At 41.9% G+C, this 288,358-nt stretch overlaps 2 protein-coding genes across 6 annotated transcripts; one reads left to right on the forward strand and one right to left on the reverse strand.

Annotated features, from left to right (window-relative positions):
* Positions 1-18,438: 18,438 nt before the first annotated feature.
* Positions 18,439-210,350, reverse strand: SH3D19 (SH3 domain containing 19; the record flags this gene model as incomplete). Of its 5 annotated transcripts, XM_080697478.1 has the most annotated exons (21): positions 18,439-18,555; positions 20,431-20,528; positions 20,945-21,131; positions 26,307-26,359; positions 27,428-27,630; positions 32,061-32,119; positions 37,046-37,176; positions 39,845-39,917; positions 47,812-47,952; positions 48,119-48,187; positions 52,387-52,648; positions 53,670-53,731; positions 63,983-64,095; positions 69,436-69,543; positions 80,033-81,025; positions 82,253-82,406; positions 82,602-82,740; positions 86,169-86,211; positions 93,105-93,145; positions 127,023-127,062; positions 210,266-210,350. In XM_080697478.1, 21 exons carry the CDS (start codon positions 210,348-210,350, stop codon positions 18,439-18,441), a joined length of 3,171 nt encoding a protein of 1,056 aa, XP_080553604.1. The 5 variants fall into 5 exon arrangements, with proteins under 5 accessions (XP_080553604.1, XP_080553605.1, XP_080553606.1 ...); XM_080697479.1 differs by lacking the exon at positions 48,119-48,187; XM_080697480.1 differs by lacking the exons at positions 93,105-93,145; positions 127,023-127,062; positions 210,266-210,350 and adding an exon at positions 88,082-88,097.
* Positions 155,907-210,092, forward strand: PRSS48 (serine protease 48; the record flags this gene model as incomplete). The annotated part of the gene is made up of 10 exons (XM_080697805.1): positions 155,907-155,949; positions 156,306-156,338; positions 156,482-156,641; positions 159,096-159,370; positions 160,153-160,319; positions 160,507-160,649; positions 162,615-162,892; positions 209,178-209,338; positions 209,551-209,638; positions 209,863-210,092. The coding sequence occupies 10 exons, from the start codon at positions 155,907-155,909 to the stop codon at positions 210,090-210,092; spliced, it is 1,578 nt and encodes a 525-aa protein (XP_080553931.1).
* Positions 210,351-288,358: the final 78,008 nt, after the last annotated feature.

The raw sequence follows: 288,358 nt of genomic DNA on the forward strand, positions 1-288,358 counted from the left end.
TTTATTGTGACACAAAGCATTTTTCCCTGTATAAAATTAAAGGTATTGTTTTTGTGGTAGAGGAGAAAAGCAACAACCTTGGCAGAAAATACCTTAGCATTTCCCAGAAGTGAGGGAAAGGAACAAGGTATAATTTGTTCCCTAGGTCATGGGTTTTGTTTCCCCCTTTTGGTACTGGGGATTGAACCCAGGGAGGCACTGCCTTTGAGCTATACCCCTAACCCATTTCTTATTTATTTGGAAACAAAAGTCGCCCTAATTTGCAGTCCTTGAATCCTACCTTAGCCTCTCAGGCTCTGGGATTTCAGGTGTGCAGCACCATACCTGCATATATCACGGTTTCTTTTTTTTTTTTTTAAGTCTTTATTTTTCGTTTATCCTTTTTTCAGTACCAGGGGTGGAACTCAGAGGCATTCTACTTCCAAGCTACACTCCCAGCACTGTTTTTTATTTATTTTGAAACAGGGTGTCACTGAGTTGCAAAGGGCCTAAGTAGCTGAGGCTGGCCTCCAACCATATTCCTTCTGTCTCAGCCTCCCAAAGGCTGGGATTACAAGCTTGCGCCACCATGCCCGGCTTATCAGTTTCTAAACCTTGGTACTATTGATATTGCAGGCCTACATGTAGTAGGGTATTTACAGTATTTCTGGCCTCTACCCACTGGATGGATGGATACATGCCAGTAGCATCTTCCCCCACCTGGGACAGAAATGTCTTTAGATGCTAACAAAAAAACCCAGGTGGAACCCACTGCCCTTTCACCCGAACCTCTAACCTGAATCAAGTTGCAGCTAAAACTACTAGTCTGGCTGGATTTGTCCTTCCTACCAATAGACTATGAAAACAGACCTGCTGTGCTCCATGCCATCAACATTAGCTCCCAAATCTTGAGTGCACAGATATTTAGACCACAATTTTTACTGAATCTGACTAGTACACTTTTTTTTTTTTTTTGCGGGTCTGGGGATGGAACCCAGGGGCATTCAACCTCCGAGCCACATCCCCCTGCCCTATTTTTTATTCTTTATTTTGAAACTGGGTCTCACTGAGTTGCAGAGGGCCTCACTAGCTGAGGCTGTCCTTGAACCGCGATCCTCTGGTCTCAGCCTCACGGATGCTGGGATTACATGTGTGCGCCACCACACCTGGCTGACTAAGACACTCTTGATGTCTGAGTAACCTTGGGTAATATAGATGAAAACAGGCTGTAGCTATTTGGTGACACTGTCCCTGTAACCTAAGTAATGTAAACAGATCAGGTTTAATAGCAAATCCTAACTAAAAGTGGCTTTGGGTTATACTTTGTATGTGAGGGAAAAAGTGGTCCAAAAGATCCAGGTGTGGTGGCACACGCTTGTAATCCCAGTACTTGGGAGACTGAGACAGAAGGATCACAGGTTTGTGGCCAGCCTCAGCTACTTAGGCCCTCTGCAACTGAGACACTGTTTCAAAATAGAGAGGAAAAAAATAAAATAGAAAAAAGTAGAGAGAGAAAAAAGAAAAAAAAGCTGGGCTTGGTGGTACGCACTTGTAATCCCAGCATTACAAGGCTGAGACAGGAGGATCATGGTTTGAGGACAGCCTCAGTTACTTAGTGAGGCCCTTTGCAACTCAGTGAGACCCTGTTTCAAAATAAAAAAAAATAAAAAAATAGGGCTGGGGTGGAGCGTGATGGTAGAATGCCTCTGGGGTCTATCTCCAATAATGCAAAAATAAAAAAATAAAGAAAACCCAGGCGTGGTGACGCACATTTGTAATCCCTGCGCTTGGGAGGCGGAGACAGGATCGCACAGGTTCGAAGCCAGCCTTGCTGGCTTAAGAGACCCTGTTTCCAAATAAAAATATAAAATAGGTCTGGGAGTGTAGCCCAGAGGTAGAAGGGTTTCCAGAGACCCCAGTACCACCCACCCACACACACACACACACACACACACACACACACACACAAAGTTGTGAGGTAGGATGCCTCTGGGTTCAATCCCCAGTACTGGGGGGAAAAAAAAAAAGTCCAAAAGATTATAACTGGCAAACCAGGTCATAATGAATAATGGCCTGGCCATATAAAACCTTGTGGCTATCAAAAATATGACCTGGTCCTGCCCAAGGCTTTCCCACACACAATTCACTGGGACCCTGGAGAGCATGACTTACATCAAGGCTGTAGGTTGGCTTTATCTGCAGCTTTGAGTCTTATTGACAATAGCCTTACTTAAATGAGACAAATTGAGTGGTTTTGGTTCTAGCCCCTGTTGGCTAGATTAATCAGAGTGGCTTACTCATGTGAAAATCAAGCTTGGCCAACAGTGTGTCAGGCTGAGGAGTGAATTGTGAGAGGCAATCTGCCAGAGGCCCTGAGCGCCCTGCCCGTTCTTGCTGAGTATGCCAACGATACAATCCCTTGGCTGCTCTTGGCCTGGGCCGTTTCTCAGGGCTGTGTTTGCATCCTCGTGAGCAACCTTGAAGAGTGAGGTAATGTCTCTCCCAGGAAAAGGAGGCCGGCTTCCACTTGCCACAGAAGAGGTACATCTTTGTGTTACTTTCTCCTAACACAACCTCCTGCATGGTGGGCCCTTTGCATCACCTCCTTGGGACTAGGGGCTTGGGAAACTAACACAACTGAACGTATGAAACACACCTGTTAGTCGCCCGTCTTCTGCCAGCACCTGCCAAACAGTGGCAGGCTAACTTTTTAGCTTACAAGGTGGGTAAAACATCAAGCACCCTGACACTTTTCCCTCTACAATTATTTTGAGCAAATATGACATACCAATGCAAATATCTTAGCATATATTTCTGTTAGTCAACTTTCTGCCACTGACAAAATACCTGGAAAAAACAACTTCTATAGGGAAAAGAGTATTCTGGCTCAGTTTCACAGTTACTGGGCCCCGTTGCCTCGGGGCCCCTGGGGCGCAGTGCATCATGGCAGGAACGCACAGGGAGGGAGGCCTGTCCAACTCATGGCCTCAAAGAATCAGAAAATGTCCTCACATCCAGCCCTGCCATCTGCAGATCCCACTACTTAACAGCAGTGCCACAGGCTGGGGACCTTTGGGGAATATTTCAGATACAAACTTCTACAGCCATTTCTAAAATGATTCCTTAAAAAGAAACAAGTGGTACATGCCTGTAATTCTAAAGCCTTGGGAGGCTAAGACAGGAAAACCTCAAGTTCAAGGCCAGCCAGGGAAAACTTAGTTGCCTCAAAATAAAACAAACAAACAAACAATAAATAAATGGCTAAGGGCTGGGTGAGGTGGTTCAAGGATGTAATCTCAGTGCTTGAGAGGTGGGGCAGGAGGATTGCAGGTTCAAGGACAGACTCAGCAATTTAGCAATGCCCTATGTAACTTATTGAGACTGTTAAAAAATAAAAATAAAATAGGGTCAGAAACATGTCTAGGGATATAGCTTATAGCTCAGTGGTAGAGTACTCATGGGCTCAATCCTCAATACTACAACAAAACAAACCAAAAACACAATCATAACCCTGCTAACCTCCAAATTTTGAAAATTCCTTAATATCATTAACATCCAGTCACACCAATTTTGGGGGAAATATTCAACCTCTGAGCTACACCCCCAGTCCCTTTTTTTGTATGTGTGGTACAGGGGGTGAAACCCAGGGGCTTTTCTACCTCCAGGCTATACTCCCAGACCTATTTTATACTTTACTTGGAAACAGGGTCTCACTAAGTTGCTGAGAGCCTCACTCAGAAGTTGAGGCTGGCTTTGTTCAAACCTGTGCGATCCTCCTGTCTCAGCCTCCCAAGTGCTGGGATTACAAGCATGCGCCACCCCCATGCCTGGCTCTAAATTTTTTACTTTGAAATAGGGTTTCACTCACTAAGTTGCTGAGACTGGTCCAAACCTGTCTCAGTCTCCACCAAGTACTGGAATTATGTAGGGATTCATTACCATGCCTGATGCAGCCATACCAATTTAACCAGTGACTATCTGTTGGATGTTGTGATATTTTGGATGTGAAACATGCCCCAAAGGCCCATGTCTGGTAAGTTCCCGGCAAGTCGCCCTGCTGGGCGGTTGTGGAAACTTTAGGGGATGGCACCTAGTTGGAGGAAGGAAGTTAAGTCACTGGGGGCAGATTTGTGACACTGGCCCCTTCTTCTCTGCCCCCTGGCTGCCATGAGCTGGACGGACTCCTCGACCAGTGCTCCTTCCTTGATGCACTTACTGACTCGCCCTAAGCCCAAAGGTGACAGGGCCAACTGACCATGAACTGAAATCTTTGAAACCTCTTCATAAGTTGTTTGCAGGTTGAGGAGCAGTCATAATGCTGTGAGAAGCAATGCAGGGGAGACAGCTATGAAGGTCCACTTACTAGAAACACTCGTGAAGTCCAGGCAGAGCAGCTGGGAGCTCCCAGAAGTCTGAGATGCTGTCACTGTTTTATGTCAAAAGAAAATGTAACTTGCCATAGCAGCTGATGTCAATACACTGATAAAACCAACTAACTGGTAAGGGTGTAAAACAACTGGAACTCTCAAACATTGTTGGTGGGGTCTTAAAATGATGGAGCCACTGGGGGTAGTAACGCACGCTTATAATCCCAGTATTCAGGGGACAGAGACCAAAGCCTTATTTTGTTCATGGATAGCCTCAGCTACTTAGCAAGTCAGTGAGACTCTGTTTCAAAATTAAAAAGACTAAAAAAAAAAGGCTGGTGGTGTAGCTCAGAGTTAGAATGCCCCCGGCTTCCATCCCTAGTACTACTAAATAAATAAATAACAAAACAAAAAAACAGGCTGCTTTGGAAAACAGGCAGTTTCTTATAAAATTAACATATATACACACACATATATATACAACATATATATATATATGTATATATATACACACACATATATTCTGTGACCTAATTATTGTAATTATTAGTTTTAAAAAGTAGATCTCACAAGCCAGGTGTCCCAGCATTTGGGAGGCTGAGATAGGAGGACTGCAGTTCAAGGATAGCCTCAGCTACTACTTAGTGAGGCCCTCTGCAACTTAGTGAGATCCTACTTCACAATAAAGAATAAAAATTGGGTAGCCAGGCATGGTGGCACAGGCTTATAATCCCAGTACGTGGAAGGCTGTGACAGGAGGACTGCAGTTCGAGGACAGCCTCAGCTACTTAATGAGGCCCTTTGCAACTCAGTGAAACTCTGTTTCAAAATAAAGAATAAAAAATTGGGCTGGGGGTGGAGCTTAGAGGTAGAATGCCCCTGAGTTCCACAAAAAAACAAAAGTGGATCTCACTGTGTTGCCGAGGCTGGCCTCAAAATCTAGGCTCAAGTGATCCTTCTCCCTGACTACATGTACATCATACCACAGCTGGCTATGACCCAGTATTTTTTTTTCTTTTTTTTTTTGGTGATACTAGAGGTGGAACTCAGGGGCTTTCTACCTCTGAGCTATACCCCCAGACCTATTTTATACTTTATGTGGAAAGAGGGCCTCACTAAGTTGCTGACAGCCTAAGTAGCTGAAGCTGGCTTCGAACCTGTGGGATCCTCCTGTCTCAGCCTCCAAAGCATGAGGATTAAAAACATGTGCCACCAAGCCTGGCAATGACTCAGAGAAATAAAATGCTATGCATGCAAAAACAAAAAACAAAACACTTGTTTAAAATGTTCATATCAGAGGACTTCCGGGAAGATGGCGACCGAGAAAAGCGGGGCTTAAGAGCCCCGCTAACAACCAATCTCCATTACCACAAAATCAGTGCCTTTCATAGCCAGAAAACACCATCACCAGAGAAACAAACAAACAAAAAAAACCACCAGGCTCCAGAGAGAAAGCGGACTGAGAACAGAGCTCAGAGCCACAGAGGAGATACACCGGCCTCACGCCCGAGGACGCGGCAGCAGCGCCATACTGCCGGCGGCAGCAGCGAATTCACCGGACAGCTACAGCAAGCTGAGGTGAGCCGCTGCGGAACAGCCAGGCGGGATCTCTCCGCGCAGGGAGCATCTAAAGCTCCCAGTGGCTGAGCTCAGCACACGCTGCAGGGACTCAGAGTGGAATTCAAAACCAAGAAGAAAGAAGCCAGCCTCACGGCCGAGGGCGTAGCAGCGGCGCCATATTGCCACCGGCGGCAGCAGCAGCGAATTCACCGAGTCCAGTACAGCTACATCTGCGAACTCAAGAACAGTGAGTCAAATTGCGGGCCACAGAGGAGAAATCCCAGTACTGTACTTCCTGGGACTTGACCCAGTGGGGGGGAGTGGCAGTGGCAGAGATATCACACCATAGGAGAACGTGCAACCTGGCATCCCCCATAGTTTAAAGCAGCCTCTATCGACTCCCTGGGTCGGAGACTCTGTGATACAACCCAGTAAAGGAGTAGTGGGGTCTGAGATACTACTGACTCGAGATCCAGAACACCTTAAGTGAAGCCGTAGTGACCCAAGGGAAGAACCCAGAGAAGGCACAAACTTCCGAAATCACGGGAAAGAGGAATAACACTGGAGCAATGAATGGCCACAACCCCACAACATCAGAACCCGATAAAACAGAAAATCAGAGATTTCTAGAAGATCAAATCAGGAAAATAACTGTAGAAATAATAGAGGTGCTTCGAAAAGAACTCAGAGAGAGCCAAAAAGAGATAAAGGATGCAATTAATGAAGTAAAGGCCTCAATTCAAAGCACAAACAACCGATTAGACCACATGGAGAACAGAATCTTGCTCTTAGAAGATGATCATTCCAAAAATGAACGCATAGTTTCTAATCTAGAAAAAAATATCCGACAGCAGGAATCTGATATTGAAGAAATATGGGCCCCATTTTAAGAATGCTAACCTAAGAATAATTGGAATAGAGGAGGGAAAAGAAAGTGAAACCAAAGGGATCAACAATCTCTTCAAGGAAGTAATAGAAAATTTTCCAAACATAGAGCAAGAGGTTGATACACAGGTCCAGAAAACTTATAGAACTCCCTTTAGACAGGATCGGAGAAGAGGATCCCCACGCCACATAATTGTCAAAATGAGCAATGTGGAAGCCAAGCAGAGAATTTTTTTTTTTTTTTTTTTTTTGTGGTATTGGGGTTCCTGGAAGCCCTTCTACCTCCGGGCTACACTCCCAGACCTATTTTTTACATTTTCATTTTGGAAACAGGGTCTCCTAAGCCAGCACGCGCGGCTGGCTTCGAACCTGCGCGATCCTCCTGTCTCCGCCTCCCAAGCGCGGGGATTACAAGCGTGCGCCACCACGCCCGGCCCAAGCAGAGAATCTTAAAGGCAACAAAAACAAAGGGCCAAGTGACATTCAGAGGCAAACCAATTAGAATCACTCCAGACTTTCCAAACCAAGTCATGAGAGCCAGAAGGGCTTGGAGTAACATATTCCAAACTCTGAAAGAAAACAACTTCCAGCCAAAAATTTCTTACCCAGCAAAACTTTCTATCAAATTAGATGGAGAAATAAGAAGCTTCCATGACAAACAGAAACTGAAGGAATTTATGTCTTCAAAACCAGCACTAGAGAAAATACTCAAAGAGATTAACTACAAAGAAGAAATAGGTAACACACACCAGAACCAGAGAAACAAGATTTTCCATCCAACAGACAACTAAGATTGGTTATCTGTGGAGATTCATTATTTATGTTAGTCTTTTACCTATCTCTAAATTGTATTGTTTGCCTTTATTGTTGTTAATTTTTAGGATTTCTAGTTGGAATATTAATATACCTTCAGATATAGCATTTGGAAATATTTTATCCAATTCTATTAGTAACTCTTAACTCTGTTTTACATTGTCTTTGGATATACAATTTTTTTTTTAATTTTTTAGGGAGTTTGTATACTCTTCTGTTGCCTGTGCCATTGAAATCATATCCAAGAAATCACTGCCAATTTCAATGTTGTGAGGTTTTATGACCCAGATTTTCTTCTAAAAGTTTACAGTCTTAAGATTTATATTTAGGTCTTTTATCTATTTTGAGTTAATACTTGTATATGGGATTAGGTAAGGGTCCAATTTTATTCTTTTCCATGTAATTATTATTTTTCAACAATATTTAGTTAAAAGATTATTATTTCCACCACCAAATGTTTGTGGAAACCTTGTCAAAAATAACTTGATAATATAGGGAAGAATTTAGCTCTAGGCTTGTATTTAACTCCAATGGTTTATAAATGTGCCTTTAGAACAGTACTATACTGTTTCAATTATTGTAGCTTTATATGGTTTGAAATCAGAAAATATATATCTTCTAGCTTTGTTCTTTTTCAAGATTGTTTTGGGTATCTAGAATCCATATTCCATATTAGGATAGATTTTTTTTCTGAAAAATAAATATATAAATATATGATAGTTTCACCTAAAAAAATAGAAAAAAATATTCTCTGGTAAGAAAGAAAGCAAAAAGAAATATTGAAATGTTATCTTTAAGTCATCAAAAGCTTGGTATCAGACAAATGAAACTGTTATGTGAGATTATCATTTTTAATTTTGGATAAATTGCTATAATACTAGATGTCAACCACTAAGCCAAGCATGGGAAGGAAGGATGGGGAGGGAATGGGGTGGGGATCGGGTGGGGGCTGACTGGGCGATGTGTGCATGTATGCCTACAAAAGTTTGTATCCCACTATGATGTATGAATACAGTCCACCAAAAAAAAAAAAAATTAAAAATTAAAAAAAAAATAAAATAAAATGTTCATATCAGCCGAGCGTGGTGGTGCACGCTTGTAATCCCCGTGCTTGGGAGGTGGAGACAGGAGGATTGCACAGGTTTGAAGCCAGCCATGCTGGCTTAAGAGACCCTGTTTCCAAAAATAAAAAAGTATAAAATAGGTCTGGGAGTGTAGCCCAGAGGTCGAAGGGTTTGCAGGAACCCCAGTACCACCAAAAAAAAAAAAAAAAAAAAAAAAAAAAAGCTTGTATCAGTTTTATTCATGGAAGCTAAAAACTGGAGAAGTACTAATCAAGAAGTAAACAAATTGTGGTATTCATACACTGAAACTCACTCAGGTCTGGAACCAAGCCTCAGTACTTTCCTCCATCATGGGCTTGCAGGCATTCAGGAGCTGGACTGCACGTGCACCTCCACACACTGGCTGGGAACTATCACGACATCCAGCGTCCCAGTGGTCCTAGGCAGTACCGTTACTGTCAGTGGCCTCACGGCCGTGATTCTCATCACCAAATCCCAAAGAGGAAGGATCTTTCTTCAGTTGGGCAGCAGCTTGCATGGTCTGTCAGCTGGCTCTGTGCGGACCACCTGTGTGTGGGGTTCTGCTCCGCAGCCCTGTTGGAGAACGTGATGGTCCTGTCTTCCCATCAGGACCCTCTTCTCATAAGGTCTTGTCACCCTCTTCCTCCTCACCAGAGTCCATGTCTGTGTTCATCAACTAGAACAGGACACGGAGGCCACCTGTCCCAGCCCGCAGCAGCAGCCTGATGCGGCCGCTGCACAGGGTAGTACCACGTAGCAGGTAGCTTCAGACAGCATTTTAGTGCACGGTTCATTGACTTCCAACTTCGCCCCCAACCCCTTTGCTGCAGTGGGTATCTGAGCGTCCATAGCAGCAGAGCACTCTTGACCAGCAGGACGCAGGCCTCTGTTATTCTCCCACATCCCTCTGCTCCTAGATCGCTCCGTGTCAGACAGGTCAATCAGGCATCTGTCTCATCACTATTTTATTTACTTATTTATTGCAGTACTAGGGGTTGAACCCAGTGGCATTCTACCTTGAAGCTACACTGCTAGCCCTCTATGATTTTATTTTGAAACAGGGTCTTGCTGAAGTTACCTTGCACTGGCCTCAAATCTGATTCTCCTGTTTCAGCTTCCCGAGTACTGGGGTTACAAGGCATGTGCCACTGCGTCTGGCTTTGGGATGGGGTCTTGCTAGGTTGCTCAGGATGGCCTCAAAGCTGACCATCCTACTTAACCCCTCCAAGTCACTGGGATGGTAGGTGTGTGTCACTGTGCCCAATAGAAAAAAAATTTTTTAAGCTGGGTGTGGTGGCAGCGCACGCTTGTAATCCCAGCATTTGGGAGGATGAGACAGGAGGATTGGGCAGATTCAAAGCCAGCCTCAGCTACTTAGTGAGGCCTTTTGCAACTCAGAGAGACCCTGTTTCAAAATAAAGAATAAAAAATAGGGCTGGGGAGGTAGGTAGCTCAGAGGTAGAATGCCCCAGCTTCCATCCCCAGTACCGCAAAAATAAATAAATAAATAAATAAATAAATAAATAAATAAATAAATAGCATCAGGCCATGCAGTGGGACAAGCCTGTGATTCCAATAATGGGAAGCTAAAAGAGGAGGACTGCAGGTTTAGGCCTGCGCAATAATATGGCAAGAATTTGTTTTGAAATAAAAAGGGCTGGGGATATAGCCAAGAGGTGGAACACTCTGGAGTTCAATCCCCAGTATGACCCCACACACAAGCAAATGAGTAAGTAAATAGCATTGATATTTTCACACATGTAAAGAGGAGACACCAGGCTCTCTGGCATAGTTATCTTGGGTATAGCACTGAACTGGAGGGTTATCCAGATGCTCTGAAACCCTTGAGAAATAACTCTGGCTCTTTAGATGCTGGCGCAGTGTGTTGGGCCTCAGTGGCCCTTGACCTCGTGCTCTGTATTGAATAAAGTACTGCAATGTGACTGGAGAAATAAATGTAGTTCTTTTTTATTTTTTTATTGGTGCATTGTAGTCATACATCTTAATGGGATACAAGATGGTGGAGACACATGCAAAGATCACCCAATTAGCCCTTACCCAACTCCCGCCCCATTCCCTCCCCTCCCTCCCTCTCATGCTTGGCTTAGTGACTGACACTGATGTTTATTAAAGTATATCATGTGCGTTAATAGTTCTTCTTTTTTGAGATGGGGTCTCACTGTGTTACATAGGCCGGCCTCCAACTCCTGGGCATAATTGATCCTCCTGCCTCAGTTTTTAGAGTAGATAGGACTATAGGTGCCCATCACTGTACCTGGTCTGTTCTGATTTTAGTTATAAAGAAGAAATAAATAGACAATGATATATATATTTGTGTGTGTGTGTGTATGTAGTACTGGGGATGGAACACAGGGGCATTCTACCTCTAAGCTACACCCCCAGCCCTATTTTTTATTCTTTATTTGGAAACAGGGTCTCACTGAGTTGCAGTGGGCCTCACTAAGTAGTAGCTGAGGTTGTCCGTGAATTGCGATCCTCCTGTCTCAGTCTCCCAAATGCGGGGATTACAAGTGTGTGCCACCACATCCAGCTACAACAATATTTTTGTATTAAGATTGTTGTTTAACTTTTGTTAAAAGTAGACGGAGCCAGGCATGGTGGGCATGCCTGTAATCCCAGAAGATCCCAAGTTCAAGGACAGACTTCACTACTAAAAAAAAAAGAAAGAAAAAAGTCAAGGGGTTTAGCTCAGAAAATGTACCTGGAGTCAATCCCTAGTATCAAAAAAAAAAAAAAGAAAAAAAAAAAAAGAAAAAAGTAGGTAGACACTAGTAGGTAACATTTCTTTCCTGGGGGGGGGTACTGGGGCTTGAATTCAGAGGAATTCTACCTTAGCTACACCCCAGTCCTATTTTTATTATTTTGAAACAGGGTCTCTCACTAAGTTGCAGAGGACCTAAGTTGCTGAGGCTGGCCACAAACCTGTGATCCTCCTGTCTCAGCCTCTCAAGTACTGGGATTACAAGTGTATACTACCATACCCAGTGATAACATTCCTTTCTGAATTATGAATTTGAATCATGACTTCTGAAAAGATTTTTGTGAAATCATTGCCTAATATGCGATAAAGACAAGTAATCCAAGATATACATAAAATTAGAATTCTTTTAATATCCAGAATGTGTCTCAAACTCTGAAAAACAACAAAAACAGTATTTTGTGCTACATTTGTATAAAACCTAGGTTTGAAATTGCATTCTGTTACCAAAGTCACAGCCCTGTTATAAATACCCCTTTACAATGGCTAATATTCCTAGCTTTCAAATGTTTATTATTTTCTGTAATCCCAATACTTGGGAAGCTGAGACAGGAGAACTGCAGATTCAAACCAGCCTCAATAACTTAGTGAAGCCTTCTTAAACTGAGTGAGACCATATTTCAAAATAAAAAAATAAATAGGATAGGGATATAGTTCAGAGTTAGAATGCTCATGGGTTAAATCTCTAGTACTACAAACAAACCCCAAATAAATTCCTTATTTAAAGAATATCCAGCCGTGCGTGGTGCTGCACATTGTAATTCCAGCATTTGGGAGGTTGAGACTGGAGGATCGCAGTTTGCGGACAGCCTCAGCTACTTAGTGAGGCCCTCCACAACTTAGTGAGACCCTGTTTCAAAATAAAGAATAAAAAAATAGGGCAGGGGATGTAGCTTGGAGGTCAAATGCTCCTGGGTTCCATCCCCAGAACTGCAAAAAAAAAAAAAAAAAAAAAAAAGAGGAATATCCATTGAATGGATCAGTTCACATTAGAGTTTCTAGGTAACATCGATAAAAACTGTCTATAAGAAATTAGCTGGGCATGGTGGTGCATGATTGTAATCGTAGTACTTGGGAAGCTGAGACAGGAGGATTGCACACATTCAAAGCCAGTCTCAGAGCCTCAGCTACTTAGTGATGCTCTCAGCAACTTAGTGAAACCCTGTTCCCAAATAAAATATAAAATACTTATTTATAAAATAGGTCTGAGAGTGTAGCCTGGAGGTAGAAAGCCCCTGGGTTCCACCACCAGTACCACAAAATAAAATAAAATAAAATTAAATAAAGTATAAAATAGATCTTGGAGTATAGCTCAGAGGTAGAAAAGCTCCCAGGTTCCACCTCCAGTACCACACATACAAAAAAACAAAAAACAAACAAACAAACAAACAAAAAACTAAGAAACTAACAGTATTCATCCTCCTCCTTTCTTTTCTTTTCTTTTCTTTTCTTTTTTTTTTTTTTGCGGTTCTGGGGGTGGAACCCAGGGGCATTCGACCTCTGAGCTACACCCCCGCGCCCCCCCCCCTTTAAAATTTGAAACAGGGTCTCACTAAGTTTCGGAGGGCCTATGTAGCTGAGGCTGTCCATGAACCTGTGATCCTCTTGTCTCAGTTTCCCAAGTACTAGAATTACAAGCATAGGCTAATTACAAGCATCCCGAGCTATGCAACTCTTTCTCTTTCTCTCTCTTTCTTTCTTTCCTTTCTTTTGTACTGGGGAAGGAACCCATGAGTATTCTACCTCCAAGCTACACCCCCAGCCTAATTTTTTATTTTTATTTTGAAACGGGTCTCACTGAGTTGCGAGGGCCTCACTCAGTAGCTGAGGGTGGCCGTGAATCTGGATCCTCAGTCTCAAGCCTCCTAAATGCTGGGATCACAAGCGTGCACCGCCATGCCTGGCTTGTGCAACTCTTTTTAATCAAGAGATTATATGAGAAATTGTGACTTTTACAGACCAATAAGATCAATTCCAAATGCTTAACTACTTCTTTTTCTTTTTTTTTTTTTTGGGTGGTACTGGGGTTCCTGGAAGCCCTTCTACCTCCAGGCTACACTCCCAAACCTACTTTATACTTTCGTCCTGCCAACAGCTTAACCACTACTACTACTACTACTACTACTACTACTACTACTCCTCCTCCTCCTCCTACTACTACTACTTCTACTTCTTCTTCTTTCTTCTTCCTCCTCCTCCTCCTCCTCCTCCTCCTCCTCCTCCTCCTCCTCCTCCTCCTTCTTCTTCTTCCTCTTCTTCCTCTTCCTCTTCTTCTTCTTCTCCTTTTTTTTTTTGTGGTACTGGGGTTCCTGGAAGCCCTTCTACCTCCGGGCTACACTCCCAGACCTATTTTTTACATTTTCATTTTGGAAACAGGGTCTCCTAAGCCAGCGCGCGCGGCTGGCTTCGAACCTGCGTGATCCTCCTGTCTCTGCCTCCCAAGCGCAGGGATTACAAGTGTGCGCCACCACGCCCAGCAAACTTCTAAAGATAAATGTCTTCATCCATGGTACCACAAAAAAGAATAAATAATCAAGGTAAACGTCTTACCTTAGCAGAACAAGTGGAAAGTAGCAGATGGGCTCAGTAGAGTTAGGCCTTATTTAAGCCCTGCCAGTCGAGCTCTGGTTTCCAGGTACTCTGGTGTAACAAGAGCTTGCAGTGAAGGGAGAGGCCCCTAGATGGGGATGTTGTCCTGAGTGAGGATCTGGACATTTTCCCTTCCACAAAATTATTTCACATTAGTGCTGAAAAGGTTCACTGCTTAAGAATTCATTCAGTGGCATTCAAAATAGTATTGAATCATTGTCCCATGTGCATTTGACATTAATTAAAAGGAATAACCATTTAGTGACCATAGCACAGTATATCCCTTTGTAATTAGCCCGAATATCCATCAGTATCTTCTCTAGACATATTTATCTAAACTGAAGAAACTGAATAAAACACTAAAAAATGACTGTTAAGAGTTCTAACAACTATAAGAAAAAATATAGTTTTTGTGGTACTGGGGATTGAACCACATTCCACCTGAGTGATAACCTCAGCTCTTCTTATTTTTTGCTGTACTAGGTATGGAATCCAGGGACATTCTACCTCCGAACTATACTCCCAGCCCTATATTTTTTTGGGGCAGGGAGGTACTGGGGGTGGAACCCAGGGGGGCTTTTCTACCTCCAGGCTATACTCCCAGACCTATTTTATACTTTATTTGGAAACAGGGTCTCACTAAGTTGCTGAGAGCCTCACTCAGTAGCTGAGGCTGGCTTCGAACCTGTGCGATCCTCCTGTCTCAGCCTCCCAAGAACGGGGATTACAAGTGCGTGTCACTACAGCCGGCTCTAGTTTTCAACTAACAAAGAAAAAGGATTCAGGGAATCAGGATTTGAAGTGACTTAAATGAACAATATCAAGTTTTCACCTAAAATTCTTGGAGTGAAACAAAATGGTTTCCTGTTTTTTCCCTATGAAATTCACTGGGCATAAACTTTATACTTCTCCTTCAACAGGGTTGAGTCTCAGCTTGAATTCAATCTATATGCAGAGTAAGAAAGTACCTACTAAGATCCATTTCTGCTTTCTGTGTGTCAGTGCATGAGAAATGAATGACAAGCAAAGAAGAGCACTAGAGAGGAAATGATGTAAACCTGTTTTGTTTCAATAAAGATTTTTGTCAACAAATGAAAGAGAACAATACTGGTCAGATGTGGTGTCTGTAATCTTAGTACCTGGGAGGCTTAAATAGGAGGACTGTGTACTAACTTAGTGAAATCCTGTTTCAAAAGAATAAAAAAAACAGCTGAGAAGCTGGGCATGGGGGCATACACCTATCTATAATCCCAGTACTTGAGAGGCCGAGACAGGAGGATCCCAGGTCCGTGGGATCCTCAGCAACTTAGTGAGGTCCTCTGCAACTTAGTGAGACCTGCTTCCAGATAATAAAAAAAATGAAAAAGGCTGAGGATGTAGCTCAGAGGTAGAATGTTCCTGGATTCAATCTCCAGTACCACAAATATATATATATACATACATACGGCTGGGGTAAGCCATGTATATAGTGGTGCATGCTTATAATCCTAGTACTTGAGAGGCTAAAGCAGGAGGATTGCAGGTTTGAAGCCAGCCTCAGATACTTCCTGAGGTCCTCCATATTTCAAAATAAAGAATAAAATAGGGTTGAGGATATAACTTGGAGGTAGAATGCTCCCAGGCTCAACCTCCAGTAACACACACACACACACACACACACACACACACACACACACACACACACACACACACACAAACAGAGCTGGGGGTAAAGGTTAGAGAATGTGGGCCGAGATGTAGCTCAGTGGCAAAGTGCCTGCTTTGCAGGTACGGCACTCTGAGTTCGATCCCCAGTTCCAAAAAAAAAAAAAGGTCAGAGAATGCTCCTGGGTACAACCCCTAGTATAAGGGGTGGGGGGTGGGGGGGAGGGAGAGAAAAGGAGGGAGGTAGGAGAGACAGGAGGATCACAGATTCAAGGATAGCCTCAGCAACTTAGTGAGACCCTGTTTCAATAAAAATAAAGAGTGTTGGGGTGTAGCTTGGTGGTAGAATGCCCCTTGATTCAATCCCTAGTAGAGAGAAAAAAGGAAGGAAGGAGGAGAATGAAAAGGAGGAAAAATATCGAACAGATCCAGGATAGTTTTGCTATATATGAAAATCACCCACTCATCCATCCAACCAATCAACCATCTCCATTAAAAATTTCAATCTGAGCCAGGCATGGTGGCGCACGCTTGTAATCCCAGCATTTGGGAGGCTGAGACAGGAGAATCACTGTTTGAAGACAGCCTCAGCTACTTAGTGAGGCCCTCTGCAACTTAGTCAGACATGGTTTCAAAATAAAGAATAAGCCGGGTGTGGTGGCGCACGCTTGTAATCCCTGCGCTTGGGAGGCTTAGACAGGAGGATCGCACAGGTTCGAAGCCAGCCTCAGCTACTTAGTGAGACCCTGTTTCCAAATAAAATATAAAATAGGTCTGGGAGTGTAGCCCGGAGGTAGAAAGCCTCTGGGTTCCACCCCTAGTACTACCAAAGGAAAGAAAGAAAGAAAGAAAGAAAGAAAGAAAGAAAGAAAGAAAGAAAGAAAGAAAATAAAAAATAGGGTTGGGGGTGTAGCTCAGAGGTAGAATGCTCCTGGGCTCCATCCCCAGTACCGGGAAAAAAAAAAAAAAATCAATCTGGTCAAAGAAAGGGATTTTGTGAAGTTCAGTTCAGTTTATTATAATGTCAAGTGGATTTATGACTATTGCACTTATCATTCTGCTTACAGAAGGCCAAAATTAAGATAATGTTCTTCTCCAAAAGAGATAGGTTTTTATAATATTCAATAAAAGATGTTAAAATTACACAGAGATACATACTCATGTCTCATTCCATACCCTTAACCCCTTCTTGCTGTTATGCACAGCTTGTTACAAATGGAAATTCAGTTTGGATAATGCTGTCAAAGTTATCCCTTTCTCACGAAATTACTTTTGAGAAAAATTTGACAAGAATTTTCTCTATACTCTCTTTTCTTTTACCTCAAAAGGAGTCCCATACTCAAAATTAAAATGAAATCATAAACCTGGGAGATGAGCTTTAGTCAAAGACAAAGTAAATATCACTTCTTATCCAACTCCATGTGGTTTTCTGATAATGGTGTGATCACTGGCTGCCAGCTTTGTGGACATGGGGATAAACAACAAAGGCTAAAAAGTGGTCCAGCATATGAAACTCTTCTCAAAAACAGAAGAAAGCCATGAACGTTATTGGGAAGATGCTTTACATTTTCAATGATTTTCTACTGTTTGCAAGATTGTCTTCAAACTATTTGGCTTTAGCCTATAAGCTGTCATGCAAAGAACCACTTTTATCTTAAGTTTGGAATATGTAACAACGGATGGTAGGAAAGTGGTTTTTTATTTACTCTAATAATTGTGTAGAGATGAGCTGAGTGAAAAAAAATGTACCAGCCTTCAGTCCTCTTAAATTATTCTTCATTCTGATTATATTGCAAAGATATGAACTGTGGGGGCTTGGCATTGTTTTTTCATTTAAACAGTTCTGTAATCTAAGATACTATATATGATTCATAACATATTACTATAAGATGACACAGCTTTTATGTATTACTGGGGTAATGCAAAGAAAATGAATTTTCCTTTGGATACCAGTAATTGTCAAAGGAATGATTGCAGATTCAGAAAATGTGCTTTATAATAACCCTGTTAATATAAAGTATACACCGAGGAAAGAAGTAAGTATGGTACACAGTGGAAGAGTTAGTTACATTAGCAAGGCATTTCAGGGATGGTTGTTTTTTTTTTTTTTTTTTTTTTAAATTTTGATCCCCTTCAAACCCTTGAACAAATGGGAACATTTGGTGAATGTGAGCTGATTTCACCATGTACTTATAAAGGCTCCAACTAGTTAAAAAACTTTCCCTCATGAAGCAAGAATATGCCCTGCACTAAGGCTACTGCGTTCAAGCTGTTAGAATTAATTTGAATATCAAAAATAAAATTTAGATTACCAACCATGTCCTGATAGTTACAGCATGTAGAATGTCAAATGTCCTCTTTTTAAACTGAAGTGAAAATGAAGAAGCATGGTTAATTCACTTGTGCCGATCACAACACATGTCCAAGCACAGTTTCTGCTGTGAGCCTCCCCACGCTGCCGGCACCAGCGCTTCCCGGGGAGTGTGTGTCTGCCTTGCTAATCCCACTAGATGCTGCCCTTGGTAGATTCCTAGCTCATGGGTTCCCATGTGCCCATTTCTATTGTGAAGGAAAGCTACCTATAAAATCTAGACATTTTCTGCTTTCAGAAAATTCTAGTGTGCCATGTACACTTTAGATAATTTTTTTTCTGTTTAAAAAAATAGTGCAAAACATATCTGATAGTCAAAGTGATAGTTCAAGTGGGCTTTGTGCTGAGGACTAGTCAAGCTTCACCTTAGCTGGCTTGTAGACACTGAACGTAGTTTTGGGGGAATATTCCACATTTTCCCATTAGTTCCCCACTCATCCAGTCATCATCTACAGATTCCAGCTCTGTTATTATATCTCCAGCCTGTAATAAAACAGAAATTGGAAATTACTCTTGGTTTCTACTGAATGTGCATAGTAGCCACCTACCTGGTACACCACAAGCAATCCTCCCTTACATAACTCCTGCATCTTGACTTGCAGGGAGAGCTGACTGATGCACAGTGAAGACTGCACCTCAGGCTGCCATTGCTCTTGGCCCTGTCCCTCACCCCATCCCCCGCCACGTTCAGCCACAGCGCACTCTGGTTTTCCCACTTGTTCTATGTCTCCCACATTCACCACTCCTAAAGTAAAATCCCTCTTGCATAAGTAACAGTCTCAGTCATACATACACACATATACTTCCATGTAATAAGTACTTGCTGAGTAGCTACCATGTGCTGGACACTGCTGTCGGTACGTACTTGGATGTAGTAAAAAGGCTCGTCCCAGAGTGAGAAGACAAACATGGTGGCAGAGGGGCAGAGAGCACTGGGGTGCCAACTCATTAAGGTAGTCACTGCTGTAGGCAAGTGGAAACCTGCTTTGGGCACCACTCTTTCAAATCTCATCTTGTCCAGTCACCCTGCAGGCTTAATGCGTGGCCTGTGACTGCGTACCATCAACCACAGAGACTGCCAATGTCTGTGGCCGGCTTCATCACAGCAGTGACTGCTAAATGTCCCTCCTTCCTCGAGCACAGTCCCAAAGCACTGGCCTGAGCACTTTCCCTTGATCTGGCCCAAAGGATCTTGGGAAACAAAATTATGGAAATGCTACTCTTTCATCATTACTACTACTACTACTACTACTACTACTACTACTACTACTACTACTGCTACTACTAAGGATTAAACCCAGGGGTGTTCTACCTCCAAGCTACATCTCCAGCCTATTTATTTATTTATTTATTTATTTATTTGTTTGTTTGTTTGTTTATTTATTTTTTGTGGTACTGGGGATGGAATCCAGGGGCATTCTACCTCTGAGCTACACCCCCAGCCCAATTTTTTATTCTTTATTTTGATATAGGGTCTCATTGAGTTGCAAAGGGCCTCACTAAATAGCTGAGGCTATCCTTGAACTGCAATCCTTTAAATTTTTTATGTTGAAACAGGGGTCTAAGTTGCTGAGGCTGGCCTCAAACCTATAATCCTCCTGTCTCAGCCTTCTAAGTACTGGGATTGCAAGTGTGTGCCACCATGCCCAGCTTCCTCTTTTACTTTATTTGCAAAGTAGCTCAACCTTTTGGGACCATTTCCCCAAAGCTCTGATCAGTGCCTCTGTGGATGAGAATACAGTGTCTGATGAGAGTACCAGTCTATACTAGGGCAAAGTGTAGCAGCCATTATCTGGTGAGGGCAAGGCAGAAGAGCATCCTTTATTAGGAGTACTAATAAAGCTCCCACGTTGCCGAGATAAGATGTAAAACTAAGGAATAAAGAATTACTTTGAGGATTACGGGACATTTAAAACAAGGCTTTCAGTCAGGCGTGGTGGCGGATGCTTGTAATCCCAGCAATTGGGAGGCTAAGACAGGAGGATCGCAGGCTCGAAGCCTCAGCTACTTAGTGAGGCCTCTGCAACTTAGTGAGACCCTGTTTCAGAATAAAGAATAAAAAGTAGTCTGGGGGTATAACTCAGAGGCAGAATGCCCCTGGGTTCAATCCCTAGTACCATAAAAACAAAAAACAAAAAAACGAACCAAACCAAACCAAGCCAAGGTTTTTTCTCTAAGCACTCAAATGCCTGGTTGCTCTGTTTACTTTATTCACTTTCTCGATTATCTTCCTTTATAATTAGGGTCTGAAGTCCTTTCATTCTTAGGTAATAATCAGTATTTCACCCAAATATTCTACTCTTTAATGGAAACATTTTAAAATTTATAGTGCTTAAGTATAAAGATGCACATTCTAACCTTGAAGGAAAGCTCATCTTCATTCTCCCCGTGGAAATCATATAAAGCTTTGGCCTTCCTGCCCTTCACTGCTATGGCAGATAAACTTTTTGTTTCAGCTGTAAAACACCAAAAAATTAAAAATACATAAAAATAATGGACTAAAACAATAATCAAGCATTTTGAGAACATTCTTTGTCACTCTCAGAACAGAATATTTTCAATTTCTTTAACTTACAAAAAGATGAAAGATGTTCTCTTAGCAGAAAAAAATTAGGCAAAATATATTAAGTGACATAATTTACCATTATTTAGGAAAGGTATTTCTATTTTTCATAAATTGAACCAAGTAGTATAATTATTTAGAGTTTTTCATAACTCTTAACAATAAAGTTTGCACAACTTTATGAATAGACTCATTTAAGTGTAAATAAGTAAACTGAACTGAGCATATATTGATAGAGAAGGAATATATACATAGTTTCAGAGGTCTGTGACCCGCTGAAGAGGAAACGAGGCGTTGGTGTTGTCATACCTGCGCAGGGCTGCACAAAAACCACTGGGAAAATCCCCTCCTTGTCATGCAGTCGGCCCCGGCACCATTCGGAGTCAAGGTGCTCAAGGATCAGGATCCGGTCTCCCCTTTTGAAAGATAAGTCATCACTAGTTTCTGCTGTGAAACTGTGAAGAGCTTTGCACCATTCTCCAGAAAGACTGTTATCCTGGTATAAAATCAAAAGTCTGGTAAGAAATATTTTTATTTCAAACTGAGTTCTACAAAGCTTTAAAATGGTGAGGACTAAGCCAGGTGTGGCAGCACAGGCCTGTAATCTCAGTACTTGGGAGGCTGAGACAGGAGAACCACACGTTTGTGGACAGCCTCAGCAATGTAGGGAGACTTGGCAACCCAGCAAGACTATGTTTTAAAAGAAAACAAAACAAAACAAAACAAAAATAAAATAAAAAGGACTAGAGTGTAACTTGGAGAGAAAATGTCCCTGGGTTCAATACCCAGTACCAATAGGGGAAAAAGTAAGGAATAAAAGATTAAGGGTTATAAGACTTTTTTTTTTTTTGGTGGTGGTGGTCCTAGGGATGGAACCCATTGGCCTCTACCTCCGGGCTACACCTCTGACTTATTTTATATTTTATTTGGAAACAGGTTCTCACTAAGTTTCTGAGAACCTCACTAAGTAGCTGAGGCTGGCTTTGAACTTGTGTGATCTTCCTGTCTCAGCCTCCCAAGTACTGGGATTACAAGCGTGCGCCACCACACTTGGCTTAGGGGTTATAAGATTTTAAAACCTGAAGACCTTTTTAAAAGTATTTTCTGCCAGGCGTGGTGGTGCACGCTTGTAATCCCTGCACTTGGGAGGCGGAGACAGGAGGATTACACAGGTTCAAAGCCAGCCTTGCTGGCTTAAGAGACCCTGTTTCCAAATATAAAATAGGACTGGGAGTATAGCCCGGAGGTAGAAGGGTTCCATCCCCAGTACCACCAAAAAAAAAAAAAAAAAAAAAAAAGTATTTTCTGTTGTTATCAGGCTTTAGAAATAAAAATTTCTAGTAATATTTTCCTTAAACTTTTAAATGACAAGTGTAATAGATTTTGTGGCTTTGCTGCTTTTAAGGGATACATAATACATAAGCAAAAGCAATTTTTATGCTCTATAATATTAATTGCACTAAAATTAGGTAAAAGCATAAAATATTTATGCACAGTATTTATGATACTTTGAAAAAAATTCTTATAAAGCATCAGAATTTTCAATGAAGTTCTCCTTATCTAAATTAGGAAGGATAAGAATGAATAGCCTATTCATTCCTAAGTCTACCTGACTGAGATAATGATTCTATAGCAGAGACTTCATTAATTCATACTTTAAAAATTTTCACACTTTTAACTTTATGATGGGTAGTTAACTCTGTTTCTCAGGATAACCACACAAATGTAGTGGGCTGCAAGATAGAACACTCCAAAAAATATTTTTACTTCAAACACACCAGAAGATAGTTTTGCTCTATGAAGGGACATGTTGGTTTGGGGGTGCAGCTCAGTGGTAAAGTGCTTGCCTTATAAAACACACACACATGGAGAAGTGGGTCAGGGGCTCTGCCAAGTTGGGATGGGAACCCAATATTCAAGAGGCTCAAGCCGGGTGTGGTGGTGCTGGACTGTAATTTCAGTACTTGGAAGGCTGAGACAGAAGGATCACAGCTTTGAGGACAGCTTCATCAAGTAGTGAGACTCATCAACCTAATGAGAGCAGTTTCCAAATGAGAAATAAAATCAGAGCTGGGCATGGTGGCCTATGCTTGTTTTTTTTTTTTTTGTGGTACTAGGGATAGAAACCAGGGGCATTCTAGCCGGGCGTGGTGGCGCACGCTTGTAATCCCCGCGCTTGGGAGGCAGAGACAGGAGGATCGCGCAGGTTCGAAGCCAGCCGCGCGCGCTGGCTTCGGAGACCCTGTTTCCAAATAAAAAGGTAAAAATAGGTCTGGGAGTGTAGCCCTGAGGGAGAAGGGCTTCCAGGAACCCCAGTACCACCAAAAAATAAAAAAAGAAGAAGAAAAAAAAAAGAAACCAGGGGCATTCTACCTCTGAGCTACACTCCCAGCCCTATTTTTATTCTTTATTTTGTAACTGGGTCTCACTGAGTTGCAAAGGGTCTCACTAAGTAGCTGAGGCTGTCCTCGAACTATGATCCTCCTGTCTCAGCCTCCCAAATGCTGGGATTACAAGCATGTGCCACCATGATGGGGGCCAGCCTCAGCTGCTTAGTGAAGCCCTTTGAAATTCAGTGAGACCCTGTTTCAAACTAAAGAGTAAAAATAAGCCAGGTGAAGTGGCTCATGCTTGTAATTCCAGTATTCAAGAGGCTGAGACAGGAGGATCAAGGTTCGTGGACAGCCTCAGCTACTTAGTGAGGTCCTTTGCAACTCAGTGAGACCCAGTTACAAAATAAAGAATAAAAAATAGGCAGGGGATGTAGCTCAGAGGTAGAATGCCCTGGGTTCTATCCCCAGTACAAAAAAAAAAAAAAAGTTAAAAATAGGGCTGAGGGTGTAGCTCAGAGGTAGAATGCCTCTGCATTCCAGCCCCAGTACCGAAAAGAAATAAAACCTGGCTGGGGGGCATAACACAGAGATAGAATGCCTCTGAATTCAAACCCCAGTGTGTGTGTGTGTGTGTGTGTGTGTGTGTGTGTGTGTGTGTGTGTGTGTGTGTCTCTCTCTCTCTCTCTCTCACACACACACACACACACACACACAAATAAATAAATAAATAAATAAATAAATAAAAGAAAAAGAAAAAGAAAAAGAAAAAGAAAAAGAGAAGAAAAAAAAAAGGAAGAAGCAGCTCAAAGATTCTGGGCATGGTAGCACCTGCTTATAACCTCAGTACTTGGGAGGCTAACACAGGAGGATCAAAGTTCGTGGCTAGGGGTGTAGCAAACAAACAACAACAACAACAAACTGAAGCAGGCAGAGGATAAAAGAACAGAGCTTTGGAGCCAGAAAGGCCAGGGTTCCAGACCTGCTCTACCACTTCTTACACTATAAAAATAGTACAAATGTTCCCAACATTTGGAAAGTTTGGAAACGTGTGAAGGAGTTATGGGGCCATGGGTGGTGGTGCATGCTTATAATCCCAGTATTTGGAAAGCTGAGATAGAAGAATTATAAGTTTGAAACGAATATTAACAACTTAGAGAATCTCTCAGCAACCTAGTGAGACCCTTTTTTTGTGTGGTACTGGGGATTGATTCCAAAGACATTCTACCTCTAAGCTACACCAAAAAGCCCTATTTTATTTATTTTGAAACAAGGCCTCACAAAGTTGCTGAGGCTAGCCGAGAACCTGTGATCCTCTGGTCTCAGCCCACCAAACATTGAGATTAAAGGTGTGCACCCCAGCAGCTGGCCCAACTCTGGTACATGCTTGTAATCCCAGTACTTGGGAGGCTAAAATAGGAGGATCGCAGGTTCAAGGACAGCCTCAGCAAGTACTGAGGGTCTTATCAACCTAAAATTGGGCTGAGGGTATAGCTTAAAGGTAGAATCCCTCTGGGTTTAATCCCCAGAACCACACACATACAAAAAAGGAAAAACCTACTCTTGTATAAAATCTTATACCTACAGATAAATTTAATGTCACAATTTAAATATATTTCCTTCCATGAGATTTTTTTATTTTTCTTTTTTTTGGTGGTACGTGGGATGGAACCCAGGGGCTTTTCTACCTCTGGGCTTATTACACTTTATTTGGAAACAGGGTCTCACTAAGTTGCTGAGAGCCTCACTAAGTAGCTGAGGCTGGCTTCGAACCTGTGCGATCCTCCTGTCTAAGCCTCCCAAACGTGGGGATTACAAGCGTGAGCCACCACAACCAGCTATGAGATTTATTTTATAAGTCTAGTTTTTCACAGCTTCAGAACATTCTCCCAATAATAGTTATATTTTGGTTGTTTTCAATTTTCTCCCATTATACTAATACCACTATGACCATCTTTGTGACTAAAATCTTGTCTTTTTAACCCTTTTTAGGGTGATAATAATAATCTGTACTTTTCTACTTTTCAAATTTACATGCTTATAATTACTTGTTTAGAGTTGCAATGCATTGGATCTTGGTTAATTGAATAGGTTAAGTGGTAATTTTTGCTTTTTTATTATATCTCCCTCCCTTCCTTCCTTTCTTTTTTTCTTCTTTCCAGTACTGGGGATGGAAGCCAGAGGCATTCTACCTCCGAGCTACACTCCCAATCCTATTTTTTATTCTTCATTTTGAAATAGGGACTCACTGAGTTGCAAAGGGCCTCACTAAGTAGCTGAGGCTGGCCAAGAACCACGATCCTCCTGTCTCAGCCTCCCAAATACTGGGATTATAAGCATGGACCACCACGCCTGACTTTGTTTTTTTTTTTTTTTTTTTTTTTTTTTGGTGGTACTCGGGGTGGAACCCAGAGGCTTTCTACCTCTGGGCTATACTCCCAGACCTATTTTCTATTTTATTTGGAAACAGAGTCTCACTAAGTTGCTGAGAGCCTCACTAAGTAGCTAGGCTGGCTTCAAACCTGTGCGATCCTCCTGTCTCAGCCTCCCAAGAGCATGGATTACAAGCATGCACCACCACGCCTGGCCAGACTTTGAATATTTTTTCAATATAGTCAATTATCAGCTGGGCGTGGTGGCCCATGCTTGTAATCTCCGCACTTGGGAGGCTGAGACAGGAGGATCGCGCAGGTTTGAAGCCAGCCTCAGCTGGTTTAAGAGACCCTGTTTCCAAATAAAATATAAAATAGGTCTGGGAGTGTAGCCTGGAGGTAGAAGGCCCCTGGGTTCTATCCCCAGTACCACCAAAAATAAAAAAAATAAAAAAATAAATAAAAATACAGTCAATTATCATATGTTTTTAAAGAATTTTTCAACCATGTCTTCTTACTCATTTTCTTTTAAGAATCAATGTCTCATTGTATTTCCCAGGCTGGAGTATAGTACAGACTATTTATTAGCATGATCCACTACTGATCAGCACATGCCACCTGATGGCCTGGTCCCCATACTGATGCAGTCGGTATGGACACCTGAAGGGCATAGCACAGGACCCCCTGAACTCTTAGGCTCAAGCCACCCTCCTGCTTCAGGCCCCCAAGCAGCTAAGACAATAGGTATGCATTATGGGGCAGCTTTTTTCCATTTCCAACAGGGTCTGCATGTCTCTGGATGAGCTCTCTGGACAATATTATATTAGCCATCTAATTAATTTATTGCAAGCATTTACTATATGAATTGAAGAGTGATTTCACACTCTTTGCTCTTGACAACTATAATTTTAATATTCTTCCCATGGTTTAAACCTGCTCTCCCTACAGTTAACCACTCAAACAGCCTACCTGAGAATTTGAGCCAGAATCATCCTTTTTGGTCTTTGGTGGTGCCTCTGTGCCTACATTAATAAAAGAAGGTCAAAATATCACATGAAAAGACCATTTAGTATTAGAGAAAACTCTTTTAGGTGAAAAGTCTGGGATTCCAGACCAATATCTTCATTTATTATCTATGTTTTCTGATTTGTAATTCTCTCTCTGGGATTTTTTCTTTACAATACTATGAAGATACACATTAATTAAACTCTATACTGCATTGATTTAAAAAAATCTTTGTCACTTTTTATATGAATTATCACTAATTATCTAAAACAACATAACCAGTTCTTTGAAAGATGACAATAATAACAATCCTTATCTATCTATCTATCTATCTATCTATCTGTTCTAGGGATTGAACTCAGAAGCATTTTATCTCTGAGTTACACCCCCAGGCCTATTTTATACTTTATTTGAAAACGGGGTCTCACTGAGTTGCAGAGGCCTCACTAAATACCTGAGTTTACAGGCATGTACCAGCATGCCCAGCTTGACCCTACACTATTTAAATAATTAAAATTTACAAAAATTTTCCTTCTACCTTAAAATATGGCAATATAGATTATTATGTAGCTTAAGTATTATCATTTTTTGGTTTATTTAAAGTAGGCCACGGCAGTCAGCTATGGTGGCACATGCTTGTAATCCCAGCATTTGGGAGGCTGAGACAGGAGAATCCTGGTTTATGAACAGCCTCAGCTACTTAGTGAGGTCCTCTGCAACTCAGTGAGACCCTGTTTCAAAATAAAGAATAAGCCGGGCATGGTGGCGCACGCTTGTAATCCCCGCGCTTGGGAGGCGGAGACAGGAGGATCGCGCAGGTTCGAAGCCAGCTACGGTGACTTAAGAGACCCTGTTTCCAAAAATAAAAAAATAGGTCTGGGAGTGTAGCCCGGAGGTAGAAGGGCTTCCAGGAACCCCAATACCATCAATATATATATATAAAATAAAATATATATATATAAAATAAAAAATAGGGCTGGGGGTGTAGCTCAAAAGTAGAATGCCCCTGGATTCCATCCTCAGTAATGCAAAAATAAATAAATTAATTAATTAGGACACAACAAATAACATTTCTCTATACTCACCTAAAACATTTCCACCAGAGGTGGGATAATTCTCAATAAGTTCCACAAAATTAAGAGGGAAGATCCCAGTTCTTTCTCGAAGTTCTCCTCGGGCCCACTCCTCATTCACATACTCTTTAAGAATAATTATTTCTCCCTCTGAGAAACTTAACTCATCCTTCTGGTCTCCAATATATTCAAACCGAGCAACACATCTGGTACCTCTGAACAAAGAACACATTTGTGGGTGAAACTAGAGCACTAACCATAAACATAGATAGTTAAACTAGAGAGCAGTAACTACACACACACACACACACACACACACACACACACACACACACACACACACACTTATTATCTTAATGAGCTTTTACATACACACATATAGTTTTTTTTCCCCAGACTGGGGATAGAACCCAGGGTATTCTACCTCTGAGCTACACCCCCAGCCCCATATATTTCTTTATTTTGAAACAGAAACTCACTAAGTTGCGAGGACCACACTAAGTAGCTGAGGCTGGCCGCGAACCTGTGATCTCCTATCTTAAGCCTCCCAGGTATTGGGATTACAAGCGTATATCACCATGCCCTGCTCATACATATGATCTTAATTAGCTATATTTTCTTTTTCTTTTTTGCAGTACTGGGGATGAAACCCAGGGGCATTCTAACATCAAGCTATACCCTCAGCCCTATTTTTATTCATTATTTTGAAACAGGGTCAGCCGGGCATGGTGGCGCACGTTTGTAATCCCCGCGCTTGGGAGGCAGAGACAGGAGGATCGCGCAGGTTCGAAGCCAGCCTCACGCACTGGCTTAGGAGACCCTGTTTCCAAATAAAAATGTAAAAAATAGGTCTGGGAGTGTAGCCTAAAGGTAGAAGGGCTTCCAGGAACCCCAGTACCACAAAAAAAAAAAAAAAAAGAAAGAAACAGGGTCTCCTAAATTGCAGAGGAGAGAGCCTTGCTAATTAGCTGAGGCTGGCTGTGAACCTGTAATCCTCCTGTCTCAGCCTCTCAAGTACTGGGATTATAAACATGCACCACCATGTCTGGCTCAATTAGCTATATTTTCAATTCTAAAGTTGGGGCAACATTTCATTCCATAAAATAGAGTGCTTCTTAGTACTTAGTTTTTTCCCCAGTCTACTAGGCTACATTCCTAGCCCTATTTTATTTTTTATTTGGAAACAAGGGTCTTGTTACATTGCTGAAAGCCTCACTAAGTTGCTGAGGCTGGCTTGAATCCTGTGATCCTCCTCTCTGAGCCTCCTCAAGTACTGGGATTAACAATCATGTGCCACCATGTCTGGTTTAGCACTAGCTTTTTTTGGGGGGGGCAGTGGTACTGGGGATGGAATCCTTCTAACTCCGGGCTACACTCCCAGACCTATTTTATTTGGAAATGGTCTCTTCTTAAGCCAGCAAGGCTAGCTTCCAACCTGAGCATTCCTCCTGTCTCTGCCTCCCAAGCTTGGGAATTCCAAGCGTGTGCCACTACACCTGGCTTAGCATTAGCTTTAAAAATGCTTTTAGCCTGGCGTGGTGGCACAGGCTTGTAATACCAACGCTTGGGTGGCGGAGACAGGAGGATCGGGCAGGTTCAAAGCCAGCCTCGCTGGCTTAAGAGACCCTGTTTCCAAATAAAAATGTAAAATAGGTCTGGGAGTGTAGCCTGAAGGTAGAAGGGTTCCATCCCCAGTACTACCAAAAAAATAAATAAACAAACAAATGAATAAATAAATAAAATGCTTTTAAACCTTTAGTTTTCCAATAAATTATCCTGTGTTTACTATGGAACAAGGCATACTTGGATAAATACAAAGTTTTCCATGAAGAAGAATAAGTCACACATCTAAATGATTGCCAGTGCTTTCCTTCCTTCCTTCCTTTCTGGTGGTACTGGGAATTGAATCTAGAGGCTTTCTACCTTAATGCTATACCCCCAGCCCTTTTTTATTTTTTATTTCAAAACAGGGTCTTGTTAAGTTGCTATGGCTGGCCTCGAACCTGTGATCCTCCTGTCTCAGCCTCTCAAGTTCTGGGATTGAGGTGTGTTGCCTGTACATTTAGTGTTTACTATTTATTTATTTATTTATTTATTTATTTATTTATTTATTTATTGGTGGTACTGGGGTTCCTGGAAGCCCTTCTACCTCTGGGCTACACTCCCAGACCTAGGAAATAGGGTCTCCTAAGCTAGCACGCGCAGTTGGCTTCGAACCTGCCCGATCCTCCTGTCTCTGCCTCCATGTGCGTCACCACGCCCAGCTAGTGTTTACTTTTTAGATATGAACTCATAAAGGCTAGGCTCAAGGCCACAGAGTACACCCAGAATAACAAAAACGCAGCTGAGTGGTGAGTTTATACTGCCACATCTGTCTTTTGATCATTTTTATTTTGACAGAATCACCCAGACTCCATGTGTTTGTACCCTTGAGCCACAGCAGCCCTAGCCCTGTCTGAACCCTTTCAATCACAGGGGCGTTGACTGAGAAGTGGGATCCCAGAGGGTCTCAGGGCAAGACCCAAGGCAGCATTCAATGAGCAACAGATGGGCAGAGCAGATGCTCACTCTATGCTGAACCAGGCAATGAGTTGAACATATAGATGAATGAACTTACAAATTAGGAGAAGGAAAACAGAAACTTGGCATCTCAAAACAGGTATTCTGCCAGGCGTGGTGGCGCACGCTTGTAATCCCCGCGCTTGGGAGGCTGAGAGAGGAGGATTGCGCAGGTTCGAAGCCAGCCTCACGTACTTAGTGAGGCTCTAAGCAACTTAGTGAGACCCTGTTTCCAAATAAAATATAAAATGGGTCTGGAAGTATAGCCCGGAGGTAGAAAGCCTCTGGGTTCCACCCCCAGTACCACAAAAAAACAAAACAAAACAAAAAAACAAACAAACAAACAAACAAAAAAACATGTATTCTTATATCAACTCGGTTACTTTACTAATGATTTTTGAGTCTCCTTTATAAAGGTTTTGTTTCTGAGACTAGAAACTACAGTTAAGTCATCTGTAAGTTTGACTGAAAATAAGATAAAAATAGATATAAAATTGTGTCTTTAGAATATCTGATTTAATATCAAACCTTTGAGACTTCAGAGAGGAAGCTTCAATAGCAAGAGGCTAAAGAGAAAACAATTTCCTGAAAACAAAATGTTGGTCCTCGTTCCTATCAAGTTCTGATTTAAATCACATCAATGGACCATGGCTATTCAAGTCCACCTTAAATTCAACATGCTGACATGGTGCACGCTGTTAAAAACAAAGGAAAATACAACCTGAAACAGAATTCAACTGCTGTGACATCACAAGTTTTCTTATTTGTGATAACCTTTACATTTATTTTCTCAAGTCCCCTGGGAGCATCTCCTTATGTCTGACCTATTCATAGACAGGTTTACAGTCCTCAGCAGGTAGTGAATTCTATTAAGTTGCTCATTTAACTAGAATATAAAGTTGCATTGTGGCAGGGTTTTAAATCACTTAAGGAGTTATAATGATGCATAAAAAGGTATGTAAGTTCACTTAAATGTCTTTAGACCTATAGAAGACCCTTTTAACAACTCATTCTTCACTTTCCCCCAGTGCCTTTAAAAAACAAAACAATACAAAAAGTCTAGCAGGTATGCATGTATGTATATATGTATGTATGCATGTATGTATATATGTATGCATGTGTTTATGGTGCCTGCTCAAACCCAGGGCTTTATACATACCAAGTAAGTGCTATATCACTAAGCTTTACCAAGACCCATCTAATAGCTTTTTTAGGATTCATATTTCTGTAAGATTTGAATATTTTCCATGACTAAATTAGCTGAATCTTCTAAGAATGTGCTGGTAGGTAAATAGCAGGAGGTCTGACTGATACATACTGGTGACAAAACCACCTCTGCTCAGTTGAGGCAAGGATGTGGGAAGATTAGGCTATCACAAGTTCCAGAGTGGGCATAACACTCCCTGGAAGGTGCTGGAACAAATACAAATACAAAAAATAATGCAAATTTGTCTCTGCATCTTCTGAAAGGGGTGGTAAAGACTCCACTTTGTTGTTCCTTAAAAGTACTGTATAGTGCCGGGCGTGGTGGCGCACGCTTGTAATCCCCAAGCTTGGGAGGCAGAGACAGGAGGATTGCGCAGGTTCGAAGCCAGCCGCGCTAGCTTAGGAGACCCTGTTTCCAAATAAAAATATATATAAAAAAAAATAGGTGTCTGGGAGTGTAGCCCAGAGGTAGAAGGGTTTCCAGGAACCCCAGTGCCACCAAAAGAAAAAAATCCAAAAAAGTAGTACTGTATGGAAGAGCTGGGTGTGGGGGTAGCACATGCTTGTAATCCCAGCACTTGGGAGGCTGAGACAGGAGGATGGCACAGGTTACAAGCCAGCTTCAGCTACTGAGTGAGGCTCTCAGCAACTTAGTAAGACCCTGTTTCCAAATAAAAAACAAAAAAATAGGTCTGAGAGTATAGCCTGGAAGTAGAAAAGACCCTGGGTTCCACCCTCAGTACCACAAAAACAAAACAAAACAAACAAACAAAAAGATACTGAGAATCTGAATAATCACGTTGGAAGTGTTTAAGCTTAATAATTCATGATACAAATGTATTCCTCCTTTGTATTTTGTGCAAAAGAACACAAAACTTACTTAACACAATGAGATGAAATCGATTCTCTTTTCCCATTTCTTCCTTTTGGAATATCAACCTAGTGAAGACAAAATGGTAACAATTTTATTTTTTCAGACTTTAAAATGGCCCTGGGTTCAATACCTTGTACTGCAAAACAAAACAAAACAAAGACACCAGTTTTGCCAGATGTGGTAGCGCATGCTTGTAATGCCAGTACTTGGGAGCCTAACACAGGAGGATCACAGGTTTGATGACAGCCTCAGCAATGTAGTAAGACTCTTAGAAATCTAGGTTTTTTTTTTTTTTTTTTTTTTTTTTGCGGGTCTGGGGATAGAACCCAGGGGCATTTGATCTCCGAGCTACACCCCCTGCCCTATTTTTTTATTCTTTATTTTGAAACCAGGTCTCACTGAGTTGCAGAGGGCCTCACTAAGTAGCTGAGGCTGTCTGTGAACTGCAATCCTCCAGGCCTCAGCCTCCCGAATGCTGGGATTACAAGCGTGCGCCACCACACCCGGCACAATCTAGTTGTTTTAAAACAAAAAATAAAGCCGGGCGTGGTGGCGCACGCTTGTAATCCCCATGCTTGGGAGGCAGAGACAGGAGGATCGCGCAGGTTTGAAGCCAGCCGCGCTGGTGTAAGAGACCCTGTTTCAAAAATATAAAATAGGTCTGGGAGTGTAGCCCGGAGGAAGAAGGGCTTCCAGGAACCCCAGTACAAAAATAAATAAATAAATAAATAAATAAAACAAAAAATAAAAAGGGGCTGAGGGTGTAGATTGGAGGCAGAACACCCCTAGGTTCAATCCCCAGTACCACCACCACCACCACCACCACCCAAAGTGGGGGGAAATCAACCAGTTTAGCTAGGTATTAAACTTATTAGTACCATAAGTACTAAACAGTAAGAAATTCTGAATTTTGGGTTTTGGAAATAAAATATACTTAGCTCTCCTTGAGAAGGCATTTAATCCTTCCTTCCTTCCTTCCTTCCTTCCTTCCTTCCTTCCTTCCTTCCTTCCTTCCTCTCTCTCTTTCTTTCTTTTTTCTTTTCTAGGTACTGGAGATAGAATACCTGTGAGCTACACTCCCAGCCTTATTTTTTATTTTTTTTTTTGAAAGAGGGTCTCACTGAGTTGCAGAGGGCCTCACTAAGTAGCTGGGGCTGCCTGTGAACCCCGATCCTCCTGTCAGCCTCGATCCTCCTGTCTCAGCCTCCCAAATGCTGGGATTACAAGCGTGAGCCACTATGCCTGGCTGATCCTTTTCTTATTTGCTGGAATAGGCACATTAATATTCAACCTCTGACTGAGTTTTCTCTATTCAAGTTAAAAGCTTCACCTGAGAACTTAGGAGAGATATCAGCCATCAGGCACTGGTGCTGTCCCGTAACAGCACCACGCTGTGACGATGGCAGGAGTCCGGTGCTGGCCCCCAAATAATAGTTTGGTCCAACTGTGGACCCCTCCACATCCACCTCTGGGCCCCCCTCCAATGAGATGGAAGAAGAAAGGGCTTTGCACTAAGTGAGGATCTACTAAGTGGCAGGCACTGTATACAAGACGCCTCATTAGTAAGGCTCAGTGGAGAGGGACTGCAGTCAAGGTCTGGGCCATTGCATGCAGTCTGAAAATACTTAAGGCTGTGAGGTTTATTTTAAACAAGCCGGTGCCCTTCCTGATGAATTCTACAAGTTCAAAGTTTTAAAATAATTTTTTAAACTTGTGGGTGTAGAAATAACATTTATACCAATAATGTGGCAGACTCAGTGTGATTGATTTCAGTGTGGTAATTGTGCTTTTGAAAGTCTTGCTACACTGGGCAGAAGAAAAATGGGGAAAAGTGCTAAAACTAACATTATTCTTAATATTAATTTAGAGAATGTGGTTGAACGTCTCCAAAGAATCAGGCCATATATACACTAGGCAATTTTTAACACACACACACATTTTTTTAGTGGTACTGGGGGGTGGAACCCAGGGGCTTTCTACCTCCAAGCTACACTCCAGCCCTATTTTATAATTTATTTGGAAACAGGATCTCACTATGTTGCTGAGAGCCTCACTAAGTAGCTGAGGCTGGCTTCGAACCCATGTGATCCTCCTGTCTCAGCCTCCCAAGCGCTGGGATTACAAGCGTGCGTCACCACGCTTGGCGCTAAGACTTATATTTTATAATTCAAGAGACAAATTCATTTCTATTCGAAAAATACAGATTTTCTACTAGACTGGTTTTCTAAGTTTCTGATATAATGGAAACTTACTTGCTTTTCCCCCTCCTGATAAGCTGAATCATTTAAGATAGATTAGTTGATATTTCACAGTACCCATAAGTTGTATCAGGAACCAAGTCATAGCCTTCCTACTGATACAGCAAATGCTCAATAGGCGATATCATTTTGTCTCCATGTTTCACATCCACCTAGGCTTAACGCATATAGCCCCAACAATAGGTATACATTCACAACTTAGGCTGTAAAGGAAGACTGCAGGTTCACCACCAGCCTAAGCAACCTTGTGAGGCCCTCTGCATTTTACTTGTTTCAAAAAAAAAACAAAAAACAAACAAACAAAAAAAAAACACAGAGCCGGGCGTGGTGGCGCACGCTTGTAATCCCTGCGCTTTGGAGGCAGAGACAGGAGGATCGCACAAGTTCGAAGCCGGCCGCGCGCGCTGGCTTAGGAGACCCTGTTTCCAAATAAAAATGTAAAAACAGGTCTGGGAGTGTAGCCCGGAGGTAGAAGGGCTTCCAGAAACCCCAGTACCACCAAAAGAAAAAAAAAAAAAATAGGACTGGAGGTATAGCTCAGAGGTAGAATGCCTCAGGGTTCAATCCTCAGTTCCAATAAACAAACAAACAAACAAACAATACCATAAATGAGCAAATAAGGAGGCCTAATGGGAGTGATGGGAGGAGGGAGAAGGGAAATTCCTTAATGCACATGATGTACATTTACGAACATATCAAAGTCAGTCATTAAGCCAAACATGAGAAGGAGGGAGAGGGAGGGATGAGGTGGGAACTGGGGAAGGGCTAAATGAGTGATGTGTGTATGTATGCCTCTACCATCTTGTACACCATTAAAATGTATGTACGCTGGGTGTGGTGGCGCTTGCCTGTAATCTCAGTACTTGGGAGACTGAGATAGGAGGATGGCAGATTTGAGCACAGTCTCAACAAGTAGTGAGACTCTCAGTAATCTAGTGAGACCTTGTTTTAAAATAAAAATAAAAGCCAGGCGTAGTGACACATGCTTGTAATCCCAGCACTTGGGAGGCTGAGACAGGAGGATCGTGCAGGTTCAAAGCCAGCCTTAGCTGCTTAGTGAGGCTCTCAGGAACTTAGTGAGACCCTGTTCCCAAATAAAGTATAAAAAATAGGTCTGGGAGTGTAGCCTGGAGGTAGAAAAGCTCCTGGGTTCCATCCCCAGTACCACAAAAGCAATAGCAATATGTATGTATGTATGTATGTATGTATGTATGTTATTTATTTATATATGATATATATATATATATATATATATATACACACTATTTATATATATACCTCCAATCTCAAATTGATTCTCTTTGAAAGATGTAGATAAACAGGAATAGAAAAGAAAGAAACCAAACCAGGCACAGTGGTAAACACCAGTAATCCAAGTATTGGGAGGCTGAGACAGGAGGACCACAGTTTCGAGGACAACCTCATCAATTTAGCAAGACCCTGTTTCAAAATAAAAAAGGGCTAAGTGTGTAGCTCAGTGATAGAATGCCCACTGGCATTATGCATATACATAAAACAAAGAAATAAAATGCAAATAAGAAGAGGTACCAGGTGTGGTGACGTGCACACCTGTAATCCTAGTACTTGGGAGGCTGAGACAGGAGGACAGGTTGGAGGCGAGCCTCAGCAATTTAGTGAGACCCTGTTTCTCTCTCTCTCTCTGTCTGTCTCTCTCTCTGTCTGTCTCTCTCTCTGTCTGTCTGTCTCTCTCTGGTCCTGGGGATTGAACTCGGGAGCATTCTACCTCTGAGGTACACCTTCAGCCCTATTTTATTTCTTACTTTGAAACAGGGTCTTGCTAAGTTGCTAAGGCTAGCCTTGAGCCTGAGATCCTCCTGTGTCAGCCTCCCAAATACTGAATCTAGATCCTGTTTCAAAATAAGAATAGGGCTGGGATTATAGGGTAGAATGTCCAAGGATTCAATTCCCAGTACTCTCACTCCCTCCCCCAAAAGTGGTACCATAATCTCAGAGAATATTCCTTTCAGGACAATCTAATACCCTTTAATTCATATTCACCAAATGTCTCAAAGAATAAACATATATCCTTAAGTATCTAGTAACACCCCCGGAATAGTTTATTCAGCAACTGACCTGTGGTAGTCTTTCACTTTCAAATTCAGAAGGCATTTACCTATTCCATTCTAAGACCTGATAATATAATAATAAATCATTGCATTGTTAAAAATGCTTTTTTTTTTTTTGCAGTACTTGGGACTGAATCCAGGTGCATTTTACCTCCAAGCTACTCCCCCAGCCCTATTTTTTATTTTTTATTTTGAGACAGGGTCTCACTAAATTGCTGAGGCTAGCCATGAACCTGGGGTCCTCCTGCCTCAGCCTCCCAAGTACTAGGATTACAAGCATGCCCCACCCACACCCGGCTCAAATCTTTATTTTTTAATTTGCAAATGCCAAATAAATCAATGAAAGATAAAGAACTAGAACTCCTAGGCATATAGTTATTTTTTCCAACCTCTAAGTAACACTGAACCCAATAAGTAAATGACCCATTAAAACAACAAAATGCGCCAGGCGTGGTGGCACACCCTTGTAATCCCCTTGCTTGGGAGGCGGAGACAGGAGGACTGCGCAGGTTCGAAGCTAGAGACCCTGTTTCCAAATAAAAATATAAAAAAATAGGTCTCGGAGTGTAGCCTGGAGGTAGAAGGGTTTCCAGGAACCCCAGAACCACAAAAACAAACAAACACAACAACAACAAAACGCACTTACAATTATTTTGACGTAGTTTGCAGGAAATACGCCAGTCTGGTTCTTACATTTCCCTCTGTACCAATCTGTATCTATTTTTTCAAGAAGATAAACAATTTCTCCAGACGTGAGGTTCAAATCATCCACTTGCTCTGCAGTACAAAATTATAGCTATATATTACAAATTGTCCTCGTTGTAGATAATATTAGAATAGAGAACAAAGCTGCATTAGTTGTCACTGAGGCAGTGTTTTCTACTGACTTTGATGATAGATTTTTAATCAAATTTGCTTTTTTTTTTTGTATTGGTGATACAGAGCTCAGGTACATTCTAACTCTAAGCTCCAGTCACCCTCCAGCTTGCTTGCTTGCTTTCTTTCTTTCTTTCTTTCTTTCTTTCTTTCTTTCTTTCTTTCTTTCTTTCTTTCTTTTGTGGTACTGGTGATGGAACTCAGGGGCATTCTACCTCTGAGCGACACCCTCAGCCCTATTTTTTATTCTTTATTTTGAAACAGGGTCTCATTGAGTTGCAAAGGGCTGAGGCTGTCCACGAACCGTGATCACTTCTGTCTCAGCCCCCCAAATGCTGGGATTATAAGTGTGTGCCACCACGCCTGGCTTCCAGCTGTCTTTTGTTGTTGCTCTGAAACAGGGTCTCCCAAGATTTCTGAGGCTGTCCTCAAACCTGCGATCCTCCTGTTTCGGATTACAGGTATGTGTTATTAAACTGGCTTCAAATTTATTATTTTGTTATTAGGTATTGAACCCCAAAGGCATTCTACCTCTGAGACAAACACTCAGCCCTTATTTTTTATTTTGAAATAGGGCCTCACCACATTGCTCAGGCTACCTCTAAGCTTCACCTTCTAGCCTTTTTTTATTTTATAAAAATAAAATCATCTTTGTAATCATCCTATCTCAGCCTCCCAAGTACTGAAATTACAGGCGTGTGCCACCACCCTGGCTTCAATTTTACTTTTTTATGTGTGATATTGGGAATGGAACTCAAGGAAATTCTACCGCTGAGCTACACCCCCGGTACTATTTTTTATTTTTATTTTGAGACAGGGTCTGGCTAGGTTGGAAAGGCCTCACTAAAGTTGTGGAGACTCTCTTTGAACCTGTGATTCTCCTGTCTCAGTCTCCCAAGTATTGAAATTATAGATATGTACCACCATGTCTGGCTCAATTTTACTTAAAAAAAATATTTTTCTTGCCGGGCGTGTTGGCGCACGCTTGTAATCCCTGCGCTTGGGAGGCGGAGACAGGAGGATCATGCAGGTTCGAAGCCAGCCTCGTTGGCTTAAGAGACCCTGTTTCCAAATAAAATATAAAATAGGTCTGGGAGTATAACCTGGAGGTAGAAAGCCTCTTGGTTCTAATCCCAGTACCACCAAAATAAAATAAAATAAGGCTGAGGGTATAGCTAAAAGGCAAAATGACCCTGAGTTCAACCCTAGTATTACAAAATAAATAAATAATCAATCAATTAATCGATGCCCCCCCCCCTTTTTTCTCCAGTGGTACTGAGAATTGAGCCCAAGGGCATTCTACCACTGAGCTACATTCCTAACACTTCTACAATTTTAAGTTCTGAAACAGAGTCTTCCTAAATTATGTAGACTGACCTTAAATTTGGAACCTAGCTGCTTCAGCCTCCTGAATAGCTGGGATTACAGGTGTGTACCACCACTTCCAGCCCAATGTTGAATATTTTGATCTATTAAGAAGGAGGCTGGGTGTGGTGGCACAGGCTTGTAATCCCAGCGCTTGGGAGGCCGAGACAGGAGGATCACACAGTTTCTAAACCAGCCTCAGCTACTTAGTGAGGCTCGCAGCAACTTAGTGAGACCCTGTTTCCAAATAAAATACAAAATTGGTCTGGGAGTGTAGCCCGAAGGTAGAAGGCCTCCCCCAGCACCACGAAAAAAAAAAAGAAGAAGAAGTAGGTGCGGCCAGGTTGGTGGCTGGCGCACACTTATAATCCCAGCATTTGGGAAGCTGAGACAGGAGGATCACGGTTCAAGGACAGCCTTACCTATTTAGTGAGGCCCTGTGCAACCCAGTAAAACCCTGTTTCAAAATAAAGAATAAAAAATTGGGCTGGGGTGTAGCTTGGAGGTAGAATGCCCCTGGGTTCCATCCCCAGTACAGAGGTTAAAAAAAAAAAAAAAAAAAGATGTAGGGGATGAGCTGGGCATGGAGGAATAGGCTTGTAATCCCTGTACTTGGGAGGCTGAGATAGGAGGATCACAGGTTTTTTTGCAGGCAACCTCAGCTACTTAGTGAAGCCCTCTACAACTTAGTGAGACCCTGTTTCAAAATAAAAAATAAAAAAATAGGGCCGGGTATGTAGCTCAGAATAGAATGCCTTTGGGTTCCATCCTCAGCACTGCAAAATAAATAAATAAATAAATAAATAAATAAATAAATAAATATAATAAAAAATAAAAGAAGTAGGTGAGACAATTTTTAGGACAAAAGAACTTCAATAACTGAATGAGAATTAACTTTATTACAATTGCTTATTAGTACTCCCTACTTTCAAGAACAGTTAAAGCTTGCAACTGGTAGCAATTTGCTTTGTTCATTTGTATGTGAATCCGTCTCTCCCCTCCCCCTCTGAATATCAGAGCAACTAAGCAACTGCGCTTTCTGTAGTTGTGGGGTGCAAATGACCCTCTTAAGGCAGAGTGATGGGTCAGATGATAGCTGCAGTTTAGGATTCTCGAGGCACGAAGATGGAGAAGGAGATCCATTAGAGGTCAATCCTTGCGCCTGGACCCCATGGCTCTAGCAATTTATCGTTTATATTCTTACCTGCTGCAAAATCATGAAGCACTACAGCATGAGGAGCACTACTCTCAACAGGTTTCTGAGCATGGCTTGGACCCTTAGGGGGGAAAAACAGGGTGTGAATGAGGTGTGCAGGGTAGATGCTGGATTTAGTACTCTGAGACCAATTGTTTTTCTCTCATTAGAGTCCTCTTGACACAATTACATTATGAGTACAAGACGCAAACCACACAGTTGAGCTAAACAGGGAAACCATTATCAAGTTGAAACAGAATGTGTCCTTGCCAAGGGAGGACAGAAATAACTCTTAACTGTAATATCTCTAGCATGGTTTTCACCTTTTTTTAAGCCAAGAAAGTAAAACAAAGGTAACTACTTAAAAAAATAAAGACAAGCCGGGCGTGGTGGTGCATGCTTGTAATCCCAGCATTTGAGAGGCTGGGACAGGAGGATCACGGTTCATGAACAGCCCCAGCTACTTAGTGAGGCCCTCTGCAACTCAGTGAGACCCTGTTTCAAAATAAATAATAAAAAATAGGGCCGGAGAGCCGGGCGTGGTGGCGCATGCTTGTAGTCCCAGCATTTGGGAGGCTGAGACAGGAGGACTGCAGTTTGCGGACAGCCTCAGCTACTTAGCAAGGCCCTCCGCAACTTAGTGAGACCCTGTTTCAAAATAAAGAATAAAAAATAGGACAGGGGGTGTAGCTCGGAGGTCGAATGCCCATGGGTTCCATCTCCTGACCCACAAAAAAATAGGGCTGGGGGTGTAACTCGGTGGCAAAATGCCTCTGGGTTCAATCCCCAGTACTGCAAAAACAAACAAACAAACAAACAAACAAACAAACAAACAAACACAACAGTACTAAAGAGTTTTCCTCCTAAACTGTGATCAGGTCTAAACCTTAAGAGTCTTAAAAGGTTGTTTCCCTTTCTTTCTCTCTCTCTTTCTCTTTCTTTCTTTCTTTTCTTTCTTTCTTTCTTTCTTTCTCTCTCTCTCTCTCTCTCTCTCTCTCTCTCTCTCTTTCTTTCTTTCTTTCTTTCTTTCTTTCTTTCTTTCTTTCTTTCGTGGTACTGGGGATTGAACCCAAGGGCATTCTACCTCCGAGCTACACCCTCAGCCCCATTTTTTATTCTTTACTTTTTGAAACAGGATCTCACTGAGTTGCAAAGGGCCTAAGTAGTAGCTGAGGCTGTCCGCAAAACACGATCCTTCTGTCTCAGCCTCCCAAATGCTGGGATTACAAGCATGTGCCAACACACCCAGCTTAAAAGTTGTTTCTTGATTAGGATGTAAAGAGAAGAAAGTTCTACAATTTATTTTCTTGTGTTTTGTAATAAAGGGAGCTAATAATTTCCCACAAAAGTATAATTAACAAAAGGCAAAAAAATTCCATTTCATTTATTACCACTTAATTGAATACTTTCTTTAATTTGAAAGCAATTCTACCTCCCATGCCTGGGTTTTCTATTTAATCTGGTGGTTTATTCAACAATAATTTTAAGTAAATTAGCAAAGAGAATGTAGTATTTTCCACTTACTTAACCAATGTTCTAGATTGGCTAAAGGAGAGGGCAAAAGTTGAAGAGGGGTCTTCTTATTGACCAGCAGTTATCTTTTATTTTTCTTTCTGTTTGTCTGTCTTGGTATTGGGGATTGAACTAAGAAGCATTCTACCTCAGAGCTATACCCTAACCCCTTTCATTATTTTTTATTTTGAAATAAGGCCTTGCTAAGATGCTGAGGCTAGCCTTGAACCTATGATCCTCCTGTCTCGGCCTCTCAAGTACTGGGACTAAAGGTGTGTGCTTTAATTTCATTATAAGAAGAAACGAGTTTATCCATATCATCATCATAAAATCCAACTGAAGAATGTTATTTGGAGTTTTATAACCTTAAACTCTTCAATACTGGCAAACCTATGAATTAAGCAAAGGAAAATTTTTTGCTTCTGGTCTCTTTATTTTCTTCAATGACTCTTGTCCCCTTAGGGAATCTGGACACTTTTCAGTTTCTGTCCCTCCCATGGCCATGATGTGCTGGTTGATGAGTATGTTGTGAATAATGGTCCACTCCCTCCTGTCTCACCCTGCAGGACCTCTGCTTGGATCTTTTCTGAAGCTCATCTGCTCTTTCAGCCAAAATGTACCACAGAGGCAAATTATATTCTCTTTGACACGGAACTTAAATCAAGACAATGCCAGTGATGCAAGTTCCTATATCAGCTTACTTAAGGCAACACTAACATGTTCTTAGGGACTGTGTGATGCTTTCCCCTAAATCAATGAGCAAGAGGAGTTTCATGAATTGTGGAGAGGAACGGGGAGCAGCTTAAACATTATTTACGAAATTCATTATACGTGTATATGTGTGATTTTCATTTTGTTCTGATTTATATCTGTGGAGAAAGGCATGACTTTTTGATAAGTGGTATTAAACTAGATGGCTATCCATTTGGAAAAAAATGAAATCAAAGATCTACCTCACGCCTAACATAAATAGGAGTCTCCAAAAGGACCAACAGTTTAAACATAACCACGCCTGAGAGAGTGAGGAGGGCAATTTGTACCTCCCAGTAACAGCTCCCCTTCCCCGCCTCCAGTGGATGGATATGCTCAGCAATGCTGTTCATCCACCTGGCCTGAAGGGCAAATCAAACAGGCCACATGGGCCAAGAGTCAGAAAAACACAGATCATTCCTTCAGCATGGCTACTTGGCAGGTATCTAATATATTCCAAAGGTTTGTCTACAGTACTGCTAGTACAAATGGTATAACAAATATGGCTAATACTTAGTGTGCACTTACTGCATTCTACTTACCACACTTGATACAATGCATTGCCCCATTTATTTTTTTTATTTTTTATTTTTTTGGTGGTACTGGGGATAGAACCCAGGGGCCCTCTACCTCTGGGCTACACTCCCAGACCTATTTTATATTTTATTTGGAGACAGGGTCTCTTAATCCAGCTGAGGCTGGCTTCGAACCTGTGCGATCCTCCTGTCTCAACCTCCCAAGGGCAGGGATTACAAGCATGTGCCACCACGCCCGGCGCCCCATTTAATTTGATAAACATCTTTTTTGGTTTGGGTTGTACTGGGAGTTGAACATAGGAGCCTTTTACCTCTGAATTACACTCCAGCCCTAGTTTTTATTATTTTGAAACAGAGTCTCACTAAGTAGTTGAAGTTGGCTGAGAACCCGTGATCTTCCTGTCTCAAGTTCCCAAGAACTAGGAGTATAGGCAGTCACCACCACGCCCAGCTGCTGCTAAATGTCTTTGAGATAGAATTAAAATACAATTAACTTCGCCTGTTTGGGTGCACATGGTTTTAGTATACTCATATAATTATGCAACCATCATCACAATCTCAATTTAGAACATTTTTATCACCCTCCCCCAACACACCCTGTCCATTAGCCATCACTCCCCATTCATCCTCCCTTTAGCATAAGGCAACTACTAACCTACTTTTTAACTTTTCAAGACTTTTATACAAATGGAATCATACGTCAATTTTAAAATCAACTCTGTGAGGATGTATCATACTTATTTCACAGATTAAAATCTAAAGCTTGGAGTGTTAAATAACCAGCTAAGAGCTGGGTGAGGTGGCTTATACTCATTATTCCAGGGAGGCAGGGACAGGAGGATTGTGGGTTCATGGCCAGCCTCAGCTGCTTAGTGAGGTCCTCTGCAACTTAGTGAGATCCTGTTTCCAGATAAAGAATAAAAAATAGGGCTGGGGTATGGCTCAGAGGTAGAATGTCCCTGGGTTCAATCCCAGTACTGGGGGGGGGGGAGGGCTGGGCTTCAGTTCCTCTTGTGCCTACTACCTTAGCTGGTGGTAAGTTTTGTTTTTCTGAGAAATGTAATGATACCCATGAACCCAAAAGCTGAACAGAGGACTCATTTCATTACCATTGTTGGTAATAATTGTACCACTTTTCCCTACTGATAATACATCACCAAGTGATAAAAAATGATAATTTGAGATAAGAAGGTGATGTTTGAAGTAGAAAAGAATACTTCTGGTTTTCCAGCTTTTTTTCTGTTTGGTACTGAGCCCAGAAGTGTTCTACTTTTGAACTATATCCGCAGCCCTATTTTACTTTGAAAGAGGGTCTCACTAATTCATAAGAAACGGAATGGATCCACCATATGATCTGGCTATACCTCTCCTGGATATCTGTCCAAAGAGAGTGAAATCAGAAAATTTCAGCAATATATGCACATCTATGTTCATAGCAACACAATTCACAATAGCCAAAATATGGAACCAATGTAGGTGTCTATCAGTAAATGAATGGCTTACAAAATTGTGAGATACACATACACAGTGGAATTCTACTCAGCAATAAAGAACACAATTATGTCATATTTAGGATAAAAGATGGACCTGAAGAACCTTATGTTAAGTGAGATTAGCCAGTCACAAAAAATTAAGGGTCATATGTTTTCTCTCATGTGGAAGCCAGGGAGTAAATGGGACAGCAGGGGGGCTTCAGATAATGGAGGGGAAACTCCATGGAGCCGGCAGGTGGCCCAGGGCAAGGAGGATCAGTGAGGGAATCAGTCCCATCGACAGTATGTACATATCTGAGAATATCAATGCCAATCTCAATGCCCTATGGGGAAGGAAAGGAGAATCGGGAGGGAGCCAAGGGAAAGCCCACCAAGTGCTGTGTGCACATATGACATTATGATTTATATTTTCACTATGATTCACATTATGATGTGAGACTGTAATGCACAGTATGTATGTATATATATGAAAAAAGAGAGTCTCACTAAGTTGCTGAGGACCTCACTAAATTGCTGAAGCTGGCCTCAAACCTGCAATCCTATCGCAGCTTCCCAATTACTAGCATTACAGGCATTTGCCACCAAATGCAGCTTTAATTTCTTAGTTTTTATTTTTCAAAAAGGATAGCATTATGGAAGTATGACACGCACTGTTATTGTTCTGAAAGAGAAAGGACAGATATGGCAGAATGATACTGCTATACAAAACATAAAGAACATGAGCAATAGAACTTTCCTATTTGAACTAGGAAATAGTTCAAACTTCTCCTATTTAAATGTTTCCTACTTAAAGTTAGAATCATGGTAGCTGAAACTGGTTGAACACCTATCTTTTCTATTCCCCAAATTTCTTGGCAGTTTTCAAAAGATAAACTGCCTTCTAAGAGGAAAGAGTTGGATTAGATTATGAAAACTAGGATGAATGTCAAACCAAACACTGTACTTTACCTGGGTTGAATGATTGGTGGGTTTATTGTCAAGATACACTACAATAGCAATGAACATTAACTGGATAGCTTAAAAAGCTCTTCTAAAAATAAATCTCTGTGAATTGTTTGGCAGCATTTTCCTTGCTAAATAAATGACCTTTATAATCACTGAATCCTCCCTACATCCACAAATGTGTTAGGCCTAAATTGTGGCTTGCGATTGTTCATAATTTTATGATCTAATATTAGAGAAATGAGGTATACATTTAACTTAAATCTTTTTTTTTTGCAGTACTGGAGATGAAACCCAGTGGCATTCTACCTCTGAGCTACACCTCAAGCCCTATTATTTGTTTGTTTGTTTGTTTATTTATTGATTGATTGATTGTGGTACTGGGGATGGAACCCAGAGGCTTTCTACCTCCAAGCTACACTCCCAGACCTATTATTTTTTTGGGGGGGGGTACTGGGGTTCCTTGAAGCCCTTCTACCTCCAGGCTACACTCCCAGACCTATTTTTATATTTTTATTTGGAAACAGGGTCTCTTAAGCCAGCGAGGCCAACTTTGAACCTGTGTGATCCTCCTGTCTCCGCTTCCCAAGTGTGGGGATTACAAGTGTGCGCCACCACGCCTGGCCCCAGACCTATTTTTTATATTTTATTTGGAAACAGGGTCTCATTAAGTTGCTGAGAGCCTCACTAATTAGCTGAGGCTGGTTTCGAACCTGCGTGATCCACCTGTCTCAGCCTCCTAGGTACTGGGATTACAGGTGTGTGCCACCGTGCCCGGCTTCTTATTATTTATTTTGAAACAGGGTCTCACTAAGCCTGACTAAATAGCTGAGGCTGGCTGTGAATCTGCGATCCTCCTGTCTCAGCCTCCCAAGTACTGGGATTACAAGTGTGCGCCATGATGCCTGCCTTAAGCTTTTATCTTTAAAAAAAATTTTTAATATTTTACTTTAAAAATTTTTTATTGGTGCATTGTAGTCATACATCTTAATGGAGTACAAGATGGTACAGGCATATGTGCACACATCACTCAATTAGTCCTTACCCAATTCCCGCCCCATTCCCTCCCTCACCCTCCTTCCCAAGTTCAGCTTAGTGATCTTAAAAGGAAGTGCTTTTTTATGTCAAGATTAGCACATATAAGGCCCCTTTAAAAACCATTACCTATTCTGCTGGAAAACTAATCTCTGGCACTATGGTAAACATGTTTACATTTTTTTTTTTTTCCAGTACTGGGTATTGAACCCAGGAGCATTCTACCTCTGAGCTATACCCTTAGCCCTATTTTTATTCTTTATTTTGAAACAGGTCTCACTAAGTTGATGAGGGCTTCACTAAGTAGCTGAGGCTGACCTTGAACCTGCTATTCTCCTGTCTCAGCCTCCCTAGTACTGAGATTACAAGTGTGCGCCACCACGCTCAGCAACATGTTTACATCATTTTAAAAAATAAACAGCTTTCTGGGCATGGTGGCTCACATTTGTAATCCCTGTACTTGGGAGGCTGAGACAGGAGGATCACACAGGTTCGAAGCCAGCCTCAGCTACTTAGTGAGGATCTCAGCAATTTTGTGAGACCTTGTTTCCAAATAAAGTATAAAATAGGTCTGGGAGGATAGCCCGGAGGTAGAAAAACCCCTGGGTTCCACCCCCAGTACCACATACACAAAATAAAAAGCTCTTCCAGTTGAAAATTCATGAATGAGTGGTTTCCTTCCTGTAAGCCAGCATAATAGGAGGTAGCAAAACACATGGTAGTTACTTTGTATATCAGAAAGAATAGGATGAAGCCATGCACAGTGGCACAATTGTAAACCTAGTACTTGGGAGGCTGAGACAGGAGGACTGCAGGTTTCAAGCCAGCTTCGGCAATTTAGGCTCCTTAATTACTTGGGAGACTGAGATGGGAGGATTGCGGTTCTCAGCCAGCCTCATCTTAGTGAGCCCTCTGCAACTTAGTGAGATCCTTTTTCAAAATAAAAAATAAATGCCGGGTGTGGTGGCACAGGCTTGTAATTCCAGTACTTGGGAGGCTGACACAGGATTGCAGGTTCATGGCCAGCCTCAGCTACTTAATGAGGTTCTCCGCAACTTAGTGAGACCCTATTTAGAAAAAAAAAAAAAAAGAATAAAAATTCAGGCTGGAGGTGTAGTTCAGAGTCCTGCATTCAATCCTCAGTACTCCCACCAAATAAAAAAGCCAGTCGTGGTGCACACACTTATAATACCAGCAGATGGGAGGCTGAGAAAGGAGGATTGCGATTCGCAGACAGCCTCAGCTGCTACTTAGTGAGGCCCTTTGCAACTCAGTAAGACCCCGTTACAAAATAAAGACTACAAAATAAGGATGAGGGTGTAGCTTGAAGGTAGAATGCCCTTGGGTTCCATCCCCAGTACTGCCAATAAATAAATAAATAAATAAATAAATAAATAAATAAATAAATAAATACAGGTCTGATAGATCTGGGTGTGTAGAGCCTGGAGGTAGAAGACCCTGTGTTCCATCCCCAGTACTAAACATGCTCAAAAAAGAAGAAAGAAGTAAGAAAGATTAAGATAGCAGAGGCAAGTCTCTTATAAGTAATTTGTTCTAAAACTGGAATAAAAGGCTACTGTCATTTTGACTGGTTAAAATAACTGTGCTAATAAAAACCTGGTGATGAGATATAATGAGATATAATTAATAGCACCATGAAAAGTGCTACCATCTAGGATATGAAGGCTGTGCGATATTAATTCCTTACGTTGGGTTTGCCTCTAAGATGTTCATCAAGAGGAGTGACGATCTTCATCTGAGACAAGTGGACTCTGCCAGCACTCTCTCCCTTTTGGCATGCCAAGTAATTACTTTCTGTCTGCTTCAGCATCGTAAGTACATCCCCATGCTGTAAGGTACAATACTGCTCTCTGAAGCTATTATTATTTGATAAAACATTATTACTTTTCCACATTTTAATCTTTGGAGCCCAAAGCATTTAATAATGGATAACAGCAGTGACAGAGGCCAGTGATTTTTTTATACCAGTCAATAAAGACAGAACTCTCCTTTACCTTACAAGAGAGTTCTCCGGGGTTTTGCGGGACAGTGTCTTCGGTGGCAATTCCTTGAGGTACGGACAGCTGAAATGTAAACCAAGAAAAGAATTATCCACAAATACCCTCCTACACACTGCAGATCATTTAGGAATTTGGCAGGTGTGCCTAAAGCGCAACTTCTCTAGCAGTGAAACTTGTCAGGGTCTTCTCACCCTGGGTTTGAGTGGGCCTGCCAATTTCTCACGGACATTCAAGCTCTTGGGAGGTTCAGCTGAGCCCACAGGACCACAAGGGCTGATGCTGCCTAGAGTCCCCTTTAACAACTACTACCAGGAAGTTCCATTCTACAGGGAGCACCTGCCAAGTCCCCTGGGGTTGGAAGGCTACATACTTAGCTTGTGACCTCACTCCTATCAAGGCATGTCTTTAATTCAGAGTTCTGAACATGTTGCCTTCTGACACAGGTGACTGGAACCCTCCACATGTAGTGCTTGATGGGTGCTTCCATTGCCCTTCAATCTCATCTTCCCCAGGGAGTTGGTGACACCAAGTGTCTGTCTCCTGAAACCCGTTTCGCTACCCGCCCCCAGCCACTTCCTGGTCTGTCAGCTCAGTGTGATTTTGGAATAGTTGTAGTATCTGTGTTCTGCCTGGCAGAGGGTCCTGTTCCTTGCCTTGGTTAATTGCAGCTGATATGTACAGATCGAGGTCACTTTCTCTTCTTTCTCTCGCTCTCTTGTGTGTGTGTTTGTGTGTGTGCGTGTTGAATCCATGGGTGTTCTACCTCTGAGCTATACCCCAGCCCTATTTTATTATTTATTTTGAAATAGGGTTTTGCTAAGTTGCAGGGGCCTCACTAAGTAGCTGAAGCTGGCCACAAACTTGCAATCCTCCTGTCTCAGTCCAAGTACTGGAGTTACATGTGTGTGCCACCATGCCTAGTGACAAGTTCCCTTCCAACACAGAAAGGGAGGCTACCTGAAAGGAACAAAGGCATGAGAGTGCAAAAATGGGGCCTTGTAAGGCTGGACAGGGACCTGCAGCTTTCTACCATCTCCTCAGTACCCGCGTTCTTCCAATGGTCCAGATTCCTGGCTAGCAATTTAATGGTAGTGTAGCCATGGAAAAAAAGAAGGATTTAAGGAATTATTTCATGAGACATACTATCTATCCTAAATATATCATTTTAAATGTAATAATTTCTTTTCTTTTTTTTTTTTTTTGGTGGTACTGGGGTTCCTGGAAGCCCTTCTAACTCTCACTCCCACGGGCTACACTCCCAGACCTATCTTTTAATTTTTTTATTTGGAAATAGGGTCTCTCTCTTTTTTTTTTTTTTTGGTGGTACTGGGGTTCCTGGAAGCCCTTCTACCTCCGGGCTACACTCCCAGACCTATTTTATATTTTTATTTGGAAACAGGATTTCCTAAGCCAGCGCATGCAGCTGGCTTGGAACCCGCGCGATCCTTCTGTCTCTGCCTCCCAAGCGCAGGGATTACAGGCATGCGCCACCACGCCCGGCAGTGGAAATAGGGTCTCTTAAGCCAGCAAGGCTGACTTCGAACCAGCGCCATCCTCCTGTCTCCGCCTCCCAACTGTGGGGATTACAAGCGTGCGCCACCATGCCCGCTGTTGAATGTACTAATTTCCTTAAGCTTTATGTTTTATGTTTTTGTACATGGAATTCAACCCAGGTGTATTCTACCTTTAAGATACATCCCTTGCTCTGCTTTTATTTTTTTTAATGTTGAAACAGAGCTGGGCAGGTGGCACACACTTGTAATCTCAGCATGGGAGATACGGAGACAGGAGGATCATGGTTCACAGAAAGCCGCAGCTACTTCATGAGGCCCTTTGTAACTCAGTGAGAACCTGTTTCAAAATAAAGAGTAAAAAAAAAAAAAAAGAGCAAGCCAAGCATGGTGGCGCATGCTTGTAATCCCAGCATTTGGGAGGTTGAGACTAGAGGATCACGGTTTGTGGACAGCCTCAGCTACTTAGTGAGACCCTGTTTCAAAATAAAGAATAAAATATTGGGCAGGGGGTGTAGCTCAGAGGTCAGATGCCTCTGGGTTCCATCCCCAGACCCGCAAAAATAAATAAATAAATAAATAAATAAATAAATAAGTAAATAGGGCGGGGGGTAGAATGCCACGCCGATGTGGTGGCACACACCTGTAAGCACAGCAGCATTTGGGAGGCTGAGATGGGAGGATCACGATTCAAAGACAGCCTCAGCTACTACTTAGTGAGCCCTTTGCAACTCAGTGAAACCCTGTTTCAAAATAAAGAATAAAAAATAGGGCTGGAGGTGTAGCTCAGAGGTAGAATGTCCCTGGGTTCCATTCCCAGTACCACACCCCCCCCAACACACAAAATAAATAAATAAATAAAATAAAATAAAATAAAATAAAAAAATAAAAGAGGTAGAATGCCCCTAGCTTCCATCCCCAGTACTACAAAATACATAAATAAATAAATGATTAAATAAATAAAAAGTTGAAACAGGATTTCACTAAATTGCTGAGGGCCTCACTAAGTTGTTGAGGCTGACCTTGAATCTGTGATCCTCTTGTCAAAGACAGCCTCAGCAACTCAAGGAGGCTCTCAGCAAACTAGCAGAGCTTGTCTCCAAATAAAAAAGTATAAAGGGCTGGAGGGTACAACTCAAGAGAAAAAAAAGCAGCTTTGTGCAGTGTGTGGCTCATCAGTGCCAGTCCATACACATCAGGTATTGTTTTGATCTGCTTGTCAGGTAACCTAACTCAAGGAACACCCCTGCCTTTTGTCTGTTCTGTTGGTTTTTGTTTTATTTTGCTTTGGTGGTACTAGAGACTGAACCCAGGGCCTCACACATGCTAGTCGAACACTCTATATCCTGAGCCCCATCCCTGGATTTTGGAATTAAAGATTAATAAATTTAAATGAATATAAACATATATAAATATACTATCCCTTTTTATCTTTTTTTTTTTTTTTTTTTTTTTGGTGGTAACTGGGGTGCCTGGAAGCCCTTCTACCTCCGGGCTACCCTCCCAGACCTATTTTTTTTATATTTTATTTGGAAACAGGGTCTCTTAAGCCAGTGAGGCTGGCTTCGAACCTGCGCGATCCTCCTGTCTCCCCTTCCAAGCTCGGGGATTACAAGCGTGCACAACCACGGCACAATCTCCTTTTTATATGTTTATTCCCTTCTCAAACGAGAATTGAAAAATCCTGAATAACTCAAAGCAAAACAGTTTCTGGCTCAATGTTAAAAATGGAGAATATAAAATTATTAATTGTTGCTCATGCTAAGAGCTACTTTGTTATACAATTGTTTAAAATTACAAATAGTCTTAGCCGGGCGTGGTGACGCATGCTTGGGAGACAGAGACAGGAGGATGGCGCAGGTTCGAAGCCAGCCTCGCGCTAGCTTAGGAGACCCTGTTCCAAATTTTAAAAAATGTAAAAATAGGTCTGGTAGTGTAGCCCGGAGGTAGAAGGGCTTTCAGGAACCCCAGTACCACACACACACACACAAAAAAAATTACAAATAGTCTTGCCCTACAGATCATTTTATGTTTTTAAAGGTTTTATCAGGTTAACCTGACCAAAGTAGGGCACACATTAACATTGTCTTACATCTGTGGGAAATGAAAGCAAAAGTCATTTGATGAGAGCCGGCATGATGGCACACATTTGTAATCCCAGAATTTGGGAGGCTGACACAGAAGGATCTGGGTGTGTGGCCAGCCTCAGCTACTTAGTGAGACCCTGTTTCAAAATAAAGAATAAAAATCGGGCTGGGAGTGTACCTTGGAGGTAGAATGCCCCTGGGATTAGCTGGGCGTGGTGGCGCATGCTTGTAATCCCAGTACTTGAGAGGCTAAGACAGGAGGATCCTGCAGGTTCAAAGCCAGCCTCAGCTACTTAGTGAGTCTCTCAGCAACTTAGTGAGACCTTGTTTCCAAATAAAATATAAAATAGGTCTGGGAGTACAGCCTGGAGGTGGAAAAGCCCCTAGGTTCCATCCCCAGTACCACCATAAAAAAAAAAAAAAAAAAAAAAGAATGCCCCTGGGTTCAATCCCTAGCAACACAAACACACGCACGCACGCACGCACACACACACACACACTTGATGAGAAAATATTTATTCAAAGAGAACAAAATTAGTATCAAATATCTCAATTATTGATAAAAATGTCTAACTAGCAGCTATTAAATGAACTGAAAAAATTAGGTGTGCTACCACAGCCAGTGACCACAAACATTTTTAAAAGCTAAACTTACTAAACTTACCATATATTTTCTGTAGAGAGGATGTCCTGGTTTGGGGCGAGGGGGTAGCACCGGATCTTGATTTTTGAAGACTTGACTTTTGGCTTTTGAGAGTCCAGATGCCAAGTGACTTTGTTTTTTCTGAAGATCCATATCAGAAGAAGACCGATTAAAAGGCAGTTTTTTATTTGTTGTTCTGGTTGCAGAAAGTTTAGGGGGAGGTGGTCTCTCAGGGGCCCCTTTGGGAGGTCTTCTAGTTGGAATGGCTTTTCCATTTATGGGTCTGAAAGTCAATGTGATAGCCATGGGTCAGTGTTATTTTCTGTCCTGTCCTTTTTGGCAGGTGTGTAGGCACATGAGTGTACACACACACACACACACACACACACACACACACACACACACACACACTTACTGGTAGTGGAATACAATTTACTTAAACCTGCAGCAGAGGCTATTTTTGAGCAAACGACTGCTGCATTAAACATTATGTTATTATTAGAGGAAATGTTATGATGCTTCAGCTTCCTCCTATCTTGCACTAGAGATTCATTAGTTCAAGACAAACACGCACTTACTATCATGAGCTCTCTAAGGCCCCAACAGCTCTTATACACACCAGGACTATTTCAAGAAACTCAGTACTTTCTAATCCCAAAGTTGGAGATGAAAAGCTTATGATATTAGGTATATGTGCTGGGGGATTGTATGTGATTAGAAAAGGAACATCAAAATCCCCTAATGTTTGTATTATAAGGGCTACTATTAAAACTCTAATTTAGATTAACATAAAACTCATTCTGAAAATGGGGTAGGACAAATATTACTCTGAAGATCTTTCCTTAGTCACAATTATAGAAATAAATTCCAACATGGTGACATCTTCTGATAGCATTATAGTCCTTCTTTCAAAAGCTCTGAAACTCAGGAAGCAGGTCACCTCTGGGTTCACAAAGCCTATCTCCCTTTACAAATGCTCCAAATCAGGCTTCTGCTCTGAAACAAGGGGGTTGCTTGTGTGTGTGTTTCAAAGTAGAGCTGTTTTAGGGGTGGAAAAAGTCTTGTCCATTTGTTTAGAAAGAGTAAAAGAGATCCATGTCTATGTACTGTAAGCTTTTGGACTATGTTAAAAAGAAAAAGAAGCAGAGATCTATAACCTCCTGTCAGAAGCGGAATAGGGGATGGTGGCCTGAGAGTTTATTTTATTTTTAAAAGATGATCTAAGGCCAGTAACACTTGGTTTGGATGATAGAATAGTCAGGTCTCTGAGTCATGAATTTTTCTCTGAAAGTTTCCACACTTACCTTGGTGGCAACCTTGGAGGTCCTCGCAAAAGATCTCCTGTCTCACCAGCATGGTCTGAGTCCTACAAATATCAGAATGGTTTTTAATTAATTTAATTAAAATCGTTTTTAATCTAAAACAAGAACTTATCAAGAGGAATTCTGGACATTTTGGCTAAGTCTAAAAATAAAAATGTAGCCGAGTTACAGAAAGTAGCTCAAGAGTTTTCAGTCTTAAACAATACTAATTATTCAATCCTACCTAAACTATCCTCATCCTAATACACATGAAAAAACCCAGAAGAAGAAACCAAGGCACTTCTCATTGTGGACCAGCACAGTGAGTCAGAGGCATTAGGGGATAATGTCTAAGTCATGAAAGGTCATACAGTAACAATTGAAGCAGACACTACAGAAAACTAAATATATGGCATTTATTCATTCCTATTATACATAGGAAACACAATGCTCCTGAGGGTGTGTGTGTGTGTGTGTGTGTGTGTGTGTGTGTGTGTGTGTGTGTGTGTTGGCACTGGGGATTGAACCCAGGGGCATTCTACCTTCAAGCTACACTTCAAGTCCTATTTTATTTTTATTTTGAAACAGAGTCTTCACGAGGTCGATGAGAGTCTCACTGTTTGCTGAGTCTTTCTTCAAACCTGCATTCTCCTGTCTCAGCCTCCCAAGTACTGGGATTACCATGCCTAGCTGCTCCTGAGTTTGAACACATATAATTGAAGTGGTTATTAGTTTGTTTTGTTTAGAACAGGCAGATCTTATCTCATCACTGGATAGCTTCAACATTTTGCAGTGTATTTCAAACTAAAAGGAAGTGGGAAGCCAGAGTGGTGGCATAATCCCAGGCTTGTAATCCTGGTACCTGGGAGGCTAAAACAGGAAAATCACGGGTTCAAGGACAGCCTCAGCAACATATCTAGGCTGCCAGCAACCTGAGACTAGACTATGTTTCAAAATAAAAAATAAAAAAGGTAGAATGCCCCTGGGTTCAATCCTTTGTACTAAGAGAAAAAAGAAAAAGGAGGTGGGAACATAAAAGAAACATCAGGGAAGGTATAGGAGGAGAAACAGAAGTCCAAGAAAGAAGGGTGCTTGTACTGTTTAGGCATAGGAGTTAGATAGGCTAAGAGTTTTACAGGGAAGAGTTCAGGGCAACAATGTGAAAAATAGTAAGTTAGAATTGGCAGTGGTGGCGCACTCCTATAATCCCAGTACTGAGAGGCTAAGACAGGAGGATAGCAAGTTCAAAGCCAGCTTCAAAAACTTAATGAGGTTTGTGGTTCATAGCAGCTTAGTGAGACCCTGTTTCCACATAAAAAATAAAATAGGGCTGGGGTGTAGCTTGAAGGTAAAATGCCCCTGGGTTCAATCCCTAGCACCACCACCACACACACACACACACACACACACACACACACACACAGAATAAGAAAAGAATGGGTATGGTTGGAATGTTTTAGTTTAATAGTAGATGACAGATACTGAAAGTATGAAGATTAAAATAGAAAGATACTCTAAGTAAAAAATCTAGTAAATAGATAATCTTTGAGTTTACAAAGCCTACTTCCCTGAACAAACAAACACCCACAAACCAGGCTTGTGTCTCTTAACTGTGTGTGTGTGTGTGTGTGTGTGTGTGTGTGTGTGTGTGTGTTTAAGAAGTAGAGCTATTTTAGGGTTGGAAAAGAGTCTTGTCCATTTGTTTTAGGAAAAGTAAAAGAGATCCTTGTTTATGCACTGTAAGCTTTTAGATTATGTTAAAAGAAAAAAGGAGCAAAGATCTCAGAAGCAGATTGTGGGCTGGCCTCAAACTGTGCTTTTAAAATAAGAATTTCAGAACATGTTATAGGCCAAGGATTGGAAAATGAGTATGACACATGAGAAATATATTCAGATCTTCTGTCGAGTGGGAAAAGATCTCAAAGCCAAAACTTCTGTTGTTGTTGAGTAGTTTTCTGTTGTTTGTTTGAAAAGTCCTCACTAAATTCTAATTCTGTCTTCCTTTTTCAATGAGAATTGAAAACAAATTTCCTAATAAGGCCTAATTTTCCTCTCCTACTTTCTAAGACCCCCCAACATGATACCCAAGAAACTATCTCTCTAAGACTTCATGAGGAAAAAATTGCTAGCCCTTTAAAATAATACTACATTGCTGGGCATGGTGGTGCACGCTTGTAATCCCCATGCTTGGGAGGCGGGGACAGGAGGATCGCGCAGGTTTGAAACCAGCCATGCTGGTGTAAAAGACCCTGTTTCCAAAATAAAAAAATATAAAAATAGGTCTGGGAGTGTAGCCTGGAGGTAGAAGGGTTTCTAGGAACCCCAGCACCACCACCATAAACAAACAAACAAACACTACATTTTATTATTTATTTATTTATTTATTTATTTATTTATTTATTTATTTATTTATTTATTTATTTATACATACTGGGGATGGAATCCAGGGGCATTCTACCTACCTCTGAGCTACACCCCTACCCCGATTTTTTATTCTTTATTTTGAAATAGAGTCTCACTGAGTTGCAAAGGGCCTCACTAAGTAGTAGCTGAGGCTGTCCTCCTGTCTCAGTTTCCTGAATGCTAGGATTACAGGCATGTGCCACCATGCCCAACTCTACATTTTTATTTTCTTAATAAAGGGTATGGCCAGGCGTGGTGGCGCACGCTTGTAATCCCTGCGCTCGGGAGGCGGAGACAGGAGGATGGCGCAGGTTCAAGGCTGGCCTTGCTGGCTTAAGAGACCCTGTTTCCAAATAAAAATATAAAAAATAGGTGTCTGGGAGTGTAGCCTGGAGGTAGAAGGGTTTCTAGAAACCTCAGTACCACAAATAAATAAATAAATAAATAGTATTAATTATAGTTTGGAAATCTTTGGGCTAATTCAGACTATGTTCTTCAGTTAAGACTCACTTTCATGTCTTTTTTTTTTTTTTTTTTTTTTGCAGTACTGGGGATTAAACCCTGGGGCATTCAACCTCTGAGCTACACCTCCAGCTCTACTTTTTATTCTTTATTTTGAAACAGGGTCACACTAAATAGCTGAGGATGGTCACAAACCTGCGATCCTCCTGTCTTAGACTTTCCAGGACTGGGATTATAAGCATGCACCATGCCCGGCTCATTTTCTTTTTCTTTTTTTTGGTGGTACTGGGGTTCCTGGAAGCCCTTCTACCTCCGGGCTACACTCCCAGCCCTAGTTAATTTTTGGAAACAGGATCTCGTTAAGCCAGCTCGGCTGGCTTCGAACCTGTGCGATCCTCCTGTCTCTGCCTCCCAAGCGCGGGGATTAGAAGCATGCGCCTCCACGCCCGGCTCATTTTCATATTTTAATTAATTAATTCATTCATTCATTCATTCATTTTTTGCAGTACTGGGGTTGAAGCCCAGGGGCATTCTACCTCCGATCTATACCCCCAGCCCTGTTTTTTATTCTTAGTTTGAAACAGGGTCTCACTGAGTTGGAAAGGGCCTCACTAAGTAGCTGAGGTTGGCTGAGAACCTTGATCCTCCTATCTCAGCCTCCCAAATGCTGGGATGACAAGTGTGTGCCACCATGCCCAGCTCACTGTCCTGTTTTTAAATTCATACCGAATATCTATAACTCTTTTTTAAATACCTAATGATTAATTGCCAATAATGGCGATCATTTAAACATGTTTCAATGTTTTAAAACCCCATTTAAAAAAACTAATTAAGCCTGCTCTTATAACTTGGTTTCACTAACGAGTTCAGTTAATGTAGTGAGGCAAGTCACCAGATCATAAACCCCACAATATTCCCGAATATAACCCAAGCCTTATAAACTCACTGCTGCCTATACCTCTTCCTGATAATTATCACTACCATACTGGAAAATGCATTTTTTTTTTTTGGCCATCTTAAAATTAAAGCAAAGAAACTCTAGCAGATAGGGAGGAACTTGCATTGCTTTTCCCAAAATTATAGTTTTTAGATACCTTAACAATTAAGAATTCCCCCCCCCCCCATTGCACTAGAGATTAAATCCAGGGGCAAGCCAGGCATGGTGGCACATGCTTGTAATTCCAGCTGACACAGGAGGATCGAAGGTTCACAGCCAGCCTCAGCTACTTAGTGAAGCCCTGCACAACTGAGACCCTGTTTCAAAATAAAGAATAAAAAGGTCAGAAGTAAAATGCCCCTGGGTTCAATCCCCAGTACCAAACCAAACCAAACCAAACCAAACCAAACCAAAAACCCTAGGGACATTCTACCCCCAAGGCACACCAGCAGACCTTTCTTCACTTTCTGTTTTAAATAGGGTCTCACTAGGCTGTTGAAAGTCTCGCTAGGTTGCTACGGCTGTCCTCAAACCTGGCATCCTTCTGTGTTGGCTTCCTAAGTACTGGGATTATAGGTATGAACCACCATACTTGGCTTAAGGGAAATTTTAAAAAGAAGTTCAATGTACCAACTTGATAAGGAAGGTACAGATGTTATACGGTAATAAATATATAGCACATGGTCCTGACTTTGTACCAAATATTAGCTGTAGTTTTCCATTTTACTCCTTTGTGGTTCCTAGGATTGAACTCAGGTCCTTGAGCATACCTAGAAATCTACCAGAGTTATATACGTCCCAGCCTGGGGATGGTATTTTTGTGGGAATTTTTTATTTTTGCAGTCTTAGGGATTGAACCCAGGGATATTCTACCTCTAAGCTACACCCCAAGCCATACTTTTTATTATTTATTTTAAAACAGGGTCTTATTAAGTAGCTGAGGCTGGCCACGAACCTGTAATCCTCCTGTTTCAGCTTCCCAAGTACTAGGATTACAAGCATGTGCCACCATTCCTGGCTTTGTGGGAAATCTTAAAATTTTTTAAAATTTCTCTATTTCCTGCAGCAGCAAAATTTAAAACAGAATAAAGAGAGCAGTATATTCAAATGTTAGTCACATCCCAAAAGGCTCTGCTCTATCTGACATACCAAAAATACTAACAATGGGGAACCATTCCTGTAGGAGCCACTGTCCAGGTGAATGCCCAGGTTCTGCCAACAGTCCTGGGAAGATTATGGATTAGAAATGTGCTCTGCTTTAATATTCTACACTTTTAAAGGTCTGTACCTGCTTTTTGGGTAGCTTTTTTTCTAGTTCTGACATCCCTGAACTTTGTCATGTGAAGTGTTTGGATAACCATTTTAGCTCCTGGCAAAGTGGTTTTCTTGCTTTTATTGTCTCTGCAGGGCCATATTTTTGTACATCTATATTAGAATTATACTTTAACTTAGAAATAACTCTCTAGGAGCTGGGCATGCTGGCACACGCTTGTAATCCCAGCGCTTGGGAGGCTGAGACAGGAGGATTGCACAGTTTTTAAGCCAGCCTCAGCTACTTAGTGAGGCTAAGAGCAACTTGGTGAGACCCTATTTCCAAATAAAGTATAAAATAGGTCTAGGAGTATAACCCAGAGGTAGAAAAGCCCCTGGGTTCCACCCTAAGTACCACCAAAAAAAAAAAAAAAGAAAGAAAGAAAGAAAGAAAGAAAGAACTCCCTAGTTTTTAAATGTGTATTTTATTTTTATTTGATTTTTTGTTATGTGTGTGGTGCTGGGGATGGAGCCCAGAGGTACCCTATCACTGAGCTACACTCCCAGCCCTTTTTACTTTTTGAGACAGAGTCTTGTTACACTGCCTAGGTTGGCTCTGAAACTGCAATCCTCACATCTCAGCCTCCCAACTACTGGTATTACAGGTGTGTGACACAGTATCCAGCTGCTTGTGGGATTTAAAAAAAGGCAGGTATTCTACCAAGACCATATTCTCGTGTGTCAGAATTAGTAAGCAGCCTCTACAGATTTTTTTTTTATGAATAGATGCTGTCTTTGTCCTTAACTCAAAATCAGCTGCCTCCTTCCACATACACTCCCATGCTACACGTTTGATTTCCTACATATCCTATCAGCATTTCCTGACTCCTCTCCTACATTAGCAGCTTCCTGGAGGGATGCTTCAAGAGCCTTGTGTTCTCATGACAGGCAGCAGAGCATCCAGTGCTATCTGCTCCTGCAGATACAACAGCTCCAGTGGCTCCTGACGTTTCTTACCCTAGAGGACCTCATCATTTAAGTGAAGAAAATGAGGTCTGGTAATGGTAGCCATCTTACCTGAGATGGAAAGTTCCCAAACTCATGGCAAGAGAAATAGAAGAGGCTTATTATACTGTGCCTTGGTCAGAAGACAGCTGGCAAAGACCATGCCTAACCCCATGGTTCACTACACTGATAATATATTCTTTCTATAGATCCTCATCTACACCTTTAGTTTTTATGGCCTTTGGTCTAATATTCATTCAAGTGATTGTAATTCTCAAACAAAAGGAATTTCTTAGGCATATATTTGACTTTCAGTCTACAGAAATCTACACAGTGAGTTCAGGCAAATGACTTAACTCATGGTCTGTTTCCTTGTTTCTTTTTCTTTTATAGTCAGTGAATCTATTATGGTATGTGTTTATGAAAGTAAGTCTGCTCTAACTCCCTCTGTCAACAGTGCAGAATGGGATTTTCTTCATGTTCTTATGAGGTACAAATACAATACAGTATCTCTGCAGATGGCTTATTCTAACTTCCTTTTCTTCTTTTTCTAGAATGTGGGAGTTGATTGTGGACTGCTTAATATCAAATGTAATAATACCTATTATTTCAATAGGGCTTTGTTTTCGCAAAGCCCATTACATCACTTGGTGAATGATACGTATACTTACTCATCACCCTATCACTCCTTTTCATAACCCTTTCAGAGTAGAAGGCTGTAACCTTCTTGAACAACTTTTCCTCCAGTGAAGTGTGAGATTTTCTGTTTAATAACAATCTTTAGGGTTTTCTTGGCCTGGTTCTTTCCCACCCCCAACCCAACCTGTGGGTAGTAGGGACTGAACTCAGGAACAGTTTATTTCTGAGATACACTTTCAGCCCTATTTTATTTATTATTATTATTATTATTATTATTATTATTATTATTATTGAAACAGGCCCTTGGTAGGTTACTAAGAGCCTTGTTATATTGCTGAGGCTAGTCTCAAACCTGAAATGCCCCTGTCTCAGCCTCTCAAGTACTGGGATTACAGGTACACACCATCAGACCCAGCTTGGCCTAGTTTCCCCCCCCCCCCCCAGTACTGGGGATGGAGCCCCCAGGGGTATTCTTCCTTTGAGCTACACCACCAGCCCTATTTTTTTATTCTTTATATTGAAACAGGGTCTCACTGAGTTGCAAAGGGCCTCACTAAGTAGCTGAGTAGCTAAGTAGCTGAGACTGGCCACTCAGCCCGATCCTCCTGTCTCAGCCTCTCAAATGCCAGGATTACAAGCATGCGCCACCATGCCTGGCTTGGCCTAGTTTTAATAAAAATTTATTACCAATACTTTGAAAACAAAATGATCAATTAATTTATTCTACAGAATCATCAGTTTGATACTGACTAATATCTCTTTCAGAAAAATTTCTCTTGCCGGGCGTGGTGGTACACGCTTGTAATCCCCGCGCTTGGGAGGCAGAGACAGGAGGATCGTGTAGGTTTGTTTGTTTTGGTTTTTTTTGGCGGTACTGGGGTTCATGGAAGCCCTACTACCTCCAGGCTACACTTCAAGACCTATTTTATATTTTTTATTTGGAAACAGGGTCTCTTAAGCCAGCGAGGCTGGCTCCGAACCAGCGCGGGATCGCGTAGGTTCGAAGCCAGCCACGCGCGCTGGCTTAGGAGACCCTGTTTCCAAATAAAAATGTAAAAATAGGTCTGGGAGTGTAGCCCGGAGGTAGAAGGGCTTCCAGGAAGCCCAGTACCACAAAAAAAAAAAAAAAAAAAAAAAAAAAAGAAAAGAAAAAAAGAAAAATTTCTCTTGCCGGGTGTGGTGACGCACGCTTGTAATCCCTGCGCTTGGGAAGCCAGCTGTGCTGTCTTAAGAGACCCTGTTTCCAAATAAAAATATAAAAAAAATAGGTCTGGCCGGGCGTGGTGGTGCATGCTTGTAATTCCTGCACTTGGGAGGCTGAGACAGGAGGATTGCGCAGGTTCGAAGCCAGCCTCAGCTACTTCGTGAGGCTCTCAGCAACTTAGTGAGACCCTGTTTCCAAATAAATTTCTCTTCACTAATTAACGAGTTTTCCTATATGATAAGCATAGTTAATATGCCATATGAAAGCTGAGCGTGGTGGCGCACGCTTGTAATCCTAGCATTTGGGAGGCTGAGACCAGAGGATCGCGGTTCGCGGACAGCCTCAGATACTTAGTGAGGTCCTTTGCAACTCAGTGAGACCTGGTTTCAAAATAAAGAATAAAAAATAGGGCAGGGGTGTAGCTTAGAGGTCAAATGCCCCTGGGTTCCATCCCCAGACCTGCAAAAAAAAAAAAAAATTTGGTTCAAAGAGTTTAAAAATTATTTCTTTGAAAAAAGCCTTAAAAATCATCTACCATATGGAGATTTAAAAAAGTATATAAGGGCCAGGCATGGTAGTGTGTGCCTCTAATCCCGGTATCTGGGAGGCTGAGACAGGAGGACTGCAGGTTCGCCATCAGCTCAGCAAATTAAGCCCTCCACAACTTAGTGAGATCCTGTTTCAAAATAAAAAGTAAAATAGGGCTGGGGTTAGAGCTCAGAGTTAGAATACCCCTGGTTCAATCCCCATACCATACACACACACACACAAAAGCATTAAGGTCTGAAATAAAAAATATGTATACATAACAGTTATAGACCATCATCTTAACACTGGTTTAAAAAAGCATTGTATTTTTACTATAAAAAATTTTCCTTAAATTTCATATGAAAAAATTCTTGCAGTAATTATCTTAAAACTCCTAGTTGGGTATTTCTACATCTTTTTTGTACTAGGGATTGAACTCTGGGAAAATTCAACTTCTGAGCTCCCCACCAACCTACTCTATTTTTTTTTTTTTTTTTTAATTTTGAAACAGGGTCTCATTAAGTTTCTGAAGCTGGCCTCGTAGCTGTTATCTTCCTGTCTCAGCCTTCCAAGTGCCAAGATTACAGGCATGTGCTACCATACCTCACTGGTTTTCTGAGAGTTCTAATAACCTCCCATTTTAAAAGAAAATATCATGCAGTGACAAATGCTTGTAATCACAATACTTGGGAAGGAGGCTGAGACCGAAGGATCACAGGTTTAAGGCCAGCCCAAACAACTTCACAAGATCCTCAGCAACTTTGCTAGACTTTATTTCAAAATAAAAAACAGAAATAGGGCTGGGGGATACAGTTCAGAGGTAAAATGTCCCCAGGTTGAATCTATAACACAAGAATAGACAAGATAAGGCAATGTCATTCATGCTGGGTAAGTGGCACGTGCTTGTTAGTTCTAGCATTTGGAAGGCCAAGATAGAAAGAGCACAAGTTTAAGACGATGGCAATTTAGCAAGGCCCTGTCTCAAAATAAAAAAATACTGAGGTGTTTCTGGGGGTGCACCTCAGTGGTAATCTCTCTTGGGCTCAATTCCCAGAATCACAAAATAAACAAATAAATAAACAAACAAACAGATGAATAAAAAGCATGGGGTATAGATCAGTGGTAGAATGCCCCTGGGTTTACGCCTTAGTACAAAAACAATCAAAAAACCACGACAATGTTATTATGTTAGCACAAGACGTTATTTTATAATGAAGTACAACGAATTAGCGTAATCTCTCTATAGAGAGTTCTAAAATATTGAATGAATGTCACATTAAGTAAGCACACAGGGCTTAGTAATTGGGGTGTGTGTGTGTGTGTGTGTGTGTGTGTGTGTGTGTGTGTGTGGTGCTGGGGATTGAACCCAGGGGCATTCTACCTCCGAGCTATACCCCCAGTCCAATTTTATTTTTTTATTCTTTATTTTGAAACAGGGTCTCACAAGTTGAGGAGGACCTCACTAAGTAGCTGAAGCTGGCTGCAAACCTGAAATCCTCCTGTCACAGTCTCCCAAGTACTGGGATTATAAGTGTGTGCCACCACGCTTGGCTTAGTAATTGGTTTCTAATAAATTAAGATTTTTTTTTTTGGTGTGTGTGGTATTAGGGATTGAAACTAGAGGCATTCTACCTCTGAGCTACACACCCAAGCACTTTTTATTTTGAAACAAGGTTTTGCAATGTTCAAGTGAACAGGCCTTGAATCTGAGATCCTCCTGTTTCAGACTCCCAATCACTAGAATACAGGCATGTGCCGCCTGGCCTGGCTAACTTAAGATATTTTTCAAATAAAATCAGCAGTAAAATAATTTAGGTGTCAGCTGAGCAGTTACAATCAGCACATGGCTTTGTCTTCAATGTAATACAGTCTATAATGACCACGTACCAAGTTTCCAGTTCTGTCAACATTACTGAGTTTTCTTGATACTATACTGAAAGTATTTCCAATAGGTTTTTCAGCAGGGAGTGGAGGTGGGCTTTGTAGATCCTCCTGTAAACCTGGAAAAAAAGTAGTAGTAATTTGTCAGTAATGTCTAAATCTGGAATTCTAAAAAATGAAATGATTGCAGCTTGATTAAGAAAATGGCCATTATAAAAGATCCACACAAAGAATGGAGAGCTAAGCAAACGAAAAAGATCTCAGTAAACCTCAGAAAACCGATGTGTTAGTCAACATCACTTTTATTAAATGTTTTACAGAGAATAAAAATAATCCTAAATATTTACAACAGCAGCTAGCATTGCTGAAAACCTTCTATGAGTCAAGTATTAATTTAGGCAACTTTATTGGAATGTATTTCTCCAACCAACATCTATACACTAGATTTATGTAGTCTACGAGCTAGCAGGCACATGTGTTGATGTATGCTTAAACTTTACTTAACTAAAATGAAATAAAAATTCAGTTCCTCAGTTGCACTAACTACATTTCTTTTCTCCTCTGTGTGTGGCACCAGGGGTCAAAGAGAAGACCTTATGCACACCAGGTAAACAGTCTACCACTGAGCTACATCCCCAGCCCAATTTGTGTTTTATTTTGAGACAGGATCTCACTAAGTTGCCCAGGTTGGGTTTGAACTTGCAATCCTCCTGCCTCAGTCTCCCAAATAGCTGGGATCATAGGTGTGTGTCACCATACCTGACACACCAGCCACATCTAAAGGACTCTGCGGTGGCTAGGAGCATAGATACGGGACATTTCTGTCTTTGCAGTAAGATCTACTGGAAAGTGTCATACTAGATAACATCCTACCCATTTTATGGATGAAGAAGCGGAAGGCAAGCCATCCAAGGCCTTAGTTACTGTCAGAGTTTTTCTGCATTCGAAACCTGAAGCCCGTCTCATCCCTCCCCCTTCAGAACTGGGGATTGAAGCCAGGGGCATTCTACCTCCAACCTATAACCCAGCCCCCCCTTTTTAATTCTTTATTTTGAAGCAAGGTCTCAGTAAGTTGTGGAGGGCTTCATAAAGTAGCTGAGGCTGTATGTGAACCTGCGATCCTCCTGTCTCAAACTCCCAAGTGCTGGGATTACAAGCATGCACCACCATGTCCAGCTCTGTCTCATTCTAATAAGACATGCCTGGTGGCATACCCAACACATCCTCATTTAAAAATAATTAAATGTTTTCTAACTTATTTGCTCTAGAGTAATAAATAGAATTAATCTCCATTAAACAAATAATACCTTTATATTCCACATCTTCACCTAAGTAATAGTGTATTCCCAACTTATTTCAGGAAAGTGCTTTACCACTGAGTTACACCCCCCAGCCTCTAACTTATTTTAAAGGAAAAAAAAAAAGATAACCAGATTTAATTAGTGACAGCTAATTAAAATTTGTGTGCAAAAATACCTCAAGAGAAGATGACTGCAACAAACTGAAGGATGCTAACGCCACCTTTCACGTTGCTTGGTTTAGGCACCGAGAGAACACTGGAATGCTCATTTTTTAAAATAAACACTTTCTACTTTCATTTCACAGGAAAAACTTGTAACAAGAGGATGATTTGTCAGGTTCCTGTTTTATCCACAGACAGGAAAACATTCTCAAAGGGAAGAAAATACCCAGGCCTCCTTGCTAGGAAAACAGTGATTTAGAGACAGGCCAGCATTATTGGCGAGAGGCAGGACTGGTCTGGGAATTAAGACTGCGGGAACATCCAACTCAGTCACCATCATAAAGACTTTCCCCTGCTGCAGCCTCCTTATTCTTACAAGGAAGTGATGAAGCATATTAAGATATGACACCACTGTAACAAAGTACAAATGGGACAGTAGTGAGGAGGAAGCTCACTGGTAGGAAGGGACGTAGGGAGTATGTGGTATGGGTGTTCATCATCTGTGAGGGTAGATTGCCAATTTTAAGTGATAAGGTCAGAGCAGGTATTGCTGAGAAAAAAAGTGGTATTTGAGCAGAGACCTGAAGGAATAGTGAGAGGGAGCCATGCAAACTGGGAAAGGAGAGCCTAGGTACAAGACACAGGTCCCAAGGAGCTGACAGGTTCAAAGGACGTCAGGACTTCTGCATCTCAAAGCGGTTCCCTTCTTCCCTGTCTACTCCAAGTTTTTCAGACACCTAAAGTGTTTTCTTTTTTATTCTGCTGCAAATAATAACTGAAATAATAGAATTCTAGGGAACTGGTTTTGTTAAAAACAAAAATTTTTTAGCAACCAGTTTGGCATGTCAGTTCTCTTACATTTAGCAGTATAGAATTCAAGTCTTCCTCCTCCTCCTCCTCCTCCTCCTCCTCCTCCTCCTCCCCCCTCCTTCTTTTTTTGGTATTGGGGATTGAACCCAGAGGCATTCTACATTTGAGCTATATCCCCAGTTCAATTTATTTCTTATTTGGAAATAGGGTCTCAATAGGCTGATGAGAGTCTCACTACTTGCTGAAGCTGTCCTCGAACCTGTGATTCTCCTGTCTCAGCCTTCCAAGTACTGGGATTACAGGTGTGGGCCACCAAGCCCAGCTCATTAGAATTCAGCTTTCTAACAGTTCCTGAAGTCTTGTCAGGAACTCCACAAACTGTTAGAAAGCTATTCAACCAGTTTACAGGTGTGCAGAAAAAGTAAACAGTAGGCTTGAAGCTGCTTATCCTTGGAAAGTTCTACATCTGGATATTTTAATTTGGGGACAGTTCTCATTGTCCCAAGAACTGAGAAAACAGAAGAATATGTTTTATGTTTTCTTCCTGGAAATCTGGAACGTTTTTTAAATTTAATTTTTTTTTTTTCGGTACTGGGGATAGAACCCATGGGCATTCTACCTCTGAGCTGCATCCTCCAGCCCTATTTTTAATTTTTTATTTTTAAACAGGGTCTCACTGAGTTGCTAAGGGCCTCACTAAAGTAGCTGAGGCTGTTCATGAACCGCGATCCTCTTGTCTCAGTCTCCTGAATGCTGGGATTACAAGCATGCACCACCACGCCCGGCTATAAAATCTGGAATTTTAGTACATACTAAAATTTCTAGGGATGACTATGCATCCAGCATCCACTAACAACCCTGGCTAATGAGTCTCTAATGAGCTTCCCTGGGTGACATTTCACACGTGTCGCCACACTCCTCACTAGGAGGATTAACATCCTGTATCGCTTTATCAGTAGGAGAATCTTGGATGCTTGTACCTGGTTTCCTCCAGTTCTCACCCCATTTGTCTTTTTTTCCCTTTGCTGATTCTGCCTTATATACATTCCCTGCCCTCTCAGTGCTAGGAACAGAACCCAGGGGTGTGTGTGTGTATGGGGGGGGGGTTACTGGGCATTGAACCCAGGATGTTCTACATCTGAGCTGTAACCCCAGCCCTATTTAATTTTCTTTGTTTTGAAACATGGTCTCACTAAATTGCTGAGGCTGGTCTCCAACCTGTGATCCTTCTGTCTCAGCCTCCCAAGTGCTGGATTATAGGTGTGCACCACCGTGCCTGGTTGAGCCCAGAGTCATGTGCATGCTAGGGAAGTGCTCTGAGCTGCAGCCCTAGGCCCTAATTCTACCTCCCATAGTTTTGTATAATAAATATAGCCATGAACACAACTTTATCTTGAGTCTTCCTACTGAAACAGCAAACCTGAGATCTTAAGGGATACCAACACAACAAAAGAATAAATTTAAGTATAAAAGTTGTATTACTTAAGACCCATATGGGCTTCTGACAGCATTTATTAACAGTATATTTCATTATACCTGTTAAAATCGAGAATGCATTTAATAAGGTAACAGAAAACAAGCAATCTGGAGAACTATCATTTTACTGATTTCTGGGCTATATAACACTATCAAAAGAAACATATCACCTGTTCTTTAATTTAATTTACGCTATAACTTTTTAGTGAGAAAGTACCAGAATTTGCTACCCTTGACTTTTTCTCCTCCTCATTCTTTATAGCAACTCAGTTTGATCTTCTAGCTATTTGGCTAAGAGCTCTCAGTCACAAAAGGATCAGGAGAGTAAACCCAATAGGATTGTTCTTGGTAGTGTTTCACAGGACAGAGAAACTCTAGAAATAAACGGTGTGTCTACAGTACAGCCCTGGGGTGCTACAGGTGGAAGACTTGGACTTGCTCTGCTGTGAGGAGGAACAGAGTGAGCAGAATCTCTTGTTAGACCAAGAAAAGGATGCATCTCAACTATGTATGGGCACACAGGTATAAATTAAATCAGATATCTGAGGAGAAAGCTGTGTGATCACTCTTGGCAATGCTGGGAAATAAACCCAGCATTCTGCCTGAGTTATACCCCCAGCCATATCTTATTTTTTATTTTGGAACAGGGTTTCACTAAGTTGCTGGGGACCTTGCTAAGTTGCCTAAGCTGGCCTCAAATCTGTGACCCTCCTGTCTCAGCCTCCCAAGTACGAGGATCCTATACTTTAAAGATGATCTCTGGAGCCTAAAATAAATATTCTGGTTCTTTTGGCTTCTCCATTACAATTAATACCAGATGTTCTTCCTCCTCTTTCTCCTCCACCGTGCGAGGATCAACTCTAGGACGTTGTGCATGCTAAGTAAGTGCTCTGCCTCTGACTGTCTATATTTTGCCACCCTAAATACTAGACTTCCTTCTGAAGTATTTGTTAAAGCTCACACAGCATTTTATTATTGTACCATTTAAAACTCAAGTAAGGAATTACATCAGAATAGTGTGCACTAAAGTTAGAAGTATTTTTACCTAGCAACTGAGCCAACATAAGAATTTTTATACATGGTTACATATTTGTAAAACTGTACATTACAGCTTTTCACATATAGTCATGTTAAGATCCTGCTGAATTTTTCTTTTTTTTTTATTTTTTGGTGGTACTGAGGTGGAACCCGGAGGCTTTCTACCTTTGGGCTACACTCCCAGACTTATTTTCTATTTTACTTGGAAACAGGGTCTCACTGAGTTGCTGAGAGCCTCACTAAGTAGCTGAGGCTGGCTTTGAACCTGTGTGATCCTCCTGTCTCAGCCTCCCAAGCGCGGGGATTACAAGCGTACGTCACCATGCCTGGCTGAATAATATATTTCTGATACACATAATTTTATTTGCTATCAGTTTCAATAACTTTCTGAACAATCTTTACTAGAAATGCTAACATGAGATACTACGATTGTTCTGAGGTTCATATTCTTCTCTTCTCTCTGTCTAAACACATCCTTAAAGAAAAATAAAATCCCAATTTATTATGCTAATTCTCCAGAGAATTGTGACAAAGCAACTTGCTTTTGAAAGTCCGTGAGTTCAAATAATAAATGGCAGGTTACAAATAATTTCAGAGCCAGACACTGGTAATTTGCATACATTCCTCCCAGGCTCCTGGGGACACAAATAAAGAAAGGCAGAGAAGTGCTTACATTTTCCTGGTTTGGCTGGAATTCGAATTACTGTGGGCTTCCTGGTGGCTGTTGGTTGAACTGCTCTTTCTTTTGTTGGTTCTTTTTTTGTGGGGAGCTGAAAGGGATCTAATGAAAAACATAGTTTATTTTGCATGTTTTAGTTAACACGGGCTCAAACAAAAAACCTCATTCATAATTTAAGAGTCATATTTTTCATGCCCCAGGGAAAACTATTCATGGATAAACAAAATCTCAGTTTACAGAGACAAAAACAAAGTTGGAGCTCATAAAAGGAAATAATTTAGTGGTTTGTAAATAATTCATAGGGCTTTTCTTCCTCTCTGATGAGAGAGATCCAGGACAATCCTGAATTATGTAGAAGCCAGATTTCAGGAGAGTATAATCATGGTATAAGTATCTGCCTGAAAATGAGAAGCATCTGAAATGAGAAGACAATCCTTCTAAACTGTAAAGCCTCCCAGATCCCCCAAGAAGAAAGTACTCTTTTCTACCCATCTTATATGCTAAAATATTTACTCGCAGGATTCACCAATGGTTCCCCCCTCCCAGCCCTTCCTGGCATGGGGAAGGAGCTTAGCAGTCTTAGCTTTTATAGTTTAGTAAGGTTATACTGTCACATGAAAATGAAACTGTTTAATTCCAGAAATGAAATAAGATATTTTCCTTCAAATACTTAATTTTGGGACAAGAATACATCTGCTCCATCTCAACTGTTTTACAAGCCTAGGGAAAGTATTTTAAACAAAAGCAAAATAACTAGAAGATTTTTATTAAGATGGGAAATCTCCAAATAAATAAATCAGAAAAACAAAATACACAGCACACAGGATCTCATGAGGCTGCATTTGACTTTATTCCACAAGGAACAGAACTCGCATTATGTCATACTTCTACATCTGTTCTATAGGTTTTCCTGTAGTGAGATATTCCTATAAACCAAGTACTCCACGGCTCCTGTGATGGACAGCATGCATGTTCTACCTATGATGAGCTACAGTGTTATCAGCACCTTTTGCTGACCAGCTCTCTGAAGGACATATGAGGAGCTGAGCAAAGAATGAACCCTTTGGCCACCTGACACTTCCCCTTCCCTCCACCCAGCGTGCAGACAGCCACATCACCACGCACCCTGCCAGAAGCAGCACTTACTAATTACTTATGTTTGTTTATCCTGTGTTAGTAAGAGTGCTGGGTGGGGGATTTGATGGTAAAGTATAACCCTATTTTAAGCTTCTTATGTTTGACCTAGGTAAAGTCCCTAGATAATATATTAGCTAACATCATTATTAGGTTACTCAGAAAAATTAGGTGATCCCTCTATAGAAACCTTTAAGTTCAGAAGTGGGGTGAGTTCTAAGTTCAAATAACTAATTCAAGGGCTGTGGGTATATATAGCTTGGTAGAGTGCTTGCCTAGCATGTGTGAACCCTTGGGTTTGACTTCCAGCACAGCTAAAAAAAAAAAAAGTAAGATTCTGGCGTGGTGGCGCATGCTTGTAATCCCTGCGCTTGGGAGGCTGAGACAGGAGGATCGCACAGGTTCGAAGCCAGCCTCAGCTACTTAGTGAAGCTCTCAGCAACTTAGTGAGACCCTGTTTCCAAATAAAATATAAAATAAGTCTGGGAGTATAGCCCAGAGGTAGAAAAGCCCCTGGGATCCACCCCCAGTACCACCAAAAATAAATAAATAAATAAATAAATAAATAAATAAAGTTAGTAAATAAAAAGAAAAAAGAAAACCAATTCAAGATAGCAAAAGAATATCAATCTTAAAATAAAAGACTACTGTAATAATACAACTTTTCCCCACTATGTCCCCCTGAAACAAACAAAACTCTTGCGTTTATAGGTTTAACCCAATTCTTTAAATTAGTTCTCTATTTTGTGACTTTATTTTTTACTTCAAAGTAAAAATGGGAAACATTAAGATCTATCTATCAAAAGCTGGAGCCGGGCGTCGTGGTGCACGCTTGTAATCCCAGCATTCGGGAGGCTGAGACCGGAGGATTGCAGTTTGTGGACAGCCTCAGCTACTTAGTGAGGCCCTCTGCAACTCAGTGAGACCCGGTTTCAAAATAAAGAATAAAAAAATAGGGCAGGGGGTGTAGCTCGGAGGTCGAATACCCCTGGGTTCCATCCCCAGACCTGCAAAAAAAGAGAAAAAAATGCTGGGTGTGGTGGCACATGCTTGTAATCCCAGTACTTGGGAGGCTGAGACAGGAGAACTGTGCAGGTTCAAAGCCAGCCTCAGCTACTTAGTGAGGCTCTCAACAATTTAGTGAGACCCTGTTTCCAAATAAAATATAAAATAGGTCTGGGAGTATAGCCTGGAGGTAGAAAGCCCCTAGGTTCCATCCTTAGTACCACATACACAAATCTCATTTCCCTAGTAATCTTATAATCTCATTTCTCTAGTAATAATTATCTAAAAGTTGGTATAACTGTCTACATTTTTCTATAAATATTGCCTGTGTTATCATATAGATATTTTAAAGAACAAAAATGCAATCATTTAACCGGGTATGGTGGTGCACACTTGAAATCCCAGCATTTAGGAGGCTGAGACAGGATGATTGTGGTTCGAGGACAGCCTCAACTACTACTTAGTGAGCCCTCCCTTTGCAACTCAGTGAGATTCTGTTTCAAAATAAGGAATAAAAAATAGGGCTGGGGTGTAGCTCAGAGGTAGAATGCCCTGGGTTCCATCTTCAGTACCACAAAAAAAGCAATCATTTTATATCAGTTTCTTTGTCATTTGCTTTTTCAGTTTTGTTCATTTGCTATTGACAGGGTATCTGCTGCACATCAAACACTGTTCATGTGCTAGGAATCTCTCTGTGAACAAAGCAAAGAACTCTGCCTCCACGGAGCTTACACTGCAGCAGGGAGACGAAGACAACAAACAGTAAATAGAATAGGTCAGTAATTCATGTGGTATACTGGAAGGTGAGAAAGTGCTACTAAAAAATAAAAAGGTAGAGTGAGCCGAGGAATTTCAAGTGTGGGCAAAAGGGAAGCTGGCTGCAGCATAAACAGGAGTGCAGCAGGACGGAGGCACTACAGTTCAGATTAAAATGTTCTCCAAAGGGCATGTGCTAAAGGCTTGGTCTCCAGACTGAGATGCTATTGGGAGGTAGTGGAAACTTGAGGAGACTGGGCCTAGTTCAAAAAGGTGGGTCACTGGGGGTGTGTGCCCTGGAAGGGTGTATCCTCCCCCTGGCACCCTCAGCCCCTTCTTCGCGTCCTAGTGCCAGCAGGTGGAACAGCTTTGCCCCACCATACCTTTTGCATGGTATGCCGCTGCATCACAGGCCCAGAAACAATGGAGCCTCAAACTGTGAGCCAAAATACATTTTTCTTTAAACTGATTTTCTCAGGTATTTTGTCACAGCAACAGAACACTAATACAGGAGGGAAGAGCTCCATCAAAGATATTGTTAGCCAGGTGTGGTGGTACACACCTTGTAATCCTAGTACTTGGGAGGCTGAGACAGGAGGATCACCTCTGCAACTGAAAGAAAAAAATTTGTCCATCTTTCAAACAACAGGATTTTAGCTATTCATTCTAATAGTTCTTCCAACTTGAATAAAATATATCTGGTCTTTAGGAAACAGCAATATCAATGGATAAAAAAAGGAATTGGTTCATTTGTATTAAAGTCCACTGTTGCAAATATTACCAAATATGAATTCTTTGAATGTGTCATCTACTATGAGTAATATTGTTTAAAATGAAAGAATGTGAAGAACCTATTTCATTTCGTCATACATTTTATTCAAACATTAAACGCCACAGCTTTCTTTTCTGTTCCTGTCTGTGCCACTGCCTCCTTGGCCTCTTGGAGCCCACTGACCTCTATGGCGTGGTCAGGCCTTCTTTCCACAAGATGCTTGAGGGGCCTGACCTCACCTTTTGTCTCCAAACCTCCACCAAAAGCCCTCTTTGTCTTCGTCTTTTAAAATTATTTATTTATTTTTTTGGCATTAAGAATTGAACCCAGAGGCATTCTATCTCAGGGCTGTTTTCTGTGGGGAAAAGAAAGAAAAATTCAAGAAAAGGATGAATGCTGGTCTCTTTCAAGTGGCATTTCTGCTTTAACAATGTTTTTGGTACCCATAATCTGTTGATTATTAGGTTAGGTTTTGGTAAATGTTTTTTGGGTGGGTATGGAGAGGGAAGAAAATTTTGAGCGTGGAATGACTAAAATTGTGTCTCAACTGAAATTAAATTCTGGGCCAATATACCACCTACACATTCTTTCTCACATCCCAGGAGTGAGGGCCTTGGATGAGGGTGGCAGGGAAAGGTGAAAAGAGGCTAATCAGCACCCACAAGGGTTATGCAAAGGGGGTATCCAATGCACGCTTGCTGTTGGAAGACTGGCCTCAGGAGATCCTGTCCCAAATCCTACATACAGTTCTATAAAGGGTAGTCATTATGTTTGTTTTTGCAGTACTAGGGATGGAACCCAGGGGCATTCTACCACTGAGCTACATCCCCACCCCTATTTTTTAATTCTTTATTTTGAAACCAGGTCTCACTAGGTTGCAAAGGGCCTCACTAAGTAGCTGAGGCTGTCTTGAACCCACAATCCTCTGGTCTCAGCCTCCCAAATGCTGGGATTACAAACCTGCACCACCACGCCCAGCTTTGTTGCTCTTTAATACCTGGCCTTTAGACCATGGGTAATTATTATAGTATATATGTCTCCGGGAGGAAAAAGTTCCTTTATCCATACAGTGAAGCAAGGCAGTCTTAGTGTTCCAGCACTGCAGGCTGTCAGGGGTGGCCTGTCACACGATGTACCTCAGCTGTGCTCACTGTGTTAGTAAGCAGTATCAGGGGGAACACAAACAGTACCACGCAGGTGAAAAAGAGGAGCCAGAGGTCTGTTTTTCATCTTGATGATAGTGAGCAGGTCTTTAGCTGCATAGTATGAAAATCACCTGTGTGGGGGAGTGCTGAGGACTGAACCCTGGGCCTTGAGTACTGTAACACTCACTGATTTATATCTGCAGCCCCTAAAGCCCACATTTTTTAATTTTAATTTTTTTTTTTTTTTTTTGTGGTACTAGAGATGGAACCCAGGGGCTTTTCTACCTCCCAGACCTATTTTATACTTTATTTGGAAACAGGGTCTCACGAAGTTGCTGAGAGCCTCACTAAGTAGCTGAGGCTGGCTTCGAACCTGTGCGATCCTCCCGTCTCAGCCTCCCAAGTGCTGGGATTACAAACTTGCGCCACCACGCCCGGCTAATGCCCACTTTGTATGAGAGGGGTGTTTATCTCCAACAGAAATGATAAATGGACAACATCTATGAACAGACCATAAATTTTTTCACTTTTATTAGACTGTAATTCATTCGAGCAGTTCACTACAGCATATTTCCAGTATTCCATAGTTGAAGCCCCTAATCTATAGCCCCAAATGGTTCCTGAAGCACTGGAAGTTATACTTCAAACTGTCTATACATGAGCTGACAGGTAATTTTCTGGGAGAGTATGCTGGTGGCATTGGGGATTGAACCCAGGAGTGTTCTACCTCTGAGCTATACCCCCAGTCCTATTTTTTATTTTGAAACAGAATCTTGTCAAAGTACTGTACAATGGCCTTGAACCTGCAATCATCCTGTCTCGGCCTCCCAAGTACTGGGGTTATCATACCCAGACTAATGGGCAGTTTTTAAGGGGAGATGAAAGATTCACAGGCTACCTCAGATTCAAAGAGTTCTGTGATTTAAGAAAGAGTAACAAATCTTCCAAACCGCACACAGTGGTTTATGCCTGTAATCTGTAGCCAAGCTTGGCAACTTATCGAGGCCCTCTGCAACTTGGTGTGAACCTGTTATCCTCCTGTCTCAGCATCTCATGTACTGAGATTACAATTGTACACCACCATGCCCAGCTTCCAGTTTCAAAATAAAAAATAAAATAGGGCTGGGGGTGTAGCTCAGAGTTAGAATTCAATGCCTCTGGGTTGCAATCCCTAGTACCACACACATACACAAAAGAGCCTTCCTGCCATAATTCTATCACAAACTAGTCTTGCTTCTATAGAAATGACGTGGAGCATCATAAAGCATTTTCTAGCCTATCCAAATAGAAGGGAAGCCAGTGGCACTTTTCTCTACAGTGTTTATTCTGTCCTCCTCCTAATCCTTCACAGCAATGTCAATTATTCTACATCTGCTGCCAAACAAACAAGCCCCTTTATACCTATATCTACATGGTCTTCATTAGTGAGCTGAGAAAACACTGATGATAAAGTACTTTTCTGTCCATTACCTGCCTCTAATAATAAACTTGTCATCATAATTAGTTTCCCCATCCCTGGCTTGCTTTTCTGTCATTTTTTTCCCCTCTAGTTCTGTTTATAGCAGAAATTGGATGCTGAACTATTATTCTGGTCTGTGCAATGGGGCTGACAGCAGAATCATTCCACTGTTTTTGACAACTGGGTATGATTTGTAAAGGTGTGAAGTGAAAATGCTAATACTTCTCAGATCCATTACATTAACCTGGAAGGCATTCTACCCAAGAAATGAGTACAATATTAAATTGCCTGCTTTATGAGTTTTCCTTTAGTAATTTTTCTAATCTTTACAATGTTTTCCTAGCTTCAGTATTTTTTTCTCTCTCTTTCCTGAGATTAATATGGCAACTTCATTTTATGAACACTATTTTATTAGATTTTATTTATTTTTGCATGAAATGAAGACAAAGAGAAGGAAAGACATATTTGTGAGTTTTCTTTCTTCTGTGTTCCTTTCCTAGTGTCTGGCCTACACCTGGATGATTCAGCAAGGTTTCAGAGAGAGACCATAAACCTTTATTTACAATGCCAATGCCATTCAAATACCATCGAAAAGTCACAAAGTCCCCTATCAATAAACAAACAAAACCTCCTCTTGTTGATCCTAAAGGCCTTTGGAAGGCAGGAAAGAGGGAAGCAAGCAGGGCCAGCATGCACTCTAGACAAATCCTGTGGATAGCCACAGTTGAAGGATGATAGGCTTGTATGGGCTCAAGGCAGGATGCTGCAGTATTCTGAACATAGACCTAAAGTGGGGCAGGATGGGAGACTGAGAAGTCAACTCAAGAACTATTCAGAAGGCAAAACCACAGGTAATGGTAACTAACTGAATAAGAAGGCAGAGAAGTAACAGAAATAAACTGTACTTAATGACCACGTTCTAGACAATATGATAGGGTTTCCCTGCAAAATCATATTTAATCCTTGCAATATCCTCCAGGAGTATTATCATATCTTATCATATAGATGATGTGATATTATCATATAGGTGTAAAGGGGCCAGTTTCATGAGAAAACCCAGGTACTTTGAGGTTAAATAAATTGCCTAAGGTCACATGGTAATTGTGGCAGACCCTGGTAGACTCCAATTCCAGCCAGCCAGCCAGCCACTGTGTGACAGGGTAAGATGACTTAAGGATGACCTTTAGAATTTTCTCTAGGGAAGGCTAGCTGTGTGAAAAAATGAAGGGAAAAACAGAGGAAGAGGAACTGGTATAGAAATAGGATAAATTAATCAGTTAAGCATAAATCCACAGTCAAACAATGGTTACAGTCAGGTAGGGCAAGCAAAATACACATTTTGCTAAAAGACTGCCCTAATAATTAAATGTTACATAATTAATTGGTAGAAATCAAGAAACAGAAAAGGCTGAGTATGAAACATGAGACTGTATTCCTGGTGAATGTGTACTGTTGATCTTCCAATTTGAAGATGACCATAATGATCTGCTTGATGAAACAGAATATATTCTCAGCACTTGTTAACCAAATTGCCATTCCCAAAGAACCTAGCAGATTCTTAAAAAGGCAGTATTTCTTTGTTTTGTACTGTGTCCACCCCTTGCTAGCTTGCTGCTGATGGATATTTATTCATCCTTGCCCTTCTCTGAAGCTTATTAGCACAGAAAAGATTTAAATGAGAAAATGATATTAACAGTAACAAGTTTCAAAGTATTGCCTAGCTTAACGAGTTTTGAAAATATTGAGTAACAATATGATATCCTAAAAAAATACTAGACTTAGAATAAAAAGACCAAGTTTGAATTCAGGCTTAGGAAATTGTTTTATGACAATATCCACTGGTCTTTCAGAGCCTAATTTCCTTTGTCTGCAAACTGAGGGTAGTGATCTCTCACAAAGGGTTGTTATATTTAATCAAATATCTGAGTTGTAAGAATTTAAAAAAATATGTCTGTGTCTAGCACAGTGTTAGGAACACTTCAGAAATTCAATACATTCTTCTTTTATTCTTTTCTTTTTTGGTGGCACCGAAGATTGAATCCAGCACCATTCTACCTCAGAGCTATACCCCCAGCTCTTTTTAATTTTTGTTTGGAAATAGGGTTTCACTAGGTAGCTGAGAGTCTGACTACTTGTTGAGGCTGTCTTTGAACCTGTAATCGTGTCTCAGCCTTCCAAATACTGGGATTACAGAAACATGCCACCATGCTCAGCTTCAATATATTCTAATGTTTTCCTTTTCACCATTATGGACATGAGGTATCCCCCCACCCTTTTTTTTGTGGCACTGGGGATGGAACCCAGGGGCATTCTACCTATGAGTGGCATTCCCAGCCCTGTTTTTTATTCTTTATTTTGAAACAGGGTCTTAGTTGCAAAGAGCCTCACTAAGTAGCTAAGGCTGTCCACGAACCACGATCAACCTGTCTCAGTCTCCCAAATGTACGTCACCATGCCCAGCTGAGGTATGTCTTTTAATTTACACGCCATGGCCAATTAAAATGTTTTGTGCATGATAAATATTTGACAAATATGTTGGTTATCATTTAAAATATCCCTGTGTTATACAGAGTTTGATTTTGAAATCATAATTTGTACATTTTGATGCATGTGAAACATAAAATGACGATTAAACTTCTGAAAATATTATTTATGCTCACAAATTCTGCCAAAATGAGTTATTTTGTGTGATACTGAGGGTTCAACACAGAGATATTCTACCTCCAAGTTATATCTCCAAGCCCTATATTAATTTATTGATTTTTTTGGTACTGGGGATTGAACCCAAGGGCATTCTGCAAATAAGCTGTACCCTCACCCTTTTTTATTTTTTATTCTGAATCAAGGTCTCACTAAGTTGCAAAGGGCCTTGCTAAGTTGCTGAGGCTGGCCGCAAACCTTCAATCCTCCTCTTTTAGCTGCCCAAGTACTAAATTATTGAATAGAGCCACCAGCTCAGCTTTATTTATTTATTTATTTATTTATTTATTTATTTATTTATTTATTTATGGTACTGGGAATGGAACCCTGGGACATTCCACCTCCAAGCCATGAGCCCAGACCTATGTTTTATTCTTTATTTTGAAACAGGGTCTCACTGAGTTGCAAAGGACCTCACTAGGTAGCCGAGGCTGTCCACAAACTGTGATCCTTATGTCTTAGCCTCCCAAATGCTGGGATTACAAGCATGTGTCACCACACCCGGCTTTATTTTTGATATTGAAACAGAGTCTTGCTAGGTTGTTGAGAATCTCCCTACATTGCTGTCCTTGAACCTTTGATTATCTCAGCCTCCCAAGGACTGGGATTATAAGCACACATACACCACCATGCCTGACTATGAATAAACTGGGCGTAGTGGCGCATGCTTGTAATCCCAGCATTCAGGAGGCTGAGACAGGAGGGTTGCAGTTCGAGGACAGCCTCAGCTACTTAGTGAGGCCCTTTGCAATTCAGTGAAACCCTGTATCAAAAGTAAAGAACAAAAAATAGGGCTGGGGGAGTAGCTCGGAAATAGAATGCCGCTGGTTCCATCCCCAGTACTTAAAAAATAGTAAACAGAATTTTATCAATGATGAATAGTTCAGCTTAGTTTGACAAAGATAAACTTTACCATCACACCTTCCATTTGAACAGTGTGAGAAAAATAAAAAACAAAAACAACCACACTCTGCCTCTTGGGAAATTTAACTGTCCTGATCTTGGCATCAAACTTACAACTGTTGTATTTTATTTAAAAAATTTGCATTCCCAAGGGAAGATGTTTTGTGAAGATTACAGAAACAGTTCTGCTAGCTACATGTGCTGGGTCCTCCTCGCTCTGTGCCTCACTCTTGCAGGGGCCTCCTATAGGGCTGGCCGCTTCCTACACTCCTAGCCGGGGCCTCTGGGGCCACTGCATGACTACCCCTCTATGAAAAGCTTTCACTACACCCCCTAATGCAATCTTCTCTAACTTCTCTGAATCTTTCAATGTGAAGCCTATACTTTTGCCCTCCCAGAGTAAGGGAAGCCAACCCCACACCTAGCTATAGTCCCTAACCCTAGGTGCTTACTTCTGGCCTGTACAACTGTAAATGATGTGCTGTGTCTCTTCTTTCTCCACCTCCCCTAGCTTATGTTTTCCCTTCTTTCTCTATCTCCATCCCCCACCTAGCTCCACATTTCTTAATTTTTCTGTTCATCTCTGTCTCTACACACACACATGAATGTGCACACCTCAATCAATCACTTACGTACTAAAAACTAAACCAGGAAGTGCCACTGAAGATCCTCTCTGCCAAGTCTAAGTTTCCCCATCCACTTCAGAGTTTTACTCACCTAGAACCATCTCAGATCCGGCAGGTTCTTCAGCCGGGCTCCCAGGCATGGTGGGCAAAACATCATCATCAAAGCTGATGAGGTCAATGTCCTCCAGCGGCCTGCTCTGCGGCACTAGAGCTGGGGGTTTGGCTGGGGGACCTTCTGTTAACAACCTGAATGCTTTGGCTTGTGATGCCACTGAGAGCTGGGGAGGAGCAGAGATGGGTTTTGGCGGAGCTGAAGGGTAGGTGGGGTTTTCTGAGGAAACTGATTTCTTCAGCAGCAGAGGCCGGGGAGCAGGAGTTGGGACCTTTTTCCCAACATCAGGGCTCTCAGCCATGGGCCCTCCTCCGGAAATCTCATGATTAATGTTTCTTGTAAGGCCAGGAGTTGGTTTCTTTGGCAATTCAGGTTTGGTTACTGGGACACTTCTCACTTCTTGTGGGGTGAGCCCTTCCCTGGAGGTCACCCTGAGTCGGTTTTCAGTCCAAGAGTCCCATTCTCCAGAAGCTCTGTTAGCAGCTGGTTTGGGAGCCACAGAAGGTTTCCCCGAGGAAACAGCAGGCTTTGGAGGAAGTGTTCGAGGAGTAATTTCTGGTTTTTTGGGCAGTCCTGAGGTTTCTGTGTTGGTCTGACCCTCGAATGCTTTGATCCTGGAAACAATACTGTTTTGGCTTTGTTCTGTGTTCATAATGTTCATCACTGCCTGCCTATCTAAGTTGTTGGTATTATCCAACAGAGACTGGAGCTGGCCTGGGGAGGATTCCTCCTTTGGGACTGATGTGCTGATTTTCTGGTAATTTTTTTCTTTAATATTAGTATCTCTAGCTAGTGGTCTGAGGTTGCTTTTTGATCTTGGTCTTGGCACTGGACATCTTGTAGCACTGGGGTTTTCTGGACAATTCTGTTCTTCAGAAATATCAAAGACTATTAAGGGAGCCACGTTTGTTTTAAGATCATGGGGTGAGGCTGCTGAGGAAGGCTGAAGAGGCTTAAGAGGTGCCTGTAGTGCTGACAAGACCAACAAGAAAAAAAAATTACAATGATGTTACAATTTTTTTTTTTCCCCCAGTACTGGGGATGGAACCCAGGAGCATTCTACCTGAGTGACATCCCTAGCCCTATTTTTTTTTTTTTTAATTTCTTTATTTTGAAACAGAGTTTCACTGAGTTGCAAAGGGCCTAAGTAGCTGAAGCAGTCCTTAAACCATGATCCTCCTGACTCAGCCTCCCAAATGCTGGGATTACAAACCTGTGCCTCCACACCTGGCTACAATGTTATAATTTAAGAGAAAAAAAAATGACAGAAAATACAGATTTTTTTTTTAATTTTTATTTTTTGGTGGTACTGAGGGTGGAACCCTGAGGCTTTCTACCTCTGGGCTATACTCCTAGACCTATTTTATATTTGGAAACAGGGTCTCACTAAGTAGCTGAGGCTGGCTTCAAACCTGTGTGATCCTCCTGTCTCAGCTTCCAAAGTACTGGGATTATAAGCGTGGACCACCACACTTGGCCTTACACAGATTTTTAAATGACTCTTATCAAGAGATTTTGGTTTCCTCATAATGGAAAAAAAATCAATGGGGGAAATGTTTATACTCAGCTACCCTGGCTGCCTCTTTTTTAAAATTTTGAAACAAGGTCTTGATAAGTTACTTAAAGGTCTCACTAAGTTGCTGAGGTGACCTCACATCTTTGACCCTCCTCTCTCTCAGCCTTTCAATTACTTGGATTATAGGTGTGTACCACCATGTTGGGCTTAAATTCTTGATTATTATTAGACTTATCACATGAACTATTTCTCTCTGGCTGTCAAAATTTCAACATCCTTAATGATTTACCTTTCCAAAGTAACTTACTCTTATCTCTATTACCCTAATAGAATTTAAAAGCCTAACAGAACAATTACCCTTAGTATCCTATCAAATTTAAATGTCTAAATATGAAATCCCTTTCACTGGGATAAAGAACATCAAAAGCAACATACTCCATGAGTTGCACAGACGACATTTTAGTGATATGAACTAGTATTTGGACTAGACTGGGGGTGCAGTTCTTAAGAATGATCTACTGTAATAATCACTGCATACCTAAATAAAGCACAGCCATCATAATGACTGGGAAGCAGAGCTCAATGAATTATGTACAAAGTGCAAATTATTTTAAAGGCTGAAGCCCACTGATTACTTTCCCAGAACTAGGTTAGAATTATAAAGGACAAATTATTTGAATTACTTTGAGGCAGATTGTTGTCTAGTTCTTCCAAAAAGTCAGTCTGAGTTGCAGAAGTAATAGTGTGTCTTGGAGTGGCAGCAGCATTATTATTATTTGTAGTATTAACTTGAACTTGGTTGATTTCTTTTATGACTTGTTCATAAGAGGGTGGGAGCTGCAAAATAAAGAAGGAAAATTTTAGACACATAAGAGCAAGAGCCAAGGTCTTGGCAGTCTCACTGTTTTTATCTCTGAATTTAATTTTTGTATCATACTTTTATTGATGCATAGTAATTATACATCATGGTGAGGTTCAAAGTGACACCAACATACATGCACACAGCACAGGAGGTAATGGGAGTTCATTCACCTCAGCAGGAACCAGCTCATTTGGCCTCCAAGGTCCTGCTGCAGGAGCCGGGGGAAAGGCCAGTCCTGGAGGTGGGGCTCCTGGAAACCACGAGGTTGGCCTCAATGGCTCAGCTGCCACAATGGTGATCTCTGGGCGCCTGGATGACAGAAGCCTCAGTGAGATTTTGTAGGTTGATAACAGGCTATTATTGTCTAACTGTAAATGATCACAGACTACTGAAAACAACTAGGCCTGAAGAGAGTGGTAAGAAGCACCACAGTCATAGAAAGGACCTGTCTGGTCTGGGTTGTCTTTAATTGTATACCCAGACAGGCTTTGAGAGAGGCAGATAATAGCCAGCCTCTGTGACTCTGGCCTGGAAAAGTAGGAGATGTGCTCTGAGCACACTTAGTTCTGCCTTGGCTAATAAGGACTAACTAAGGCCCATAGCCTTTTATTCCAGGGTTCTGCTCTTGTGTGTCCTATAGCACAAATATGACAAAAAAAGAAAAAGAAACACATCAGACAATGAGATTGTTTTCTGTTATTTCAAAGTACATACTCTGACACGAAAAGTCACCATATGAAAAGAATATCCTTGTCCCCCTACTCTATTTCTGTCCCAGTTTCAAAGCTATCTTTGTCTTGAGTTTATATATTCACTTCGAGACCTTGACATGTGTCTGTGTTCCCAGTTAATTTTGTGTATTATGATAATTCATTTGGAATACAGAGAAATAGTAGCAATTTAGGCATGGATTCTCCTTTTCTTTTTTTCTTTCTTTTTTTCTTTCTTTCTTTTTTTTTTTTTTTTTTGCAGTACAGGGGGTAGAACCCAGAGGCATTCTACCTCCTAGCAACATCCCCAGCCCTATTTTTTATTCTTTATTTTGAAACAGGGTCTCACTGATTGTGAAGGGCCTCACTAAGTAGCTGAGGCTGTTGGTGAACCACGATCCTCCTGTCTCAGCCTCCCAAAAGCTGGGATTACAAGCATGTGCCACCACACCCATCTTGGACTCTCTTTTCCTTAATCTTCTTTTTTTTTTTTTTTTTTTTCTTCCGGGTCTGGGGATGGAACCCAGGGGCATTCAACCTCCAAGCTACACCCCTTGCCCTATATTTTATTCTTTATTTTGAAACCAGGTCTCACTGAGTTGCAGAGGGCCTCACTAAGAGGCTGTCCGTGAATCGCGATCCTCCGGTCTCAGCCTCCCGAATGCTGGGATTACAAGTGTGCACCACTATGCCTCCTTAATCTTATTTTCTCTCTCCTTCTCCCTCTCCCTCTTCCTCCCTCCCTCCCTCCCTCCCTCCCTCTCTCTCTCTCTCCATATATATATATATATATATAATTTTTTTTTTTTTTGCGGGTCTGGGGGTGGAACCCAGGGGCATTTGACCTCTGAGCTACACCTCCTGCCCTATTTTTTATTATTTATTTTGAAACCGGGGCTCACTTAGTTGCAGAGGGCCTCACTAAGTAGCTGAGGCTGTCCGCAAACCACAATCCTCCAGGTCTCAGCCTCCCAAAGGCTGGGATTACAAGCGTGCACCACCACGCCCGGCTTATTCTATAATTTTATCTTCGATCTGATTTCCTAAAAAACACCAACTCTGCAACCCTGGGGAAAAACAATTGAGTATTCTGAATCTTAGTTTTCTCTTAGTTTTGAAGGATGCTAATATTTGCTCTGGCTTTCTCTAGCACTGGATAATAAAACCACTGTTGTTATAAAAATTGGGCATATACACATATTCTCAAGATAGGTAGTAAAGTAGTAGAGTGTATCATAGATGAAGCTTCAATAGCATTCCCTTAAGAACCTCTGATAGCCGGGCGTGGTGGCGCACGCTTGTAATTCCCGCGCTTGGGAGGCAGAGACAGGAGGATCGCGCAGGTTCGAAGTCAGCCGCGCGCGCTGGCTTAGGAGACCCTGTTTCCAAATAAAAATGTAAAAATAGGTCTGGGAGTGTAGCCCGGAGGTAGAAGGGCTTCCAGGAACCCCAGTACCACCAAAAAAAAAAAAAAAGAACCTCTGATATTTTTTACGTGTGTGTGGTACTGGGGATTGAACCTAGGACATTCTATCTCTGGGCTACATCCTCACCCTCTTTATTTAATCAATTTATTTGTGTGTGTGGGGGGGGCGGAGGTACTAGGAATTGAACCCAGAGGCATTCTACCTCTGAGCTACATCCCCTAAACAATTTTATTTCTTATTTGGAAACAGGGTCTCACTAGGTTGCTGAGAGCATCACTAAAATTGCTAAGGCAATCCTCAAACCTGTGATCCTCCTGTCTCAGGCTCCCAAGTACTAGGATTACAAGTGTGCACAAACACACCTAGCTCTTTAGTTTTTATTTAGAATGGGATCTTGCTAAATGACTACATGCTGGCCTTGAACCTGGGATCCACGCACATGCCATGCCACCATGCCTGGCTACAAGACATTTCTTTGAAGCAGCTATAACATTTTACATTTAAATATAATGTAAATATAATGTAAATGCTTGTAATCCCATTATAATGGTGTTTAATAAATGTTTATAGTAGCCAGACGCGGTGGCGCACGCTTGTAATCCCAGCATTTGTGAGGCTGAGACAGGAGGATGGAGGTTCTAGTACATCCTTAGCTATTTAGTGAGGCCCTGCAACTCAATGAGACCCTGTTTTAAAATAAAGAAAAAAGCCGGGCGTGGTGGCCCACGCTTGTAATCCCCGCGCTTGGGAGGCGGAGACAGGAGGATCGCGCAGGTTCGAAGCCAGCCGTGCTGGCGTAAGAGACCCTGTTTCAAAAATATAAAATAGGTCTGGGAGTGTAGCCCGGAGGAAGAAGGGCTTCCAGGAACCCCAGTACCACCACCAAAAAAAAAAAAATAATAATAATAAAATAAAATAAAGAATAAAAGCCGGGCGTGGTGGCGCACGCTTGTAATCCCCGCACTTGGGAGGCAGAGACAGGAGGATCGCGCAGGTTCGAAGCCAGCCGCATGCTCTGGCTTAGGAGACCCTGTTTCCAAATAAAAATGTAAAAATAGGTCTGGGAGTGTAGCCCAAAGGTAGAAGGGCTTCCAGGAACTCCAGTACCACCAAAAATAAAAATAAAAATAAAAAAATTGGGCTGGGGGTGTAGCTTGGAGGTAAAATGTCCTTGGGTTCCATCCCCAGTACTGTAAAATAAATAAAAAATATAAATATATAAAATAATAAAATAAAAAATAGGCCTGGGGTGTAGTTCAGATGTAGAATGCCCCTGGGTTCCATCCATCCCTAGTATGGATAAATAAACAATACATAAATAAATAAACAAAATTAAAAATTAAAAAAGGGCTGGGTGTAGCTCAAAGGTAGATTACCCCCTGGGTTCCATTTCCAGTACTGCAAATTAAAAAAAAAAAATATATATATATAGTCAAAAGAAGATTTACAGTCTTTATCATTTCTTTTCTCAAGCAAAATCTTCATTTTCAGACTTATAGAATAATTCAGAAACTGTACTGATGAACACAGCAATGCATGCTTATGAAAATATTTGTTAATTGATGAAAGACTTTTATCTCTATTATTAGTATAGATATACCTTCTGTCTCGATGAAGTTCACTCTGAATAGAATTCCGAGAAGCTACAGAAGAAAGAATAAACGAGTAGAGTAAAAAATTAATGCATTTAATAAAGATTTGAATTTTTATAGTACAAAATAACTGGAAAAAGCTTAGACTGGATATTATATATTTTGTACAAATTTTAACTTTTCTAAGTAGGAAGGCAAATCAAAATGATCTTTTTATTTGGCATAGGGTTGATTATCTTTTAATTACAAAGAAAATAGATTTCAAAAATTCTCCAAAGCATATTCTATAGTTCTGAATATAATTTGAAGGAACAGAGAAAAGAAGATAGCTATTAAATATAAATTGTATAGTAAGAGCATTAAGATAAGGACATGTGATAACAGAAAGAAATTTAATATCTGTCTTACTCTATATGACTATACTTTTGTGAAATTTATTTATAACTATCATAAAGAGCATCAGATTTTCATCTATTTTGCTTTTTCACAATTTTCTAAAGTCTAAGTAGATCTGAGATAGTAATAAATTAAAAAAATGTTCCAAGTGCTTTTATGAGAAATGTATTATTGTATACAAAGTAGACATTTCCCTTATCTCAAAACCCCCAAAAGGTAATGGTTTAATCCTCCCCCCCCCTTTTTTTTTGCAGTACTGGGATGGAACCCAGGGGCATTCTACCTGAGCTACACCCTCAGCCCTATTTTTATTCTTTTTTTGAAACAGGGTCTCACTGAGTTGCAAAGGGCCTCACTAAGTAGCTGAGACTGGCTGTGAACTATGATCCTCCTGTCTCAGCCTCCCAAATGCTGGGATTACAAGAGTGTGCCACCATGCCTGAATCCCAATTTTTTACTTTATATAGCACATAAAGTCTTAATCAGGTAATCTAGAAAATATGTCACATGGGGTCAATTTTTATGTAATAAAGAATATTATCTCTAATTTTGATAGTGGAGATTGAACCATGTGCATTCCATTTCCAGGCTATAACCCCAGTCCTTTTCATTTCTTATTCTGAAATGAGGTCTCACTAATTTGCTGAGGTTTAAGTTGCTAAGGCTGGCTTTGAACCTACGATTCTCCCAAACTCCCAAGAACTGAGATTCAAATGTAAGGATCACATTCTTAAGATCTCTTTGAGAGAAAAAAAAAATGTTTTTCAAATACTACACTATAAAGATTTGTTCAAGAGAGGATTTTGGTTTATTTACTTATATTCATTTATTTTTGTGGTACTGGAGATTGAACCAAAGGGCATTCTACCTCCGAGCTACACCCCCAGCCCGATTTTTTATTCTTTATTTTGAAACAGGGTCTCACTAAGTTGCAGAGGGCTTCACAAGGTAGCTGAGGCTGGCTGTGAACCTGCCATCCTCTTGTTTCAGCCTCACAAGTACTGGGATTACAAGCGTGTATCATACTTGGCTGAGGATTTTGCTTTAGATATAAACTCAAATAGCTGTTTTCATTCTATTACTCTACTTTTTCAGTGCCTCTGATTTGGAACGATTCGATGCACAGATCTTTTCTTCCTCCTTCCTATTATTTTCTACTTTTCATTGAACTTGGGGCTGGGAGCAGAGGTGGGAGCAGGGAACAGATTTAGGCCGGAGCTGAACTAAGAGGTAAACTTAAGCTCAGTTGGCAAAGCAAATCTCTAATATCTCATCTTGACTTGGAAGGTCATATCAGATCATCAAGAGGTTTAGTTGATACTGCTATCAAGAGCTCAATCAAGCTGAGGTGCATTTTGTCTACGGGGGTAGAAGGGAGGCTAAAGCTCTGTATGGTGTGCCTGATTGGTAAGATTTCTTTAAGTCAGAGGCTCACCCCAGGGTGCTACAATCACATCACCACCATTATTCAAGCCGGAAGCAATGGACACTTTTAAAAGACTTCATGTTATTGTCACAAACATACCTCTTCCACGGGGCATTTTGCCGTGCACTATTCATGAGTGCTAAGGGAAAAAAAGAAGGAGTTATAGAGGAGGACAGGGCGAGAAAAGAATGAATCCAGTTGCCTATGTTCTAAAAGGGATTCAGGAGCAAGACTGTCTTGTCGTGCCACTGTTCTTCTCCACTCTGAGCTTAGATGGAAAAGAAAGCTGATGAATCAGAGTTTGAGGATAAAAAAAAAATGCTGTAAAGATCTGTACAGATCAGATTATTAACACACATAAGCCGGCCAAAAAATGTGCCTGGAGTCCTTAACAATGGTGCAAAAACAAAAATCTAAAAAGCATTTTGCAAAATCAATTTGCTACTTGAATAAGGATCGATTTACTTGAAAGGTAATTTAACAGTCAATTTACAATCCTTTAGGTCCGTTACTTTTAGCTGGATCCTGCCCCTTTAAAACAGAGGCTGTTGGTAGCAGGCTCTCGCCCTGACAGCAGAGTGGCATAGCTCCTCTCGTCACAGAGCGAGAGGTGTCTCACTGCTATACCTGCAGATCTCCTCCACACCCTCTGACAATCACTGCTCCCCTCTCCTTTTCACACACTCAGCTTCAGTGAAATCTCTTTCCTCTCTTGATCCTCACAAAACTGTCACTTTGGCAGGGTTGAACAGGTTTAATAGCTTAAGGCACTTTAGGTTTTCATGTAGATTTCCATGTAGTGTCTCACACTCTTCCTGCTAATTTCTCAACTACCCACTTATGTCATTCTCATTTTCCTGGATCAGACATTTGATGCATCTGTCACAGGAGAACTGAATTTCCCACCAGCACTCACAGTCCAGCACCTTTCTATTTCACCTCTCTGCCACAAGCTGCTAATCTCTTGCACATTTTGGGATAATGTCACAGAATAAAGGCAGCGTTTCAGTTTAAGTTATCCTATTACCCTACAGACAAACAAGTCTGTAGAATTATTTGTAACCAAATAATTGTCTACAAATATTATTTGTAGAAAACTTTCCTAGTTCAAATGATTATATTTGACATACAAAACATGTTAGGCTGTTTGCAGAAGAGTTGAGATGTAGAATGTAATATTATCACCAATTAAGAATGCTCCCAGGCCGGGCGTGGTGGCGCACGCTTGTAATCCCCGCGCTTGGGAGGCGGAGACAGGAGGATCGCGCAGGTTCGAAGCCAGCCGCGCTGGCGTAAGAGACCCTGTTTCAAAAATACAAAATAGACGCCGGGCGTGGTGGCGCACGCTTGTAATCCCCGCGCTTGGGAGGCGGAGACAGGAGGATCGCGCTGGTTCGAAGCCAGCCTCTCTGGCTTAAGAGACCCTGTTTCCAATATATCTATATATCTATAGATATAGATATATAGATATATATAATAGGTCTGGTAGTGTAGCCCGGAGGTAGAGGGTTTCCAGGAATCCCAGTACCACCAAAAACAAACAAACAAACAAAAAACAACCAATGTGCCCAAGTTTCAGCAGGGTCTGAAAACTTTGAAAGACCCTCAGGGATCATCTTACTCAAACCAGAGGAGAAGACTGAGATATACGGAGGTTGAGTGAATTATCCCCAGGTCACACAGACACACTGGGGCAAGGCCTGGAACAGTTTGTTTCCTGAAATAGTTTAATTCTTTGTTGAGCTAGACAAACTGGACACAAGCCCTGATTCTAAATAATTCAAAATTAAATGATTAGAAGTAAATATATGGAAGGGTCATTATATTATAAATATCCATGCTATACTGGACTACTCTATCAGTGAAAGTCATAATAATAAAAAGCTCACTGACTGCATTTGTTTGGGACAGGGTAAAAAAAGATGTATTTGAGTGGAAATCTCGATGTCCCTGAAGTCCAGAAGCCCAAGTTCACATCCCAGCTCCACCTGTTGAACCCATTTTACCTCTCAGGATTCGGCATCCTCCATCTGTAAAATGGGGCTAGCATTTACCATGCAGAGTGCTCTAGTCGAATCTCTATACTGCCTGCTTCTCTGCTACCTTAAATGTCCTCAAGCATCCTCAATCTATGAACATCTCCAAGTCTCTCTGCTTGACCTTGCTGCTTACTCAAACAATAGCCACTGTTCACCATTTGTTACTACCCAATTTCATTAAAAAATAAAGAAAAAGCTTATTGCAGATGTTCTACCTCCCACATCACCCATTCACCGTTGGAAGTGAAGTGCGGCTCCAGCTCCAATGCTCTGACGCTGTGCTCTCAAAGGTCTCCACTGACCTCCCAAGTATCACATGTGCTGAACTATTTTAGATGCACTTGCTGCTGCACTGTAGCTTCCCATTCCTTTCAAAATCCTCTACCTCTAACACACAACTGTTCAAATAGCCTCTTGAAAATTAAAGGTAACTTCCTGATAACTGCTCTTCTATATCCCAGACTTCCTCACGCTGAGAATGAAAACTATAAAACTACACTTTGGCACCAAGGAAGCTGAACTGACGAGTTCTCTGGCCAGCACAGCCTACCTAAATCTATATATGCTATCGCCTGGTTTTGTTTCTATAAATTGTAACTGCTTCTGTACCAACTGTAGAGAAACAATCTAGTGGCTTCTCCCCAGTTTGACCAATCTGCATTCAATTCATTTTTCTTTTATCCAGTGTTTGATTATTTCTTTTGCTGGCGACAGAATCCAATCAGCAGAGATCCTGCCTCCCTGGTATGGCTGATGGTAAGAGTGTCTCCTGGTTTTCCTATTATTCTGGCCTTTTTCCCCCCAGTTTTTTGGCACACTTCTCCTCAGCTGACTTCTCCTTACACCCTGCATGATCCAGAGGCCTCAAGATAAGTAAGATCCATCTCAGAGGATCTATGGATACACATTACAATCCCTAACAAACTCCTGGAATCCAAGGAGAGGTCAGGGGAGAAGCCAGGACTCAGTGAAAGGAGACCCTCCTCCTTGGCACGGCTGGTTCAGTGGGTCATATGCATCTTTGGTCTGTTGTGTCTGTTTCTCTTCTATCTCTCTCGTATTTTTCTTTTTCTTTTTTTTTTCTTCTTCGAGGGTCTGGGGATGAACCCAGGGACATTCAACCTCTGAGCTACACCCCCTGCCCTATGTTTTATTCTTTCTTTTGAAACAGGGTCTCACTAAGTTGCGGAGGGCCTCACTAAGTAGCTGAGGCTGTCCTCGAACTGTGACCATTCAGTCTCAGCCTCCGGAATGCTGGGATTACAAGTGCACCACCATGCCCAGCTGCCTATTGTTTCTTAAAGGCACAGCTTGACCTCAGACATCATAAGATCCAGTCCCTTGTCATCTTATCCTGTACACATTCACCCTAAATGTTTAGCTACCTCTAGATATTTGCCTATTTCCTTGACTGCTCCAAATTGTTTCTCTAGCCAAGAAAGTCTTGCATAAATCCAAGACCTTATTATTATTATTATTATTATTTTTTTTTTTTTTTTTTGCGGGTCTGGGGGTGGAACCCAGGGGCATTCGACCTCCGAGCTACACCTCCTGCCCTATTTTTTATTCTTTATTTTGAAACTGGGTCTCACTGTGTTGCAGAGGGCTTCACTAAGTAGCTGAGGCTGTCTGCGAACCGCGATCCTCCAGGTCTCAGCCTCCCAAATGCTGGGATTACAAGCGTGCGCCACCACGCCCGGCTCTAGACCTTAATTTTTTATTTGAATTTTCTCCATGGTCCCCTCCTCTCCATCTCACTCCAAATGGTTCAAGACATGTAAAGCTACCATGAACTTTTCATTTTAATATTTAAACTCCCTTCATCATATACAAGATGGCATTCTCACAGCTTTATAATTTATCAACAAAGAAATGGAGAAACATGGCATATTTTTCTGTATTGCTAACTTTATGAAATTTTCACTGGAATGGTCCAAATGTGTATTCTTCAGGACCTGTGGTTATCTTAAATTCATACTAAATTAAAAATTGTGTTGCCAAGCTCAGTGGGCATACCTATAATCTCAGTGACTCAGAAGGTTGAAGCAGGAGGATCACAAGTTTAAGGTCAACTTGGGCAACTCAGTGAGACCTTGTCTCTAAATAAAAAACAAAAAGGGCTGGATATGTAGCTCAGAGTGAGTTTTAATTCTCAGTACTGAAAAAAATATGTGTTTCTAGAAATAGATTATATTCTTCCCAGCATTGTGACCTCAACTCAAAAAATGAGATCTTCTAAAATCCCATCTTAATTTTTTTTCTATTAACAAGTAGGTAATCCATGTTCTATTTGGAAAAGAAACTTTGCCAGAGCTGTTTACTTACAAGTCTTAGAATCCTGTACCAAGAGCAAACTTTTAAAGGTTTAATTGAAAGGCAGATTAATAGAAAGTATGATTGTGTCATTTTGGAAGAAAAATTCCATTCAAAGTGCTTCTTTCTTACATGTAAAAGTCTGAGCCTATCTTCAGAGGCATTAATACAGCTTATAAAACTGTGAAGAGAACTCATGAAAGCAAATGAGGCAAAAAGAACACGGTTTAATATTTTCTAAACTCATTAAGTATCTCTACACAAAATGGTTGTATAAAATTACATCAGGTCATAGATACTAACAATATAGCCTTTTTTTGGGGGGGGGGAGTGGTACTGAGGGTGGAACCCAGGGGCTCTTCTACTTCTGGGCTATACTCCCAGACCTATTTTATACTTTATTTGGAAACAGGGTCTCACTAAGTTGTTGAGAGCCTCACTAAGTAGCTGAGGCTGGCTTTGAATCTGTGCAATCCTCCTTTCTCAGCCTCCCAAGTGCTGGGATTACAAGCGTGCATTGCCACGCCTGGCTCATGTTTTGTTTTTAAACAGCTTCATTCTATGAGAGAAAGGTATTGTTCTAAGCAACTAGCATATCATTAAATAATAGTTAAAAACCTAGATGTTTGTCTAAAATGTTTTATTACGTCTTAGAAGCTACTCTTGTTGGCTTCTTTGAGGATTTATCAAATATAAGCACTTGCTGAAAATCTAAACCATATTTAAAAGTATGACAGAGGAAAATAGAGAGCAGGATAAAACAAACTTACATCTCTTGATTACTGCTCTAATGGATGACAAGGGTCCTTGGCTAGAAAAAGAAAGATAGAAAACATATTATACATTCATCAGTCCTTTTGAAGGAGAGTTGTTCAGAACATAATGCTGTGTCATTCTGGCAATTTAATATGGTGCCAAGCAGAAAGCTGGATATAATAGTGACTGGCTATACTCTTTACAAAACACAAATTATATTTTTTCCTTTATTTTTGTGCTGGAAACAGAACCAGGGGCATTCTACCACCAACCTACACCCTCAGCCCTATTTGATTTTTTTTTTTAATCTAAAAATAGAGTCTCACTAGGTTGCTGAGAGCCTCACCAAGTTACTGAGGCAGGCATTGAATCTTCAAGCTTTCTGCCTCAGCCTCCTTTTATATTTAAGGTGTTTTATGGGAAGTGAGAGGGCTGATGAAGTTTATCTGCAGTGCAAACAAAACTCTCCTTAAAACCGCATTAATAAAAACTTCCATACTGTACCTTCCAGTGAAAATCTGGACAGTACTTATAATCAGATAGTATTACAGGGCACTCCAAAGAGCTTTACTCTTTATCATTCTTCTGTGATTGACACTGAAATTCCTGTCTTCTCATATCATAGCTAAATACATCATCTAGCTAGCCAACTTGACCTAAGGACCCACAGCTTTTCTTTTTTTTTTTTTTCCTACGGGTCTGGGGATGGAACCCAGGGGAATTCGACCTCCAAGCTATACCCCCTGCCCTATTTTTTATTCTTTATTTTGAAACTGGGTTTCACTGAGTTGCAGAGGGCCTCACTAAGTAGCTGAAGCTGTCCACAAACCGTGATCCTCCAGTCTCAGCCTCCCGAATGCTGGGATTACAAGCATGAGCCACCACGGCCGGCACTTTTCTTTTTAATATAAGAATTTAAAACATCACCACCTAAGCTGGGCATGGTGGCGCACACTTGTAATCCCAATACTTGGGAGACTGAGAAAGGAGGATCACAGGTTCTGAGCCAGCTTCAGCTAGCTAGCCAACTTGACCTAAGGACCCTCTGCAACTTAGTGAGATCCTATTTCAAAACTAAAGAACGGAAGAAAAAAAAAATAGGGTTGGGGGTATATCTCAGAGGAAGAACGTCCTGGTTCCAATCCCCAGTACTGGGAAAAATAAAATAAAATAAAATAAACTGGGGAAAAAAAACAAATAAACAAAAAAGCAAAAAAAAAAAAAAACACAAAACCCAACAAAAAACAAAAAACAAACAAAACAAACAAATAAAAACACCTAACAATAAAACAATATTAGGATTGCTTTTCTTCCTTCCTTTTCTTTTTTTGTGGCACTAAGAATTAAATCTAGGGACATTCTACTTCAGACCCCAGACCTATTTTATTTTTATTTTGAAACAGGCTCTCACTAGATTGATGACAGTCTTACTACTTGCTGAAGCTGTCCTTGAACCTGCAATCCTCCTGTCTCAGCTTCCCAAGTACTAGGATTACAAGCATGGGCTATCACACCTGGCTCTACCTGTGATCTTGGACAAATCAAGAAACCCTGCTGCATCTCTGTCCACACACTTGACAAGACCCCTAGATGCAAAGTTTTATGCTGCTGCTGGTTTGTGAGGGGCTGCTTGTGTGTGTGTGTGTGTGTGTGTGTGTGTGTGTGTGTGTGCACGTGCACGCGTGTCTTTATCTAAACCATTTGGACTAATTGCTTTTGGAATCATATAGAAAATAATATACAACCCTTTCAATTTAATGATGTGATTTGGGGGAGGTAACTTCTTGCTTAAAAATTCTTCAGTTATAAAGTTCTTTAAAAATTTATCAAGTTTGAGTGCCTAGCCAGGAGTGGTGGTGCACGCTTGTAATCCCAATACGTGGGAGGCTGCGATAGGAGTATCACAGGTTTGCAGACAGCCTCAGCAACTTAGTGAGACCCCATTTCAAGATAAAGGATAAAATTAGGCTGGGGTGGGGAGTATAGCTTAGAGGTAGAATGCCCCTAGGTTCCATTCCCTCCATTCCCTATATCACACACACACACACACACACACACACACACACACACACACACACATTATACTTGTTTTAAAATTTATGCTCTTTTAAGACTTATGTTTTGATAATCTTTTACATGGGTACATTAAGACATAATAATATATCAGGCCATTAAGGAAGGAATACGTAAAATATATTCTGGTAACTCAATGATCAATGAAACACTATTGGGAGATTGGGCCTAACGAGAGGTGATTAGGCCATATGGGCTTTGTACTAATGAGAGAATTCTGTTATTGTGGCAGAGAGTTCACTATAGGAGGGACAAGTTTGCCCCATGCTCCCATGTTCTGTCTCTTATTCTTTTGCCTTCTATCAACAAAGGCCCTTACAGATGTCAGTCTCTTGATCAGCCTCCAGAATAAGCAGCCAATAAATTTCTGTTTATTATAAATTACCCAGTCTGTGGTATTATTAGAGCAGCAGAATAGAGTAAGACAATACTATCCTGTCAGAAATGAAAAAAAAAAATTAAGCTCCAGAAGGTCTCTAATACAATGAAGCAAGGACTTTAATGTAAAGATATATCTGTTTTCAGCAACACTGAGTCCTTTAAGAGTTCTGTGTATATAGGTGTGTGTCATGTATTGGGTGAGGGTGTTCCTAGGGATTGAACCCAGGGGTATTCCACCTCTGAGCTACACCCCTAGTCCATTTTATTTTTTGTTTTGAAACTGGGTCTTGCTGGGTTGCTGAGTCTCACTACATTGTTGAGGCTGGCCTTGAACCTGCTATCCCCCAGCCTCCCAAATACTGGGGTTACAGGTATGTGCTAAAACGCCTGGCTCCTTTAAGAGTTCTTAAAGGCTTTCTCTAAAACTATTTGATAAAAAGAATATAGAAGACATAACAGCCCTAAAAAACAAATAGGTTGAGAATGAGGCTTGCAGTAAATGCTTCTTGGTGTAACAGCGGAGAGCATCTCCATGCTGATATTGTGTCCACTGACTCAGATCTAGTAATTAAAGGAATCAGTCGGTATCCAGAAGTAGGGCTTGAAAGGCCAACATGCCAAATGTGTGTGCTCAGGCAGGGCAGAAGAGCTGTACTTAGTATGTGATCATGATCTCCTTGCTCACTAACACTGGTATTGAGGAATGATATTAATAAAAAATACACTTTGGGCTGGTTATGGTGGCACATGACTGCCAACCCCAATATGGAGGTAGTAAGGGCCTTTGAGGTATACAGAAGCTTAGAGAAGTGTCTTAATCCAGCAGAGCTAGAGCAGAGTTTCTCAGCACTGTCACAACTGATAGCTGGGGGAGGAGAGAGGAAGAGTTTCCCGTATGCTGGTGGGATGATCCCAAGTATCTCTCTAGCCTTTACCGACTACTGGACATCAGTAGCTTACTCTGCCTCCTCCAGTTGTGACAACCAAAAAATACTCTTAATTGTTGAGAACCAGAGTCCTGAGTAACACAACAGAGTGAAGGACTCATGAGGACGGGAAGAGGCTGGCTCCGCCATTTCTGTTGGCAAGGCGTGTTGATGGGGCCAGAGTGGAACAAAACTGGGAGCTGGGTGTCAGGGAAGGGAAAAAGGAAGTGAGGAATAAAAAAGAAAAAAAAATTAGAAACAATAACAGTCTTAGAAAACTGGTAAACAGTAATATTAGGTGGAGAAAGGAGACCGTGGCAGTCAGCCAGCTGGGTGTGGTGGTGCACGCCTATGATCCCGGTCCTTGGGAAGCTGAGACAGGAGGACTGCGTGTTCTAGCACAGCCTCAGTTAGTGCCAAGACTCTCAGCAACCCTGTTTCAAAACAAAAAATAAAAAGAACTGGGGGTGTAGCTTGGAAGGAGAATGCTCCTGGGTTCAACCCCCAGGGAAGGAAGAAAGGAAGGGAGGGAAGGAAGGAGGGAAGGAAGAAATTCAGCAAAAGAAACATTTGTCAGTCAGATGTTCAGTTACCTAGACTTCTAAAATGATACCTTTTTTCTCTTCCTTCCTTGCTCTCTCTCTCTTTCCCTCCTCTCTTTCTTCATTGTGGTGCTGGGGACTGAACCTAGGCCCTCATGCATGCTAATCAGGTGCTCTAACACTAAGCTATATCTCCACAGTACATCAGAATCTTATTTCTTAACTACAATAAAAACAAAAAAATCATACATGTAATTTTATAAACAAGCCTTGGGCTGACCTGATTTGCTCCCTCAAATAGAAGGCAAGAGTTTCAGAAGCCTTATAATCAAGAGATAGCTTCAATCTTGTATGTTGGATATGACTTTTATCACCCTATAGGAACTACTAGGTTAAAGCAATATATTATACAGTGGAGAAAAGAAAGTATTAATTAGTAAGTCATATTTTGCTGCAGATATAAATATAAAGGAATATTGATTGTGTGTGTGTGTGTGGTACTGGGGTTCCTGGAAGCCCTTCTACCTCTGGGCTACACTCTCAGACCTATTTTATACTTTTTTTTATTTGGAAACAGGGTCTCTTAAGCCAGCGCGGCTGGCTTCAAACCTGCGCGATCCTCCTGTCTCCGCCTCCCAAGCGCAGGGATTACAAGCATGTGCCAGCTGAATATTGATATTTTAGTACTATCACCATCAAAATATTGTAGGGCCACATGTGATAAACTGAAGAATGAGAATGAAAAAGCTTAATTACAACGAGTGAGCCAGGCGTGGTGGCGCAAGCCTTCAACTACGTTATTTATAACTATAACACATTTAAAAGTAGAATAGGATCCCGGCACGGTCATACACCCCTGTAATCCCAGTACTTGGGAGGCTGAGACAGGAGGATTACAGGTTTGAGGCCAGCCTCAGAAATTTAGCAAGGCCCTCAGCAACTTAGGAAGACCCTGTTTCAAAATAAATAAGTCAGGCGTGGTGGCACATGCTTGTAATCCCAGCATTTGGGAGACCGAGACTGGAGGATCATGGTTCGCAGACAGCCTCAGCTACTTAGTGAGGCCCTCTGCAATGCAGTGAGACCCAGTTTCAAAATAAAGAATGAAAAATAGGGCTAATATGCTTGGAGGTAGAACGCCCCTGGGTTCTATACCCAGTACCAAAAAGTAAAAAAATAAATAAAAGAACTGGGAGTGTAGTTTCAGGGTAGAGCACCCTGGGTTCAATCACCAGTACAGGGAGGGGAGTGGGGAGGGAGAGAGGGAGAATAGGTTGTCTGTCCTAACAGTTCATTTTGTTGTTGTTTTTGTGGCACTAGGGATGGGATCCAAGGGTGTTGTATCTCTGAACTACAATCACAGCCCTATATATTTTTTTTAAATTTTGAAACAGGGTTTTACCAAGTTGCTGAGGGCCTATGTTATAGAGGATGGTCTTAAACCGTGGTCCTCCTGTCTCAGCCTCCCAAGCACTGGGACTGTGGGTGTGCACCACCACGCCCAGCTCTTCCCAGTTCTTTAAGATGGTTTCCCCCACACATGCATGTCTTGACTCCCTTGTTAGACCAGAGGCTTCTCAAGGAGAAATAATATCTTCTGTTTGTTTTTATAGTGCAACTCAGTGGAACTGTGTTAGCTGCTCACTGAGCTAGTGTGAACTCAATCCCACTCAGAGAAAAAAAAATAAAATTTAAATAGTACCAGTGATTCTACCTACAATCCACTTAATAAGCAAATCCTCAGGAATAGTTTTGCTGCTGGTTTTGTCCTGTTGGTCTCAATTCCCAGTTACATCCTGTTGTATACACACTTTGCCAAAGGGTCTAGGTTTAATGTTTAAAAATAGGCATTTTTTGAGCATCTGGTGCTCCCTGGAGAAGAGTACTCTCTATTAATAGCAGATAAAAATTGGCACAGTTGGACTTATTAGGAGATGGCACTGTAGACTTCAACATGGTACTTAATTTGGTAACAGATACAGTACCTTAAGTGTTAGCCGCATTTCAGGAGTAAGTCTATTTGGTTTTTCATTGTAGACTCTCTTTGGAGTCTATCTCTTCATAGGTTAAGCCTCTGGTAGTACCCAACCAATAAGCAGCACCAACTGTTCACTGGTGTGCTGCTAAAACCATGCGTAATACACAATAACATACGGTGATGCTGACACAATAGAACGTGTGCAGGTGAGTTGTATGATGTAAAAGCAGGCTTGGTTAAGAAAAGGTAAGTGTCATATTACCACATTAGCACCTAAGAAAGGTGGCATTTGCTGCACCTATGCAACATGATATATAACCTTATCAAATGTGAAAAAAGAAAGGCTGAGAGCTGTATAACTGTTCAATAAACACCTACCAAACTAACCATGGACTTAAATAACCAAGACAAGCCAGTCTAGAGTAATCTAAAGAGTCTATATAGAAAACTTAAAGTGAGAATGGGCGACGTGGCTCAGCAGTAGATGCACGTTCAGCATGCATGAGGGAATGAATCGGATCCTTAGCGCCAACAACAAATGAACAAAGAAAAAGTCTAAAGACAAAAAGGGCTAAAATCAAATCCTTTCCTTTCTAGATATGTAGCAACATAATAGAATTAAATTTTATGATTAGGAGTTATTGATAAAAGTCATAAGTAGCTGAGGCTGTCTGCGAACTGCAGTCCTCCGGTGTCAGCCTCCCGAATGCTGGGACTACAAGTGGTGCGCCACCACGCCTGGCTAGGCGATTACGATTTGAGGCATTCACAACATCCAGACCGATTCTTCAGATTTCTGTCTGATGAATTTCTGTATTTTTGCCCAAAATACAACTGTATACCTACTTTAAGAATAAGCTTTAATTTTCATGCCTATGCTATTCCAGGCATTATGCTAGGTGTCAAAGAAACAAGACCAACTAGAACATAGTCCCTATCCACAAGATCTCATAGTCTAGTGAGAAACCTACAGACAAAAGAAGACCTTACAATCTTCCCTCTCCTTCCTTTCTCTTTTTTCTTTTGCAATACTGGTGATTGAGCCAGGCGTGGTGGCGCATGCTTGTAATACCAGCATTTGGGGGGCTGAGACAGGAGGATCACAGTTCATGGACAGCCTCAGCTACTTAGTAAGGCTCTTTGCAACTCAGTGAGACCCTGTTTAAAAATAAAAGGATAAAAGCCAGGTGTGGTGATGCATGCTTATAATCCCAGTGCTTGGGAGGTTGAGACAGGAGGATCACACAAGTTCGAAGCCAGCCTCAGCTACTTAGTGAGGCTCTCAGCAACTTAGTGAGACCCTGTTTCCAAATAAAGTATAAAATAGGTCTGGGAGTATAGCCCAGAGGTAGAAAAGCCCCAGAGTTCCACCCCCAGTACCACAAAAATAAATAAATAAATAAATAAAATAAAAATAAAAGGATAAAAATAGGGCTAAGAGTGCAGGTTGGAGGTAGAATGCCCGTGGGTGCCATCCCCAGTACTGGGGGAAAAAAAAAAATTACCGGTGACTGAGCTATATCCCTAGCCCCTCATCAGAACATATAATCGATTTCTCTCCTCTCTTGGTCCTGTTATACAAAAAAATAAAAGATGGGAGAGTGCAGAAAGGACACTGCTAATATAAACCAGAGGCATATTTTTCTGGTACGGGGCGGGGTGGGGGATTGAACCCAGGGTCATTCTATCTCTAAGGCTGGTCATGAGTCTGCAAGCCTTGTTTCAGCTTTCTAAGTACTGGAATTGCAGGTGTGCACCACCACATCCAGCTTGGCGATTTTTTTTTTTTTTAATTTGGGTACTGGAGCTTGAAGCTAGAGTCATTCTACCTCTAAGCCACTATACCCCCACACCCTCTTATTATTATTTTTTGTTTTGAAACAGGGTCTCACTTGGTTGCTGAGAGTCTCAATATACTTCCTAGTCTGTCCTTGAACCTGAGATCTTTCCTTCTTAGCCTCACAAGTACTGGGATTATAAGTGTGCACCACCCTGTCCAGCTGGTGATGCTTTTTGATGTTGGACTTATGGAGAATAGCTCTTAATTCTAGCATTTCTAGGTAAAGCTTTTAGTTGTCTTTTTCCTACCTTGGTGCATGGACTCAATGCTTTAATAATAATCCAAGATAAATTTTATTCCTTTGGAGATGTTGAAAATCAAAGGAACACACACACATACACATCTGATTAATAGATGATTCAAAAGATACAGGAGAAAGTAGGAAGGATGGAAGAAAGAAAACAGGAATTGACTCCAGATACAACCTGGTAAGTTTAGAGTAAAAATGCAAGGGTTAATTGCTGCTGCTGCTGTTGTTGTTACTATATTATTATTATTATTATTATTATTATTATTATTATTATTATCTACTACTATTTTATGTATTTACTTATTTTGCAGTAAAGAGAACCCCAGTACCACCAAAAAATAAATAAATAAAAGTACACTGGACCAAGTCCTTCAAAAATAGGTCTTAAAGAGTTTCTGTCACAAAGCAGGAACCTTTGACCAAGAATGTAAATGAAACATGGAAACAGCTGAGTTCTTTCCAACAACACAAGGATTTGCTCTCCTCTGGGAATTGCAAGCAAAACTTCAATTGTGGGTAGGCACAAAATTTTTACACAAATATTCAAAACCTTCTTCATTACACAAACCGGGGTAGCAGTCCTCCCACCAGTTAATTTCTGTTTTTTACATAACCACTGGAAAACTTTTCCATTGGCTATTAAAGATATATTTAGTAGCTGAAGGATATTAAAATCATTTAAAATTATGACTACCAACAGTCATATAAAACTACCCAAAAGGAATATTAAGTTTTTAGATTTGAGAGCCCACAGACAAGCAAATTTTAGAAATTGTATTGTATATCTGAGGGCACCTCCACTTCAGGGTAGTGAATGCTCATTGAGATTGTAATTCTGAGTATATATGGCCCCCAAAGTAGTTCTTTCTTTTCAGGATATTTAAAAGACTCTCATTCGAGTAAGGTGGGGCATTCTTGAAAGCCCAGTTCTTGGGAGGTCAAGACAGTAAGATCACAGCAACTTAGTGACACCCTCTCTCCAAATAAAAATATAAAATAGGTCTTAGGGTGCATCCCAGAGGTAGAAGGCCCCTGGGGTCCACCTCCAGTACTACAAAAATAAAAAATAAAAAAAACTCTGAGAAAGCAAACCTATCTTCTAACAGCAGCAAGAAGAAACAGAATGGAGGAAAACAGCAAGATGGAGAAGAGAGCATAAGAGAGAATGGTAGATATAGGATTCAGCTGAAGGGAGGAACACAATCTTGTGAATGAGCAAAGCAAGCTTCAAAATGCTCTCAAGGTAAGGCCTCTGCCTGAAGAATGAGGACCTTCACACTGGCAGCATGTTGTGAGGTAACCGGCCTGCCACACAGGAGATGTATGCTGCCCGTTTCTATTCATTCTCTCCTTTCTTCCCACACTGGGAAGAAAGAAAAAAGTTTCTCACTTTTCCCTACAGAGAAATAGCCCAAGCATAGTGTGTGGCAAAGCAGTGGAGGACTGGAATCTACTTCTATAAGGTAGATCCACTACTGAATATTCATATGTTCCCAATCTTATTTAAAAATCTACCCCTTGCCCAGTACTGGGAATTGAGCTCAGGAATACTCTGCCTCTGAGCTACATTCCCAGCTCTGTCATAAGATAGGGTCTCATTAAGGGACCTAGGCTGGCCTCAAATTTATGATCCTCTTGCCTCAGCTTCCTGAGTAGCTGGGATTACAGGTATGCACTGCTGCACCTGGATTTATTTAAAGTTTTGCTTTAATACACTTACATATTTATTTGCGATGGTTTGAATGTCTGTGTATCATCGATATGTTTTTATATTGAAATCCTAACCCCCAGAGGGGCTGCTGAGGGGTGATCAGTTCATGAGGACAGAGCCCTCGTGGGGTCAATGCCCTCATACCAGAGCCCCCCAGACTTCCCTCACCGCTTCTGCACGATGGACACGATGAGAAGGCATCATCAGTGAGTCAGAAAGGCAGTCCCTCAACAGATGCCATATCTGCTGGTGCCTCAGCCTTGAACTTCCCAGCCTCCAGAGTGCGAGGAAAAAAGACCTTCTTGATTATAAGCCATAGTGTATGGTATTTTTGTTATAGAAGCCTGGATAAACTAAGACACACACACGAAAAGTGAGCACATTTACCTAGTGGTGTGATGGAGCCAGCTTATACTGGCTCATAAGAACTGACAATTAAATTTTTAAAAATTTTGTAAGTCAGTTGTTAAACATGATTATTATTAAAAATTAAATTATATTAACTCATAACTAAGTAAATCACATAAAATGAAGGTAATAAATGTTAAAACAATCTCCTTATTTTTAACTATTATTAATGATGTGCTACTGTGCATCACTTCCCCAATTAACAAAGATATTCCACTGGTAGATTGAAACTGGCTAAAGTGGGAAAACCACAAAAATGGGAAAACCAGGGCTTAATTTATCATTATTAAGGGAGGGAAGGAAAAGGAATTTTATTTAAACACTAAGATAAAGTTTCTTCTTCATGCAAACAGAAGGCCACGTCAAAGTGAGGAGAGGTAATCCACCTTTGTATACAAAGCATCTGTTTGTATTAAGGCTATAAACAAATTGTTGGAAACATGGGGCATGCAGAAGTCAGGACCAGTGATCCCCTCTGATGGTCAGTACACATGAGGAGTCAACTGTGTGAAGGGTCTGGAAGTCTAAAACCCAATTTCAGCCCTGTTGCTACTTGCACTGTGAGCATAATCATATCATTCAGTGTCACAGTTTCCTTACTTATGACATTACTGGATTGGATGATCTATAACCTATCTACTAGGTCTCTCAATCATTCATTTTTGTGGTACTTAGGATTAAGCCCAAGGACATTCTACCTCTGAGCTATACCCACAGCCTCAATTTATTTTTATTTTTAACAGAACTGAGAATTAAACCCAGGATCAATCATTCTACCTCCAAACTACAACCCTATTTTCTCTTTCTTTCTTTCTTTCTTTCCTTCTTTCTTTCTTTCTTTCATTAGTGGTACTGGAGTTCCTGGAAACCCTTCTACCTCTGGGCTACACTCCCAGACCTGTTTTATACTTTTTTCTTTTTAAATTTGGAAACAAGGTCTCTTAAGCCAGCACAGCTGGCTTCAAACCTGCGCGATCCTCCTGTCTCCACCTCCCAAGCACAGGGATTACAAGCGTGCGCCACCATGCCCGGATTTATTCTTTATTTCTGAAACAGGGTCTCACTAAGTTGTGGAGGGCCTCACTACATTGTGGAGGCTGGCTGCGAACCTGCAATCCTCCTGTCTCAGCCTCCCAAGTACTGGGATTACAAGCATGCACCATCACACCTGGCTCCATTTTATTTTTTATTTTGAAACAGGACCTCACTAAGTTACTGAAGCTGGCCTTGAAACTCCAATCCTCTTGTCTCAGTCCCCCAAATACTAGGATTATAAGCATACACCACTATGCACTGCTCCAAAAATTTTTTAAATACAAAACTTAAAACTCCAAGACTTCTATTTAAATTCACTTAATAAGAGTCAATAAGGCTGGGCGTGGTGGTGCATACTTGTGATCCCAGCATTTGGGAGACTGAGATGGGAGGATTCCAGTTCACATCCAGCCTCAGCTACTTAGTGAGGCTCTCCGCAACTTAGTGAGATCCTGTTTCAAAATAAAGAATAAAAAATAGGGCTAGGGGTATAGCTCGGAGGTAGAATGCCCCTGGGTTTCAACCCCAGTACCACAAAAAAAGTCAATAACTTGATCCACTAGAGTAAAAAGAGTTGGGCTTTACTTCACTTAAACATAACAATAATAATAAAATAACTCTAATCAATCTATTCTAATGGTTTCACATATTTTAACTCAATTCATATATCCACTTTTAGAAGAAAGTACTATTTATTATTTCAATTTTACAGATGAGAAAAGAGTTTATGTAATCAGAGTCCTCGCACCCCTACCCCTGGTACTGGGGATTGAATCCAGATTTCTTTACCACTGAGCTACACCTTCAGCCCCCCCCTTTTTAAATTTTTTGAGACAGGGTTCTCCTTAAACTTATGATCCTCCTCCTTCATCCTCTTGAGCAGCTGGGATTACAGGTGTGTACTACTATGCCTGGCTGAGTTTATGTAATTCAAATATCTCAGGTCTCTTATCTGTTGAATGATGGAGCCAGGGTTGAACTTGGAGTCTGGCTCCAGAGCCTGAGTTCTTCACTACGTGCTTCACAAATCATCTACTGCAAGTTAAGAACACATACACACACAAGCGCGCGCACACACACAAGCGTGCGCACACACACACACACACACACACACACACACACACACACACACACACACACAGTTTTAATACCATGGAACCTTAAGATCTTTTCTACTTTCACCAAACATCCCATGACTGGAAGATTTAAATCAGAGGCAATGGAGAAACGGGGAAGGTCTGTCTCTTGAAAAGAATTAAAAATGGTTTAAGACTTTCATCACTTCTGGAATTTGTTCATAAAACATATCAAGGATTATATGCAAATAAATACTTGAAAATTCATGGGTAGAGTTGTATTTTGTATCATTTTAGAAAATCCCCCATCAAAAAGGTTTTTTTGTTTGTTTTTGACAGCCTTCATTGGTCAAAGAAGACAAAACAATAAAGGTTTTTATTACTCACTAAGGCATAGAACTGGTATCAGTGTTCATAAGACAAGCAATGCCTTTCCCTTTTTATACAATAGATTATATGGCGAGGATTTTGTTTGTCCATACATACTTCAAAGTACTCCTCTGTTTCCTCAGTATATTTCTGGTACCCTAATCTATGTGGATGTAAAGTTTAGAATCTAAACTATAGTTTGGGATAGGCCTAAAGCCAGTATGAGATGTTAGGAATATATTATTACCATTATTTCTTCTGATGAAATTTTTTAGCCTCACTATCTTGTGAAGCTAAAAAGAAAAAAACTCTAAAAGAAATAAAGGAAGGGTTATTATGAGCACATAAGGGTTATTTCTGGAATTCATATGAACAGAAAGTAGAGCTGAACTTGGTGCCGCACTGGGTGGAAACAAGGTGGCTTCTTGTGCAAGCGTTTCACTCTCCTGGAGACCACCTATCTCTGCTCTCATCTTGACCTCTCCTACTATACTTGTACTTGCTCTGCTTGTTCATCAGCATACATGTTCCATCAAGCCCAAATCTAAATAATTTTCAAGCTCCAGAAACCATGGCTTTCAGCTCCATGTCTTTTACTTTAAAAAATAAAGTACCTGATTTAGCACAGTGTACAGATCAGAGGTCTCCCAATTATGGCCAAGCAGAGCAGGAGCATATGCAAGCCTGGCCATGGGTGCCTATCCTTTGGCTGGGGCTAGGGAACTGGAAGGCAGCTCTCAGAGAAGCATGCAAGAACCAGCTGCACTGCAGTGACCACTCCTCTGTGGAGTGAGAATCTGTAGTACTATACCATCACTCCATGGCTTAAAGCTATAGAAACAACCACATACTAAAATGCAGGTAAAGAGAATGTGCAAGAGGACCAGTTACAGAGGTTGTTGCTGAAGTAATTCTAAGTTCTGAGTCCTAACATCATCAGGAAGTATCCTAACAATGTCTATTAGGCTTTTTCCATTAGCTATTTTACCTCTGAGCAGCCTGTCTTTTCCTACTCTGAGTAAGGGGACAAAATATCCTGTATTCAGACTTAGAGAAGATTAGGGTTCATTCTTAAAATAATTTAATTAAACAAAAAAGAAGAAAAAGAACAAATGGAAGAAATTTAAGAATAAAATGAAGTTCCTAAAACGAGGTTTTGTTTTTTTTTTTGTGGTACTGGGGGTGGAACCCAGAGGCTTTCTACCTCCGGGCTATGCTCCCAGACCTATTTTCTATTTTATTTGGAAACATGGTCTTACTAAGTTGCTGAGAGCCTCACTCAGTAACTGAGGCTGGCTTTGAACCTGTGTGATCCTCCTGTCTCAGTCTCCCAAATGCGGAGCTTACAAGCATGTGCCACCACGCCCGGCTTCTATATCTTTTCTTCAAGTAGCCAAAGGCTGAACCTGGTGCAGCACCGGGTGGAAACAAGGCGGCTTCTCATGCAAGTTCTTCACTTTCTCTGGGGAGATCACCTATCTCTGCTTGCTAGGAGAATCACATGTTTGAAGCCAGCCTCAGCAATTTACTGATACCCTCAGGAACTTAGCAAGACCCTGTTTCAAAATAAAAGGATCTGGGGAGAGTAGGGCATGGTAGTACATGCTTATAATCCCAGTACTTGGGAGGCTGAGACAGGAGGTTCACAGGTTCAATGCCAACCCCAACAACCTAGCAAGGCTCTCAGCAACCTAGTGAGACCATGTTTATAAATAAGAAATAATACTGGGCTGGGAATATAGCTTGGAGTTCAATCCTCAGCACCAAAAAAAAAAAAAAAAAAAAAAAGCTTGAGGTAAAACTCCCTTGGGTTCAACTGCCAGTGACCCCCACACCAAAGGAGGAGGAGGCAGGAGGAGGAGGAGGAGGCATCTTGTTGTCACTCTGTCAGACACCTGTGAGACCACAGCTCTGACAATCCCAGTCCTTACCATCCCTCACAAGGCAAACACATTGCAGTCACATGCTGTCCACACACACACTTGGAGCGTGGGTGGGTAAGAGCAGACACCACCCCATGTGGGATGCTTATGCAGATCCCATTAATATTCCTGCACAGAATCCTATCATGACTAGAGGACTAGACACCCTGGCTCAAGTGGAGAGAACCTTTTAGAACCACAAATAATATAATTATACAAGTACTTATGCAAAACTAACAAATACCAAATAGATCTGTTGGAAAGAACTTCTGGGTTATAGCAGAGACTTAAAGATCCCTGACCTTGAAAAGAAGAGATGAACCTGAGGCACTCTGCCTCCAAGCTCCACTCCCAGCCCTTTTTATTTTTTAAGTTTTGAAACAGGGTAACTAAATTGCTGAACCTCGGGCCTGGTAATGGTGGTGCACTTTTATAATCCCAGGATTTGGGAGGCTGAGACAGGAGAATCAGATAAAGCATAGAAACAGGGCTGGGGGTGTAGCTCGGAGGTAGAATGGCCCTGGGTACCATCCCTAGTACTGCAAAGGAAAAAAAAATTGCTAAACCTTGAACCTGTGAACCTCCTATCTCAGGCTTCTAAGAATTGGGATTACAGGCTTGCACCATCATGGACCTGGCCTCAAATTAATTGTGAAGCAGTTTTAGCCTGTTTGAGTTCCACAGAAACTGTGATGATTAAAAAAAAAAATTTTTTTTTTTTCAGTACTGGGGATTGAACCTAGGGGCTACACCCCCAGCCTTAAGGAATATCCAATTCCAGCATTTGGGAGGCTGAAACTAGAGGACTGCAGTTCGAGGACAGCTTCAGCTACTTAGTGAGGCCCTCTGCAAATCAGTGAGACCCAGTTTCAAAATAAAGAATTAAAAATAGGGTTAGGGGGTGTAGCTCAGAGGTTGAATGCCCTTTGGTTTCATCCCCAGACCCCCCCCCACACACACACACACACAAAAGTACCTGAGGCTGACCACAAACCTGTGATCCTCCTGTCTCAGCCTCCCAAGTACTGAGATTACAAGGGTGTACCACCATGTCCAGCTTGTGATGATCAATTTTTTTTTTTTTTTTTTTTTGGTGGTACTGGGGTTCCTGGAAACCTTTCTACCTTAGGGCAACACTCCCAGACCTATTTTATATTTTTATTTGGAAACAGGGTCTCTTAAGCCAGAGCAGCTTTGAACCTACGCTATCCTCCTGTCTCTGCCCCTAAGCGCTGGGATTACAAGCATGAGCCACCACGCCCTGCTTGTGACAGTCAATTTTATGTATCAAGATGGCAAGGCTGAATAACTGTCCCCAGCTATTCAATCACTAGTTTACATGTGGATAAGGTGGTATACATTTGTAATCCCCCGTGGTGGCTTAAGAGACCTGGTTTAAGAGACCCTGTTTCCACATTAAAAAGGTATAAAAATAGTTACTGGGGGTGTAGCCCGGAGGGAGAAGGGTTTCCAGGAACCCCAGTACCACCAATAAATAAATTAATAATAATAATAATAATAATAATAATAATAATAATAATAATAATAAAAGAAGTGATTATGTAGATGAAGAGTCTATGATCACTTGATTTGAATATGGGAGATTATCCTAGAAAACTTGGTAGGCTTCTTTCAATCAATTAAAAAGCCTTCAGAACAAAGGTGAGGCTTCCCTGCGGGGGTAGGGGTATGGGGGTGGAATCTATCTGTGGACACCTTCCATCTGTGTGCATGACAGTTACAGCCTCCCTTCCTGGTAGCCTGCTCTATGACTTCTGGTTTGCCTATTCAAACATGTAAATAATTCCCTGCAGTAAATCTCTCTTTTTTTTTGGTAAATCTCTTAATATACATCTAGTAACTAGTTCTGTTTCTGTGACATGGCAACAAAATAATTACCATAACAACATTAAGAGACAGGAACTACAATTAGCTCCATTTAAAGATGAGGAGAGCTGGGTGTGGTGGCGCACACTTGTAATCTCAGCATTGAGGAGGCTGAGACTAGAGGATCATGGTTCACGGAGAGCTTCATGGTTCACGGAGAGCTTCAGCTACTTAGCGAGGCGCGTAGCGAGGCGCTTTGCAACTCAGTGAGTTTCAACAATAAAAAGACTTAAAGAAAAAAAAAAAGAAAAAGAAAAAGAAAAAAGACTAAAAAATAGGGATGAAGCTGTAGCTCACAGGTACAATGTCCCTGGGTTCCATCTCCAGTACTGCAATCAATCAGTCAATGTGAGCAAACTGAGGTAAAGATTCAAAGATTTGCCCAAGGGAACTCAACTCCTAAATGATGAAGGTGAGATTTAAGGTCAGGCAGCTTGAGGCCTGATCCTAAGCACTCATACTATTCCACAATTTCACAGCTTCTTTCAAAGGGTGGTTTTACCTATACAAGGCAGCCAAAACAGCCTTCTTTTTCTTTCTTTTTTTTTTTTTTTTTTTTTTGGCGGTGGAGATGATGATTGAACCCAAGAGCATTCTACCCTCAAGCTACATCCCCCACACTTTGTTTCCTTATTTTGAAGTAGGGTCTCACTAGGCTGCTGAGAGTCGTGCTACATGCTACTGGCCAGGCTATCCTGACATCTGTGGGAGGGAGGAGGAGAGGGACAGTTAGTTAGTTACTGGGGATGGAACCCAGGGGCCTTTTATCACTGAGCTACATCCCAGCCCATTTTATTTATTTCTTTATTTCTTTATTTATTTTCTTTATTTTTTATAATACTGGAGATGGAACCCAGGGGTATTCTACTTCCAAGCTATATCCCCAGCCCTATTTTTTTTTATTCTTTATTTCGAAACAGGGTCTCACTAAGATGTGGAGGACCTCACTAAGTAGCAGAGGCAGGCCATGAGCCTGCAATCCTCCAGTCTCCGCTTCCTGAATGCTGGGATTACAATGCCACCATGCCTGGCCTTTATTTTTTATTTTGAAACAGTCTCACTGTCGAGACTGTCAAGTTGCTGAGGCTGCCCTTGAACTTGCAGTCCTCCTGTTTCAGTCTCCCAAGTACTAGGATTTTAGGTCTGTGCCACTGGGCCTGGCCCAATTTTTAAAACTATATTTTAAAACTGGGCATAGTGACATATGACTATAATCCCAGTGCTTGGGGAGGATTGAAAGTTTGAGGCCAGCCTCAGCAATTTAAGAGAAACCCTCAGCAATTAGCTGGGCCTGGTGGCACAGGCTTGTCATCCCAGCATTTAGGAGGCTGAGACCAGAGGATCACGGTTAGCGGGCAGTCTCAGCTACTTAGTGAGGCCCTCCACAACTCAGTGAGACCTGGTTTCAAAATAAAGAATAAAAATAGGGCAGGAGGTGTAGCTGGGAGGTCGAATACCCCTGGGTTCCACCCCCAGTACAGCAAAAAAAAAAAAAAAAAAAAAAAAAAAAAAAAAACAACGAAGCAAGACTCTGTTTCAAGATATCCATCCATCCATCCATCCATCCATCCATCCATCCATCCAGGGGTATGCCTTGGAGATATGCATTTGATGGGTGTGGTGGCACACTCCTGTAATCCCAGTACTTGGGAGGCTGAGACAGGAGGATCACAGGTTCAAGACCAGCATCAGCCAATGGGAAAAAAAAAGAAAAGACCAGCATCTGCAACAACTTAGTGAGACCCTCTTTGTTTCAAAATAAAAGAATAAAATAGAGCTGGGAGTATGTGTTAGAGGTACATACAATGCCCTGGGTTCCATCCTCAGTACCACCAAAAAATAAAAATAAAAAAGTTTATATATGTTTCATTCCATTAATACTACTGCTAGGACCTGATCACCAAGTGATAAATCAGTGATGTTCATAAAAACAATACTTAAGAGGCTGAGACAGGGAGATCACAGGTCTGAGGACAGCCTCAGCAACTTTGTGAGGCCCTCCATAACTTAGTGAGACCCTGTTTCACTACTACTGAATTTTTTTTTTATAGATACTGGAGATGAAACCCAGGGGTATTCTACCTTCGAGCTTCACCCACAGCCATATTTTTTATTATTTTAAAACAGGGTCTCGCCGGGCGTGGTGGCGCATGCTTGTAATCCCCGCGCTTGGGAGGCAGAGACAGGAGGATCGCGCAGGTTCGAAGCCAGCCGCGCGCTGGCTTAGGAGACCCTGTTTCCAAATAAAAATGTAAAAATAGGTCTGGGAGTGTAGCCCGGAGGTAGAAGGGCTTCCAGGAACCCAGTACCACCAAAAAAAAAAAAAAAAAAAAAAAAAAAAAACAGGGTCTCAAAATAAAGAATAAAAAAGTTTATTCTCTCAAGTTGTGGAGGGCCCCATATGCTGGGATTATAAGCATGCACCACAACGTCTGGCTGATTTTAAAATTTTATGTCTTGGTGTTTTTGCAAGTTTTCTATAGAAATACATATTATCTTTACAATAAAAAATGTTTAATCAAGGTGGGTGTTGTGGCACAGGCCTGTAATTCCAGGGATGACAGGCTAAAATAGGAGAATCCTAGGGTCCGCAAGGGAGTAAGATTCTCAGCAACCTTGAAGACTGTGTTTCAAAACAGAAAATTTAAAAAGACTAGGGTACAGCTCAGAGATACAGTGTTCCTGGGTTCAACTCCCAGTAGCCCCTCCTCACACAAATAACGTCACAGTGATTAACTACAGGTAGGTGGGATTACAGATAATTTTCTTACATTTTATATACTTTTTCCAAAAATTTCTGTCTTATAATTAGAACAATCCCAATGCCAATCCCAATATCATGTATGGGGAAAGGAGGAGTGGGGAAGACGCTGGGGAAACAGCAACTGCTGTGTACAGGATGTCACTAACCATGAACTACAAGGCTATAATGTACCAACAGAAGTATTAAAATAAATTTATGTCAAGGTAAAAAATAATTAGAACAAACACACACTGTAATTTCATTTCTTTCTTTCTTTTTTTTTTTTTAAGAGTAATGGCTGAGCTGGGCATGGTGGCACATGCCTATAATCCTAGTACTTGGGAGGCTAGGTCAATAGGATCACAGGTTCCAGGACAGCCTTAACAAGTAGCGAGACTCAACAACGTAGTGAGATCCTGTTTCAAAATAAAAATAAAAAACAGCTGGTGTAGCTTGGAGGTAGAGTACCCTGGGTTCGATCCCTAGTTCCCCCCTCCCCCCAAAAAAAGCAATAGCTAAAGATTAGAATTCACCATATGGAAAATTTCTGGAGTGCAGTTCAGTTTCTAAGGACTTTTTTGACCTGGAGTTTCTCTTCAGAGTCTACTAGAGAAGCTAATTGGGTAACAGATGATAAACTGTTGGTCCTGCCTGTCATCCCTTAATAGCATTCCTGTATTGCCTGCTCAGGGCAGCATGCCAATGACATTATCTTGCGGAAACAGGTTTGCAATTGAGGGGATGTTTGTCCTTTATATACAAAGTTACCCTGAAGCCTTAAAGACAAACAACATTTTCCTTCTATGCTTTTATTCTTAGTTACTAAAGGAGAATCATGCATGAGAGAGAGAGTCTTTCTAGGAACACTGGTCTTACTTTCCCTGCAGTTAGAGGTGGTATACAAGGGGTACCCTTTGCATCTCTGGAGAGCGAACCTATCACTGGACTGAAGTCAGAAGTGATGATACTTAAGCTGGGAGTGGTGGCACACCCTTGTAATCCCAGCACTTTGGAGGCTGAGACAGGAGGATCACACAGGTTTGAAGCCAGCTTCAGCTACTTAGTGAGACCCTGTTTCCAAATAAAATATAAAATAGGTCTGGGAGTATAGCCCGGAGGTAGAAAAGCCCCTGGGTTCCACCCCCAGTACCACAGAAAAAGAAAAAAAAAAGTGGCAAAACTTAGCAGGGAAGGCAAGAAGGCTACAAGTTGCTAGATAGAGGACCCTCTAATCAATAAAGAAATTCCCAATCCTGAAACTATACTCTTGGCACCAGGCTTTCTGGGTTTGAGAAGGATTTTTTCTTGATTTTTGTTGTTGTTGTTGTTGTTGTTTGACCTATGAGAACAAGACTGATATCTGATGAACAGCAGTTGGCTGTTAATGAAATGGAAGATGGCTGAGCTCCTGAATGGTGGTTTTTTTTTTTTTAATCAATTCTGTCCAGACTAAGATTCTTCCAAGAATTAATATGCGTTTGTGATTTATAGTCCTAATCAATACATTTCAAGAATGCAATGTATGCTATGCCAGGAAGGGGAAACATTTAAATAAATTTTACAGTTTAGTTGTTCAAGGATATTTATTAGTTGAACTAAAAGCATAACCCAAGAAGAGATGGAGAGTCACAAAATGTGAACAAAGTTCACTCAAATACAGGCTCTTTAATATAGATTTGGTACAACTGAGTAAATAACCATTTCTAAATTATACTGCAGAAAAGTAAAGAACTAATATGAAACATAACCCCAGGGAAAAAGAAGAAAGAATTGGGAGGAAAAGTTTAAGGACCAAGAATTTCATGTGCTCTTTAAGACCGCTGAGAAATGGGTGGCCAGGGTATGCCTGTCTTGAGAAAAAGTAATAAATGCAGGACCAGCTGCTGTTCCAAAGTTAAATGCCTGCTGATACTTTAATTTGAAACAACTTCAGAGAAGCCTCACACTAAGTAAAATGACAGTGACCAGCTGATAGAAGTTTTCAATTACTCAACTGATACCCAGCATAAATGTTTCGTTTTCATTCCCATCATACTACCGGGAAATGTTAAAGTCACACATCTTAAAACCACAATAAAACAACACTGTGGGGGGTGTGTGTGTGTGTGTGTGTTCTCTGTAGAATGATATAAAGTCTTAATCCTTTCACATCTCCCACTGCAAAAGAATTTTTCCTTGTGAAAGCTGTATTACTTTAATTTCTCCCCTTGTTTATATAGCATTACAGATGTTACAGGAAAAGTAATATTTTGCCTATAACTTAAAAAACACAATGCCAGAAAGTAATTACACACAAGCTATAGTTTATACAAGGTGCAGAATCAAAACATATGGATAAAGAAATGTTACAGAATCACAGTAGTTAAACTAGTCCAGCAAAGCACAGCATTTAAAGACATATTTAGAAAGGAGGAAAAGCAAAAACAAGTTAAATATTTTGCTTTTAGATATTTAAAACTATAATGTGATGATGGTAAAGTGCCATAATAAAATCCACAAAAATAAGATACTAAAACGATATCTTTATACAATCAACAACAGTTTACCAACCAAGATTCTTTTAAATTCTTAAAAAAAAATAACAGGGTCTCACTGAGTTGTGAAGGGCCTCACTAAGTAGCTGAGGCTGTCCAGCTGTCCATGAACTGGGATCCTCCAGTCTCAGCCTCCCGAGTGCTGGGATTACAAGCGTGCGCCGCCACACCCCGCGAGATTCTTTTAAATTCTTAGTGATAAAGTGATTGCTATGAGTTTAACAGCACCAACTCTTAAATCTGAACACACTGAACTATGTGCTACAAATATGCTGCATGCTTAATGTGAACACCACCCAAGTACAGTGATATTTCAGGCCACATTAAGGAAAGGGGGATTGTGATGGGCCCTACTAAACCTGAAGCGCTACCATACTATTGTGAAGCTAAGATCTGGTAAGAAAAAAATGATCTATATACAAGAATATGAATATGAAAATATTTATTGCAGCCGGGCATGATGGCGCATGCTTGTAATCCTAGCATTTGGGGGGCAAAGACTGGAGGATTGCGGTTTGCAGATAGCTTCAGCTACTTAGTGAGCCCCTTCAAAACTCAATGAGACCCTGTTTCAAAAATAAAAAGACTAAGCCAGGTGTGGTGGTGCACGCTTGTAACAGTACTTGGAAGGCTGAGATAGGAGGATCATGCAGGTTCAAAGCCAGCCTCAGCTACTTAGTGAGGCTTTCCGCAACTTAGTGAGACCCTGTTTCTAAATAAAATATAAAATAGGTCTGGAAGTGTAGCCCAGAGGTAGAAAGCCCCTGGGTTTCATCCCTAGTAACACACACACACACACACACACACACACACACACACACACACTAAAATAAAATGACTAAAAAATAGGTCTGGGAGTGTGGCTCGAAGGTAGAATACCCCTGGGTTTCATCCCCGATACTGAAAAAAAAAAAAAAAATTTTTTTTTTCAGCATCATTTCTCCCCCTCCCTCCCCAGAGGTCATTCTGCCTCTGAGGTACACCCCCAGCCCTATTCTTTATTTTGGAGCAGGGTCTCACTAAGTTGCGGAGGACATTCCTAAGTAGCTGAGGCTGGCTGTGAACCTGCAATCCTCCTGTCTCAGCCTCCCAAGTACAGGAATTACAAGTGTGTGTCACTAGGCCCAGCTCTTGCAGCATCACTTTTTTAAAATAAATTTTATTGGTGCATTGTGGTCATACATCTTAATGGGGTACAAGATGGTAGAGGCATTCATTGAAGTATCACTTCTAACTGTAATGAACTGGAAACATATTGATAAGAATTGGTTAAGTAAGTTACAATAAGAGATGGAACTCATGAATGCTCTACCACTAGGCTGCACTCAGAACTCCCAGGCCTTTTTAAAATTTTGAAACAGGGTTGCCAAAGCTGAACCTGAATTTGTGATACTGATCCTCCTGTTTTAGCTTCTTAAATGCTGGGATTACAGGTGTGTGAATATACAGCCTAACAGGTGTTTTCTGCTGTTGTTTGTTTGTTTTGCGGTACTGGGGATGGAACCCAGGGGCATTCGACCTGCGAGCCACACTCCTTACTTTTTTTTTTTCTTTATTTTGAAACAGGGTCTCACTGAGTTGCAAAGGACCTCACTAAGTAGCTGAGGCTGTCTGCGAACCAGGATCCTCCAGTTTCAGCCTCTCAAATGCTGGGATTACAAGTGTGCGCCACCACGCCCAGCTATGACAGGTGGTTTTTAAAAGAGTTTAGGGAGATCAAGATTTAAACAACAAATTTTTTTTTAATGTGCTGCAATGGGAATTGAGCCCAGGGGCATTCTACTTCCAAGCTACACTCACAGCCCTATTTTTTTTTTTTTTTTTTTTTAATTTTGAGACAGGATCTTGCTGGGTTGATGAGTCTTCCTACTTGCCAAGGCTGTCCTCAAATCTGTGATCTTCCTGTTTCAGCCTCCCAAATACTGGGATTACGAGTACACACCACCATACCCAGCTTAAATGACAATTTTAAAGAAACACATTTAAGGGTTTTTGTTTCACTAAGTTGTTCTCTCTTTTTGCTGCTATAAATTACTTTCTTGTAGCTGATAAAACATTTGAGAAAAAATGGCTAGTTATTCAGACGCTGTAAGTTATTGAGATCTACTATTTGTAGCTCATAGGGTAGTAAAAAGAGTTCCTAATTCTCTATTTGTGGTTCCAATTGCCACAGGATTTAACATTCTTTATTACTGTCGGCTCCTACTTCCCCCTTAGTTTCCCAATCTGCTGTTCCATGGCATTTTTTTCTAGATGCTATTAATAGCCATGTCTGGGAAAGGAAGTTACAAATTTGAATAATTTTTTAACTGAAGTTTAATATAGCTCTCATTTGGAGTTTTACAATGCACTTTAGGGTATCAAGGAATCTAAGTAGTATCACATTAAAGAAACATGCCTAATTTTGTCTTTTTTTTTTTTTTTGCGGGTCTGGGGATGGAACCCAGGGACATTCTACCTCTGAGCTACACCCCCTGCCCTATTTTTTTATTCTTTATTTTGAAACCGGGTCTCACTGAGTTGCAGAGGACCTCACTAAGTAGCTGAGGCTGTCCGCGAAACGTGATCCTCCAGGTCTCAGCCTCCCGAATGCTGGGATTACAAGCGTGCGCCACCACGCCCGGCTCCTAATTTTGTCTTAATCATCATTTTATAGATACAAATTTTTGTTACATAACACTTTTTACTTCTCTCTCTCTCTTGCCTTACCCCCCCCCCAACACAGAACCTCACACACACTAAGCATACACTCTACAGCCCAAACTTTATTTCTTTTTCCTATTCCTCTTCTTTTTATGGCGGTATAGGGGATGGAACCCAGGGACATTCTACCTCTGAGCTATACCCCCAGCCCTATTTTTTTATTCTTCATTTTGAAACAGGTTCTCACTGAGTTGCAAAGGGCTTCACTAAGTAGCTGAGGCTGCCCACGAACTGCGATCCTCCTGTCTCAGCTTCCCAAATGCTGGCATTACAAGCGTGCATCACCAAACCTAGCTTCAAACATTTTTCTTTTCCTTCCTTCCTTCCTTCCTTCCTTCCTTCCTTCCTTCCTTCCTTCCTTCCTTTTCTTTTTTGCAGGTTGGGGGATGGAACCCAGGAGCATTCGACCTCCAAGCTACACCCTCTGCCCTATTTTTTATTCTTTATTTTGAAACCGGGTCTCACTGAGTTGCAGAGGGCCTCACTAAATAGCTGGGGCTGTCTGTGAACCGCGATCCTCAGGTCTCGGCCTCCGGAATGCTGGGATTACAAACGTGCGCCACCGCGCCCAGTTAAACATTTATTTTGTGATGTGCTGGTTATCCTACAGAAGCATGTTTACCCAAAAAAAAAATCTTTAAAAAAATTTTTGCTTTACCCATCAAGCCATAAGAAGAACAAAATGATGTCATTTGCAGGGAAATGAATCTCACTGAAGAATATTGTGCTGAGATTAGTCAGTCACAAAAAGTGTTAGATGTTCTCCTTCCTATGTGGAAGCTAGGGAGAGACTGGGAACGGGAGGGAATCCAGACGCAGGAGAAGCCTTAACGGAGTGATGTAAAGAGGGAGATTCCTCAATGCACATGACATACACACGCAGATTTATCAAAGGCAACCTCTGTACGGCGAATGGGAAGGTGAGAAGGAAGAGGCAGAGGAGTGGGAGTGGTGGGAATGGGGGAAAGGAGCAAAAAGTACTGTGTGAGCCTGGTGTGGTGGTGCACGCTCCTAATCCCAGTATTTGGGAGGTTGAAACAAGAGAATCCAGGTTCGCATCCAGCCTCAGCTACTTAGTGAGGCCTCTGCAACTTAGTGAGACCTTGTTTCAAAATAAAGAATAAAAAAATAGGGTTGGGGGTGTAGCTCAGAGGTACAATGCCCCTGGGTTCCATCCCCAGTACTGTGTGCTTGTATGTCTCTGTCACCCGGAACTTCATCAAGATGTATGACTACACTGAGCCTTAAAGAAGAACAAACTACATCATTCGCAGGGAAAAGGATGGAACTGGAGGGCATCATGCTAAGTGAGATTAGTCAGTCACCAAAAGTAAGATATCAGATGTTCTCCCTAATATGTGGAAGCTAGGGAGGAAATGGGTCATAGGAGGAACTCTAGACAGAAGGAGAAACCATAGGTGAGCAAATAAGGCGACCTAAGTGAGGGGGATGGGAGAGGGAAAGAGGGAAATTTCCTAATATAGCCAGGCATGGTGGCACAAGTTTTTAATCCCAGTACTTAGGAGGCTAAGAAAGGAGGATCTCAGGTTTGAGGACGGCCTCAGCAAGTAGTGAGACTCATCAACCTAAAGAGACCCTGTTTCCAAATATAAAATTAAAAATTGGGCTGGGGTTATAACTCGAGGGTAGAATGCCTCTGAATTCAATCCCCAGTACCCCCCCCCCAAAAAAAAAGAAAAGAAAAGAAAAGAAAAGAAAAGAAAAGAAATTCACTAAGGTACATGATGTACATTCACAAACATATCAAAAAGCCAAACATGAGAAGGAGGGAGGAGGTAGGGAAGGGGAGAATTGGAGAAGGTTAAATGAGAGATGTGTGCATGGTGCCTCTGCCATATTTTTTTTTTAATAATAGCACATAACTTTTATTAACATTGACATAAGTTGAGTTTTCCAAAAAGCAAGTTAAACCTGGGGGTTATTTTTTTATGCTGCAAAGGGGTCTGGTGGCCTCCTGTAAGACTCCAGGGACCATGCAAACTGGAAAAATAAAGCCAAGCTCCCCTCATCTCTCCCCAAAACAAGATTCCCACTACCCAGTTATAGAAGGACCTCCATTTGCCAGAGCCAGCAGAAAAGCTGGGTGTGTTGATGCAGAGAAACTCTGAAAGTTAGAGTAAGCTGGGTTAAGCAGCTCTGTGGCTGGGCGCTGGGCTAGTGCGTGGAGCCCTAGGCTTGCTGCCCCCTCAGCACTGCCAAAGGAGGAAGCTGGCATTCAGGTGCAAGCTGCTGTTTTCAAGGGGAGTGCCTCTACCATCTTGTACCCCACTAGGATGTATAAGTACAATGCACCAATAAAAAAAGAAAAATATATAATAAAGGGTAGACCTCTCCAGTTAAAAAATATACAAAAGAATATAAATCCTGTCTTTAAAAAAGATGCATGTATGTTTACTATGTACCAATAGATAAACAAACAAACAAACAAACAAACAAATAAATAAAATAATCTTTAAAATGTTTATACAGTATATTTTTTGGCCTGGGGTCTTAAGTGTTGGTTTACACATGATAAAACTTTCCCTTTAATTTGGCAAAAGTTAGGCTTTCCTTCTGATTTCAGCACTGAAATGAAAAAACAGGCAGACATCCCAGATTTATTTACCTCTCACCGTGAGAGCTATAGGAATATCTGGCCTTGTAAAAACACACACAAGAGAAATGCATTTCTCTTATCCTTGCTGGGCTTCAAGCCCATAATTCTTGCTGCCGAGTGGCCTGAGGGGAACCAAAAAGCATACCAAAATTAAGTGACTTTTTGTTTATATTTTCTTCTTTCCTGCTCTGTTGATGCAAGCAGGTATTAATCTGCTTGATACGCTGCTGGCCTGAAGGGGTAGTAGCCTGTCTGTCTGAGGATGCAGGAAGAACAGGTCACTGCCAATCCCAGCAGGTACCCCACACAGAAAACAATAGTATTTTGGGGAAAAAAATTTCTCCTTTCTGATTGTCTCCTTGCTGTTTTAACAAACATATTCAATAATAGTCATGGGCAAGCTTTTGAGATTTGGGTACTTTCCAATTTGCAAGGGAAAAATTCTGACATTTCCTTTTCTCTGCTAAATATACAGCTGGCATTAGTTTATTCAACAGTTATTTACTAAGTGTTTATTGTAAGCCAAGGCACTCTTCTGCATTCTAGGGTTACCAAGACTGAGTAGCACAGGTCTAGGCATTTGATTAGTCCTAGTATTGGAAATCAGAAAAATAATTGCAATGCTTTCCAAACACTTCAAGAGAATTACAGCATGGCATAAAATAAAACTATAAAGACCTATGTCATAACTTCAAGGTAATCAGACTTTCACAAAGTGTTATGTCCATACAATAAATGCTCCATGAAGGACTTTATTTTTTCTGTTTTCTATTCTATACCAATCCAGAATAGGGACTCCCAACAAATATTTATTGGCTGTTAAAAAGGCAGGGAGCTGGAGCCATTCAGAATGATGACTTTGGCATTCAGAAATCCTCTCCATTTTTATTCTCAGCTGTAGCCTACTTAGCTTTCCTTGACAGCATTTGTTCACAGAGTAGCTCATTCCATCCTTAATCACTTTTTTTTTTTTTTTTTTGGCGGTACTGGGGATGAAACTCAGGGGCATTCTACCTCCGAGCTACATCCCCAAGCCCTACTTTTTATTCTTTATTTGGAAACAGGGTCTCACTGAGTTGCAAAGTGCCTCAGTAAGTAGCTGAGACTGTCCTCAAACCACAATCCTCCTGTCTCAGCCTCCCAAATGGTGGGATTACAAGCGTGCGCCACCATGCCTGGCTCCATCTTTAACCACTTCTGACAGAAAATTCTTCTTCATACCGTACAGAAATCCATCCCCCCCCAAGCTTTGCCCAAATATACAGATTCTGCCTCTGGGACTTGCAGGAACACACTAAACAGTTCTCTGTACTACTCTCTACTACTACATTGTACTTTGTACTGTCAAGTCTTCAGAAAAGTTAAAGAAGAAATATAATTAACACCTATATGCCTTTCTTCAATTACTAACACACACACACACACACACACACACACACACACACACTTTTTTTTTTTTTTTTTGCCAGTACTGGAGATTGAACCCAGGGGCATTCTACCTCTGACCTATATCCCCAGCCCTATTTTTTTTTTTGGGGGGGAGGGCAGTACTGGGGGTGTAATCCAGGGGAATTTTACCTCCGAGCTACACTCCTAATCCCATTTTCTAGTCTTTATCTTTTGAAACAGGGTCTCACTGAGTTGCAAAGGGCCTAAGTAGCTAAGGCTGTCCAAGGACCACAACACTCCTTTCTCGGCCTCCGGAATTCTGCTGTTAAAGCATGCATCACACATTTTCCCATATTTGCTTCTTCATCTCATACTGTTTCTCCTCCTGAATAACTTGAGAGTCGGCTGCAAACATAAGACTATCACCCTTAACACTTTAGCATGTATATCCTAAGAATGGCATTTCTATTCTGTACCTAAACGAGTGATGTCAATAAATATTACCTAAAATAAATTTCATATTTAAATTTTCCTAATTGCCTCTTCTGAATCTACTTAATTTAGGATTGTTTTTAATTCACATATTGCATGTGACTTCTCCTCTTCCTCCTCGTTTTCTCTCTCTCAACATTGGGGATTGAAGATCAAAAATGTGATCTAGAGCTACCACTCTTACTATTCTGGGTATTATACGTTTTCCAATTCATCAAATCAATGCAAACCTTTTGGGGGTAACATTTTTACTGGTGGTGAATTTATGATGTGCTAAATCTTCAAGTTTTTTTTTTTTAACATTTTGCTTAAGTTACACTCCCATCTTTTTATGTACCACTGGTGTTTTAGTGTAAGGACTTGTAATAAATATTAAAATTTGTACTGCTAAGGTCATTCCAACCTTCAGTATGTCAAAGATTTTATGAATAGCATCTGAGTTTCTGTGATACTAGGGATTGAACCCACAGGCATTCTACCTCTGAGTTACACCCCCAAACCTATTTTATTTTTTATTTTAAAACATAGTATCATTAAATTGCTGAGGCTGTCCTTGAACCTACAATTTTCCTGCCTCAGCCTCCCAGGTACTGGGATTAGGGGTATGTAACACTGCACCTGGCTAAGTTCTGGTTTTACCCCCTATTTTTTAGCCCTTCCAACTTCATATCAACCATAGATAAATGTCCTCTCAAAGTCCTCTTATATTGCCTTTTTTGTTCTTGCTAAATTAAAAATTAGCTTTAAAACTCAATCTTTCCAACTGTTTTATATTCGTGGTAGTTGACACAATTTTATGCCTGTCAAAACTCACAGAATCATAAACAAAAAAGTGATTTTTTTCCTTTTTTGTACCAGAGATAATTCTTTTTTTCTCTTTTTCTTTTTCTGTGTGTGTGTGTGTGTGTGTGTGTGTGTGTGTGTGTGTGTGTGTCTGGGGATGGAACCCAGAGGCTTTCTACCTTCAGGCTATACTCCCAGACCTATTTTGTATTTTATTTGGAAACAGGGTCTCATTAAGTTGCTGAGAGCCTCACTAAGTAGCTGAGGCTGGCTTCGAACCTGTGCGATCCTCCTGTCTCAGCCTCCCAAGTACTGGGATTGTAAGTGTGTGCCACCATGCCTGGCTTGTACCAGAGATAATTCTACCTCCAAGCTACAACCCAGCCTTTTTTTTTGTATTCTGTAAGAGGTCTCTCAAAATTGCTAAGGATAGCCCACAACCTTTAATCCCCCTTTCTTAGCCTCCTAAGATTACAGGTATGTGCCACCATACCCTGCTACATAAAAATGAAAAAAATTTTTTTTTGGTGATACTGGGGTTCCTGGAAACCCTTCTACCTCCGGGCTACACTCCCAGGCATATATATGTGTGTGTGTGTGTGTGTGTGTGTGTGTGTGTGTGTGTGTGTGTGTGTGTGTGTATAATTTTTTTGGAAACAGGGTCTTCTAAGCCAGCGTGGCTGGCTTTGAACCTGAGAGATCCTTCTGTCTCCGCCTCCCTAGCACAGGAATTACAAGCGTGTGCCACCACTCCCGTCCAAAAAAGTGAATTTTAATAATGTATGTAAATAATACCATAAAAATAAAAATAAAGCCGATGTGGTGGTTCATGCCTTTAATTCTAGTACTTAGGAGGCTGAAACAGGAGGATTGCAGGGTCAAGGACAGCCTCAGCAAGCAATGAGATTCTCATCAACCTAGTGAGACTCTATTTCAAAATAAAACCAAATAAGGTTGAGGAAATAGCTGAAAGGTAGAATACCTTTGGGTTCAATCCACAATACCACAAAAATAATAAATAAATAAATAAATAAATAAATAAATAAATATCAAGCTAAGCACTGTGGTATACCTGTAACCCAAATACTTAGGAGATTGAGACAGGAGGATCATAGGTCCAAAGTCAGCCTTGGCACTTAGCAAGGTTTTCAGCAATTTAATGAGATATTTGCAAATAAAAAATAAAATAGGGCTAGGGGTGTAGCTCAGAGGTAGAATACCCCTGGATTCAATCCACAGCACTATGATTAATTAATTAATTTTTTTAAAAAAAGTCAACATTCTAAACATCCAGCTTTTTCTTCTAGTATTCACTAGTTTATTTTGATTAACAATATCTACAATATGCATTTCTATGCTACATAATTAAGTTTTCAAAGATTTTATATTTTTATTCACTAAGGGCCATGGGTTCTAGGGTTTAGTGTACCAGTAGGTACATTATTACCATTGTATCAGTTCCTGCAATGCAAAATGCAAAGAAAAAGTGATGGAATATGAAATAAAGAATTTATCCTGAAAAAGATAATCTTTCATAAAAGTAAGGCACGTCATCATTCTTACCAAAGAAAGAAAGTCAGACAATTTCCCCAATTTTCTACTCTTACAGGTTTCAAAGGTTGTTAATCCCCCCCCCCCCCAGTCCTAGGGATTGAACTCAAGGGCATTCTACATCTTATCTCTACACCTAGCCACCTCCAAACAACACCCCTAGCCCTGTTTTGTTTTTTTAGTCCTTTTTTTTTTTTTTTTTTTTTTTTGGTGGTACTGGAGGTGGAATCCAGAGGCTTTCTACCTCCGGACTATACTCCCAGACCCATTTTATATTTTATTTGGAAACAGGGTCTCACGTAAGTTGCTGAGAGCCTCACGAAGTAGCTGAGGCTGGCTTTGAACCTGCGTGATCCTCCTGTCTCAGCCTCCCAAGCGCGGGGATTACACGCGTGCGCCACCACACCCGGCTTTTTTTAGTCCTTTTTATTTTTGAAACAGGGTCTCACTGAGTTGCAAAGGGCCTTGCTAAGTAGCTGAGGTTGTCTGTGAATTGTGATCCTCCAGTCTCTGCCTCCCGAATGCTAGGATTACAAGCATGGGCCACCACACCCAGTCTGTATTTTATTTTATTTTATTTTATTTTATTTTATTTTATTTCCTCCCTCTCTCTCCCTCTCCTCCTCTTCCTCTCCCTTTCCTCCCCCCCATTCCTCCCAAGCAAATGCTGGGATTATAAATTGAAGAGGGCCTCACAGAGTAGCTGAGGCCTTGAACTTGCAACCCTTTTGTCTCAGCCTCCAAAGTACTGGGATTACAAGTAATCCAAGTTTGGGGATTACTTGTAATCCCAGCATTGGGAGGCCCCAGCTACTCAGTGAGGCCCTCTGCAACTCAGTGAGACCCTGTTTCAAAGTAAAGAATAAAAAATAGGGCTGGGGGTGTAGCTCAGAGATAGAATGTCCCTGGGTTCCATCCCCACTACTGGGGGAAAAAAAAAAAGCCACTATGCCTGGTTTGGAAGGATTTTTAGAAATACCGTTTAGTACATGACATATGCTTGTAATCTTAGCACTTGGGAGGCAGGTTCAAAGCTAGCCTTAGCTGCTTATATCTTGGAGGTAGAATGCCCCTGGATTCAATCTTCCGTGCCAGAAAGAAAAAAAAATAAAAACTGTTCAGTGCTGGTAACTATCTGCTGAAACAAACTCTCAGTGCAGGTAGGGGACATAAGTGGGAGAACCTTAATGGCCATTTAAAATTATCTAATAATGCAATCTCATATAATGATTTGCCTTTTAGTTTCTTGGCCTTTGGGTCTTGTTGAGAAGGATTTTACCTGTGTCTATGTGTTGAAGTGTTCAACCTATGCCCTCTTCAAGGAGCTGCAAGGTCTGATTTTCAAGTCTTTGATTCATCTTGAACTGACTCTTGTGCAGGGTGAGAAAGTGGGATTTATTTCCATTTTTCTGCATAGGGTTAACCAGTTTTGCTAACACCATTTGTTTTTTCCAGTGTATGTTTTTGGCCCCTTTCTTTTTTTAGTGGTACTGGGGTTCCTGGAAGCCCTTCTACATCCGGGCTACACTCCCAGATCGATTTTATATTTTTGAAACAGGGTCTCTTATGCCAGTGCGGCTGGCTTCGAACCTGCGCGATCCTCCTATCTCCGCCTCCCAAGCGCGAGGATTACAAGCATGTGCCGCCACGCCCGGCGTTTTTTGGCCCCTTTCTAAAAAAATCAATTGACCGTGAGTGTGGGGATTTGTTTCTGAGTCTTCTATTGTGCTCCATTGGTCTATATGTCTGTTTTTGTGCCAGTACCGTGCTGTTTTTATTCCTAAGGCTTTGTAGTATAGTATTGTGATTCCTCCTGCATGGTTCTTGTTGCCGAGAACTGCTTTGGTTATTATGGGGGTTTTTTCCCCAAATGAACTTAAGGGCTGATTTTTCTATGTCTGTCAGAAATGACCTTGGTAATTTAATGAGTATTGCATGGAATCTGTAGATCATTTTTGAAAGAATGGCCAAGCTGAGCATGGTGGCGCACGCTTGTAATCCCAGCATTCAGGAGGTTGAGATGGGAGGATCGCGGTTCGCTGACAGCTTCAGCTACTTAGTGAGGCCCTCTGCAACTTAGTGAAACCCTGTTTCAAAATAAAGAATTAAAATAGGGCAAGGGGTGTAGCTTGGAGGTCAAATGTCTCTGGATTCCATCTCCAGACCCGCAAAAAAAAAAAAAAAAAGAAAGAAAGAATGGCCATTTTGGTGATATTTATTCTGCCTATACAAGAACATGGGAGATCTATACAAGAACATGAGAGAGAGACAAGACAGACAGACTGCAGATTTAACCCAGGGACATTCTACCTCTGAGTTATACCTCTAAGCCTTTTTTTTTTTTTTTTTCCCCCAAACAGGGTCTCACTAAAATGAAGAGGGCCTTGCTAAATTGCTGAGGGTGTCCTCAAACCTGCAATCCTCCTGTCTCAGCCTCCCAAGTACTGGAATTATTAAGTGTATACCACCAGGCCAGCTTAAAATAATCTTTTATGAAGATATATGTCACTGATGCAAATCTTCAAAATAATATGTATCTTCCAGATAAAAAAATTATAAAAATACTTATTCACCGAATGAAAATATCTCCCTTACAAAGCTTTTCTGAGTGCCATGTATGACTCCACTATACAGCAACCCTAAAAAGGACACTTGCATTGCCTCCAAACAATGTTTTTCAAATAAGCTTTATAAAGAATTATTAAGTACTATAAATTCATACCTTGAAGAACGATGCTCTGGTTTATTTCGTTCGTTGCAATCTGTAAAGAAAGAAGACAGTTATATGTCAAATGCTTTTTTAGAGCCATTGAAAGTTCTTAAATCCCAGCTATAGTACCATGAGATTTCACAAAGGACTGTTCAAGATAGCTGTGTCTTCCCCTGTACAGTGCTCTTCATTACAGTTGAGAGGATTTGCCTGACAGAGGAGGTAGAAAGGACACAATAAAGAACAGACATAAAAACTTTTCATGACTTGTTAAAACATCTATTTGGAAAAAATGTCATTAGATATATTATTTCACTTTAAAAGATCTTTGCTGTGTTAAACACTTTGCTAAAACCAAAACAGATTCAGCTAAGGAAATAAACTAAGGAGACTGAAAAGCCACAGATTACTCAGCTCAGAAAAATCACCCCATGAATCATGGTTGGCAGAAACTTCTAACAGAATAGGGAGGGGGGAAAAATGAGAATCAGCTACAACAACATCTGCAAATATACTAAGGCCAACACAGCCTCATCCTTAACTCTCTGTCACCCAGACCATTTCAAAAGCTAGGTTTCAGTGTTTCGCCAGTAATTAGGTATACTGTGCTATGTATATATACTTTTTGGTCGTCACAACTGCAGAGGAAGGAGCTTTTGTGGGTAGGAGACCAGGGATGCTATTAAATGTCCTACAATGCACAGGGGCAATTTCCCTAAAAGAATTATTTCACCCAAAATGTCAGTAGTGCTATTGGTTAGAAATTCTGCTACAAGGCAAGAAATAAGAGCATAGATGCTTGAAATTTTCAAAAAGTTTTTCTGGGCTACTAAAAAATGCTATTAACCAACCTGAAGACTATCACAATCGAGAGAAAACCACCACCAAACCCATGATTTGTCTTTTATTTTTTTTAAATAGAACTTCTTTTCTAACAGTATATGCTTAAAAAGAAAAAAGAAATGTAACAAAAAGGCCTCAATGTTTTGGAAAAAATAACAATAGAAAGTAGCATACAGCAGTTGTGGGGGTGCATGCATGTAATCCTAGTACTTGGGAGGCTGAGAGAGGAGAATTACAGGTTTGAGATCAGCCTCCGCAACTGAGTGAGGCCCTCAGCAATTTAGCTAGACCAAAATAAAAATAAATAATAAAACAGGACTTGGAATGTAGCTTAAAGGTAGAATGTCCATCCCAGTGTCTGTCTCTCTCACATAGACACATACACACACATACATACACACCATACAAACCACAACAGAGTCCTATGCAACTGTATTTTTTTAATTCTGTGGATTATAAAAATACAGTTCCCTGAAGTATGTTCTGAATTAATGCTAAAAAAGATAGAATTTAATGGCAAAGTAACAATTAGACAGGATTCCTTTTCTTCCCCTTAATTTTAATGCTGTTAGAACAGCATAAAGAGAAAAATAAAACATTCTACAACTTCTAGAGAGAAATATGGAAGAAAAGGAACAGGATTTACAGAGTAAAACGCATATACCATTTTTAATGGATTCATAATTTAAAAAATTTAAACCACAGAGTTAATAATATACACTAAAACACTATTTTCTGAAAGACTAGCAAGTAGAAAGATTCAAAATAAAATGTGTTTGTTCTCCAAATGCATGATGTTAATGTTTCTGGTTCTAATTTATCTACATAGATTTAGTATTACTGTGCCTTTTAAAACATTTCTGTTTTAACTTAATTTAGTTTTACTCCTTCCTTAAGTTAAAATATTGTGGTCTTTAGTTGTTATTAAACCCACAGTAACACTGGGTATACTTAAATCATTTTAAAAAATCCTTCCTCCTAGTCTCTTGGTTTTTTTCTAATAAAGCTAGGAACTGGACAGAGATAAGTTATCTTGATATAACAAAGCAACAACTCTTACCTGTGGCTAAAGATGAACTAAAAACTCTGCCCGGAATGCCATTTGCTGTTGCTCTGGTCCTGGTTTTGTACAGTTTATTTAGTTTATTTAATAGGGAATTCTCCCACTAATCAAGGTACAACACACAGGAGGAGATGAGAAACCGAGTCATGATGCATGTAAACAAGTCTCAGCATCCGAGGGCTTCCCTCCAGAACCCATTCTGATTGGCAGATGTGCTATGACCAGTCTGCACCACTGGAATGCAGCCACTCAGGAAGTGAATGGCTCACAGCTCTCCTTTATTCGTCGTTAAAACAGAAAGTTCTGTGGTCGTTTTTATACTTTCTACTCTAAGAACACACAAATTCTTTCCTACTACTTCTCTATTAAACTGGTAAAAGAAATCCAAGAAAATGACTTGATTATCAATTGGAGGAAAATTAACATTTTCCTCCAAATTTACTCTTAGTGGTGTGTTAGATTCCTATGTAAATAGGCATACTCAGTGTTTATAACATGTTTCTCTGGGAACTCAAATAGTTGATAATTTGAGAAAAGTTATCCATTACTTAACAATATTTTCCATTCTCCATCTCTTGACGACGGAAAACAAATTGAAACTAATGTTCTTGGACTGAAATTTTTTCAAATATATAAATAACTGGATTTCACATTTTTTTCATGGAGCCATCTTTTAGCTCGAATATATACTTAAGTATGTGTGTTGGGTATCTGTTTTATATACTTATATTTTAAATATGCTTATACTTTATATACTTTTAAGCAAAGTAGTTTTCATAATAGTCAAGAATATTGTGGCTGGGCGTGGTGGCGCACGCTTGTAATCCCAGCATTTGGGAGGCTGAGACCAGAGAATCGCGGTTCGCTGACAGCCTCAGCTAGTTAGTGAGGCCCTCCGCAACTTGGTGAGACCCTGTTTCAAAATAAAGAATAAAAAATAGGGCAGGGGGTGTAGCTTGGAGGTCGAATGCCTCTGGGTTCCATCCCCAGACCCGCAAAATAAAATAAAATAAAATAAAATACAAAGAATATTGTGCCATTGTCACAAAATAAATTACTGAAGAGGCAAAGTTTTTGGCAAAATAATGAATGGTTATTATTTTGATCCAAAAGCCAGAACTGAAAAAACCATCACTGAAGGTGGATTTGGGCTATGCTTTCTTGCCAAAAATAACAACACATTTGGATAAAAGCCCCTTAAGCAAATTGAGAACTGATAGAAAACATGGAGGTTTCATCTTGGCTATACACACTGCTTAAAGAATTTTATTTCAAATCAAATACTTTGCCAGGTGTAGTGGTACACACTTGTAATTCCAGTTCTTGGGAGGCTGAGACAGGAGGAACCCAGGTTTGAAGCCAGCCTTAGCTACTTAGGTATCCTGCGACTTAGTGAGACCTTGTTTCAAAATAAAAAATAGAAATAGCTCAGTAGCAGAATGCTCCTATGTTTAACCCCCAGTATCTCCAAAGAAAAACAAACAAAAAAATCAAATTTTTTTTTTTTTTTGGTACTGGAGATTGAACCCAGGGACATTCTACCTCCAAGCTACACCCTCAGCCATCTTTATTTTCTATTTTGAAACAGGGTTTAAGTTCCTGAGAGTCTTGCTAAATTGCTGAGGCTGTCCTCAACTTGCAATCCTACCTGGCCTTCTAAGTACTGGGATTACAGGCATGTGCTACCATGCCTGGCTTCAAATCAAATACTTTTAGCAATGTCCTCTCATTAATTTTTAGCATTTTGGTGTTGGTTTGTTTTCTGTTTGGGAATTTTGTTTTGGTGGTGGTCCTAGGGTTTAAACCCAAAAGCATTCTACCATCCCCAGACCTTTTAAATTAAATTATATTTATTATTTATTTATTTTTGTGGTATTGGGGATTGAATGGGGGGGGGTCCTTTTTCTGAGCTCTAACCCTTGCCCTTTTTATTTTTTATTTTGAAACAGGGTCTTGCTAAAGTACTATGAACTGGCTTTGAACTTGCAATCCTCCTATCTGAGCATCTCAAGTACTGGGATTACGGACATGCACCACTATGCCCACCTTCCCAGATCTTTTTTTAAATTTTGAGACAAGATATCATTGAGTTGCCCAGGTTGGCCTCTAATTTGCAATCCTCCTGCCTTAGCCTCCTGAGTAGCTGGGAGTAAGGAATGCACTACCACATCTGGCTCTAAGTTCTTTTTTAAATATAATTAGAAGAAAATATATTTGCAGAGGCTTTCTATACTTTTGCACATTTAGAATCACATGAATAACTTACTAGCTCAAAGTTTTACCATTTCCATTTTTTAAAAAAAGATTAAAAATAAAATGTCCTATCTCTATATCTGCCGAATGGGGTCCTCCAGAGACCCATCAAGTAGCACATGATGGTTTAGGTCACTCAAAGAGCAGCAACACATTCTCAGTGTGAAGGTAAGCATGGCTAGATGTGAAGTCGGCTGGTTCTGTAGGTATAGTGTATATGGTGCGTGTGCGTCACACACACACACACACACACACACACACACACACACACCCTGTATTCCCTGTCCCAGTCATCCATGCCTCTTGATGAATAAAGCTTGTTGAGTTAATGGAAGAATACAAACAGAAATAAAGCAAAATAGCGGTAATACCAAGTCTGTTGATGGGTGTGTGTGTAAACATTGAAGGAAGTCTGAGCGTGGCAAGGGGGACCCATGGTGCATCAAAGGGACTCAAGAACAGTGAGGGGAATGGTAGGATATTACTGCAGGCCAGAGACTGTGGGGACGGCAGAGCAGCCACATTCTCTTTTCATGATAACTTTTGGTTCTAAGTAATCTAAACAATATGACCCAGTGTTTAATTTTAGGGGTTATACCACTAATACAGAATGGCCCCTGCCTAGTCAGGGTCAACTTTTGGAGAAATGACAGATCCTAATAATACAAAATAGTTCAGAGTGCTCTGAATCTAATAATTTGACAAACACTTTGAAATGGAGATGACAAAATGCAAATGTTATATTTTACTTTGATTAAAATTAAAAATAGCCAACTAGGAACTTATTAGAATCTGTTGTAAGACATTCGGGCTTTGATGGCTTGGCTTTGATCATTTAACTGAGAGGGAATCAAACACCATTGGGTAGGGAGATGGACTTTACTAACTGAATTCAGAAGTGAGAGGTCTTTGATTGTTCTTTAAAAGTAGGAGAAGACTCAGTCTCCATGAATGAATACACATATATACTCAAAAGAGTAGGAAGTAGTGTCAAGGGACTCTGTCTTGTACCTCATATTGAAGTACTAAGAGCCTCAGAATCTAGGAAAAGTATAATCTATGAAGAGACTCTATAACCTACTCTCAAACATTATTGTTAAGTTCTATTTTGGGAGTATATAAAGGTTTTGGTTTTACTTTTTTAGGGTCCCACTATGCTGCACAGGCTTCCCTCAGACACTCTTTTTGCCTTAGTCTCCCAAGAAGACGATACTGCAGGTATGTGCTGCCATGCTTGGATTATTACATGTTATTTTTAAAACATGAACCATGGCCGGGCGTGGTGGCGCACGCTTGTAATCCCCGTGCTTGGGAGGCGGAGACAGGAGGATCGCGCAGGTTCGAAGCCAGCTGCGCTGGCTTAAGAGATCCTGTTTCTGAATAAAAAGTATAAAATGGGTCTGGGAGTATAGCCCGGAGGTAGAAGGTTTCCAGGGACCCCAGTACCACCAAAAATAAAAAATAAAAAAGAAAGAAAGAAAATAAAACATGAACCATTGTATGTGGTGGTGCATGCCTGTAATCCCAGCTACTCAGGAGGCTGAGGTGGGAGGATACAAAGTTGGAGGTCAGCCTGAGCAAGATCCTGTCTTAAAATAAAAATGGCTGGGAATGGAGCTTACTGGCCCAGCAGAAGGCCTCAGGGCTCAGTCACCCGTAACACACACACACACACACACACACACACACATAAAATAAAGCATGGACTGATTTAATATTAACTAAAGATCCCAGAGTCTGAAGAAAAACTAATCATGTGCCAAGGAAGCACATTTTGGTCAATGATGGATGACACATAAGACAGTGAAACATTCCTACTGCCCTAGTGACAAGCAGCCCTCATGTCATTGCAGGGCAACACATTATTCATGTGTTTGTGGTGATGCTGATAGAAACAAACCTGTGTTGCCAGTCATATAAAGTAGAGCACATGCAATTATATATAGCACATAATACTTGATAATGATAATATATGGCTATTTACTGGTTTATATATTTAGTGCCTTATACTTTATTATCTGATATCCCTTCTACTTACAATGTATCCACATCCTTAAGCAACACATGTTTGTATTTAAAACAACAATGTCATTTACCTTTTTACTTATGATAAACAGACTAAAACAACAAATCCATCCATTATATGACATAAGCTATTCAGGGTTCATGAGTTTTACATTTAGCGAATTTTTTTTCTTCTTTGTGGTACTAGAAATTAAACTCAGGGGCATTCTATCTCAAGCTATACTCCCAGCCCTATTTTTTATTTTGAAAAAGGTTTTCACTAAGTTGCTGAGACTGGCCAGGAACCTGTGATCCTTCTGTCTCAGCCTCCCAAGTACTGGGATTACAGGTGTGCACCACCATGCCCAGATAAAATCCCAGCTCTTTTTATTTTGAGATAAAGTTTTGCTAAATTGCCCCACATGACCTTGAACTTGTGATTTTCTGGAATGCACCACTGTACCTGACAATACTGCTTTTTATATTAATTAATTAATTTTGGCACTGGAGATTGAGTCCAGAGGCATTCTACCTCCAAGCTATACCCCCAACCCAATTTTATTTATTTATATTTTCTTTTGGTACTGGGGATGGAACACGGGGGGGGCTTCTACCTCTGAGCCAGCCCTATGTTTTATTCTTTATTTTCAAACAGGGTTTCTCACTGAGTTGCAAATGGCCTAAGTAGCTGAGGCTGTCTGCGAATTGCAATCCTCCTGTCTCAGCCTCCCAAATGCTGGGATTACAAGCATGTGCGCTACCACACCCGGCTCATATATTGCTTTATTAAATGACAGAGTTGGGGTGGGTACCAGGGATGGAATTCAGGGGCATTCTACCTCCAAGCTACACCCTCAGCCCTATATTTTATTATTTTTTTTGAAACAGGGTCTCACGGAGTTGCAAAGGGCCTCACTAAGTACCTGAGGCTGTCTGTAGACCACGATCCTCCTGTCTCAGCCTCCCAAATGCTGGGATTACAAGTATGTGCCATCACACCCGGCTAAATGACAGGTTTTTAATAAATATAAACTTCTTCCTTTTGAACACACAGTTGAACTTACAAAAGTTCCTACTCTCTTGGTTGCAAAAGCTAAGAAATTAAAGAAAAATCTCTGAGTAACCACCTACAATAGAGAAACAAGGCATATTCTAGAAAAGTCTACATGACTGTTTTTCATGTTTCTGTGGTAAATGAAAACATACGGACTCCAGCACTGTCAATGCTGATATCTTTCATTAATTCTAATTATAATGTGCCTAAACTCATTGAAATGCAACACCCTAATCACAGGGAGGGGAAAATGAGATACAGGGGAAGTTTTCTCAATGTAGGATTTATGTTTTACCAAAAAGGCAAACTGTGTCTGGAATCTGTTTCCTCCTTCCCCTGCTCACTGCTTCCATAGTTATTTTGGCTTCTTATCAGCACTTGTCTGGGCTCTTGAGTTCTGACTAGATTTTCTAGTTCCAGTCTCTTCTCCTTCAACCCTGTTATATTACTATCTAGATAAATTCAGGCCTCAGAACAATTACAAATGACTACATACCATAAATCCTAAGAGGAGTAATTGAGACGATGCTAGTGACATCCTTAGCTCACTACCTGTGTACTGTAAGCACTCCATAAATGTCGGATACCATCGAGTTGCTCAAAGGCCAGCTGGTAACTAGTTGCAGTAACTCATACTGCATTGTAGCTACTATGCAAGTTATTTAACCTCTCTAAGCCTAAGGTTTTTTCATCTACACACCGGGAGAGAATACTATCTTCAAAGTTTTTATGAAGCTAAATGAATGAATTCAAGGGTATAAAAGCTCAGCTCAGTACCTAGAATATAAATTCTAATTGTTACTACTATTCTAATTATAAGATATTTTGTTTGTGGTGGTGTTGTTTTGAGATGGGGGTCTCACTATGTTGTCCAGAGTCCAATTCCTGGTCTCACACAATCCTCCTTCCTCGGCCTCCTGAGTAGCTGAACTATAAGTATTTGCCACTGTGCCCGGCTTACTCCAAATATATATGTTTTATTTTATTTATTATTATTACTTTTTTTTTTTTTTTGGTGGTACTGGGGGTGGAACCCAGAGGCTTTCTATCTCCAGGCTATATTCCCAGACCTTTTTTATATTTTATTTGGAAACAGGGTTTCACTAAGTTGGTGAGAGCCTCACTAAGTAGCTGAGGCTGGCTTCGAACCTGTGGCATCCTCCTGTCTCAGCCTCCCAAGTGCGGGGATTACAAGCGTGAGCCACCATGCCCGGTTCAAATATATATATTTTAAACACACACACACACACACACACACACACACACACACACGGAGAGGGAGGGAGGGAGGGAGGGAGGGAGAGAGAGAGAGAGAGAGAGAGCGAGCGAGAGAGATGTGTGTGTGTGTGTGTGTGTGTGTGTGTGTGTGTGTGTGTGTGTGTTACTGGGGATGGAACCCAGGAGCCTTCTACCTCTGAGTTATATACCCAGGCCTATTTTATATACATTTTTTGAAAACAGGTTCTCACTAAGTTACTGAGGCTAGCTTCGAAACTATGATCCTCCTGTCTCAACCACCCAAGTACTGGAATTAAAGATGTGTGTCACCACATTCAGCACTTTTACTATATTTAACACTTGCTCAAAAGCCCCTTTTTCCATGAAGCTGATTGCTTCCTCTTTCTTCAATATCCTTGGTATCAGTTTCCTATTACTGGTAAGAAACTATCACAAACTTAGTGGCTTAAAACAACAAAATTTATGATCTTACAGTTCTAGAGGCTATATATCAAAGTGGGTCTCACTGGGCTAAAATTAATACACCTGTAGGGCTCCATTCCTTTTGAAGGTTCCAGGAGAGAATCGATTTTCTTGCTTTTTCCAGTTTTTGTTGTTGTTGTTTGTTTTTGGTGGTACTAGGATGGAAGCAAGAAGCACTCTACCTCTAGTCTATACTCAAACCTATTTTATTTCTTATTTGGAAAAAGGGTCTCACTAGGTTGCAGAGTGCCTCACTGAGTAGCTGAAGCTGGCTTTGAATCTCTGATCCTCCTATCTCAGCCTCCCAAGTACTGGGATTATGAGTATGCACCATCATGCCTGTCATATTTTTTCCAGCTCTTTGAAGTCATTTTATTCCTTGTTTAGTGGCCCCTTCCTCACACAGTGTAGTATTTAAAAATCTTTCTAAGACGGGCGTGGTGGCGCACGCTTGTAATCCCCGCGCTTGGGAGGCTGAGACAGGAGGATCACACAGGTTCAAAGCCAGCCTCAGCTACTTAGTGAGGCTGTCAGCAACTTAGTGAGAACCTGTTTCCAAATAAAATATAAAATAGGACTGGGAGTATAGCCCAGAGGTAGAAAGCCTCTGGGTTCTACCCCCAGTACCACCAAAAAAAATATCTTTCTAGTGGGCATGGTGGCATATGCCTGTAATCCCAGGATTTGGGAAGCTGAGGTAAGACAATTGCAGGTTCAAAGCCAGCCTCAGTAACTTTTTGAGTTCCTGTTTCAAAATTAAAAATGAAAAAGTCTGGGGATGGAGCTCAGAGGCAGAATGCCCCTGGATTCAAGCCCAAATATAATGATTACAGTGGGTCAGAGAGGATAATCTAACAATCTTTATATGAAGGTTAATTCATCAACAACCTTAATTCTCCTTTGCCATGTTATGTAAAATTATTCACAGGCTCCAGAAATTAGTATATGGATGTCTTTTCTGGGGAGATGAAGAACATTATTCTGCCTAATACCTTATGTGAACCCTCATACTACCTATACGTTCATTTAAGCGCATATGGCAGCATGTGCTGCTATGTAAGTTTTAGGCATGTGTCTCCTTTCTAAGCAGTGTGTCTGAGGAAAGCAAGAACACTCAGATGAAGGTTTGTTGATGATGGTAATTATCTATGCCTTCGCATTTTCTTTTCTTTCCTGCATTCTTTATGCTGTACTTGACTCATTCATACAGCTGATATTGCTAACAGAATTAAGTTTTCCTAACAATTCCCATGTATTTTTTACTCTTTATAAACATTATACTGATGTAAAAGTCATCTTAGTCCTAAGCAATCCACATTTAGTCTATTCTGTCTCAGAGTAGCCCTCATGAAACCAAAACATACACAGAAAAAAAAATAAACAGTGCATATGAACGTAAGAGAGCTAGTTACTTGGTGATAGGCTGCTCCTTCTTTTTAATAATTCCTTTTTTTAATGGTTCAGTCAAATCATTTATATTGTTGAATTCAAATGACAACTAAATCAGACTTTTTATTATTTGAGCTTTATGTTAGTAATTTCAGAGATGAAAAGTCAGAGCTGCCATTTGCAACGCTTTCTCACCCCAAGTTGAGTTTGGCGGATATTTTGGAGGACGTTTCATCAGTGCCACTTGGTCCTGGAAGCAAGGCGAGAAGGGGAGCAGACACGGAGCCTGGCTTGGCGACAGGGTATCATCAGTCCTTCTTACTCTAAGGATGCGCTAACCTTAATAATCACTTTCATATGAAATTTTTTGTTAGAAAAACTCTTTTTTTCAGCAAGCAAAACTTGTGCTGTAAGGATGGGCAAAAGAGTCCCTTTAGTTAACTATAAATCTCAAAATTTTCAACTGCCAAATTATAAAACTAGGCCCAATTTTAAATGAATTAGGTCATTCCTAAGGGTTTTTCTTAAATCATCAATTTTATCTGGAACAAGAAATGCTCTAAGAAAGGTAATCTGTGGCCAGCATGGTGGCTCACGCTTGTAATCCCAGTACTTGGGAGCCTGAGACAGGCGGCTCTGAGGTTCTTGGCCAGCCTCAGCAACTCAGTGAGGTCCTCTGCAATTCAGTGAGACCCTGTTTCAAAATAAAGAATAAAAAATAGGGCTGAGGGTACTGCTATGAGGTAGAATGCTCCTGGGTTCAATCCCCAGTACTGCCCCCCACAAAAAAGTAATCTCAGAAACTGATCCAAAAACAGGGATTGCTTTCATTACTTCCCAAATTATATTAACCTTCTAGAATTATCACAAATTTGAGGGTGAAATATTTACTTCTTTTTTTGGGGTGGTATTGAGGATTGAATTCAGAAGTGCTCTACCTCTGAACTACATTTCTAGCCCAGTTTTGTTTTTAAATTTAGAAACGCGCCAGGTGTGGTGGTGCACGCTTGTAATCCCAGCATTTGGGAGGCAGAGACCGGAGGATCGCGGTTCACAGACAGCCTCAGTTACTTAGTGAGACGCTATGCAACTCAGTGAGACCCGGTTTCAAAATAAAGAATAAAATTAGAAACGGATCTCATTAACTTGTAAATGGCCTTGCTAAGTTGCTGAGGCTGGTCATGAACCTGCAATCTCCTGTCTCAGCCTAAGTATAGAAATGTTATCTCATGATCACAATCCACTTCCCCGAGAAGCCAAGGCCCCTTATACAGAGCCCAGTCTTAGTCATCTTCATTCGCAGCACCAATGCTAGACACATAGCCACATAGCTGGCACTTGCCAATCAAGAATGCCATGTGGCACAGGGCCAGGCACATATCTTTTAAATGTGTCCATTCTTTCTTTCTTTCTTTTCTTTCTTTCTTTTTTTTTTTTTTTTTTTGGTACTGGGTTGAATCGAGGGGCAATCTACCTCTGAGCTACAACCCAACCCCCAGGCCTATTTTACTTCTTATTTTGAAACAGGGTCTCACTAAGTTGCTGGTGGCCTCATGAAGTTTCTGGGGCTGGCCGAGAACCTGCGATCCTCCTGTCTCTGCCTCCCAAGTGCAGGGATTACAAGCATGCGCCACTGTGCCCAGCTCAATGTGTCATTTCTTTAATGTCACTTATCTTTGATTTTACATTGTTTAGATTAATTGGTGCACCTTAGAATTTCAGGTTCTGCAAAGAAGGTTAAGTATTGATTACCTGATGCCTCCAGGTACTCTTGGCATCTACTACTGAATCATGAAAAATAATAAATATATCAGTATGGAAATTTAGGTAGACTTTTTTGTTGTTGTTCTTTTGTTTTTAGAGACAGGGTCTCACTATATTGCCCAGCTGGCCTCGAACTCAAGCAATCCTCCTACCTCAGCCTCCTGAGTAGCTACAACTACAGGGGTGAACCGCGAAGCCCAACTTTGGGCGTAAGGGTTTTTAGGGGTGCAGGGATTGAGCCCAAGGCCTTTTGTATGCTAGGTAAGCACTCTACACTGAGAATCCTCCAGTCCCTAGGGAGACTTCAAAGGAAGAAACTCTAAGACAGGCTTGTTTTGAGTTCTTACCTCACTGCTAATTACTTCATTAATCTCAGTAAAATATTTAACCTCTGTAGGCTTCAGTAGCCACATCTGTAAAATGGAGAGTGATAGTAGTGTCCATCTCATCAAACTGAATTAAACGAAGAAATAAATACAGAATAGTACGTTTGCTGACTACAAGTGCTCAATAAACGCTTACGATTATGGCAATACTATCCGGGATGTAAAAATCCATGAAGTTCATGACACTGTGAGGATTATCTAAAAGCTTAGCCTTTGTACAATAGGGGTTTTTAAATCAGTGTGATTTTCTTCTTCCTTACTATTAGTCAAAAAATAGGAGAAATGTACTAATAATTTTGGGGTGTTTGGGATTGAACCCAGGAGGCATTCTACCTCTGAGCTATTCACCCTAACCCTACTTTATTTTTATTTATTTATGTATTTTTTGTACTAGGGATAGAACCCAGGGGCACTCTCCCTCTAAGTTATATCCTGAACCCAATTTTTTTATTTATTTGGAAACGATCTCACTAAATTGCAGCGTGCCTCGCCAAGTTGCTGAGGTTGGCTTCAAATCTGTGATCCTCCTGCCTCGGCCTCTCAAGCACTTGGATTACAATCATGCGCCACCAAGCCCGGCTTTTATTTTTATTTTTAAATAGGGTGTCACTAGGTTGATAAGTGTCTCTCTACTTGTTGCGGCTGTCCTCAAACTTGCGATCCTCCTGTCCCAGCCTCCAGATACTGGGATTACAGTTGTATGCCATCATACCTGGCTCTAATAAATAATTTCTAAACCCTCTCTTATTAAATAATTCCAGCCTCTTTATCCTTTTCTTTCCTGTCTAGTAATTTTCAATCACTGGCTACTTTGAACAATTAGTTACTTCTGATTTTCAATTTCCCATTGGCAGAAGTGATAAAGCAGAAGAATGTAGAGAACATTAAAAGGTAAGCAGAGGCGGCCGCCCACTGTACGTACTCTGTAGGTACTAAGCGCTCTATCACCTCTTGAAGACTAAAGAACTCCACAGTAAGTTTCCTGAACAGGCTGAATGAGTCACAGAAAGTAAGAAATAAAACTGATTAAACATACTATTTTATATATTTATGAAATCAATAAAACCGCATCTCAGGATAGTATGGATTTCGTAAGAACGTCAAGCTGGGTGTGAAAACATCACGCTGGGTGTGGAGGCACACACTTGTAATCCAGGGCTTAGGAAGCTGAGACAGTGAGACAGAAGGACCACAGGTTCAAGACCAACGTTAACAATTTAGCAAGACTCAGCAACCTAGCAAGACCCTATTTCAAAACAAAAAATTATAAAAGGGCTGGGGGTATAATCTGAAGGTAGGGTGCCCTGGGTTCCCAGTACCCCTCCCAACACACACATAAATCCAGAAAGCCAAAAATAAAATTATTATTTCAAGTGCCAAAAGATGAACAACATCTCTAATTACATGTTGCTTTTTAAGCTGTTAGGGTAAAATACAGATTTGTTTTTCTTTGAAGGCCAAAGACAAAAAGCCGGGTGTCATGGCACATGCCTGTAATCTCAGTACTTAAGAGGCTGAGCCAGGATGATCACAGCCTCAGCAAGTAGTGAGACTCTCATCAACTTACCAAGACCCTGTTTCAAAATAAAAATAAAACAGGGCTGTGGGTATAGCTCAGAGATAGAATATTCCCTGGTTCAATCCCAGTATCACCAAAAAAGGAAGGAAGGAAGGAAGGAGAAAGGAACGAAGGAAGGCAGGCAGGAAGGCAGGCAGACAAGAGTGGGTTTGGTGGCACATGTAATCCCAGGGCTTTGGGAGGTTAAAGTAAGAGAGTCATAAATTCAAGGCCAGTCTCAGCAACTTAGTGAGACCCTATTTCAAAGTAGAAAATAAGGCTGAGTGTCTACCTCAGAGATACAACCTCCCTAGATACGATCCCCAGAATGACTTAAAAAAAAGACAAAGACAGGTTGGGGTACGGGTCAGTGCTCGAGTGCTTGCTTAGCATGCCTTGAGCTCTGGGTTCAGTCCCCAGTACTGGGGGTAGGGTGGGGACAAAAGACTTTTACTGCCTCCTTTTCCTTTTACAGATCTCGTAACGTCAAGTTTTACCTTTGGATAGCTGAATCTGCAAAATGAACAAATGTTAGAAACCACTGGAGCAAGAGGCTTCTTCACCTGTGGAGAAGCCTGAGCGCAAGAGCATTATCCCGAACACCAGTCACCTGGCTCGAGCCAGGAACAATTAGCTCTGCAAACCCTTCCAATCCTGGAAAGGAGGTTTTCTGATCTGGGTCTTCCAAATGCAATTTTTATCCACAGTGGGGCAGTCTTGATCTCTAATCTGAACTGATGAGGAAAAAAAAGTTGTTTTTTTCTTTTTTGGGGTGTGTGTGTGTGTGTGTGTGTGTGTGTGTGTGTGTGTGTGTGTGTGTGTGTGTGTGTGTGTGTGTGTGTGTGTGACTGAAGACTGAACCCCCTGTGGAGGGGGGGCTGGGGTTCTATCTTTGAGCTACACCCTCATCCCTTTTTTCTTTTTGCAGGTCTGGGAATGGAACCCAGGGGTAATTCTACCTCTGAGTTACACCCCCTGCCCTATTTTTATTCCAAAGTTTGAAACAGGGTCTCACTAAGTTGCAGAGGGACTCACTAAGTAGCTGAGGCTGTCCATGAACACAATCTTCCCAAATGCTGGGATTACAAGTGTGCACCACCATGCCCAGCCCCTTTTATTTTAAAACAGAGGCTTGCTAAATTATTGAATGATGGCCTCGAATCTGTGATCCTCCTTTCTCAGCCTCCCAAGTACTAGGATTGCAGGCATGTGCCACAGCACCCAGCTAATATTTTTATCTTCATTAAGAAAAGATAAAGCTCATCCAGGCCTTCCAAACTACCTTACTTAGGTACAGGGAATGTATTCTCTGTACAGCACACTGCATGCATACTCAAGCCCACTCACCTTCCTCTCCACTTCATTAACTTCATTACACACACACACACACACACACACACACACACACACCCCTGCAAAAGAATACCAAAACACAAACAGAATGCCAACTGTCTCATTCCATTCTTCACTGTGTGAAATGTCTCAAGTAAGTGCTCAGTTCTATCACAGTTCTAAAAACAGAGTTGAGTGCAAAGATACCTAAGACACATCCACCACCTTTGTTTTAAAGTCTTATTAGACCTTCTCCCAAAGACAGAAATAATGCATCTCCATACAGTCAGTGCTAAGTAACTGTTAGCACTTATAATTCTCCTTACACATTACTCCCACTATCATAATCTGCGTTAAGACAGCGCCTTCATATGCCTTGTAATGTCCAGCACCTTACACAATGTAGAGAAAATGCAAATCTCTTGTTGAGTATACTGGTCTGAGTCCTCTCCACCTCTGCAAACTGGAAAACAGGTGCCCTAAAACGCCATTGAGCTGTTTTTGTTTCTTTTGTGTGTGTATTGGGGAGAGGAGTTAGTAATTCGTAGAGAAGAAATTGTGCATTATCACACTAAGGCTTCAAATAATTTTCATTTGGAAAGAAAACATTTTGAATGCTACTTTGGTATTCCACAATTAGAAGCCAGGCACCTGGGATACACCTGTAGTCCCAGAAACTCAGCAGGCTGAGGCAGGAGGATCACTTGAGCTCAGTGATTCAGGACCAGCCCAGGCAACACAGCGAGATACTGTCTCAAAAACAAAAGGCCAAGCATGGCGCCACATGCCTGTAATCCCAGTACTTGGGAGGCCGAGACAGGAAGATCACAGGTTCAAGGACAGCCTCAGCAAGTAGTGAAACCTTGTTTGCAAATAAGAAGTAAAATCGGGCTGGGTGTATAGCTTGAAGGTAGGCTGCCTCTGGGTTCAATCCCCAGTACCACACACACACACACACACACACACACACACACACACACACACACACAGCAAGGTAGTGGTACAAGCCTATAATCACAGTATTTTGGAGGCTAAAACAGGAGGATAGCAGGCTCACCACAATTTTAGTAAGACCTTGTTTCAAATTAAAAAATGATATAGGGCTAGGGGTATAACTCACAAGTAGAATGCCTCTGAGTTCAATGCCCAGTACCAACACACACACACACACACACACACACACACACACATACAGATTACAAAATTAGTAACCATGTAATGCTCATCTCATAAAAAAATATGCTGTTTTTAGTGAGGCCCTCTAACAACTTAGTGAGACCCTGTTTCAAAGTAAAGAATAAAAAACAGGGCAAGGGGTGTAGCTTGGAGGTTGAATGCCCCTGGGCTCCATCCCTAGACAGGGGGAGGGGGGACACAACAACAAAACACTAGCTACTAGCTATCAGCATGACAACAATGACAGCTATTATTCATCGAATGTTTACTATGTTAGAGGCATTCATAATACATTTTTACTTAATCTTCACAGAAATCCCATAATGTGGGTCTTTTCTATTTTGTTGATAAGAAGGCAGGCATCAGATAAGCTGGTTAAAAAGGGAGTACGGTTGGGGCAGGGGAGTACTGGGATTGAATTTAGGAACTCTCTACAACTGAACTACATCTCCAGTGCTTTTCACTCTGAGACAGGGTCTTGCTAAATTTGCTGAGGCTGGTCTCAAACTTGTAATCCTCCTCCCTCAGCCTCCCAAGGAGCTGGGATTATAGGTGTGTACCATTTCACCCAGCTGGGAATATGAATTTCTGAACCCGCAGCTGAAGAACCCAAGTCCCTAATCTTTGCACTACATCAGAAGGCTAGCAGCCTCACTCATGTGATGAAGAGCAGGGTAAATATGTAGAAATGTGTTCACCACAAGCCACACTTCTATGTCAGTATCAGATAATGCGTTGTTTAGAGACTGAATCCCAGGATCTCCAACTCTTTCGTGCTGTCTGACGTTTTCCTCAGTTCCACAGTCAACCTCTCAGAACTTCTAGGGATACACAATCATCTGACTTGGGCATCTTATGACAAGATGTCTAGGCTGGGAGAAGAGAACAAACTGACTACCTTTTTTATTTTTGGTATCCCCAGCCTTTTTATAAATTTTATTTTAATGAACTAAGTTTTGTAGTGGGGATGAAACCCAGGAACATTCAACCTCTGAGCTCCCAGCCTTGTTTTATTATTTTGAAACAGGGTCTCACTAAGTTGCAGAGGGCCTCACTAAGTTGCTGAGGCTGGCCTCAAACCTGTGATCCTCCTGTTTCAGCCTCCTAAGTACTAAGATAAAAGGCATGAGCCACCTCACCTGGTTATCAATTATCGGAGAATATAGCCCAGAGCTAGAAAAGCCCCTGGGTTCCACGCCCAGTACCATAAAAAAAAAAACAAAAAACAACAACCTAGGGAACAAGACTTTCCTAGACTTGTTTTTTTATTCCCATGATATCCATTTCATTTTCTCCTGATCTGTAGTTTTTGGTTTCCAGCAGATCTCTTGAGCTTGTCAGCTCTTCCCCAAGCAATTCCCCTCTGTAATCACAGTAGAGTAAACAGATCCATGATACCTTTTAATTTTTCCTTTGTCTGTCCTTTCTTTGTTGAGAGATATTTGCCTAACAAATTAAAGCATGTACCTAAGATACATCTCCTCCTGAAGTATAGTCTACTGAAGTGATATGGACAGTGTAGATTATTTCCTGTCCATAGCTTTTCACATTCATTCTCTTCAAGCATCTTATCCACTGTAATATCTCTGTTCTGTTATCTAATTCTGTGTTTTATTAGCATTTCAGGAGAAGAAAACAGTATAAAAAAATCCCTCATTCACCAGGTGTGGTGATGTACACTTGTAATCCCAGTACTTAGGAGGCCGAGACAGGAGGATGCAGGTTTGTAGCCAGCCTCAGCCGCTCAGCCAAGTCCTCTGCAATTTAGACCTTATTTCAAAATAAAATATAAAATTGGGCCAGGGTTGTAGCTCAGAGGCAGAATGTCTTTGGGTTCAATCCCTAGTATCACCACAACAGAAAATCCCTATCAAACCAAAAGTAGTTGCACATGCCTATAATCCCAGTACTCGGAGACTGAGGCAGGAAGATCTCAGGATCAAGGACAGTTTAGCTGAGGCCATTTCCAGAATAAAAAGTAGAAAGGGCTGGGTTGCCAGGCATGGTGGTGCATACCTATAATCCCAGTCCTTGAGAGGCTGAGACAAGAAGATTGCAGGCTCATGGGCCAGTCTTAGCAATTTAGTGCATCCCTCTGCAATTTAGTGAGGCCTTGTTTCAAATATATGTATTAATAAATACAGTAAGGTCCAGGGCCGTCGTTGTCTTTTTTTTTTTTTTTTTTTTTGTACTGGGGATTGAAACCAGGGACATTCTATCTCCAAGATACAACCCGGCCCTAATTTTTTAATTCTTTATTTTGAAACAGAGTCTATAGGGCCTCACTAAGTAGCTGAGGTTGGTTACAAACTCCTCCTGGTCTCAGCCTCTCAAGTACTGGGATTACAAGTGTGCACCACCAGCCCAGCTGTCCAGGGTCAAAAACCAGCCAAAGAGCAGATCTGGGACTAGAATCCGGCTCAGTCTGACACCAATTCCAAACCCTGAATGGCTTTTTAGAACAGCACATTTCTTATGTATCTCTAAAAATAGCGAATGAAAGCAAAAGCTCACATTTCTGTTAATAAGTTGAAGTTTTGCTTATAAAAATGAAAAATTGCTATAGAATGGAAAGGAGACGGTGTACTTAGAAGGATGACTTTCTATGATTCTTTATACCTTTGGGGTGACAGTTGATTGGCAAATTAATAATAATATTTTAAGACATACAGCCTCTGTAATAAGCACTTTAATAATAAAGGGGGTTATATTTAACTAGAATGGTTTAAGATTCTAAATCTCTAAATATGATACATGGGAAATAAAAAAGATAAATGATCTTTCAATAAAAGCTACATAAGAAAATCTCCCAGGTAAAGGTACAAAGCTAAACATAGATTTGGCACTGTTAGGACAACTGAGCTGTATAAATCAAGAGGGAACATAGAATACGCAGAAGAAATTTCCCAATAATAACTCCTGGTGACAGACTACCCTGATAATTACGTGAGGTAATTCTATTAGACAAACAGTAAAAAGATTTCAAGAGAAAAGAATATCCCCAAACTTTTCTTCCCTTTTCCCAGAAACAGTACAATAAAGAAGACCACTCAGTGATTATCTGTCCTCAATCTTTATGATGCTAATCAACTTAGAGCAAATAAAGCTGTAATAAAGAATCTGTATAGGGTCAGGAGTGCCGGCACACTCTTTTAATACCAGTACTTGGGAGGCTGAGTATTGGGATTACAGGAGGATCACAAGTTCCCGGCCAACCTCAGCAACTCAAGAGGCCCTGTTTCAAAATATAGAATAAAACAGGGCTGGGGGTGTAACTGGAAGGTAGAATGCTCCTGTATTCCATCCCAAGTACCACACACACACACACACACACACACACACACACACACTTACAAAATCTATACTTCTCTGGTAATCTGTGTCCAAACACTTTTAATATCTAAGCTCATACTACTCTACTATGATTAATTGTAAAATAAATTTAGAAATAAAAACTTAAATTTTTTGTTTGTGTGTGTGATACTAGGGGTTGAACCTTGGAGCATTCTATCTCTGAACTATCCCCCCAGTCCTACTTTATTTTTATTTTGAAATGGTCTAAGTTGCAGGCGGTCTCACTAAGTTGCTGAAGCTGGCTAAGTACCTGTGATCTTCCTGTCTCAGCCTCCCATACTGAGATTACAGGAATAAGTCATTATACCTTAACATTTAAGGTTTTTGTTTGTTTGTTTTTTTTTTTTTTTGGTGGTACTGGTGTTCCTGGAAGCCCTTCTACCTCTGGTCTACACTCCCAGACCATATATGTATATGGTCTGGGAGTGTGTGTGTGTGTGTGTGTGTGTGTGTGTGTGTGTGTGTGTGTGTGTGTGTTTAATTTGGAAACAGGGTCTCTGAAGCCAGCACAGCTGGCTTCGAACCTGCGCGATCCTCCTGTCTCTGCCTCCCAAGCATGGGGATTACAAGCTTGCGCCACCACGCCCGGCAACATTTAAGTTTTTATACTATAAAAATTGAAAAAGAAATGTCTCGTGTTCTACTTCCCTCTATAAGTATCATTAACCCTTTAAGTCCCAACTTTTCAATTCTGTGACTATTTCAATACTGACTCAGGTGCAATAATATAGGCTGGAAATCATAGTCTAGAACTTTTATATTTTACGTTAGTATTTTTATAATTATAATTATATGCTTATTATATAATTATATTCTATATATACTGTATTTAAGATTTTATATGTATTCTACATATGGGATGATGGAACAAAATGGGTTAAGATGTGGGAGTCAAGTTGTCATGGACTCTCAAAACAAAGATGGGGATAAATACACATTTCATATTTGACATACAAAGGAAGTGACATGAAGTCCCTCCCTCCTTCCTTCTTCCCTCCCCCTTTTCTGGTGCTGGGGGTAGAATCCAGAGCCTCCTGCATGATACTCAAGCTCTCTACCACTGAGTTACACCCCCAGCCTCTGACATAAAGTTCTTAGCTGTTTTAGGAGCTCATATTATATTGTTGCCTCCCAGGAGAAAATGGACAAGAAATTAAAGCAGACAATAAGTATAAAGACTCCTCAAGACATTAATACTTACTAATGTTACTTTGAATACAAGCAAAGCGTGAGCTAGACCCTAGATCTATACTACATGTTTGCAAGGCTACTCCCTAAGCATGGCGACTGCGGGGAGAAGCTGGGTGGTCAACACCCCAACATACTTGTTTTCCCTAAGTGTCGAGGGAAACTGCCCTTCTTTGATACAAGTGCAGGGAGGTCTAACTTGTGTGCTGTGAGAACTGCTGCTAAGCAGACAAACCATAAACAGGGATATTTTCAAATCCTGCTACAAGAACTGAAGAAAAAATACATCTGCAAATATTATAGCCTCTTCCAAGAAGGAAAATCTCAGTGTACTTCACAACCTTATTGTGGAGTTTAATTCCCAAAGCTTTATGCTCAAGTCACCAGCAAGCATCGACTGGGAGGGAGGCCGGTGACTTTGTGATGTAGTGAAATGGACATTAACTCCTGAACTTAATCACTAGGGAGCAAAAACTGACTTCATACTAAGGTCTAGAGCAAACAAGGCGTGACTGCAGAATCTTTTCACATCTCAACAAAACACTATGAAAGAGGTTTTCTTTGTTTAATAAAAAAAACCTTAGTAGACTCCAGATGATGGAGGAGAAACTCCCAGGGATCCAGAGAGGTGGTCAGGGGGATGGGGGGAGAGAGAGTCCATGAAGGAAACCCTCCATCCACACTGTGTGTTAGGTGAGAACACCAATGTCAACCTCAGCCCCCTGCAGGGGAAGAGGGGAGCGGGAGGGCGCCGGGGAAGGAAGCCCACCAAGCGCTGTGCCATCATCAGCGTGAGCTGCATTATAATGTGACGCTATAAGGGGCCAATAAAAGTAAAGATTTTTTTTTCACCATAAAAAACACCCAAGTAGCATATGAACATGGGGAAATACTTCTGAAACTTTATGATAAATTGTTCAAAACCTTGATAGGGTGGTATGGGGAGCGTTCAACATGCCTGTTAACCTAAGGAAAACACAATTTGCAAAAAAAAAAAAATTAAGACAAGAAGATATGATCATTCTCTTTCAGGATCCCCAATACTGGGATTACAAGCATGTGCCATGACACCTGGCCAGCAGAAACTGTTTTTCATTCCTATTTTAGCTATAAGATATATATTTATATCCTTATGTAAATTTATATTTACATATATATATATATATATATATATATATATATATATATATGTTCTAGAGATTGAACCCATAGGCATTCTACCTCAGAAGCACACCCCATTCCTTTTTGTTTTGTTTTATGAAATAGGGTTTCGCTAAGTTGCTGAGGCTGGCCTCAAACCTGTGATCCTCCTGTCTCAGTCTCTCAAGTCCTGGGATTACAGATGTTCACCACCATTGTCTGGCAATAAGATATTTTTAAATATTTTACTTTTCTTAATTTCTTTTTACTGTTCTTAGTGAAAATCTGCAAAGTCTATTTCTGAAATGGCTGGAGTGTTTATACCCATAATATTCAGAAATTTAGTGCTTAGAATTAAGCACAGCTGATTAGACAAGCTGATATATTTTTGGTTAGCATGGAATAAAGATTTCTCTAATTAGAAAGCATTCATGTCATTTGATTTCTGATCCTTGCTTCAGAGTTCTCCCAGTACAGCAGGAAACATTAAATATAGATTAAACTTAATTTAACAAGAAAGTATTTTTACATGTCCAAACAAGCATAATCCAGTCAGTACCATTTTTAGACCTAAAATTATTAGGAAAAACTGCTTTGAGTATTAAGAAATTCTTCGACGGATAAAGGTCAACAGAAAACAGACTTGGAGAAGTAAAAAGACCACAGAGCAAATGAAAGATACAGGCTCAAATCTCTGTATGTAGGTATGTAGGGTCTGTAAATTTCCTCTTGCCTCTTTTTCTCCATCTTCCCTGCCTAGCAATGCCCTGCAAAAACCAAACCAAACAAAAGGCAAACATAATGTGCTTAAGTAGAAGTATACTCTTTTTTTTTTTTTTTGGTAGTACTAGGGATTGAACCCAGGAACCCAGGGGCATTATATCTCCAAGTTACATCCACAGCCCTTCTTTTTATTTTATTTTATTTTTGTGTGTGTGGTACTGGGGTTCCTGGAAACCCTTCTACCTCTGGGCTAGACTCCCAGACACCTATTTTTTATATTTTTATTTGGAGACAGGGTCTCTTTAAACCAGCAAGGCGGGGATTACAGGCGGGGATTACAAGTGTGCGCCACCACACCCAGTGCTTACTCTTTATTTTTGAAACAAGATCTCACTAAATTACAGAGGGCCTCACTAAGTAGTTGAGGCTGGTCACAAACCTGCAATCCTCCTGTCTCGGCTTCCCAGGTACTGGGATTAAAAGCGTGTGCCACCACACCAGCCTTCAATATTTTCTTAAAGTGAATTTATACTGATTTAAATATTTCATTCAAGAACTAAAGAAACTAAATTAAGTTTTTGCCTTATTAACTCAATATCCTTGGTGGGCCATCTGTTAACTTTCTATCATCTTCTATTCGAAGACTTAAAAGTGATCCTCAAAATCAGTTAAGTGCATATTGCAAGACTGCTCTAAGATTCAAGCAGATGTGTACTTACATGAATGCTCGACTATGAAGCACTCGAGGGTATATAATTACTGTGCTGACAAGTACAAATTAAAAATAAAGGTGTCCAAAGCACACACATATGTTGAGAGTCTGTCCTTACCTTCATCCTAAACCTATCTTCATTATATCTATGTCACAATTTATTTTTTTTTCAGTTAAATAAAAGAAAAATGATTCCTTGCTCCTCTAGTTTCATACTTAAAATTTGTTTTCAAATATTTTTGGTTGAGAAACAAAGCTAACATGACATCAATGAGAAATTTAACTTTTAATTGGATGGCGATAATAAATATAAAATTTTACATAGACTAAGCATGAAAAAATAAAAATACCAAATCTGAATCTGTATTATTATACATATATCAAATATGTACTATTAGTAGGTCCATCCTTCCAAAACAGGTCAAAGTTTAAACATCTGAAAACATCAGTACTGACAAAAAAATTCCTTTACAATTTAGTTATCAGAAACTTAAACTCTCACAAAATATGAAATCAACACTTCATTAGGGTTTACCGCAGAACTTGAATCTTTGCAAATTTTCCTTAAAAATAGATTTGGAAGTATTTTCAGAAACAAAAGGATAGAAATCAGACTTGCTCTCTTTTATAATTTTGATGATTTCTACTACTCTTCATCTCTTTCTTCATAATTTTCTTCTTTAAGTAATTAGTTAAGGCCATTTCTGTTTAAACCATTTTTTTTATTTTTATTTTTTGGGTGGGTCTGAAGATGGAACCCAGGGGCATTCAACCTCTGAGCTACGCCCCTGCCCTATTTTTTATTCTTTATTTTGAAACCAGGTCTCACTACCTTGCAGAGGGCCTTACTTAAGTAGCTGAGGCTGTCTTTGAACTGTGATCCTCAGGTCTCAGCCTCCTGAAAGCTGGGATTACAAGCATGTGGCACCATGCCTGGCTTAAACCAAATCTTGACTTAAAATTTAGAAAAGCATTAATATTCTACTCAATATACAAAAAATAAAAATTAAGTATCTTCATATTGTTCTAATCCTCCAGTTCCAGCTATTTCTCCCAAATTTGTGCTGTATACTTTGGTTAAAATGTTTTCTCCTAAACTGGACATGGTGGCACTAACCTGTAATCCCTGTACGTGGGAAGGTTAGTCAGAAGGATTGCAGGGTTGGGACCAATGTGCAGTAAATTAGTGAGACATTTTCAAAAATAAAATAGGGCTGGGAAGCCTGGAGTGGTGGCACACCCTTGTAATTCCAGCATTTGGGAGGCTGAGACAATAGGATCATGGTTCAAGGCCAGCCTCAGCTACTAGTGAGGACCTTTGCATCTCAGTGAGATGCTGTTTCCAAATAAAGAATAAAAAGCACTGGTTATATGGTGGCCCAAGCTTGTAATCCCAGCATTCCAGAGGCAGGCAAAGACCAGAGGATAGTGGTTAGCAGCAGCCTCAGCTACTTAATGAAACCCTCCACAACTCAGTGAGACCCAGTTTCAAAAATAAAAAGACTAGGCCAGGCATGGTGGCGCACACTTGTAATCCCCGTGCTTGGGAGGCTGAGACAGGAGGATCACACCGGTCACCGGTTCAAAGCCAGCCTCAGCTACTTAGTGAGGCTCTCAGCAACTTAGTGAGACCCTGTTTCCAAATAAAATATAAAATAGGTCTGGGAGTATACCCCGGAGGTAGAAAGCCCCTGGGTTCCACCCCCAGTACCACCAAAATAAAAATAAATAAATAAAAAGACTAAAAAATAGGGCTGGAAGTATAGCTCAGAAGTAGAATGCTCCTGGGTTCCATCTCTAGTACTGAAAAAAAAAAAAAAAAAAAAAAAAAACTAGGGCTGGAGGTGTAGCTCAGAGGTAGAATGCCCCTGGGTTCTATCCCCAGTACCACAAAATAAAATGAAATAAAATAAAAAATAAAGAATAAAAATTAGGGCTGAGGGTGTAGCTTGGAGGTAGAACGTCCTTGGGTTCCATCTCCAGTACTGCAAAAAAAAAAAAAGTTTTCTCCTACTGGTTCTATAGGATTGGCCAAAATGAAGGGGAGACGGGGAGAGAATCATCAATGTGAATGAGGAGGTGGGAGAAAGAGCGCTCTCAATCACTACATGAATGCCATCTTGTTTTGTATGTGTGTGGTACTGGAGGTTGAGCCCAGAGGCATTAAATCCCTCAGCCCTTTTCTTATTTTTGATTTGGAAACAGGGTATTGCTAGGTTGTTGAGAATCTTGCTAAATGGCTGAGGCTAGTCTTGAACCCGTGATCCTCCTGTTTCAGGCTCTAGTTCTGGGAATACAGGCTTGCACAGCCATTCCTGGCTGATGCCATCTTTTTAGAGGATGATTTGGCAATAGAAATCAGACATAAAATGCACATTCTTTTCTTTAATAATTCTATGACAAAGCAATTCACTTTAAAGCAATTGTATATAAGCACAAGAAAGGAGGTAAAGAATATATATACATATTTTATACATATACATTTATACATTTATACATATATACACCTTTCAGATATGCTGAACCAGATATGCTGGCTTCGAACCTGCGCGATCCTCCTGTCTCCGCCTCCCAAGCCTGGGGATTACAAACTGCGCCGCTGCCACCACACCGGGCTATTTTTTATTTTGAAATAGGGTCTCCCTAATTTGGGGAGGACCTGGCTAAGTTGCTGGGACTGGGCTGGAACCTGTGATCCTCCTGTCTCAGCCTAGAAAGCACTGTGAATACAAGCATGTGGCACTACACCTACCTATTCAGAGTAATTTTAATAACAACCAAAAAATCTAAGTCTCCATGCACATGGCCTGGTATCAAATCTTTTACCTTCCTGCTTCAGCCTCTAGAGTCACTGGAATTACAAGAGAGCCACCACACTTAGCAACATGTGGCATAATTTTAAAATTATGCTGCTCCATTACTAGGCATGGTAGTGAACGCTTGCAATCCCAGCATTTGGGTAGCTGAGAAAGCAGGATCAGGCCAGCCTCAGCTACTCGGTGAGGCCCTCTGAAACTTAGCGAGGCCCTGTTTCAAAATAAAGAATAAAATATAGGTCTCAGGTGTACCTCGGATGTAGAATGCCCTGGGTTCAATCCCCAGTACCGCACACACACAAACTAAATATAAATACTTTAAGTTCTTCTCCTCACAGAATTTCCTGATAATGATTCAAAATGATGGTGTCCACATTTATTGAGAAATAATATGAAAAATGAAAAATTTTCTCAGTCTCCTCCAAAACTGTTTATTATATAATAACCAATGTGCTTTTTATAATATTGTGATAAACTCAATGAATTTATTGCCAAGGAGGAAAAAAATTATATCCTGACCGAAGAGCATGATTCTTATTACCAGATCAGGCGTAACACATCTTTTTTTTTTTTGCCTTAATCTCTAGAATGCTTCAAGTTAAGTTATTTTTCAATTGCAATAATTATAATATTATGATCCACCTTGGCTGTTTTGAAGTATAATTTCCCTCTCATTTTCTCAGTCCTTCTAACCAGGCACACGTTTATTATCTTCCTGTGCCGAGCGCTGAGCCTGGAGCAGGAAAGACTCTTAATAATGACTGTTTCTTCAGCAGCAGCGGCAGCATAATTACGTCATTAAAAACAGCAACCTGCCAGGCATGGTGGCACATACCTGTAATCCCAGTAATGGGAGCCTAAGACAGGAGGAGGATCGCAGATTTGAGGGAGGCCTCAGCAGCTTGACCAGATCCTTAGTAACTTAGTGAAACCCTGTTTAAAAATAAAAAGGGTAGCCGGGCGTGGTGGCGCACGCTTGTAATCCCCGCGCTTGGGAGGCAGAGACAGGAGGATCGGAGGTTCAAAGCCAGCCTCAGCTACTTAGTGAGGCTCTCAGCAACTTAGTGAGACCCTGTTTCCAAATAAAATATAAAAAAGGTCTGGGAGTATAGCCCGGAGGTAGAAAGCTTCTGGGTTCCACCCCCAGTACCACCAAAAAATAAAAAATAAAAAAATAAAAAGGGCCGGGCATGGTGTCTCACACTTGTAATCTTAGTCCTTGGGAGGCTGAAACAGGAATCAAAGGTTTGAGGACAGCCTCAGCAACTTAGTGAGGCCCTCCTCAACGTAATGAGACCCTATTTCAAAATAAGGGAATAAAATAAGGCTAGGGGTATTGCTCAGAGGTAGAATGTCCCTGGGGTTCCATCTCCAGCACCATAAAATAAATAAATAAATAAATAAATAAATAAATAAATAAATAAATAAAATATAATATAATATAACATAATAAAAGGGCTGAGGTATAGCTCAGAGGTAAAATGCCCCTGGGTTCTATCCCCAGTATTACAAAAAGAAAAAAAAAAATACCATCATTTGCTCAGCACTAAAATTACACACCTTATTTAAATTACAAAGTTCTCAAAATCAATGACGGAGAGCCAGGAATGGGGCTGAAGAGCTGGTGCTGTGCGCATAAATGCTCTGCCATTCAATTTACCTCCTTAATCTACCTCCCTCCCACTAGACTGTCAGGTCCTTGAAGGTAGGCAGCCCCATGGTTCATGCTTCTCTATAATCCTGCTCTACAATTAACACAGTATCTTTTACGCAACACAGACCTAATAAATATCTGCTGAGTGAGGAAGATAAAGAGCAGATTACAACATCTAGAGAACAGAGCAAAGAGGAAAGATAGCAGAAAACACTGATCAACAAACCACCTGGCTTATTTTCCTCCTGTCAGTTCCATACCTTTTTTTTTTTTTTGGTACTAGGGATTGAACCCAGGGGCATTCTACTTCTGAGCTACACTAGCAGCCCTATCTTTTATTCTTTATTTTGAAATAGGGTCTCGCTAAGTTGCAGAGGGCCTCCTTAGCAGCTGAGGCTGTCCTCAAACCTGCGATCCTCCTGTCTCAGTCTCCCCAATGCTGGGATTACAAGTGTGCATCAAAACGCCAGGCTCAGCCCCCGCTCCTTTAAGTGCTCATCCTCAGCCTTCCACCTTTCCCCTCCCCCAAAGCAGACAGAAAGCCCAGCACTCCTAGGCAGCAGGGGGCGCCTCAGACCCCAGCTCTCCCCGCTGGGTGCTGCAGCGGCTCTTCTCCAATCTCAGGTCCCTTCAGAATCTGGCTGTGCAGAAGACCTAGGAGAGGAGGGGTGAAGCAGAGGGCTGTACAGGAGGAGCTGGTCCTGCCCTGTCTGGCTGCTCCCAGCTCACTGCTCCCTGGAAGCCGGAGTTCAGGAAGCAGGAAGTGCTGCTCCTGAGGAGAGAGACATGTGCCCTGCCTTCCTGCTGCTCCTTCTGCTGGGAATATCAGGTGAGATCCTGGGGTGACATCAATTCCAGGTAGGGACAGGGCTGAGGCCCCAGGAAGGCTGCACAATGTAGGGAAGGTGAGTCCTCCACAGCAGCAAGAACCTATCAAGAACACCTCCCAGCCAGGCTTGGTTCCCGCCTATCATTCCAGTACTCAGAGGCTGAAGCAGGAGGATTGTAGCTTCAGTACCAGCCTCTGCAACTCAACAAGTTGCTGGAACTTAGCAATACCCTAAGTTTCCCAATAAAATATGGCTTGGCGGAGGGAGGGAGCTCAAAGATAGAGCCCCCTGGGTTCAGTCTCCAGCACAAAACAACAACAACAAAAATTCCATATTTTGCCTTTTCTCTCCCTAGGTGCAGAAGAACCACAGAATCTCTTGGAGTCAAGTAAGGCACCCCTGCCTGGATGGACCAAAGGAAGAGAATCCATGGGAAGAAAAGGGACTCCAGTTTGGGCAAGAGCAGGGAGGGGGCAGAGGGGAGAGTGGGGCACTGTGGGTTCCCCATGCCTTTCTTTCTTTTGTTGGCAGTCTGTGGGCGACCTGCAGTCACAACTGGCATCATCTCAGGCACAGAGGCCAATGTCGGGCAGTGGCCCTGGCAGGTCAGTATCCGCCACGGCTGGCTTCACATCTGCTCGGCGAGCCTCATCTCACAGAAATGGGTGCTGACAGTGGCGAGCTGCTTCCGGTGAGTGCTGGCTTTGCTGCGGGGCACCTGTCAGGGAAGTGGGCCACTGATGCTCCTGGGCTGCAGCTGAACGCAGATTTATCTTGCACTGCCCAACACAGTGCAATGTGCCTTGTAAGTGAGTCCACCTACTTCCTACCATAGCTCTCGAGTCAATGCAACTACTCTCAAGCTCAGGGGTTTTTCACGTTTGACAATCATCTGAATAAAAATGAAGTTTTCATTCTCCCAAATCTCTTCCTCAGGGAGGCCCCCTTCCTTACAGTACCCTCATACCGCTCTCTGGAGGCAGGCTCCTGAGACCTCTACTCTCCCCGTGTGAACCCACCCGTTTCCTGTGGCTAAGTGTCACGTTACACCCACACGGAAATCTCCAGCCCCAAACCCTAGACCTGATGCATTTCCATTTGGGTAACTGAAAGGTTAACAGGGGCAAAACGGAACTACAATCTTACTACTGCCACTATCCCGAGAGCTATTTTTTTCTCTCTCTCTTTCCCATCTCATTCAACAACATAACCAGTTGCTCAAAGCAGAAATACTGCTATCTTAGGGACTGGAAACCAAGCTGAATGGCAGCGAGCTTCCTAATACGCAAGGCCCTGGATTCCATCCCCAGCACCGCGGAAAACATTAAAAACACTGAAAACTTACTTTTCCTCACTCTCCACATTTAATGCTTATACCAGTCCTTTTGGTTTCACTTGCAAAATATACTGTGACCCTTATATAGCTGCCCTGGTCCACTGTAATAGTATAACATGTTTTGCTATTCTCAAACATACAAAAAGTGTTTTTTTGTTTTTTGTTGTTTAAGTGAGAGGTTAGATCAGGTCACTCCTCCTCCCTCTTTTAAATCCGCCAATGGCTGCCCAGGCAACTAGCATAAAACCCTCACTGCAGCCTCCATGTCATGAACACCAATTATCTGCTACCATCTCATCCCATTCTACTCTTTTTTTTTTTTTTTTTTTTGGTCACTGGGGTTTAAACCCAGGGACATTCTACCTCCAAGCTATACCCCCAGCCCTTGTTTAAGTCTTATTTTGAAACAGAATCTCACTAAGTTGATGAGGGTCTCACTACTTGCTAAGGCTGTCCTTGAACCTATGATCCTCCTGTCTCAGCCTCCCAAGTATTAGGATTACAAACATGTGCCAATCTTTCAATTCCTAGAAACTGCTAAGCTCTTCCTCGATAGCCTTTACATATTCTATTCCCTGTCTGGAATACTTTTCCTCATAGCCCTTCTCATGGTCGACTCCTGTATTTTGGGACTCAGTTGAAAAGCTACCTCAAAAAGATATTCCCAGCCAGAAGAGGCAGCACACATTTGTAATCCCAGCACTTGGGAGGCTGAGACAGGAAGATCCGGGTTCATGGCCAGCCTCAGCTACTTACTGAGGCCCTGTTTCAAAAAAATCGGGCTGTAGTTGTAGCTTGGAAATAGAGTGCCCCTGGATTCAATCCCAGCACCATACATACATACACACATACATACATACATACATACATACATACATACAGCAAAATAAAAAATAAACCCAGGTTTGGTGGCATATGCTTGTAATCCCAGTACTTGGGAGGCTGAAACAGGAAGATTGCAGGTTCAAGGACGGCCTGAGCAAGTAGTGAGACTCATTAACCTAGCAAGATCCTTTTCAAAATAAAAATAAAATAGGGTTGGGGGTGTACCTCAGAGGCAGACTGCCCCCTGCGTTCTATCCCGAGTGCCACCAAAAAGAAAAACAGGGGAAAAAAGAAAAAAAAAAATAGGGCTGGGGATGTAGCTTGGAGGCAGAATGCCCCTGGTTCAAACCCTGGTACCACTACTACTACTAATAATAAATAAAAAAGATCTTCCCTGAAACCCTATCCAAAGACTCTTCCTCTCTTCTTTATGCTCTATTTTAAAATCCTGTCTGTTTTCTTCATAACCTTTTACACAATCTAAAATTTTGAACTGTATTTATTTACTATGGTCTCTCTTTCCTCCCATCTTTATACCCTTGCACATAACCATGAAGACCAAGCCCTGTGAGGCCAGATTTTGCCCACCTTAGTCTCTCAGAAGAACAATGCTTGCTGAAGGAACTAATAATCCCTCCTTTAAGAACTAATGCTTCTTGCCGGGCATGGTGGCGCACACTTGTAATCCCCGCAGTTGGGAGGCAGAGACATGAGGATCGCTCAGATTCGAAGCCAACTGCACTGGCGTAAGAGATCCTATTTCCAAATAAAAATACATAAAATAGGTCTGGGAGTGTGCCCCAGAGGTAGAAGGGTTCCATCCCCAGTACCACCAAAAAAAAAAAAAAAAAAAAAAAAAGAACGAATGCTTCTTTTAGCAAGGGCTAGAAGAAAAATGCAATGGCCAGAATGGTGGGCTCTGCTATGATACTCCATGGCAAAGACACAAACCCCTGGTGCCTATTCTGCTTCTCTTCTTCTCAGGTCTAAGGATGCAAGAAAATACAACGTGCTTGTGGGGTCACTTCGGATCACTGATCGTCCAGACTCCAAAATGACTGTAATACCTGTGTCCCGGATCATCATCCACCCCGACTTCCAGGGGAACATGTCTAGTGCTGTTGCTGTGGTGGAGCTGGCCTACCCAGTTTCTTTCAGCCCTGTCATCCTGCCCATCTGTCTGCCCTCATCGAAGATCCAGCTCAAGAACACAACCCCCTGCTGGGTGACTGGATGGGGCTATTCTGGGATATACCAATGTGAGGATAAGTAGGTTTTCTGAGCTCTGTTCCTTCAACTTTTTCTCCTGATGCTCTCTATTCCACTCCTACCTCCAGCACAAGGCAGTCTCTCAGTATTTATTCAGTGGTATGGCACACTTCACATTCTTCTTGACCCTCCAACCTCCTTCATAGTTACTCTGCTGTGTTCTCTGCTTATTTACACCTGCTTTTGTTCTTACTCAGCAATAGGGCTAAGCCCTTAAAAGCAAAAAGGACAGAACAACAAATGCAGAGCGAGGATAGCTCTTCTCAGTGTGAGAACAGAGCTCTCCCTCTGCAGCTGGGTAGAACCTGTAGATAGGTAAGAAAACCAACAGAAAATGTGTTCAAGAAAGGAATGCCACTCAGCAAAATGTCCCTGAGTAGAGCAGCCAGGAAAGGAAAGCTTCATTTCTGTGTCAACAGACTTGATTCTTCTCAATATATTACATCTACCTCTTACATAGATATGAGAATAAACCTATATTTGAAAAATGATTTAATTCTGAATCGTTCACTGTTTGGGGTTTTCTTGAATCACAGGATTTTTCTGTTACTAATTTGTGTCACCTGAAAGGAATAACTTGTCTTTAGCCTTCTTCAGAGCCAGGCAACTGAGCCTGCAGGCTAGTTCCCAATCCAAAGTTCAGGATTCTAACACAAGAGCAGAATATTTGAAATCAGAGCTATCTCTGAAAAGTCACAGGCATGAAATCTGTATCCACAGGTGAAGGATACTTTAATTCTTTAAGCAGCTTTGACTCTTTTGGACCCCACAGATATCAAGCCATCTTATATACTGAAGGAGCTGAAAGTACCCCTCATTGACCTCCAGACTTGCAGTGACTACTTTCGAAATGAAAGCTTCTTGCGTGGAGTTGAGCCAATCAACAGTGAAGCCATGATCTGCTCCAAGCTCCCAGTGGAGCACATGGATCAGTGTATAGTAAGAATCCAGCCTCAAGCATCTGCCACAGCCATGCCCTTCCCCGGTGTGCTTCCTCCACACCTTAGAGCCCCTGGGTGGTCCCAGGAGCTCCTGGACAGGCCTAACTTCATAGACCTTGACGAAACCGCTCAAGAGTCTCATTTCTCCCTCTTCCAGGCCTAGCCAATTTTCCTCTCTTCCCTAGGGCAAAAGAGGAGACCCCCTCATGTGTCAAGTGGAAGATTTCTGGGTCCTAGCAGGAGTGGTGAGCTGGGGTTCAAACTGCATCCGAACCAATGAACCTGGACTATACACAAATGTCAGTTTTTACAAATCTTGGATTGAGAAGTCAGTGGCCTCCTTTACTGAGCTTTCTGCTACCCCCAGTCTGGGCCATTTTGGGTTCCTCCCTGTTATGCTTCTGCCTCTGATTTTATTGGGGCCACCTTAACTGGCGAGGTCAGTATGGCTAGGGTGAGGAAACAATTGAAAATAAGGGAGAAAGGGGAAATTTAAGAAGTTGAGGATCTTGAAGAGTTAGCAAGACAGAAGCAGTTCTGCCACCCATATGCCTAATCTACTTGTTTCCTTTCTTTTTGCTCAGGTCAGTCTGAAAAGTCAAATCCCAAGAATGAATACTTGAGATGATGGATAACTTGAGATGATCATTAAGCAACGTATAACTACACTGAAACATCACACTGCACACCATAAAGATGTATATTTACTGTCAACTAAAGACAAAATAAAATAAATTGGTTTAGAATATTCTAGCAATTAATTCTTATATTTATTCTTTTGATGAAAATGGAGATAAGACCTGGGGAGAAATACAGAAGCACAGAACAGAAATCTAGAACGAACAGAAAGCTAGGGCTGGAACAAATTCAGAAATCACCTGGCCCACCTGCTCCCCACATTTCAGTAGGCAGAGAGGCTGGGGTCTTGAGGCCCATTTCACCTTTGGCTAAATCCAAGATGAAAACCAACCAAACTGACTAGACTGGGTTCCAAAGAAAAAGGAGGAACTTGGAAGATCAGAAGGTTTCAGGTGAAACAGGGCAAACTAGAGGTGCCCACACAGTATATTAGAAATCCAGCACCATACAACAAACTGCTCCAAAAATTAGTGGTCTGAATCAACAAACATTAGTTTCTGTGGGTGAATAACCAGAGAGGGCTTAGCTGGGTAGTTCTGGCTCAGGGTCTTTCACAAGGTTGATGCTGTGTCAGCCACACCCACAATCATCTCAAGGCTCAACTGAAAATGACAGGCTTCTAAAGCTCATTCACGTGTGGGTAGCCAGGCTTAGCATATCCATTTCTAATCTCACTCACACAGACCTCTCTGCAGAACTGCCTAATAGCAAATGGCCTCCCCAGAATAAGCGATTCAAGGCAGAGAGAGACACCCAACATAGAAGGCAAGCTTTTTTTTTGGTACTGGAAATGGAACCCAGAGGCATTCTACCTCTGAGCTACACCCCCAGCCCTATTTTTTAGTCTTTATTTTTGAAACAGGGTCTCACTGAGTTGGAAGGGCCTCGCTAAGTAGCTGAGGCTACCGCAATCCCCCGTCTTCGCCTCCCGAATGCTGGGATTACAAGCATGTGCCATCACGCCTGGCCTTTTATTTTTATTTTGAACAGGGTCTAGCTGGGTTGATGAGAAGAGTCTCACTACGTGCCCACGCTGTCCTCAACGCTATTCTTCTGTCTTGACATGACAGGATTCTCCTGTCTTGGCCTCCCAAGTACTGGGATTACAGGTGTGGGCCTAGTATGCCTTCCTGAAGCCAGACATTTTATTTTTTTAATGTATTTTTATTGGTGCATTGTAGTCAAACATCTCAATGGAATACAAGACTTGTGAGGATATACAAGCACACATCACCCAATTAGCCTTTATCAATCCCCATCCCATTCCCCCCCTCCCTCATTCCCATGCTTGATTTAGCGATTGACTTTGATATGTTTGTTTAAGCACATCATGTGCTTTAAAGAGTTTTCATCTTCCCCCATCCCATCCCCTCAGATAGGTCACCTTAATTGCTCCTCTAGAGAGCCCCTTCTTTAACTAGAGTTCCTCCTATTACCTATTTCTCCCTAGTTTTCACATATTAGGGAAAGCATCTGTGTGTGTGTGTGTGTGTGTGTGTGTGTGTGTGTGTGTGTGTGTGTGTCATTTCCCTGTGGATGCCACACTGCAGGCTCCGATCACGGCCTCAAAAGCCCTGGCACCGGCCTCGCCGCACGGCAGGCTCCGATCCCAGACCAGACATTTTATAACCGAATCTCTAACCTAACATCTCAGGCTGGCCCTGCAGCCAGGCTGTGCGGCGCGATGGGCCCCTGAAGCTGACCCTGTGGGCCAGCCGCCAGTGAGCCTCGAGGAGGCGCTGTGCTACTGCTTCAACTACTACTCTCTGTGCTGCTTCCTGGCCAGGGCCACTCAAGGAGAATCTGTACACCAACCAGTGCGTGCCTGGTGGCCAGGGGTACAAGTCATGCAGATACTCTTCAATGGCCAGCGCAAGTGCTGCCAACGCAAACTGCAGCCCAGGTTGCGCACTCGCCTCATCTGCCCACTGGGTACCCAAAGGACCTGCTAAAAGTGTTTTCATTGACTGTAACCGTGGCCCTTCACGTTGGTCAACACAACTTTTCAACATTACTTAAGTTTAGCAATGTCTCAATCTTTTCCTTCGTGATTGTTAAGTAACAATCATGTGCGTATGTCTTTTTAGGGTTTGTAATTAAAACTGAACGGCAAGAATGGCATTTTAAAAAAAACTAACATCTCCAAGCTGGGTGTGGTGGCGCATGCTTGTAATCCCAGCATTGGGAGGCTGAGACAGGAGGATCACAGTTCGTGGACAGCCTCAGCTTAGTGAAGCCCTTTGCAACTCAGTGAGACCCTGTTTCAAAATAAAGACTAAAAAATTAGGGCTGGGGGTGTAGCTTGGAGGTAGAATGCCCCTGGTTTCCATCCCCAGTACTGGAAAAAAACAAAACAACCCATAATCTCATTGCTTCCTTCCTACTGTGTTCTACTGTTTGTTTTGTTTGGGGAAACAGGACTGAACCCAGGGATGTTCTGTCTCTGAGCTATGTCCCCAGCAGAGTCTCACTAAGTTGCTGAGTGTTTTGTTTAATTGCTGGGGCTGGCCTTGAACCTGTGATCCTACTACGGTCTCAGCCTCCCAGGTACAGACACGCGCCACTATGTCTGGCCATATTCTACTCTTTAGTAGGGAGTCAACAAGGTGCATCAGGAGGCTAAGATCACTGGGGACTCTGAGGACTGAGTCCAGGGAGTGAGTTCTAGCTCCAAACTCACCACAATCTCTTTTCTTTCTTTTTTAATTTGAAACAGGGTCTTATTAAGTTGCTGAAAGGCTCACTAAATTGGTGAGGTTGTCCTCAAACCCGCAATCTTCCTGTCTCAGCTTCCCAATCGCTGGAAACTACCTTAAAGGATGAACGTCCACAGGCAGAGAATAAGGGAAAGGTATGAGTGAGAGGCTCAGAAGCTAAGGCTGACTTGACGATGCTTGGTCGTCCCGGATTAAAGTCATGGGATGGTTCATAGAGGCATTCCTGGAGTGGGGCTAGTGAACTATAGCCCCACTGAGCATACTTCACCGCTAGGATCACAGGTGTGTGGGGTTGGGGAAGGTGTTTATAAGAGAAATAGCCAATTTGCAAAATTATGTGTCCAGAGAGCAGTTTAAAAACATGTTTCACGTAATAAATATATGGCGGCTTTAATATTCTTTTCCTAAGCCTCTGGTATACAAAGGGCAGTAAAGAACACAGATCTGACACTGGCAAGAACTGAGTTAATTTACAGATTCATAAAATACCAATTAAAAGAATAACAGAATGAGCGAGGCATAGTGGTACATGCTTGCAATCCCAATATGACTGACAGGAGGATCACAGGTTCAAGACCGGCCTCAACAACTTAGCAAGACTCTCAGCAACCTAGTGAGACTGTTCCAAAACAAAACATAAAACAGGAATGGTTATTAGCTCAAAGTTCCCCTGAGTTCAATCTCCAGCAACATAATATAAAAAAGTAAAAAACTATATAAGCTACAAGCAAGATTCAAAGAATGATAACAAAATTCTTCGAAAAGAATGTTCATGACCATAAGATCTCATCATAATTTATTTACTTTTTGCAGTCTGAAAGGGAATTCTACCTCCAAACTATACCCCCAGTCCTATTTTTTATTCTTTATCTTGAAACAGGGTCTCACTAAGTTGGGGAGGGCCTCACTAAGTAGCTGAGGCTGGCCTCGAACCTGCGACCCTCCAGTTTCAGCCTCCCAATTATCTTTTGTTGTTGTTGTTGTTAAATAAGATCTCACTAAGTTGCTGAGGGCCTCGCCAAGATGCTGAGGCTGGCCTTGAATCTGTACTCTTCCTGTCTTAGCCTTCCAAGTACTGGGATTACAGTTGTGTACCACTTAGCCTTATATATATATTTTATTTTTGCAGGTCCAGGGATGGAACCCAGGGGCATTTGACCTCCGAGCATACCCCCTGCCCTATTTTTTTATTCTTTATTTTGAAACAGGGTCTCACTAAGTTGTGGAGGGCCTCACTAAGTAGCTGAAGCTGTCCGCGAACTGCGATCCTCCAGTTTCAACCTCCTGAATGCTGGGATTACAAGCGTGTACCACCACGCCCGGCAACCTTATACTTCTTAATACTGTTGCACTGGAAAGCTAAGTATTTACTGTTGGGAACTATGTTCATTACCCAGCACTGTCCCACCAGAATCCTCTAACAAGAAACTTTGGTAAAATGAACACATTAATGTGTGAGATGGAATGAGACAGTTACTGCTAAGAAAAAAAATATTTTCATAAATACATTCCTTTATAGGAATAAGTTAAACCTGCAGGCTTAAAAATAATCAAGACAAAGCTGGGCGTGGTGGCGCATACTTGCAATCCCAGCATTCAGGAGGCTGAGACAGCCTCAGCTACTTAGAGAACCCTTCTGCAACTCAGTGAGACTCTGTTTCAAGATAAAAAATAAAAAATAGGGCAGGGGGTGTAGCCCTTGGGTTCTATCCCCGGACCCGCAAAAAAAAAAAAAAAATAAAAATAAAAATAATAATAATCAAGGCAAAAATCATATAATCAAGGCAAAACTAGGAATGAGATCATACCTTAAGAAAACTTAAAGTCTAATCAACAGCATACACTGAAGAAAGAGAGGATTAAGAAGGAGGATGGAGCCAGGTGTAATGGCACTCACCGTCATCCTAGTACTAGACAGCCTCAGCTACTTAGAGAACCCTTCTGCAACTCAGTGAGACTCTGTTTCAAGATAAAAAATAAAAAATAGGGCAGGGGGTGTAGCCCTTGGGTTCTATCCCCGGACCCGCAAAAAAAAAAATAAAAATAAAAATAATAATAATCAAGGCAAAAATCATATAATCAAGGCAAAACTAGGAATGAGATCATACCTTAAGAAAACTTAAAGTCTAATCAACAGCATACACTGAAGAAAGAGAGGATTAAGAAGGAGGATGGAGCCAGGTGTAATGGCACTCACCGTCATCCTAGTACTTGGTAGGTTGAGATAGGAAGTTCACAGATTCGAGGGCAAAAGTAGTAAGATTCTTACTTATCAAAGTAATAAGAATCTTATTGAGAGGATCTCTTAGTGAGAAAGTCTTTTAGTGACACCCTATCTCAAGAGAGAGAGGAAGGAGAAAAAAAAAGGCGGGGTGGCATACACATGTAATGCCATCTACTCATGAGACTGAGGCAGAAGGATTGCCAAATTAGAGACAACTCACAACTCTAGGCAATTCAGCCAGATCTTCTCTCAAAGTAAAAAATAAAAAGGCCCGGGATGTGGCTCAATCCTGGATTTGATGCCATGCCACAAAGAAAAAAAAGGGGGGGGGGGTAGAAGGATGGTCTACATGGAATTTAAGAAGGGAAAAGTCAGATGATTATATGAATTAATCAGACCCTAAGCTATTGAGGAAGAAAGATCCTCTATCTGTTTTTTGTGAGGGGAGAGGAGAAGGTAATGGGGATTGAACCCAGGGGCATTTTACCTCTACGCTATAGTCCCAGTCCTATTTGTGTGTGTGTGTGTGTGGTCCTGGGGATGGAACCCAGGGGCCTCTACCTCCAAGCTATACCCCCAACCTATTCTATATTTTATTTTGAAACAGGGTCTCACTAAGTTGCTGAGAGCCTCACTAAGTAGCTGAGGCTGGCTTCAAACCTGTGCGATCCTCCTGTCTCAGCCTTCCAAGCGCAGGGATTACAAGCGTGCGTGCGCCAGCACGCCCAGCTGTATTTTTTATTCTTTATTTTGAAACAAGGTCACACTAAGTTGCAGAAGACCTTACTAAATAGCTGTAGCTGGCCCTGAACCTGTGATCCTCCTGTCTTAGCCTGAAAGTGTTGCGATTACAAGCATTAAGTCACTGTGCCCAGCTGAAAGATCCTATATCTAATTGATATAGAATCTGCATTTACTCAGAAAAACATACTTTAAGAGAAATGCTAACCTAGTTGTTAAAAATAGGATGAGCTGGGTCTGGTGGTGCACACCTGTAATCTCCGTGCTTAGGAGGATCAAGGGCAGCCTCGGTAAGTATTAAGATTCTTAGCATCCTAGGGAGACCCTGTTTCAAAATAAAAATAAAATAAGGTTTGGGGTATAGCTTGACGGTAGAATGCCACTAGGTTCAATCCATAGTATCATAAAATCAAAACAAACAAATAAAATAAGGACTAACAGTCCTTCACCCTACTAGTGAGATGGATATGCTCATGGGTATCAGCCCATCCACCACCTACTACTTAACCACCATCTACTTACTAATTTGGTTCCTTGACTGAGAAAAATGAAGACTCAAATAATGTAAAATAGCCCTCAGTGCAAAAAAAAAATTCTGGTTTATACACAAGTCTCTTAAAAGGTAATGAGTCAGCCTCTTGAATTTGATCTATTCTAGGTGCTCTGACAAGCCCTGGATTACAGAAAAGATAAGGTCCTACAGCCAATAATGAGATGAGCTGAGCCAAGTCAGGTTGCCTATCAAAGGACCTAAGAATTCTCTGGGTGACATCTTCATCTCATTTCTCTCTCTTTTTGGTTGTGGTACCAGGGATTGAAACCCAGGGGCATTCTGCCTCTGAGCTACACCCCTAGTCCCATGTTACTTATTTATTTTTAAAATCTGAAATAGGGTCTCATTAAGTTGCTGCAGGCCTAAGTGCTTGAGGCTGGCTGCAAACCTATGGTCCTCCTTCCTTCCAAGAACTAGGATTACTTATGTGTACCTCCATGCCTGGCTTATTTTTTATTTTGAAACAGGGTCTCACTATGTTGCTAAAGGCCTAAATTGCTGAGGCTGCTCTTGTTTTTTTTTCTTTTTGTGAACCCAGGGGTATTCTACCTCTAAACTATACCCCAAGACCTACTTTATTTTTTATTTGAAAACAGGGTCTCACTAAATTACTGTAGCTGACCTCAAACCTGTGATCCTCTAGTCTCAACCTCCCAAGTACTGAGATTAGAAGCATGCACCAACCTCTCCTGGCTATCTTTATCTCATCTTCTAACTATAGCAAGAATATCTTTTAGTCTTAACAACTCAAAAAAGTATTATTTATCCCGCACTTACAAATGAAAACAATACCACCACAAACCACTGAGGAAGGTTAAGTAATTTGCCTAAGATCACACAACTATTTGATGTGTGTGTGTGTGTGTGTGTGTGTGTGTGTGTGTGTGTATGGAACCCAGGGGCTTTCTACCTCCGGGCTATACTCCCAGACCTATTTTATACTTTATTTGGAAGCAGGGTCTCACTAGTTGCTCAGAACCTAAGTAGCTGAGGCTGGCTTCAAACCTGTGCAATCCTCCTGTCTCAGCCTCCCAAGCTCTGAGGCTGGCTTCAAACCTGTGCAATCCTCCTGTCTCAGCCTCCCAAGCTCTGGGATTACAAATGTGCGCCACCATGCCAGGCCCAGCTATTTTATTTAACAGATTTATCCAGGACTATCTGACCCCCAAAATGTGACTTTTTCCATTCTATCAAATTACCTTCGTTCATTGTTGGAAAACTCCATTAAAGTTTCTTCTTTATACTGTACCAAAATAATTTCTGCCCTTTGGTCCTAGTTATTTATACCTTAACTGGATTCCTAGCCTCCATTTGTAGTTATTTGGGTGAACACACTTTACGTCTTTTCAACAGATAAGAAAAGCTTTGAGAAAAGAAAGCAATGTCCTATTCATCTTGACCTAACAGCATCCAGTATCTGGCAAATAGGAAGTATCCAATCTTGTTGAAATAACAAAATGAGGGCTATATACTATAGAAAGCCAACTGTCAAGACCATAAGAAAAAATTTCATTAGTATGAGTAGAAGGGGAAAAAAAGAAAATAAATTTTTTTCCTCCTTTGTGTTCCAAAAAACAAGACCAATCGCTGCTAAAAGAGACTTGTTAAGAGAAATAAGGGCCCTCAACAAGTAGGATGGAGCTCACAGCAAGATCAGTTCCAGTCCAGGGACACCTACAGACTGGTTAATAAGGCAAAGAGCCAGGGATAGGATAGGTTGTCCAAGGCTTGGGCCTGGCACCATAGATGCTATATATGTGAACTAGTTCTACAAACTTACTGATTAGTGAAATCAAAGTCCAACTAAAAATGAATTAAGAATTAAAAACTAGACTGGACCCTTTTAGCAGAAGACAAAGGTGTCTGTGGCTTCAATGGACCAAAAAAGGTAAAAGCTAAGATCTGCTATACATCTAGAAAATTAATTATTCTTCAGGAAATGATTTATAAGAGGACTTTCTCACTTTCCAACACAGCAGATTGATTGATCTGATGTATTGAATTAGAAGAGAGACAAAAAATTCCATCTGCACCTCCTGCAGTACAGATGAGAAACTGCAAAACTTGCAAATCTATTATTGTCGCTATTTTACCCTTAGGGTGCTCAAGAAAAGGTTGAATTCCTAAAGCGCCATCATTGCTCTACAACAGGGTTCTCAACTCTGGTGATTTTGTCCGCAGGGGATATTTGGCAATGTCTAGAAACAGTTACAACTGGGAGGAGGTGGTACCGTCTACTTAGTAGGTGGAGTCCAGAGATGCTGCTTAATATTAATAGCCTACAATGACTAACACAGCCAATCCCAAACAAGACTCATCTGATGCAAAACATCAGCAATGCCAAGGGTGAGAAGCCCTGCTCTACAGACACCATCAACATCAGTCTAAGCCAACTCCAAGATAATCTGTTTATCCAGAATTAAGTTTATACTTAAAGTTGTGATATCAGTTCATTAATAACAGCAGCTATCATTTATTATTGCATGCTTAAAACGGCCGAAACAAAACTAAGTGCTAGCTCTATAGCATCTCATTTAATTCTTATAAAAATCTCATAGGGTATTATTATTCCTATTTTGCAAAGATAGGTAGTAATTTGTCTATGGCTTCATGGCAAATAATAAAGCTCTTACCACACGACTACCACCACCACAATGCCATTATCACCAAGCACAGCAGAAGCATTTAAAGATAACGTGTGTGTATGCGTAAGTTACAAGGTAATGAACCCAGAACCTTGCACATGCTAGGCAAGTGCTCTACCACTCAACTCTTTAGCACTTCCTTCTTTTATTTTACTTTAATTATTTATTTATTTATTGTGGTGCTGGGGGGTGGAATCCAGGGTATCTGACCTCTGAGCTATACCCCATACCCTAGTTTTTATTCTTTATTTTCATTTTTTGTGTGTGTGGTACTGGTACTGGGTACTGGGGGTGGAACCCAGGGGCATTTCTACCTCCGGGCTATACTCCCAGACCTATTTTGTAATTTATTTAGAAACAGGGTCTTACTAAGTTGCTGAGAGGCTCACTAAGTAGCTGAGGCTGGCTTTGAACCTGCGAGATCCTCCCATCTCAGCCTCCCAAATGCTGGGATTACAAGCGTGGGCTACCACACCTGGCTTTTTTATCCTTTATTTTTATTTTTTGGTGATACTGGGGGTGGAACCCAGAGGTTTTCTACCTCTGGGCTATACTCCCAGACCTATTTTATATTTTTATTTGGAAACAGGGTCTCGGGCTATACTCCCAGACCTATTTTATATTTTTATTTTGGAAACAGGGTCTCACTACGTTGCTGAGAGCCTAAGTAGCTGAGGCTGGCTTTGATCCTCCTGTCTCAGCCTCCCAAGCAAGGGGATTAAAAGTGTGTGCCACCACACCCGGCTTTATCCTTTATTTTGAAACAGGGTCTCACTGAGTTGTGGAGGGCCTCACTAAGTAGCTGAGGTTGTCCACGAACTGCGATCCTCTGCTCTCAGCTTTTGTTTTATTATTTATTTATTTATTTATTTATTGTGGGTTTGGGATGGAACCCAGGGGCATTTTACCTCCGAGCTACACCCCCTGCCCTATTTTTTATTCTTTATTTTGAAACAGGGTCTCACTGAGTTGCAGAGGGCCTCACTGAGTAGCTGAGGGTGCCTACAAATCCTCAGTCTCAGCCTCCTGAATGCTGGGATTACAAGTATGCGCCACCACACCTGGCTTTCAGCTATTATTTTAAAAGAGCAAAGGAAACAGAAACATGGCAGACTCAACATGTTTCTTGATGGCTGAAATAAAATTAAGAAATATTTTTAAGAAAGATAATGGAGGCAATAACTAAAGAGATTAAAAGCACTGTGAAAAGCACTGCCTAACTCACTGTAATATTTGTAAAACTCTTTGAGATCCTCAGTCTATTCCAATGCCTTCAATGGTACAACAGAAAAATGCAGGCCTTGGGAGAAATACCATGAAAGTAAGCAACTGGACTAGCCGGCATTGTGGGCTGAAAATGAAAACAGTCTCCAAAAGGAGAGAAGATTTTTAACTTAGATTTTAACAAGGTGTCAGCCAGGCGTAGTGGCAAATGCTTGTAATCCCAGTACTTGGGAGGCTGAGAATGAAGATTGCAGTTTTGCTGCCAGCCTCAGCTACTTAGTAAACCTTGTTTCAAAATAAAGAATAGTGATTTTTAAAAGGGCCAGGCGTAGCATTTGGAATGCTGAGACCTGAGGACCACAGTTCATGGACAGCCTCAGCTACTGAGTGAGGCACTCTGTAACTTAGCGAGACCCACTTTCAAAATAAAGAATAAAAAAATAGGGCAGGGAATGTAGCTTGGAGGTCGAATACCCCTGGGTTCCATCCCCAGGCCTGCAAAAAAAAAAAAAAAAAAAAAAAGAGAAAGAAAGAAAGAAAGATAGATATACACACACATACATATATATACAAACTTAAAAAATAGGGCTGGGGGTGTGGCTCAGAGGTAGAATGCCCCTGGGTTCCATCCCCAGTACTGCAGAAGGAAGGAAGGAAGGAAGGAAGGAAGGAAGGAAGGAAGGAAGGAAGGAAGGACGGACGGACGGACTAGGGGCATAGCTTGGAAGTAGAATGCCCCCAGGTGGGAAGTGGGTGGGGGTATAGCTGGGAGATAGAATGCCTAGTACTCCCTCCACACAGAGAGATTTAGAAAGGTCTCAAGTTTCCAATCCTTTCTTTAAAAATAGATGTCTTTCTACATAATTCAATGCAATTATCACGCCTACCAAGATAAATCTTATTTATCTAATATTTAGTTTTGTTTTTGTGGCACTGGGGTTCCTGGAAACCCTTCTACCTCTGGGCTACACTCCCAGACACCTATTTTTTAAATATATTTCTATTTGGAAACAGGGTCTCTTTTTTTTGTTTTTTACAAAATTTTTATTGAATATATTTGGTTTACATTTAAACTATACTTGGTACCCTCTCCCCCCCGCCCCCATTTTCCCTTCACCCCTCCCACCAATGATTTTCCAGGGTAACCATGCCACATTCATAATTTTACACATATTCGGATGTAGACCCTCATTAAACAAGTTCAGCATTCCTCCTCTCCTATCTTTCCATTCAGACTTTGCTGGTATTTCCCCTCCATTATCTGGAGTCCCACTGGTATCCTCTAGGAAACAGGGTCTCTTAAGCCAGAGAGGCTGACTTCGAACCTGCACGATCCTCCTGTCTCCACCTCCCAAGCACAGGGATTACAAGCATGCGCCACCATGCCCAGCATATTTGTTTGTCATCAAATTTCCTTGCTTATATCAAAAGGCCTCTTTTAAGATGGAAGTAGCGGCCCATGTCTATAACCCTAGTACTTTGAAGGCTGAGACAGGAGGATGGCAGTGTAGAGGCCACCCTCAGCAACATAGCAAGACTTTCAACAAAATAGTGAGACCTTGTTTCAAAACAAAACAAAACAAAAAATTCTTTTAATTAAAAAGAGGGCTGAAGCTGGGTATGGTGGCACATGCCTGTAATCCCAGTACTTGAGAGGCTAAAACAGGAAGACCACAGGTTCAAAGTCAACCTCAGCAATTTAGTGAGGCTCTCAGCACCTTTGTAAGACCCTGTTTCCAAATAAAACATAAAACAGGGCTGGGGATATAGCTCAGAGTTAGAATACCCCTGTGTTCTACCCCCATTGCCACAAAAAAAAAGTGGGGGGAGGCTAGAAATGTAGCTTGGAGGTGGCGTGCTCATGGGTTCAATCTCCAGTACCACACACACACACAAAAAGTCTTGTTAGGGTTGGTCTGTTTTATCAGGATATAATACAAACAAGAACCACATGTACTTATGTCTCCTAAGCCACTTAAAACCTAGAGCAGTCTCTCCCTTTTTATTTTCAAAGGGTTGACTTATTACAGAAACTAGGTCAGTTGCTTTATAAAATGTCCCACATTCTGGATTTGGCTATTTACCTCCTAATGTTGTCATCTATTTTTTTATCCCCTGTATTTTCCGTAAGTTAAAGTATCTTTAGAGATTCAGATTCTACTGTTAGGGAGACGGGCCTTCATAGGAGATACTGTATGCTTCCTACTACGTGCCATCAAGAAGCACACCTCTGCCTTGTCCCACTTTTAGTGCTTCTCAAACTAATCAGAGCACGCAAATGGTAAAAGCCTAAGTTCTTAAGATTTTCAACTAATACTCATTCTCTGAATCAATTATTTTGTGAAGGGCAGTAAGTGGTGGCTTTCTAAATCTACCAAACTAATCATATTTATAAACTTATTTTGTTACTGTGAACTAGTTTGTATAAGAAAAGCAGGGTTACTATGTAATTATTTCCTTTTACCTTATAATTTTTAAGGAGGTAGTACTTTATTTAGTTATATACAAAACCATTTATAAGCAACAAAATTTAACAGACACTAAAACCAAAATATATCTTTGTCGAGCATTTCAACAAAAGACAAGAGATTCTGAAAGCAATCCAACTCATATATAAAAAACTTTAGTCAGTATTTCAGATTATTTTTTAGCAATATAAATGTCCAAAGACTTGGGGTAACCACAGACCCTAGTGTCTAGTCAAATTTTTGTTTCTATAAGTCAAAAACAAAACAAATCTGTCCATTTCTGCAAAAAAAGAAAAAAACTCTCTCTACTCCAAACATGACTTAGAAGCAAATTTCAAACTGAGGTCTGACTTTTTAAATAAATATATACTTAAGTAACAGTTAAATTGCCTGTGGATACCATAAATTGGAACACCCACATAGACAGTTGTAATATAAGCAAGAATTTTTTTCTTCAATGAAATGAGAAAGAGAAAACTGTAGAGACTAAGAAATATTAGTATCAGGAAAAATTAAGGTGAAAAGTACTCAATGTCATTCTAAACTGTAAAAATCAATGACAGAAAATCAGAGTGAATATTAACCACCAAAAATAAAAACAGGGAATATAAAACAAAAATTTTTTTAAATACACAGAAAAAGCCAGGCGTGGTGGTACACGCTTGTAATCCCCGCGCTTGGGAGGCTGAGACAGGAAGACCGCACAGGTTCGAAGCCAGCCTCAGCTACTTAGTGAGGCTCTCAGCAACTTAGTGAGACCGTTTCCAAATATAAAATAGGTCTGGGAGTATAGCCCAGAGGTAGAAAAGCCCCTGGGTTCCACCCCCAGTACCACAAAAACAAAACAAAACAAAAAAAAACACACACTCTGGGCATGGTGTCGCAAGCTTGTAATCCCCGCCCTTGGGAGGCGGAAACAGGAGGATCGCGCAGGTTTGAAGCCAGCAGCACTGGCTTAAGAGACCCTGTTTCCAAATAAAAATATAAAAATGGGTCTGGGAGTGTAGCCCAGAGGTAGAAGGGTTTCCAGGAACCCCAGTACCACACACACACACACAAATCACAGAGAAGCCGGGCGAACACCCTTAATCCTAGTACTAAGAAGGAGGAGACAGGAGGACAACAGGACTGGTGGCGCACGCTTGTAATCCCAGTACTTGGGAAGATAAGGACCTCTGCAACTTAGTGAGACCCTATTTCAAAATTAAAAATAACAGATCATAGTAGCACCCACTAGTAATCCTAGCATTTGGAAGACGAGACAGGAGGATCGCAGTCTGTGGACAGACTCAGCTACTTAGTGAGGCCCTTTGCAACTCAGCAAGACCCAGTTTTAAAATAAAAAATAAAATGGGGCTGGGGGTGTAATGAGACTAACATAAATGCAATAGTAGTTGTAGATTTCATCCCTTTAAAGCAGAAACAAATGAAGGCAAACTGATTTGAAAAACACAAATTTGGTTAAAATTCACAGTGTGGCAGCCAGTAAAATAAATAGAGAATTGATTTTTTCCAAGTGTTTACTTCCAAAAATCTTTAGAAACAAATTTAAATAAAAAGGTAAATATCTTTATGCTACATACTACATACAGACGGCAAACCTGATATCTACCCTGTCACAACCATTCCTGTTATTTAACTGGCCCTATTTCTGTGTTCCCACTGTCCCCTCTTCCCACCTAAGGGCACTTATCCCCAAGACAATCCACAGCCATGAACAAGTGTAAAAACAGTTAATATATATAAAATAAAACTTCACAGGAATTTGAACTGAAATTAAAGGAAAACTTAAGTTATAGGGGACAGAAAAAAGCAACATGGGATGTGGTTGCATCATATTAATAACAGAGAATGGAGTGAAGAGCCTGAATTCCTGCTATGAAGCTCTCAGGGTATCAGGAATCCCTTTCAGCTCCGGTTTCCAGGTCTACCCTGGCATTGCTCCAACATCCTTGTTACTCTCTTCTACTTACAGTTCAATAAATATTAGTTTGCCAGTGCTTCCTTAACAAAGTAGAGTAGGTGGCTTACCCAACAGAAATGTTATTTTCTCACAGTTTTGGAGGCTACAAGTTTCAGTTTAAGGTGCCAGCAGGACTGATTTCTTTTTATTGGCTTGAGGCTGATTTGTGCCAGGCCTCCTTGATTTACAGATAACCATCTTCTCCCGCTGTGGGTGTCCAAATTTCCTTTTCTCATAAGAACACCATTCATATTGAAATAGGGCTTACCCTACTGACTTCATTTTAGCATAAGTATCTCTTTAAAGACTATTATCTCCAAATATGGTCACATTCTGAGTAAGGGAGGTTAGGGTATCAATGTAAATTCAGCCCAAAACACTCTTAATATAATCCCTTCTCAATTTAAGATAATTAAAGAGGCTTTTGTTGCCTGTAATTGAATTATTCTTACCAAAACAGCCAGATTTTGTGGTGTCCTATTATTTTTTAACTATTCATTGCTTTTCTTTTCAAGCCTCCCAATGTTTTAAGATACAAAAGAGCAACGGCAATTTAACAGTTCACTTAATTGTGCCTCCAAAGACTGACTTAGTACAGCACACACAATTGGTACAGAAAACATAAAAAGCACAAAGAAGAATTCTGTAGATACTCAGACCCCCCCCCCCTTCAGAAAAGAAGCACTTACAGCCTTTGCAGACAGGAGTGTTGTCTGCTGACAGTCCACAGTAATTCCCATCCCCAAAATGGCCAAGAAAGTAACCTCACCCAAAGCAACACTTATTGGCAGGTGGTCCAAGCGCAGCTCAGGACCCCAGGTGCTGATCCTGTGACCACCCGCCAATAAATTCCCTGCACACAAATCTCTATTTTCCAGAAAATCTGACCTGTAGTATATTCTATGGCTAATACTGTAACAAACGTGAAAACAAAAATATAAAAAAATGAACCAGATACTGGTTAATTTCCTTTTTTCCACTTCTTGCTTTTGAAGAGTCCTGTGCACTTCCATCTCCTTGCCAGAGACAGCGTCCTCAATCAGCTACTGTTGAACAGAATGTCTGACAAGATTCATACTTCTGGCAGAGAGTTTGGGAAAAGAATAATGAGATCAATGACAGGGGTAGGATATGGACAGGGATGTGTAAGAAAGGTCAGTCCTCACCTACCTAATCAGAAACTCAGTATTCTAAAATCGGGGAATTTTTTGAGAAAGAGCAATACATAATACTTCAGAGTACTGGGAAAAATAGTAAGGGCTAGAAGAGCTGAAAGCAACTGCCTCTGAATGGTGCAAATTCAGAGCAGTGAAGCAGAGAATTTTGCTTTTATTTATTTTGTACATCTCATCCAACTGACATTCTAAGTTATGCATATGTATAACTTGCATTATACTGTGCTTTAAATTTTTATTTAGAAATAAAAGTCTAGTGTCTAGAACAGAAATCAAAACTGGCAATAAAGAGCAATGAGTTTTAAGCATGCAAGTGAGGGCGGAAGCCATGTAGAAAGGGAGAGAGATATGGGAAAACAAAAGAGAAACTGCAGGACAACATGCTGGCCATAAGCATGTGAGAAGAGACCGTAGGGAAGGAAGTGGGATAGGAGACAAGCCAACTCCAGTCCAAGATGAAAGGCCCTGGCTTTCCCAGTTGGCTACCCTCCTTTTTGCATAGACTTCACACTACGTAAAGACAGCTTATTCTAATCCCGCTGCAGGCCGTAAGCACACTCCACTTTTATTCTCCTCTTCTCCCCCTAGGGTCTGGACTTCTTCATATAGTGTGTGGATGGGATCCACTGAAATAAGAAAAGGCAGAGAGTACTACGTGTCCAAAAATCAAAATCCATCCCCAGTACCATAAGAACAGCACAGATATTGTCTTGTTGAAACTGTCCTCCAAAGTCACCTTCACTCCTCTCATCCTACCCATCTGCTTGCCCAATAAGACAAAGCAGTTAACAGTTCCTGCCTCTTGCTGGGTGACTGGGTGGGGGCAAGTTAAGGGAGTCAAAGTGAGAAGCGGCAGAAAGAGGTGCTGATTTATACAACTCCGTATTATACCTTCTCTAGAACACTCACATTCTAGGCACAGCCTTACCAGAGTAATTATTTCTCAATGAAACCAGACCAACCTAAAAATACTATCAATAACTTCAAGTAAAATGCCTTTTTGACATTTACATGCTTATTTTATTTACTCTTTTATCCTGCTGAGACTCTAGCTATAGCTGAAGAGCAGGTACTAATAATGTAAACGTATAACTGCCTATCTTAGAGGTCAGTAAACCTAACTTAAAGTTTGGAAATAATCTTGTATTTTTTAGTGTTGTGTCACAGCCAGGCGTGGTGGCGCACACTTGTAATCCCCGCACTTGGGAGGCGGAGACAGGAGGATCGCGCAGGTTTGAAGCCAGCCGCGCTGGCTTAAGAGAACCTGTTTCCAAGAACCCCAGTCCCACCAAAAAAAAAAAAAAAAAAAAAAAAAAAAAATCAACAAAAGTTTGCCAGGTGTGGTGGCACACGCTTGTAATCCCAGCATTCAGGAGGCTGAGACAGGAGAATCGCAATTCGGGTACAGCCTCAGCTACTACTTATTGAGGCACTGTGCAACTCAGTGAAACCCTGTTTCAAAATAAAGAATAAAAAATAGGGATGGGGGTGTAGCTCAGAGGTAGAATGCCACTCCTGGTACTGCAAAAAAAAAAAAAATCAACAAAAGTTAGTTTTCTAAAAAAAAGATTAACATCATTAAAAAAATTAAATATATTGAGCAAGAGAAAGAAAGAAAAAACTCAATTACTACAGCAACAAGAAAAAGAGGCAACATTACTACTAATCTTTAAAAAAAACTGTAAAATAATACTATGAACTACTATATGCCAATAAACTAAATAACCAAGATAATATGGGTGAATTTTTATAAATATGCAAACTAAGGCAGAGGTGGTGGTACACATCTATAACCCCAGTACTTGGGAGACTGAGACAAGAGGATAGCAAGTTCAAAGCCAGCCTTGGCAACTAAGTGAGAAATAAGTTTCAAAGTAAAACATAAATAGGAGCTGGATATAGCTCAGAGGTAGAATGCACTTGGGGTCAAACCTCAGTACAAATACACACACACACACACCACAAAAAAAAAAAAAAAAAAAAAACCTATCAACTCATTAAAGCCCTAGGATCAAATGGTTTTACTGTTGAATTCTATGCAATACTTACAGAGTAAGTTCTGATTCTTCATAAAACTTCCAAAAAAGGGGAAGGAACATTTTCCAACTCATTTTATAAGTTTATTAATGCCTTGAGATCAAAACCAGACAAAGACATCACAAGCAAACTACATACCTTTATCTCTTTTGAATATCAGTACAAAGATTCTCAACAGAATACTAGCAAACCAAATCTAACAATATATAATATACACCATTACCAACTGGAATTTATCCCAGAAATGTAAATGTGTTTTAAAATCCAAAACAATGTATTATACCAAGTTAAAAAGATAAAAAGGGAAAACCCATATAATCAGCTAGATGTAGTGATGCGTATAATCCCAGTATTTAAAAGGCTCAAAGGTTCAAGGCCAGCCTCAGCAACAAAGGGAGAGGTTCAGCAACCTAGCAAGACCCTATTTCAAAAACAAAAAAATAAGGCCAGGCATGGTGGTGCAGGCTTGTATTCCTAGTACCATGCCGGGTTTAAATCCTTATATTTATAATCAATTTATTTAGTCACTGGTGTCAAAACAATTCATTAACAAAGAACAGTCATTTCAACAAATGGCGCTGGGACTTACTGAATTTCCACATGCAATTTTGGGAAAAGTTTTTAAGGGGGGTGGGGGGTCGCTGGGCCAGGTGTGCTGGTACATTTCTGTAATACCAGTACTTGAGAGACTGAGACCAGAGGACTGCAGGATCAAGATCAGCCTCAGCAATTAGTGAGACTCAGCAATCTAATGAGATCCTGTTTCAAAATAAAAAATAAAGAAGCCAGGAGTAGTGGCACATGCATGTAATCCCTGTACTTGGGAAGGTGAAACAAGAGAGCTCATGGCCAGCCTCCACTACTTAGTGAGGCCCTCTGCAACTTAGGTCCTGTTTCACAATAAAGAATAAAAAATAGCCAGGCATAGTGGTACAAGCTTATAATCCCAGTATTTGGGAGACTGTGACAGGAGGACGGTGGTTCAAAGATAGCCTCAGCTACTTAGCAAGGCCCTCTGCAACTCATTGAGACCCTGTTTCAAAATAAAGAATAAAAATAGGGCTGGGGTGTAGCTTGGAGATAGAATACCCCTGGTTTCCATCCCCAGTACTGCAAAAAATAAATAATAATAGTAATAATAATAATAATAATAATAATAATAATAATAATAAATATAATAAAAAATAGGTAGCCAGGCATGGTGGCACAGACTTGTAATCCCAGTACTTGAGAGGCTGAGACAGGAGGATCACAGGTTCAAGGCCAGCCTCAGGCTACTTAGTGAAGTCCTCTACAACCTGTGAGATCCTATTTCAAAATAAAGAATTAAAAAGTAGGACTGGCGGTATAGCTTGGAGGCAAAATACCCCTGCCTGGGTTCAATCCCTAGTACCTCAAAATTATCAACCAAAAATTAAAAGGGCTGGGGTTGTAGTTCAGGGATCGAATGCCCCTTTATTCCCCAGTACCACAAAAAAGAAAATAAAAAATAAAATCAATTAAAAAATTGGACTAGAAATATAGGACTGAGGTAGGACTAAACCTACCTCAGAGATAGGTTTAATCCTCAGTATCATTAAAAAAGAACAACACAATTTTAAAAAGGGCAAAGAGCATGGGTAAATATTTCTTATATGAACCTATATTAATAGTCAATAAACAAAAAAATCCTTAACATAGTAACCATCAGGGAAATGTAAATCCAAACCATAATGAGATACCAATGGACATCCATTAGTATGGCTATAGTCAAGACAGATAGTAAGAACTGACAAAGCTGTAGAAAATTAGAACCTTCATAAACTGTTGCTCAGAATGTAAAATGATACAGCTTCTTGGAAAAATAGCAGTTCATCAAAAAAATAATTATAGTTTCTGTATAAGCCAGATGTGGTGGCACAGGCTTATAATCCCAGTACTTGGGAAACAAAGACAGGACAACTTCAGCAATTTAGCAAAAGCCTATTTCTTTCTTTCTTTCTTTCTTTCTTTCTTTCTTTCTTTCTTTCTTTCTTTTTTTTTTTTTTTTTTTGTGGTACTGGGGTTCCTGGAAACCCTTTTACCTCCAGGTTACCTATTTTTATACTTCTTAATTTGGAAACAGGGTCTCTTAAGCCAACACAGCTGGCTTCGATCCTCCTGTCTCCGCCTCCCAAGCACAGGGATTAGAAGTGTGTGCCACCACGCCCGGCGAGCCGATTTCTTATAAATAAATAAAAAGAGCTGAGTGTAGCTCAGAGGTAAAATGCCCCTGGGTTCCATCCCCAGTACCGAAAAAAATATTATATACATATATATATATATACACACACACACATATACATATACATATATATATGCAAATCCCTAGAGGCAGAAAATAGATTAACAATTAATTGGCTCGGGGCTAGGAGGGTGGGAAAGAAATGGAGCTGATAAGTACTGGGTATCGCATCTTTTTTAGAGGTGAGGAAAATGTTCTAAAAGAGACTGTGCTAGTGCTTATACAATTTTGTAAATATACTAAAAACCATCTGAGAACTTTTTTCCCCTCCCAGTACTGAATATTGAACCTTGGAGTACTCCGTCTCCAAGCTATACACCCAGCATTTTTTTTTTAAATAGGGTCTTGCTAAATTGTTGAAGATCTTGCTAAATTAATGAAACTGGCCTCAAACCTGTAATCCTCCTGTCTCAACCGCCCAAGTACTGAGATTGTAGGCTTGCACCACTGAACCTGATTTGACTGTACTTTAAATGAGTGAACTGTATAGTATATTACATATGTCAAAACTGTTACAAAAAGAAGTAAGAGCAAGATTGAGAGACATACTACCAACCACTATCACTATCATTTTATATAAGAACTAGGGGGATAGTTAGGGATTGAGCCCATGGGCACTCTATGTCTGACCTGCAACTCCAGCCCTTTTTATTATTTTTATTTGTTTTACTTTGAAATAGGGTCTAGTTAAGTTGTTGAAGGTTTTGTTCAATTATTGCTGAGACTGACCTCAAAACTACAATCCTCTTTTTTCACCCTCCCAAGTACTGGGATTACAGGCATGGGCAATCACCCCCATTTTATTTATTTTATTTTTTTGGTGGTACTGGGGTTCCTGGAAGCCCTTCTACCTCCGGGATACAGTCTCACGGGCTACACTCCCGGACCTATTTTTTAACTTTTTTATGTGGAAACAGGGTCTTTTAAGCCAGCAAGGCTGGCTCAGAACCAGCGCGATCCTCCTGTCTCCGCCTCCCAAGTGTGGGGATTACAAGCCTGCACCACCATGCCCGGCAATCACCGGGCGTGGTTTGACACACTTGTAATCCCAGTATTTGGGAGGCTGACAAAGGAGGATCGCACAGATTCAAAGCCAGCCTCAGCTACTTAGTGAGGCTCTTGGCAACTTAATGAGACCCTGTTTCCAAATAAAATATAAAAAAAAAAGCAAGTAAGAACCCAAGAATAGAAAAACAAGGACAGTTCATTCAAATAAATTTACCTTTGTGAAAGTGAATTGTGTGTGTGTGGGGGGGGGGGTACTGGCAATAGAACCCAAGGACATTCTATCTCTGAACTATACCTCCAGGCCTATTTTTTATTCTTATTTTGAAACAGAGTCACACTGAGTTGCAAAGGGCCTCACTAAGGGCTAGCTTTGAACCTGTGTGATCCTCCTGTCTCAGCCTCCCAAGCACTGGGATTACAAACATGTGCCACCATGCCCAGCTAATGAGCTGCCTTTTTTAAAAACAATCACTGCTGGGTATGGTGGCGCACGCTTGTAATTCCAGCATTTGGGAGGCTGAGACCGGAGGATCGTGGTTCGCATAGCCTCAGCTACTTAGTGAGCCCCTCCATAACTTAGTGAGACCATTTTGAAATTAAAAAAAAAAAAAAATAGGGCAGGGGGTATAGCTCGGAGGTCAAATGCCCTGGGTTCCATCCCCAGACCCCCAAAACCAAACAAACAATCACATGACCTATCCCAGTCCCTTCTATGCACAGGCTGCCAGGAGACCATTGCTAAATCATCTCTAATTTCCTAGAGAATTCCATCCATACCCCTTTAAGTCATCCATTTCTCATTGACTTGCGTATTGCATCTGTGTTTTTATGGTAAGTCACCTTTCAAAAATAAGTTTTGGAAAAATAAATTTAATAGGAAGTGAAGGCAGATTGGAAACGTAAACTTTTTGCTAATCCATAACCTCATCTTGCATCTGGACTACCAAAGCCTCTTTCCTGGCATTCTCACATCCCTTCCTATGTCTTACATTTACACCCAATTCCATTTAGTTTCTCCACAGTATTAAGACGAGTGTTTTAAAAATAAATTCTTTTTATGCCTTTCTCCCTTTTAACCCTGCTTACAGCACTTCAAAGGTATACTACTGCTACAGAATAGGGAAAAGTCTTTTTTAAGGACACGGCCTGCAAGATCTGGCTCTGGGCTGCCTCTTGCCTCCTTTGCACTGCTCTGCCCTGTCGTCTGTGCTTAACCTACCATCATGCTCCAAGCACCCTCTTAGCATCAAGGTACATTTTCTATCTCCTCTCCCTGTGGCCCTTGCCTAATTAATTCACACTGTGCCCTCAGACCTGTTTACTCTCAATTTCTCAAAGAAGCTATCCCTGGCTCTCCTAATAAGAACAAATCCTCCTATATTCTTATAGCACTATAGAACTTTCCTCTACAAAATTTCAACAGAGCTATAATTCATTTATGCAACTGTCTTACCAAAATGTAAGGTATGGAATTTTTGTCTTTACCCATCACTATATCCCAGCGTCAATAAATATTTGTTGAGTGAATGAATAGTAAACACCAATTAACTTGTTTGCCTCTTCAAATATACTGCGAACCTGGGTATTCTAATTACTAAGACAGCCCAGACCTCACATAATGTTTTACACAAAAGATTTTCAAATATTAAATAAAAAGATGAAGGAAGAAATGTTCCATTGCAATTCCCTTCCTCACAACTCTCCAGCCATAAGGAACAAAGAAGAGAAATGACTATATACAAAGCAGGTTAGTTAGGCCAGGCGTGGTGGGTGTTGCATGCTTGTAATCCTGGGAGACTGAGACAAGAGGACTGTAGGTTCACAGCTAGCCTCAGCTACTTAGTGAGGCCCTCTGCAATTTAGTGAGACCTAGTTTCAAAATAAATAAGCCCGGCGTGGTGGTGCACACTTGTAATCCTAGTACTTGGGGGGATCACAGGTTCAAGGACAGCCTTAGCATGTAGTGAGACTCTCAACAACCTAGTAAGACACTATCTCCAAATAAGAAATAAAATTGGTCTGGGGGTGTGCCTTGGAGGTAGAATGCCCGTGGGTTCAACACCCAGCACCAAAACAAAACAAAGCAAATTAATTGAAAGGTTTCTCAGCTGGGCATAGTGGCACACTTTTTAATCTCAGTACTTGGGGGACTGAGGCAGGAGAATCACAGGTTTGTGGCCAGCCTCAGTTACTTAGTGAGGTCCTCTACTACTTAGTGAGACCCTGTTCCAAAATAAAAAATAAAATAGGGCTGAGGTTGTAGCGGTGAGACAGAATGCACTTGGGTTTAATCCCTAGTACTCCTGCCCCCACTCCCACACACAAAATAAAGGGTTCTTTAGAGGTAAGAACTCAAGCTAAGTAGGCTCTGGAATGAGACAGAGTGCCAAGCAAAATGGCAACTGACAGAACAAAAAGGGGGTAGGGGTGGGTAAGGAAGAAAAGCTGAGGAGAAAAGACAGGCTATCATTAAGAACCAAAGAATAAATAGGAAGAGAAAGCACCCAGGGTGTGACCCAGGGTCACACAGCAAAGGGGGCATAAAGAAGGTCAAGGAAGCAAAAATATTACTTCCTATCATTCCTCTAGATGTTTAGCCAAAATGTTAAGTCCATATAACAAAGGACTTAAATTTTCCCACAAACCAGGAATAGAAATGTAAAGCTTTTATATTTCTTTCCAGTTGGACCAAGAAGAAAGAAAAGGATATCAAGAGAAGAGGCTACACTTGTAATCCCAGAATTCGGGAGGCTGAGACTGGAGGATCAGTTGGTGGACAGCCTCAACTACTTATAGGCCCTTTGCAACTCAGTGAGACTCTGTTTCAAAAATAAAAAGGCTAAAAAATAGGGCTGGGGGTGTAGCTCAGGGGTAGAATGCCCCTAGGTTCCATCCCCAGTACTGTAAAAAAAGAAAAAGAGAGGGTGGGGAGGCTGTGCTCAGTGGCACATGCTTATAATCCCAGTATTTGGGAGACTAGTAGGACCACAGGCTTGAGACCAGCCTCAACAATTATAGCAAGACCCTCAGCAACTTAGACTCTGTTTCAAAATTTAAAAGAGGGAGAGTACCTCTGAGGTAGAATGCCCTAGGCTCAATCCCCAGAACCAGAGTGAAAAAGAAATCATAGGCCTTTACTATTCTGACCAACCAGAACTTAACAACTGCCTAGCAGGTGAGTTAGCCTAGCGTCTCCCCATGAGATGCATTCAGTAATAGACCTCCCCTCTGGAGAAGTCTGAATGTGAGTCATACAGTATGTTACTGTGCATTCTTAAGTATTAAGTTGCCCACCACTTAGCAGGCACAGCCTAGGCACCAAGGAGATACAGCAATACATACAGCACACCACGCCTTCCTGCCTTCAAGGAGTTTACATTCTGGTGAGGGGGGAAAACAATACAAAATAATAAAAGAAGTTCATACTATAATGTCAGTTACAAGAAAGTTTATAGAGAAATAAAAACTGAAGAAGCAGGTGACTGCAACGGGGTAGGAGATTCTGTCTTAGTGGTCTGGGAAGATTCTCTGTGGAGGTGACATTTGATAAGAGTATTGAGTGAAGGAGGGACAAGACCTGGAAAATTAAGTGTATTCTAGATTGAGAGAACAGCAAATTCAAAGGTTCTGACGTAGGAGCATGCTAGGGGTGTGTGGGGGAGAACAGAGAGGTCCATGCAGCTGAACACTGAGCAAAAGTAGAAAGAGGTAGGAACTGAGACCAGAGAGGGTGCAGGGACCAGGTCCTGCAGAGCCTAGCAGACCACAGTAAGGGCTCTTGAGTTTAAGTGAGATGAGAACCCACTGGAGGGCTGAGAGCGGGGAAGGATGAAAGGACAGAGAGCAGAGGCCCATACCACTGCTCACAGGAGGGAGGAGGCAGAGGCTAAGAGAAGCACAGAACAGGAGGGCAGACAGGTGGGCCACACATGAGAGGCCTGCTGTACCCTGAACTTCAGAGGTACTTCCCAAATTGTTCTCCCCTACTCCTTATCTGTTCTGACCTAACAATAAGGCCCCATTTATCAAAGTGATCTGAGAAAAGCACAAGCCTAAGTTTTTCTTACTCATCTACTTTGTAATTTATCATTAAAACATCTACCTTCTTAATTTTTTTCTTCCCTTTTTAAAATTATTTTATTTTAGTCAGGCATGGTGGCGCACACTTGTAATCCCAGCATTCAGAAGGCTGAGACCAGAGGATCGGGGTTTGTGGACAACCTCAGGTACTTAGCGAAGCCTTCTACAGCTCAGTGAGACCCGGTTTCAAAATAAAGACTAAAAGCCGGGTGTGGTGGTGCACGCTTGTAATCCCCGGGTTTGGGAGGCGGAGACAGGAGGATCGCGCAGGTTCGAAGCCAGCCGCGCTGGCATAAGAAACCCTGTTTCAAAAAATATAAAATAGGTCTGGGAGTGTAGCCCGGAAGTAGAAGGGCTTCCAGGAACACCAGTACCATCAATAAATAAATAAATAAATAAATAAATAAATAAATAAATAAACTAACTAACTAACTAACTAACTAACTAAAAAATAGGGCAGGGGGTATAGCTTGGAGGTTGAATGCCCCCAGGTTCCATCCCCAGACCTGCAAAAAAAAAAAAAATTATATATATATATATATGTATTTATTTTTGGTATTGGGGAATTAAACCCAGGATTGTTCTACCTGCAAGTTACACCCATTATGTATTCATTCATTCTGAGACACACCCCCAGCCCTATTTTTTATTCTTTATTTGGAAACAGGGTCTCACTAAGTTGTAGAGGACCTCACTGAGTAGCCGAGACTGGCCACAAACCTGTGATCTTCCTGTCTCAGCCTCCCAAGGACTGGGATTACAAGGTGTACCACCCCGGCTGTCTATTGTTTATTTTTTAAAACAGGGTCTGAGTTGCAAAGGGCCTCACTAAGTAGCTGAAGCTGTCTGCAAACTGCGATTTTCCTGTCTCGGCTTTTGAAACGGGGTCTAAGTTGCTGAAGCTGGCCTTGAACCTTCTAAATACTGGGGTTATAGACATGTGCAACTAAGCTGGCAGATTTTTTTTTTCCTTCTTGTGCAGAACAGCCTTCAGCCCATTTCCACCTCAAGGTCTTATTTTGTCTGTCCTCTACAGCTGGAAAGTTGTACCTTTCTTTTGGACATCTCAAAACACTTATTTCTGTCCACTGCTTAGAATAGGAAGCCACAAGCGGAACGTGGTGGCACACACTTGTAATCCAGCATTCAGGAGGCTGAGATCAGAGGATCGCAGTTTCGGACAGCCTCAGCTACTTAAGGAGGTCCTCTGCAACTTAGTGAGACCCTGTTTCAAAATAAAGAATATAAGCCAGACATGTGGTGCACACATTTAATCCCTGCGCTTGGGAGGCTGAGACAGGAAGATCACACAGGTTCGAAGCCAGCCTTAGTTACTTAATGAGGATCTCATCAATTTAGTAAGACCCTGTTTCCAAATAAAATATAACAGGTCTGGGAGTATAGCCTGGAGGTAGAAAGCCCCTTGGTTCCATCCCCAGTACCACCAAAAAAAAAAAAAAGTAATAAAAATAAAGACTACAAAATAGGGCAGGGGGTATAGCTCCAAGGTCAAAAGCCTCTGGGTTCCATCCCCAGACCCACAAAAAGAAAAGAAAAGGAAGCCATAATGCCTGAAAAACACATTAAAAACACCATAGGAGCCGGGCGTGGTTGCGCAAGCTTGTAATCCCCGCGCTTGGTAGGCAGAGACAAGAGGATCGCTGCGCTGGCTTAAGAGACCCTGTTTCCACATTAAAAAAAAAAATAGGTCTGGGAGTGTAGCCCGTGGGAGTGTAGCCGGAGGTGGAAGGGCTTCCAGGAACACCATAGGAAATTTTTTTTTTTTTTTTTGGTGGTACTGAGGTTCCTGGAAACCCTTCTACCTCCAGGCTACATTCCCAGACCTATTTTTATACTTTTTTTTAAATGTGGAAACAGGGTCTTCTAAGCCAGTGAGGGTCACTTCGAACCAGCGAGATCCTCCTGTCTCTGCCTCTCAAGCGTGGGGATTACAAGCGTGTGCCACCACGCCCAGCTGGAAATATTTTTTAAAACTAGGGATGGAGATATAGCTGAGTAGCAGACTGCTTGCCTAGCATTTCAAGGCCCTGGGTTTTAGACCCAGCACTGGTTGCAGGTGGGGAGTTTTAATAAAGAATTAGAGCCGGGCGTGGTGGTGCACGGCTCTCTAAAGATTTTCTAAGCAATACTTGTGATTGTATTTCAAAATAAGGCTCACCCTTACACTTTGTTTCAACTACTAAAACACAAAATGGAAAGAACCTAAAACATGAGACATAGAACAGGCTAATACATTACAAAAGAGAAAAAAAAATCAACAATTTGTATTAAAAAGAACTAAAATGCCAAGCACTTACTGGTAAACAATTGAGTCAGTGATATCACAAATGACTAAAGAGGAAGTAAGTAGGGACATCTTTACAGTACTTGGGGGGCTCAATATAGCATTTCTACCTTAAAATTTTTATTCCAATTTGCAGAATACTTGGAGTAATTCGTTTTCATATGCTCCAATTTTTATTTTCACATGTCTTGAGAAATTTTAAGGTAAAATTTTAACAATTAAAAACTGCTAAAAATCCAATAAACAATTTTTCTCCTAAAAGTAGGAAAAGGTTGTACATGTAGTTATTTCCAGCTCTTCTCTTTATAACAAATAGACTATTTCAAGTAATGGCCCATTTTCCTCTTTATTTCTCTAAGCTATAAATTCATCTAAAAAGGTGGAATATTACAGAAAAAGGTTTCAGAATAATAAACTGCGGAGGTTATATTTTGATATTATTTCAAAAGTGGGCACTTCATCTTTTCAGATGCTTTATTTCATTTGGGAGCCATTTCACTTTCCCCACCAAATTTGACTTACGTACATACTAGAAATCAGCTACGTGAGCAATATTTTAAAAACATGTTCTTTCTTCAAGAATGGGAAGAATGAAAGAAGTTATAAAAATAAAGAGGTTAAATCAATTTTATTCTCTATTAACAATAACCGGAGGTAGAAAAGCCCCTGTGTTCCACCCCAAGTACCACACACACAAAAAAAAAAAGTAACAACAGACAATATGTGAGTGAATGAGCATGGCTGTGCTCCAATAAAGCTTCATTCACTAGCCAGTATGAGACTCGGGCCTGAGTCTAATTCCTTCATATTGTTAGTGAAGAATCTGAGTTATTAAATCAAGATCATATAGCTGGCAGGCAGGAGACAGACCAGTTAGAATCCATGTCTCCTGAATCAAGTCCTCTAGAGTAAGTCCTATTGAATCATAAGATAAAGATAAAATAGAAAGAAAAAATAGAGAATGAGAAGAGTCAGTTTTAATTATGTTAAAGAATATTCAACAGTTTGGTTATAAAGAAGAATTTGCTTCAAGTGAGTATACTGCTCATAAAACAAGTAAATGTCATAAGACCAAACACATGAACAAATGATAAATTAGGCCATATTCTTCAGAGAAAACATAATTATATACTCTCTCCCTACTATCATTCCTTTCAACGATTTATCAATCATTTTTTATCAACAGGACCCATTTGCTATCATCATTACAGTAATTCATCTTAGGAAAAAATACATTTTAGAAAATATCATTAACCCCCAACAAATTCACTGGATTAGCAGGCAATTATTTCTCATGGTTTGTGTTTTGTTTGTGGATTTTTGTTTTGTTTTTCTGGGGCTGGAGAATCAGATCCAAGACCTCATGCATGCTGCGCACAAGTTCTACCACTGAACTATATCCCAGCCCAAGTATTTTAAATGTACTTTTTCTTTTAATTTCAAAAGTACTAAATATTCACTGAGAGAAACTCAAAACCTAAGTACAAAGTTACACACTCTGTCTTCCTCAATGCCCTCTCCAGAGTGTTAACCATTGACTATTTTTTAACCTGACTGATTTGTACTTCAGTAAGTGCAGCAAAGATACTCTCTGAGCTACTCTAACAAAGAACATGGAGCTCCCTTGGGAGATATATTCCTTAGAAAACAAGTTTTAAAATACAACAAAGGGATTAGGGATTGAGAAAAGCAAGCTGCACAGGCAGTGTCTGAATGAGGAGTGAGCCCAGTAGTACAATCAGCTAAGTGAGGCCCCTCTTTATAGAAACACCTTGATAACACTACTATAAGATGCACAAAAATCCTTCAAAATTTAGTTAGGACAGCTAGGTACAGCACATTTATACTATAATCCCAGTACTTGGGAGGCTGAGAAAGGAGGATTGCTGCCGGGCGTGGTGGCGCACGCTTGTAATCCCAGCATTTGGGAGGCTGAGACTGGAGGATCGCGGTTCGCAGACAGCCTCAGCTACTTAGTGAGGTCCTCTGCAACTCAGTGAGACCCTGTTTCAAAATAAAGAATAAAAAATTGGGCAGGGAAAGTAGCTCAGAGGTCAAATGCCTCTGGGTTCCATCCCCAAGCTCGCAAAAAAAAAAAAAAAAAAAGAAAGGAGGATTGCTGTTCGAACTTAGACTCAGTAACTTAGTGAGGCCCTCTGCAATGTGGTGAGGCCCTATTTCCAAAGAAGAAATAAAATTGAGCTGGGGTTGTATAACTTGGAGGTAAAATGCCCCTGGATTCAATCCCCAGTACCAAAAAAAAAATAGTTAAGACTAACCATACCTCCTATACCTTCTATATTGATTTTGGGGGGTTAAGGAAGGGGAAGATTAAGTTGATTTGCTCACAAAAAGACATGATCTGGACTAGGAATGTAGCTCAGTGGTTAAAGCACTTGCACAGCCTGGCAAAGGGATTGAGTTCAATTCCCTAGACAATTATTTTTCATGTTTTTAATTTGGAAACAACAACAACAAAAGTAATCTTATTAGTTTTGTTTTTTAAGCCACAGTTGGCATATTTAAGTGACATCAGCAAAAATGACAAAGAACTGTGTTACAGTTTGGATCTGGAATGGTCCCCCAAAAGCTCCCATGTTCACTGCATGGTCTCCAACACAGCGAGATTTGGAGGTGGGATATGGCTGGAGGAGCTGGACCACCGGGGTGTGGCCCTGAGGACTATATCTGTCCCTGGCTGCTTCTGGGCTCCTTTTGTTTTCCAGCCACCATAAGTTAAATAGCTTTCCTCCACCATACCCTGCTGCCAAGATGTTTCTGCCTTGAGCAACAGACTACAGACTGAACTTCTGAAATCCAGAACCACCAGATAAACCTGGGTTTTTTGGGTGGGGGGTACTAAAGATAAAACTAAGGGGCATTCTACCTCTGAGCTACACCCCCAGCCCTGCATTTTATTCTTTATTTTATTTTGAAACAGGGTCTCACTGAGTTGCAAAGGGCCTCACTAAGTGGCTGGGGCCTGTCCACAAACCCAGATCCCCCTGCCTCAGCCTTCCAAATGCTGGGATTACAAGCGTGTGCCACCACGCCCGGCTTTCCAAATTGTTCTTGTCAGGTATTTTGGTCATCATTTGACAAAAAGCTGTCTAAAACAAATTCAAAAGTTCATCCCTCCACAAAAAGCAATTAAAAAGCTGGCAGAAACTGAGAATCAACTTTTAGAAATGCCAGAAACTAACCAAAGGCTTATAGCAGCTAATAAAATAATACTAGTTGCTATAGTATTATAGAAAAACCAGCTGGATTTTGATGAAAATAGTGAGCTTTAAGGCATTATAACTTACCTTGGTCACTTTCCCCTTCTCCAGATCAGCAGTGCCCTTAAAAATATCAGCCCGGAGCCAGGCATGGTGGCACATGCCTATAATCATAGTACTTGGAAGCCTGAAGCAGGAGGCTCAGAGGTTCACAGCCAGTGTCAGCAACTTCTCCAGGCCCCTCCACAACTTAGTGAGACCCTGCTTCAAAAACAAAAAATAAAGCTCGAGCCACACGTGGTTGCATGCTTGTAATCCCAGCGCTTGGGAGGCTGAGACAGGAGGAACGCACAGGTTCAAAGCCAGTCTCACCTACTTAGTGAGGCTCTCAGCAACTTAGTGAGACCCTGTTTCCAAATAAAGTATAAAATAGGTCTGGGAGTATAGCTCAGAGGTAGAAAGCCTCTGGGTTCCACCCCCAGTACCACCAAAATAATAATAATGATGAGGAGGAGGAAGAGGAGGAGGCAGCAGTGGCAGCGGCTGGAGGTACAGCTCAGAGGCAAAATGCCACTGAGTTCAACCCCCAATACTGAGGAGGTAGAAAGGAAATAGGCAGATAGGGAAAAGGCCTCGGTAGAAAAAAGTTAATTTTCTGAGTTTCCTGAGGGGCGACAAATGCCTGAAACTCCAAAGGCTCAGAGATAAGAAGGCCAGAGTTTCACAAAGCCATCTGTTTACTAATCAACCAACCCAGGAGCCAGCACAGAGCAAGTGGACACTCCTACTACTGAATGAAAGGAGATGAGACCCTTCAAAGGACTTGCAAATACCCTATGCAAATTCTCCTTGGAATCCCAAAAGTCACCCTAACCAAAAGCAGACTTGCAAGTGGTCAGGCAAGATGACAAATTGGGGACTTTCCCTCTCAGGACCCCCTCCCCTTTTGGGGAGCTGTTCTCTCTCTTGCAGGTAGTGTTGGCCCTGAGAGAAGGCAGAGTGCATCTGAGGGCACATGGCTCAGGCGACTCTCGAGTAGTGACCTGAAGGCCTCTGCCGGACATCATGGCTGACCAGACCCCTAGGGGTGACCTGCACCTCTTTTCTGGCAGATCGCGTGGACTCTGGGAGAAAGTAGTTTGCAACTGATGGGCACTTGGCTCGGCTCGGGCGACACTCGGGTAGTGACCCTGAAGGCAGCTACTGGACCCCGGATCCGACCGCCCCTTTGGGGTGTTCGGCCACTTTTCTCTATTCCCTTCTGGCAGGTCGCGTAGACCCTGGAAGAAAGCAGCCTGCACCTGAAGGCAATTGGATTGGGCTACTCTCAAGTATTGTCCTGAAGGCAGCTGCTGGGCCCAGAGTTCCAGCCTCTTTGGGGGTGTTCAGCCACTCTCCCCCCATTCCCTGCTACTTCCAATAAACCTTTTGCTCCCCTTCCTGAGGTCTGCGGGTGTCATTCTTCGCTCACCGTAGACAAGAACTCTCCGGGTTTCCTCTCAAGAAACACCCGTTTCAATACCACAAACAAAAAAAGTATCAACCTAAGACTGAGGCTAAGGTCAGTGGTAGAGAAAATCAGCCTGCATTCTTATACTAGTGTAAGGACTAGAGAGAAGAGAATGAATATTATTTACAAAGAATTATAATTTTGTTTTGACCTGTCTGATGCTCCCTGGAAGCCCTGCACAAAAGACTTGCCTTTTGTCCCATTCAATTTGGAACTCTCTTAGTACTAAAGTGGCTAGCTAGAGGGCATTTGCTGAAAATATTTACAGAAAAACATATTATTTGCTACTGCATGAGGACGACAGTTGGGGAAAACAACAGATTATTCCAATAGTTTGGTAGAGGCTAGAGAACAAAATGCTTTAGGAAATAAAAACTTTGAAAAGTTCCCATATGGTCCTGGCAATATAGAAGGCCAAGTGCATTACCAGGGGAGGCCCTAGTTCAGAAAAACCCTGAGAAGGCCCTAAGCTCTCACCTCCTATCATCTGCAGGCCTTGCACAAGGAGGAGTAAAGTCTATGCAGAGCTGTAAACTGCCTGGCTGAGCACTGAAGGTGAACAAAAGCACACCCAACACAGCTCATCTGCAAAGACTGGGAGGTTCTTTTTGGTTCCAGACATTTAAAGAAAACTGTCTAATCACTAAATGAGCACAAAGTTAATAAAACTCTAACTTCAGTGGCACACAGGACAAAGAATATGAACATTACAAAGTAATTTGAAAAAGTCAATGAATAACCGCCACTCTAATGAGCACTGATAACAAACCCTGGAGAGGGAGAAAAATCTGATTTCCTGATTTGCCACATTTTAATATTCAAAATGCCCAGTTTTCAACAAAAATTTATGAGGTATGCAAAGAAACAAGAGGCATGGCCCCTCATACAGGAACAAAAGTAATCAATACAAACTACTCCTTATAAGTTTAGACACTGGACTTCCTAGACAAATACTTTAAATCATTTATTTTGAATATGCTCAAAGAGCTAAAGACATTGTTAAATAGAATAAATAGATAAGCTACAGACTCGGAGGAAATATTTTCTTTTTTATTTTATTTATTTTTTTTTATTTTATTTTTTGTGGTACTGGGGTTGGAACCCAGGCATACTCTACCTCCAAGCTACACCCTCAGCCCTATTTTATTCTCTTTAGTTTGAAACAGGGTCTTGCTGAATTGCAGAGGGCCTTACTAAGTAATAGCTGAGGCTGTCCACGAACCATCCTCCTGTCTCAGCTTCCCAAATGCTGGGATTACAAGCAGGTGCCATCATGCCCAGCTCCAAATATGAAAATATTTTCAAGTTACATATCCAACAAAGGTTTGAATACAGAATACATATATTACAAAAATGCTCAAAAACAGCATTATAGCTGGGCATGGTGACATACATGTCATCATCCCAGTTCTTGGGAGGCTGAGACAGGAAGATCACAGCCTTGAGGAAAGGCTCAGCAACCAAGCAAGACCCTGTTTCAAATAAAAAAGGGTGGGGGTGTAACTCAGAAGTAGAGTGTCTTTGGATTCAATCCACAGTAACCAAAGGGGGGGGGGGAGTGGAAAGCCTGGCATGGTGGCACACGCTTGTAATCCCAGCATTTGGGAGGCTGAGACAGGAGGATGGCAGGTTCCCAGACAGCCTCAGCTACTTAGACCCTTTGCAACTCAGTGAGACCCCGTTTCGAAAAAAAAAAAAAATAGTGCTGGGGATATAGCTTGGAGGTAGAATGCCCCTGGATTCAATCCCCAAAACTGCAAAGAAAAGAAAAAAAAAGAAAAAAAAATTTTTTTTTTTTGGCAGTACTGGGGAGATTGAGATTGAACTGAGGTACATTCTTTTTTTTTAATTTATTTTTATTGGTGCATTGTAATCATACATCACATTGGACTATAAGACTTGAGAGGATATACAAGCACACATCATCCAATTAGCCCTCATCCAGTCCCCATCTCATTCCCTCCCCCTCCCTCGATCCCATGCTTGTTTGGTGATTAACTTTGATATATATGTTTATGTACCTCCTGCTTTTTAAAGAGGCTCCATCCTCCCCTATTCCATACCCTCTGATTGGTCACCTTAATTGCTTCACTATAGGGCCCTTTCTATAGCTCGACCACTTCCTGTTGCCCCTTTCCTCCTAGTTATTGCTGATTAGGGGAAGCATCTGGTTTTAATTTTCTGCGACATTTCTCTGTGCATGCCGCGTTGCAAATACCGATCCCACTCTTGATGGCCCCAGTTGTGGCCTGGCTACCCGGTGGATTGATCAGACCTCGCTGGCTCAAGCAGCAGCCTTGCCTCATGGGAGGCCCCGGTTCTGGCCTCGCTGGCCCCGACACTGGCCTAACCCCTAGGCTGGCTCCGATCCCGGCCTCGGAGGCCCCAGCACCGGCCTTGCCTCACGGCAGGCTCCGATGTTAGCCGATGGCCCCGGCATCAGCCTAACCCCTCGGCAGGCTCCGATCCCGGCCTCGGAGGCCTCAATAACGGCCTTGCCTCACGGAAGGCTCCGATGTGGGCCATTCGTCCCAGCACTGGCCTAACCCCTCGGCAGGCTCCGATCCCGGCCTCGGAGGCCCCAGCTCCGGCCTTGCCTCACGGCAGGCTCCAATCCCGGCCACGCTGGCCCCGGCACCGGCCTGACCCCTCGGCAGGCTCCAATCCCAGCCTCGGAGGCCCCAGCTCCGGCCTTGCCTCACAGCAGGCTCCGATCCCGGCCACACTGGCCCCGGCACTGGCCTAACCCCGAACTGAGGTACATTCTAACTCTGAGCTATACTCCCAGTACCACTCTGGAAAACAGTGTGGAACTTTTTTCAAAAGTTAAACAGATAGTTATCATATCACCCAGCAAACTGATATCTGGTTATTTAAACTGTGGGGAAAAACTGTGGGTGGAAATTTCCTTTAAAATCAGAAACAAAGACAAAGATGCACACTAACACCACCATCCTTTATCAATATAGTATTCAAAAGTCTGATAAGGCAAGAGAAGGAAATCAAAGGAAAATGGAATAGGAAAAGAAAAACTGAGATTATCTCTCTTTGCAGATGACATGATCCTATAGTTAGAAGACCAAAAAATTCAACCAAGTCTTCTAGAGCTGACTTAACAAATTCAAGCAAATTCAATCAAAGTAACAGGATAGAAAAGAAATCTACAAAAAGCATTAGCTTTCTATACTCCAACCATGAATACACTAAAATATTTGGAAAACAACTGCGTTCATAATAACCTCAAAATAAATAAATAAGCAAATAAAATACCTAGGACTAAATCCAACCAAGAAGGTAAAAGACCTCTATAATGAAAATTATGGGCGTACGCTTGTAATCCCAGTACTTGGGAGGCTGAGACAGGAGGACTCCACAGGTTCAAAGCCAGCCTCGGCTACTTAGTGAGGCTCTCAGCAACTTGGTGAGACCCTGTTTCTAAAAAAAATATAAAATAGGTCTGGGAATGTAGCTCAGAGGTAGAAAGCCCCTGGGTTCCATCCCCAGTACCACAGAAAGAAAGAAAGAAAGAAAGAAAGAAAGAAAGAAAGAAAGAAAGAAAGAAAGAAAGAAAGAAAGAAAGGCAGGCAGGCACTGAAGATCTTAGAAAATAAAAACATCTCCCATGCACTTGGACAGGCAGGATAATTATCAGAATGGCCATTCTAACACCTGGCGTGGCAGCGCATGCTTGTAATCCCAGCATTCAGGAGGCGGAGACCGGAGACCAGAGGACCACAGTTCACAGACAGCCTCAGCTACTTAGTGAGGCACTTCCAAACTCAATGAGACCTTGTTTAAAAAAAAAAAAAAAAAAAGACTAAATAAGGCTGGATGAAGGGCTGGAGGTGTAGCTTGGAGGTATAATGCCCTGGGTTGTCTCCCCAGTATGGACATTTTTAAAAAGGCAATGGCCATTCTAACAAAAGTGATCAACAGATTCAATGCAATCACTATTAAAATACCTCCAGGTGTGGTGGCACATGCCTATAATCCAATATTTGGAAGTCTGAGACAGGAGGATCACAGGTTCAAAGCCAGCCTCAGCAACTTAATGAGAACCTGTTTCCCAATCAAAACTAAAATGAGCTGGGTATGGTGATGCGTGTCTGTGACCCCAGTACTTGGGAGGCTGACACAGAAGGATCACAGGTTTGAGAACAGCCTTGGCAAGTAGTGAGACTCTCAGCAACCTAGCAAGGTCCTGTTTCAAACGTGTAGCTCAGCAGTTTCAAAGGTGTAGCCCAGAGGTAGAATGCCCCTGGGTTCAATCCCCAGCACCACAAAAAAAAATTTAAAAAAGTGAGATTAGCCAGTCACAGAAAGTGAAGGGTCCTATGTCCTCTCTCATATGTAGAAGCTAGGGAGTAGTCAAGATACAAGTTGGACTTTAGATAATGAAGGAGAAACCCCAATGGAGTAAATGGAAGGAGTGCAGGGGAGGGTAGTTGGGGGGGGGGGAGACTAATGCCTTCATTAATACTTCCATTGATGTGATTTTGTGAAATGTGATATGTGAAATTGTCAACGCAAATCTCAGTATTATGTATGGATGTAATGTATTAAGTGGGAAGGGCTGGGGAGAAGCTCTGCAAGTACTGTGTACGTGTATGTCCCTATCACTCTGAGTTACATTATGAGGTGAAACTACAATGCACCAAAAACAGTATGTTAAAAAAAAGAGAGATGAAGCCGGGCGTGGTGGTGCACACTTGTAATCCCAGCATTTGGAAGGCTGAGACCGGAGGATCACGGTTCGAGGACAGCCTCGACTACTTAGTGAGGCCCTCTGCAACTCAGTGAGACCTGAGCAGGGGGTGTAGCTTGGAGGTTGAATGCCCCTGGGTTCCATCCCCAGACCCGCAAAGAAAAAGAAAGAAAAAAAAAGAGAGATGTATCAATCTTGTGTGGAATGACACAAGATACTAATAAATAGGAGAGTCTGGGGAATGGGTAAGGAAACAATAAAAAAAAAAAAAATCTCTAACTTGTAGAATGCCCCTGGGTTCCATCCCCAGTACCAAAAAAGAAAAAAAAAATCTCTAACTTCAAAAGTAAATAAAATCCTTGCACTCCATTTATAACTGAGAAATTTGTTCTAAAGGTCGTATAAATACTCGTGTGTGTGTGTGTGTGTGTGAGTGTGTGTTACACTAGGGATTGAATTCAGGGAAGTTCTACCTCTGAGCTAAACCTACAGTACTATTTTACTTTAATTTTGAAACAGGGTCTCACTGAGTTGCTGAAGGCCTCGCTAAATTGCCGAGGCTGGCCTGCAACCCGACAGCCTCTTGTCTCAGCCTCCCAAGTACTGGCATTACAGCTATGCATGAACACACTCGGCTGTAATCGTTATATTTTCCACTAACAGTAAACTCGCTCTAGATAGGCTTCTACACAAAATGCTCAGTACTCCGCTCTCCTGAGAGGCTGTCAGAGCGCAAGTCTGCAATGTTGCAACACTGAACTTCTCACTCCCGAGGACGCCCTGCCTCCCACGTGTCACTAGTCTAGGAGGCTCTTCTCCACAAACGCCTTTTTTCTTTTAGGCGTTGCCCAGGCTGGTCTGGAATTCCTGGGTTCCTGCCATTCTCCCGCCTCGGCCTCGGCATCCCAAGCGGTTGAGCAACAGGGCGCGACCACCTCCTAAACACTGTCCACATCCACCCTCCCGCGGCGCTCCAGACAACTTGGAAGAGCTTGGGGCTTCTGAACAAGCAGCAGCTGCTGCGACCAATCCTAATGACCACTACTGTCGAAGTGTCTTTCCTTTTTTTTTTTTTTTTTTTTTTTTTGCGGGTTTGGGGATGGAACCCAGGGGCATTCTACCTCTGAGCTACACCCCTGCCCTATTTTTTATTCTTTATTTTGAAACCGGGTCTCACTCGAAGTGTCTTTCGGTCTCACTCGAAGTGTCTTTCCTCTTTACCTGAGAATGAGCCTCCTTTCCCTGGATAAATATTCATGGCTTCGAGAGCCAAGATGGCGGAGGCGGCCTCGGGTGGGGCACGTGCCACTGGCCTGGGGTTCCGCCGACCCTGGGTTCCGCCAAAACCTCGGTTCCGCACAGCTTGGGGTTCCGCGCGGACTTGGTTCCGCCGGCACACGGTTGGGGCCCTGCCTGAGCTCAGGTGTTCCAGGCCCATGGAGCTGCTCTGCAGTGATGGCTAAGGTCTCCAAGAGACAATGTCGGGAATGTTCTCAGCACTGAACATGTTTACATCCAAGTGGGGCCAGTATGCCTCAAACCAGGGCGGACAGTATTGATCGCACCAAGTGGCAAACATCTAAGCCCTTTGAACTCACACAAGAAAAAAGGAAACTGGGCGTGGTGGTGAAGGGCTGTAATCAGCTACTTGGGAAGGCTGTGACTGTGATCCTCCAGCCTCCTCGATTTTGCCAAGGCCCTCTGAAACTTGGTGAGACCCTGTTTCAAAATAAAGCAGTAAACCGGGGGTGGCAGTGCAGGCTTGTAATCCCAGTATTTGGGAGGCAGAGAGAGGAGGATCACTGGTTAGCCAGCCTCAGCTATTAAGTGAGGCCTTCACAACTTAATGAAACCCTGTTTCAAAATAAAAGAATAAACTGGGAGTGGTGGTGCAGGCTTGTAATCCCAGCGCTTGAGAGGCTGAGACAGGAGGATCACACAGGTTCGAAGCCAGCCTCAGCTACTTAGTAAGGCTCTCAGCAACTTAGTGAGACCCTGTTTCCAAATAAAGTATAAAATAAAGTATAAAATAGTTCTGGGAGTATAGCCCGGAGGTAGAAAAAACCCTGGGTTCAACGCCCAGTACAATAAATAAATAAATAAATAAATAAATAAATAATAGGGCTGCAGGTGTAGCTCAGAGGTACCGTGTCCCTGGGTTCAATCCTCAGTACCACAAATAAATACATAAATAAATAAATAAATAAATAAATAAATAAATAAATAATAAAATGGGGCTGGGTAAGTAGCTCAGAGATGGAATGTCCCTGAGTTCAATCTCTAGTATTCCCCCTCCCTAAAAAAAGGCATTCCATGCAGAACTGTTGCTGGCCAACCTATGTAGTGCCTTTCTTGAGAAATGGACTGTAACAAGGGTTGGGGGTGGAGTTAGGAGGTAGAATGCCCCTAGGTTCACTCCCCAGTGACACACACACATCCACACCCACAACCAATGATTTAGTACCTTGAGAAGGTAAACAGAAATATCTGAACCACAAAAAGAGGCCACAGCTTAGTGGTAGAGTACTTGCCTAACATGCACCAGGCCCTAGGTCAACAGCACCACCTCCAAACCAAAACAAAAAACCATTTTATTTTATTTATTTATTTATTTATTATTTATTTATTTATTTTGGTGGTACTAGGGTTCCTGGAAACCCTTCTACTTTCAGGCTACACTCCCACACCTATTTTTTTATATTTTTTATTTGGAAACAGGGTCTCTTAAGCCAGCGCAGCTGGCTTCGAACCTGCGGGATCCTCCTGTCTCCGCCTCCCAAGTGCGGGGATTACAAGCGTGCGCCACAGCGCCCGGCCAAAAAACCATTTTAAAAAATGGTAGTGTCACTACTCTCAGGAGCAACCAAGACATTCCAAGTTACAAAGGAGTGTTCCGCGGTGTAGCCACTTGCTATTAGTTTCCTAGAGTTATTATTTGCAAATCACTTCTGAAACCACACCCTGCATCTTCCTACTTGCATGTGTATCCTTACAATAAGCCTCCACCGGCTGACGTTGGCAGAACAGGCCTCTACTTCTTGCAAGCTGAAAGAACACAACTAGCGCTTGCCACCCTTTTTTACTTACTTCAGTGATAGCTCACTCACTATACCTCTCATTATGTGGCGCCTACTCAGACGATAAGATAACAGAGAAACTGAATAAAATTCACGTATAGCACGCACGATGGGAGCCAGGCATGGTGGTGCACACCTGTAATCCCAGTACTTGGGTTACTGAGATGAGAGGATCACAGATTTGAGGCCAGCCTCAGCAATTTACCAAGAGCTTACTTCAAAATAAAAAATAAAATAGAGCTGGGGGTGTAGCTCAGAGGTAGAACATCCCTAGGTTTAATCTCCAGTACCACCAAAGGAAAAAAAAATCAATTATGGTGGACTAAAGTTTCTGCACAGCAAAAGAAGCAACCAATAAAATGAAAAGGGAATTCGTGAAATTGGAGAAAAATGTTTGCAAACCATGTCTGTATCCTTACAATAAGCCTCCTTATGTCTGATGAAAATAGTTTCCAAAATACACAAGGAACTCATACAACTCAGTAAGAAAAAAATAAGATTCAAATTGGGCAAAGTAGCTGAATATATATGTTTTGCCACAGAGGACATAATGATACCAATCCACTTTATGGAAAGACAAATCAAAATCACAAGGGTGGTACGCCCCTGTAAACCCAGTCCTTGGAAGGCTGAGACAGGATTGCAGGTTTGAAGACAGCCTCAGCAATTTAGCTAGAAAGACCCTGTTTCAAAAGACAAAAAGTGCCGGGTACAGTGGCACTCGCTTGTAATCCCAGCATTTAGGAGACTGAGATGGGAGGATCGTGGTTCACAGATAGCCTCAACTACTTAGTGAGACCCTCTGCAACTTAGTGAAACCCTGCTTCAAAATAAAAGAATAAAAAATAGGGCAGGGGCCGGGCGTGGTGGCACATGCTTGTAATCCCCACACTTGGGAGGCGGAGATAGGAGGATCGTGCTGGTTCGAAGCCAGACTTGCTGGCTTAAGAGACCCTGTTTCCTAGCTGATTCTGATGTCCTGTCAGAGTTGAGAACCAAGGTTCCACGTAGAGACACTTGTTACTGGGTGGTCCAGGACCCAGCAGCAGCAGCAGCAGCAGCAGCAGCAGCAGCAGCAGCAGCAGCAGCACCTGGGGCTTCTTAGAAATGCAGACTTTAGGGGGGCATGGTGGTGCATTGTGATCCCAGTCCTTGGGAGGCTCAGACAGCACCTCGTCAGGTTCCTGGACTGCCTCAACAAGTAGTTAGACTCTCATCAACCTAGCAAGACTCTGTTTCAAAACAAAAATATAAAAATAGGGCTGGGGGTACAGTGGCACACACCTATAGTTCCAACTACTTGGTGCTCTTTTTTTTGTGTGTGTGTGGTACTGAGGGTGGAACCCAGGGGCTTTTTCTACCTCCAGGCTATACTCCCAGGCCTATTTTCTACTTTATTTTGAAACAGGGTCTCACTAAAATGCTGAGAGCCTCACTAAATTGCTGAGGCTGGCTTCGAACCAGTGCAAACCTCCAGTCTCAGCCTCCCATGCCCTGGGATTAAAGCAGGCGCCACCATGCCCGGTTTACTTCGGGCTTCTAAGGCACAAGGACTGTTTGAGTCTAGGAGTTTGAAACCAATCTGGACAACTTAGAGAGACACTGTCTTGAAAAGCAAAAAAAAAAAAAAAGTAAGTTAGGCTCTCAGGCTCTAGCCAAAACCTACTAAATCGGGATTTGTGTTTCAAGTAAGATCTATGCATGACTTGGCATAATAAACGTTGGAGAAGCTTGGCTTAGAGTTCCCCTTGCACATTAATTTGAGAAATACCACACCATGTTTTAACTTTCTATGAAGATTTAAGAAATGGAGCTGGGCATGGTGGCGTATGCTTTTCAGTATTTGGGAGGCTGAGACAGTAAGATTGCGCTTCACTGACAGCCTCAGCTACTTAGGCCTTCAGCATCTCCGTGAGATCATATTTCAAAATAAAGAACAAAAAAATAGGGTCTGAGGGGGGCATGGTAGCACAAACTTTTAATCCCAGCATTTGGGAGGAAATGAGACCAGAGGATCACCTTTCCCAGACAGCCCCCAGTACTTAGTGAGGCCCTCCACAACTTAGTGAGACCCTGTTCCAAAATAAAGAATTAAAAATAGGGCAGGAGAGCCGGGCGTGGTGGCGCGCTCTTGTAATCCCCGCGCTTGGGAGCCTGAGACAGGAGGATCGCACGGGTTCGAAGCCAGCTTCAGCTACTTAGTGAGGCTCTCAGCAACTTAGTGAGACCCTGTTTCCAAATAAAATATAGAAAAGGTCTGGGAGTATAGCCCAGAGGTAGAAAGCCTCTGGGTTCCACCCCCAGTACCACACACACACACACAAAAAAAACAATAGGACAAGAGGTGTAGCTCAAAGGTTGAATACCCCTGGGTTCAAATAGGGTCTGAGGGGGGGGGGGGCATGGTGACACACACTTGTAATCCCAGCATTCAGGAGGCTGAGACAGGACAATTTAGTGAAGCCCTTTGCAACTCAGTGAGAACCTGTTTCAAAGTAAAGAATAAAAGCCGGGTGTGGTGGCACATGCTTGTAATTCCAGCATTTGAGAGGCTGAAACAGGAGGATCACGGTTCGAGGACAGCTTCAGCTATTACTTAGTGAGGCCCTTTGCAACTCAGTGAGACCCTGTTTCAAAATAAAAAATAAAAAATAGGGCTGGGGGTATAGCTTGAAGATAGAATGCCCCTGGGTTCCAGCTCCAGTACTGTAAAAAAAAAAAATTTAAGAAATGGGAATAGGTTGACAGGCGTAGTGGTGCACACTTGTAATCCCAGTACTTGGGAGGCTGAGACAGGAGGATCTCACAGGTTCAAAGCCAGCCTCGGCTACTTAGTGAGGCTCTCAGTAACTTAGTGAGACCCTGTTTCCAAATAAAAATATAAAATAGGTCTGGGAGTATAGCCCAGAGGCAGAAAGTCTCTGGGTTCCACCCCCAGTACCACCAAAAAAAAAAAAAAAAAGAAAGAAATGGGAATAGGTAATCCCAGCATTCAAGATGCTGAGACCAGAGGATGGTAGTTTGTGGACAACCTCAGCTACTTAGTGAGGCCCTTTGCAACTAAGTGAGATAAGACCCGGTTTCAAAATAAAGAATAAAAAATAGGTCTGGGGGTGCAGCTCAGAGGTAGACTGTCCCTCGGTTCCATCCCCAGTACTGCAAAAGAAAAAAAAAAGAAAGAAAAGGAAAGGAAAAGAAATGGTAATAGAACCAGGTGAGAGACAAAATGTTATGACATTAGGGCATTTCACATTATTAAACGTCCAATTAAAAGCAACATTCAAATACAAATTTGATTATTTTAAAACTTGCAATAACAAGCTGGGTAGGTAGACTGTACCTGCAATTATAGTGACTCAGGAAGCTGAGACAGGAGGACTGGAAGACTGCAAGTTTGAGGCCAGCCTCAGCAATATACTGAGATTCTGACTCAAAATACTAATTATAAAGTCTGGGGATATAGTTCAGCGGTAGAGTGTCCCTGAGTTCAATTCCCAGTACCACTAAGATAAGACAAAAACATTGGCATGCCGGGCATGGTGGCACATGCTTATAATCCCAGCATTTGGGAGGCTGAGACAGGAGGAGGCCCTCTGCAACTTAGTGAGACCCTGTTTCAAAATAAAAAATAAAAAAAAATAAGGCTGGGGGTGTCACTCAGAGGTAGAATGCCCCTGGGTTCCATCCCCAGTAACACAAAAATAAATAAATAAATAAATAAATAAATAAATAAATAAAATAGGGCAGGAGGTGTAGCTCGGAGGTCGAATGCCCCTGGGTTCCATCCCCAGACTCACACACACACAAAAAAAAAGCATTGGCATAAGCCAGGTATGGTGAGACAGGTCAGTAATCCTAGTACTTGGAGCCTGAGACAAGAGGATCATGGGTTCCAGGTCAGTCTCAACAAGGTAGCAAGGCCCTCGGCAATTTAGAGAGACCCTCTTTCAAAATGGGGGTGTGGCTCTGAAGCAGAGTGTCCTGGGTTCAATCCCCAGTAAAACACACACACACACACACACACACACACACACACACACACACACACACACACGAAAACTCTACAGCTACATATAACAACATAAATCTTACAAACAAGGCTGACTGAAAAAAAGATGGCATTCTGAAGCAATGATGTGAGTATAAACAACCTTATCAGTGGACTTTATCCTTTCTCCTCTCTTCCCACTTCCCCCTCAAGGTCACTGACCAGCTGTGCAGCCTGGCTGGCTTGACTACACATCCCTATCTACCTATACTTGAGATAAGGAAATTCTTCCATTTTTAAAAATGTTTTCAGCCAGCTGGGCATGGTGGCACATGCTTGTAATCCCAGTATTTGGGAGGCTGAAACAGGAGGATCACAGTTCTCAACAGCCTCGGCTAACTAGTGAGGCCCTCTGCAACTTAGTGAGACTGTTTCAAAATAAAGAATAAAACATAGGGCTGGTAGTGTAGCTCAGAGATAGAATGCTCCTGGGTTCCATCCCCAGTACCAAAAAATAAAACTGTGCATAACAATTATCAAGAATAGTGGAATTCATTGTTACATAAATATTTGTACATGCACTTATGGCTAGCTTCATTCCTCAGTGCCTCCCTCCTCCTGGCCCCCTTATTCCACTCTATGGGTCTCCCTTCTGATTTCATGAGGGGATAGAGAACTTTGAATTTCAGATGCTGGGACAATCCAGAGAAAACTAAAAAGAGTCACCCTTCTATTCCCACACACACACCCTCCACTTCTTCCCCTTGGATAACAGTAACCAGCACTAACACCCAACTTAGTCATGTAGATAGAGAAGAACATTAAACCAATGACACCAAGAAGAAAATCAAGAGCAAATAATGAAATTAATTATAAGGGCTAGCCTGTATATATCAACCCTGAAATCCTTTAAGCTGAGAAAACCCACAATAAAAGCTAAGCCTGTGTGCTAGTCAGTGGAGATCTCTGCCTTTATCTCATTGTTTTTCATGTGATCCAATCAAAATCAAAACACAAATGAAGTGGACGAATGATTTAGAATTTAAGATTCGGTGTTGGGGTGTGATTTCTGTCTTAATTACAAGTTTACATAGAATATCGCCCTTCTGAAGCCGCAGCACTGACATCACCTAAGAACGTGTTAAAAATGAAAATCCTCAGGTCTTATCCCAAACCAACTCAATCAGAGACTCTGAGAGTGGGGGCCAGACTATTTGTACAACCTCTTCAGGCAATTCCGGTGCAGGAATAAAAAGCTTAAGAACCACCATACTAGCACACCCACATTCTCTGCCTGTGACAACTCAATGGATTGGTAAACTACTCCAATAATTCAATAGACCCCACCGCCAACAGTAAATATTTCACATGGTACCAGATCTCAGAGTACCTCAGCATTAGTGTATCCTCTGCTCCTTACCTTTCCTGTATCTGCTTATCAATTAATCTAATGAATCATAAATTACTACAGAATGATCCCTAACTGAACCATGTCTCAGCACTTGATTGCTCCTACAATTCTGCAAAAATTCAGCGTGCCTGTATATGTGTGTGTGACATCAAAGATACTTTATTACTTTACAAACTGAGAAAAGAGAGCTGGATCTATAGCTCAGTTGCAGGCTAGGCATGTACAAGGCCTTGACTTCAATCCCCAGCATGAAAAAGAAGAGGAGTGCCGGGGGTGGTGGCACACGCTTGTAATTCCAGCATTCAGGAGGCTGAGACAGGACGATTGCAGTTTGCAGACAGCCTCAGCTACTTAGTGAGGTCCTTTGCAAATCAGTAAGACCAGTTCAAAATTTCAAAATAAAGAATTAAAAATAGGGCTGGGGATGTAGCTCAGAGGTAGAATGCCCCTAGGTTCCATCCCCAGTACTGCAAAAGGGGGGGGGGGAGGAGAAAAAGAAAATTTGGAAGACACAGAAATATATTTCATGAAGTAGGTAAGCACCAAATCAATTACCATTCCTTCTACATCAAAATGGTGATTACTCAAACCCAACTTTTTTAACATCAATTTTTTGAAAAATCCTTATTTCCACAGGATGCGCACAAGGATTCCTGTGATAAGATCCAGCCTGAGGTTCTTGGCCTTTGAATTGGAAGAACTCTGATTCCAAACATTTCATAATCTGAAGTCATGACCCATTTTCTGTTGGGTTAATAAAAATAATAGCGCACACAGCCTCGGCTACTACTTAGTGAGGCTCTTTGCAACTCAGTGAGACCCTGTTTTAAAATAAAGACTAACAAATAGAGCCGTGTGGTGGCTCATGCTTGTAATCCCAGCATTTGGGAGGCTGAGACCGGAGGATCACGAGGATCGGGGGTTCACGGACAGCTTCAGGTACTTAGTGAGGCCCTTCACAACTCAGTGAGACCCTGCTTCAAAATAAAGAATAAAAAATTGGGCAGGGGTTGTAGCTCGGAGGTCAGATGCCTAGGGCTGGGGGTATAGCTCAGAGGTAGAATGCTTCTGGGTTCCATCCTCAACACCGCAAAAAAAAAAAAAAAAAAAAAAAATTATTATTATTATTATTATTATTATTATAACAACAATAGTCAACCCCCCTGTCCATCCTCGCAAAAAGCATGGTACCAAAAATACATACAGAATGATTCTACTTATGCCAAGTTGTAAAACAGTAGAAGTAAATAATATGGTATAGGGATACATAGGTGTGGGGCAAAAGTGTAAACACAAGAAAGAAAACATCAGTTACAAAAGTAAATAATAATAAGGTGGGGGTGCCGCTCAATAGTAGAGTGCTTGCCTAGCACACACAAGGCCCTGGGTTCATGCCCAGCATACCAAGGAGGTTGGGAGAGTAGAAAAATTATTACCTTATAGGGGAAGGAGGAGAGAGGAATGGGATCTACTTCTGCCGAACTGGTAATATTCTAATTCTTACTGAGGGCAGGGCATGGTGGCACAAGCATGTAATCTCAGTACCAAGACAGGAGGATTATAGGTTGGTAGACTGCCTCAACAATGTAGTAATACTCTCAGCAACCTAATGAGACCCTATTTCAAAAAAAAAAGTTGTTGGTTTAACTCAAAGGAAGAATACGCCCCTGAGCTCAATCCCCAGTACCACACACACACACACACACACACAAAAACTTTTTTAAATAAAAATAATTCTTACTGGGGCATGTGTTTACAAGAGTTTTTACCTTATAATTTACAAACTTTAGATGCTCTTCTCTATGAATGTTACAAAAATAAAGAGATGCATTTATACAACCACACATAATTTAGAAGGCAGAGAAGTTCATGGACTCCCTCAAGTCCACAAGCCCCAGGTGTATGGTATCAAGTCAGGAGAGATCAAAGAGAAGGGAACCCTTCACTTATAAAGGAAGGCTTTCACTTATAAAGGAACCCTTCCTTATAAAGCACCCGGAAAGGAAAGCCACAGAGGAGCCTTGAGCCTCTGGGTCAGCTCACACTCTCACCGGAGGAAGGGTTACATCTAGCACAGCACTACTAACAAGTGCCCAAGTGTGGCGGTGTGGGGTGCAATGGTGGCAGCAAAACATGTTAACTAATGAGAGGAAGGAGCACAGCTGGGAAAGAGAGGTAAACTCTTCAATCACTTATCCACAAAGAAATGAAATCCCAAACTGCAAGTTTAACCCTCCACCCACTCCATAACAGTGCTGTCCTTTCACCCCTGCACGGAACTAGGTTTATATAAATGGTTAGAAAAGCATGGTGGTGCTCACTTGTAATCCCAGTATTTGGGAGGCTGACACAGGAGGATACATGTTCACCGCCGGACGCAGCTACTTAGTGAGACCCTGTTTCAAATAAAGAATAGAAAATAGGGCTGGGGGTGTAGCTTGAAGGTAGAATGCCCCTGGGTTCCATCCCCAGTACCACAAAAAAAAAAAAAAATACAAAACTGCAAACACCAATTTGTGGGTGCAAAAAAAGGTTACAATGACATTGTATCTAGGCAAAATATTATCAGAGAACCTAGAGGTGCCTTTGCCAACTTGGGAAGTGATAGAACTGGTAAAAGCTACAAAAATGCCATTCCCATCAACCTTGGAATAAATACACACATTGAAACTAAATGATAAACATATATGGACCATATCCAGTTTAAGCTCCAATACAGGTCTTCACAGGTCAGTCGCATGAAAGAGCAGAGCTTTCTGCTGAAGGCCCCCAGGAATTCAAGGTAGCCTGCACCGTCTAAATCTGCAATTCAACGGAGGCACATATCTGTACATGGTATTCACAGTATCCTTGAAGAAATATTTACTCATATCCAGCAATTGATCCTCTTTACTTCACCTAGGTCTGCGTTTCCACGGGGCGAAACAGGTATTTTTCAAAGCAATTGGTGTCCATGTAGACATGTGGATGAAAAGTCCAAGTAATGGAGCTATGGAGTTAGTTCTAAGGTTCTACGAGTGTACCGAGGGCATCCAATCGAGCACCTCCTTAGGTTCCGCTCAAGTTCGTCCTTCCACCCCATGGTCAATCCTCCATCACCCCCCACCCCGCACTCATTATCTTAAGTTTGCACCTCTCTCCTGGTGGTTCAAGGAGCCACAAAGGAAAGCTTCTCCGTCCACTTTGTAAAGAATCCAAGAATCGTTCTCCTGGGACCGCCCTCCCTTTGCCCTCTCGGCAGTCACCCCCCCTAGGTTCTTCCCTCTCGTTTCCAGGTAACTCGGTCACCCCGCAGGAACCAAAGCCCACAGATTTTCCGCTCCATTATGCCCACTGAAAAGCCACCCCAGGAAGAGGGAAAGGGTGAGGATCTGCACTTAACCACTCTTCCAATTAGGCGCCAGACTCCTTGACCCGTACCGTCTCGGCGCACCCCCAAACACAAAACCACCAAAGTCATCAGAGGCCCAGAGATGATTCTCAGTCCAAATAAACTGCCTTTCAGAAATGTTCTATTCAGAACTTCTGTCCACGCGGGTTGTGTGCGCGCGGTGGGGGAGGTCAATCTCACAAAATAACTTCTAAAGCAAGTCCTATAGAAAACTGGTGCGCGCCGGAGGTGGAGGAGGAAGGGCCCCGAGGTCCGAAGTTCACCGGGCATCGAAATCAGACTCGACTCGGGCCGAGCACGTGGTCCGACCTGCCGGCCACGGGAGGGGTCTCCGGCCCCGCGAGCGCCGGAGCCAGGGAGCCTCGGACTCACCCAGAGACGGTCCTCGCCGGCCACAGGCACCGGGCCAGCTGCTCTTGGATTTAGTTTGCAAGGAAAATGTGCAGTTTCGGCTCCAGGGGCCAGGGGCAGGTAGAGACTGGCCCGACCCTCCCCGCGGCGGCGGCAGCAAGGCCGCTCCGCTGCCTCCCTCCCTCCCCCCTTCTCCATCCCCGACCCAGGTCCAGGTGCGGGGCCCGGCGGCCCGCCCCGCCGCTCACCTGCGGCCCGGTGGCCCGAGAGCGCGCGGCCCCGGGCGCGGCGCAGCTCCTCGTCGTCGTCCTCCCTCCGCCGGCCCTCGGCCATGGGCGCCGCGGCCCGCACCGCAGCAGCTGCGGGCCCGCCCCTGCGCCCGCTCCACCTGCGGGCCGCGAGCTGCGGCGCCGGCGGCTCCCTGCCTCCGCCCGGCCCGGCCCCGCCGCCCGCCGCCCCGCCCCGCCTCGCCGCGGGGAGGGGCCCGCCGCGCCGCCCACACCCAAAGGAGCCGCGGAGAGCGAGCCTGGCCCCTTCCTGCCCCTCCGCAATATTCCGGTGTCAACAGGAAACCCATTTGCCTGACACTGAAACAAAAGGAGGAGGAACCTGCCCCGGAGCCGACTCCGTGGGATGGGACGGCTGGCAGCTGCGGGACAAACTGGGCTTGGGCTTGAGCTTGAGCCAAGCTCCTGCGAGGCTCGGGTTTTCTTTCCTTCTTAATTTGAAATCTACCTCCCTGGAGCACTGGATGTGTAGGGCAGTGAAAGTCCGCGGTCTGATCCAAGTCATTGTGCGTTTCTGCGTAGAAAGGACACCCACCCCGAGCGGGCCTTGTTTGCAAACCGCAGACTCTCTGAATGATGATGTCTGGGTGCACCCGGCCGCGGTGGAGCACACTTGTAAACGCAGTACTGGGGAGAATGCAACAGGAGGATCGCAGGTTTGAGGCCAGCTTCAGCAATTTAGCAAGGCCCTCAGCAGTGTAGTGAAGCCCTGTTTCGAAATAAAAATATAAAATAATATGAAAGTAGCTCAGAGGTAGAACGACCCTGGGCTCAATCCCTAGTAATACACGAAAAATGAGTGCAGGCTCTTCTTTAGTAACAACTGTTGCCACCCTATGGTTGATGGGCAAGCAGTCCAAGTGAGGGGAGGAGAATACTACACCTCCTGAGCAATCGTGCTGTAAGCATAAAACTGCAAAAAACATCTCAGCATTTGAGAGGCTGAGACTGGAGGATCGAGGTTCAAGGACAACCTCACCTACTTAGTGAGGCCCTTCGCAACTCAGTGAGACCCTGTTTCAAAATAAAGAATAAAAAGTAGGGATGGGGATGTAGCTTGGAGGTAGAGCACCCCTGGGTTCTATCCCCAGTACCGGGGGGAAAAAAAAAAGTGTTTAAGAAGCTCTATAAACCCGGCGTGGTGGCGCATGCTTGTAATACCAGCATTCGGGAAGCTGAGACAAGTGGGATCGTGGTTCGTGGACAGCCTCAGGTACTTAGTGAGGCCCTCTGCAACTTAGTGAAACCTTGTTTCAAAGTTGAGAATAAAAAATAGGGCAGGGGGTGTAGCTCGAAGGTCAAATACCCCTGGGTTCTATCCACACACACACACACACACACACACACACACACACACGAAGCTCTATACATGATTATTGGTCGAGATATAATTTAGCTAAGTGGCAGGAGTCAGAAACTGTCATTTGAGCGGGTGTGGTGGCACACACTTGTAATTCTAGTATGTGGTGTTATACTCAAAGTCCAGGACCCCTGGGGGAGAGAGACCACCACACACAATAATGCAAAGGCAGGAAAGGGGAGGGGTTATTGGGGAACTAGCAAGAGCTAGGGTCCAAGTCCCTCCAACACAGTAGAGTTTTGACAAGGACCCCGAGTCTTTGTTCCAAGGCAGTTTTATACGTTTCAGTCTTTCGGGTGGGCTGGGATTCACATTTCAGTCGCTCGGGCTGTGATTTACAAAGGAGTTATCTTTAAACCAAAAGGAATCTTTGCTGCTGTTATCACAAGCAACTGGACAGGATACTTGGTGCCTCCCATTCGGTTCGTGCCTCCTGAGGTTGGTTGGGAGTTTTTCATCCTGACCCAGGTGCCAAAACTGACACTTAACTGTTAGTTGTATTCCTGGAAAACTGAAACTCAGGCCTAGTGTTTGCTGTATGGATGAAGCCTGTCAGGGCTCCGCTCTGGTCCTACAGTGGGAGGCTGAGACCGGGGAATTGCACAGATTCGAAGCCAGTGAGGCTTTCAGCAAATTAGTGAGACCCTGTTTCTAAATAAAATGCAAAATGGGTCTGGGAGTGTAGCCCAAAGGTAGAAAGCCTCTGGGTTCCATCCCCAGCACCACAAAAAAAAAAAAAAGAAAGAAAGAAAAAAAAAGAAAGAAAGAAAAGAAAAGAAAAATGAAATGAAATGAAAAATGAAACAGGAGGATCAAAGATTCGAAGCCAGCCTCAACAATTTAGCTAGACTCTGTTTCCAAATAAGAAATAAAATCAGGCTGGGGGTGTAAACTTGGAGGTAGAATGCCTCTGGATTCAATCTCCAGTACCACAAAAATAAAGTAAAATAAAATGAAAGAAAACTGGAAAGAATCCAGTAACAAAATTATGGTATAGCTGAGGGTGGTGGTGCACACTTTTAATCCCAGTACTTGGGAAGCTGAGGCAGGAGGGGTGAAGGTTCAAAGCCAGCTGCAGCTACTTAATGAGCTTAGTGAGGCCCTCCACAACTTAATGAGGTCCTGTTTCAAAATAAAGAATAAAAAATAGAGCTGGGGATGTAGCTCGGAGGTAGAATGCCCCTGGGTTCAATCCCTAATACTGAAAAAAAAAAAAAGTTATGGTGTCTTGGGACCTGGTGGCACATACCTGTTAATACCTGTTATCCTGGTACTTGGGGGTCTAAAACAGGAGGGTCTTAGGTTTGAGGCCAGCCTTATCAACTTAGTGAGACCATGTTTCCAAATAAAACATAAAATAGGGCTAGGGGTGTGACTTGGAAGTAGAATGCCCCTGGTTCAATTCCCAGAACCAAGAAAAAAAAAAAAGTTTGTATGTACTTATATAACCTGAAACTAAGGTTCAATAAGTGCATATATATGCATTCTCACAGAAGGACAGATTCTGGAATTTCACAGAAAGATACCTAAGCAGCAGGCAGGCACACTGCCCAGCATGAAACCTTAAGAAACTCCCACGCGGGATGAAGAGGCCCTTTATCTCCAGCCTCCTGCTCTATTTCTGAGAGAGTGTCTAATGTTCACCCTGTAAGAGAGAAAAAGAAAAGGAGGAAAGGGTCACTGGACACAGAATTACCTGCCACACCCAGGTGCTATTTCTCTGCCTTTTCAACAGTGTTTGTTGCTACGCAAGAAAATCTTCCTGATTTTAAGCAGATAAGAACCACATCGATTTTGGAGAATTGAGGTCAAATCCACAAGTTAAAATTTTACCACTGATTTAAGCAGTTAAATAAGTAGACACTTGGAGACCTGGAAATTTAACCAGGAAGAAAGAAAAAAAAAAAAAGATTCTGGACCTTTAGGATTGTTTTAAGTGTTTGGGTTTACTCTAAGTGCCAATCTGTCTCTTGGTTTTCAAGTGTGCGGACTAATTTGAGGCCTCTATTTTTGCAAAAAATCCTGGGTTCAATCACTAGCACTACAAAAAAAAGGAGAAAAATATTTACATATATATATGATAAGGAATATGGATTGAAAAGAAAACAAAAATTATCAACAGTTTTTCACTTTGGGTTTTTTTTTTTTTTTTGGTGTTTTTTCTTTAGTTTAGTCTTGTTTTGTTTTTGCAGTCCTGGGGATGGAACTCAGGGGCATTCTATCTCCAAGCTACACCCCTAGCCTGATTTGTTTGAGTACTAGGGATGGAACCCCGGGGTATTCTACCTCTGAGCTGCACCCCCAACCCTATTTTTTTTTTATTCTTTATTTTGAAACAGGGTCTCACTGAGTTGCAAAGGGCCTCACTAAGTAGCTGAGGCTGTCCGCAAACCGCAATCCTGTCTCAGCCTACCAAATGCTGGCATTACAAGCATGTGCCATCAAGTCCAGCTTTAGGGTTTCTTTTTAGGGTGATATGCTGGAGCCAGCCGGCAAAAGTATGGGTTCCAAAGAGAGGAGTGAGGTCTAAAGGATTCAAAGAATTCAATTCAGGCATGGGAGGATTGCCAATCTACTCCTGGGTCGATATCTCTACTGGCCGATCCCGAGTTTATTTCTCTTGTTGGTATTTATACACTTTCTCACTTCAGGTTACACCAGAATACAATAATGACAAATCCAAAGTACATACATCACGGGCAGGTCAATCAATACCCTCGTGCCACCACGAACAACATGAACCTAATCTTCTCTCAGACCTTAATTACTTTGAACCCTCCATGACCCCAAACCTTATTGATTCTGGGTGAAGGACAGTCAGAAGTATTCTTTTAGTAAAGATAAGGGGAAAACCTTAATGGCTCCCCACAGTAATGAAATATTCTAAAATCAGAAATGATAATGGTTGTACAACTTTGTGAAAGGTCTGAGCCCCTGCCACGCAGGGGGAGGGGCCGGAAGCCCAGGAGGCAGGAAGGACCCGCCTCCCTACCTCTCGATGTTTCCCATGGATGGGGGGATGGCTCCGCTCCTAAAAGGAGGAGTCCCTGGCTCAAGAGACAGAGAGAGACACACAGACAGAGACAGAGACAGAGACAGACGCGCTGTCTCTCCGTGGGGAGGGGGCTGCCTGAGAAAGGTTCCCTGATCCTCTGGACGAATAAAGGCTTATGGCATCTATATCGGACTTCTCGCGTATCTGTGCGCCCGGAGGGACCCGCCATGCTTATTTAATCAATCACTTTGTATATCAACGGGTGAACTTTATGTTATTCAAAGTATACTAGATATCTAATAAAATGCCATGTGAATTATGTTTCAAAATATCTGTGTAAAAGGAATAGCCAGGCACAGTGGCACACATTTGTAATCTTATGACTTGGGAGGCCAAGACAGGAGGATTGCAGGTTTGAGGATCGCCTTAGCAACTTAGCAAGGTCCTCAGCAATTTAATGAGACCCTGTTTCAAATTAAAAAATAAAAAGGTCTGGGGAAATAGCTTGGAGGTAGAATGCCCTTGAATTCAATCTCCAGTACCAAAAATAAAACAAAAGGTATAATCAACTCACCAGAAAAGCACAGAAAACAGAGTGGGAACAGGGTTACAGCCTAAAGTTTTCATATGGAAGTAGAAAAACGACATAGGAGCTACAAACAATAACAATTCAACCATATGAAAGAAAACCGAAGGTGTGGCCAGCTAGCAACTAAATAAACAAGCCAAAACATCCTACCTACCCAAGTGACACAGAGTCAAGCCCACACAAGAAAAATGACTAGACACCTGGAATGAAAATTTAGAGACAAAGGGTGGAACAAGACTCACCTTCAGCCTTTAAGGGATCAAGAAAAAGAACTTGTAAGATATATTGAAAAGGAGATCTCATTTTAAAGAAAAATATTCTTGGTAATCTGAAACAAAATTGGGCATAACAATTTACAAAAATAAGAATATAATATAAAAATATGTTTTTTTTTTTTTTTTGTGTGTGTGTGTGTGTGTGTGTTGCAGTGTTCGGCAAATAGAAACACAGTACAGGCTGGGCGTGGTGGCTCATGCTTATAATCCCCGCGCTTGGGAGACGGAGACAGGAGGATCGCACTGGTTCAAAGCCAGCTTCACTGGCTTAAGAGACCGTTTCCAAATAAAAAAAATATATAAACATAGGTCTGGGAGTGTAGCCCAGAGGTAGAAGGGTTTCCAGGAACCCCAGTACCACCAAAAAAAAAAAAAAAAAAAAGAAAGAAAGAAACAGTACATATTTGTTTAATGACTGAAAGAACATGACTCCTTTTTTTCCCCCTTTTCCTGCTGAATCACCAGAAGGCATGAGTCTGAAGTCCTTTTACATAAATAAAAACATAACTAAGCTGGGTGTGGTGATGCACTCCTGTAATCCCAATACTTGGGACGCTGAGATATGAGGATCACAGGTTCAAGACTAGCCTCAGCAACTAAGTGAGAAATTCAGCAACTTAGTGAGATCCTGTTTCAAAATAAAAATAAAATAAGGTTAGGGATGTAGCTTAGAGGTAGCATGCCCTTGGTTCAGTCCTAAGTACCACAATAAATAAATAAATAAATAAATAAATAAATAAATAAATAATAAAAAGGCCTATGGGTATAGCTCAGAGTTAGAATGCCTCTGGGTTCAGTCCCCAATACCACACAAACATGCATGCAAAAAAAAAAAAAAAAAAAGGCTAGGGGTATAGGTCAGAGGAAGAATACCATGGGTTCAAATGCTTCAGTACAAAAAAAAGAGAATAGAAGAGAAGGAAAGCATCCCCTACCCCACAAAGCTGACCTAACCTGGCTTGCTTTGGCCAGTAGAATATCGCACAAATGACACTGTCTTTCTTTCTTTCTTTCCTTCTTTCTTTCTTTCTTTCTTTCTTTCTTTCCTTTTTTTAGGTACTGAGGATGGAACGCAGGGGCATTCTACCTGAATTACAACCCCAGTCCTGTTTTTTATTCTTGATTTTGAAACAATGTCTCACTAAGTTGCGGAGGGCCTCACTAAGTAGCTGAGGCTGGTGGCAAACCTGCAATTCTCCTGTCTCAGCCTCCCAAGTACTGGGATTCCAAGCTTGAAGACCTAAGAGATCTTGCTTGCTCCAGCTTGCTTTCCTGGCGGCCTTCCAACAGTAGGGGATCAAACCAAGGTGTTCCTGCTGGAGAATGAGACATCATGTTCAGGAAAGACTATTTGTCCCAGCTGAGGCCAACTAGACTAGCCTGTAGCCAGCCAAACCCCAAACCTGAGACAAACCAGTCAAGTTCCGCAGAGCTGCCTGTTCAACCAACGGCTGACCACAGATCCCTGACTGACCCAGCTAAAGTGAAAACTTCTGCCTGCTTGCCTGTAAACTCATAAGCAGGAAAAAAGGCTAAATGTTTTATGTCCCCGAGATTTCGTGGTTGTTTGTTACGCATGTGCTGATTTGGGATTCCAAGGACTTGGTCGATGAAATAGCAGGGAACACAGTCCGTTTATTAGAGAAGGTGTCATGGTTTGCATCTGGATGTCCCCCAAAGTTTCAGGGGCAATGGCTAGATGAGGAGGGCGCTGACTTTATCCGTGTAGCTGAATGGACCTATGTGGGGGACAGGAAGGGGAGGCCATGAGGAATATCTGGCCTCCTACCTGGTTGTCCTGGGCTGAGTGACTTTCCCCCAACCCTTACGCCATGACACAGGGCTCGCCTGCCTCACACCCAAAGCCCCGGAGGTGGCCGACCGTGGCACAAAACCTCTGACAACAAGGCTTTCCTCCTCTGTGTCGTTCTAAGTTGTTCTTGTCAGGTTTTTTGGTCACGCTGACAAAAAGCTAAGAGAGGAACACCTGTGGAAAAAAATCAAGGGAGACAGAGAGATTGGTCAAGAGGAACGATCTGCTAGTCCAACAGGAAGCTCTAGAATACAGATCACACTCCACTTTCAGTACAAATGGCCTTTGAACTACCACCTTGCTGGGGAGACGGCCGCTTCAAGGTGCTGCAGACACCGAAGGGACTGACAGCTAGAGGCTGCCAGCCCGCCATGCCCTTTGTACTGAGCAGCAAGGCCTTCTTGTCTTCACACACACACACACATACACACGAATATATACACACTAATGTGAATGATAATTATTAATAAACTATATAGACTTATTACCATTTTGTATCGGGGATTGAATTTAGGGCCTTGTACATGCTAACTAAGCACATGCTCTACCACTGAGCTACACTCTCAGCTCACTCCTTTTTTTTTTTTTTTTTTTTTTTTTGGTGGTACTAGAGGTGGAACCCAGGGGCTTTCTACCTCCAGGTTATACTCCCAGACCTATTTTATACTTTATTTGGAAACAGGGTCTCACTAAGTTGCTGAGAGCCTCACTAAGTAGCTGAGGCTGGCTTCGAACCTGTGCCATCCTCCTGTCTCAGCCTCCCAAGTGTGGGGATTACAAGCGTGCGCCACCACACCCGGCAGCCTTTGTGTGTGTGTGTGTGTGTGTGTGTGTGTGTGTGTGTGTGTGTGTTACTGGGTGTGTGTGTGTGTGTGTGTGTGTGTGTGTTACTGGGGGTGGAACCCAGGGGCTTTTCTGCCTCCAGGCTACCTATTTTATACTTTAATTGGAAACAGGGTCTCACTAAATTGCTTAGAGCCTCACTAAGTAGCTGAGGCTGACATTGAACCTGTGCGATCCTCCTGGCTCAGCCTCCCAAGTGCTGGGATTACAAGCGTGTGTCACTACCCCCAGTTGTATTTAAGGAATTTGACATGTATGATTCCTTCCCTTGCCCATCAAGATCACTTTAAATCTTAAATCAAGATTTTTTTTCTAAAATAGCTTTTTTTTTTTTTTGGTACTAGGATAGAACCCAGGGGACTCTACCTCCAACTTACACCCCCAGCCCTTTTTCGTTTTTTAATTTTAAAACAGAGTCTTGCTAGGTTGCTGAGGCTGGCCTAAAAGTCGTGATACACTGTCTCAACCACCCAAGTACTAGAATTGCATGCATGTGCCATCATGCCTGGCAGTCCTATTTTCTTTTCTTTTTTTCCTTTTTTTTTTTTTTTTTTTTTTTGCAGTATTGGGGATGGAACCCAGGGGCATTGTGCCTCCTAACTACACCTCCAGCCCTATTGTTCTAGTGTTTTTATTTTTAAAAATATACATATTTCGCTGGGCGTGGTAGCGCACTCTTGTAATCCCAGAATTTGGGAGGCTAAGACAGGAGGATCACGGTTCGCAGACAGCCTCAGCTACTTAGACCCTTTGCAACTCAGTGAGACTCTGTTTCAAAATAAAGAATAAAAAAATAGGGCAGGGGGTGTAGCTCAGAGGTAGAATTCCCCTGGGTTCCATCCCCAGACCCGCAAAAAAAAAAAAAAAACATTTTAATGTGTGTGTGTGTGTGTGTGTGTGTGTGTGTGGTACTTGGGGGTGGAACCCAGGGGCTTTTCTACCTCCAGGCTATATATCCAGACCTATTTTATACTTTATTTGTAAACAAGGTCTCACTAAGTTGCAGAGGACCTCACTCAGTAGCTGAGGCTGGCTTTGAACCTGTGTGATACTCCTTTGTAAACCCAAGCGCTGGGTTTACAATCGTGCACCACCATGCCCGGCAGTGTTTTCATTTTTTTAGTCTGTATTTATTTATTTATTTATTTATTTATTTTGCGCTACTGAGGATGGAACCCAAGAGCATTGTATCTCTGAGCTACACCCTCAGTCCTATTTTTTAGTCTTCTTATTTTTATTCCTTTATTTATTTATTTTTGGTGGTACTGGGGGGGGGGTGGAGCCCAGGAGTTTTCTACTTCTGGGTTACATTCCCAGCCCTATTTAATTAATTAATTAATTTATTTATTTATTTGCAGGTCTGGGGATGAAATCCAGGGCATTCGACCTCCAAGCTACACCCCCTGCCCTATTTTTTATTCTTTATTTTGAAACTGGGTCTCACTGAGTTGCAGAGGGCCTCACTGAGTAGCTAAGACTGCAAACCACGATCCTTGGGTCTCAGCCTCCTGAATGCTGCTGGGATTACAAGCGTGCGCCACCGTGCCCAGCCTGGCCTTATTTTCAAACGAAGTCTCACTAAAATGCTGAGGACCTCACCAGTTTGCAGAGCCTGGCTTCAAACCTGAGATTATCCTGTCTCAGCTTCCCAAGTACTGGGATTACAGGTGTGCGCCACTACTTCCAGTTACTATCAGTTCTTAAAAAAAAAAAAAAAAAAGAGCTGTTTTATAGCCGGGCATGGTGCCATATGCATGTAATCATAGTACCTGGAAGGCTGAGACAGGAGGATCGAAGGTTTGAGGACAGGGTCAGGCAAGCAGTGAGATGTTCATCAACCTAGAGAGACCCTGTTTCAAAATAAAAATAGGGCTGGGGGTGTAGCTTGGAAGTAGAATGCCCCTGGGTCCAGTAACACCGAGAGAGAGAGAGAGAGAGAGAGAGAGAGAGAGAGAGAGAGAGAGACAGACAGACACAGACAGACAGACAGACAGACAGACAGACAGACAGTAGAGAGAGAGAGAGATCTTAAACCTGATATGAGCCAGGTGTGGTGATCACACACTTGCAATCAGAGTGCTTGGGAGGCTGACACAGGAGGATTGCACAGGTTCGAAAGAAGCCATAATTTAGCTACTTAGTGAGGGTCTCAGCAATTTAGTGAGACCCTGTTTCCAAATAAAGTATAAAATAGGTCTGGGAGTATAGATCGGAGGTAGAAAAGTCCCTGGGTTCCACCCCCAGTACCAAAAGAAAGAAAGAAAGAGAGGGGGGGGGAGGGAGGGAGGGAGGAAGGTAGGAAGGAAGGAAGGAAGGAAGGAAGGAAATAAAAAATAGAGCTAGGAAGCTGGGTGTGGTGGCGCACACTTTTAATCTCAGCATTCGGGAAGCTGAGACTGAAGGATTGTGGTTCCCAGACAGCCTTAGGTACTTATTGAGGCCCTCCGCAATTTAGTGAGACCCTGTTTCAAAATGAAGAATAAAAAATAGGTCGGGAGTGTAGCTCGGAGGTCAAATGCCCCTGGGTTCCATCCCCAGACCTGTAAAAAAAAAAAAAAAAAAAAAAAAAAAAAAAAAAAAAAAAAAAAAAGTATATATTTAGCTGGGCGTGGTGGTGCATACTTGTAATTCTAGTACTTGGGAGGCTGAGACAGGAGGATCAAAGGTTCATGGCCAGCCTCAGCTACTTAGTAAAGCCCTCTGAAACTTAGTGAGACCCTGTTTCAAAATAAAGAATAAAAAAATAGGGCTGGGGGTGTAGTTCAGAGGTCGAATGCCCCTGGGTTCCATCCCCAGACCCAAAGAAAGAAAGAAAAAAAAAAGAAAGAAAGAAAGAAAGAAAGGAGGGAGGGAGGGAGGGAGGGAGGGAGGGAAAGGGACGGGAAGGGAAGGGAAGGGAAGGGAAGGGAAGGGAAGGGAAGGGAAGGGAAGGGAAGGGAAAGAAGGAAGCCAGCCAGCCAGCCAGCCGGGTGTGGTGCACGTTTGTAATTCCAGAATTTGGAGGCGAAGACTTGAGGATTGCGGTTGTGGACAGCCTCAGCTACTTGGCGAGGTACTTCGCAACTCAGTGAGACCCTGTTTCAAAAATAAAAAGACTAAATCGGGTGTGGTGGCACATGCTTGTAATCCAGCACTTGTGAGGCTGAGGCAGGAGGATCACACAGGTTCAAAGCCAGCCTCAGCTACTTAGTAAGGCTCTCAGCAACTTAGTGAGATCCTGTTTCCAAATAAAGTCTAAAATAGGTCTGGGAGTATAGCCCGGAGGTAGAAAAGCCCCTGGGTTCCACCCCCAGTACCACAAAAATAAATAAATAAATAAATAAATAAATAATAAAAGACTAAAAAAAAATAGGGTTGGGGGTGTAGCTCGGAGGTACAATGCCCCTGGGTTCCATACTCAGTACTGCAAATAAATAAATAAATAAATAAATAAATAAATAAATAAATAAATAAAAAAAAAATAAAAGCCAGGTGTGGTGGTACACACTTGGAATCCCAGTACTTGGGAAGCTGAGACAGGAGGATTGTGGGTTCGCGGCCAGCCTTAGCTACTTAAGTGAGGCCCTCTGCAACTTAGTGAGACCCTGTTTTAAAATAAAGAATAAAAAATATTGTTGGGGATGTAGCTTGAAGGTAGAATGCCTCTGGGTACAATCCACAGTACTGCAGGGGGAAAAAAAGTATGTTGCAGCCAGGTAGGTGGTGCATGCTTGGGATTCCAGCATTTGGGAGACTGAGACAGGAGGATCACAGTTTAGCAGCCAGCCTCAGCTATTAAGTAAAGCCCTCTGAAACTTTAGTAAGACCCTGTTTCCAAATAAAGAATAAAAGATAGGGCTGGTGTGTAGCTTAGAGGTAGAATGCCCCTGGGTTCAATCCCCAGTACAGGAAAAAAAAAAAAAAAACAAAAACCAACAACTATGTATTTGTAACTAGAGGTAGGAAGCACAATATATAAAACTTTTGAAAGATAAGTGCAATTTCACCCATCAAAAGCAAATCTATAAAGCATGTGAGCATAAAATTATGCTCTCCAAGTAACATCCGTGGAACAAATGATTACTCTTAGTCCCTCTCTTCAAATAAAAATGAAGCCTATATTGCAAAATCGAGACCAGGGCTCTAAGGGGCTGTAGCTTCATATTTAAACTATAATAAAATAGCTGCAAGTGTCAAAAACAGGGGAGCATTTCCTGGCAGAAGGACAGTTTTATTCCAACTCTTGAGGCAACTGAAAAAAAAATGTTAGAGGTTTTTATACAGCGGCCTGGAGTCTTTGGCCGGGTCAAGGTTTACTTCTTTTCTCACTTCTTTCTTTTTCCTTATTCTTGTCTAAATTTTAACTTTTCAAAAATGTCCCTTTTCCTTCTCCCCTGATTCTTTTGCAACTTGTCTATACCTTTTTTGCTTGGTACTTTCTGTTTGGTACTGGGACTGAACTCAGGCATTCTACCTCTGAGCTATACTCCCAGCCCCCCACCCCACTTTTTAATTTATTTTGAAGTGGAGTGCGATGGTAGAAGTCTGTAATCCTAGTACTTTGGAGACTGAGTAAAGAGGATCACAGGTTCAAGGACAGCCTCAGCAAGTAGCAGGACTCTCGTCAATCTAGCAAGACCGTGTTTCAAAACTAAAAAAAAAAAAAAAAAAAATGGGCTAGGGGTGTAGCTCAGAGGTAAAATGTTCCTGGGTTCAATCCCCAGAAACACACACACACACACACACACACACACACACACACACACACACACACTGAAACAGGGTCTCATTAGGCTGCTGAGATCCATACTAAGCTTCTGAGGCTGTTCGCAAACCTGTAATTCTCCTGTCTCAGTCCCTGAAATACTGAAATTACACGTGTGCACCACCATGCCAGGCTCTTTGGATTTCTTTTTCCTTTCTTTCTTTCTTTCTTTCTTTCTTTCTTTCTTTCTTTCTTTCTTTCTTCCTTTCTTCCTTTCTTTCTTCCTTTCATGGTACTGGCAATGAAACCCAGGGCATTCTACCTCCGAGCTATACCCCCAGACCTATTTTATTTTTTTATTTTGAGGCAGTTTGCTAAATTACTGAGGATGAGCCAGGCGTGGTGGTGCAGGCTTGTAATCCCAGTGCTTGGGAGGCTGAGACAGGAGGATCACACAGGTTCGAAGCCAGCCTCAGCTACTTAGTGAGACCCTGTTTCCAAATAAAGTATAAAATAGGTCTAGGAATATAGCCCGGAGATAGAAAAGCCCCTAGGTTCCACCCCTAGTACCACACACACACACACACACAAAAAAAAAACCTTAGAAAAAAATAAATTACTGAGGCTAGCCTTGAACCTGTGGCCCTTCTGGCACAGCCTTCCAAGTACTAGGATTGCAGGCATGTGCCACCATGCCTGGCATCCCCTTTTTATAAGAAACAAGTCTTATCGGAGTAGGGACTTCTACTCCACTGTGACCTCATTTTTTCTAATTGTATCTGTAGCAACGCTATCCCAAATAAGTTCACATTCTGTGGTACTGGAACAGCAACACAGAAATTTTATGGAGACACAACTCAATTCAGAGCAGCTCCTGGCAGATAAAAGCCTATTTATTGAGTACATTCTGCTACGGTTTAGATCTGGAATATCCTTTAAATGCCCTTTGTAGTTGGGCTTCGTGGCACATATCTGTCATCCCAGCAGCGTGGAGGCTGAGGCAAGAAAATGACAATTTCAAGGCCAGCCTGGACAATTTAACGACACCTTGTCTCAAAAAAAAAAAAAAAAAAAAAAAAAAAGGAGTGAGGTAAGCTTGGTAGCAGATGCCTATAATCCCAGTACTTGGAAGGCAAAGATAGGAGGATCGCAGGTTCAAGAACAGCCTCAGCAAGTAGTCAGACTCTCATCAACCTAGCGAGACCCTGTTTCAAAATAAAAATTAAGCCAGGCATGGTGGCGTACGCTTGTGATCCCAGCATTCGGGAGGCTGAGACCAGAGGATCGCGATTCGCAAACAGCCTCAGCTACTTAGTGAGGCCCTTTGCAACTCAGTGAGACTCGGTTTCAAAATAAAGAATAAAAATCTGGGCATGGTGGCGCACACTTGTAATCCCCGTGCTTGGGAGGCTGAGACAGGAGGATTGCGCTGGTTTGGAGCCAGCCTCGCTGGCTTAAGAGACCCTGTTTCCAAATTTAAAAAAAAAAAAAAGGTCTGAGAGTGTAGCCCAGAGGTAGAAGGGCTTCCAGGAACCCCAGTACCACAAAAAAAAAAAAAAAGAATAAAAAAAAAATAGGGCAGGGGGTGTAGCTCAGAGGTTGAATGCTCCTGGGTTCCATTCCATTCCCAGACCCGCAAAAAATAAAAAATTAAAGTAAATTAAATTAAAAAAATAGAGCTGAGGGTGCTGTGTGTGATGGCACACACTTATGATCCCAGTACTTGGGAAGCTGAGACAGGAGGATCGCAGTTTCGCAGCCAACCTCAGATACTTAGTGAGGCTCTCTACAATTTAGTGAGGCCCTGTTTCAAAATAAAGAATAAAAAATTGGGCTGGGGGTATAGCTCAGAGATAGAATGTCCCTGGGTTCAGTCCCCAGCACAGGAAAAAAAAAAATAGGGCTAGGAATATATCCCAGAGGTAGAACGCCCCCAGGTTTAATCCCAAGTACCAAAACAAAAATGAATGAATGAATAAATAAATGAATGAATGAATAAATAGAGGTGAGGGTCAATCTCACAGTAACACACACACACACACACACACACACACACACATACACACCTCTTGTGTGAAAGGCCTGCTTCTTAGCTTGTTGTGCTACTAGAGGTGGGGCCTACTGGTAGGAAGTTCAGTCATTAAGGGCAAGTCCTTGAAGGAGCTGTCGGGACCCCAGCCCCCCTTGCCTCTGTTTCTGGCTTCCTGCCCACCATGAGGTGAGCAGCCTCCTCCATCACATGCTCCCACCTAGATGTACTGAGCTGCTACCAGCCCAAAGCAACAGGACTGAAGCCATGGATCAAAATAAACCTTTTCTCCTTTTTTTTTTTTTTTTTTTTTTTTTTTGTGTGTGTGTGTGTGTGTGTGGTACTGGGGATTGAATCCAGGAGCATTCTACCTCCAAACTATACCCCAGCCCTATTTTTTATTCTTTATTTTGAAACAGGATCTCACTAAGTTGCAGAGGGCCTCACAGGTTGCTGAGGCTGCCTGCGAACCTGAGATGCTCCTGTCTCAGCCTCCCAAGTACTGGAATTACAAGCGTGCATCACGCCACGCAGCTTGTTAAACTCTCTTAAACAGTCATGAAAGGAGGTACAAGGAAAAGGAAAGTAATCCAGACTAAATAAGCCATGTATGTCACAGCTTGACACCAAAGAGGAGTCTGGGATAATTTCTAATTTAATACAGTAGATAAAATTTTTACAAAAATCTCTAAAAAATTAAGGGAAACCTCCAAGGGCTAAAAATGAATAAAGAACTATTAATAATAGACTGTTAATAATAACTGACACTAAAAGGATGCTAGTCATAGTGATTTATATGTCTTAACTCAGTCCTAATAGCAGCTCTGTGAAGTAGATATCATTTGTATCTGCCTTTTACAGAAAAGAAAACTAAACAGCTTAAAGGCTGTAGAAGATACAACGACAAGGTGCAGTGACCATGCAACCAGAATTCTGGAAGGGAAAAGAGAAAAGAATCAAGAGCAACATTTGAAAAGACAATGATGAGTCAGGCGTCGTGGCACACGCTTGTAATACCGGTTCTTGGGAGGCTGAGACAGGACTGTAGGTTTGAAATCAGCCTTAGCAATGTAGTGAGACTCTCAGCACCCTAATGAGACCCTGTATCAAAACAAAGAATAGAGCCTGGCGTGGTGGCGCACGCTTGTAATCCCAGCATTTGGGAGGCCGAGACAGGAGGATCCGGGTTCGCCGGATGTGGTGGCACACGCCTGTAATTCCAGTACTTGGGAGGCTGAGACAGGAAGATTGTAGTTTTGAGGCCTTGGAGTATAGCTTGGAGGTAGACCGCCCCTGGGTTCAACCCCAGTACCACTAAATAAATAAATACATAAATACATAAAAAATAAAATAAATAAGGCTGGGAGTAGCTTGGGGATAAAACATCCCTGGGTGTGAGTCCTAGTACTATAAGAAAACAAACACCTAGGCAGAGAAATTCATTCCCCCAGAAGCTTTCAGTTCAGTTCAAAGCATGTTTTCAAAAGTATAAAAGATATCAAAGGTAAATTTTCTTTTTCTTTTTTTCTTTCTCGTGGTACTGGGAATTGAACCCAGGGGCATTCTACCTCCGAGCACACCCCCAGCCCTTTTTATTTTATTATTTGGAAACAGGGTCTCACTGAGTTGCTGATCGCCTCACTAAATTGCTGAGGCTGACTTTGAACCTGTGATCCTTCTGTCTCAGCCTCCCAAGTACTGGGGTTACAAAGTGCGCCATCACGCTCAGCTGTACAGGCTCTTGGTACACTGTTGCTTCCCTTTAATTTGTCGCCTCTACTTGTCTGCAGATGTTGCATCTCCATAGCTATCGTCAGAACTCTTCCTCAGCAACAAACCCACCATGCTGACCTTGGCAAGACCCAAAATGTCTTACACAGAGCTTGCTTATTCCCTGCACTCCACGGGGAATGTTCGGCTTCAGCAGTTCTCGGAGCTAAATATCATGAGCAATTGAGCGGGACTGACACATTTCATGAACGTCAGTTTTGTGGGCTGGAGCCTACTCTTTGTAGGCTCCTCGCTGTCACCAGCATCCTCCGCCCACCTGCTCCCCTCCTCCTCCTGCTTCAGGCGCACTGAAAGTCTCCCTGTCCCCCGCACACTCTACTCTTCGATGTCTCCACTTGGGGACACGGTGTTGTTTCTGCCAGGATCACCGAGACAGAGAAGTGAAGAGAGAAGACAGGCTTTGGGCAAACTCAGGTTCACATCCTAACTCTGTGACTTTTGAGCATATTAATTTTTATTACTTGATCAGAAAAGTAGGAATAGAGCCGGGCTATAGAGGCTGAGACAGGAGGATTGCAGTTCGTGGACAGTCTCAGCTACTTAGTGAGGCCCTCCACAGCTCCACAGCTTAGCGAGACCCTGTTTCAAAATAAAGAATAAAAAATAGGGCAGGGGATGTAGCCCAGAGGTTGAATGCCCTTGGGTTAGACCTGCAAAAAAAAAAAAAAAAAAAAGAAAAGAAAAGTAAGAATAGTAATTAAAGCTGTGTAGAGAGAGATTAAGTGAAATAATAACAATAATAATAGCTAATATTTAAAGGTCACTTGTTATTTTTCATTATTTTACTAAATGCCTTTGTTGTCTGAGTTCTTGTATCAATAAGATATTTACCTATTTAGTAGCCCTTTATGAATTATGAAAGGATTTTTTTGGGGGGTCTGGGGATGGAACCCAGGGGCATTTGACCTCCGAGCCACACCCTCTGCCCTATTATTATTATTATTATTATTTTTTTTTTTTTTTGCGGGTCTGGGTGTGGAACTCAGGGCCATTCGACCTCTGAGCTACAGCCCCTGCCCTATTTTTTATTCTTTATTTTGAAACCGGGCCTCACTAAGTTACAGAGGGCCTCACTAAGTAGCTGAGGCTGTCTGCAAACCGTGATCCTCCTGTCTCAGCCTCCCAAATGCTGGGATTACAAGTGTGCGCCACCACGTCCGGCTTATGAAAGGATTTTTTAAAGACATATACCAGTCTTATATACTATATTGTTAATTCCTCCAAAACTAGAAAATGATATTATGATCTTCAAGTCATGTAAATATAATTCCTGACAAAAAGGAATGGGACCAATGTATGTTTATTTAATAGATTTATGGCATAACATTGTTAACATATAAATCTCTCTGAGCTACGGCCCAGGCATATTTTATTTTTTATTTTGAAATAGGGTCTCACTAAGTTGCGGAGGCTGGCGCATACCTCTGATCCTCCTGCCTCAGCCTCCAGAGCCTCCAGCCACCATACCTAGCTTCACGGTTGATATTTTAACTATCTTTGCACTGTTACCTCCCCTTGCCAAATCTCAGGTGTTCACTGAGTAAAGGCACTTACCTGGAGCTGGGCGTGGTGGTGCACGCTTGTAATACCAGTACTTGGAAGGCTGAGACAAGAGGGTTGCAGTTCATGGCCAGTCTCAGCTACTTAGTCTCCGCAACTTAGTGAGACCTTGTTTCAAAATAAAGAATAAAAAAGAGAAGCACCTGGCATAGTTCTTTTGAAGAGTAGAAATAATAATGTGCCATAAAAAGACATGGAGGAAGCTGGGCGTGGTGTGCACACTTGTAATCCCAGTGCTTGGGAGGCTGAGACAGGAGGATTGCACAGGTTCAAAGCCAGCCTCAGCTACTTAGTGAGGCTCTCAGCAACTTAGTGAAAGAAGCCAGTCTGAGCCCAGCATGATGGCGCACACTTGTAATCCTGGCATTTGGGAGGCTAAGACAGGAGGACCGCGGTTCACGGCCAGCCTCAGCTACTACTTAGTGAGGCCCCTTGCAGCTCAATGAGACCCTTTTTCAAAATAAAGAATAAAAAATAGGACTGGGCATGTAGCTCAAAGGTAGAATGCCCCAGGTTCCATCCCCAATACCATTAAAAAAAAAAAAAAAAAAAAAAAAAAGAATCCTAGCTGGGTGTGGTGGAGCATGCTTGTAATCCCAGCATTTGAGAGGCTGAGACAGGAGGATCTGGTATGTATGTATGTATGTATGTATGTATGTATGTATGTATGAACTATGTAGTAAGGCCCTCTGCAACTCAGTGAGACCCTGTTTCAAAATAAAGAATAAACTGGGCGTGGTGGTACATGCTTGTAATCCCAGCATTTGGGAGGCATAGATGGGAAGATCGTGGTTAATGGACAGTCTCAGCTACTACTTACTGAGGCCCTTTGCAACTCAGTGAGACCCTGTTTCATAGCTGAGGGTGGTGGTGCACGCTTGTAATCCCAGCATTCAGGAGACTGAGACCAGAGGATCGCAGTTCGCGGACAGCCTCAGCTACCTAGTGAGGCCCTCTGCAACTTAGTGAGACCGGTTTCAAAATAAAGAATAAAAAAAAAAAAAAATAGGGCAGGGGTGTAGCCCGGAGGTTGAATGCCCCTGGGTTCCATCCCCAGACATGCAAAAAAAAAAAAAAAAAAAGAGTTTACTGAGGCTGTCAGCAGTTTATCAAGACCCTGTTAAAAAAAAAAAAAAGAAAAAAAAAGAAAATAAGATAGTGCTTGAGAGTATAGCTGAGAGGTAGAATGTCCTTGAATTCACTCCTACCATCATAAAAAAGAAAAAAATCTCAAACAAAATGAACTGAAATGTCTGGGTCAAAAACTGATTTTCAGCAGGGCATGCTTGGGAGGCGGACACAGGAGGATCACGCAGGTTCGAAGCCAGCCTCTCTGGCTTAAGAGACCCTGTTTCCACATAAAAAATAGACATATATACACACACACACACACACACACACACACACACACACATCCATGGTGTCTGGGAGTATAGCTCGGAGGTAGAAGAGTTTCCATGAACCCCAGTATCACCAAAAAAAAAAAAAAGTGACTTTCAGCTTTTTAAAATTTTTTTTTTTTTGGTACTGGGGATTGAATCCAAGGGCATTCTACCTCCAAGCTATACACCCAGGGCCTCACTAAATAACAGGCTGGCCATGAACCTGCCATCCCCCTGTCTCAACCTCCCAAGCACTGGGATTACAAGCATGCACCACCACACCCTGCTAACGTCCAGTTTGTATGCAAGTGTGTAAGAGCACTTCTGAGGAAATCCATGGCTCAGGTCGTAGGTGGGATTTGAGAATCTTCAACCTGACTGCAGTTGGGGTAATTGGATTGGGGCCTGGGCACAGGACACCCAGCAAGACTATGGTGGGGGAGAAGTCTGCCCTATTTTTTCAACTTTGAGTTTCATGGAAGCCTATCTCTAGTTTTGAAATAGGTTGGAGCAGAAAACTTCTATGGACCTTAATGAATGTTCCCAGGTTATCTAGGCAGGAGGTTACCATGGGAAACAGGTGAGTAAGGGAACAGAAATTCCACCAAAAGATGAATAAAAGGCCGGGCGTGGTGGCGCATGACTGTAATCCCAGGACTTGAGAGGCTGAGATAGAAGGATCGAAGGTTAGAGGACAGACTCACCAATTTAATGAGACTCTACAACCTAGCAGGACTCTTGTTTCAAAAACAGAAATAAAAAGGGCTGAGGGGCCAGGTGTGGTGGCGCACGCTTGTAATCCCAGCATTTGGGAGGGTGAGACAGGTGGCCAGCCTCAGCTACTTAGTGAGGCCCTTTGCAACTCAGTGAGACCCTGTTTCAAAATAAAGAATAGAAAATAGGGCTGGGGTGTAGCTCGAAGGTAGAATGCCCCTGCAGTCCATCCCCAGTACTGCTAAGAAAGAACAAAAAGGCTAAGGGTGTAGCTCAGGGGTAGAATGGCCCTGGGTTCAATCCCCAGTACCATAAACTGATTCCCATTTCTTTGTGTGTGATTTTTCTCTTTGGATGTTTTCAGTATATTGTCTTTGTGCCTGGGGTTCTAGAATGTCATGGTAATATGCTTCGAATGGCTTTGCTTCCATTTACTGAACTGACTACTTGGTAAACCTTCTCAATCTTGCAGTTTAGGTCTTTTCATTATATTTCATGTTAGAGGATTTTTTTCAAATGGTTGGTAATTCTAGTTCATATTTTAGAATAGGCTAACAAAAAGCTGATTAGACACTGTGTGACTTGAGGAAGTCCTGTTGCCAAGGAACTTTATTGTAAGGTGATGTGGGTATTCTCTTTGTTAGGAAATTCTATACCCACCTATTCCTTTTTCTTTTTTTTTGTATTGGGAATGAACCCAGGAACATTCTATTGGTGAGGTACACCCTCAGCCTGTTTTATTGTATTTCTTTATGTTTGTGCTAGGTATTAAACCCTGGGGCATTCTAACCCTGAATTATATCCCATATCTATTTTGTTTGTTTGTTTTACTGGAGAATGAACCCAGGGGCATTCTAACTCTGAGATACACCCCCAGCCCATTTTTACCTTTTATTTTGAAACAGGGCCTAAGTTGCGGAAGACCTCACTAAATTGCTGAGGCTGGCCAAGAACCTGCAATCTTCCTGCCTCGGCTTCTCAAGTAATGGTATTACAAGTGTGTGCCACAATGCCTGGCTGCCGCCTCCTCCTCCTCCTCCTCCTCCTCCTCCTCCTCCTCCTCCTCCTCCTCCTCTTCTTCTTCTTCTTCTTCTTCTTCTTCTTCTTCTTCTTCTTCCTCTTCCCCTTCTTCCTCCTCCTCCTCCTCCTCCTCCTCCTCTTCTTCTTCTTCTTCTTCTTCTTCTTCTTCTTCTTCTTCTTCTTCTTCTTCTTCTTCTTTTTCCTTCTTTTGGTGGTGGAGCTATACCCCAGCCCTATATTTTTATTTTTATTTTATTTTTATTTTTTGCAGGTCTGGGGATGGGGACCCAGTGACATTCAACCTCTGAGCTACACCTCCTGCCCTATTTTTTATTCTTTTTATTCTTTATTTTGAAACAGGGTTGCAGAGGGCCTCACTAAGTAGCTAAGGGTGTCGGGGAACCAGGATCCTCCTATCTCAGGCTCCCAAATGCTGAGATTACAAACCTGTGCCACCACGCCCAGCTCCATTCAATTATCTTTATGGCCTCCTCCTCCTCCTCCTCCTCCTCCTCCTCCTCCCCCTCCTTCTCCTCCTCCTCCTCTTCCTCCTCTTCCTCTTCCTTTTGGGCTGGTCATGCTTCTTTGAGAAGTGTTTTCTAATCTTCTGCTTGGAGGGGAAGGTTTGACAGCTAGCAGTTTGGGAGAGGACCTGAGCTTCCGCTGTGTTGAAGGGCAGAAGCTCCACTTCTGGTCGGATGGAGGAGGGGCAGCCCCCAGGGCACAGAGTCAGGATGTAGAAGTCCTCCTGGCCCCAGCAGCTCCCGGCTTCTGCGGTTCCCATCTTCACTCTGTCTCGAGGTGTGCTGTCACTAACTCAGCGTCTGTTTTTCTCAGCTCTGCCAAGACCTTTATCACTGCGCGGTAGCCTCCACGATTCTGTTGCTATTACTTCTCGTGTCCTATCCCGTGGCTTTAATGGGATTCTGGGGGATGTTAGATTAGATGCACTTGTTCAATCCATCATCTCTACATGGATCAACTGTCAGACATGCTAAAAAGCTGAGATTCATTTATCTAATAAATACTGAGTGCCTATGATGTCTCTGGCAGTTTGATAAATGCTAGAGATGAACTATGATTTATCTTCTAGAGTGATGACTGATACTTTGAGATAGTGTTTTGAAAGGAAAATGTTCCTTTCCTTGCTCTGGACCTGAATTCAGAACTTTTCTTGTGGGGATTGCTATATGGTGGGGTTATTTGGGGTTAAGGGAGCTGCAAACTTGATACTGGTTTGAAATCACACCTGAAAACTTTGAATCTTTTTTTTTTTTTTTGCAGCACTGGGGATTGAACCTAGGAACATTCTACCTCCGAGCTACACCCCCAGCCCTATTTTTTGTTCTTTATTTGAAACAGGATCTCACTGAGGTGCAAAGGGCCTAAGTAGCTGAGGCTGGCCTCGAATCTGAGATCCTTCTGTTTTCAGCCAAGTACTAGGATTACCAGCATGGGCCATCAGGCCCAGATGCATTGGGTCATTTCTGATGTCCACACCCATTTCTCCACCCTGGCTATGTTTCTGAGTGTTTCTGGTTAATTGGCCTAATAAAGAGTTCTAAGATTGTATGCTATGTCAGAGCTGATCGGCCTTAACAGACATTCATTCCAAATACAGGGGTTCCCCCTTTTCTGCAGGGACACATTCCAAGACTCCCAGTAGATGCCCCCAGAAACTGTGGATAGTTCCAAACTGTATGCATACTATGTTTTTTTTTTTTTTTACTATTTATACATACCTATTATAAAGTTTAATTTATAAATTAGGCAGGTAAGAGATTAATAACAAGCCAGGTACAGTGGTGTGTGTCTGTAATCCTAGTACTTGGGCGGCAGAGACTGGAGGATTGCAAATTTGAAACCAGCCTCAGCAACTCAGTGAGGCTTACATCAACTTAGTGAGACCCTGTTATCAAATTTTAAAAAATGAGCCGGGCATGGTGGCGCACGCTTGTAATCCCCGCGCTTGGGAGGCAGAGACAGGAGGATCGCGCAGGTTCGAAGCCAGCTGCGCGTGCTGGTTTAGGAGACCCTGTTTCCAAAATGAAAATGTAAAAAATAGGTCTGGGAGTGTAGCCCGGAGGTAGAAGGGCTTCCAGGAACCCCAGTACCACCACCAAAAAAAAAAAAAAAAAAAAAAAAAAAATTAAAAAAAATGAAACAAAATAGGCCTGGGTATAGCTCAGAAGTAGAATGCTCCTGGGTTCAATACCCAGAACCACCAAAAAAAAAAAAAAAAAAAAGCTGAGGGTGTAGCTCAGAGATAGAATGCCCATGGGTTCAATTCCCAGTACTGAAAAAAACAATTAATTTTGCATGGTACTCAGAAGTTACAAATACTAATTTTTCTAAATAGCTTACAGGAAGCTCTGCCTCCTAGCTTCCGGCCCTGCCCCCTGTGGGGCAGGGGCTTAAACCTTTCACTTAGAACCTGGCTTTCTTTGATGTGTAACTGTGTGGTTCAAAGATTATATTGTAATTCATTAATGATCAATACAATAAGCATTTATCAACTAGTGATTTTCTACTCTCAAATTAAACAGATGGTTTTACACCCCAATGATAGCACCCAGACAATCAGAACAACCAGGAACTATGGCAAGCAAGCTATTCCACCTTGGAATCAGTATCTTAAAGTGGAACCATAAAATCTCAATGAGAGAAGAACTGCTTGGAGGTCAAGCCTTTGCCTGAATCCTGTTCTACATTTAATATTCTTTCCAGAGGAAGGGTCCAAAGGCTCCTGAAGACATTTTGGGCTTCCTGGGTGATGTGTGGCCCTTGGGACCAGGGCAGCTTACAGCAGTGGGAGGGGGATAGGTCAGTGAGGACCAGGTGAGAGAAGGGAAGGGAGGGAGAGAAATGGAAACTGCCTGAGGAAGAAAAGACAAAGGAGTTTAGTTTATTTTTTCCTTTTAATTTTAATACTGAGGATGGAACTCAGGAGTGTTCTATCTCTGAGCTCTAGCCCTTTTTACTTTGAAACAGGGTCTCACTAAGTTCCGAGCTACACCCCCTACCTTATTTTTTATTCTTTATTTTGAAACAGGGTCTCACTGAGTTGCAGAGGACCTCACTAAGTAGCTGAGGCTGTCTGGTAACCGTGACCCTCCTGTCTCAGCCTCCCAAATGCTGGGATTACAAGCGTGCGCCGTCACGCCTGGCTTCTGAGGCTGGTTTTGGATCTGCGATCCTCCTGTTTCAGCCTCCCAGGTTTTGGGATTACAGACATGGCCTCAAACCTGCAATCCTCCTGTCTCAGTCGCCCATGTACTGAGATAAGGTGTGTGCCACCACTCCTGGCTACTTATTATTATGTGTGTGTGTGTGTGTGTGTGTGTGTGTGTGTGTGTGTGTGTGTTACTGAGGATTGAACCCAGGGACGTTCTAACTCTTGGTTACACCCCCAGCTCTATTTTATTATTTGAAAAGAAGGTCATACTAGGTTGTAGAAGGTCATACTAGGTTGTAAGTTTCTGAAGTTGTTCTTGAACCTGCAATCCTCCTGTCTCAGCCTCCTGAGTACTGGGATTATAGGCATGTGTCACCATGCCCGGCATGCATCTGGCTTAAGAGTTTAAATTTTCAGTAGACACTGACCCCTCCCTTGCCATGGACCAAGTATAATTGGCTTGGGAGATACACAGGGAAAAAAAAGCCTTGACCTTCAGGGAGTTTGCTGCTTGGTGTGGGAAGAACTGTTCACATGAAGCAGCTAAATGTCGGGTGTGTCTAGGGAGTCAGCCCTGGCAGCCTGAGAACTGGATTCATGAAGTAAGATAAGATGGCAATGGATACAGGTATTTTCAATGAACTGAACAACTCCCAGGCCAAGCACGTGATGTTTAGAGCAGAATTGGAGATGTTAACTCATCTGAATGAGGAACTGGTTAAAGGGCTTTTGGAGAAGGTTGCAAATTAGGACAGAATAAGTAAATCTGAGCCGGGCGTGGTGGCACATGCTTATAATCCCAGCATTTGGGAGGCCGAGACAGGAGGATCGAAGTTCGCGGACAGCCTCAGTTACTTAGTGAGGTCCTTTGCAACTCAGTAAGATCCTGTTTCAAAATAAAGAATAACAAATAGAGCTGGGGGTGTAGCTTGGAGGTAGAATGTCCCTGGGTTCCATTCCCAGTATGGCAATAAAATAAAATAAATAAATAAATAAAATAAAAAATAGGGCTGGAGGTGTAGTTCGGAGGTAGAATGTTTTTGGGTTCTATCCCCAGTACCACAAAAAAAGAAAGAAAGAAAGAAGAAAGAAAAGAAGGAAGAAAAATTAAATTTGGATGAGTTTGGGGTTCGCCATCCCATTCACTGAGGAGATACAGGAGGGCTGGCTGCAGAGTGTTCTTGCTGGGTAATGCCTTAGGGACCTGCCTTCTAGACTGCAATTCCGTTCTTAGTAACAGCCTTCGGGGCCACCTATAGCATTTCAGGCTCCTCACCTCTGGGAGGCTTCCTTGAACACTTCCCTGTCCCATACCTCCCAGGTAGCATTAACCACTCCTTCCTCTGACCCTACTATTTTTTTTTTTTTTTTGGTGGTACTGGGGTTCCTGGAAGCCTGTCCACCTCCGGGATACACTCCCAGACCTATTTTTATATTTTTTTATTTGGAAACAGGGTCTCCTAAGCCGGCGGGCACGGCTGGCTTCGAACCTGCACGATCCTCCTGTCTCTGCCTCCCAAGTGCGGGGATTACAAGCGTGCGCCACCACGCTTGGCTGCCTACTTTTTTTTTTTCAGTACTGGGAATGAAACCCAGGAGGATTGTACCTCCGAGCTACACCCCAGCCCTTTTTACTTATTATTATTTTATTATTATTATTATTATTATTATTATTATTATTATTATTATTTTGGTGGTACTGGGGTTCCTGGAAGCCCTTCTACCTCTGGGCTACACTCCCAGACCTAATTTTTTTATATTTTTTTATTTGGAAACAGGGTCTCTTAAGCCAGTGTGGCTAGCTTCAAACCTTTGCGATCCTCCTGTCTCTGCCTCCCAAGCGCAGGGATTACAAGCGGGCGCCACCACACCTGGCTAGTCCTTTTTATTTTTGAAACAGGGTCTCACTGAGTTGTGAAGGGCCTCCCTAAGTAGCTGAGGCTGTCTGCGAACCATAATCCTTCGGTCTTCCCCTCCTGAATGCTGGGGTTACAAGTGTGTACCACCACACCTAGCCCTGTTCCTACTTTTTTTATGTGCCTACCTCTCAAGTTTGTGTGTGTGTGTGTGTGTGTGTGTGTGTGTGTGTGTGTGTGTATTACTAGGGATTGAACCCCCCACTGGCATTCTGCCTCTGAGTTATACCCCCCAGCCCTATTTTATTTTTTATCTTGAAGCATTGTCTTACAAAATTGCTAAGGGCCTTGCTAAATCACTGAGGCTGACTACGAATGTACAATCCTCATGTCACAGCAATCCTCATGTCACAGCCTCCCAAGTTTGGGATTGTAGGCATGCACCACAAGCCTGGTTTGTCTGCCTTGTCTGTCTGTCTGTCTGTCTGTCTGTCTGTCTGTCTGTCTGTCTGTCTCTCTCTCTTTTTGTAGTACTGGGGATGGAACCCGGGGGGCATTCTACCTCCAAGCTACAGCCCAGCCCTATTTTTTATTCTTTATTTTGAAACAGGGTCTCACTGAGTTGCAGAGGGCCTCACTGAGTATCTGAGGCTGTCCGTGAACTGTGATCCTCCTGTCTCAGCCTTCCAAATGCTGGGATTACAAGTGTGTGCCACCATGCCCGGCTCCTCCCTCTCCTCCTCTTCTCTTCTCTTCTCTTCTCTTCTCTTCTCTTCTCTTCTCTTCTCTTCTCTTCTCTTCTCTTCTCTTCTCTCTCTCTCTCTCTCTCTCTCTCTCTCTCTCTTTCTCTCTCTTTGCATGTCTGGGAATAAAACCCAGCGGTATTTGACCTCCAAGCTACACCCCCTGCCCTATTTTTTATTCTTTATTTCGAAACAGGGTCTCACCGAGTTTCAGAGGGCCTCACTAAGTAGCTTAGGTGGTCCACGAACCGCGATCCTCTGGTCTCAGCCTCCTGAAAGCTGGGATGACAAGTGTGCGCCACCATGCCTGGCTTTCCTGTTTATTTCATTCATTCGATCGTGTATGCATTTATTCATGGGCTCACTTATCTCGTCGCTCCAGTATGGAGTACATGGCACTATGTAGAGACACTGAGAACACAAATACCAAGGACCTGTCCCTCATCCTCTAATATGGTAGGGAAAATAAATATATAAGCAGAGCACTTATGGTACTATGCAAAGGCAGGGCTGTAGCTCAGTGGTAGAGTATGTGCTTAGTCCATCCACAGCACCACACACAAAATCCACGTGGGATAATGGACTTTAAGAGAAGTAGGAAGCTGGGCGTGGTGGCGCATGCTTGTAATCCTAGCATTTGGGAGGCTGAGACCAGAGGATCATGGTTCGCAGACAGCCTCAGCTACTTAGTGAGGCCCTCTGCAACTCAGTGAGACCCAGTTTCAAAATAAAGAATAAAAAATAGGGCAGGGGGTATAGCTTGGAGGTCAAATGCCGCTGGGTTCCATCCCAGTACCACACACACACACACACAAGAAATATACAGGAAAAATAATGTGAACAAAGAGTTCAAGCCATCACTGTATTCAGGGAACAATAGAAGAGTGACGCGTCTCGAGCATATTTGTTAGATCCAAAAGAAAACAGTTCAATAGAGTTAGGCCAACTAAGGACTAAGGAAGGGCCTGGAACACCAAGAAGCATTCCTCTGTTTACTCAGTCATCCTCCTCCCAAATTTGCTGACATCTTTTGGTAATGTGAAGGCTCTAAAGTGGCTGTGTCTACCTTTAGGGAGCACATAGGTGAGGAGGGGATGCCTACCTTGGAGTGACATTAAAAGGAAGATGGTGGCAAAGGTAGCCAGAGAGATAAGCCTAAGGAGCCCTGGGAAGTGATTATCTGAGTGACCACGTGATGGGAAAGCGCTTGGGCTGGCCACAGAGGACGCACTTTCAGGCAGCACGCCTTGCTTCAGCAAGGGAGCAGATGTGGAAAGGCCCAGAGTGGCTCCCCGTGGCTGGAACAAATCAGAAAGCAGGTTCAAAGGCGGACATGGTGACACACGCTTGTAATCCCAGCATTTGGGAGGCTAAGACAGGAGGATCACGGTTCCTGGACAGCCTCAGCTACTTGGTAAGGCCCTTTGCAACTCGATGACACCCTGTTTCAAAATAAAGAATAAAAAATTGAGCTGGGGGTGTAGAAAAAAAATAGCAGATTTGACGCTAGCCTCCGTGACCTAGTAATAAGACCCTCAGCAATCTAGCAAGACCGTTTCAGAATAAAAAAATAAAAAAGGGAGTGTAGCTCATAGGTAGAATGTCCCAGTACGGGGTGGGGGGGGTGGGGGGTGTGAGATGTAGGTGTGATCCTGTGGGGCGTGGGTCAGGCGAGGCGGTTCCTTCTGGGAGGTGCTGGGGGGCATGTGGGGACTTGCTGTGCACCTGGGCAGGGCTAATTACCATGGGCTCTGGGAGCTGTCAGAAAAGGCAAAGTAAACCTTCTTGACAGGCCTATCCTAGGTTTTGAAGTTTTTTAGTCTATAATTAAGTGTCAAATGCTGAGGTAGTTTCTGAGACTTCTGCACAGGAGTGCGTTCCTCTCTTGCTGCCCGTCCAGGGCACCGGGCGTGGTTATTATCGTTGCTTGGTCCTCTCAGGCAGACCTCAGCGGAGACAGATAACCACAGTCTGGGAAGCTGGTAGGTTCTCCCTGCCCAGTTATGACAGCCTCTTCTTTGTGGGGTCAGCGAAGCCTCTAGCAAGCACACCGTGGGAGACCGCAGTCCCAGTTCACAGTGCCTGGTACACAGCAAACTGGGGTCACTGTTAGCCCGTGGATAGCTGAGTTCAGCTATGGGAAAAATGTGAGTTTTTCAGGATAGCATTGATTGTGACAGCCATCCCGACTTATTCCAGCCTTAGATTTATTAAATAGGTGCTGAGGTCGCTCACAGAACTGAAAGAAAAGGCAGACCCAAGTGGTAACGGGTTCCTCGGGCTTGCCAGAGGGGCTCGAGGCTGCCTAGGCTCTTATTTATTTAGTTATTTGTTTACTTTTGTGGTACTAGGGATTGAACCCAGGAGAGTTCTATCTCTAAGCCACACCCCCAAGTCCTTTTTATTTTTATTTTTTTTGGTGGTACTGGGGTTCCTGGAAGCCCTTCTACCTCCGGGATACACTCCCACGGGCTACACTCCACCTTCTACCTCCGGGATACACTCCCACGGGCTACACTCCCAGACCTATTTTTTTTACTTTTTATGTGGAAACAGGGTCTCTTAAGCCAGCGCGATCCTCCTGTCTCCGCCTCCCAAGCGCGGGGATTACAAGCGTGCGCCACCACGCCTGGCTTATTTTTTGTTTTGAAACAGGGTCTTTCTGAGAGTCTCGCTAAATTGGTGAGGCTGACGTCAAAGCAGCAATCCTCCCATCTCAGCCTCCCAAGCACTGGGATTACAAATAGTACGCCACAGTGCCTTGCCTTTCTATGCTTTAAAAGACCCAGCAGTAGCTTTTGTGAGTTCCCCCATCACCCGCCCCCGGGAGCCAGGTGGTGGCTTGGTCATGACTCACCAGCTGTGGCAGCCCGAGTGTCTGAACCTAGAGTGGGAGCCACATATCACCCCACGTGTCACCCCGCCAGGGCTGCAGAGGCCTGGGGTGGGCGGGAAACTGTGGGCAGGGAATTGGGCACTCCTGTCTGCCTCTCTCCTCTCCTCCCTTCTTTCCTTCCTTTAGCTCCCTTTTTCTTTTTGGTACTGGGGATGGAACCCAGAGGCATTCTACTTCTGAGCAACGCCTCCAGCCCTATTTTTTCTTTCTTTCTTTTTTTTTTTAGCAGTACCAGGGATGTAACCCAGAGATATTCTACCTCCAAGGTATACCTCCAGCCCCTATCTTTTATTCTTTATTTTGAAACAGGGTCTCACTGAGTTGCAAAGGGGCTCACTAAGTAGCTGAGGCTGTCCTCGAACCATGATCCTCCTGTCTCAGCCTCCCAAATGCTGGGATTACAAGCGTGCACCACCACGCCTGGTTTCCAGCCCTATTTTTTATTCTTTACTTTGAAACAGGGTCTCAATGAATTGCAAAGGGCCTCACTAAGTAGTAGCTGAGCCTGTCCTTGAACTGAGATCCCTCTGTTTCAGCCTCCAAATGCTGGGATTATAAGTGTGCGCTACCATACCCGGCTCTTTCCTTCCATTCTCCTTTCCTCCTATCTTCCCTTTCTCCTTCCTTTCTTCTATCATCTATCTATCATCTGTCTATCCATCTTTCCCTTTCTTTCTTTCTTTCTTTCTTTCTTTCTTTCTTTCTTTCTTTCTTTCTTTCTTTCTTCCCCCTTTGGTGTTAGGGATTGAACTCAGGCTCTCCTGCATACTATGCGAGTGTTCTACCACCACCAAACTACACTACACCCTCAGCTTTTTTGTGTGTGATACTGGGAATGGAGCCCAGGGACATTCTACCTCTGAGCTACTCTCCCAGACCTATTTTAACTTTTGTCTGGAAAGAGAGTCTCACTAAATTGTGGAGGGCCTCATTGCATTGTTGAGGCTGGCAGAGAACCTACAGTCATCCTGACTCAGCCTCTCAAGTACTGGGATGACAAGCCTGGTTTCTTCCACACGTGTGTGTGTGTGTGTGTGTGTGTGTGTGTGTGTGTTACTAGCGATTGAACCATTGAACCCGGGGCATTCTATCTCTAAGCTACACCTGCCAGAGCCAGGCAGCAAAAGTACGGGTTCTGAAGAGAGGCGTGAGGATGAAGAATTCAACTCTAAGAATTTGATTCTCAAGCTGGCCGTGGTGGCGCAAGGTTGTAATCCCCGCGCTTAGGAGGCTGAGACAGGAGGATCACACAGGTTCAAAGCCAGCCTCAGCCACTTAGTGAGGCTCTCAGCAACTTAGTGAGACCCTGTTTCCAAATAAAACATAAAATAGGTCTGGGAGTATAGCCCAGAGGTAGAAAGCCTCTGGGTTCTACCCCCACTACCACCACAAAAAAAAAAAAAAAATTTGATTCTCAGAACTTTTTAAAATTCTAATGTGAGGGGGGGGCCCAAGCCTACTATCTCTACTGGCTGACCCCTGCTCCTGGGTCAATATCTCTACTGGTCGACGACTACTCCTGGGTCAGTATTTTCTACTGGACCGACTCACTGGCTGATACCTACATCTGGGTCAATATCATTTCTCTCCCGGTCTCTCCACTCCTGGGGTATTTATAGAGTTACAGGTCAATCGATATCCTTGTGCTATCACCACCAGAATACAATAGAGACCAATCGAAAGCACATACATTGCAGGTAGGTTAATCAGTACCCTCGTGCCATCACCACCTGATCTTCTCTCAGACCTTTTACTTTGAACCTTCTATGACCCCAAACCTTGTTGACTCTGGGCGAAGGACAGTCAGCTGAGTCAGAAATATTCTTTTAGGGGAACACCTTAATGGCTTCCCACATACACCCTAGCCCTATTATTTTTGTTTTTGTTTGAAACAGGGTCTCACCAAATTGCTGAGCGTCTCGCTAAGTTGCTGAGACTGGCTACGAACCTGAGGTCCTCCTGTCTCAGACGCCCAAACACTGAGCTTACAGGTGTGTGCCACCATACCTGGTTTGTGGAGTCTTTATAAAGTTAGTCAAGTTAAAATAAGGTCATTAGAGCCGGGCGTGGTTGCGCACGCTTGTAATCCCTGCGCTTGGGAGGCGGAGACAGGAGGATAGCGCAGGTTCGAAGCCAGCCGCGCGCGCTGGCTTAGGAGACCCTGTTTCCAAATAAAAATGTAAAAATAGGTCTGGGAGTGTAGCCCGGAGGTAGAAGGGCTTCCAGGAACCCCAGTACCACCAAAATAAATAAATAAATAAGGTCATTAGGGCAGGCCCTAATCCAAAACAATTGGTATCCTGGTAGAAAGAAGAAATTCAGACAGATAGACAGACACAGACACAGACACACGCACGCGCGCGTGCACACACACACACACACACACACACACACACACACACACCTCCCACAGGGAGAATGCTATGGGAGGCTAAAAGGCAGAAGTCAGGGTAGTGCTTTGACAAGTCCGGTGACTCCACGGATCGCCACAGATCACCAGCAAACTAGAACTAGGGAAGGGGCCTGAAGCCTCTCCCTGAAGCCTCAGGAGGAGCCAGCGCTGCCCACACCTTGCTCCCAGCCCTCCAGCCCCCAGGACCGCGGCAATACATTTCTGTTGCTTAACCACTCACCCTGTGGCTCTTTGTTATGGCAGCCAAACAAACTTAGAGACATCCTTTATATACTGCAAATTTAACTAATGCCCCCAGGGCTGGAGGACACACCTTTCTGGGCAGTCTCTCTGCCTAGACCTGTACTGTGCCAGGCCGGTCCCTGCCTCTGTAGGTCTCTCGTCCTCACCCTTATCTTGTTCGCTGCCACCTGATCTTGCCGTCCTCATCTCCCTTTGTCTATCCTGCCGTCACACCTGCCCCAGCATCCCTGACATCTGTCCTGGACCTTCTCTTACTTCCAATCTCAGCAGTCTCCACCTGTGTCCCCTCGTAATAGATCAAATCAGACTCAGAAGTTACCCTCTTTCCAGTCTGGGCTGAACCCAAGTGTTTTGTTTTAGAGACAGGGTCTCTCGATGTTGTCCAAATTGGCTTTGAATTATTGGTTCAAGTGATCCTCCTGCGTCAGTCTCCTGAATAGCTGGACTTGGGGCATGCATGGCCTCACCCAACCTCTAGGTGACGCAGTGCATTTCCAGAAAGCATTTAAAGGAAGGAGTCCTTTCAAGGGGCAGTGGTGGGGTGATGTTTAAGCGCTTCCGTGGGCAAAGCCAACCCTGAGCGAGACAGCCTTCACCCCCAGTGCTCCTCCCATATCTGTGCAGCAGAGCCACCGGGGCCCAAAGCAGTGCTGGTGGTTTCTATAATTTATTTCTATTCCTGTCTTTCATTCTCTTATGGTAGGGGGGGAAAAGGTTAAAATATAGGATTTCACATGGCATGGTGGAATACTCCTGTAATCCCAGACTTGGGAGGCTGAGTCAGGAGGATCGTGGTTCGCAGCCAGCCTCAGCTACTTAGTGAGGCCCTCTGTAACTTAGTGAGAACCTGTTTCAAAATAAAGGATAAAAAATAGGGCTGGGGGTGTAGTTCATTGGTAGAATGCCGTTGGGTTTAATCCCTAGTACCCCCTGAAAAATAAAAACAAAACCAAAAAGGGCTGGGTGTAGCTCAGAGGTAGACTGTTCTGGGGTTCAGTTCTCAATACCATAAAAACAAACAAACAAGCTGGGTGTGGTGGCTCACGCTTGTAATCCTAGCATTCGGGAGACTGAGACAGGAGGATCATGGTTCGCCGACAGCCTCAGCTACTTAGGCCCTTTGCAAATCAGTGAGACCCTGTTTCAAAATAAAAAATAGAACTTGGGGTGTAGTTCAGAGGTAGAATGCCCCTGGGTTTCATCCCTAGTACCACAAAAAAACAAAATAAAAAAAAACACAAAAACACAAAAACACAGAATTTCTAGTTAGAAAGATCTTGGTTCTAGAGAAAGATTTGACATGTTCAGATTGTGTTACCTTGTGGGAGTTCTTTAAACTTCTTTGAGTCTTACATCCAAAAGAGGAGTAATAGTTTATATCTCAAAGTGTTATTATGAGGATTAAAGATGTAATAATAATCACTGAAACTTACTGAAAGCTAACACTTATATGCAAGCCGTCACACTGCATAAATCATTTCATTTTGAAATTCTTTTCAGCAATTAAGGAATATAGTACGGCAAAAGAGAAGATGTACACATCTATGGAAGTACCTAATAGGTCGGGTCCCTCTCTTCCCCACAGGACCCCACAGTGGGGACAGGAGGCAGAACCCTGGAAGCCAGAAGCAGAGATATTGCTAGACTGCAGGTGTTGCGTGACTCCAGACATTGTGAGACAGACTCCAGAGGTCGCAAAACTACAGATATCGTGAGAGAATCGGTATTCCTATAAAATACCCTGACTTCCACTCCGCCGTGTGACTCTGCTGACCTACCATGACCCTGCTTGACTGCCTGGCTCTGCTGCTCGGTCATCAGTCCCCTTCCCCCATGGGCAGCAGGCCTCACCCAAAGGTGCCAGGTTTGATTAAAGCAGCTTTTTGATAACTTGGCTGGTGTTTACCTCTTTTGTGATTCCCCAGCTCAATTTCAATGTTATAGTACCATTTTTACTAAGGTACTGGGGATGGAACCCCAGGGCATTGTATCTCTGAGCTTTAACCCCAGTCCTATTTTTTATTCTTTATTTTTGAAACAGGGTGTCACTGAGTTGCCAAGTGCCTCACTAAGTAGCAGAGGCTGTCCATGAGCTGTGATCCTTCTGTCTCAGCCTCCCAAATGCTGGGATTACAAGCGTGCACCACCATGCCCAGCTTGGAAGTATCATTCTTATTCAGTTGTTTTGGAAAAAAAGCTTTTCTAACTATACCAAATATACTTAGGAGGGATAAATTGTGGCACTGTTTAAGGACCATTCAATTTTTAATACTATAATTATGCTATATTTGGTATTTTTAAAAAGAAAATGACTCAGATGAAAATATTTTGGTTCTAACGAACTTTTTTTTGTACTGGGTATTGAACCCAGGGACATTCTACCTCTGAGCTACACCACTAGCCCTACTTTATTTTATTTTATTTTTTGCGGTATTAGGGATGGAACCCAGGGGTATTCTACCTTCAAGCTACACCATCAGCCCTAGTTTTTTTTTTTAATTTATGATTTTGAAACAGGGTCTCACTGAGTTGCAAAAGACCTCACTAAGTAACTGAAGCTGGCTGCGAACCATGATCATCCTGTCTCAGCCTCCTGAATGCTGGGATTACAAGCATGTGTCACTATGCTCAGCTGAAACAGGGTCTTGTTAGATTGCAGAAGTTGTCCTCAAACCTATGATCCTCTTGCCTCAATCTCACAAGTACTGGGATCACAGGCATGTGTCACCATGCCTTGGGCTTTAATTAATTTTTTATGGCTATTCTTCATAATGGATTTTACATATGTCTGTATAGTCAATCAGGAATTAATTAATCAATTTTGTAGTACTGGAGATTGAAACCAGGGGCATTCTGCCACTGAGCTACAACCCCAGACCTATTTTATTTTTATTTTGAAACAGGGTCTTCTTAAGTTTCTGAGGCTGTGATCCTCCTGTCTCAACCTCACAAGTACTGGGATTATAGGCAAGCCCCACTTTGCCTGGCTAAGACTTAAACTTAAATAATTCACTCAGGTTTACTCTAGAAGCAGGGCGTGGTGGCACTCTGTTGTAATCCCTGTATTTGGGAAGCTGAGACAGGAGGATCACAGGTTCAAGGATAGCCTCTGAAATTTAGTGATACCCTCAGCCAATTAGTTTTAAATGATAAAAGAAAACTGGGCTGGGGAATATAACTCAGTGGTAGAATTCCCCTGGGTACCACACAAAGAAGGAAGGAAGAAATGGAGAGAGGGAGGATGGAAGGAAGGAAGAAAAAAAGAGAAGTACCCCAAAGCAGTGTTCCTCACCAGGAATGATTTTCTCTACAGAGGATGTTCGACAATGTCTGGAGACATTTTAGGTTGTCAAGACAGGACAGCCCTTCATGATGAAAATTGCCCAAAATGCGAAGAAGGTTGAGGTTGAGAAATTTTCTTTTATCAGTACACATGCGAACTTCCGGGAAGATGGCGACCGAGAAAAGCGGGGCTTAAGAGCCCCGCTAACAACAAATCTCCATTACCACAAAATCAGCGTCTTTCATAGCCAGAAAACAACATCACCAGTGAAACAAAAAATCACCAGGCTCCAGAGAGAAAGCGGACTGAGAACAGAGCCACAGAGGAGATAACCGGCCTTGCGCCCGAGGACGCGGCAGACGCGGCAGCAGCGCCATACTGCCGGCGGCACCAGCGAATTCACGGGACGGCTACAGCAAGCCGAGGTGAGCCACTGCGGAACAGCCAGGCGGGATTTCTCCGCGCAGAGAGCATCTAAAGCTCCCAGTGGCCAAGCTCAGCACACGCTGCAGGGATTCAGAAGAAATCAAAATCAAGAAGAAAAACGCCAGCCCCATAGCCGAGGGCGTAGCAGCGGCGCCATATTGCCACCGGCGGCAGCAGCAGAGAATTCACCAAATCCAGCACAACTACATCTGCGTACTCAAGAACAGTGAGTCAAATTGCGGGCCACAGAGGAGAAATCCCAGTACTGTACTCCCTGGGACTTGACCCAGTGGGGGAGGGGCGGTGACAGAGATATCACACCATAGGAGAACGTGCAACCTGGCACCCCCCACAGTCTAAAGCAGCCTCTATCGACTCTCTGGGTCGGAGACTCTGTGATAAAACCCAGTAAAGGAGTAGTGGGGTCTGAGATACTACTGACTAGAGATCCAGAACACCTTAAGGGAAGTCATAGTGACCAAGGGAAGAACTCAGAGAAGGCACAAACTTCCCAAATCATGGGAAAGAGGAATAATACTGGAGCAATGAATGCCCACAACCCCACAACATCAGAACCCGATAAAACAGAAAATCAGAGATTTCTAGAAGATCAAATCAGGAAAATAACTGTAGAAATAATAGAGGTGCTTCGAAAAGAACTCAGAGAGAGCCAAAAAGAGATAAAGGATGCAATTAATGAAGTAAAGGCCTCAATTCAAAGCACAAACAACCGATTAGAACACATGGAGAACAGAATCTCGCTCTTAGAAGATGATCATTCCAAAAATGAACTCATAGTTTCTAATCTAGAAAAAAATATCCGACAACAGGAATCTGATATTGAAGAAATATGGGCCCATTTTAAGAGAGCTAACCTAAGAATAATTGGAATAGAGGAGGGAAAAGAAAGTGAAACCAAAGGGATCAACAATCTCTTCAAGGAAGTAATAGCAGAAAATTTTCCAGACATAGAGCAAGAGGTCGATACACAGGTCCAGGAAACTTAGAGAACTCCCTTTAGACAGGATCGGAGAAGAGGATCCCCATGCCACATAATTGTCAAAATGACCGATGTGGAAGCCAAGCAGAGAATCTTAAAGGCAACAAAAACAAAGGGCCAAGTGACATTCAGAGGAAAACCAATTAGAATCACTCCAGACTTCCCAAACCAAGTCATGAGAGCCAGAAGGGCTTGGAGTAACATATTCCAAACTCTGAAAGAAAACAACTTCCAGCCAAAAATTTCCTACCCAGCAAAACTTTCTATCAAATTAGATGGAAAAATAAGAAGCTTCCATGACAAACAGAAACTGAAGGAATTTATGTCTTCAAAACCAGCACTAGAGAAAATACTCAGAGATTAACTACAAAGAAGAAATAGGTAACACACACCAGAACCAGAGAAACAAGAGTTTCCATCCAACAGACAATTAAGATTGGTTATCTGTGGAGATTCATTATTTATGTTAGTCTTTTGCCTATCTCTAAATGGTATTTTTGCCTTTATTGTTGTTAAATTTTAGGATTTCTAGTTGGAATATTAATATACCTTCAGATATAGCAATTGGAAATATTTTATCCCATTCTATTAGTAACTGTTAACTCTGTTTACATTGTCTTTGGATATACAATTTTTTTTTTTATTTTTTAGGGAGTCTGTATACTCCTCTGTTGCCTGTGCCATTGAAATCATAACCAAGAAATCACTGCCAATTTCAGTGTTGTGAGGTTTTATGACCCAGATTTTCTCCTAAAAGTTTATAGTCTTAAGATTTATATTTAGGTCTATTATCTATTTTGAGTTAATATTTGTATATGGGATTAGGTAAGGGTCCAATTTTATTCTTTTCCATGTAATTATTATTTTTTAACAATATTTAGTTAAAAGATTATCATTTCCACCACCAAATGTTCGTGGAAACCTTGTCAAAAATAACTTGACAATATAGGGAAGAATTTAGCTCTAGGCTTGTATTTAACTCCAATGGTTTATATATCTGCCTACACTGTTTCAATTATTGTAGCTTTATATGGTTTGAAATCAGAAAATATATATATTCTAGCTTTGTTCTTTTTCAAGATCGTTTTGGGTACCTAGACTCCATTTTCCATATTAGGATAGATTTTTTTTCTGAAAAATAAATATATAAATATATGATAGTTTCACCTAAAAAACAGAAAAAAATATTCTCTGGTAAGAAAGAAAGCAAAAAGAAATATTGAAATGTTATCTTTAAGTCATCAAAAGCTTGGTATCAGACAAATGAAACTGTTATGTGAGATTATCATTTTTAATTTTAGATAAATTGCCATAATACTAGATGTCAACTACTAAGCCAAGCATGAGAGGGAGGGATAGGGAGAGAATGGGGTGGGGATTGGGTGGGGGCTGACTGGGAAAAGTGTGCATGTATGTCTACAAAAGTATGTATCCTACTATGATGTATGAATACAGTGCACCAATAAAAAAAAAAATCAGTACACATGCACGCACTGTCTTATCCGGTCATCTAGGAGAGTGAAAGGGAAGTAGGCAGTCTGCAGGAGCCATTCCCAGGAAGGTCTGTGGAGGGTGGGTGGGAGGTGAACCTGGTGTGAAGAACTGTGTGCGAATGGTGGGGGCGACCAGGACGTCAGGTTTCTGAGCAAGTCACCAACTTTTCAATCCATCTGCCAAGAGCACAGCCAAACTCTGCCTCAGCCATCTGGGAGCCTTGGCTACTGTGGACAAAAGTGCTGCTATCTCTTGGTAGAACAGGGCACAATTGCAGCGTCGTGCACACTAGCATTCTTGTTCGAAGTTGGCAAGTTCACAGTCACCGCGATTGTTTCAGAAAGTGTGCGAGTGCACTATTGCTTCATGTTATTAATGTCTGCAGTGTGTGGGGAATAAAAGGATGGCCAGGGAGAGGGGGTTTGTACATTTTAATTATTTAAATACATGCAGAACTTTACAGCCTTAAAGACGAGTTCTGAGGCTCCTTCCTGAATCGACACAATGTGCTAGATTCTACTGAGTACTCCGCATAATTCTCTGGCTTGGAGTTGGGAATTTAAAAGAGGCTCATTAATTCTTCAGGGCTACCAGGTGATCCTTTGGTCATTTCTGCCGTGGGAAGAAAAAAGGAAGAAAGAAAGGAAGAAAGGAAGAAAGAAAGAAAGAAAGAAAGAGAGAAAGAAAGAAAGAAAAAAGAAAGCAAGCCAAAAATATATGTCCATACCGGCCAAGGCCTCTTGTCCTCCGTACCATCTTTTTTTTTGGTGGTACTGGGGTTCCTGGAAACCCTTCTACCTCTGGGCTAAACTCCCAGACCTATTTTTATACTTTTTAATTTGGAAACAGGGTCTCTTAAGTCAGCACGGCTGGCTTCGAACCTGCACGATCTTCCTGTCTCCGCCTCCCAAGCACGGGGATTACAAGCATGCGCCACCACGCCCGGCCTCCATACCATCTTTATTATTATTATTATTATTATTATTATTATTATTATTATTATTATTTTGGTGGTACTGGGGTTCCTGGAAGCCCTTCTACCTCCAGGCTACAGTCCCAGACCTATTTATTTATTTATTTATTTATTTATTTATTTATTTGTGGTACTAGGGGTGGAACCCAGAGACTTTCTACCTCTGGGCTATACTCCCAGACCTATTTTATAGTTATTTGGAAACAGGGTCTCACTAAGTTGCTGAGAGCCTCACTAAGTAGCTGAGGCTGGCTTCGAACCTGTGCGATCCTCCTGTCCCAGACCTATTTTATAATTTGTATTTGGAAACAGGGTCTCTTAAGCCCCCGCGGCTGGCTTCGAACCTGCGTGATCCTCCTGTCTCGGCCTCCCAAGTGCAGGGATTACAAACATGCACCACCACGCCCAGCTTTATTTATTTATTTTTAGTTGTAGCCTCTCAGAGGCAGCCTTTCATTACAAGTTCAAATTTTTCTTCAGTTGTGGTTATCAAGTGTTATTGTTGCTTTCTTTTCCTTTCTTGTTTTGTTTTTGACTACATTAAATACATGAGAATGTATCACAGTATCAAAAGACACTCATGCAGTGACAAGTTGAGTTCTTCTGTCTCCAAATAAAGATATTAATAGGAAAGCTGGGTGTGGTGACATATGCCTGTAATCCCAGTATTAGGAAGACTGGGAAAGAGGATCATGGGTTTGAGGCCAGCCTCAGCAACATCTCTCAGCAACCTAGTGAGATCCTGTTCAAAACAAAACCAAAAAATCAATGAAAATAAAAAAAGAGCCAGGCATGGTGGTACATGCTTGTAGTCCCAGTACTTGTACAGCCAGGTTTGGCAACTTAGTGAGGCTCTCTCAACCTAGTGAGACACTTTCCAAATAAGAAATAAAATTGGGCTGAGGGTGGAGCGTGGAGGTAGAATGCCTCTGGGTTTAATCTCCAGTGACACACACACACAAATACACACACAAGTTAACTAAATAAAAAGGGCTGGGGATGTATTTTGGAGGTAGAATGCCTCTGGATTCAATCCTTAGTATCCTCCGCAAGTAAATATACATATATAGCAAGGGAACATATCAGCCATTTTTCCTTTTGTGGGTTATAGACAGTATTTGTGGTAAAAAGGGTGTTTTGCTAAGGGTAAATCAGAAGACTATTCTGAGGCAGTTGGTTAATAGAGTTTCAGGCTTTAAGGATATCATCTAGTTAGGGAGACAAATTACATTGGTAGTAGAGAATTCATGAGTGTTAAATAGTTTGGTGTTGGTTATTAGTGTAATGTCAGCTTATAAAAGGAAAAACCAGATTGAGCTGAGTAACTGGTTTACTTTGTGAAGTAGTCGGAAATAAGATGGTGTGAATAATTTATATTACAAACCGGTCAAGTCTAGAAATCTCAGATTGATCACACACAGACACACGGAGCTGAAGCAGCTCCTCCCAGGAAGGGAATGGCAGTCATCCCGGGGCTGTGACCTGTGCAGGGCACTGTGCCATGTGCCAGGACACCAACACGCGTAGGCACGGTGCTTGCCCTTTGGGAACCCACAGGGAGGCATTTTGGGAAATCGGTTTGGCTGCTGTCCACAGGCCAGATGGGCTGGGGAGCGTTGCTCTCAAGAGAGCAGCCGTCAGATGTAGGATGGCCAGGGCCGGGCCGGGCTGGGGGGCTCAGGAGAAGAAGAGTGAGTCTGAAAAAAGGGAAGGAGAGGGAAGCAATAGAGAAGCCGGATGTGGGGACCGTAGTGGTGCCCCCTAGCTTACATGGGGTACTTGCAAAGGCAGCTAATTGCCATGGCGGAGGTGATTAATTTCTTTTTCTTTTCTTTTCTTTTTTGTGGTACTGGGGATGGAATCCAGGGGATTTCTGCCTCTGGGCTACACTCCCAGACCTATTTTTATTTTATTTTATTTGGAAACAGGATCTCACTAAGTTGCTGAGGCTGGCTTCGAACCTGTGCGATCCTCCTGTCTTAGCCTACCAAGTACTGGGATGACAAGTGTGTGCCACCACACCTAGCTTGATGAATTTCTTGAAGATACTGAAAGTGTGAGTGGGAGGATGTACACACTGAAATAAAGATGGCAAGGGGAGCCCTGGAGCGATGAGTGAGAACTGGTGCTCCAGGAACTGCCGTGGGGCATCCCCAGAGTCGGAGCTGGAAAGGGAGGAGAAGAGAGTCCAGAGTTGTTGAAAAGGGCACGAAGAGGGCCGGGCGTGGTGGCGCACGCTTCTAATCCCAGCATTCTGGAGGCTGAGACAGGAGGATTGCGGGTCGCAGACAGCCTCAGCTACTTACTGAGGCCCTCTGCAACTCAATGAGACCCTGTTTCAAAATAAAGAATAAAACATAGGGCTGGGGGTGTTGCTTGAAGGTAGAATGCCCCTGGGTTCCATCCCCAGTACCATAAATAAATAAATAGCAAGAAGAAGTAGGAAAATGTACTGTCACTGAGACTGAGAGAGGAAAGAATTTCAAGAGTGGGCTGTCAGGGTGGTTAAATGCCACGGAGAGGCCGAAGAGAATGAAAACTCGGATAAAGCTGCTCATTGTATAAAACTGCACATTATAAAACAGCCTGTGGGCTTTTTGTTTTAAAATTAAATGGAAAGTATAAGATATTAGTAAGCTCTGATATAAAACATACATGCAAATGAAAGTCAAGCACGCAGCGACTTGCCGGGCAGCGGGAACAATCCCACGTGGTCACACAGAGCGCTTTTGTGTCTGGAGCACCGTACACACATTATGTCAGCTGAGCTTTATAACATTCCCGGGATGATTACAGCTGAAAAGAAATCACATTTTCTGTTTTCATCATTGGCTTGCTCGATTACAGTGTTCATTTGTATAGCTATTGATAATAACGATAAATAACCATCCGGGAACTTTGTGACAGAAAATGAAAGAAGATGATAATGACGATAATACCCTTAGTAAGAATACCCAGCGTTTACATAGCGTGAAGTGATTTCCACAAGTGATTCCATCTTACCCTCAAGAGCTCAGTGAAATAAGTCATTATCTCCATCTTGTGCATGGGAAGCTTTTAAAAACCCATGGAAAAATACAAAAACATTGTAACGGGGCTAAACTAGACCAAATAAATGGGCTTTCCATGTTTAATTATCTTAAGCTTGGCTAAGAACAATGGAGAAATTGTTATCAAATAACAAGAATAAAAACATTTCAAACTATCAGGACATATCAATTAGTCAATTCGCCTGCTGTAAAGCTGCTCTTTTGTTTCAAAGGCACATACATTTCTGCAAAGCCTAAAACTAAAAGTTCAGAAGGTCCAGACATTATTTAATTCAGCGGCAATTCTAGCTGAAGAAGAACAAATTCAGAGTGTGGATGGGTTGCGCACGCATCAGGGGTGGAAGTGGGAAAGTGAGGATGAGACTGTGCCCTGCCTTAACTGCAAGGACCTAGAGTAGAGAAGGAGAGGGTTTCCATGGCAACATCAACACACTTACTTGCCCCGCATCCATTCTTCCTTCTGCCCTAAGTGCTCCTGATGCAGGCACAACCCATCCACGCTCTGAACATTTGAGGCTTACCTCAAATTTTCATAAACCAACTTCCTTCCTTCCTTCCTTCCTTCCTTCCTTCCTTCCTTCCTTCCTTCCTTTCTTCCTTCCTTCCTTCTTTCCATATGTAGTACTGGGGATAGAACCCAGGAACATTCCACTTCCAAGCTACACTCCAGCCTTATTTATTTATTTATTGTTGGTACTGGGAATCAAGCCCAGGGGCATTCTACCTCTGAGCTACACCCTCAATTCTATATTTTAGTTTTTAATTTTTATTATTTATTTATTTATTTATTTTTGTGGTACTGGGATGGAACCCCAGGGGCTTTCTACCTCTGGGCTATACTCCCAGACCTATTTTATATTTTATTTGGAAACAGGGTCTCACTAAGTTGCTGAGAGCCTAAGTATCTGAGGCTGGCTTTGAACCTGCGTGATCCTCCTGTCTTAGCCTCCCACGTGCTGGGATTACAAGCGTGCGCCACCACGCCTGGCTCTAGTTTTTTATTTTGAAACAGGGTCTCCCTAGGTTGATGAGACTCTCACTACTTGCAGAGGCTGTCCTCGCACCTGCGATCCTCCTGTCTCTGCCTCCCAAGTACTGGGATTACAGGCATGCGTCACCACACCTAGCTTTATTTTTTATTTTGAAACAGCGTCTCACTAGGCTGTTGAGAGTCTTGCTATGTTGCTGAGACTGTACCCAGTACTAAGGGGGAGGGGAGGCAGATCTGAATATAATGAAATTGACTTGCCAGAATATACCATATACCCTGTTTGCATGTTTTTCTCCTTTCAGCATACCAGACTCTTTTCTGTTTGTGACTTACTATTTCCAAGGTAAGAAAAGTGGGGGACAGAGTGAAGAGGTGTCAAATGCCCAAGGAGGACCCTTCAGTTCAGGAAGGGAGGGAGCTGAGTTCACAGAAATTACTGCTTAAAGTGGGGGCACTACCAGCCCCACTGGAATCAAAAGAAGTTTAAGTTTTAAGTGAGATTTAGAAGTTAGAGGGAGAGAGTGGGCATGGAGTTTGCTTCGCATGTGCAAAGTCCATAAGCCAGGAGAAGCCAGCGTTTGAGGATGTATTTTTTTTTTTTTTAATTGCTGTACTGGGGATGGAACCCAGGGGCATTCTACCTCCGAGCTACACCCCCAGCCCTTTATTTTAGTCCTTTTTATGTTTGAAACAGGGTCTCACTGAGTTGCAGAGGGCCTAAGTAGTAGCTGAGGCTGTCCACGAACCACGATCCCTCCTGTCTCCGCCTCCCAAGCGCGGGGTTTACAAGCATGCGCCACCACGCCCGGCCATAATAATACGATTTTTAAAATAGGGCTGGGAAGCCGGGCGTGGTGGCGCACGCTTGTAATCCCCGCGCTTGGGAGGCGGAGACAGGAGGATCGCACAGGTTCGAAGCCAGCCACGCGCGCTGCTTTAGGAGACCCTGTTTCCAAATAAAAATGTAAAAATAGGTCTGGGAGTGTAGCCCGGAGGTAGAAGGGCTTCCAGGAACCCCAGTACCACCAAAAAAAAAATTGTATTATTATTATTATTAATTATTTTCAGGTCCGGGGATGGAATCCAGAGGCATTTGACCTCCACACTACAACCCCTGCCCTATTTTTTATTCTTTATTTTGAAACAGAGTCTCACTAAATCGTGGAGGGCCTCACTAAGTAGCTGAGGCTGTCCACAAACTGTGACCTTTCAGTATCAGCCTCCTGAATGCTGGGACTACAAGTGTGAGCCACCACGCCTGGCTCTATTATTATTATTTTTTAAACAGTATCTCACTAAGTTGTCAAGAGTGACTCAGAATCTGCCATCCTCCTGTCTCAGCCTCCCAAGTGATTGGGAGTGGATTACAGATGTGCACCACCCCAGCCAGCTGTGTTTGCTCCTGTGTTTTCACTTAAAATCTCAGGCCTCAGCCAAGGGTGGTGGTGCCTGACATAGCAACTTAGCTAGACCCTGTTTCAAAATTTAAAAATAAATAAATAAATAAAAAGGACTGGGGTTGTAGCTCAGAGGCAGAATGATCCTGGGTTCAATTCCAGGTGCCACAGAAAAAGAAAAAAAAAATCCAGGCTTTTAAAGTGGTGTTTATTACAGACCAAAACACTACACATCCTATTATTTTGAGCTTTTACATTTTCTGTTTGTGAGTCAAAGACAAATATTACAATATTAAATAGAATTTAAAAAATCAGTCAATCTGGTCTTGGTGGCACATGCTTGTAATCCCAGTATGTCAGAGGCTGAGTCCGGAGGATAGGAGATTTAAAGCCAGCCTCAGCAATTTTTTTTTTCTCTACTGGAGATGGAACTCAGGGGCATTCTATCTACAAGCTACATCCCAGCCTTGTTTTTTTTATTCTTTATTTTTAAACAAGTTCTCACAAAGTTGCAGAGGGCTTCACTAAGTAGCTAAGGCTGTTCAGGAACCTGTGATCCTCCTGTCTCAGCCTCCCAAGCACTGGGATTACAAACCTGTGCTACCATGTCCTGCTCAACCTCAGCAATTTAGTGAGGCTTTCAGCAACTTAGTGAGACCTGTTCCCAAATAAAAAATAAAATAGGTATAGGGGTGTAGACTCGAGGGAGAATGCCCCTGAGTTCCATATTCAGTAATACAGAAATAATAATAGTAATAATAACGATAATAATAATAATAATTAATAATAAATAAAACCAGTCAAGAATGAACCCAGCTGGCTTCCCTGACTGCTGTGCTGCAGCGCCCCCATGGGGCCGCAGGGATGCAGTGCAGCTCGGCTGACATGGCACTGGGGAAGTCTTCCTAAAGATTGAGAGATGGGATTCTAGGAATCCCTCCCCAAGGCATTAAAAACCTCTCCCTTCTAGCCGGTGGAACATATTAGTCCCACTTCTACCCCGCACATTTCCTTCCTCTCTGCCATCTATTCCCCTCTCCTCTACATACTCTTGTAATTTGTATGAGACACAAACATGTTTGTAAAATAACAGTCCCTGAAACACTGTTATATCTTCCTACCCCAATGAATAGTGGGCTTTGTTGTGAAGAATTGGAAATAACAAAATGTTCAGGGCCAAAAAATTATTTGTGATATGTTTGGATACAATGCAGCCATTAAAAATTTATATTCTAGCCAGGCACGGTGGCACATGCTTGTAATCCCAGTACCTGGGAGGCTGAGACAGGTTCAAAGCCAGCCTCAGCTACTTAGTGAGATCCTGTTTCCAAATAAAATATAAAATAGGTCTGTGAGTGTATCCCGGAGTTAGAAGGCCCCTGGATTTCATCCCCAGCACCACCACCACACACACACACACACACACACACACACACACACACACACACACACACATTATATTCTAGACATTAAAGATGGGGAAATAATAATGAGAAAATGTCAAGTGGAAAACAGCAAAATTCAAGCAATATATGATGAGAGTCTAGATTCTTTTTTTTGTGTGTGTGGTACTGGGGATTGAACCCAGGAGCATTCTATTGAGCTACACCCTCAGTCTTATTTTTTATTTATTTTGAAACAGAGTCTCACTGAGTTACAAGGGGCCTCACTAAGTAGCTGAGGCTGTCTGTGAATCACTATCCTCCTAGCCCAGCCTCCCACATGCTGGGATTAAAAGTATGCATGCTGGGATTACAAGCATGCACCACCACAACTGGTTATTTTTTAATCCCCCCCCTTTTTTTTTGGTGGTACTGGGGTTCCTGGAAACCCTTCTACCTCAGGCTACACTCCCAGACCTATTTTATATTTTTATTTGGATACAGGGTCTCTTAAGCCAGCAAGGCTGGCTTCAAACCTGCACGATCCTCCTGTCTCCGCCTCCCAAGCGCAGAGATTATAAGCATGCGCCACCATGCCCAGATTTTATCCTTTATTTTGAAATAGGGTCTCACTGAGTTGCGGAGGGCCTCACTAAGTAGCTGAGGCAGGCCACAAACCTGTGGTCCTCCTGTCCAGCCTCCCAAATGCTGGGGTTACTAGTGTGTGTCATCATGTCCAATTTAGTAGTATTTATTGATACATATTTACATAAAATAAAATGGTAGAATTACTGTTTTTGTTTGTTTTGTGGTCTGAGGATTGAACTCAGGGGTATTTTAACTCTGAGCTATACCCTCAGCCCTATTTTGTTTTCATTTTTCATTTTTTTGTGGTGCTAGGAATTGGACCCAAGAACATTTTACTTCCAAGTTACAGCCCCAGACCTTTTTATCTGGAAATAGGGCTTCGCTAAATTGTAAGGATCTAAGTTGCTGAAGCTGGCTTTAATCCTGCAATCCTCCTGTCTCAGCCTCCCATGTCCTGGAATTATAAGTGTGCACCACCACACCTGGCTTTATTATTTTTTTTTCAGGGGCATTGTACCTCTGAGCTACACCCCCAGCCCTATTTTTTAGTCTTTATTTTTGAAACAGGGTCTCACTGAGTTGTAAAGGGCCACGCTAAGTAGCTGAGGCTGTCCTTGAACCAGGATCCTCTGGTCTCCACCTCCCGAATATTGGGATTACAAACTTGCACCACGTGCTTGGCATTATTTTTATTATTGAAACGGTCTCACTAAGTTGATGAGAGTATCATTACTTGCTGTGGCTGTCCTTGAACCTATCATCCTCCCTGTCTCAGCCTCCCAAATACTGAGATTACAGTCTGGTGCCACCACACTTACTTTGTTTTGTGATACTGAGGATTGAACTCAGGGGCATTCTACCTCCTAGCTATACCCCTGGCTTCATTTTATTATTTTATTTTGTAACAGGATCTCACTAAGTTGATGAGTCTTACTACTTGCTGAGATTGTCCTCGAACCTGAACCTGTGATTCTCTTGTCTCAGCCTCCCAAGTACTGGGATTACAAGCGTGAGCCACCATACCCAGCTTGCTCTATTTTTTTGTTTGTTTTTTTGTGCTTGAAAGTTGTGTCTTAAGCACATGCTCTATCACTGGGATGCACCCTCAGATCCTTCTTGCTCCAGCACCAAGCAGGATCTTAACTCCTCAAATATAACTTGAGATAGCTGCTATTTTTATGCCATAAAAACTATTATCATAAATATATCTTTCCATTCATAAAACTTCAAAAAATATAAACTTTAAAACTTTTCAAAGATTACAAAATCAGTATTTGCTCCAAAGCATTAAGGTCGGCATCCTACAGCAATGCACGCACATCCGTGTTTCTAGCAGTGCGATTCACGATAGCCAGGTTATAGAGCCATCCCACGTGTCCGTCAATGAACGGTAAAGCAAACGTGGTATACATGCGCAATGGAGTTTCATTTAGCCACGCGGAAGAATGAAATTATGTCGTTTTCAGAAAAATGGATGGACCTGGAGAGCATGATGTTAAATGAAATAAGCCAGACTTGGAAAGTCAAGTCGCATGTTCCATACATGTAGATTTTCCATAGATGTCCTTTATTAGATTGAGGTTTCCTAGTTTGTTGAGAAAGTTTCCTAGTTTGTTGAGTATTTTCTCATCTTAGATTTTCTAGAAAATTTGTTCATAACTGGTACTAGCTTTTCCCTAAGTGTTCAGTGGAATTCACCAGGAAAGCCACTGGGACCTGAAATTTCCTCTGTGAGAAGATTTTAAATTATATATTCTCCCAGTATGAGATGGGCTAAGACAGGAGAATCGTAGATTTGAGGTCAGCCCCAGCAACTTAGCGTGACTCTTAGCAACTTAGTGAAACCCTGTTTCAAAATGAAAAATAGAGCCGGGCGTGGTGGCGTACGCTTGTAATCACAGCACTGGGGAGGCGGAGACCAGAGGATTGAGGTTCATGGCCAGCCTCAGCTACTTAGGCCCTTGGCAACTTAGTGAGACCCTGTTTCAAATTAAAGAATAAAAAAAAAAATAGGGCAGGGGGTGTAGCTCAGAGGTCGAATTCCCCTAGGTTCCATCCTAGACCTGCAAAAAAAAAAAAAAAAAAAGAAAGAAAAAAGAAAAATAGAATGAATGGGGCTGGGAGTCAAGCGCAGAGGTAACACCCCTAGGTTTAGTTAGGTTCAATCCCCAGTACCAAAAAAGAAGTGAAAGGGCTGAAAGTATAGTTCACTGGTGGAGCACTTGTCCATTAGGCCCTGGGTTCAATCCCCAGTATTGCCAAGAAATTAAGAAAATTATATGTTCAGTTTTATTAACAGAAATCTAGTTTTTTAAGTTACATAATTTTTAGGAAGTGAGCTTTGCAAATTGTGTCTTTCAAAGAATTTTTTCTTCTGATTCAGGTAGCTTCTTCACACACATGCACTGATCAGTGGTCAGTTGAATATTCACAGGGACCTTTGCTAGATCACCAGGGCTTTCTCTTCATGCAGCTGTCTGTTGTCTAGTATTCTGTTTTGGGAACTGTAGATATTTTGGTTTTCTTCTTTTCATGTGTGTGTGTGTGTGTGTGTGTGTGTGTGTGTGTGTGTGTGTGGTGCTGGGGATACCTCCAAGATACACCCTCCAGCCCGATTTTTTTATTCTTTTATTTTTGAAGCAGGGTCTCACTAAGTTGCGGAGGGCCTCACTAAGTAGCTGAGGCTGGCTGTGAACCGTGATCCTCCTGTCTCAGCTCAGCTTGTCTTCCTTCCTTCCCTTCTTTCCTTCCTTTCTTCTTTCTTTCTTTTTCTTCTTTCTGTAGTACTAGGGATTGAACCCATAGACATTCTACCTACCTTTGAGCTACACCCCTAGCCATATTTTTTCCTTCTTTCTTTCCTTCCTTCTTCCTTCCTTCCTTCCTTCCATTCTTCTTTCCTTCTTCCTCTCCTTCCTTCCTTCCACAGTAGGAATTGAACCCAGGGGCATTCTATCTCTGACCTAAACTCCCGGCCCTATTTTATTTTTATTCTGAAACAAAGTCTCATAGGTTAATGAGAGTCTATTTGCTGAGGCTGATTCTTGAATCTGCAATCCTCCTGTCTCAGCCTCCCAGGTACTGGGATTACAAGCATCACTGCTATGCCCAGTTTTTATTCTTTATTTCTGAAACAGGGTCTCATTGAGTTGCAAAGGGCCTCACTAAGTAGCTGAGGCTGTCCAAGAACCCTGATCCTCCTGTCTCAGCCTCCTGAAGGTTGGGATTACAAGCGTGTGCCACCATGCCTGGCTCTTTTGTTTTATTTTTATTTTGAAACAAGGTCTCACTAAGTTTTTGAGGGTCTCACTAAGTTGCTGGAATTGGCCTCCAAATTGTAAGCTTCCTGTCTTGGCCTCCCAAGGAATGGGATTTCAGGAGTGTGCTACCATGCTCAGCTGGATACTATTTATTTATTTATTTATTTATTTATTTATTTATTTATTTAGGTGGTACTGGAGATGGAACCCAGGGGCCTTCTACCTCTGGCCTACACTCCCAGACCTATTTTATATTTTATTTGGAAACAGGGTCTCTTAAGCCAGCTGAGGCTGGCTTCGAACATGTGAGATCCTCCTGTCTCAGCCTCCCAAGCGCGGGGATTACAAGCATGCGCCACCACGCCCGGCTGATACTATTGTTTTAAAAGTTTATATTCTCTGGGCATGGTGGTGATGTTTATAATCCCAGTACTTGGGAGGCTTGAGGTAGAATATCCCTGGGTTCAATCTCCAGTATTAAGAAAGAAAGAAAGAAAGAAAGAAAAGCTTATATTTGGAGAAAGTTTTCTCTCAATTTCTTGATTTTATCTACAACATTAGGAAAGTTTAAGTGAAAGGAGAGGCAGCAGAAATTGTAGTAATTAGTGAACATTAAGTATAAAAGTGAAAATACCTCTGAAAGCTGCAAATGCAAAACGGCGCTTCTTATCATGGTTTGAACTGAATATGCTCTAATGCACCCAGAATCTATCAAGTTCAATTATTTTACAAATGATAAAATAATTACAAGATTTTTCAACGATGGCAGGAATCACATTAAGTGCTTTTGGATCACTGCACTCTATTCAGTTGATTTTTTGTAAAAATAACAGGCAATAATTAGTGAGTAGTTTAGCAAACTATTTTCTGTGTGCGTGCGTGTGCATGTGTGTGTGTGTGTGTGTGTGTGTGTGTGTGTGTGTGTGTGGTACTGGGGTTTTGAACCCAGGGGCATTCTATCTCTAAGCTACACCCCCTAGCCCTATTTTTTATTCTTTTTTTTTTTTTTTTGTGGTACTGGAGGTGGAACCCAGAGGCTTTCTACCTCTGGGCTATACTCCCAGACCTATTTTATATTTTATTTGGAAACAGGGTCTCACTAAGTTGCTGAGAGCCTCACTAAGTAGCTGAGGCTGGCTTCGAACCTGTGCGATCCTCTTGTCTCAGCCTCCCAAGTGCTGGGATTACAAGCGTGCGCCACCACGCCTGGCTCCTTTATTCTTTATTTTGAAACAGGAGCTCACTAAGTAGCTGAGGCTGTCTGTGAACCTGGCTCCTCCTGTCTCAGTCTCCCAAGTACTGGGATTACAAATGTGTGCCATCACACACAGATCTTTTTTTTTTTTTTTTTTTTTTTTTTGGTGAAACTGGGTATTGAACCCAGGGACATTCTACCTTTGAGCTACACTCCCGGCCCAGTTTTTTATTTTTTAGTTTGAAACAGGGTCTCACTAAGTTGCGGAGGGTCTCACTAAGTAGTGGAGGCTGGCTGCGAACTGCGATCCTCCTGTCTCAGCTTCCCAAATGCTGGGCTTACAAGCCCAGCCTCAGCCCTATTTTTTATTCCTTATTTGAAACAGGGTCTCACTAAGTTGCAGAGGGCCTCACTAAAGATCTGAGACTGGCCTCGAACCTGCGATCCTCCTGTCTCTGCCTCCCAAGTACCGGGATTATGAGTGTGCACCACCACATTCAACAGCAAACTATTTCTTGAGACTTTTCATCCATGGTACATATTTTATTTTATTAATTTATTTTTCTTTCTGGAGAAACAAGTCTTCATGCATGCTAAGCAGGTGCTCTGCAAGAAGCTACACCCCAGCCACCATGGTAGATATTTTGTATATATTTGTTTATTTTAATTTTGAGGTGCTGGGGATTAAAATCAGGGCTCTCCACCATTGAGTTACATCCCAAGCCCTTTTCATTTTTTTTTTTATTTTGCGACAGTGTCCTCTCTAAGTTTCCAGGCTGGCCTCAAACTTGCAATCCTCCTGCCTCAGCCTCTCAAAATATTTTAAATATACGGTATAAATGGAAAGAAGATAAACATGAAGCCAATGGGGGAGAATTTTCTTTTCCAGAGAGATGTGTCTCCTTATTTAGCCACTGTGTGGCAGACTAACAAGTGGGCCAATCAGCCAGGAAAATTAACAACCAACTCGAAAACAATCACCTCATTAGGATTCACAGGTAACTGTTTCCAAGGCCCCAGAGAGAAAGGCAGCAACTATGACTTCTTACCTGAGGAAAATTTTATTTTATTTTTTACAATGACAAGGGAAATAAATTCATTCAGTGCTGAGTACAAGCACAATACCTATTTTCAAAGGGAAAGGTACGAATTATGAGCAGAACAAACCACACAGAATAAAAGGGCTCAGATCCCGAGTCAAACCCATCTGTTTTGGGAGCCAGCCAGTTCTGACTCATAGTTATCACATCCTATCAAATACAGAAACCGGGGTGCAGGAGAAATCGGACACCTGACAGCTTTCTAGTTAAACAGTTTTTGCAGTTACCTTCACTGAAACTATCAGAAAATTTCTATTTGACTTGATTACAAGACTGAAATTTAGCCGGGCGTGGTGGCGCACGCTTATAATCCCAGCATTCAGGAGGCTGAGACTCGGAGGATCGCGGTTCGCGGACAGCCTCAGCTACTTAGTGAGGCCCTCTGCAACTCAGTGAGACCTGGTTTCAAAATAAAGAATAAAAAATAGGACTTGGAGGTCAAAGGCCCTTGGGTTCAATCCTCCAAGACCTGCCAAAAAAAAAAAAAAAAAAAAAGACTGAAATTTCTTGTAAGAAAAAAAAAAAAGATTTTTTACTATTGTATCAATAAAAACAAACACAGTGCCTTTCTCCCATGGGAAATGCATTACACCAGCTAGAGCTCATTTCACACTTCTGCTCCTTTCAAACACATACATCTTACTGCAGCTAGGACGATGCTGGTCACTCTGAATTATCTTGTAGGAGAAAAAAGTTAATTTTTTGTGGGTCTGGGGATGGAACCCAGGGGCATTTGACATCCGAGGTACAGCCCCTGCCCTATTTATTTATTTATTTATTTGGTACTGGGGGTGGAACCCTGAGGCTTTCTACCTCCAGGCTACACTCCCAGACCTATTTTACATTTTTATTTGGAAACAGGGTCTCACTAAGTTGCTGAGAGCCTCACTAAGTAGCTGAGGCTGGCTTTGAACCTGTGTGATCCTCCTGTCTCAGCCTCCCAAGCGCGGGGATTACAAGCGTGTGCCACCACGCCCGGCTTCCCCTGCCCTACTTTTTATTCTTTATTTTGAAAAAGGGTCTCACTAAGTTGCAGAGGGCCCCACTAAGTAGCTGAGGCTGTCCGTGAACTGCGATCCTCTGTTCTCAGCCTCCTGAATGCTGGGATTACAAGCGTGCGCCACCACACCTGGCTCTTTAATTTATTTAAAAACAAAAACAAAAATCCCTAGCCAGGTGTGGTGGTACAGGTCTGTAATCCTAGTACTTGGGAGGCTGAGACAGGAGAATCACAGATTCCTGGCCAGCATCCACAACTTAGAGCTGCAACTTAGTGAGACCCTGTTTCAAAACAAATAAATAAATAAATAAATAAATAAATAAATAAATATAAATAAAAAAATAGGGCTGGGGTATAGCTCAGAGGTAGAATGCCCTGGGTCAATACACACACACACACACACACACACACACACACACACACACTAAAAATTTCTACACATAACAGAGGTGAACTTTGGAGACATTGTGTAAATGAAAGAAACCAGTCACAAAAGAGAAATATTGAATGATTCTACATGAGATTCTTAGTCAAAATCATACGGACAAAGTAGATTGCCAGCAGCTGAGGAGAGAAGGGACTGAGGCGTGAGTGTTCAATAGACTCAGCATTTCTGCTGAGGAAGATGGAAAAGTTCTAGGTGCATAACAGTATTATGCAATGTTATGCACTTAATGTCACAGAACTGGACAATTCAAAATGGTTAAAATGGGCTGGGCTTGGTGGTGCATGCCTGTAATCCCAGCTACTAGGGAGGGTGAGGCAGGAGGCCAAATTAGAGGCCAGCCTGGGCATTTTTTTTTTTTTTTTGGTAGTACAGGGGATTGAACTCAGGGGCATTCTATCTCTGAGCTATACCCTCAGCCCTATATTTTATTCTTTATTTTGAAACAGGGTCTCACTAAGTTGTAGAGGGCTGCACTAAGTAGCCAAAGCTGGCCTCGAACCTGTGATCCTTCTCTCTCAGCCTCTCAAGTACTGTGATTTCAAGCATGTGCCACCATGCCCAGCTTAGCATGGGCAATTTAGCATGATCCTGTCTAAAAAGAAGGAGGGTGGGCAAGGATGTAGTTCAGTGGTACAGTGTTTGCTAGCATGGACAAAGCCTTGAGCTCCATCCCTGGTATTACAACAGCAACAACAAAAAAGGCTAAAATGTGAAATCTTGTGTTTTATATATACTTAACATTAAAAAGAAACAAAAGTGCCAGGCGTGGTGGCACATGCCTGTAATCCCAGTACCTGGGAGACTGAGACAGGAGGATGGCAAATTTGAGCATGGTCTCAGCAGTAGTGAGACTCTCAGTAACCTAGTGAGACCTTGTTTTAAAATAAAAATAAAAACTGGGCGTGGTGGCACAGGCTTGTAATCCCAGCGCTTGGGAGGCTGAGACAGGAGGATCACACAGGTTCAAAGTCAGCCTCTGCTACTTAGTGAGGCTCTCAGCAACTTAGTGAGACCCTGTTTCCAAGTAAAGTATAAAATAGGTTTGGGAATCTAGCTCAGAAGTAGCAAGCCCCTGGGCTCCACTCTTAGTACCACAAAAAATAAAATAAAATAAAATAAAATAAAATAAAGTAGGGCTGGGGGTATAGCTCAGAGATAGAATGCCTTTGGGTTCAATCCCCAGTACCACAAAACAAACAAAACAAAAACAAAACAAAAAACAAACCAACAAAAGGCCAGGTGGCCTGCACCCATAGCTACTTGTAAGGCTGAGGCAGGAAGATCTCAAGTTCAAAGCCAGCCTCGACAACTTATCAAGACCCTATTTCTTTTTCTTTATCTCTTTTCTCTCTTTCTTTCCTTTCTTTCTTTTCTTTCTTTCTTTCTTTCTTTCTTTCTTTCTTTCTTTCTTTCTTTCTTTCTTTCTTTCTTGCAGTATTAGGGATGAAACCCAGGGGCATTCTTCTTCTGAGCTATACCCCAACCCTATTTTTTATTCTTTATTTTGAAACAGGGTCTCATTAAGTTGCAGAGGGCTTCACTAAGTAGCTGAGGCTGCCTGCGAACCTGTGATCCTCCTGTCTCAGTCTTATCAAGACCCTATTTCTTTCTTTTTTTTTTTTGTGGTACTGGGGTTCCTGGAAGCCCTTCTACCTCCAGGCTACACTCCCAGACCTATTTTAAATTTTTTCTTATTTTTGGAAACAGGGTCTCTTAAGCCAGCATGGCTGGCTTCGAACCAGTGTGATCCTCCTGTCCCTCCCAAGCACGGGGATTACAAGCATATGCCACCATGCCCGGCCTCAAGACCCTATTTCAAAATTAAATAAAAAGGGTTAGGAATTTAGCTCAATAATAGAGTGCTTGCTTAGTATGCATTAGAACCTGAGTCCCATCCCCAGTAATGCAAAAAGAAAAAAAGAAACAGAAAGTTTATAATAGCTTTTATTATTCCTTTCTAAAAAATCAGTATATATGTACATTGTAGGAAGTACAATAAAATAAATTAAAAATACTACCGAGTTAAGCACTGTAACTTTTGCTCTGGTTTTTCAGTAATTTATTTCTATGTGTAAGTGTGTATTTGTTTTTAACTTATATTTTTTTCAGGGGTCTTTTTTTTTTTTGTCTTTTTGGAACTGGGGATTGAACCCAGAGCACCGCACCCACAAAGCAGGCGCTTTGCCACTGAGCTACAGCCCCAGCCCCTGGAAGTGTGTGTTTGTGTGTGGGAGAAACCGTTTATTTTATAGCATGTTCCCTTTCTGAGAGTACAGTGCTCCACTAGAGAGAATGGTGATTAGCTTGACAATTCTTATGCTGCGTTGTGCAGAAGGGAAGGCAACTGCCATGGAAGGGAAGGAACTCCAGGCTGTTGGAAAAGATTGCAAGTGTGCAGTGAGAAAGTTAGTTACTGTTTTCACTTGAGCCAGTGGACGATGGTGACCAATTATCTGGTCAAAGCAGTTAGTAGCCAGTTGTTTGTTTGTTTGTTTGTTTGTGGTACTGGCAAATGAACCCAGGAACATTCTACTTCTGAGCTACACCCCCAGCCCTATTTTGGAAACAGTCATGCTAGATTGTGGAGAGCCCTGCTACATTGCTGAGGCTGTCCTCCAACCGGGGATGCTTCTGTCTTAGCCTCCTAATACTAAGATTCCAGATGTGTATCACCACACCGGCATAGCTAATGGTTTTTTTTTTCTTTTTTAGTGTGTGTGTGTGTGAAGAGAGAGAGAGAGAGAGAGAGAGAGAGAGAGAGAGAGACAGACAGACAGACAGACAGACAGACAGACAGACTGACTTGGGATTGAACCCAGGGACATTCTACCTCCGACATTATACCTCTTTATGTTGAAACAGAGTCTCACTACAAGTACTAGGATTACTAGCATGTGCCACCATGCCCAGCATAGCCAGAGGTTTGACATATATTTTTCAGGATATGGGCTGTGGGCACTGGACAGTAAGGTTTAGGCAGAAGCATATGTGCAAAACCAGAATTAAGACAATATTCAAGATAAAGCTGTAAAGAAAATAGTTTCCACCATGACATGAATATTTATGTGGATAATTTCTTTACCTACTAAATATTTTTGTTTTTTAATTTGGAGAATATGTTCTGAATATGAAAAATTTAGAGAAAAGTATAATAAACTCCCACACACCCATCACTCAGAATTAACAAAAATTATCATGTTGTCAAATGAGCCCCCGATCTTTAACAATATTTAAGTAATAAGACATTACACTAAACATCAAGTGTCAATAGTGCCAGGGTTAAGAAACACTCATCTAAATGTTCTCAAACTGTGGTTCTGACCAGCAGTATCAGCATCACTTGGGAATTTGCTAGAGTATAAATTCTTGTGCTATGCTCCTGACTCAATGATTCAGAAATTTAGGAGGTGCACACAGGAGTCCTTGGGAGACTGAAACAGGAGGATTGCAGATTCAAAGCCAGCTTCAACAAGTTAGCAAGGCCCTCCTCACAGAAAAGCTGTGGTGGCACATGCCTGAAATCTCAGCTAGTAGAAAGTTTGAGACAGGAAGATAGCAGGTTCAAGGCCAGCCTGGGAAAATTAGTCTCAAAAAAATTAGAAGTTCTGAGGAAGCCAGGTATGTTGGCACACACTTGTAATGCCAGTACTTAAGAGGCTGAGATAGGAGGATCTTAACTGCATGGCCAGCCTCAGTTACTATTAAATGAGGCCTTCTGCAATTTAGTGAGAACCAGTTTCAAATTAAAGAACAAAGCCGGGCGTGGTGGCGCACGCTTATAATCCCCGTGCTTGGGAGGCGGAGACAGGAGGATCACGTAGGTTCAAAGCCAGTCTTGCTGGTTTAAGAGATCCTGTTTCCAAATAAAAATATAAAAAAATAGGTGTCTGGGAGTGTAGCCCGGCTGGGCTTGGTGGCGCACACTTGTAATCCCAGCACTTGGGAGGCTGAGACAGGAGGATCGCACAGGTTTGAAGCCAGCCTCAGCTACTTAGAGAGGCTCTCAGCAACTTAGTGAGACCCTGTTTCCAAATAAAGTCTAAAATAGGTCTGGGAGTAGAGCCCAGAGGTAGAAAAAGGCCCTGGGTTCCACCCCAAGTACCACCAAAAAAAAAAAAAAGAATTGGAGGTGTAGCTTGGAGGTAGAATGCTTCTGCATTCAATCCCCAGTAACACACACACACACACACACACACACACACACACACACACACACACTTGGTCTATTTTTATTTTTTGGGGGTGTGCTTTTCGTGTGACACCCAAATAATCATTGCCAAATCCACTGTTATGAAATGTTCCCCTTATTTTTTCTTCTATGTTTTTGTTTAGGTCTTTCACCCATTTTGATTTACTTTTTGTATAACCACTGAAAGTTTTTGAATAAATAGAGTGATGTGATATGATTGTGAGCTAAGGAGCTAGCAACCAATAATAGTCTCAGATGCCTTATTCAAATCCTCAGATTCTCTGTGTTAACTGCACTAGGTACAATCCTATCTGTAAAGGGGCCTTGATCAGCTTGGTGTGGAGGTGTATGCCTGTCATCCCAGCACTTGGGAAGTTAAGACAGGAGGATTGCAGGTTTGAGGCCAGTCTCAGCAACTTGGCAAGACCCTTAGTAACCTAGTAAGACTCAGCTTAACAATGAAAAATAAAAACCAGGCACAGTAGCTTATGCCTGTAATCCAGCACTTGGGAGGCTGATACAGGGTGATCACAAATTTGAGACTGGCCTTACCAATGTAGTGAGATTTTCAGCAACCTAGCAAGACCCTGTTCAAAAAAAAAAAAAAAAAAAAAAAAAGGTGAGGGTGTAACCCAGAGTTGGAATGCTTGTGAGTTCAATCTTTAATATCAAAATAAATAAGTAAATAAAATAAAATAGCCTTGGTCAATTGGAACAGTGGTTTTCAACCTTGAATTATCTGGAAATTATCTGGAATTATCTGGAAAAACTTTAAAAACACTGATACCTGGTTTCCACTCCCATAAGTTTTCTTTTCTTTTCTTTTTTTTTTTTGTGTGTGTGTGTGGTACTGGGGATGGAACCCTTCTACCTCCGGGCTACACTCCCAGACCTATTTTATATTTTATTTGGAAACAGGGTCTCTTAAGCCAGCGAGGCTGGCTTCGAACCTGTGCGATCCTCCGGTCTCCGCCTCCCAAGCACGAGGATTACAAGTGTGCGTCATCATGCCCAGCCTTCCCATACGTTTTTATGCAACTGTTCTGGGGATACAGCGTGGGCGCTGATCCTTTTAAAAGCTCCCTGGGTGATTCTTTTTTTTTTTTTTTTTTGGTGGTACTGGGGTTCCTGGAAGCCCTTCTACCTCCGGGATACACTCCCACGGGCTACACTCCCAGACCTATTTTATATTTTATTTGGAAACAGGGTCTCTTAAGCCAGCAAGGCTGGCTCCGAACCAGCGCGATCCTCCTGTCTCCACCTCCCAAGCGCGGGGATTACAAGCGTGCGCCACCATGCCTGGCTGGGTGATTCTAATATGCAACCAAGAATAGGAAAATCATTGTGCTAGTGAGACTTCCACCATTACAAAATTAAGCAGCAGCTCACTGTGTAATGATCACAGATGTCGCTGTTTATTTGCTTTACTTGTTGTCATAAAAGACAGCTTGTAAATTTAAGAGGAAAAAAACATACATTCCAATATGTTTCTAATTAATGTACTGTCTTCCCCAATATTTAGCAATGTTGGAGGGAATCTAACTTCAAGGACGTATAGGTTTTTATTTATTTATTTTTTGGTGGTACTTGGGTTCCTGGAAGCCCTTCTACTTCCAGGTTACACTCCCAGACCTATTTTTATATTTTAATTTGGAAACAGGGTCTCTTAAGCCAGTGCAGCTGGCTTCGAACCTGCATGATCCTCCTGTCTTCGCATCCCAAGCGCGGGGATTACAAGCGTGTGCCATCATGCCTGGCTCATAGACATATAGGTTTTTAAATAACTCTTATTAGCTGCCTATGTTATCATTTTTATAGTTGTATCATTTATCCTTCCTTTTTTTTTTTTTTTGGTGGTACTGGGGTTCCTGGAAGCCCTTCTACCTCGGGGCTACACTCCCAGACCTATTTTTACATTTTCATTTTGGAAACAGGGTCTCCTAAGCCAGCGCGTGGCTGGCTTCGAACCTGCGCGATCCTCCTGTTTCCGCCTCCCAAGCGCGAGGATTACAAGCGTGCGCCACCACGCCCGGCTATCCTTCCTTTTTGATACTGGTGATTGAATATGGGAGATTTCTTTCCTTCCTTCCTTCCACAATGGGGATTTTTTTCTTCAGTACTGGGGATGGAACCCAGGTGCATTCTACCTCCGAGCTACACCCTGTGCCCTATTTTTTATTCTTTATTTTGAAACAGGGTCTCACTAAGTTACAGAGGGCCTACAGAGTAGCCGAGGCTGGCCGCAAACCTGGATCCTCCTGTCTCAGCCTCCCAAATGCTGGGATTACGAGTGTGCGCCACCATGCCCAGCTTTTCATGGGGGATTGAACCCAGGGGCATTCTATTTCTGAATTACACCCCCTGCCCTATTTTATTTCTATTTTTGAAACAGTGTCTTGCAGAGTTGCTTAGAGTCTCACTGTTCTCTAGGTGAGGCTGGTCTCAAACTTGTGATTCTCCTATTTCAATCTCCCAAGTACTGGGATTACAAGTGTGCATTACCCCGCCCAGCTGAATCTGGGGGTTTTCTACGTCTGAGCATATACCCCCAGCCCTATTTTTCTGTTTTTTGGTGGTACTGGGGTTCCTGGAAATCCTTCTACATCTGGGCTACACTCCCAGACACCTATTTTTTATATTTTTATTTGGAAACAGGGTCTCTTAAACCAGCAAGGCTGGCTTCGAACCAGCACGATCCTCCTGTCTCCGCCTCCCAAGTGCGGGGATTACAAGCGTGCGCCACCATGCCCAGCTAAGTTTTCATTTTGAAACAGGGTCTTGCTAAGTTGTTGAGAATAACCTGTGATCCTCCTGTCTTAGCCTCCCAAGTACTGGTATTACAGGCATGCACCATTATACCAGACTAAAATTGTAACTACATTTCAGAATGAGACATTAAAGGTACAGATAAAACCCTTCCTCCTTCTCTCTCTCTCTCTCTCTCTCTCTCTCTCATTCTCTCTCTCTCTCTCTCTCTCTCTCTCTCTCTCTCTCTCTCTCTTTCTGTGGTACTGGGGGATGGAACTCAGGGCTACACTCCAATCCTATTTTGTAGTGTTTTTTATTTTTGAAACAGGGTCTCACAGAGTTGTGAAGGGCCTCACTAAGTAGCTGAGACTGTCCATGAACCGTGATCCTCAAGTCTCAGCCTCCAAATGCTGGGATTACAAGTGTGAGCCACCACGCCCTGCTTCTTCTTTATGTCTTTGTGGTGCTAGGGAATGAACCTAAAGGCATTCTACCTCTGAGCTATAACTATATGAAAGCTGGAATCTCGGACTTCGTCCCCCATTATATATAAAGGAGGACATTGGACTAAGCTCTAGGAATGAGAGCTCCGAAAGGGTTAAAGAAAACTCTTAAAAACTGGATTCTTCGAGTGATCTTAAAAACTAAATTCTTCAAGTGATTTTGGGTGTGACTTTTAGCCAAATAGAAGCCTCTGCAGCTGCAAGGCCAAAGGGGGCTGGGCTCCGGAGCACAAGGCCCACCTGAGATAATGGGGCTGATTTCAAACACAAAGACCTGGAATATCCCAGGCTTTACTTTTGTCTTGTTCAGGGTTGGTAATCTGCATGTGTATCTCTCTTTTGTACCTTGGGTGTTTTGCACTTCTTTTTACTACAAATTCACTGGGAGAGGGGAATATATAAAAAAATCTTGTGTCCAAAATAAAGTGTTCGATTGCACAAGAAGCATCGATCCATGTCAGGTTCTTTTTAAAGCGCTGATCATAGGATTATTTTCCTAGGAAAGAACCGCTACAGATAAGAATCTGTAGAAAATCACTCTATCCTTCCCCACCTTTACTGAGACCCTCGACCGCGAGCAAACTCGCGCCCCATTGGACTAGCTGGCCTGTGACAAGACCCTGTTTCCAAATAAAATATAAAATAGTTCTGGGAGTATAGACCAGAGGTAGAAATCCTTTGGGCTCTACCTCCAGTACCACCAACAAAACAAAAAACAAAAAACATTTACTGGCCATTTGAATTTCTTCTTTTGTGAAGTGTCTATTTAGTTCACTTGCCCATTTTTTGAGTTACTTATTATCTTAGTGCTGAGTTTCTTGAGTTCTTTGTATATTCTAGGTATTAGTCCTCTAATGGAGGAATAGTTGGCAAAAATTTTCCATTCTGTTGGCTCTCTGTTGAGGTTTTTGATAGTTTCCTTTGCTTTACAGAAGTTTTTCAGTTTAATGCAATCCCATATATTGATCCTGTTTTTAGTTTCTTGTGTCTTTGGGGTCTTGTTGAGAAAGTTTTTATCTGTGCCTATATGTTGGAGTGTTGGACCTATGCCCTCTTCGAGGAGCTATAAGGTCTCTAGTTTAATTTTCAAGTAGTTGATCCATCTTGAATTGACTCTTGTGCAGGGTAAGAAAGTGGGGTTTATGTCCATTTTTCTGCATATGGTTAACTAGTTTTGCCAACACCATTTGTTGAACAAGCTGTCTTTTTTCTAGTATATGTTTTCGGCCCCTTTGTTAAAAGTAAATTGACCATGAGTGTGGGGATTCTGAGTTTCCTCTTCTGCTCCATTGGTCTATGTATCTGTTTTTGTGCCAGTACCATGCTGTTTTTATTACTATGGCTTTGTAGTATAGTATTGTGATTCCTGCATGGTTCTTGTTGCTGAGAACTGCTTTGCCTATTCTGTTTTTTTTTTTTTTTGTTCTTCCAAATGAATTTAAGAACTGATTTTTCAATGTCTGTGAGGAATGACATTGGTAATTTAATGGGTATTGCATTGAATCTGTAGATCACTTTTATTGATGGCCAATAAATGTATGAAGAAATGCTCAACATCATTAGCAATAAGAGAGATGCAAATCAAAACTACCCTGAGATTTCACCTAACTCCAACTAGAATGGCAATCATTCAAAACACAAACAACAACAAATGCTGGTGAGGATGTGGAGAAGTGGGAATGCTAAAACTTTGTTGGTGGGATTGCAAATTATTGCAACCACTTTGGAAAACAGTATGGAGGATCCTCAGAAGAATGGGAACAAATCTGCCATATGATCCATCAATACCACTTCTGGGTATCTACCCAAAAGAAAAGAAACCAAACTACCAAACTAATGCATGCATATCTATGTTCATAGCTGCAGGATTCACCATAGTCCAAGTATGGAACCAGCCACGATGTCCATCAACAGATGAATGGATTACAAATCTGTGGGATATGTACACAATGGAATTTTACTCAGCCATTAAAAAAAACTCAGTTACATCATTTTCAGGGAAATGGATGGAACTGGAGGACATTATGCTAAGTGAGATTAGTCAGTCACAAAAAATAAATCAAATGCTCTCCCTAGAGCCGGGCTTGCTGGTGCACGCTTTTAATCCCAGAATTTGGGAGGCTGAGACCAGAGGATCGTGGTTCGTGGACAGCCTCAGCTACTTAGTGAGGCCCTCTGCAACTCAGTGAGACCCTGTTTCAAAATAAAGAATAAAAAAAAAAAAAAAGCTCTCCCTAATTTGCAGAAGCTAGGGAGAAACTGGGTCATAGGAGGAACATAGACAAAGAAGGAGAAACTATAGATGAGCAAATAAGGCGACCTAACTGTGGGGAATGGGAGGGGGGGAAGAGGGAAACTCCCTAATGTACATGATGTACATTCACAAACATATTTAAAAATAACTAAAGCCAAACTAAGCCAAACATCAGAAGGAAGGAAGGGGAGAGAATAGGGTGGGAAATGGCTAAGGGCTAATTGAGTGATGTGTGCATGTATGCTTCTACTGTCTTATATCTCATTAAGATGTATGACTTCAATGAACAAAACAAAACAAAACACAAAGCCAGGCATGGTGGCACACACTTATAATTCAAGTACTTGGGAGGTTGAGACAGAAGGATCACAGGTTCGCAGCCAGCCTCATCTACGTAACGACCAGCCTCGTCTACGTAACGAGGCCCTTTGCAACTTAGTGAGACCTTGTTTTAAAATAAAGAATAAAAAATAGGGCTGGGGGTATAGCTCAGAGGTAGAATTCCCCTGGGTTCAATCCCCAGTACTGCAAACAATAAATAAATAATAAAATAAAAATAGGGCTGGGGTGTAGCTCGGAGGTAGAATTCCCTTGGGTTCAGTCTCCAGTGCCATACCCCCCCCCCTCAAAAAAAAATCTTATTCCTAAATTCTATACCCCTGCTTCTCAAACTTTACTATGCACCAGAATCACTGGGAAGGCTTGTTAAAACATGAATTGCTGGACTGTACTCCCAGGGTTTCTAATAGGTAGGTCTAGGGCGGGCCCAAGGATGTCCCGTTCTAACAAGTTCTGATGCAGTACTGATGTTGCTCTGGCAGCGGGGAGAGGGACACTTTGTTATCACTATTTATACAGGCTGAGCATCCCTATTCTAATACTGTAAGTCTGAAATACTCCAAAATCCAGAACTTTTTGAGCACTCTATGATGTTTGCTACAAGTGGAAAATTCCACAGCTGACCTCAAATTTCACACTGACCTCAGTCAAAGCACTAAAACTACTCTATAAATTTACCTTCTGCCTACGTGTATAAGGTATATATGAAGCACAATGAATTTTGTGTTTAGACTTGGGTCTCATCCCCAAGATACCTTATTATGTATATGCAAATATTCCAAAATCTGAAAAGACAATCCCAAATCCAAAATATTTCTGGTCTGAAGCACTTCAGAGAAGGGACACTGAGCCTATTTTATCTTCTTTAATATTGACCCCTACCGGTTACAGGTGTCTTCTCTTATTCCTTATTCCTGAATTTTCAGCTCATCCTTCAAACTGATTTTTACTTGACAGAGGATTGCTTTTTTCATGCTTTTCCTTGAACATTGTTTCAGTGTGATATATGCATTCATTTTTCAACTGAGTAAGTCCTACTGAATGATTCCCAGCACTCAGATAGTTGGATATATGGATGGATGTGTTCTGAATTCCCATAATCCTTCATGCAGATACATTTGCTTTATTGTTATTTATATATCTTGGCAGTACTTGAGATGGAACTCAAGGGCACATCACTGAACTACATCCCCAGCCTTTTTTATTTATTTTGAAACAGGGTCTCAGTAAGTCCAGACTGGCCTCAAACTTGTGATCTTCTTTCCACTTCTGTCCAGCTTCCCCGTCACTGGGATTATAGGTATCTGCTACTGAATTCCGTGATAAATGTGATATAGAAACAATATTTCCTTTTCTGACTATAACAGTGAGCTATATAAACCTTCTACCCTCCAAAATTTGGATGTGAATTGTGAATTATGGTAGTGAGAATGGTTGGTAAAAATAAGGGATAATGTCATGAAGGAAAGTCAATTTTATTAGGATAACCTGTGGATTTCAATTATTCATGAAATTTTATCTTATGAATAATCAAGGATTCATGGCGGCTATAATTTTCTGCTGAAATTCTCATTTTCTACAGCTTCATAGGGCAGGTTAATTATAATCGCTTTCTGCCCACTCAGAGAAACGTTCTGAAACCGGCTGTAGGTTTCTAAGTACCTGAGTTGAATGTGTCATTTTGTAGCCCAAGCCTGAAGGTAAAGCATACAATATAAAATGCATGCAGTACAGATAAAGGGTGCAATTCCAGAGAAATCTAAAGGAGAGCTGGCAAATATTTTTAAGACTCCAGTAGTAGCTAGGTGTTGTGGCAGACATCTGTAATCCCAGCTACTTGGGAGACTGAGGCAGGAGGATACCAAGTTGAAGGTCAGCCTGGGCAACGAAGTGGGACCCTGTCTCAAAATAAAATAATAAAATAAAACAAAGCCAGGTGCGGTGGCACACATTTGTAATCCCAGGATTCAGGAGGCTGAGACAGTAGGATTGTGGTTCGCAGACAGCCTCAGCTAAATAGTGAGGCCCTTTGCAACTCAGTGAGACCCTGTTTCAAAATAAAGAATAAAGAAATAAGGCTGGGAGTGTAGTTTAAAGGTAGAATGCCCCTGGGTTCCATCCCCAGTACTAAAAAAAAAAAAAAAAAAAAAAAAAAAAATCTGGGGCTGTAGCTCAGTAGCTCAGTGGTAGAGCACTTGCCTAGTGTGCTTGAGCTTGAGGCCCTGAATTCAATCTCTAGCACCCCCTGTCCCCCCAAAAAGACTAATCTGCTGGGCATGGTGTCATACCTGTAATACTAGTACTTGGGAGGCTGGGATAAGAAGATTTCAGGTTCAAGGCCAATCTCAAAATAAAAAAAACTATTAAGGATATAGCATGGAGGTAGAATGCCCTGGATTCAATCCTAGTAACACACACACACACACACACACACACACACACACACGAATACACACACACACGAATACACACACACACATGAACACACATACACAAAGACTCTAACACTAGACAAAAGAGTAAATAATAAAAAACAAAAGGAAGGGTAGATGACTAAGAAAATGCTAAAATTTTTCAACTCTTCTTTTTTTGTGGAACTGGTAGAAAGCCCCTGGGTTGAATGAATACCTAGTACCACATACATACAAAAAATCATCTGGGATAATGAAATACATACATATGCATGTACACACACATTTATTCATGGGAACAGGGTTTGTGGTTATTGTGTAAGAGTTATGACCATAAAACAATGAAATACTATACAAGTTACACATAAAAAAACTTAATCCTTTCAACTAGAATGGCAATCATTCAAAACACAAACAACAACAGATGATGGTGAGGATGTGGAAAAGTGGAAACGCTAAAACATTGTTGGTGGGATTGCAAATTAGTGCAACCACTTTGGAAAACAGTATGGAGGATCCTCAGAAGAATGGGAACCAGTCTACCATTGATCCATCAATACCACTTCTGGGAATCTACCCAAAAGAAAGGAAACCAAACTACCAAAGTAATGCATGCATATCTATGTTCATAGCTGCAGGATTCACCATAGTCCAAGTATGGAACCAGCCACGATGTCCATCAACAGATGAATGGATTACAAAACTGTGGGATATGTACACAGTGGAATTTTGCTCAGCCATAAAAATAACACAATTACATAATTTACAGGGAAATGGGTGGAACTGGAGTACATTATGCTAAGTGAGATTAGTCAGTCACAAAAAATAAGATATTGGCTGCATTCCCTAATATGTGAAAGCCACGGAGAAATGGGTAACAGGAGGAACTCTAGATGAAGAATGAGAAACTATAGAGAAGCAAATAAGGCGACCTAACTGAGGGGAATGGAGAGGGGAAGAGGGAAACTCTAAAGCACAGATGTACTTTATTTATTTATTTGTGGTACTGGGGGTGGAACCCAGGGCTTTCTACCTCCGGGCTATAATCTAGACCTATTTTATATTTAATTGGAAACGGGGTCTCACTAAGTTGCTGAGAGCCTCACTAAGTAGCTGAGGTTGGCTTTGAACCTGTGCGATCCTCCTGTCTCAGCCTCCTAAGCGCGGGGATTACAAGAGTGCGCCACCACGCCCAGCTACATGGTGTACTTTAACAAACATCAAAGTCAATCACCAAGCCAAGCATGAGGAGGGAGGGAGAGGGAACAGGGTGGGAACTGGGCAAGGTCTAATTGGGTGATATGTGCATGTATGTCTCCACCATCTTGTACCCCATTAAGATGTATGACTAAAATGCACCAATAAAAAAATAAAATTAAAAAAATAGTAGTAAAATATAAAAACAAACCTAATTTTATTAGAAATTTACACACATCCAGCCCAGGATGTATGTGTAGCCACGTACTTACTACTAATCTGTACTAACTTTTGCAAATCTGTTTGTCTTTTAATTTCTTGGTCCAACTAGACTAGTCCTTATTCTCTGAATATACCTGTCTAGCTTCAAGTTATTGTTGACATTCTCTTTGCCTAGGAAATAGCTTTTCTACCAATCTTGATTTGTTGGAAATTTACAAAAAGCCATCAAGTTTTCAGTCAAATACAATTCTATTATATCTTCCTGGCTTTAGCTACAGCTAGGTTTTGTCTCTCCCCCTTTTGTGGTACTGGGAATTGAACACAGGGACATACTACCTCTGAGCTACATCGCCAGGCTTTTTATTCTTTTTTTTTTTTTTTTTTTTTTTTTGGTACTGGGGTTCCTGGAAGCCCTTCTACCTTTGGGCTACACTCCTAGACCTATTTTATATTTTTTATTTTATAAACAGGGTCTCTTAAGCCAGCAAGGCTGGCTCTGAACCAGCACCATCCTCCTGTCTCCGTCTCCCAAGCGCGGGGATTACAAGTGTGTGCCACCATGCCCGGCTTTTTATTCTTTTTAAAAAATATTTTTTCGCCAGGTGTGGTGGCGCATGCTTGTAATTCCAGTACTTGGGAGGCTGAGACAGAAGGATCACAGGTTTGTGGCCAGACTCAACAACTTGTAAGGCCCTCTGCAACTTAGTGAGACCCTGTTTCAAAATAAAGAATAAAAAACAGGGGCATGATGGTGAATGCTTATAATCCCAGTATTTGGGAGGCTGAGACAGGAGGATCCGGGTTTGCGGACAGCCGCAGTTATTTAGCAAGGCCCTTTGCAACTCAGTGAGAAGAACTTGTTTCAAAAAAAAAAAAAAAGATCAAAAAATAGGGCTGGGGTATAGCTCAGAGGTACAATGCCCCTGGGTTCCATCCCCAGTACTTCAAAAAAAAAAAAAATCTAGCTGGGTGCGGTGGCTTACGCGTATAATCCCAGCATTTGGGAGGCTGAGACAGTAGAATCACAGGTTCGTGGCCAGCCTCAACAAAGGCCCTCTGCAACTGAGTGAGACCATTTCAAAATAAAGAATAAAAAATTGCGTTGTGGGTATAGCTCAGAGGTAGAATGCCCCTGGGTACAAACCCCAGTATCAAATATAGGTATATAGATAGATATTTTTTTGAGACAGAGTCTCTCTGTGTCTGTCTGTCTGTCTGTTTGTCTCTCCTCTCTTTCTCTCTGGTATTGGAGAATGAACTCAGGGACTTCCTACCTTTGAGCTAAAGCTCTGGACCTTTTCTTTCTTTCTTTCTTTCTTTCTTTCTTTCTTTCTCTCTCTCTCTCTCTCTCTCTCTCTCTCTCTCTTTCTTTCTTTCTTTCTTTCTTTCTTTCTTTTTTTGTGGTACTGGGGATGGAACCCAGGGGCATTCTACCTCCAAGCTACACCCCAGCCCTATTTCTTATTATTTTATTTTTGCAACAGGGTCTCACTCAGTTGTAAAGGGCCTGCCAAGTAGCTGAGACTGTTCGGGAACCGCGATCCTCAGGTTCCCATCTCCCGAATGCTGGGATTACAGGTGTGCGCCACTATCTGGCTCCCTTTTCATTATTTTTCATTTTGAAGCAGGGTCTTGCTAAGTTACTAAGGGTCTCACTAAGTTGCCCAGGCTGGCCTTGAACTTGGTCTTCTGCTGCAGCCTCCAGCCTTGCTGGGATAGCAGGCATGTGCCACCATACCTGGTAAGTTATTTTTCTTTAAAAAATTCCTTAGAATTCCAATTTACATTACTTCTTGTGAATGGTGATTAGGGTAGACATTTTATTTTCCTTACTGGATTAGGATGGTACAGAGTATTTTGTCAGCCTCAGCAATGTAAAAAGACTCTCAGCAACCTAGTGAGACCTTGCTTCAAAATAAGAAATAAAAAGGGCTGGGAGTGTAACTCTGAGGTAGAATAACCCTGGGTTCATTCCCTAGTACCACAAAAGAAAAAAAAAAGGAAAAGAAAAGAAAAGAGAATAAAAGATAGAAGAAAAAAGAAAAAAGATAATATTGTGTGTTTTTATGGCTCTCTAAAGGTCTAATGTAATGTTTGGAATTTAGGAGGTTCTTGAAAGTATGTAAAATATTGAAAGGGGAAAGAAAGGGAGGAAGGAATAAAGGAAAGAAGAAAAGAAGAAGGAAAATAAATGTGATATACATGTACACATATACACATATGGTACGCTCCTTATCTGTAAGAACTGTATATATACTTACTTAAATGTATGTGCATGAATGGTTCACACAGTAGGCCAGATACTTCTGGTTCCAGATAAGGTGGTGATCTAAAGATGTCTGCTTGCTGTCTCTCATACACAATGTGGAGATGCCAGAAAGGATATAACCATAGTTACAGAATTAAACACTGATGGCAGAAAATGAGGCATGAAGAGAGGATCTAAAGAGTGGGAAGAATTTGCTGAAAATTAGACACAAATAAGGAAAAATAAGCATCAATATAGTTCTCAATAAGTTAGGGATTACTACATAAGGACAAAATGTCTATTTCAAACAAGCAGAAGAAAATTTGATCTGTCACATATTAGGCAACAAAGAATGTATAGCAAAAGCAAAAGTTGAAAGAGATGGCGAGAATAGTCCTAATATATCAGAAATTACACTATATGTGAGTAGATTAAATGTATAAATCATAAGATTGAGAATCTCAGCATGTGTTTTTAGTGTGTGTATGTGTGTGTGTCTGTGTATGTGTTTGTGTGTGTGTGTATGTGTGTGTGTGTGTGTGTAACTAGGGATTGAATCCAGGGGTATTCTACCTCCAATTGCACTCTCAGCCCTAGTTTTAAAATTTTATTTTAAAACAGAGTCTTGCAACGTTGATGAGAGTCTCACTACTTACAGCTGAGGCTGTTCTCAAACCTGCGATCCTCCTGTCTCACCCTCCCATGTTCTAGGATTACAGGCCTGCACCAACCAAGTAGCAGTAACCTCGACACACAGGGATTGTTTCAATCACATAACAGAATGTGCAGAGGTGGCCGTACAACAGTAGTGATTACATGGCTTCCCAAAGCTGTGTTCTAGGCCCCTTCTGGCTTTCTGCTCCATCATCCCACACATTCCCCTTTTCTTCCCACCATGTCAAGCTGGCTTCTGCCTCTCTCAGTAACCACAGTCCAGGCAGGAGGAAGGGGCTAGAGAGAAGGACAAAGAGAAGCCGGCTGGGCCTTCTGGACGCTCATACGGGAATGGATTCTTACATCCTATTCACTTGCACTGTGTCAATCTTTAGTTAAAAGGGCAGCAGCATTTTTCCACTACCAACAATATTAGAGTTCTGGTAGGAAGATAAAAAAGAAAGACTTGAAGCTGTGTAGGCAGCTACTAGTGCCTGCTTCAAACTCCCCTTCAGGTACAAGAAAAATAGTCATCCCCACTATGACCACTGCCTTGCAAATTAATACTTCTGTTTTGGCCACTGCAAAAAAAAAAAAATTATGAAATACAGCTCTGCCAGAGTTCTGCTACAAACAGCAGAAACCCTCTCTAGCTGGCTTACAAGAAAATGACTTATTAAATAATATTAGGTAGTTTACTGAGACCTATAAAGTTGTCCATAGATGTAAGTTGGAGACTAACTAGAAATACTGAAATTATATTGCAGATCAGCTCCAATGGAGATATCAGTGTTACGGCTCTTTGGTAAAGATACTCTGCATTTACTGACAACTCTACCAATCTAAGCAGTGTGTACTCCTGCAGGAATCTCTATCTTCTACCTCTCTACCAGAAAGACTCTCCATAGCACTTTCTTCTTTATTTTATCAATCTCCCGTTCAAAGTCTGTGTTCTAGCTGCACAGGAGTCTGCAAACTTTGTCTTCTAAACAGGAGGTGGGGACTTACAAGGGGAGACACTTCTTTGAATACCTAGGATATTTAAAGATGCTGGACAGGTGTAAAGAATGACAAATATCTGTTATAACATCTAAAGTTGGGTCAGAAAGGGATAAATTCTCATTGTTCGCAGATGTCAATCATTTATACGAATATTTCTCCACATCCAACCATTAAAACTAACAAGTGAGTTCAGCAGTACAGTCAGATACATTATCAACATGCAAAAATAAATTGCGTCTCTCCATACCAACAATGATTAGTTAGAAATTTTAACAGAAATTAGAAAATGGTTTTAATAGCATGAAACCCAAATAATATCTGGAAATTAAGTAAATAAATGATACCAAAAGTTATAAAAATCATATGACTTTTATACAAAAAATAACAAACCCCCCCTACCATGGATGACTTGACATTTTAAAGATTTAATTTGAGCCCATGCCTGTAATCCCAGTACTTGGGAGGCTGAGACAGGAGAATTGTAAATTCAAGGCCAGCCTCATCAACTTAGTGAGACCCTGTTTCCAAATAAAAATGGGCTAGTGCCGGGCGTGGTGGCGCATGCTTGTAATCCCCGTGCTTGGGAGGTGGAGACAGGAGGATTGTGCAGATTCGATGCCAGCCGCGCTGGTTTAAGAGACCTTGTTTCCAAATTAAAAACATATAAAATAGGTCTGGGAGTATAGCCTGAAGGTAGAAGGGTTTCCAGGAACCCCAGTACCACATAAATAAATAAATAAATAAATAAATAAATAAATAAATAAATAAATAGGTTTAGTGAGGCCCTCTGCAACTCAGTGAGACCTGGCTTCAAGATAAAGAATAAGCCGGGCCTGGTGGCGCACGCTTATAATCCCTGTGCTTGGGAGGCAGAGACAGGAGGATTGTGCAGGTTCGAAGCCAGCTGTGCTGGTTTAAGAGACCCTGTTTTCAAAACTAAAAAAAAATAGGTCTGGGAATGTAGCCTGGATATAGAAGGGCTTACAGGAACCCCAGTACCACCAAAAAAAAAAAAAAAAAAAAAAAAAGAATAAAAAAATAGGGCAGGGGGTGTAGCTCAGAGGTTGAATGCCCCTGGGTTCCATCCCCAGACCCACACACACACACACACAAAAAAAAAAAAAAAAAAAAAAAAAACAACAACAACAACAAAAAAAACGGGCTGGAAGCCAGGCGTAGTGGCGCACGCTTGTAATCCCAGCATTTGGGAGGCTGAGATAGGAGGATCATGGTTTGCCGACAACCTCAGCTACTTAGTGAGGCCCTTTGCAACTCAGTGAGACCCTGTTTCAAAATAAAGAATAAAAATAGGGCTGGGGGTGTAGCTCAGAGGTAGAATGCCCTTGGGTTTCATCCCCAGTACTGAAAAAAAAAAAAAAGAGTCTAGGCTTTAACAGGCTATAGAGATTCACTTTAAAGGACAAGACAGATGGATTTGAGACGTGTTCTAAGAAAAATAAGCCTTCTATCTTCAGTGGAGTAGAGCCTGACTACCTGATAATTTTTACAGGAGATGAAATCATTCAAAAGCAACGAGTTTTTATTAATGTATTTGTTAAAAAGAAGAATTTCTTGACGGGATGATTAATATTCTGACCGAAAGCCCATTGTTCATTTCTGAGCTCTTTTTAAGAGAATCAATTTTAGAAGATATTTAAATTTAGATTTAATCTGACTACAAATGATAATGTTTTCATGTTCCTTTTAATTTAAGTTCCAACGTATCCGGGACAATGAAGGGACAGCGCTGACGGTCTCCGCTGGACCGCTCACATCCCTGTGCTGCACCACAGCACCTGCTCTCTTGGATGTGTGATGCCCTTTCTGCACCTTCTCATAGGGATGTTATCTACGGTCCGGTGAGCTCTGTGAAAGAATAGTGTGTGTCTGTGTGTTCATCAGGAGATACCGCTCTCCTTTCCCCCTATAATCCTGGACTTCTAGTATTTAAGTCTTTTAACAACTTGAGAAATATAGAATACATTTCGAGATAGAATTACTTTTCTAAGTGGGAATAAAGGCAGTAAGAAAGAGAGGATTTTTTTTTTGATACTGGAAAGTAAATCCAGGGGCATTCTACCTCTGAGCTATACCCTCAGCCTCATTTTTTTTTTTTTAGTTTGAAATAAGGTCTCACCAGGAGGATGACGCAAGTTCGAAGCCAGCCGTGCTGGCTTTAAGAGACCCTGTTTCCAAATAAAAATATAAAATAGGTCTGGGAGTATAGCCCGGAGGTAGAAGGGCTTCCAGGAACCCCAGTACCACCAAAAAATAAATAAATAAAAATGAAATAAAGTCTCACTAAGTTGTGGAGGGCCTCACTAAGTAGCCGAGGTTGGCCATGAACCTGTGATCCTCCTATCTTAGCCTCCCAATTACTCAGATTACAAGCATATACTACCATGCCCAGCTTATACTTTGTTTTTTTTTTAACAATTTTTTTATTAAACATAAATAGTATACATTTACACTATATTTGGTGCCCTCTCCCCCCCGCCCCCATTTTCCCTTCCCCCCTCCCACCAATGGTTGTCCAGGTTAACCATATCTTATTCATAATTTTACACATGTTCAAGTGTAGACCCTTATTAATCAAGATCGGCCTTCCTCCTCTCCTATCTTACCATCTAAACTTAGCTAGTATTTCCCCTTCAATATCTGGAGACCCACTGGTATTCTTTGTGTTTCCTAGTTTGGGCATATTAGAGGAAACATATATATCTTCTTCTTCTGTGCTTGGCTGATCTCACTTAACATAATGTTCTCCAGGGCTTTCCATCTTCTTTCAAATGATATAATTTTGTTCTTCTTTATGGCTGAATAGAATTCCATTGTGTGTATTTCCCACAGTTTTGCTATCCATTCATCTGTTGATGGTGATCTGGGTTGGTTCCATATTTTGGCTATTACAAATTGTGCTGCTATGAACATAGGTATGCATATGTTGCTGTATTTCTCTGAATTCAACCCCTTTGGAAAGATACCCAGGAGTGGTATAGCTGGGTCATATGGTGGATCTATTCCCACCTTTCTTAGGAATCTCCACACAGATCTCCATAGTGGTTGAACTAGTTTGCATTCCCACCAACAGTGTAAAAGAGTTCCTCTTTCCCCACATCCTCGCCAGCATTTGTTGTTATTTGATTTCTTTATGCTTGCTACTCTGACTGGGGTTAGATGGAATCTCAGTGTAGTTTTGATTTGCATCTCCCTGATGGCCAGTGATGAAGAACATCTTTTCATGTATCTATTAGCCCTTTGTATCTCTTCTTTTGTGAAGTGTCTATTTAGTTCATTTGCCCATTTCTTGATTGGGTTGTTTGTTTTGCTAGTGTAGAGTCTTTTAAGCTCTTTGTATACTCTGGATATTAGCCCCCTATCAGAATGGTGGCTGGTAAAGATCCTTTCCCATTCTGTAGGCTTCCTCTTTAGGTTATTGATAGTTTCCTTTGATGAGAAGAAACTTTTTAGTTTGATGTTATCCCACTTGTTTATTCTTGCTTTAATTTCCTGAGCTTTGGAGGTTTTGTTGAGAAAGTTACTGCCTGTGCCAATATGTTGTAGTGTTGAACCTATGCTCTCCTCTACTAGCTTCACAGTCTCAGGTCTAATTTCTAAGTCTTTGATCCATCTTGAGTTGATTCCTGTGTTTGGTGAGATATAGGGGTTTAGATTCATCTTTTTACAAATGGTTAGCCAGTTCTCCCAACACCACTTGTTGAAAAGGCTGTCTTTTCTCCAGCGTATGTGTTTGGCCCCTTTGTCAAAGATTAATTGACTAAAGATGTGTGGGTTTGTTTCTGTGTCTTCTATTCTAATCCACTGGTCAGTATATCTGTTTTTGTGCCAGTACCATGCTGTTTTTACTACTATTGCTCTATAGTATAGTTTGAAGTCTGGGATTGTAATGCCTCCTGCGTGTTTCTTGTTATTGAGAATTGCTTTGGCTATTCTAGGTCTTTTCTTTCTCCATATGAAATTCATGATTGATTTTTCTAGGTCTCTGAAGAATGTCACTGGTATTTTAATGGGAATTGCATTGAACCTATAGATCAGTTTTGGCAGAATGGCCATTTTGATGATATTTATTCTGCCTATCCATGAGCACGGGAGATCTTTCCATCTTCCAAGGTCTTCCTCAATTTCTTTCTTTAATGTTTTATAGTTTTTGTTGTAGAGGTCTTTTACATCTTGGGTTAGGTTTATTCCTAGGTATTTTATTGGTTTTGAGGTTATAGTGAATGGAATTGTTGTTTTTATTTCTTTCATTGTGGATTCGTTGTTGGCATAAAGAAAAGCCACTGATTTCTTTAGGTTGATTTTATAACCTGCGACTTTGCTGAATTTGTCAATCAGGTCCAGAAGTCTTTTGGTTGAGTTCTTTGGGTCTTCCAGATAGAGGATCATGTCATCTGCGAATAAGGATAATTTTAATTCCTCTCTTCCTATGTGAATTCCTTTGATTTCCTTCTCTTGTCTGATTGCTGCAGCAAGAGTCTCAAGGACTATGTTGAAAAGGAGTGGTGATAGTGGGCATCCTTGTCTTGTTCCTGACTGTAGCGGAAATTCTTGCAGTTTTTTCCCATTCAATATAATGTTGGCTTTGGGTTTGCAGTATATTGCCTTAATGATGTTGAAGTACTTTCCTTCTATCCCAATTTTTTGCAGTGTTTTTAACATAAATGGGTGTTGGATTTTGTCGAATGCTTTTTCAGCATCTATTGCTATGATGATGTGGTTTTTGTTCTTGATTCTATTTATGTGGTGAATAACATGTATTGATTTGCGTATGTTGAACCAGCCTTGTTTTTCTGGGATGAAACCGACTTGGTCATGATGTATTATTCTCTTGATATAGTTTTGAATGCGTATAGCTAGTATTTTGTTTAGAATTTTTGCATCTATGTTCATTAAAGATATTGGTCTGTAGTTTTCCTTTCTTGAGGTATCTTTATTTGGTTTGGGGATTAATGTGATACTGGCCTCATAGAAGGAATTTGGGAGAGTTCCATCTCTTTCAATTTCCCGGAACACGTTATGCAGTATTGGTATTAGTTGTTCACTGAAGGTTTTGTAGAATTCAGCTGGGAACCCATCTGGGCCTGGGCTTTTCTTTGGTGGAAGAATTTTTATTGCCATTTCTATTTCTTTGGTTGTTATTGGTTGGTTTAGGCTTGCTATGTCCTCTTGGCTAAGTGTAGGAAGGTTAACTGTGCTTAGAAATCTATCAATTTCTTCCAGGTTTTCAAGTCTATTGGAGTATAAATTTTTAAAGTAGTTTCTGATAATATTTTGAATTTCTTCACTATCTGTGGTGATATCTCCTTTTTCATTTCTAATTTTGATAATTTGAGTTGATTCTCTTTTTCTTTTGGTTAGGTTGGCCAGGGGTTTATCAATTCTATTAATCTTTTCAAAGAACCAACTTTTTGTTTTATTGATTCTCTGAATTGTTTTTTTGTTCTCTATTTCATTTATTTCTGCTCTAATTTTGATGATTTCTTGCCTTCTGCTGGCTTTGGGAGTAGACTGTTGCAGAATTTCTAGATCCTTGAGTTGTGTCATTAGGTTCTTTACTTGGTGGTTCTCCGTCCTTTTTATGTGGGCACTCAATGCAATAAACTTTCCTCTTAGTACTGCCTTCATGGTGTCCCATAGGTTTTGGTAGGTTGTGTCTCTGTTTTCGTTTGTTTCCATAAATTTCTTTATTTCTTCCCTAATTTCTGCTCTTACCCATTCGTCATTAAATAGAGTATCATTCATTCTCCATGAATTTGAATACTTTCTTTCAAGTTTCCTGTTGTTGATTTCTACTTTTATTCCGTTGTGATCTGAAAAGATGCAAGGAATTATATTACATTTTTTGAATTTGCTGGTATTTTCTTTGTGTCCCAGGATGTGATCAATTTTGGAGAAGGTTCCATGGGCTGCTGAGAAGAAAGTGTATTCTGTAGTTCCTGGTTGAAATACTCTGAAAATGTCTATTAGGTCCATTTGGTTTATGGTTTCCTTTAGTTCTAAAACGTCTTTACTCAACTTTTGCCTTGAAGATCGGTCCAGTGGTGTGAGAGGCGTATTAAAGTCTCCCAGAATTATTGTATTTGGGTCTACTTGGGATCTTATGTCCAGAAGGGTTTGTTTTACAAATGTGGTTGCACCCATATTTGGGGCATAAATATTTACTATCATTATATCTTCTTGGTATATTGTTCCTTTTAGTAAAAGGAGGTGCCCTGATTTGTCTCTTTTGATGTGTTTTAGTTTAAAGTCTGTTTTGTTGGATATTAGGGTTGCTACCCCTGCTCTTTTTTGGTCACTG

Source organism: Muscardinus avellanarius (assembly GCF_963383645.1).
Source record: "Muscardinus avellanarius genome assembly, chromosome: 6".
In the NCBI taxonomy this organism is placed as follows: Eukaryota; Metazoa; Chordata; class Mammalia; order Rodentia; family Gliridae; genus Muscardinus; species Muscardinus avellanarius.